This window comes from Pinus tabuliformis, chromosome 2_2 (genome assembly GCF_031772625.1).
Source record: "Pinus tabuliformis cultivar Carrire ecotype Pingquan chromosome 2_2, CPIR1, whole genome shotgun sequence".
NCBI lineage: Eukaryota > Viridiplantae > Streptophyta > Pinopsida > Pinales > Pinaceae > Pinus > Pinus tabuliformis.
In genome coordinates, this window is record NC_142300.1 from 1,089,943,245 (window position 1) to 1,090,231,602 (window position 288,358).

Consider the following 288,358-nt stretch of genomic DNA (forward strand, 5'->3'; position numbering starts at 1 on the left):
ATAAGGGCTGGATCTGTCTGCTCTACTTTAGCACAAGTTCATATTCAATGAATGACAAAAGAATATATTCCATAAGCTAACAGTCCAAACAATAAAGTGTAGACTGCACTGCAATCTCTCAAATCAAGCAGAAGGAAATCCTAGTTCACCTGAACCACAACATCCAAATCAAGGTGGCTCACATCATGAATCAGTGTGTGTGAACATAGTTTCATTGTCCAAATAATTTAAAATTTGGTCAACGAAGCCACCTTATGATTGAATTGCATTGACTTTTGATAAGGTTTCCCTCCTTTGCATTAAGAATACAGATTTCTTTAACAGATACAGTAAAATAGATAAGCTTAAACACATCTATTTTCTTTAGGAAAGACACAACTATAAGGTGCACCATCATCTCTTTACCATGTAACAAAATTGGAATGCTTGGATACCTTCACCTGAGAGTCATAATATATATTTTGAAAATACAAAAAGATGGGGAAACAAGCAGCAGAATGTGCCTCACTACTCATTAACAGTCCCCACAACATCAAGGCTACATCTCTTGTTAAAAAATGTTGTAAACAGAACAACAAAATGTTGAAAAATTGCTCTAAGGGCATTTGAAGAGCTAAATATACAATGAATGGGATTAAAATAAAAGCACAGAAACATGTCATTACCAAAAAATAACACCAAAATTTTTAAGCCTGTCAAAGATTTACCCATTTCAGTGGATCCATGGCTTCACCATTTCTCCTCACTGCATTTCAATAGATAGAATGAATAGTACAGTCATATAATCTAATATTGGATGTCCATTGTTATATCAAATGCATCTATTTCACCTTCACAATTTTACCTTCAAAATGCAGATGTGGTCCTGTAGCACGGCCTGTAGCACCAACAGCTGCAACTTCTTGTCCCTTCTGAACTTGCTGCACAATGGTAAAACATAAATGCCTTTTAGCAAAAATATACTTACCCCAATAAAAGAGTGCACATGGAAATCCTGATGGAAATACTAACCTGCCCAACTCGAGCATGAATAGCACAGCAGTGTGCATATCTCGTCACAAAACCACCTTCATGTTCAATTGCAACTAGATACCCATAACTGAAAACAAATGTGAAGTAATTAGTTAGATTCTCATGTATATAGCCTTTTGCAAAATAGAATATCCACAGAATTTTGCATATATAATTTTAATGTTTTAATAACACAATGATATGTTCTTTTAAGAAAGGGTGTTGGGAGCAAGTGGGAAGCACAATTTTCAAAAAGCTTCTGGGAGCAAAACATTCCAGGAGCATTGCTTAATATATTTTGATGCATATATATTCAAAAAACACATGCAGAATATTGAATCAACTGCAGAAATCATGAAAACATAGATTTCACCACTGGAATAATGATGATCATTAAAGCATCAATCATTTAGTACACATATATTATTAAACAGAGTGTAGTCCTTGACCCAATCAATGATGCCCTTAGCATCTCCATATACCTGTAAGCTCTCTAGTCCCAGCCATTTCGCACCTGCGAGGACACCCCATAAAGCGATAATTTCTGCTCTACTGTTGGTCCCAAAACCTCCCTCCCACCAGAAATGATAATAGTTGCCCGGCTCTAATAGAATGAATGCTCCGCATCCATATTTTCTGTGCAAGCATGACCCATCAGAAAACCCTACTGGAAAGTCCTTCCATATATCCAGGAATCTGATCTTTTTTTTCTCCCTTTCTTTTAGACAACCAATTTCTGCAAAAAGGCCACAGACTTAATGATAGCTTCCCGAACAACTGCATCTTTCTGTTCAAAAATGAGTGCGTATAGTCCAAATAATGTAAAAGGGCAAGGAACGATACTGAGTCTGAGAATTGATCCAGTAATATAAGCAAGATTTCAATGTCTGATGGTTCCCAAAAGGAGCAATACAGAGAGCATCCAGAACCCCCTTCCAGACTGCCACAGCAAATGGACATTGATGCAGCAAATGATCAACATCTTCACATCCCCACTTACACAATGGACAAATACCGGGACCACTAAAGCCTCTATGTTGTAGATTCTTCCAGGTAAGGATGCAGTCGTATAGTGCCAGCCAGCAAAAGCATGTGAGTTTCTGTGGTATCTCCCATTTCCACGAATCCTGAAACCACAAGCAGTAATCGAAATCCTTCTCAACCAAAGGTAATCAATGATAAATCTCCTTCACCACCGGCTGTCCTTTCTTGATCGACCCATCCCATACCATCCTCTCTGCTTGGTCAGTGATATATATGCCAGCAGAACATAAATGAGAGATGTATATTTCCCATTTGAAAGCCTGTTCTCCATGTAAGCCCAATTCATTAGCCTTGGATTCATCCTCTTGAAAAGAACTCACACTTGTTTCTTTAAATATTGGAGAATCTTTTGGATGTATTTTGACATTTGGAGCTAGTTTGATTTTGTCTTTGGAGCTATTTGTTGGATCTTGGATGGATATATTGCATGTCATCTTGTAAGTGCTTAATGTTGATAGAATATTTATCTTGAATTTGTTTAATGTATGGAATTATTGCTTCTAGAATGTGTTAAGTGTGCCCTAATTATTGAAAATTAATTTTGGAAAGCTTTCTAGTTGAGTATTGCATATGTTATTAAATGCATTACATGTAATGAATGTTCCTAGTGGAGGAAAGTCTTTGAACTCTCCATGAAACCCCATTATCCCTTGAAGTGGGTAAATGTTTAAAATTGGTACCTAGGGCATCAATTTTAAGCCTCCTTAGTGACGATTTAGCTCATCTTAAGACTCCTAAGGACTCCATATGCCAAAAGGACAAGTCACTAATCCAAGTCCTTGGTGGTCAAACTTACTTTTTCTCCATTATTTCTCCTTTCTAAAATTTGGTCCCCTAAAGTAGGACTACTAGTAGGAATAGAGTGAATTGCATTAGAGAGTGATTTGGTCGATTCTAGGAACATGGACACCAAGCCTGGGCTCTTATCTCCCAGATCTCGAAGTTCGGTAGGCATCCAATTGGCTTTCATCCATAAAATCTCTTGCCTTAGGTGTGCCCTAACAGGGAAACCCTAGATTATTGTTGCCTCAACTTCGGGACTTCTTTGAAGGTTGTATGAACTTAGTACTTGGTGAAGTAAATCATAAGAAGCCCTTTCTCCTCATTGCCTTGATCTTGGGAGTACCTTCATCCACGATAATTCACAAAACCCTAGATCTTGCGCAAACTATTTCTAGGTCTCTCATAGGGAGCAAAGCACCTTTTGAACCATTATACCATAACCTTGGGCATTCCTTGAGAGATCCTAATCCGTCACCTTGTATCTCAAACCCTAGAAAACTAATCAAAGGTGATTATTATCTTACCAAGACTACTCCCATGAGTTAAAGTATGTAAAGAGCAGGGGACCTTAGTTGTGGTGACAGTGGGCCATTGTCCCAATGTCAGCACTTAGTCTAGCTCTTTTAAGGTTTCCCTCTCCAAGGCCTACTAGATTTTGTGGTAACAAGACATATGTACCTTATCATGAGCTCAACGGGTTTGGGCTTGTTATCAATCAAATTAGTAGGGTTGCAAAGGCCTATCCAACCTACTAAGATAGGCACACATAGAGTTAGGGTTCATTGTCACCTAGGTCCAATGCCCCACTTTTTAAACCCAACTTCATTTGTAAAGGCTAAGGGAGGATTCCCAATTAGTACCTCAACCAAATAAAGGGTCAAAGAATGAGGTGGAGGAGTTAATAAAATAGGATATCCTCCTAGTTTTGTGCGTAAATATGCAACAAAAACTCAAAACAACCAAGATGATACACATAAAGCACAAGATATAGCATGTAAATAGTCAAACTAAACGTACAAAAAAGCAATCTAACCATATCTAGGGTTATTTCTTTAATTGTGTGACTAGTTAGAGGGGTTCTAATGTTAATTTTCTTGTTACCCTATCTACAGAAAAACAGAGGATCAACAACCAAGTGCCCTTAAAATGCCACCCAGATAGTGCCAAAGCACTCTAGATTGAAAACCTTGGGGTGAGAAGGTTAGGCGGTGCTAGATTGACCTTAATAGATCACTCCCAAGCCTTTGGACAGTTGGAAAATGAATTTCTAAAGTCCAAGGATCAAATCCCACTAGGTATTATGCCAAAAAAAAATTAGCAAAAATTTTAATTAAGGAACAGTTGTAAACACTTACTATTTAGACTATAAATTGATAGATCAACAAGTATATTAATATAGAGCCTACCTACAAGATTTCAAATAAAAATACTTGGTAAGAGCATGGAACCTTGAAAAGACTTGCACATTTGTTTTGTAATGGCAAGAAAGAAAACACAAATCTACAACAAAAATATTGATACAAAGTGAAAAATATATGCAACAATAGCTCAAAATCAATGTAACAAAGCTTGGCAAAGACATAACTTTATTTTTAATAACTCCAAGGCATATAAACTAGCTTTCTTGTGATAAAACTTGAAAATCCAGTTAGCTAATTATCTTAAAACAAAAACAAAAAATGAAAAGATTTTGGTTTTTTATAAATAGAATGGTTGTAGTACTTTTCCTACCTTTTTCCATAACAAAATTACCTCATAAGCTAGGTTGTGAAACACACTTGCATCTAAGTCAACCTTGCATTTGATTAGAGAGGTGAGATTGGTTTCTAAAGAGAAGTTGTCTCCACCTTTTGACTTAGAAGTCCTTTCCATCTTTCAAATTAAACGAGGAGCAAACCCGTAGCATGGAATGCTCCGATCTTCAAATTGACTATGATTTGAAATACAAACTCTCTTCTCCCAATTGAAGCTCCCTTTCAGTAGGGTCCAAACTTTGTTAGAGTGACCCATGTGCAACAAAGAAATAAAGTAGGCTGGCACCTTATTTTATCTCCTCCATGTGGTTATGTAACGCCTCAATGGATCATTCCTCCAATTATTGTGTGATCTTACTCCATTAAAATTGCTTTAGATTTAAACCTGGTTACTACAATAACTCAAGAGAATATAAGATAGTAAAAATCAATCCACACAATGTAAAAATATACACACGTTTGCAAATGAGTTCTTTTTATTATGGCATATGATCTAACAAAACAACAACAACCTTTTACTAGAGGGAGGCTAGCCTTTTATAAAGAAATCTAAATGCCTAGCTAACAATTAGTTGGACTCTAGAAATTAATATTTACTAGACATCCACATGTCAAAGATTTAGTAATTGTAATAAAATATTACATTACTTTCATGAATTTGTCCACTAAAAGGGTTGGATTGACTCAAGTATTTCCTTGGATGTCCATGCACCCTATGCTTATGGTCTGGAAGCTGAAGAATGGTCACTAACGCCCCAATGTTCCACTTGACTATCCATAATGGTTAGTTTGAAGCTCTACGACTAGTTTACTTGACCATTTATGAATAGTAAACTCATCTTCACCACCTTTTTGCATGATCTCCCATGCCTGGGTGAATTTAGGATTCCGCCCCCTAGGTTTTGTTGTCGTCCAAATTGTACAATCTAGATGCGACAACGCTCAGGACGGGGGTTGTCACTTTGATCCCTGCCCTCTCCATTCTAGCTGTCTCCCAACAACATGCTATGGGGGGTAGACCCTATGAAATGTGTATATGAGAGACTCGTTGGCAACCAACAAGTCCAGGAGACACAACTGAATGGCCTAGCAACTTGGTTGAATTAGCAAGTTCAAAGATTAGATTAGATTATCGTGAAAGACCAGTAGCTTAATGGATTCAAATACTTTCTTTATGCTAGATAACCAGATTCGTCCTATAGGCCCCACGAATCCCGAATCCAGCGTGTCCGACATGATTCTGCCCTGATTCGTGTCCAAAAACCATGACACGTCGTGTCCTTTCTTGACTCGTCGAATCCGAGGTCGTGTCACAATTTTGGCAGCGTGTCCTGTTTTCCAGGACTCGTTAGACGGCAAAAGTGACCTGCACGGGTATGAAAAGGCCGCATTTGGTCATTACAGCCACGCATATTTTCATTTGGCAAGCGTTTTGGCAGCTTAATGATCAATTCTAGGCCCTAGTATTGATATGCTATTCATGGTAATGTCAAATTCTTAAAGTAAAAGTGATATTCTCCTTAATCTTCATTTTCATCATTTTACTTAAATTTGTTACATTACCATGAAATGACTCAAGATGTTTGAGAGTGGTTTCGTCCTCATTGGATTTCATATGGAGAAAGTAGAATTTTAGATTTCATTCAAAATCCAACAGACTTATCAATTTTTCAGGATTTTAGGATTGGGGGATTGCAATGTTTCCAATGAATTTTGTCATGTATTAGGGTATGGAACTCGTATTTAATCAAGAGCACCAATCCCTCTATGTACCTTGATGTTAGTGGCATTGGCTGTCGAACTCCTGTATCATGACCCTCCTAAAAATGTACGCATCACTCAAACAAAATCTTGACTTCACATGTTATGCTTGTTCTATCTTATGTTAATGCTTAAAGGGTGATATTAATGACAAAGATCCCTATACAGATACAAAGGTAATGACAAAGATACCTCTGGATATTAATGCTTAGAGGGTGATATTAATGACAAAGATCCTGATTTTCCAACAAGACTAAAAAATTAGACATTTCTCGTGGTGGCAAGAGGGCCAAGCATAAGAAATAGATAATAGATTGTACAAATTTCTCATTTCCCACCCCGGTTTTCAGTTTCTCCTTATTTCTCCCATATAGTTAAATGCCCTTTCCCATAACCATACATTTAACAAGCTGGAAAAAATAAATTTGCTGAAAACACAAATTCTGGAAATTTTACAGAATGCTGGAAATTGCAGAAATAAAAATCAGTAGTAATAAACAGCCATTAAAACACATTTAAACACTGAGATTTTTGGTCAATGTGACCCTGGAAAAACCTCCTACAACTCTTGGGGAAAACTAGTTTGAGAGCTCTTCTTTATTTCTGGAAAATGCCTTTTTACAGTAAGAGAAATATTCAGCAAAAATCAGCAAGCAAACTTTTACAACTTATCTCAACCTTGCTGAAACTCAGCCTTGCTGAAACTCCGCCCTGAAACTTAAGCTTCACAGCTCCCTTCTGAACATAGTAACTGATGAAACGATATCTGATCCCGATATGCTTTGACCTATCATGAAATACTGGATTCTCCGTGAGTTTAATGCAACTCTGATTATCACAGTAAATCACTGAAGGTCTCAACCGCTGACCAAATAAGCCAAACAACATCTTGCGAAGCCAGATAGCCTCACAACTAGCTAGACTGGCTGCCATATATTGTGCTTCCGCTGAACTCAGTGCTACTGACTGCTGCTTCCGACTGAACCATGACACTACTTCTGAACCCAACCCAAAACAACACCATGAAGTGCTCTTCCTATCAGAAGCACAACCTACCCAATCAAAATCAGTGTATCCTGCCAATCTCACTCCATCTCCCTGCCTGTAGTCCAGACCATAATCCACTGTCCCCTGCAAGTACCGCAAAATGTGTTTTGCAGCCACCTAGTGAACCTTCCTAGGCTCACACATAAACTGACTCATCGTGTTGACTGCAAAACAGATATGTGGTCTAGTGTTGACCAAATACATCAAGGAACCAATCAGCTGCCTGTACAATGTGGGATCCACCAACTCAGAATCCAAAGCATGAAGCTTCTTCCAGTTGGTGATCATCGGTGTCGACATGGGTCTACAATCCTCCAAGCCCAAAAAGTAATGCATCAATCCGATGTCCTTCATCTCAAACTCCGTCGCAAGATCTCTCTTGCAGTGCTCTATGTGTCTCTCTGCACCTGTAATGACCAAGTCATCCACATACAGCACCAGAATGAGAGGCTCCTCACCAATCACAATAAAGTAAAGGTTCGGATCTGCCTCACTCTTTGTGAAACCCATCCCCTGCAAATATGTATCTATCCTAGAGTACCAAGCTCTAGGAGCTTGCTTTAGGCCATAAAGGGCCTTCTTCAGTCTGCACACATGGGACTCCTTCCCATGCACCTCAAAGCCCTGTGGCTGCTCAATGTACACCTCCTCCTGTATGAAGCCATTGAGAAATGTAGCCTTCACATCCATCTGGTGGATCTTCCAACCCATCTCTGCTGCTATCGATATAATGGAGCGGATCGAAGTATATCGAGCCACGGGAGTGAAGGTCTCCTCATAATCAACTCCCTCCACCTGGGAGAACCCTCTAGCCACAAACCTTGCTTTGAATTTCTCAATGCTGCCATCTGCAGCATGCTTTACCTTGTAAAGCCATCTGGAAGTAACCACGGATTTGCCCTCAGGCCTCGGCACCACCTCCCAAACATCATTCTTCATGATAGAAGAATACTCCTCCTGCATGGCCTCTCTCCAAACCTGCTGGCTAGCTGCCTCCTCATAGCTAGAAGGCTCAGAGTCAAGGATGCTGGTAACCATCGCCATATAGCTACAAAACCTCTCAGGTGGTCTACTCTCTCTGATCGGCCTCTTCGGCTCAGCAACAGATGAGGCATCTATCAAGGTGTCCTGAAGCCACTTGGGCTTCCTCTTCCCTGAGCATGCTTCTCCCATAGGAGAATGAAACTCCTCCTCATCACCATCAGTAGCCTGAACTCCTGACTGTCTGTCTGTCGTCCTCCTGCCTGCACCTGAACCTGTAGAAGCTGAGGTACCGTGTGAACTGTCCATCAGTGGACTCCCTAGTGAACTGCTCTGTGAAGTGCTCTGCATGCTGCCCGGAGCACCACCCCTCTGGCTCGGTGAGCCACTGCTCACTGACGGACCTGACATCCTCATAGATGTACCTCCTGATCCTCCTGATCCCTGCCCACTGGATCCCTGCGACTGACTCAACTGTTGCTGAGGGTCTAGCTGATCCAGATACTCTAACTCCCGTGACCTCCTAAAGGCCCTGTCTTCCTCGACCTTCACATCCTGTCTGACAACAAGTCTCCTCTGTGCAGGAATGTAAATCCGAAAGGCCTTTGAGGTCTCACTGTAGCCCACAAAGATACCCTTCTCTGCGGTGGGCTCTAGTTTGGTCCTCTTCTCCTTGGGTATATAGGAGTATGTAATGCATCCAAAGATATGAAGATGACCAATATCAGGCTTCTTCCCAAAGAAAGCCTCCTCCGGAGTCATGTGCCCCAAGGCACGATGCGGACTCCTGTTCTGCAAGTAAACAGCAGTGTTGCAGGCCTCTGCCCACAAGAACAATGGCAACCCCTGATCATGTAACATGGCTTTGGCAGCCCCTATGATGGATCTGTTCTTCCTCTCTGCAACCCCGTTCTGCTAGGGGTTGTAAGGAACAGTGAACTCCCTCCTAATGCCTGCCTCCGCACAATAGTCAACAAACTCTCCAAGGGTGTACTCTCCTCCATTGTCCGACCTCAGGGACTTGATCTTTCGACTTGTCTGTGTCTCCACAAGAGCTCTAAACTCCTGAAACCGCTTGAAGACCTCACTCTTGGTCTTCAAAAAATAAATCCAGGTCCTCCTGGAGTGATCATCAATGAATAAAACATAGTACTCATATCCACTCAAGGAAACATGAGACATCCGACCGCTCACATCGGAATGAATCAAATCAAGTATCCCAGTCGCTCTGTTGTCACTGCTGGGAAAAGGGGATTTGGCAAACTTGCCCATCGCACAACCTCTGCAAGTATCAAAGTGATCAATACTGAAATCTGGCACACCTGTAGAGATCTCCCGCAATGTCCTCCAGGCTCCATGATACATATGTCCCATCCTGCGGTGCCAAATCTCACACAGCTCAGAACTGCTAGCTCTGCTGTCGGTACTACTGCTCAATGCCAAAAGGGGCTGGAATGCAAACGTGTACACCTTTGCATGGCGTACACCTATCACTCTAGCTGAATCAGCTGGAGTGCCCCTGGGATACATCAACACCTGTCCTCCCCTAAACAGTACCTCATATCCTCTGTCCTCCAAAGCTGAGATGGATATGAGGTTCTTCCTCATCCCTAGCACATAAAGAACATCTAACACTTTCAAGGGAGGTTTGGACTCCCTATGAAATGTCAGTGTCCCCACCCCGACTGCTCTAACAACTCTGTCATCACCGAGTACTACCTCTATATCAGTGCCACTCTCTGAAAGCTCTGAGAAGTACTCAGGGACTCTTGTCATGTGACGTGAAGCCCCACTGTCCACATACCAGATACCTGAAGATGCTCCGCTAATCGAGGGAAAAGCATGCTCCCTCTGAACCTGTGTGGCAGGTGATCCTGCACTAGAGGACTCACACGTAGTGAACGCAAACTCCCGGTCAAAACGACCTGCAAAGTCCTCAATCTCTGCTGAAGCTGCCACGTCCTGGTTCTTCCCCTTCTTCTTCTTCTTCTCCGGACAAACTACTGCATAGTGTCCCATCTTTTGACAATTCCAACACTTCACCTTGGAATAGTCCTTCTGTGTGTTCCCTTGTTTACCTTTACCTTTGCCTTTGCCCCCACCACTACTTGTGGAAGCCTGCTTCTTCCCTTTGCCTTTCTTGCCTCCTGCCACCAGTGCTACATCCTCATCCTGCTCAACTGGCTTGGCTGCCCCAAGCTGACCTTTCCTGATCTCTGTCTGAATGCAATCATCCCAAAACCTCTCCCATGTGGGAAGAGTCTCACGTGCACAAACCCCATCAACAAAGTTCAACCATGAACGGGGGAGGCCATTCACTGCAATCCGCACCAACTCAGTGGGTGGAATGGCCTCTCCAATCGCTGCCAACTCATCTCTCACATTAGTAATCTTTGTGAGATATCCAGCTGCACTATCATTACCCATCTTAATGTTCTTCAGCTTCTCCTTCAGGACCATCTTCCGGTTCTCATTGGTACTCTGGTAGAGATTGGACAATGCTGTCCACATCTCATGGGCATTGCTCTTTCCTCTCACATGAGGAATGCAATGGTCTTTGATTCCGTCTAAAATCAGCCTCTTACCCTTGTTGTTCTTTTTATTACAAGCTGTCAACTGAGTAGCATCAGTAGGCACAACAACAGGGTTCTGTGTGGTATGCACCATGATATCCCAGACTTCTGCCTCCTCAAAGATACTCTGCATTCTCTCCTTCCAAACACTGTAATTTGTATGCCCATCCAGCCTATCCTCCACCCTCAATCCCAATGACATCCTGTTGTCCTAAAACTGAAAAATAGCACTGCTGTAGTAAAGATAAAACTGTTGTTTATGAAAAAAATCAGCTTGCTGGAATTTTCTGAGTGAAAAATCAGCGGCTGTAATTTTTCCTTTTGCTGTCCCAAACTGTCCTTCAGCACTCAAGCTCCGATACCATGTAGAAATTTCTCATTTCCCACCCCGGTTTTCAGTTTCTCCTTATTTCTCCCATATAGTTAAATGCCCTTTCCCATAACCATACATTTAACAAGCTGGAAAAAATAAATTTGCTGAAAACACAAATTCTGGAAATTTTACATAACGCTGGAAATTGCAGAAATAAAAATCAGTGGTAATAAACAGTCATTAAAACACATTTAAACACTGAGATTTTTGGTCAATGTGACCCTGGAAAAACCCCCTACAACTCTTGGGGAAAACCAGTTTGAGAGCTCTTCTTTATTTCTGGAAAATGTCTTTTTACAGTAAGAGAAATATTCAGCAAAAATCAGCAAGCAAACTTTTACAACTTATCTCAGCCTTGCTGAAACTCAGCCTTGCTGAAACTCCGCCCTGCTGAAACTCCGCTCTGCTGAAACTCCGCTCTGCTGAAACTCCGCCGCTGAAACTCCGCAGCTCACTGTCCAGAAATCTCCCTTGCTCTTTTGCTCTCCTTCTCTCTATCTGCTCATGAAAGAATTAATGATCTTTTCCTCATTTTCCTCTTTTAATCTAACCCCAAGTGACTTTTGGGTGATCCAAGTGACTTTTGGGTGATCCCTAAATCCAATGGCTGAAATAAATTGAGATCTAAGGCTGAGATTAAATGCTCATTTAAATCTCACTTTTTATTTTTTAATTCACCCCACTTTAATAAAGACCCACTTAGTCATTTATTTCCAAAGTCACTTTTCCTTTCTAATTTTTCATTGACTTTATAAAAGTCACTTTAAAATTAGATTTAGTAACTTTATCACTTAAAGTCACTTTTAAATTAGATTTAACTTTATAAAATTATAAAGTCACTTTAAGAGAAAAATTAAATTCTTTTGGACACTTTTCCCTAGGCCAAAGATCAAAGCCTAAGGGAACCACATGTCCTCCGGTACCAAATTTCAACATAGATTGACATGTATTTGAATTTTGTATGTACTATGCATGCTAATAGCTATAGATGAAGATCTATATTTGAAATCAATAAATTTGTATCATTAATTAAAATTTGTGTAAAGAAATATCTAATTTTTAATATATATATTTAATAAAATAATACATAACGAATCCTACGTGTCCTGTTCCGGGGGGTCAACGTGTCAACGTGTCTGAATCCGACACCACGAATCTCGAATCCTATGTGTCCCGAATCCCCGTGTCAGGTGACTTAGGCTTTATGTAAATTATAAACCAAGTGACCAGATGAACAATTGTTGCTTTAGGATGCTTCACTATCCTATATGAAATGTGACACCTAAGATCTAAGTGGGATGCAGAATCTTGGTCTATTTTAAACTATATGCCTACCTAGGTGAATCCTTCCTCTCAATTGTTTTGAAGCTAGTCTCTTGAGTAGGTTGTGAGAGAGAAACCAAGGGGAAACAAGCTATGGCTTGATTAACAATCCCTCCCCTTGAGTTCTAACCATTCGAGGCCTCTGGCACTACAATCTAGATGTGACAACGTTCAAGACAAGGGTTGTCACTCTGATCCCCGCCCTCTCTATTCTAGTTGTCTCTCAACAACATGCTATGGGGGGTAGACCCTATGAAATGTGCAGATGAGAGACTCTTTGGCACCCAACAAGTCCAGGAGACACAACTGAATGGCCTAGCAACTTGGTTGATTTAGCAAGTTCATAGATTAGATTAGATTATCGTGAAAGACCAATAGCTTAATGGATTCAAATACTTGCTTCATGTAAATTATACACCAAGTGACCAGATGAACAATTGCTGCTTTAGGATGCTTCACAATCCTATATGAAATGTGACACCTAAAATCTAAGTGGAATGCAAAATCTTGGTTTATTTTAAATTATATGCCTACCTAGGTGAATCCTTCCTCTCAATTGTTTTGAAGCTAGTCTCTTGAGTAGGCTGTGAGAGAGAAACCAAGGGGAAGCAAGCTATGGCTTGATTAACAATCCCTCCCCTTAAGTTCTAACCATTCGATGCCTCTGGCGCTATAGAGATTGTGGCTCTGACGACTGCAAGGTCATCGTGTTAACCACTAAAGAGGTTATAGACTTCGCAAGCTAGATGAGACAAGGGATCCTATCTCTCTATCGACCAAAATTATGCTTGGAAGTAAGTTAATTAATGCAAAACTAGGCCTAAGACGCAAATGCAAAGTATGAGTGAATACTCTTAAGGTGAGATTGTCAAAGTTTCTTAGGTACTTAGAAATAAATTATGCTTTTCACTTGGAACAATGAAATACTTGGACAACGAATTAATGACAATCTTCACCACAAGAGAAAATGCTCAAAATAATTGGCGCCAGAAAATGTTGCCAAGATCACCAATAGATAATTGCTTATGAGATAGACAAGATCAATAGATAATTGCTTATGAGATAGACAAGATCAATTAGATACAATTTTTTATGCACAATTAGCAATTCTTCAAGATCATAACAATGGAAAACCAATATGCCAGTTAGATACACGAAAGAATTCCTTATGGACACAATTCTTATCACAATTATGATTAAACTTGATTAAGTGCTTTTAAGAGTGACTTAGATTGCAAATCCACAAGAGCTATTTATCTCAACAATATGAATAAAGGGCAATGTATTCACTTATCCAATGATAGCAATGAGAAACAAAAGGATTAATCCACAATGTATTCTTAGAGCAAATCTTATCAAACAATTACCAATCCAATCAGAGCACTTGTGTTTTGTTAATGCAAATTAGAAATATGCTCAGGCAAGAGTGCAAAATGGATGCCAATGATGCAAGAGATGCAAAAATGCAATGGAATGCAAAAAGAAGCAGCCAAGAGACCAATGATTGCAGCAGTAAGAAAATTACCCAATTCCACTAGAAAACACTTATCCAAGATGCACAAGAGGCAAGGAACAAATGCCAAATGAAATTAGATAATTTCTAACACCTTTTGCCACCACTGTAAATTTTATATTGGACCTTTATGCAGTGTATATCAGACCTAAAATTATTATGACAGCCTTCAATAAAGTCAAGAGATGCAAGTTTAAACAATGCTAATGATTTTCCAATGATAAGATATGCTTGTAAATTGATTATTAGGCCAAAATTATGCTATTTTACCACTGTTGTAGATGATCTTATGTGGTTGTAGCAAACATATCAGATCTGGAAATTACCCAACAGTCCACAAAAATTTACTTATATGCACGCAGTTTGACTTTAGATTAACTCTTAATGCCTTAGGTGAATTATATATTGAAATTAGGCTTGTTTTAAATGCACTTAAACCCTGAATATACTGTTGTCATAAAATGCTTCAGAATTCAAGATAAGGAAAATGATAGGGATGAAGGATTAAAGAGCAAACCAAGAGGCCTAATGGCCTTGTAGATGACTAGATGGGCTCCCAATGAACTTGGCAACTTGCAACCACCAAGTTATCTTCTAAAATCGCTGCAAAACTAAATGTTAAAGATAAAATACTAGATCAATAATTGAAAAATGGCCAAATGAGGGCTAGGAAGGGCACTTGGAGGGCTAGAAGGGCTGAATAAGGGAAAAGAAAGCCCAAGAAGGCCACAGCCAAGGAGAAAGAGCGGGCTGACATAGGGCAAGAGAAAGCCCTATAGGGCCTGCAGCTAAGGGTTAAGCCCATTTAGGGGCTGTGGCTAGGGCTTGACAAGGAGGGCGAGGGCTTCAAAGGGCAGCCCAAGGCTGCAGCCAAGCAAAATGAAGGAGGGTGAGGGTGAAAAGAAGGCCCAGAAGGACTGACAGCTAGGGAAGGAGGCCCCTAGGGCCTACGGCCTTTGGGAAAAGACCAAAAAGGGCCACAGCTAGCCTAGAAAGGCTAGAGGCTATCCTGAAGAGGCGCAAAAGGAGGACGGATGGGCCTAAAGGCCTCAAAAAAAATTCTGAACCCTACAAACACAAAAAATTCGCCACAAAATACCAATATTCAACTCAAAATGCTAGACGGCTTCCCTTCTTTAGTTGGACGTTGAGTTGTTTGAAGTTCGAGAAGCTAGATCATGCCCTCAAGGGCCTAGATCAGTCTTCCTTGCTTGGATGAATAGCCCAAAAAAAATTGTTGCTTCAAACCCTTGAGCTACTAATTGCACAAACGAATAAAAGAATTCCAAACCCCAAATATATATACAAAATTATAAAACCCCAAATACCCAAGTGTTGCAAAATAACAAGGGTTAGAAAAATAATTTACAAATATTTACAAATTAAATTTACAAGCTCTCATTAGCAAATAAATTCTTTTTAGCCCAAGATCAAATAAAAAATTTTAAATATATATTTTTTAAATAGATGACAGTGGGTGAATAATTATCGAAAGATATATTGGGCAAAAACCTTTTGCAAAATTAATAACCACAACGAAATCTCAAAGTCCAAACATAGTCGACTCTTCCCCACAGCCCATGAACTTGGAGCCCAAGGGTTAGTGTCCCTGTAAATCTCTATAATTTTCTCAACATAAAATTGTTAGATCATATGGTGAATCAAATCACCTAAGATAGCATGTATCAATAGAATGTTCTTATCATCGACAAATGAAATAACATTTCAAAAAATTTATTTAGCACAAAATAGGATCAACATAGCTAACACATACCACAGATCAGTAAAAGAAAAACACCATGAACTGAACCCCAAAGTCTTTCTATTATGATAAAAAATGTTCCCAACCAAACAACAACTCAATACCAGCATTACAAAAAAAATTTCAATTTAAGATCATCCAAAGATATCAAATAGAAGCTAAATGGCTTCCTTATATAGAGAAACCCCTCCAAGTGGAAAATAACGGCTAGTTGGCTTGATCCTTGTCAAAATAATCTCGACCGTTGAAAATAACTTGATCATCTTTTAATCTCCACTATCGAATTTTTAATTTTGAGGAAAAATTCGATTTTTTCTTAAAACCCACTTTTAATTAATCCAAAAATTAATATTTTGGATTAATTTCCTCAAAATTTTGACTTTGACTTAACCACCAAGGTCCAAGGGCTCAAATTTTCTTAAAATATCCATTTTTCCCTTGGTGGAGGACCTCCAAAAATTGACTTTCCTTTGACCTACGAAATTTTTATTATTTTCCACTTGGAGAGAAATTAATTTCTTTATAATTATTTTTCACTCAAATTTAATTATTTTTTGGCTTAGGATTTAATTTAAATTAATTAATTGACACCAGAGAGGACTTAATGATTTTTCCACCCTCAAATATTTTTAGCCATGGTTTCTGATTGCGATGGACCGTGCACTAAAATATATTTATATCAAATAATTACCAACTCAACCCTTAAAAGGGGAAATACACATTTAAACTTAGACGCTCAATAATTTACCCAATTCTACGACACAATATGATCTAGTATGAAACCAAGTGTGCTTATATTAAAAAAATTTAGCCAATGTGCTAAAAATATTCTCAAACACACTTCTACAATAGACTCGATATAACACTAGGACTCACATAAAACCTTTTCAACTTTGGGGTTTAAGCTGGAAGAAAAACTCTGCCAATTAGCCGTGTTTACAAACACACATAATTCAGGGAGGTTAAAAAACTTCCTAGGATGACATTCTTTGCCAAAATCAGAGGCTTACCTAGGTGTTGTTACATAATTAAATGGTCATACTAGCATCATTTACAACAAAACTTCCATAAATTGGGTTTACAATGACATAATTGTGTTCGCTGATGACTTTGATCTTCGAATTTTTTTCTTCGATGCTTTGTACCCTGCATCCTTGGACTGTTGACGAAGTATGGTCAACAAGTTTGTTGTAACATACCTTGACTTCACTTGGCTCTTTCTCCAATTTTTCATATCATGCCCTACATTGCCACATCATCATGTCCTTGTGCTAGATCTATAAAGCCTCAAGGAACTTGGAGAATCTGAGACATGGGTTTTGTTCCTTTTTTATATACCACTTTTAACACAATGTATGTCCAAAACTACTCAACAGTGCCCCTATTTTGCTACCTACAAACTTGGTAAATTTGTTGACCAACTTTGACGACCTGTAATTTAGCGATGTCTTCACTATTTCAAAAAATTATACATGGCATGTCATTTTCTCATCAAGCTGAGCATTTTATGACCAAGTTTACTTTTTGACTTCTAGGATCATTTGCATCAGGAAATGTGAATTACCTTGAAAAAAACTTAAAAGTTGACTTTGTGAGACTGCCAAGTATGAGAACTATTTGACGAATTCTACAACAAGGCCAAGGCCCCATACAAAGTTCAAACACAATATACACAAAACCATACAATAAAACATAGATGAACCTTGACGCAGGTTGAACTGGCCCATACACTAGTGATCATCCCAAAATAAGTAGGTTCCTCTAAAACCATGAGTCCTCAAGTAATCCCATCCAAGGCCTTCCAATCCTATATCTAGGATGAAAGGTACCAAAGATGAACCCAAACGGAACATCCAAGTTCCGACCAACCAGAAGGTTTAGGACACCTAATACAAGGCCTCACATGGTTCTTACAAGGCTTTAACTTGCCACCTTAAGCTTACAATAGTGTTTAATGCATTGAAAAACTATGTGTACCCCCACTGACATGAGGGGTAACAAGGCCAATGAAAGGGGATGCCACTTGGTAGATCTTAGCGTCCCCCTGAATTCCATGGGTTGTAATGAAATAGGGTAATGTTGCCTTAGGTTTTCCTGTAGCAATTAATTTTCCTTTTTCTAGTGCATAGCTCAATTCAATATAATTGTTGAACAGCCCAACCTTGTTCAATTATGCAATGAACAATACGTGAACTAATAGTTCAATTCTTTGGAAACAATAGTACAGAAAAACCTTGGCAAGACAATGTATTATTCAACAATATGTTAATCCCAAAAAAGTCAATCTCATACACTACGTAACTCAATCCAAACTAACTTTGGTTTCATCAGATACGCGTAATCCACACATCACAGTTGTAGACACTTGGTCAATGGGTCAATGCCCTAACCAAATACCACAGTTAAAGGAAACTCAAGTAAATTATGTCGAGACACTTCAAATCCATATTGGACCTAAACCTACCTACTCTGCTAGATTTGAGGCTGCTACAACCCTCAGCCACCTTCATGTCTACTAAGTCAGCTTCAAGAATTCACTTTTGCCTCTCTTTTGGCTGCTTTCGACCTTGATTCGAACCACAAGAAGATTCGACTACAGGAATAATATCACTGCAGGTTGGTTCAAAGGTGTTTTCACCACAACGTGAGCTCAAATGGCCCAGAACTTCAATGGCCCCAGCTTCAGGGAGGTCTCTTCCATCCACAAATTATGGATTTCCAACCCTAAAACTGAATAAGAGAACTTTGATTTGAAGCCAGAAACTCACGAAACCAATTCACAGAACTTTTGGATTCAACCACAAACTCACCAAATTAAGTAACAAAATTCAAGATTCAAGCCACAGATCCATAAGTTTGAGTCACAAAATTCCAAACTCAAGTCTTAGATCCCCAATATCAAGCCACAGAGCTTCATTTCCTCCAACCCAAAGATTTTGATCTTGCCCAGAATTTCGTGAAGATACCACAAATAGTTCAGATCTCCTTCTTTGTTGATCTGCCAATGTTAGACTTCAATCCAAGACTTGTCTGCTTCAAATGACGATAATGATCGAAATGGATTTAACCCTCTTGTATTTATAGATTTCCTAAAGGGACTCTCTCCTTAATTGATTGATAAAATTCACTCCAAACACCAACTTTGTGTTTATTTGCCTACCTACCCCAAAGCTTGCCCAACATTGAATATTTTGGGGTTTTCCCCTTTATTGAGGACTATGGCCTAAGGAGATCAATAGGCTACTTCATCTCTTGGGCCAATTAATCCCTCAGGAACATTACAATCCCTCCTTCCTGTTGAGATATCTGCAAGGTTATATTTAGGATGATTTCTCTTAAACTTAATCAGAGTTGCGGGGGAGCGCCCCCTCCCTCGAACCCGCTCCCAATCCGCGCTCCGAGCGGGAGCGGGTCGGGAGCGCGCTCCCGAAATTGCTCCCGGACGGGAGCGATTTTCGGGAGCGCGCTCCTGATAAAAAAATTTGCACTCCCTGCCATTTTCGGTAGTGTTGTAGGGAGCAATCGCTCCATCGCTCCCGGAGCGAAATTTTAAGCCTGGGAGCGATCGCTCCCGAGCATTAAAAAATCGCTCCAGGAGCGTTTCAGGCGATGCCGAGAGCGATCCTGTAGGAAAAAATTCCGCGGACCCGAAAAAAAATAAAAATAAAAATAAAAATAAATAAAATAAAATAAATAAATAAATAAAATAAATAAATTGTTTTAAAAGCCCAATGGGCCTAAAAAAATTCATTATCACTTCATTGAGTTGAGTTTCTTGGAGAGCAAGAGCAAAGGAGCAAGGAGAAGCGAGGAGCAAGCGCCGAGGAGCGAGGAGCAAGCCTGCAAAGAGGTAAGTAACTTAGTAATTTAGTTAGTTTAATTTAGTTAGGTAGTAATTTAGTTAATTTAATTTAGTTTATTTAGTTTAAAAATCATGAATTTAAATTAAATTAATTAATCCCAATAAATTAAATTAATTTGCAGATTAAAACCCTACAAACACCAAACACCATGGACCTGGCTATATTTCTTGGCATTTTCCTCTTCTTGGTCCCTTTTATGGTTATTATGGTGTTGGAGAGTAGGAAACGGAGGGGCCAAACTGAAGAGGAGGATGAAGAAGCTGGAGAAAGTAGAATTGATGAAAACCCCAGTGACGAGGAGCTAGAGGAGGGTGAACGTGACCCTCGAAAAACTAAACAAGACCAAACCCCATTGTGGAAATATGTTAACAGGGCTGAAACAGGGAGAGGGGGTGGAACCACTAAATTTCATTGCCCCCATTGCAACAATGATTACACAGGTTCATACACCTGTGCTAGAAGACACCTCTGCGGGAAAAGGCCATGGGATGGAGACAAACAAATAGGAATCAAAACTTGTCCAGCGGTGTCAGTAGCGGATAGAGCCAAATACATAAGGGAAGAGGAGGAATCCCAATACAAATCGAAAAAATAAAGGGGTTCTTTGAACCAAGCTCACAATCACAAAGTGTTGGAAATACTGAGAGGGGGGGTGAATCAGTGTTCCTTACTTTTCTTTTTAATTGTTCTAGTGATTGCCAAAAGCATATATATATTTGTATATGTATACACAGACCACAGAAATCAACAGCTGGAATTAATGCTTTTATTAAAAAACTCAAAACAGTGCAATGAAATAAATACAATATAAGTATATATCTAATTGTGAACAGTTGCCAAGCTCCAACTTGGACTTCAGTGAGGCTCCAACCTCCAGAGCACCAACTCTGTTTTGCCAAGACACCAATCTTGGACTTAGGAGCACCAACTCCCAAGGACTTCAATCCTGTTCAGTTCTGAGGCTCCAACCTCTTGGGCTCCAACCCAACCTTGGTATAAGCAGGTATGCTGCTGCACTCTATTCAACTGAGGTTCTCTCACTCCTACTCTCCTGTCTCTGCTGCCTCTATAGCCTCCGCTGCTTCTGCTGCCTCTACAACCTCCGCTGCTTTTGCAGCCTCCGCTGCTTTTACTACCTCACACTCTGGTTCTTCACCACCACAACAGCAACCACAGTCTTCTGTTTTTACTGTTTTATGCATTCCCGTGCCTCTGTCCATTCGTTTCCTCTTACACCGCCTCTTGGACTTCCTCAACGCTCGCTGTCATTTCCTCTGTGCTCGCTTGCTTCTTCAGCTTCCCATCTTTCGGTTTCCTTTGTCTATTCATGCTCACAGGACACGTTGAATCAATGGCCAGGTCCAAGTCATACGCAGAGGACACATATTCAGAAAACTGTCACAGCGCTCCTGTTTTCTCATGATAGGAGGCATACAAAGGGATGGCATTATTTAACGGACCTGCCACGTCCTGATCGCAATCGCAACCGGCATAGTTCAGCCTCCTGAACTATCGGGAGCGTTATTGTATTGCATTTCTGCCTCCAAACCTCGCACAAGCCAATTATCAATTACACAGGAAATATGAGCAAAAAATCAGTCAGAAGACTAAGGGGCAGATTTCAATATTAATATTAACCCCGCATCTAAATTGTATCGAGTCCGCAGCATTCATCGCAATCGGCGCTTGGGTGTGGGAAGGCTTCATAACATATGCGATTGTGACAGATGCGATAAGCATTGAACCATGTTTTATATGCCTGTCGGGTCCGCAGCTTTCATCGCTATCGGCGATCGCAACATATCGGCAGTCGCCAATGGCCGATGGTCGATGGACATGATAAGACATTAAGCCAAATCGCAATATAGCATTGGGTCCGCTCTTACAATCGCAATCGACAGATTTGCACATAACATAGCCAATTCCCCGATACCCGGACGCGATATTATTTTAAATTGTTTTAATAACTCCGTCGGGTCCATACCTCTATCGCAATCGGCGCTTCTGGTCGGACAACCTTCTGTGTAGCATTGCGATGGGTGGATGCGATAATAGATTCAACCATAACACAATCCCGCATCGGGTCTGCGTACATCATCGCAATCGGAGGTTTCGGGGGTGACACTTAATAGAACTCGCCGATATGATTTCTCCGATATTATATACTGCTCTGCCTCCGATAGTGTTTATTGCATGCAAATATATATTGTTCCATATACATATATATTGCTCCGCTTATGAACCTTACTCTGCCCTATGCGATATGCGATAGCTCTACTCCTCCGATAGAGTATTCCTTTGGCACTATTGCTCCGATAGCTGTGATTGCTGCATCCCATGGATATATGGCTCCCGATAGGCTGTTAAATGCATGCATATATATGTCTGTGCTCCGATGGCTCTGTTCTACTTTGGCATATATATATTGCATATATATATGGCTCCCATGGCTGTTAAATGCATATGCATGGCATATATTTGCTCTGTTCTACTTGCTCAGTTTGCTCCTGTAGCTCCTCCGTTGCCTCTGTGTGCTCCTCTCATCTCCATCTGCTCCTCTTTGGCTCCGATATGACATATACATATGTGGTTCCTCTTGTAGCTCCTCTTGCTCCTGTAGCTCCTCCGATGGCTCTATGTGCTCCTCTCATCTCCATATGCTCCTCCTCTTTGGCATATACCGATGGCTCTATATTAATTTCTCCTCTTGGCTCCTCTTGGCTCCTCGAATATTGCCATATTGACATCAATGACAATCTTTGTCCCACACAAAGAACTCCTTCAGCATCCTCCCAAGGCAGTGGATATGGAGGCATAGGGTCATCAGCTTTAAGGCGTAGAACCATATCAGATTTCCTTGATGAGGGGTGTAGGAATGATGTGGATTCAAAGGTTTACAGGTTTCTCTATGCATGTGGGATACCATTCAATGTTCTTCGCTCACCTTATTGGCATGAAATGGTTTCTGCCATAAATGATGCCCCTAAAGGATACAAGAGCCCTGGGTATGACAAGGCAAGAACCGTTGGCCTTGATCATGAAAAAAGCAAAAATATCACATTCTTTGAATAGAATGACAAGTTCTTGGACTGACCATGGGGTGTCCATTGTATCTGATGGATGGACAAATGTAAAAGGCAAGCCATTGATAAGTGTTCTTGCTGTGTCTTTTAGTGGTCCCATCTTTCTAACTGCACATGATTACTCAGACAAGTTCAGGAGCGCCATCAACATTGCAGAAGCATTACTTGAAACAATTGACCGTATTGGGCCATACAATGTCATCCAAGTCATCACTGATAATGCTCCTAATTGTAAGGCAACAGGAGCAATTATTGAGGATAAATACCCCAACATATTTTGGTCTGCATGTTTGGTTCACACATTGAACCTTCTGATGCATGATGTTGTCAAAAACAAAAACGCACAATACCAATGGATTGGTGATTTGTACAAGAAAGGCAAACAAATGATAAACTTTATTACAAATCATAGCAATACCCATGGCCTTTTCTGCAGTCACTCGAGATTGGAGTTGTTGAAGATTTCAAAGACCAGATTTGGTAGCTATTACCTCACCTTCAGGCGCCTTTTGAAGGTAAGAGAGTCATTGGCTAGCATGGTATCAAGTCCACATTGGCAGGTATTAAAGGAAAGGGCTACAAATGCAGCTGACAGGCGAGGTTTTGAACTAGTGGAGGAGGCCGCTCTTGATGGTCAGTTTTGGACAAGTGTGAGGCAAGTATTGGATTTCACCAAGCCCATTTATCACATGATTGGGTTTGCAGATATAGAAAAACCAGTGATTGGCGAGGTGTATGACCAGATGGATACCATGTTGGGGCAAATAAAAGATATTGTTCATAACAGATATCCCGACTTGTACACTCTGATTTCACGATTGTGTGTGTGAACGGTGGAATAGACTTAATCTTCCACTACATTGCTTGGCGTATATCCTTACGCCAAAATACTACTCTACATCTTGGTTGGGCCAACCTGCACCAGGGGGTGGGATTAGGACCAAACCCCATTTAGATGCAGAGGTAACTAGAGGATATTTGGAAGCATTAGAAAAGTTTGTACCTGACAGGGAGGAATGTACAACTGTGCGCCTTGAAATAGGCAAATACTTCAGTGGCACTGGTTTGTATGGTAACTTCCATGCAATGGACGACAGAGATAGATTTGATACTCTCACATGGTGGGAAACATATGGCGGCCAGGGACTTTTGCCAAAATCGGCAAAAAAAATTCTTTCACAAGTTGTAAATACTTCTTCTGCAGAGAGGTGTTGGAGCACCTACAACTACATGCATAATGTGAAAAGAAACAGACTCAATGAAAACCGAGCAGAAAGCTTGGTTTATGTGCACTAAAACTTGAGGTTGTTGAGTCATTACTGTGATCAGGCTTATGAGGATCCCACATATAAAATTTGGGACAATCACCCAGAGGATGACAATTTGGAGGATGGCATTGTACATCTTGAAGAACTAGAAGAGGAACTTGTAAGGGATGAAGATGAAGCAGCTACAGCAGCCATGCCACCTCCACCTCCACCATCCAGTAGCAGTGCTCGAGGTCCGAGTCTTGTTCCTTTGCTGTCGCCACCTCCATCTACACCCTCACGTGGAGGTTCTAGTTCTGGTCGTCGGTCTGTGCGGGAGACTCCTAGAAGACCACCACGACCTGCTTATACTCCTGGAGACTCTCGTGGCAAGGGCCACATGTAGATTTACAGTTTACTTGTCTTTTTTAGTTTCTATTAGACTTTAGTTTTCATCACTGTTGAGTTTTGAGTGCTTGACTCTTGACTCTTGACTCTTTCATATCATAATGATATTTTTTGTAAACAATATATCACTGTGACAATGAAAATTTGAAGTTTGAAGTTGGGCCTTGGCAACTATAACTCATTGGTAATGATTGTGAATTATGAATATGATGCTTCGTGAAAGACTAAAGTTGTTTCATTTCATTTCATTATTCATGTTTCATTTTATAAATTTATAACATTTCATATCATGTTAACAGTTAGGACTTAGAAATATCTAAGATATTACTTCTTGTAATGGTTAAACTTAGCTTACAAGTACAACTTTGGTGATTAATGATGATAAATGTTATTGAATTTTCAATTTTGAAAGCTTGAAGTTGAAACTTTAAGATTGAATTTGATGAATCATGATTCACGAGACTCAATATGTTGCAGTTGTAATATGTATTTTACTAACTTGTGGACATGGTTGATGAACTTGATGACAATTATAATTTCTAGATGATTCATGTGATATGGTTCAATGATCAATCTATGTTTTTTTTTATGTTTTTTATGTCTAATTCATCATTCTACATGTTTTTGTTGACATATATGTATCAAAAATTAAAAAAATATAAAATATATATATATATTTAAAAAATCGCTCCCGGATTCTCTCCCAAACCGGGAGCTTCTGAAAATGGTCGCTCCCGCTCCCGTTTTCGCTCCCACTCCCCGCTCCCGCTCTGTTAAAATTGGCAACCAGGGCAAAACTTCATGTGGGTCATCTTATTCATGGATAATAATATTTTTATTAGATTCCTCTCGTCGAGAGGTGTAGGATTGATATAAAGATCATCCAATTCCGATAAGTATTCATGAAGATATGAATTTATTTTGATTATGGAATTATTATCAAGCCGACCTACAACTCATGTAGGCTCAGAAGCCCAACAGTCGTATCTATTCACCCACCAACGTTGTGTATAAATATAAGAGGACTTTTCCTCATTTGGACTCACTCATCTCATCACATCTCTCTCTCTCTACTGCGCAGATATGAGTCTCTTCTCTACTGCGCTGAAATGGGTCTCTCTCTCTCTCACACATGTGAAGCTGGAAGCTGTTGAATTTGAAGCTACAACTGCAGAAGTAAAGATTGACTTGCGTGGCCTAGAAGATCTCCTCTTTGGAACTGCGTTGTAGGTTCATCTGAACCTCCTTTGAAAGCTGCAAATTTTGGTGGTGGAATGATGTCAATCCGACGAACGGTTTGCAAGATATCAACTGCCCTAGTTTGAAGCCCGAAACTGCTGAAACTGAAGCTGCAACTGCAGAAGTAAAGATTGACTTGCGTGGCCTAGAAGATCTCCTCATCTGAACTGCGTTGTAGGTTCATCTGAACCTCCTCTGGAAGCCGAAACTTTTGGTGGTGGAATGAAGTCAATCCGACTGTCGGTTTGTGAGATATGGTCTGCCCTAGTTTGATAATGAAGCCGCTAATGCTGATGCTACTGATCTAGGGTTTGCTACTGCTGATATGAATCAGATTTATTGTACTATTTCTCTCTGTTGAATTATTAAAGATAAAAGAAGATTTGATCAAAGGGTTTCCCCACACATTGTGGGGTTTGTCCCTGGCTAGCCGCCACATCTTGTGTCTCTTGTCTTGGCTTGTTTTCTGTCGATCGTTTAATGTTCTATCTGCACTTTACTTTATGTACATGTGATTGCTAATCGGTGGAATATAATAAGAAAAAGAAGTAAATTGTTATAAGCATAGAACATACCATAACTTAACATGCTCCCGCTCCCAAGCAACATTGAACTTAATAATTGCTTGTGATGTAGTTTTACTTTTTCTTACTTGTTAGCTTTTTCTCTTATTATTATGTTATTCTTATTATCAAACATCTACCAAAACAAGAAGATCAACAATACACAGAAACACAAGATATAGGTTACAAGCCACGGCCAAAACCTTTCCATTTGAGAGGAAAACTCACAAGTCCCTTCTCTTCTTATAGATTCTTCAAATGACGAATTCCAAGACCTCTAAACCAAGACCAATACCCTTCCAAGATCAAGTCTGGCATTCTTGATGATGTGCTTCCTTTGTCCAAGTCAAACCCAGTAAAATTTCTTCCAGTTACGCAACTTCGACCCCCAGCTACAGAATTTTCGCCTCTACTTTAGGTCTGAAATTTTTGGCCCCTGCAACAGTTGTTGCCTCCACACGTGTGAGCAGATCTAGGGCTTCCAAGGCTTCCTTTAACCTTCGCTTGAGTTTCTCCTTCTTCTAGGGCTTGAGGATAACTTAATAGACCTTCCTTCTACAATATCTCCAAGTTCGATCTTGCAGCAGCAAAACCTTGGCTTCTTTCCTTCGCACGTGAAAAGAAAGATAGAAAATAACCCAAACACTTGTCCTTCATCCTTCTTCGCTAGCCTTCTTCTTCTCCTTCGCTTGAATGATGAGAGAATGAATGATATCCATAGGAGGTCGAGTTCCCTCCTATATATAGGCTTCCAAGGTGGACGAAATTCCCTAATTGAGGCCGACTTCTTAGTTGTTAGGCTGACTTGGTCTTGGAGGGTATTTTGACACTTTTAAATACAAAAATAATTATTTTTACAAGTTACAATGTGTCCGATGGGGTCTTCTTCATATGGCAATGACTCTTTTGACTTCTTGACCTTAGGACAAAACCTAGAAGCACTCAATGGGTGCTTGACCTCTAAATAAAAGACCTTGAGCATGAAACCCATGCTACAAAGAATAACAATAATAATTTTTCTTTCATTTTTCAATATACAAGAAACAAAAGTACATTTCATATTTATGAAGACCGAACCTAGTTACACATTTTTCAACACTCCCTCTTAAATAAGGAGGTATTCATAAATAGTACACGAACATTCTCAAACTGAAGGGATCTCATAAAAAGAGTTGGATTGATAGGCCGTCTCTTTGCATTATACCAACCAACATTGTCATATAGCAAGGCCTTGACTAACAAGTCTATCTCTCCACAAGATCAGAGCACAATGTTGGCGAGACCAATGATTGATAGACACCATCATCATTATCTCTCAAGGCACATACTCCACCCGAGTGTTCACAGGGTATGTCCTTTTAGGACAATTCTTATCTTGGAATAACACATCCTCAAGCTAAGTTGCAGGAAACGCTGGGCAGGGGGGCGTTTCCTCCAGGAAACGAAACGGAAACGGGTTTCCCCGTACCGTACGGCGGGGAAACGAGTTTCTATTGGACGTGGGGGTATTCTCAGATTGAAACAACGCTTGGTTGGGATAAGACGCCAAGTAAAGCCATGTGAAGCACCAAGTGAAGTGTTAGGTCCTGTTAGGGCAGAATACCCTTCGAAGTTTGAAAATTTTGAGAAGAGTAAGGCCAGGGAGAAGGCCATCCAAGATGATATTGCAAGGAAGAGGGAATTATTAGAAGCCATGAAAGAGAGTGGATATGATGATTATGAGATTCAAGACTCCTCTTCTATTCCTTCCACCAATAAACCCTTTCACTATGTTCCTCCTTCTCTTGGCCAACAATCAAAAGGAACAAGGAGAACAAACATCCAGAGTTATTTCTCATCTTCTACCACCATTGCCTCTTCTAATCCCACTTCCTCCCAATCGTCATCAACCCACTTTGGATCGAACATTGGAAAAAACAATGCAAATAAACTTCTTACCAAATACATTGCTAGATGGTGGTATGATGGAGATATCCCATTTAATGTTGTTCGCTCACCTTATTACCAAGCTATGTGGGACTCTATTATAGCTGCAGGAAAGGGCTTCTAAGGCCCTAGTATGCATGACTTGAGGGGAGCTCTTTTGCAAAAGAAATTTCTTCCATTGATGAGTATTGGCTGAGTATAGAAATTCATGGCTCAAAACAAGTTGTTCCATCATCTTAGATGGATGGACCGATGGAAAAAACTGCACTATCATTAATTTCCTTGTTTCTTGCCCTCAAGGAACCATGTTTTTGAGATCAATTGATGCATCTGATAAGGTGAAGGATGCAACCCTTCTATTTGAGCTTTTAGGTGACAATATTTAGGAAGTGGCGAGCAGAATGTTGTGCAGGTCATCACAGAGAATGCCTCAAACTATGTTCTTGCTGGAAAGGTGCTTGAGTCCAAATATAGGACCATATTTTGGACTCCATGTGTTGCACATTACATAGACCTCATGCTTGAGGACATACGCAAAGTGGAGTGGGTAAAAAACACTGTAGAGCATGCCAAGTGCATTACAAAATACATTTACAACCACTCATGGGTATTAAGCCTAATGAGGAAAAACATTGGGGGAAAAAGATTGTTAGGCCTGCAATTAGGAGATTTGCAACTCGCTTCCTCACGTTGCAATGTCTCAATGCTCAACAAAAAAACCTGCAGAAAATGTTTTCTTCTGATGATTGGACTGAATCTCGGTGGGCTCGTAGACAAGATCGCAAAGACACCAAAAAGAAAGTGTTTGACAATTACTTTTGGAAAAGGTCTGCAGAGCTTGTGAAAATTACCGAGCCCCTTGTTAAGGTGCTAAGAATGGTGGATGGGGAAAATCTGGCCATGGGCTACATTTATGCGGCTATGGATCAGGCAAAGGAACAGATACGGGCAACTTACAAGCATAGGTTAGAAAAACATGGCCGTATATCAGAGATCATTGACAACAGATGGAACAATCAACTCCATTGTCCTATACATGCAGCTAGGTATTTTTTGAACCCAAAGTATCATCATAAAGTTCTGCTAGGAGATCTACATGATGGGGAGGTCAAAGCTAGATTGATTGATTGATTGATTGGAGCGCATGGTACCTATCCATGCAGACCAATTGGAAATACACAGACAACTTACTCTTTTCAGTATGGAAGCTGGTACCTTTGGCAAAAACTTGGCAAAGATAGCAAGAGATGTGGATCAACTAGGTAAGCAATTTCAATTTCCAATTTGATTTTCTTTTCAAGTTAAATTGTTTACAAATTTACAATTCAAATTATCTATAAATACTTGTAATTTTTAAATAAGTAATGAAATGAACTAAGTTACTAATTAATGTCTTTTTATTTGCAGCACATTGGTGGGAGTCATTTGGCAGCCAATGTCCTCAATTTGCAAAAGTTTGCAATTAGAGTCTTCAACCAAACTTGCAGTGCTTCAAGTTGTGAGCGCAATTGGTATGGTTTTGAGCGCATACACATAAAGAAGAGAAATTGTTTGGAACAAAAACGGTTAAATGATCTTGTCTTCATGCAATACAACCTTTGACTAAGCCGGAACCAAATGATGAACAAAACACCTAATCTAGATCCCATTGTGTAGGACGATATTAATCCAACATCATAATGGGTGGAGGAGACTGAAGATCCTGTGTTTGATGCTGGTTTTGATATTGGCATGGCATTAACGGGGGATGAAGCAGATTTGGTGGCACAATCAAAACCAGGATTAGTAGCCGCATCAAGGAAAGGCAAACAACTAATGGAAGGCACTAGTCGTGCAACTCGACCAACTCGTGCTTCCATTAGGTCCACTTCTATTGTTATTGGTGGCAATGCTACTGAGGTTGAATATGAGCCTAAGGCATCCTCAGACTCTGAACCAGATGATGTCTATGTAGCTCCTGATGATGATCATGTGTCTAGTAGTGGTGATGAATTTGATGATTGATCATGTGTAGAGTCTAGACTTGTAGTCTTGTAGTAGGCCAATGGCCTCATAGCTTGTAGCATTGTTTTTGGATTTTATAGGCCATTTAGAGCCTCATTGCTTATGTATTTTGTCGATGATATGTATTGCACTCGATGCCATTTTGATATATTCACCTTTACATGGTATATAAATGAGCAAACTTTGCATATTTCGTCTCTATTGGCTTCCAATCATGGTTTTAAATCTTAAAAATAGCTTTTTTCATTAAAAATAATTATTTAATGTATTTTTTTTAAATCGGTTCATTGAGATCTAACCAGTCCCGGTTTGACCGGTTCCAGTTTGAAACCCAGTTTATTAAATGGATCAGTCCAGTCACTGGTTCTGGTTTTTAAAACAATGGTATTTACCAAATAAATCAGTGAGCCAATCAATTGTCTATACCTTGTCTAACCCACAGGGCTCGATTCAGAAATTCTTATCCTTTTCAAGCTTGTGATCATAGGGATTGTGATAGGTTTGAAATCCTTCATGTCAAACCTTTTCAGCATCTCAGTCACATACTTTCCTTGACCTAGATAAATCTCATCAAGTCCTTGCCAGACTTCCAACCCCAAATAATAATGAATCAGCGCTAGATCCTTCATATCAAATTCTGTTGTCAATTGCTTCTTGCACTCTTGAATACGACTTTCTACATCTATCATGAGAAGATCATCCACATATAGAAGAATGATTACGAACTCATCCTTCACAACCTTGATATAGAGATTCAGATTAGCAAAACCCTTCGAGAAGCCAAAACTTTGTAGGTATGTATCCATCCTTGCATACCATGCCCTTGGTGCTTGCTTAAGGCCATACAATTCCTTCTTCAACTTGTAGGCATAAATCTCTTTATATTTTACTTCAAATCCCAAGGGTTATTGTATATAGACTTCTCATCGATAGTGCCATTCAAGAATGTTGTTTTGCCATCCATTTGATGGATGTTCATCCTGTCAATGCTGCCAAAGAGACCAACAAACGTATAGTTGTATACCTTGTTGTAGGTGCAAATTTCTATTCATAATTGATGCCTTCATGTTGAGAGAAGCCCCTAGCCACAAATATTGCCTTATATTTATCAATACTTCCATCTGTTGCATGTTTAATCTTATAGAGCCACTTGGAAGTTACCACAAATTTGTCTTCAGGCCTAGGTACGATCTCCCAAACTCCATTTTTCATTATTGATTGATACTCTTCATTCATGGCATCTTTCCATTCTTGATGTTTGATAACCTCTTCAAAGGTGGATGGTTCTGCTTCTATTAACTTTATCATATAGGTTGCATACCCTGAATATCTTTTGGGCTTCTTACTTTCCCTGAATGTGCCTTTGGCTGCTCCATGTCCTTCTGCATCTAGAAGAGTAGACTTCAACCAATTAGGTCTCTTTCTACTTTCAGGGATGATCACAGGTTGCATAGGTTCACTGGGACCTTCATCTTCATGATTTGAGTTCTCTTCCTCCCTGGTGCATTCTTCTTCAAATATTGGAAGTTCTTCATCATCAGAGTCCATCGAGAGGTCCTTTGATTTCTTGAATGCAATACTTTCATCAAAGATCACATCTCGACTTACTTCTATTTGGTGTCCTTCCTTTATGTAGATCTTATATGCCTTTGAAGTATTACTATAGCCAATAAATATTCCCTTAATGCTTGTTGGATCCAACTTCTTTCTCTTATATTTCAGAATGTGAATAAAGACAGGACATCCAAATATTCGGAGATGATTCACGCTTGGTTTCTTCCCAGTGAATGCTTCTTCAGGAGTCATGTTGTCTAGAGATTTGTGAGGACTTCGATTTTGAACATATACAATAGTTATTGTTGCTTCGCCCCATAGACTATCAATTCCCTCTTAATCCCAACCTCCTTATAGAAAGCTATGAGTTCCTTTGAACTGTATTCTCCTCCATTGTCGGATCTTAAAATCTTTATTCTCCTTTCTATAATGTTCTCTACTTCAGCTTTGAATTCTTGAAATTTGTCGAATACTTCATCCTTGGACTTCAACAAATAGATCCAAGTTTTCCTTGAGTGGTCATCAATGAATGTTACATAATATAGATGACCTCCAAGAGACTTTGTAGACATAGGACCACAGACATCAAAATGAATGAGATCCAAGATTTCTTTTGACCTTGAAGCACTGCTTCCAAATGGTCTCTTAACATTTTTACCTAATGCACATCCCTTGCAAACTCCATGATCCTCCTTGAGTTCAAGGATGCCATTCACCATTGAATTTAGAGTTGGTAAGATTTTGTAGTGAAGGTGGCCAAAACTTCTATGCCAAAGTTCACATGGACTTACTTCAATGTGAACCAAAGCTTGAGAGAGAGGAGTCAGCAATCTGTAGAGTCTTCCTTCATGAATCCCAATGATCTTTGCATTTTCGATGCTAGAGTTTTTATCCCATACTACAACCTTTCCATCTATAAAAGCGACTCTATCTCCCTTATCTTCTAGACATGAAATAGAAAGTAGATCATTTTGCAAACCTGGAACAAATAGGATATTATTGAGATAAATATTTCCTCCATTCTCTAGCTCCAGCGAGGTTGATCCAATTCCTCTTACAGGATAGCTCTTCTTATCACCAAGCTCAATGGAGTAGGAAGATTTTCCTCTTGATAAAGTCTTTAGTTGTTTGTGCTCACTTGTCATATGTCTTGATGCTCCATTGTCAGTTACCCAAATATTCTCATCTTACAATGTGGCCAACAAGTGTTCAAAATAACCCTTTGTCCTTTGTAGAATTCTCGGTCATACTCTTCTTGATGGAGAATAGGAGATTCCATAATGCCTTGATTCCTTGCTTGAGATGACTTGCTACCATGGAACACTACTTCAAAGATTTCTTCAAGGATGTAGTGATCTTCATCATGCCCTTAGCCAACCTTAGCTCTGATACCATGTTGAGAAATCTATATGGCTATAGTTAGGATGATTTCTCTTAAACTTGAAAATTGTTTGTGATGTCTTTTTACTTTTTCTTACTTATTAGCTTATTCTTTTATTATTATGTTATTCTTATCATCAAACAACTACCAAAACAAGAAGATCAAAAGTACGCAGTGTTGACCACTCCGCGTCAACTACCCTATAGCAATGTACATTTTCGCAAGAATATTCCATCATGCTCGGGCAATGAAGATTATCCAGATTTCGTCATCTTCAATCGTCATTTTGTTAAAGTTGCAAATCCATCTGCAAGTTTATAATGTAAATGATCCTAGTAAGACCATCTATGTATGTAGCAACCTAGGTAATCTTACCTTTTTTTGATGATTTCTATCCTACGAGGTTTTTCGTCTCACTGATTCATGTGTGTTTCTAAATACAGATGATCAGCAGAGTTTTTCCCTCCAATCTCACCCCAAAGCTAGGGTAGATTTTGACGTCAAGATCTTAGGTAAGCCCTAGTGTTCTATTCGAGTCTTCTGTAAAGTGATTTGGGAATAATTGTGAATAATTAGCGAAATTATTTTCATACAAATCACTAGGTCTACTAGATCATATTTGAGTCGCAAAATTGGGTAAATAATTGAGGGTCTATAACGAACGGGTGTCCCCCCTTCATGTATTAAATTGTAATATCTTGATGTAAAAAATATTTTAGTGCATGGTCCCTCATATTTAGACTCCATGGCTAAAATACTTGAGGGTTGGAAAAATTATTAATCCCCTCATCAGTCAATTAATTAAATTTTCTAGCCAAAATAAATTAAAATCCTAAGCCAAAAATTTATTTAATTTTTAGGAAAAATTAATTCTCCAAATCAAAAAAATTGTGGATTCTAGAATAATTAATTTTTGGAGGTCTTCGGCCAAGGGAATATTGAAAATTTCAAGAGATTTTAGACCCTTGGGCTTTGGTAGTTAAGTCAAAGTCAATTTTTTGAGAAAATCAACTCAAAATAAATAATTTTGAGTTGATTAAAATTTAATTGAACGAAAAAATCGAATTTCCTCAAAAATAAAATAATTTCGACGAAGGAGATTAAAAGATAATTAAATATTTTTCAACAGTCATGATTACTTTGACAGAGATCAAGTCAACTAGCCATTGGAGAATTAATCTATAAATTAGAGGTCATTTGTCATTCAAAGGATCTGATCATTGAGTCGCGTACTAACTTTGAAGCTCTCTTGTAATCTTTTTTTTCTGGAATAATACAACGCAAAGTCTCTGGGATTTTATTTGATGGCAGTGTTCTTCTCCAGTGTTTTATGGTAATAGTGTTATTAATATTATGTTGATCTTATTTGATAGTTGTTCGTTAATAGCTCTCGTGGAATAATCTATTGCACATGTATCTTGCATAGGTTATTGGATTTAAAGTAGCATTATAATTTGATTTGATTAGCAGGTATCTCTAATCTTTGAAAATTTAATTGCTATTTTTTTATCTCTATTGATTTAACAGCTTAAATTCTAAGTGTGCAGAAAGCATTCGTATTCAGAAATTGAGCGTCCGGGGAAATCCTCGGTTGTACTAGCCGACTCCCGAGACATAAGATCTAGAGAGTTTTCTTGATTAAACTCCTAAGATTATCTAACAAATTTCTTCTTGCAGAGATTTTCTGGGCTAGTACCTAAATATAAATAAAATAAATAAATAAATATCTTTAATAAATTGTGCTAAATAGTTAGATCTAGCTAGCACGAGCTTGAAATCTACCGATTTCAGAGCGGAGTCGGACTCATACTCCTCAGATTTGATAGATCTGTAATTTATTTGTATAGATCTAACATTTAGTTTCGAATTTCTAACATTTGGATTTTGTGTTTTTTTATTTTATGATTTAGGATTTTTAGCACGCTCATAAGTATTTTTTTAGATTTATTTTGTAAATAGTTTTTAGATTTCAAAATCGTAAATATTTATTTGATTTAAGTTTGAATTTTGTAGTTTAAATTTTTTAATTAGATATATCCTTTAATTTTTAAAGTTTTTTTTTTTTTTTAACAGGAACGGTTAGACTGATATATTACTTCTTGGCTGAAATGCCTCAATTCAGATTACAAAATGGAAGGAAGGGCTCAGATTTCGCCTCATCCAGGAACCATATAACTATCCTCCTAATGATCTTGCAGATTTTACATTCTGTACTTCTTGCATAATTCTCTATCTGTCCTAATTTATAGATGCAAACAAACTGCTTTAGAAGTAGACAGTAAAACATTCTTATCGGGCAGCTAGGGGATGGGATCCCAGCCTTCTTCTCCGTCTCTTATATAATTTCCGAGAGGGAGGAGAACTGCTTTATTGGCTTCGGCATCTGCTTCTTTGTTATTATCCCTCTTTATGTGAAGAAATTCCAACTTCTGGAAGGAGTATGTAAGGGAGTTAATTCTGCTCAGCAATCTAGATAGTCTTAAATCTGAGGGAGAGGAGTTGTCCACAATGGCCTTTATAATAGTCTGAGAATCCCCAAAAACTACTGCGTCTTTGATTCCCAAATTCTTAAGCACCTTGAGTCCCTGGAGGAGAGCTAGAGCTTCAGCTTGAATGCTGGTGTTGATGCCCACTCCCCAAGCATATCTAGCTTCCGTTATACCCTCTGCACTTTTAATAACACCACCAGCTCCAGAGTTGCCAGGATTGCCTTTAGCTGCACCATCAAAAAAGAGAGCTTTCCTCGCCTTTTTGGTGCAGAATTCAGCAAATTCTGTGTCTTTAAGGCGGATTTGCCAAGGCTTTAAGGGGGGAGAGGGGGTCTTTACATTATCTAAGAATTGGAGATCCAGGGAGGCATCCCAGACTATTTCTTGTTCAGTGAGATCCTTCATGTTAATCTGGTCTCCCATGCAACCTTTGAGGTGACTTTTAATTTTTACCCAGATTATCTTAGAAGTGCTCTTCTTGTCCTTAAAAATCCTTTGGTTTCTTTCCAACCAGATATGCCAGCAAATTAACTTGGGCACGGCGAGCCATGCATCTTTGATTTGGGAGTTCTGAACAGTGCCACCAGGATACATTCGCTTCCAATTAGAGAACAGTTCTGAGCAGTGATTGAAAGGGCCAAAATTCATGCTCCATGGGCCTAAAGCCTCCTTCCACAAATCTGCAGCGAATTTACAGGACAGCATCATGTGGGGGGCATTTTCCTCTTGTTCCTCACACAGCGAGCAGCGAGATGGCCCTAAGTATCCTCTTTTCCTGAGCCTATCTTCTGTCAGAATTCTGTGGTGACATAGTAGCCAGCAGAAGGTGTCAACTTTGGGCAGCGTTGTTGAAGACCAGATCCCCTGCCAAGGCCTCGGATCGGGCGGTGCATTAGGATAGCGGGAGAGCTGGAAATATCCCTGCGAAACAGTGTATTTACCAGGGATCGGACCCCAACCTCGGCTATCTGCTTTCCTTCTGTTCATTGGGGCTTTGCCTTTCAGTTGGGAAAGAAAGACAGCGTATTCATTAGCAAGATTCGGTGGCACCTCTAGGTGCTTCCATCGCCACCAATCGTCATTATCCCAGAGGGATAGATCCCAAAGAGTTTTAATACCTTCAGCGTTCATCCAATCTTTCAGAGCGGCTAAGGATCGGTCTTCAGCAATCGGTTCACTGCCCATGATGTTATCGTCCCAAATGTGAATGCGCTGACCATTACCTGGGATCCAGTGTGCGTGTTGTTTGATAAGGGCTGCGGATTTTTCACATAGTTTATGAATCATCGAACCTGCAATTGCCTTTGAATTATTCAGACAACGTGTTCTCTGCCCTCCGTAATATTTCTTCCACAGTGCACGCTGTGCCCAACCCGGTTTTGGAGCGATGATCCTCCATACCAATTTAGCACCCATGGCTGTATTTTGATTGCTGAGGTTTTTAAAATTTAAATTGCCTTCAATTATGGGCAGAGAGATCGTGTTCCAACTTAATAAGGGGATTTTCTTCTCGTTGGCTTTGCCACCTTTCCAGAAAAAAAAAATTTATGTAAGCCTCCATCTTCCTCATTATGCCCATGGGAGCCATCATCACTGTTGCCTGAAAAATTGGTAAACTGTTCAAAACTGATTTTATCAGTACTGTCTTACCTTGTAGGTTGAGCCAATTATATCCCCAGGACTGAATTTTGGGTTTGAATTTTTCCAACAGCGGCATCCATTCTCTGCTGAGAGCCCTTTTTTGAAAGACAGGGAGCCCCAGGTACTTGAATGAAGTCCAAGTAGAGGTGGCTACGAAACCAAAACAGTTAGAAATGGCTTGGGTCGATCTGACGGAGATATTCCAACAGAAGACATGGCATTTGCCTTTGTTGAGCTTGCTTCCTGAGTCTACACAGTAGTCATCCACTACCTCTTTAAATCGATTAGCCAAGACCAATGAGGCGGCACCCAGCAATAGAGAGTCATCTGCGAACAGCGCATGATTTATCCTTTTTACTCCTCTTGCAATGTTTATTCCCATTATTTCTTGCTCTGACTGTTTTCTATTCAAGAGGAAGCTTAAAACTGAGGCTTGGAGGACAAAGAGCAAGGGGGAGAGAGGGCACCCTTGCCTCAGCCCTCTTGAGGCTTTGAAAAAGTTTGTGGCTCTCCCGTTCACCAGTGGGGCAATCCATGGCTCACTGATGCAAGCCTTGATCTATTTGATAAACTTATGCCCAAACCCGAATTTGTGAAGGGCCTCCAGCAAGAATCTATGCCTCACCCTGTCAAAGGCACTTTCAAGATCGAGTTTGACAACCATTCCTTTCTCTTTCTGGGCCAAGCTTGAATGAATCGCCTCTTGAACCAGTATATAGTTGTCCACAATCTGTCTTCCCTGAATGAAGCCCCCCTGATTCTCTGGGATAATGTCAGGGAGAATTGTTTTCAATCTGTTCGCAATCACTTTTGTTATCAGTTTATAGCCTATATTGCAAAGGGATATAGGGCGAAATCTGGAGAAGGAATTTGCGCCTCTTTCCTTGGGGATAAGAGCCAAGAAAGCCGAGTTAGTGCTTCCCCCTATTTTCTGACAGGTTTGAGATTTCCGGACCATTCTGCACAAATCTTTTTCGACTATCTGCCAACAGTTCTGTAAGAATCTAGCAGTAAAGCCATCTGGGCCCGGGGCCTTGTCCGGCTCCATAGAGAAGAGGGCGGATTTGATTTCGTTATTTGTGACTTCTGCTTCCAAGAACTGATTCTTTCTGTTAGATATCAGCGTGGGAACCTCATTTACAGTCAATGGAATTTGACCCTGTCCCTCTATTTCGCTATATAGATTTTTGAAGTGGTGGAAGGCCGCATTTTTATGCTTCGAGTGTCTCTATGGATGATGTTCTCTTCCCTGATTTCGGTGATGGAGTTGAAGTTTTTCCGTGCTTGGGCTTGCTCATGGAAGAAGGATGAATTCCTATTGCCTGCCTTAAGCCAAAGCCTGCGAGATTTGGTCCTCCAGTACTCTTCCTCAGCCAGGCTTGCTTTAAGCAGCTTTTGCTGAAGGTCCGCCTCTTTTTCGAGAATTTCTTTTGTGGTCTCTTCATTTTCTGAGTTAAGATGATGGGTCTCTAGCTGTTCTTGTAGCTTCTTTCTTTCCACTGCAGGATTTGGGAGAGATTTTGCCCAAACTTTTAAAGCAGCCTTCACTCTCCTGAGTTTTTCCTCCCATACAAAGAACGCAGAGCCATTAACTAGTTGCTTCCAAGTATCTTTTATTAACTGCAAGCAGGATTGCTCCTTGATCCAGAGAGGATTGAATTTAAAGGAATGGGGCCTTTATCCCAGTGAGCCAAAAGTTCAAGCTTGATGGGCCTGTGATCAGAGACACTTCAGGGGAGAATATGCATTCTAGAATCTAGACCAAGAAGCAGAAAAGAACTTTGAACAAGAAATCTGTCTAACCTTGCAGCGATGTGACCTGGACTGAGTCTTTTGTTGGACCAAGTGTATTTGCCCGACGATGGTTTGATGTCGATCATGTCCCAGTCCTGGAGTAGATCCTCAACCCATTCTCGCGCTGGATCCCTTACTATGCTCCCTCCACGTTTTTCAACCATAGTTAAAGTGAGATTTAGATCTCCAGCGATGATGATATTTGCTAAATCTTCAGAGTCTGCCAGCTCTCTAATAGAATCCCAGCAATTCTTTTTTTCTCCTGCACTGACTGGGACATACACATTAAAGAGACAAAGAGTCTCATCTGATTCAACGTGCTTCAGTTTTGAGAACAGCCAATGGTTGTTGGCGATCTCTTTCACCCTTGTGAACTTGCTTGCATTCCAAAGGGTACCCAGGCCTCCTGAGGCACCCCTGGCTGAGACAGCTTGCCCTTCACTTCTTTTCCACAGATTTTTGCCGATATGGAGGAAGGCCTTGTCCTCCATTTTAGTCTCCTGGATGAGGAATATGTCAGGATATTCAGATCTTATCAAACTTTTGACAGCTTCTTCTTTGATTTTGCTCCCCATACCCCTACAGTTCCAGGAGACGATCCTCATCACTTATTTTTGGAATGGAGAGCTCCTTTAGAGCTCTGGGGCGGGTTTCTATTCATCTTCGGAGTTTTAGCCAGGAGTTTCTCGAGGGTGGGTTGGCTTCCTTGCAGTTTGTCTTTGTATGTCTCCTGCTCTCTTTTCTCACGGGCTGATTTTCGGCCCCTCAAAGATCTTCTGGCCGAGGTTTGTGATTCACCTATTTCACCTTCTTCTTCTGAGTCCTCTGAGCCTTGTACTTCCTCAGCCTCTTCTGAGGGTGTATCTTCCATTCTGTCTACTTTACTGTCTGTTTGCTTTGGTCCCTGGGGGGCTCTTTTTGGATCGATTCTTTCTTTTGTGTCTCCAGATCATGGACTTCCTCTGTTGCTGAACTTAGCTGTATAAATTTGTTTCCTTGCTCTTCCATATGTGGGTTTTGAAGCCCTGAACCTGTTTGGAGAGCTTTCCCATTGACATTTCCTATTCTTGGGGCTTTGCTTTTGGTCCTTTTAACCTGCGTCCACCCATCCTCTTTGCCTTTCTCTGCTTCAGTATTTTTTGGGCATCCTCTAGCGAAATGGCCATAGACCTGGCACTTCCTACACTTGAACGGTAGTTGTTCATAATCCAGCTTTTGAACATGTGTCCAACTTCCAACTCTGATCTTTATTACGTCAGGTAGACCAACCTCGAGATCGACTTCAACACAAATTCTCGCACAGTCATATTGATCTTTGTTGTTTGCTCGATCAATGAATTTACCCAGGGTATTCCCGATGTGCTTGAGGGATTCCCAGTTCCAACAGTGCATTGGCAGATTAGGTAATCTAACCCACACAGGGACAGCAGTGGGCACGTTGACTGCTGGATCAAAGTCGAGCGTCCACTTATTGAGGTACAGTCCCTGGGGGCCCATGAAATAGGGTCCATTTCGGAAGATCAGATCCTTATCTTCCTTTTCAGAAAATTCGAATAGGAAGAAACCCTTCACCAGAAAGTATGAAGTGACCTTGCCCGATATCAGCGGTGCCCAGTTCCTTGCAACCCAGCTTTCAGTGGATCTAGGGGAGGGCCACAGACCAATGAACTGTCCCACCAAGGCACGCTCAGACAAGGAAAGGGCAACCTGGATCGGTTTCTCAGGAGGGAACGAGATCTCTAGGATATCATCCAGGCGTTTCACAAATTTCAAAACCTCTGATGTTTTCTTTTTTGGCAAAGAAATCAGCACATTAGCAAAGGCCTCGGCTTCGGCGGGGGAGGGCGAAGAAGATTCCATGAGGGAAGTCTTAGCTCGGTCGGATCGAGCTCCCCTAGATCGCAGCGGGCATAGTCGTTCTAGCCTGTAAAAAGGTGCGATTGCAGGGGTTCCTTGCTGGCGATGCACCTCTCGGAAGATCCTTCAGGCGGTCGCAGGGCCGAGAAGCTCAAGCTCAGTTGCAAGGCGGGGATCGGCTCAGCGCAGCGCGTGTTTTACTTCTGGGGTATAAAAAGGATTTTTAAAGTTTTTTTATCCCACATTGAAAACTTGAAAAAAGTTTCTCTAATTTGTCTCTATATATACTAACCTTTCACCTTGTATTTTCTATTATGCAAATAATTTCACTAACCCATTGCATTTTAAAATTCCTTTTTGTATATATAATTTCTTTGGTTTTTATTTTATTTCTATTTATGAAAATTACTATTGGTTAGCCCTTGTACTTGCATTTTATTTTAATTTGTAAATATATCCTAACCCTTTGTTTTCCTTTGTATATAATTATCTTAAAGCTTTGATTTACTTACAATACTTCCTTTATAAACTTTTGTGAATAATCCTCCTCCTAACCCTTCCTATATATATTAACCATATAACCTTGTATATGCGTGTTTTATTTTTCTCACAGGTCTGAAGATTATCAAAGGCGTAGGCATAGGGTTTGAAAATATTTTGTTTGCAGGCCTTTGTTGAGAATCTAAAAGAGAAATCGAAAATTTAGTAGCCGTGAGAATTCTTTGAAATAGGGACCTTGAACCCCAAGGCTTTGACTGTGGATTTGAGAAAAAAACATTTGAACCACTTGTATACATTTTCTGGGCCCCAAGTCTAATTTAAAATTTATTCTATGGTAGCCACGGGGATTTAAAAACCAAACAGCTCTGTTGAAGGCCTCAAAACTCTTGGTCCAACGTTTTTCCAAGGGATTAAACGAGATTTCTGCAACCATTATTAGGCCAAAATCCTTGGTTTGAAAACTCATTCTCTTAGCAAAAACTTTTGTCAATAATTGAGGCTTGTGAAAGCCTCTCTCCTTCAGGATCGAAGACTCATTTGGCAGATTCTGGCGTGAAAAGGGCAGATTGGAAGAAGTTATAAGGATTTTTTTTTTACCCTCTGGAACTTAACAAAATTTCCCTTAATTAAAATCAATCTCGAATCATTACTACAGAATGGTTGTGAGCCCCGTGGGGCATCTGAGCCTTGCTTTTATTTTTCAAACTGAGAGCATTTGTTTCACTACTGCAAGGTATTATTTGTCCATGAACTGATCTCACTGTTTTCAAGACCTATTTGGAAATTTTGCAAAGATTGTTTTTTTTCATGAAAATTTGTATTCTCAATTGTTGATCTATTTTGAGAGCTAGCATCTTTTGCAGGCCTAACATGTGTTTGCAGCTTTTATGTCCGGCAAAGAGACCCAGCATCAAAGGACCTTTGGAAGGGAAAATCATTCAATCTAGGAGCATTCAAACCCTCGCTCTTTACATTTATTATTTGATATGGGTTTGATTTAACCATTGGTGCCTTTACATACATTTAATAATTTAATTAGAATCTTGAGGGTTTTCCATCCATTTTTGACATTCAAATTTTTGACCTAGACTGTAAACCCCTTGAAGCTACAATTAAATTTGCCTTGAAATTTTAATTCAACTCAAATCTGAAACTAATCTATCTTGGGAATTTTCATATTTCAGGCTTGGAAATTTGTAATTTTACTGTAAAAAAATTTAACAAAATTCCACCCTTTTCTAAGTAAGGCCGAGAAGGCTCTTGAGGTCTGAAATTTATCATTCATTTTATTGTGGTCTCCTCTCTGGTGTATGAAATTGGACTTGTTCCATTGTCACTCCACTAACGTTAGATTTGCCTTTCAGTTCGATATATGTTTTTGATCTAATTTGTTGGTCTTGCTAGGAGCCTTCTTCCACCTCAAACTGTGCACACCTGTAATCTCTTCACTGAAGATTGAGAACAGCTTTTATCATTGGTGTGAACTTTACTGGTATTGCAGAATTTCATCTTAACTTGCGACTGTTGAATTGGCAAATTGCAGGCTTCGTCCCTCTGGCTGACATTTGCACCTTCACTTAGTTTTGATCTCGCATTTATACATCAGTTGATAATTGGGATTGTGGGCTAAATTCAGAATTGCAAGTTTATTGGCAATTGTCTTTCACTCAAATTTACTGCTCACTTAGCATATCATTATCATTAGGCAGTTGTGCTTGCATTCTATTTATATCTCACTTGTTCCTTATTGCTATCTTGTGAGTGAAGAATGCTCTAAATAAATAACACAGCAAAAGGTACTTGGTGTTTGGGTCTTTCATCGATATGTTATTAAAGATTTTGTAAGCCTAGTGTTTTCAAGCATATCCCATTATATTGGTTGCAAGTTGTTTACATTGGAAACTGAATCAGCTTAACCATATTCACTGTCTTAAATTGCTACTTGGTTTTATTTCACTTTGGTATATTTGGTTGACCTAAGTAGTGATTCTCCTTCTTTCGTATACTAACATCTCTTTGTTGCATTGTTATTTTGTAGCATGACATCATTTCTTAGCAAGTATTTTGATTTATCATTGAGTATTGTTGACTAGAGGCACTGGTCTATCATTTCTATCTTACGATTTGCCTTATCAAGCTTAATTGAACCTATCTTAAAATTGTTCATATCATTAATACTAGCCTTAATAACAAATTGCATTGCCCTATATTATCTCCTAAACCATGTTGTTCATGTTACTGTTCAAACTAGCAGGGGACCTAAAGGGCAAATGCTAGACCAAGGGCAACAAATGGAGAATTAGCCCATTGTCACCTTAGCAAAGGTCCCCTTCTATTTACGGACTTTCACCGATGGGAGGAGACCCAGTATATTATGGAGTCATTGATGAAGGATAAATCAATGAGTGGGTATGGAGTGACCCAAATAATCCCCTTCCCAAACGAGTTTGAAAGATGGAACTTGCTTGCTTTTTAAGCAAGGTACAATGTCTTCTAGGAAAAGGAGGGGAGGATTTGAGGGTTAGGTTTATGGGATATGACTTGTGAAGGCATTTCCCAATCCCTAAAATCCTTGTTGAAATTGGTATCCGAAATGGTTCTTGAAAAATTGTCTTTCAAAGGAACGAGACCACAAGAGACCAAGTGGACCCAGTCTAGGTCAAGAGGAAGGAGTTTAGCAACCAATGGTGTCTGTAGCCTAAACAAGGTAGGGGAAAGGATCAAAGAAAGAATATTCACTTAAAGGTGTTGAATTGATCCAATAAGGTACTAGCCTTTGGTGATGTTAGGGCAAAGTTTGATCTCGAAGCTAAGGCTTCGCTTTTCTCACAACTCCATCGTCGGAATGGCCTCAAATTTGGAGGAGGTCTTGAGGAAACACCAGCGCGGGAGGGGCTAGGAGATCAAACTTTTTGGAGGGCTAGTTCATCGGGAAAATGATGCCCTAGGCAACCCAACTTAGCTAGACCCAACAAAAGGTGAAAGAATTTGGTTTAAGGTGACCACCTTTTGGTAGACCAGTGCCTTTAGTCTTGGGAGAATGGAGTCTATGATAAATATGAGTAAAGACCATTGGTTCTTGGTCAAGGAAGCCTCGAAACTATTTTGGTAGTCTTCAAGGTCAAAGAGAAGCAATCTAGCAGCTTTTATACTTCGATGTGTAAAAGGTGATGGTTTATCAAGATCAATTCGTTAATAGAATTACCCCTAAGAGATTTCTTTCATATTACATGGCCCATACATTGAGAGATGTTATAATAGAGACAAAATTCCACAATTTAAAGGAGTAAATGCATGCAGCAATTAGCCCTAAGAATAGCAAAAATCCCAGTCCAATGTATATGACAAAGTAAAACAAGAATAACATTAAAAGCATGTACTTACATGTAATATAATATATCCAACCATCCACAATTTGACAAGAGAGAAAACCAAGATAAGATAGACCAAATCCACACATCAAAATTCATTTATAAAGTTCCAATTCATCCACTAAGAACAAGTGTGAAATTCTCAAGAGAGAAAAGAGATCCAATCCAAAGTGATGATGATAATGAACTCATTTCACTTGTATTTATACACTAATGAGGAGTTCAAATTAGCCTCCTTGGCCTACATAAGCCCCAAAAAATAAAATAATGTTCTAATAATCTAACTTTTGGTGACAAGCCCACCCAACTAGGCTCATAAATGAAAGAATAAGTCTCTCAAGAGGTCAAATAATAATCTATGCATGTCGTAGGGCCCTTTAAGAAGCCTAATGAGGTCCATGGGTGCCATAATGAAGAGTAGGACCATCAAAAGTGATGGACAAGGGGTTGGCCCCTTGTTCTCCAAACAATAAACCTGTGGTGCTCCCAATGGCTGTGGGGGCACAATAATAACATCATGGGTCTCCAAATGAGTCGAGGATGCATGTAGATCATCTATAAGGGCTTTGATGATGGTGTAGGGGATGTCAAATCACCCTACAAGTCCTGCGTCAACTACCAAGTACATGGTACATCTCTGGGGCCGGTTAGGCAAAAGTGAACCAGGTGCATCATCCTCATCCAACGGAAGTATCTCGAGCATCTCTATTCATCCTCGGGGATCCATGGAGTGTTGTCTACTGTTGTGGAGGCCCATGGCTCTCAGCACACACCCTACATGTGCCAATGTAACCATCTAAAGGATTAGGACCCTGTATAGGGATACCAAACCCAAGATGGATACCATCTGCAATCCTGCATAAGATTCAATGCGTCCCCTAGCCTTCCAATACAACGAGTCATTAGGGAAATCAAGTAAATGAGCTTACCAACCATGGACCATAGGTAGGGACTTCATAATGGCTTGCCCTTCCATAATGGGCTTTCGGGATGTGCTAATGTCTCCTAAACTCCAAATGGGGTTAACCAAGTATCTTATTAGGTGTTTTCTACTTCTAAAAGGAGTAATATGTTCAAGGTACACCCTTCAAAAGGTGGTGGCATGTGACAGATAGGTAAATGAAGTATGGGATAAGAAGGGGCAACCCTAAGCCACATTCTAGGGTATAAGGCTATGTTGCCAGGAAACGTGGGTGCGGGGACGGGGACAGGGACGGGAACGGGGACGGCATTTTTGGAAACAGGGTGCGTGGGTTCGTCGGGTAATATAATAATATTAAATTTTAATAATTATATTTTATAAATTATAAATTATAAATTATAAATTTATAATTAATAGTATATATGAAATTTGAATTTGTATATTTTTTAACTTTAAATTTTAAACAAGAAAACTTTAATGATAATCATTTAAACATGCATATTATTAATTAATATTTCATATATATATATATATAATTAATAATATATATGAAATATATTAAAGTTGAAAAAATATAATTAATAATATATATGAAATTTGAATTTGCATATTTTTTCCAAACCCATTGTGATAATGCATAAATGGACCTGCTTACCATTTTCATCTGATGGCAGTCTGGCACATGCCTTCAGAATAATAGTGAAGATCACCTGGTTTGGATTTATGTCAAACCAAAGCATTCTGCCACAAATTGGAAAGCATCCATGCAACAGTTGTGGTCAGCGTATCCTGTTGTCATTGAGTTCCACAAAACCGCATACCATGCAAGCATCCTATCAAATACAGTTTTGTAGGTCAAACTTGTTCCCTAACTCTATATTGCCATATTAACATTGCAGGCATCATTGTTTGTCTGATCACACTGCTATAATGTCCATCCTTTTCCATGCTTCCAATTTCTCTTCCTATGCTTATCTTTCATTTTATTTTTAAATTTTCCAAATCCAACAGAATTCCAGACCTTTTCTCAATTGTTATGTTACCTGTTTGACCCTCAAACACAAGTCCCCAGTATTAGCTACCATAAAAAAGAGTGAAGATATTAACTATTGTTTTATACAGACAAGCATAACATCTATTGCTTGATGCAATTAACTTATTCAATTTAGAGCTGCACCATATTTTCATCCAAAAATGAAACACATGAAATCAGTACAAAGTCAATTATACAGCTTGCTGGCAAGCGTCTTTTGTCAAGCCAACATATGGAATAATACATTACAGCTATAAACTATAATTCTTGTGTGCATCTCTCTATGTCCATTAATGTTTGTTCTCTCTATGTCCATTAATGCTTGTCTATGTGTATGCATCAATTTGTGTGCATACATCTACATCTTATATGTATTTATGTGAGATTTGAATTTCAACACTTCTCATCATGAGCAAAAATAGAACAAGAGTGTCTCTGAAAATGCCTTTACTGCTATTTATAAGTCATTACCTGAAGCTCCAAGGAAAAAAAAAAGGTCTCTAACTGAAGCCCGATCCCTATTTTGCCCAGACAAGCTCTCTGCAATCATATATCCAAGGAGGTCGACAGTCCACTCACATCTTTTGTTCACTTGAATATCTTGATGTAACTTCAACCTAAAAATTTTGAAAATACCCATGCTACTTCAAACTTGTTGTATGGGCTCTTGTCCTTGAGAAATGCCCTAGTGAGATATAGCCTTTGGCATGATACATGAAAACAGTGAACAGTCCTCAAACCTCCACTCCCTTTGTAGAGACACCAACAGAATAATATGGCACTTCCAGCTAACTTATTTTACTTAAGCCTCAATATAAATCCCAAAAAAACAGAGTTGAGGAAATAATGAAGTGGATTAAATCACTCAGGACGGTTTCTTGCATGGTGACCTCATTTATGAACTTGGCAGAATAGTGGCAATTACGACATATGCACTTCTTGCGCTTTTGATGACACTTCAGTGGTCTTTACAACTTGCTGAAAAGCACAAACAAAATATAAGATTCTTCCTCTTGTAAAACAACGCAGATTCCCACCACTCCTATTGCACATCATGTGATGATCACTACCACCTGCTCCTGTTTCTTATCATGCAGCATAAAGAACACATCAGGTACATCCCCTGCTTTCTTCATCAACCCTGTCAGTCACCGCAATTCTGCATAGATCTCCTCTCTCTGTGGGTGTGATCTATCTCCTACAACAAATGTATGCACTTTGTTCTTAACCTCAATCCAACTATATATTATTAATTATATTTTTAATATAGTTTTTTTATGAAGAACCCAAAGAACCCGAAAAACCCAACCCAAAGAACCTGAAGAACCCGAAGAACCCAAGCACCTGAAGAACCCAAGAACCCGTTAAAGGAAAAGAACCCAAATATTAGTTTTTGAAGAACCCGGTTCTTCTCGGTTCGTCTAGGAAGAACCCGTACCCGAATCCGGTACTTGGGTGCGGGAACCCGGGACGGGTTCGAGAATCCCACCCCCAAGTGCGGGTACCCGTGCAACACAGGTATAAGGGTAGTTAATAAAAGGGAAGCCCACACTTGGGTTTATAATGTATAGGGGGGAGCAATCGTGGTAGATGAGGTGCCCCGACCTTGATTGTTCCACCCTTCTTTATATGCATTTTGCCTTTTTATGTTTTTCTTTGATTAACTGCTCGGGGCTCAAGGGGCAAGAGCATGATGCATAAGATATAGCAATGAATACCCCCTATTAAGGTAGGGTGGTTCATTGTCCACCAGGGGTTGGGACAATCATGGGTTCCTATATGAAGAAGGAGGCTCATAGAACCTGTAGGAACCAGGGTGATGGCTATGATGATGGGGTAGATCTCATGTATTAGCTTTTGCCCATGTGCTAAATGTGTTTGTCCTGCTGATCTTTTGCATTTTGTGGTACATTTTTCTGTTGAATGTAGCCAAATATGCTTTTATCTTTCTTTTTAGTTGCATCAACCTCTAGGGCATCATTCCAAGCCTGACCCAAGGTGTGGGCAAGGGGAAGGGGCGAGCTAACCCTATATGAACCCAGTGGGGGAATGTGGACCCAGGTGGGAGAAATGATGGATGGGGTAATAATGAGTGGAAAGAAGGTAATATAAGCGAATTAGGGAGTGGGACCACGCAACCAAATCGGGGTTTCCCATGAAATACCATCCCTAAACCCAAATGGTCAGTAAAAGAGATCCCACGGAACTAAAATGCAAGGTTAATATCCAAAAGGAGTCTAGGGGACAAGGGCACAGACCCAACCCATTCTTTCCACCAAATCCCCCCATTAATCCATGCCTATAAGTGTCCATATAAGTAAACTACAATACTCAACTACCAAATGACAAGGCATACCTTTAGGTTCGGGAGGCCCACCTTCAAACATACAATCATGGCAGATGGGCGAAGGATCACATGGTTGGTTCAAGTGGCAAAGAAATGGCACAATGAGCTAGCTGGTCGTTGCAAGGGGTTGTTGGTTGCCGGCTGAGGACCATCTTGGAGAAAAAAAATCTCCTAAGGATATCACCAACAAAATGGTGGGTAACATCTGGCTCCAACTGGGACATGATCTCTCGAAGAAGTGGGCAAAGCTACTCGAACGAGAGGTCACGAGAACTCTAGCAATCTCTTAGTCACCATAGAACTGTTACCTACACATATAATAGATGAAGAACATGGGACAGCATGCTTTCATGGTGTCTCATGATCGCACATGCTCAATGTTAGGCCATAAAATCAATAGAAAAAAAAATGCAAATTTCAACTTAGATGCATCTAATCTACCATGAGAAATATCATATGATGTTAGTTCTAATGAGAAAATGAGCATGCAATGCATCCTATCCTAACATGCATATAGTAAGGCTAATACTAAGTGTAATCATAAAGCCAGTGCAACCAACATACCATCACATCAATATACTTATGCCTGCTATATGATTCCTCATGTAGCAACTCCCAAATCGAATGTGGACATAGTCACATGGCGAATGAAGCAAGTGGGAGGCAAGAAAATATGATCTCCATCTAAGGTAAAGTGAAGTCCTAGGAGAAAGAGAATAGGTCAATCTAAAGGTCTCGGGCTCCCCTTCTAGGTACACAATGGTGGAATGAATGATCACTCTCAAGAACTCCTTATCACAATCATTGTCTATGATATTATGCTTTGTAGATGCCACAAGGTTGTGATGAGAGGGGAACGTAGTGTTAGAGAAAGAAGGGGTGCAACAAATGGATTTTTCAAGGTGACAGTCACTTTGGAGAGGGGAGGTCACGGAGTAATCAAAACTCTGAGGGTGTGTCCGAAGAGGTCAAGTATAATCAATGAGGGGCTCTTCCTCGACACTATACTCAGGCTCATGGTTACTTGAGAACATATGACAAGGGGTGAGGGGATCACTTGATGAATGTTCAAGATGATGAACAATAGGAAAGGGCAAAGAGGAAGGTGAAGTCTCAGCGGGACCCTTTTCCCAAAAATCCAATTCTAGTGGCTCAAGTGATTTGAATATACTCCCAGAATCATAAGGAAGGTAGGTATGAGCAAAGGCCTTATCAATGCAATCATTGTTGGTACCAAAGATAGGGTCTTCCCAAAAAGGAAAATCAATCATCCCAATTTGCTCCTTTTCATGCAAGGGAAAATGATAATTCTCCTTCCCCAAGGTATCGATGGATATGTCCTCATAAATAATACCCCAGAGAAAGGGAGGACCGCTCTCAACCTCATCCTTCTTGTCAGTGTCATAAACGGGAGCACAGTCAAATTGAGGACCAACAACTTCCCATTTCTCCTTTTCAATATGGAAATAATCTTCAATGTCATCCTTTAAGGGGCTAATGGGACCACCTTCCTCAAAGTTCTCAAAAGGAGAATCATCGGGAGTACTATCCTTGAGAAAGTTAAGGTTAGTCTCAACTTCACTTTCCATAGACTCATTTTTCTCAATACACATGTTCTCAAAGTCATTTGGTTCGTCATGTGGACCTGACGAAGATTGATCATCACCTAGATTACCAAAGCTTTCACCAAACCCCCTTTCCAAGGTCTTGTCACATGTAACGAGAGGAGGGTTCTCTTCAGACATTAAAGGGGAACCTGAGGCGTCTTCCACACCTTTACCAAGACTCTTTCAAGATTATTCCTTTCATCATGTAGCTTTGCCTCAGAGGGGTATCTACGAGCTATCCATTCTTCATGAGGGGTGCCACCCCATCTTTCTAAGAAGACATCTTCAAAATATTCATATTCAGTGGCAATCTCATGGGGGAGGCTATCATACCAATCTTTAGCTTGGCCTACAAATGATAAGGCCAACAATCTCATGATTGTGTCCTCATTTTCAATCCCTGTCAAGGCTAAAGCCCAAGAGAATTCGTCAAGATGGACATTGGGATCTTGATTAGGACTTCCTTTGAATTTAGGCATCCAACCTCTCATCCATTTCTTGATGTCAGGGTGCTCTAGAGCTTCTTCAGGACTAAGGTCATCATAGGGAGAAGGAGGGAGCTCGAAATGGTCCATTTCTTAGGATTTTTACACATTAGATTTGAAAATGGAGTCGTCAGGGTGAATGTAGGTGTCTTGATAGATGCTTGTTTCACCCTACAAGCATTAACTTTGAAATCAAACGAAGAACCAAGGCTTCGTTCTTCCAATGGAGTCGCCAATAATAATATGTCAATATGTCATATGGGGAACAAAACACACATTTCGTGTCCCCGTGTCCCCAACAATGACGCCAAAATGTTACCGCTCAAACTAGCAAGCGACCTAAAGGGGATCCCTAAAGGGAAAATGCTAGACCAAGGGCAACAAATGGAGACTTCGCCCACTGTCACCTCATCTAAGATTCCCTTCTATTTACAGAGTTTCACTGATGGGAGGAGACCTGTATATTATGGATTCACCGATGAAGGATAAATCAATGAATCGATATGGAGTGACCTAAATAATCCCCTTTTGTTGAGAAATCTAGGGCATGAATAGTTGAAAGATTTCTCTGCTTGATAATAGCTTGTGATACACTTTTACTTCTTAGCTTATAGTCTTTTCTTCGTTATGTTATTATTGTGTTCTTTTCATCAAGACAATTACCAATATGCACAAAAAAAGACAAGTGACACAATATGTAGGCTTGTCAACCAGGGCCAAAACCTCTCACCTCTTGAAAGGAAAACTCGATCAAAATTCTTCTTCTAGATCTTCAATTGATGAGTACCAAGACCGTGACAAAAACCCTTAACTCTAGTATCCTCCCAAGAACCTTGTCACTAACCTTGATGCTCTGCCTCTTCCCTTTCTCGACTTTCTTCTTGATCTCGAACTGCTCTCCTCGGCTCCTAGAGAAACTCGGTCTCTATACTTCACACTGCTTCTTCTCAGTTTCTCCTAGAGAAACTCGGTCTCTATGATCCCACTGGCTTCTTCTAGAGAATCTCGGTCTCTACAACTCTATCTCAATTACCCAAAACAAGTATCCCAGAAGAATCCTTCCTTCGTTGGCCTAGAAGAAACCTTTTTTTTGTTGCCCCAAAAGAAGCTCTTCTTCGTTGATCCCAAAACAAACCTTCTTCGCTATGCCCAGAAGAATCCTCCTTCGCTTGCCCATAAGGAACTTCCTTCACTTGCCCAAAAGAAACTCTCCTTATCACTTCTTCGCATTTCTCTTTGTAGCCCTTCTTCTTCGCACTTGTTCACCAAATGCATGTCGAATTGCTTGCCTCTAAGTGAGGCCGAGTGTGGCTATATATACAATTCTTCTCAAGTCCTTTAGGCCGACATGACCTCAAGAGTTAGGCCGACTTCTTCTAGCGTGTTCTTCCATCGTTGTAGGTCGACTTGAAGAGGATAAGTGACAAGGTCTTGGAGGATACTTTTCATAGACAAGTTTGACTCTATAAAAAGTGTAACATCACTTCATTCCTCATGTGGAGAACATGGAACAACTAGCTGCTTGAAGAACTCCTTCCTTCCTCGATGTCATAAATTTCTTTTGTCATGGAGTCTTCATATTTTGGGTCTTCTTCATAGGGCAGAGACCATCCATCACTTTCATCCATGAGTTAGTCATGTCCTTATTTCCTTTATCAGAAAGTGATCTATTGGTTTTCCATCTAGCTTTTTCATGTCATGCTACTTTCTCCATGCCATATTTTTAGAAGGATCTTACATCCTTCTATATGGTCTTCCTGGAAGTCATCCACAGATCTTCCCTTTAGCAAACCTACATAAGCCCAACCAGATATTAGTTCAAAAATAAGAAATGAACACTTAAATCAGAATTACCTTTGTGATGGTCTTTCATCATGACATCTTCCTGTAGGCATCAACATCCTGCATGCAGATTGACACATCTCTTAAAGATATTCATTGTCAAGGGTCTCCATCTTTTTCTGACTCCTATCAGAGTCTTCATATCTTTCTGGGAGATATTCTAGTCAACTCTTCTTGGTCTCGGATGTTGAATGCCTTCTACCTTTGTTGCATATTTTGATCATGCTTCTCAAGGTAGAACTAACAATCCATGTTACCTGCAACAATACGACATGACATTATAATATTAAATACAAGCATACATACCTCATTTACCTTTAGGTCATCTTGGCTTCTTTCAGCAACTTCCTTGATTGAAAAGATCTTCAACCCCTTGATCTGCTTTATCTCTTATGTCATCATACCATCATCCCATGGACTCCACAAGTTGGAGTTCCTTATGAAACACTTGCTTCCTCTCTAGATCGGTCAACCCTTCGATGTGGATTCCATCAGAGAATCTTGAGGACCTTGTATGTCCCTATTCGGCCGATGTTTCCTTTTTGATGTATGATGAGCATTGTCCTAGATGACTTCTTCCTTTCCTTAAGTTTGCAATGAGGTTCCCAAGAGCTATATCCTTCATATTTGATTGCCATGGATTTTGTTCTAGACATCCTTCATGTTTCCTATGGTGATGTCATGAGCTCTTGTTTTTAATGCTTCCATGATGTCACGATGCATCTTTATTATTTATTATAGCCATATCCTATAACATAAGATTTATAAGCTATGTCAAGACCTTTTGTGAGGGAGATTATCTCAGAAGAGATCTCTTACTTCCTCTTTTCTTTGACTTCTTCTCTTCAGCTTCCTCCACTTCTTCAGTGATATGGGCTTCTTCTCTTTCTTTTGATATTGTCCCTTTAGGACAATCTTTCTTGTAATGTTCATAATTTTTATATCCATAGCATTGAATCTCAGCTATGCTCTTCTTTCTTTTCTGAGGACCAAATTTTCCAAATTTCCCTTTCCTTCCTGCAAATGTTTCAGTCCTTTAACTTTCAACACTTTTGCCCTCAACTTGTCTTCTTCTATCTTGCATAAAAACCACAAGTTGTCGAATGAGGTAAGTTTCTTATCCCGGTGGACATTTGTTACCTAGTTTATTAGTTAGTGCATTTAGAACAATGATGGTTATCTTCTTATCATCTCTCCCAAATCTCGCAATTGACATCTTATGAAGATATCCCTTCATTATTGTTGAAGAATCTAGGGCAATAAGGTATAGTAGGATTCTTCGTTAGTTGATAACAATTTGTGGAGTCTTTTTACTTTTTTTCTTGTTAGCTTAATCTTCTTCTTCTTATTATTAATGCATGTGTGTGTACTTCATCCAACTGCTACCAAAACATAAGAACAAGAACACAAGATGTTGGCTCTCTACTAGGGCCAAAACCTCTCCTCTTGAGAGGAAAACCCTTTGGTAAGTTTTCTCTTATTGAAGCTTCTTTCTTGATCAATGCCAAACCCTAGACCCTTGACTAGAAGAACCTCCAAGCACAAGTCAAGTCCTTCCTTTCCTTTGCACTATGTTTCCCCGACACTTTGTCTACCTCCTTCAGGCACTTTGTTCCCCAGCTCTCTGTTTCAAAACGTCTGCAGTTGTTTGGCTTCGAGAGTAAAGAAGCGTTAGGGTTGACAGAGTTGGCAGGGAATGGCAGGGCAGAAAATATAAAGCATAAACGCACAATGAGGAAGAAGACCACACAATTAGTGGTTGAGAAACACATGGAGAAGGCCACACATCATGGCTCTGATACCATGTTAAACACACACATGGAATAGAAGGAATATGAAAGAAAAGCATGAGATACCTTTATTATTCACAAGATATACATTTATAATACATTGGCGTGACTCTTGGATTCATCTTCCAAGGTCTCTTGGACTCCCTTTGACTATCCCTTAGCGGATTAGGTGTCCAACAATCTAGAATAACTTTGGCTTCATCAGATAGATGTAATCCACACATAACGGTGGTAGACTCTTGGTCAACAGGTCGATGCCCTAATCAAATACCACAGTTAACGAAAATCTCAAGTAAATTTTGCCCAAACAACTTCGAAACTGTATTGGGCCTAAGCCTACCTACTGTGATAGATCTAAGGCTGCTACAGCCCTCAGCCACCTTTCTGTCTACCAAGTCAGAGCTTCAAGAATTCACTTCAGCCTCTCTTCTGCCTGCCTTCAACCTTAATTTGAGCCACAGGAAGATTCGGCTATAGGAATAATATCTTTGCAAGTTTGTTCAGAGGTATTTCACCACAACGTGAGCTCAGATGGCCCAGAACTTCAATGGCCCCAGCTTCAGGGGGGTCTCTCCCATCCATAGATTACAGATTTCCAACCAGCAAAACTAAATAACATAACTTTGATTTGAAGCCACAAACTCACAAAACCAATTCACAAAACTTCTAGATTCAACCATAGACTTACCAGATTAAGTCACAAAATTTGGGATTCAAGCCACAGATCCACGAATTTGAGTCACAAAATTCTGAATTCAAGCCTTAGATCCACGAGATCAAGCCACAAGGCTCTGTTTTCTCTAACCGACAGATCCTGATCTTGCACAAAATTTCATGAGGATGCCACAGGTAGTTCCGATCTCCTTCTTTGCTGATCTGCCAATGTTAGACTTCAATCCAAGACTTGTCTCCTTCCTTCTTGTACCATCAGAAATAAAATAGAGAAAAAGATTTATCAACTAGGGTGGAATCTTTCACCACCGAAATTGATAGGAGGGAAGGGGTCTTAAAACCCTCAGAGCCTCAGGCTCAAAGAAAACAGAGATAAATGATCCAATCCAATGATGATCCAAATGAATTCAACCCTCTTGTACTTATAGATTTCCTAGAGAGGCTATCTCCTCAATCGATTGAGTAAAATTCACTCGAAACCCCAACTTTGGGTTTCTTTTCCCAATTGCCCCAAAACTTGCCTGACATTGGGTATTTTGTGGTTTTCCCCTTTATTGAGGACTATAGCCTATGGGGATCGATAGGTTACTTCGTCCCTTGGGCCACTTAATCCCTCGGGCACATTACATGGGCTCAGTGAATTGGAGGGATTAATGCATTATTTGTAAAATTATCAGTAATTTGAAGGCATTAGTAATCTAAGATTCAGTTCCACTCAAGACAATGTGGCCACCTTGGAAGGGAGTCTCTAGATTTATCTATTGGCAATTTAAGGGGACCCTACGATTTAGCATCCCAATCAATATAGACATGCCAATTTTTAGAGAGTCAAATTGGTAAAAGTACAGCTCAGAAAGAGTTCTTTTCAGAAGGACTTGTATAATAAAAACAATCAGAGATGGCACACATGGAGGACTATTAACCACATTCAAAAACCTTATGGTTCTGACAACAATGGTTTAGAGGATATATTGTATAATTCCACAAAAGTTGTTTATATAAGATGCAGTTGCTTAGGGAAGGCCCTGTATGGAAGGATTAGAGATAGATAAATGGTACGCCTATTATATATATGAGACAAGGGATCTTTATGAGTTGGTTAGGAAATCCTCTAATCGAGGCACCAAATTAATAAACGGTGGATACATGGAGATTAGGTGGAGTGATGGCTAAGGTTTCAGTACATTTGGAAGGCTAATGCCTCCTTTAAATATAAAGTTTCTAGGTGGTTACTGCCTCATCAAGGATTGGCTGCCAACTTGTCAAGAGTAGGCTGCACAAATCTGGCATTACTAATTCAATGTGTGCATTATGGTAAAGATGAGACAGTTCAAAATGATTTTTGGAAATGTCAACCTGCCAAAGTTTCTTTGGCTTGGTTTCATGTTGAGTTTCATTCCCTTTTTGTAACTCCACTTGTTAAAATTTGGGTACCAAAGGACAAGTGGTTCCCTAAGGCTTTGATCTTTGGCCTAGGGGAAAGTGTCCAAATTAATTTGTACTTTTCTCCTAAAGTGACTTTATAAGTGGTAAAGTCAATTTAATTTAAAAGTGACTTTATAAGTGGTAAACTTACATTCTAATTTAAAATTGACTTTATAAGTGGTAAAGTTACATTCTAATTTAAAGGTGACTTTATTAAAGTCAATAAAGAATTAGAAAGTGAAAAAGCGACTATGGAAATAAAAGGCTAAGTGGGTCTTTATTTAAGTGGGTGAGTTAAAAAATAGAAAGTGAGAATTAAATGCACATTTATTCTCATCCCTAACTCTAAATGAATCCGACCATTAGATCTTAGGGTAACCCAAAAAGTCATTTAGAGATTAAAAGGAGAAGAGAAAAGGAAAAAATCAATTCATTCTTTCATGAGCATTTGAGAGAAAGAGAAGAGAGAGCAAGGAGAAAATTTCTAAGCAGTGAGAAAGTGAAGGAGAGTAGCAAGAAGATATTTCAGCAAATCTGGGTAGCAGCATTTATTGGCATGCATCCCAAGGCAAAACCGTACAGTAGGAGTAAGGCACAAAAATCGAGGAAGAGGAACAACAGCAAGAGCACGAATTTCAAGGCATATTTGGGCACGATTTTTTAGGCAATCATACTGTTGAAATCCGTACAAGTTCTGAGCACGTTTTTCGAGGTAGTTCGTGCATCTTTTAATGTTGTTTTATTGCTGGAAAATTTCTGTTTTGGCTATTTGCTGATTGGCACGATTTTCGAGGTGGAGCTCAAGCACGGAAATTGAGATAAATTGTAATTTGTGGTTGCTGAAATTTTTATTGTGTATTTCAGTTTCTCTGTAAAAGCATTTTCAGAAATAAAGAAGAGCTCTCAAATTGGTTTTTCCCAAGAGTTGTAGGGGGTTTTTCTAGGGTCACATTGACCAAAAATAACTGTGTTATTTTCTGTGTGTGGTTGTCATAATTTTGCTGTGTTTTATTTCTACAATTTCAGCGGTTATGAAATATCTAAATTTGTGTTTTCAGAAAATATTGTCATTTCTAGATTTTAGAATTTTTATCATGCTTGGATTTAAAACTAAATGCATGGAGTGATAAGGAAAACTGATAACCAGAGTGGAGGTTGAAATTTCTTCACTACTCTCATGGAAGGGGCTTCTTTTGGGAAACACTTGGACAGTCAGGTTCAGCTGCAAATACCTTTGTCTCTTAGTTTGGTTGGTTGCAATTGGCTTTTTGTCGAAGCATTGTTGTAAAGTTATATTCAATAAGGTTCCTCATTGCTTACTCTTAGGGATTTCAAAAGCTTTAAACAAAGGTTGGCTCTATTCCTTCAGGTTCACCTCCAGACATTTTCTTGTGATGTTGAGTCCCTCCCTATGAGAACTCAGCTCATATGCCAGCATTTTTAGCTTTTGAAGAACCAAGCTCTTCTTGGCAGTTATGTGGTTTGCATGCTGTAAACATCTTGGACTCCGATGAACTTATATGTTCTCTGAAGTTATATATTAAGCATTTTCAAAAAAACTAATTTTTAGGCAATAAAATGGCCTCACTCCTTGCTGTTTTCATTTGGGCCTACCAAAAAATTATGGAAACATAAGGAATTTTATAGGAATTGAGAGTACTTAGAAAATGGTTTTCAACTTTAAACTGCTCTAAGATTTTAAATCAATACCTACCAAAAAATTATGGAAACATAAGGAATTTTATAGAAATTGGGACTACTTTGAAAATGGTTTTCAACTTTGAACTGCTCTAAGATTTTAAAACAAAGCCTATAACTTTTCTGAGAAATCACTCAAAAGTTTTAAATACTCACCCACCGTTCCATCCAGCAAAAGTCACTGTTCCTTTTTCTGAAGCAAGGATTGCTGTACCATGTTCTGCAGCCACATCAACGCCCTGCAAGATATGTATATGCCATTTTTTAAAATAAACTATATACAGATTTAAAAACTTTTGTAGCCCAAAAACATTGCACACTGTAGCATATTTGGTCAATAGCTTAGCATATTTGGTCATTGGTCAATAACTTCTCCCGATTGTACCTCATGGAAAGCACCCCATCTCCACCCAAAAGAACTGCTAACATATCTGCAAAATAACCATAAGCATGTAACAAACCAACCAAGCATCAAAGAATTTGAAGTGCATTTTTTGATACGCCAAAGTGCACTTTTTCAACATGCTCACCCATCTCTGAGTGGGGCACCAAAGTGCATCGACTGGTTCCGCTGCTGAAAACCTTTCTTAACATGCTTCCATTTTCCTGTAAGACATGCAATTTTGTATAAATAAGTCTCACAATTAAAATTGCAAGTTACAGTGGTACATTCCATACCAAAAAACTAAAAGAAATCTATATTTCAGCACAAATACTGAGATGCTCACAGAGATGGAACTTGTTGCTCATATCCGACCTTCATGTTTGGAATCACTTGATACAGTTTGGGCTTTTACTGGGGATTCAGGCCCTCCAATGCCCAAGCTAGAACCTTTTAAAAGAAATTGCCGGGAGAAAAGGAATCTATTGGTCCTTCTGCGACCTTGTCTCAACTCCAGTGGTTCCTTCTTCACTGGCACTGATCAGTGAAAATAAAAGTTCAGGAAAAATGTAAATTAAAAAAAAAGAATCAGCTAATATCTAGAATATAAATATAGACTACACCAGAAAATAAGCATATATTCTAGTTTGGCATGTTACTATCATTACTCAAATTGCAAAAGATCAGTGATACAATGACTTTCTAAAATGTAAACGCAAACAGATATGCAGTTGCAAAACCAACTTAAAGTTGAGAAAAATGGATTTGACTTGCACAAAGTACTATTCATTTCAAACTGGATGACAGCACATACAAATGTATTTCAGTTAGACAATGCAACTCAAACAAACTACCCAACCAAAAATATCACCCATAAGTAATTAGGGTATAGAGTATTACAACTTCCATCGATTATTTGCATACATTTTCTTCATTTTTCTTCTTTTACTAGAGGAAGCAGCAATTAGGCAGGTTTTGTATTCACGTAGCATGGGATCGATTCCGACTGCTACAACTATACCTTTAGGTGCCCCTCCCGCGGGGACGCAATAATCAAGGGGATTTGAATCTTGAATCTCATAGTTTACATAATACTCCATATCACGGTGATCGCCAATCCAGGGGCCTACTTATTTGCAATCTTGCATATTTGTTATGAATAAAATATATTAAATATAAATAATTGTAATAGTGATTAGTTAATTAGTAATTAGGTTCAAGAGGCATGTCTAAATGGGGCATGCCTTTCCATGAAGAGGCACATGCCTAGTATATAAGCAGGACCCTCATTCTCATTTGTATCATCATTTTTACTCATACATTTTAATACATATTCTTGTATCTCAATGGAGATCTTTATATTCCAAGTCTTCTGGAGTATTTAGACTGAAGAACGAACTTTGTTCGCTTCATTTGGTATTGGAGTTGTTCGATCCTCTGGCCGCTCCGCTGCTACATAGAACTTCGTTCTCCAATCCAATTCCTTGGCCATAAAAATCGTCAACCTTGTTGTCGTCGTGACTAAAGCATTTGCTACAGCAAGCTTGGAGTTTCTTCATCACTGATTTTGTCAGAGGCCTTGGCCATTTAAAAAAAAAAAGTCAAAAGGAAAAAACTTTATATAAAAAATAAAAATATATATATACATATATATATTAATATTAGAAAAAAAAACCACAAAAAAAAATTATTTAAAAAAAAAAAATATATATATATATATAGAGAGAGAGAGAGAGGAGAAGAAAATAAGTCCAGATTTAAAATTATATATATATATATATAAAAGAGAAAAAAAAAGTCCAGATTTAAAATTTAAAAAAAAAATAGAATTATAAAACAAAAAAACAAAAAACAAAAAAAAATTACATAAAACAAAAGAAAAAATCAAAAGGAATAAAAATAAAATCAAAACGACTTAGACTTACCTAGCCAACAACCAAATCCGCTTTCGTTGCCCGCAATATCAAGTTGTCGCATCTATCTACCCAACTGTCGTGTATCTCCCTTGACCAAGGAAGATCTCCTCGTCCCTTTGCTATACTTCTAGGCCTAAGAAGTAATGCATTAGTCCCAAATCCTTCATGTCAAACTCTACTACCAAGTTCCTCTTGCAGTCCTCTATGAGCCCTGAAGACCCAATCAGAGGGAGTTAATCCACATACAACACTAAGAAGAGTGGCTCACCCTCTACCATCAAATAGTAAAGGTTGGGATCTGTGTCACTCTTGACAAATCCCATTTTCTGCAAGTAGTTGTCAATCCAACCATACCACGCCTTGGGAGCCTGTTTGACCCCGTATAGAGCTCTCTTCAGTCTGCACACATGTGTGCCCCTATCATGTGTCTCTAAGCCCTCTGGTTGTTCAATGTATTTTTCCTCCTCTATCATCCCATTGAAGAATGTTGTCTTGATGTCCATGTAGTGAATCTGCCATCCCATCTATGAGCTAGAGATATAACTGACCGAATTGTGAAATTTCCTTAAATTGCAACAACTGGAGTTTATTCTTCTAACTGATTAGCAATTTATTTGTTTTATGGCAAATAACGAATAAATCACACTGCAATTCTTCACAATAAAAATACATCGTAGAAGTAAAATCAAGAACTGAGAAATAGATACACACACATAAAAATCTACACAATTATTTTCGACTAAAAGTCCCCAGAAAAACCTCGAATGGAAAACGGATGTAGCAGATGAGGGTTTATTCTATTATTATGCAGCAAATTTTGAGAGTACAATAATTTGGATGCACAACTGGCAATCCTCCGGCAAATATACTAGCAAAATTATTTGGAGAAGATTTTCTCCCTCTGCAATCAACTCAGCCTTTTCTGGTCTGCTCGAACCCCACACTGGCAAACTCGCACACTCTACCTGGAATTCGCATTGCTAGCTTTGGGCAATATGCACAGCCCCGGATCTGCCTCCAACTTGATCTTCTAGCCTCCCTCTTCCTCTCAAAACTGCCTCCCGGACTCAAACCTAGCCTCCGACAACTCGTACCACTGGACTGGCTAACTCGCATTCCCTATACGGTTCTCTCTGCAGAAGAATTCACCCTCCCTTTTCCTAACTCTCCAGCACTAGAAAACTGCTCATAAATTCTTCGAAATCCTGCTTTTTTACTTTCTGCTGCTCCCTCTCTCCAAAGCTCTCCCTCTGGCCCGAACTACGCCCTCACTGAAGTTGTTAATTAGTTAGCTCGATTTTCCAAGATGGTTGATGCTCTCACCACTATATCTCTCCCCATCCCTTCAAGATGCTCCTATAATCTCTCATTGAAATTTCAACGACCAAGATTAAATCTCTATCAACGGCTAAGATCAATTAGATTTCATCAATAGAAGTCCCTACAACAATATCGAACATCCTTAATTAATTAACTAACTTTTCTCAATTAGACTGTAATTAAGGTGTTTCGGAGCCATATCTCGTGAACCATTTCTAGGTATTAGAAATCCTATGTTCCTTAGCCTCTTAGCACCATTTGTGGCTAGAACACTTGCCTGATGCTACCACAATAATAAAAAAAACTAGCAAAGAACACTCTAGATTGGTTTTCCTTGTCACACCATTTCATTTGATAGGTGGCACGATTTATGGGTCCTCTTGGTTGAAGAGATATTCATGTTTGCAGTTTGATGCCCCAAATGGATGGGTGTATCACCAGTTCTCGCCCCACAGATTCATGGCCTTAATATTTCATTGTTGCCTCTAGAAGAAGGTCAAATTGGTAATTTAAAATTGACCTAAGTCCATTGTCCAAGACAGCATTGAAAGAGAGCAACACGAAATACAAAATTAAGTTTTAAAGAAGCCAAATCCTATTGCTCCAAGTCAACCCTAATTGATTCAAGTTGCTCCAATGAAAAGACATGTCTCTTAAAAGAGAAAATTTTTATATTTGGTTTAGGTCAGCCCTAAAAATTAGGCTCCCTCCAAACTATATATATAGCCCAATCATGGAGCCTCAAAAGGTCATCTAGTGGCATCTAATTTTAAGCATCAAAGTGTTGAAAAGTGTAACTAGGTTCAGTCTTCATAATGACATGTAATTGTGATTTCTGTAAATGATGTGAAGAAGAAAAATAAAATTATTACTGTAATGCTTGCTTCATGGGTTTCATGAGCAAGAGATTTTATTTTTAGATGGCTCCCATTGAAAGCCTATAGGATTTGTCATTAAAGTCAAAAAGAGTCAATGTCATGTATGAAGAACCCCTTCTTGGGCATATTACAAATGTATATGAGTCTATAGAATTGTCATGAAGTCCTCCAAAGACAAGGACAAGTTCTCCTCTTCAAGTCGGCCTTGAGATGAAGTAGAAAACTCATGTCGGCTCACCTAAATAAAGACAACGATTCATAATATCATTTCGGCTAATTACATGGACGGACTACTATAAATAGGTAGCTCGACCTATTCCACGATAAACAAGTTCGGATCTCTCTGCAATTCAGATGTCCATGACAGGGATAAGTTTGGTGTAATTATAGTGAGTTATTTTCGACGCAATTACAGTAAGCAAGGTTCGATATCATCACAGGAAGGAGGTATCTCTATTTCGGTGTTATTACAGTACAAAAAACACAGTTTGGGGGCCATATTAGTGTAGTGACAATTCGTTGATATCACAGTCATGGTGAATATCTCAATATGCTCAGTGAGAAGATAATTCTAGTGAAATCAGAGTTCGTTTATGATGTTAATATGTTTCGGTAACATCTCAGTTATAAAGGCTCGGTGCACCACAATAGCAATCAGTGTTATCAAGGACTTGGTGCCATCACAGAACTAAGGCCTCGGTAATATGACAGCGAAGAGGTCTCACAATAAAGGAGATCTCGATGTCAAGGCAGTAGTAAGATCTCGATGGTGATAATGTCTCAATGCTAAGAAGGTCGAAGTGGAAGAGGAGTCAAGAAGAAGGTTGATTGTCAAGAGCACTTGTGTCTTGGTATTGGAGTGGCAAATAGGTCAAGGGTCTTGATCTTGGTATTCGCCAATTGAAATCTCTATAAGAAGAATTTGTGCGAGTTTTCCTCTCAAAGAGTGAGAGGTTTTGACCTTGGTTGATAGCCTACATTCTATGTCTCTTCTCTATTTATGTTCATGCATTGGTAACTGTTTGAAGAAGAAGAACATTAATAATTTAAGTAAAGAAGATCGTAATCTAAAGAAGTAAAAAGCACTCACAAGCAGTTACTAATTGAAGAGAAATCACCTAACTACCGATGCCCTAGATTTCTCAACATGGTTTCAGGGCTAAGCTAACTAAGTCAAGGAAAGGCATTTAATCAAGAGACACTCAAGGATCAATTTTCAAGGAAGGCATCAAAGCAAAGATCATCGTGAAGTCAAGTTCTACAAAGGAAGCATCATAACCCTAGATCGAAGAAGAAGTCTACACAAGCAAAAGTCTTGGTATCCTCTAAACATCAAGACCACAAAGACCCTCATCAAGTTGAAGAGATCTACTAATCAAGGTAGATTGAAGTCAATACATCCAAAAGAAGCACTTCAAGGACAAAGATCACATCATCATCTTGAAGAAAGTCAAAACCCTGGCTCGATCTAAGAAGCATTCCTGGGATCCACTCTCAATCAATTTGAAGTTGAAGTATCTTGAAATCCAAAAGGAAGCTAGATCAAAAGGTGTTGTCATCATAAAATGGCAATCTCCTTTTATTGAAGAAAGGATTTCATTTGCAAGAAGATCGTCCAAAAGAGCACTAAAACATCTTCGTCAACCATCATCAAAGGGATCAAGTTGAAGATTTCATCTTCACTTGTCAAGTAAGTATCTTTTATTCTATAATCTAATCTAGTAAAATGACTTCGTTTTGCAAGGAGATCTATAAGTTGGTTGGGTCATCGAACTTCCTTGCATGGAAAAGGAGGATAGACATAGTCCTCGAAGAAAATGAAGTCATTGATCATATCAATGGAAAAGTCTCCAAACCATCTGAAGGTCAAGCATTATCTGAATACATGGAAAGGGATCAAAGGGCTCAAGGGATTCTTATGAAATCAGTGAAAGGTCCCCTCATTCCCTATATAGAAGGATTGGAGACATCAAAAGAGATATATGATAAGTTGGTAGAACTATTCTCTGAAGATGCGATAAGAAAGGTCATATCACTTAGATTTGATCTACACAAATTGAAGGTATCAAAGGATAAAGGGATATCTTCATAAGATCTCAACTGCAAAATCTGGGAGAGATGATATTGGATAAGGAGATAATCTTCATTGTTCTAAATGAACTAATTGATGAAGAAGGTAACAAATGTCTACGAGGATAAGAAAGCCATCCCATTCAACAACTTGTGGTTTCTATGCAAGATAGGAGAAGACAGGTTGAGGGCAAAAAGTGTTCAAACATTTGTCAGAAGGAAGGGGAAGTTTGGAAAATTTGGTCCTCAGAAAGGAAAGAAGAGCATAGCTAAGATTCAATGTTATGGATGTAAAAATTATGGATATTATAGGAAAGATTATCCTAAGCTCAAAAGGGACAATAACAAAAGAGGAAGAGAAGAGATCTCTACTATGACTGAGATAGTCTTCCTCACCGAAGTTCATTTCATAGTTCCTAAGTCTTCTATTATAAGATATGGCTATAATACATGATGGGATGCATCATGGCATCAAAGAAGTGTTAGAAGCAAGAGCTCGTGACATCTCCATAGGGAAACATGAAGGACAGCTGGAATAAAATCTATGACAGTCAACTATGAAGGTTATAGCTCTTGGGAACCTCATTGGAAACTTAAGGAAAGGAAGAAGTCATCCAGGACAAGTCTCATCATACCTCAGTCAAAAAGGAAACATCTACTGATGGGGATATTCAAGATCCTCAAATTTCTCTAATGAAATCTTCATCGAAAGGTTCACCAATCTAGAGAGGAAACAAAGTGTTTCATCAGGAATTCCAATTTGTGGAATTCATGGGATGATGGTATGATAGATGGAAGCAGATCAAGGGATTGAAGCTCTTTTCAATCAAGGAAGTTGCTAAAAGAAGGCTAGATGACCTAAAGGTAAATGAGGTATGTATGCTTGTATTCAATACTATAAAGTCATGTCGTATGGTTGCAAGTAACATGGATCGTTGCTCTATCTTGAGAAGCATGATCAAAGGAAAAGGATCTCCTCTGAAAGGATGCAAGAAGAGATAGGTCACACTAGATGAAATCAACATAATATGTCCTCATGAAAATGAGGTGGTTGACAGTAATTAGAGGAACTCTAATTAGAAGTTCCTAGGAATGAAATGTGTGAAGAAAGGAAAGAAGAGATCGTGAACTATGCAAACATGGAAAAGGCAATCCACATCCGAGGGCTAGAAGATTTGACTAGGAAATCTCTCGGAAATATATGAAGACTCTGATGAAAGTCTGAAAAAGACGGAGACCCTTGACAATGGATATCTTTGGGAGATATATCAACATGTATGTAAGATGTTGATGCAAACTAGAAGATGTCATGATGAAAGACCATTACAAAGGTAATTTTGATTTAAGTGTTCATTTCTTATTTTTTAACAAATATCTAAATGGGCTTATGTAGGACTGTCAAAGGAAGAATTGTCGATGTCTTCCTAGAGGACCATGTAGAAGGATGTAAGATCCCTCCGAAGAAGATAGTATGATTGCCGCATGACATGAAGCAAAGCCAGATGTAGACTGATGGATCGCTTTCTGATGAAAGGAATGATGACATCATTGACTCATGGATGAAAGTGATGGATGGTCTGTGCCCTATGAAGAAGTCCCAAAAGATGAAGACTCAGTGGCAAAGAAATTCATGACATCGAAGGAAGGAGCTCTTCAAGCAATTAGTTGTCTTTTCATCTCCACTTGAGGAGTTGTTGTAGGTCCCTAATTAAGAGGGAGCCTGGAAGCAAGTTTCTTACTTCGCAGAAACTTGGAAATTCTTAAGCCAAGAGGCAGCTTAGGTACATTCCTTCCGTAGGAATGAGTACATTCCTTTATTGGAATAGATATGTCCTCCCTAATTAAGAGAGAGAGATAGACACAACATTCTTGTCTTCGCTGGGAAGAAACAATAGACGACTAGGTAAACATCTAGCATTCGATGCCCTTTGAGGATGAGATAGGGCATCCAAGATAAGAGTAGTCATAAAGGACCGATATTCTTTGAGGACTAGGAATCCAAGATAAGAATAGTCCTAGTGGAACACAACCCAAGAACCTAGGTGGGGTATGTTTTAGGAGAGACAATGATAAGGGTGTCTATAAATCATTAATCTCACCAGTGTTGATCTCAGATATTGTGGAGAGATAGAGTTGTTAGTCAAGGCCTTGCTGTGTGATAATGTTGGTTGATATGATGCTATACAGAAGGGTTACAAATCTGATTCTTCTTATGAGAAATTCTTCAGATTGAGCATGGCCAAGTACCATTATGAATACCTCCATAGTTAAGAGGGGAGTGTTGAAAAACGTAACTAGGTTCGATCTTCATAATGACATGTAATTGTGATTTTTGTAAATGATGAAAAGAAAAGAAAAGAAAAAATTATTATTGTAATGCTTGCTTCATGGGTTTCATGGGCAAGAGATTTTATTTTTAGATGGCTCCCATTGAGAGCCTTTAGGATTTGTCATTAAAATCAAAAGAGTCAATGTCATGTATGAAGAACCCTTCTTAGGCATATTACAAATGTATATGAGTCTACAGAATTGTCATGAAGCCCTCCAAAAACAAGCACAAGTTCTCCTCGTCAAGCTGGCCTCAAGATGAAGTAAAAAACTCATGTCGACTCACCTAAATAAAGACACAACGATTCATAATCTCATGTCGAATAATTACATGGACAGACTACTATAAATAGGCAGCTCGGCCTATTCCACAGTAAACAAGTTCGGATCTCTCTGCAATTTGGATGTCTATCACAGGGATAAGTTCAGTGCAATTACAGTGAGCTATTTTCAATGCAATTACAGTAAGCAAGGTTCAGTATCATGACAGTTTGTTGATATCACAGTCATGGTGAATATCTAAATATGCTCGGCTAGAAAATAATTCCAATGAAATCACAATTCGTTGATGATACTATTATGTTTCGGTACCATCTCAGTGATAAAGGCTCAGTGCACCAAAGAAGGAATCAGTGTTTTCAAGGACTTAGTGGCATCATAGAAGCAAGGCCTCGATAATGACAGTGAGGAGGGTCTCACAGTAAAGGAGATCTCAGTGTCAAGACAGTGATAAGATCTCGGTGGTGACAACGTCTCGATGCTAAGAACATCGAAGTAGAAGAGGAGTCAAGAAGAAGGTTGACTGTCAAGAGAACTTATGTCTTGGTCTTGGAGTGGCAAATAGGTCAAGGGTCTTGGTCTTGGTATTCATCAAATGGAATCTCTATAAGAAGAATTTGTGCGTGTTTTCCTCTCAAAGAGTGAGAGGTTTTGGCCCTGGCCGATATCCTACTTTCTATGTCTCTTGTCTATTTATCTTCATGCATTGGTAACTGTTTGATGAAGAACACTAATAATTTAAGTAAAAAAGATCCTAATCTAAAGAAGTAAAAAGCACTAACAAGCAGTTACTAATTGAAGAGAAATCACCTAAATACTGATGCCCTAGATTTCTCAACACAAAGGATCTTTGAAACTCGCTAAGAAGACTAAAACTGAGAGAAGGAGAATCTATGGTATGAAGAGTAAAGACGAGGGTTGAGGTTGAGTTTATATTTTTATTTGTTGCCACTAAACAAGCTAGGAGAATTTCTCTGAGTTTGGTTTCTATGATTATCTGCTAAGAAAGAAGTCTTGGTTAGGGCATCATCTGCTAAAAAGGGGGACCAAATAGGTTTGTTTCGGACCAGAAATTTAGAAGGAAGGTCGCAATTATCCCTTATTAGGTAGGTCGCAGTCTACTCTTGAGGTAGATCAAATAATGTGGCCCTATCTGAATTCTTGTAACAAAACTAAAATTTTGAGGCAAAGATCCAAATTATGAGGCACAAGTTTGTGTTCCGAGTTTAAGACAATCTGAGGCATAGATCTGAATTTTTAAGACAGTTTGAGGCTCATCTGAGGCAGATAGAATTTTTGCAAACCACAAGCCAGATTGAATTCGTGTAGACCCTGAGTGGCATACTATATCTATGTAGACCTTGTTCAAACATCCATTGAAGAGGAGATTCGAAGGATGTCTAAGGATGATTAAATCATCTTCAGTAATGTCGTCTACAAACTGAGGACAAATGGGACTCATTAGCCTATCCATCCCCGTAGGCTATAGTCCACCTAAAAAGGGGAAGCCCCAAAATACCCATTGTTGGGCAAGTTCTAGGGCAATTGGACGAGAAAAACTCAAAATAGGGGTTTCAAGTAAGATTTTCGGTGGTGAAAGATTCCACCCTAGTTGACATTGTCTCTCTTTGCTTTGCACAAGAATATCTTGAAGGAGGACGAAGTTATGGGACCAATTTTCTAATTTTTTTGGGACAAGGGTTTTCTCGTTTGGCTACCATTTCCAGGGTTTTAGTCTTGAACAAGTGCCCAATTAGAAGAAGCGAGATCTTCCTGGCATTCGAGTCATTTTTATGGAGTGATCTTTGTAAGAAGAGAATGGCAAAGATTCAACTGTGACTAAAACGAGGGTGATTCTTGACCTGCAGATGCCACTCTAATAAGCAAAGTCTCCTCAATAGAAATCGTCCATCAAACAAGGTCGCTAAGCTCATGAATTGCTTCTGTCTAGATCGAAATTGCTCTGAAACTTTAAAGTGAAGTCCTTTGCAGGGACAAAGACCTCTTTTCAGCACAAAAACCCTAGCCTCGAACAAGACACGTCCAAATTTTGCCTTGTTGGGTTGTGTGGGTCAATAACGAGGTCTAGTCAGATCTACAAAGAAATTATGTCACTGTAATCACACCATAATAGGTTTACAAACCATGGTCTGCGGTGATCAATTCACGGAGTGGTGGCATTAAGCCAGAAAAACAAAAATTGTAGTCATTGGTTTATGAATCACAATTATATGCTTTTTGAGAAACCCTAGATAAAAAACTAGGGCAAAAAAAAATCCGCATCATTACAGTGGTATCAGAGCACTAGCAACCTGCCAGTTGTGAGTATATGAGCGTTGTATGCTTCCCGTAGATACAAGCAACGTCATTGTAAGAAGAAAGAAGGGTACTCATTGTTCAGACATGGGGGATAGAGCACACAACCCTGGTATTCTATTGAACGAATTAATCCATGGAAAACATCAAATGAACTAGCAATTGCAACAACAAGGACACCAAATGATTCAAGGCAACGAGAGATTGCACAAGTTTTGGCTCAAGGACGAAAAGCCTAACAACCCCAAGGAAGAACCACCACAAGAGGAAAGGCCCAATGGAGAAAAGAAGACATGACCACAGGTTAAGATTGCAACCCTTTCAGGCACGCCCAAGTATTACACCTTCAAGGTCAAGGGAGTCTTCAAGGGACAACACATCACAGCACTAATTGCTGGAGGAGCCACACACAACTACATTGATGCAGCACTAGTTGCCTTAATGCAAAAGGGCCACCCTATCACATTTGAAAGTCAAAAGCTTCAGGACACAGAGAAGCTTTACTCCATATATGACAAGGAGATGTTGGCTATCATGCATGTGGTGGCAAAGTCAGGTAATATATGGTAGGAAACAAGTTCATAGTCAGGACAAACCACAACAGCCTACGTCATTTCTTGGGGCAAGAGGACCTGAACGAGCAACAACAAAAATGGGTAAGCATGATCCAAGCTTATGATTTTGATATTGAGTATGTGAAGGGAAAGAATAATGTTGTTGTTGATGCACTCTCTAGGAAACCAACAGCATGTGCTCTCATGGAACTCACAAAAAATTGAAAGGTGAACCTCTTAGCAGAGTATGCCAAGAACCAATTTGTTTGCACACTAATCGACAAAATCATCCAAGATGATGTTATGAATATAATTTATATAAAATACAAATAATTATAAATAATAAATAATCAAAGTAATGATTATTTAAATAGCCATTAGTGAAATGGAAAGACATGCCCAGTGATGAAGGGGCACCTGCCTAAGTATATAAGCAGGCCCTCATTGTAACATTGATCAACTTTTGTACTATCAACTTATAAATAAAAATTATTGTTTCAATAAACTCATGTATTTTACATTTAAAAGCACAACAATCCAAACTTTTGTTGCTTCAGTGGTATCAAAGTAGTTCAATCCTCTGGTCATTAATCGCTGCATGGTCCAACCATAAGGTTTAAATCCAAAAATCATGGAAATGTATTCCCAAGATGATTCATTGCAGTGTTGCGGGGGAGCGCCCCCCCCCCCCTCGAACCCGCTCCCGAAGCGCGCTCCGGGCAGGAGCGGGTCGGGAGCGCGCTCCCAAAATCGCTCCCGGACGGGAGCGATTTTCGGGAGCGCGCTCCCGTAAAAAAATTTGCGCTCCCTGGTCTGTGAGGGAGCGCTTCAGGGAGCGATCGCTCCCGCGCTCCCGAAGCGTCTTTTAATGCCCGGGAGTGATCGGGGAGCGATCGCTCCCTGATCGCTCCCGGGCATAAAAAGACGCTCCGGGAGCGATTTTTAACGGACCGGGAGCGGTCCGGCAGAAAAAAAAATCCGCCGGACCCGAAAATTAAAAAAAAAAATTAGAAATTTTTTTTTTGTTTATAAGCCCAATGGGCCAAAAAAAAATCATTTCAACTTCATTGAGCTTGAGAGTGAGAGCTGAGCAAGAGCAAAGGAGCAAGGAGCAAGAGCTGAGGAGCAAGGAGCCAGAGCTGAGGAGCGAGGAGCAAGTGCCAAGGAGCGAGGAGCAAGCCTGCAGAGGTAAGTAACTTAATCATTTAGTTAGTTTAGCTGGTTAGGTAGTTAATTTGGTTAGTTTAATTTACCTGTTTGAGTTTAAAGCTCATTAATTTAAATTAAATTGATAAATTAAATGAATTAATCCCAATAAACTAAATTAATTTGCAGATTCAAGACTCAAACCCTACAAACATCAAACACCATGGACCTGGGGATATTTATTGGCATTTTCCTCTTCCTGGTCCCTTTTATGGTTATTATGGTGGTGGAGAGTAGGAAACGGAGGGGGCCTCAAACTGAAGAGGTGGATGAAGAAGCCGGAGGAAGTCAAATGGGTGAAAACCCCAGTGAGGAGGAGGTTGAGGAGGGTGAACATGAGGGTCAAAAAACTAAACAAGACCAAACTCCATTGTGGAAATATGTTCACAGGGCTGAAACAGGGAGAGGGGGTGGAACCACTAAATTTCATTGCCCCCATTGCAACACTGACTACACAGGCTCATACACCCGTGCTAGAAGACACCTCTGCGGGAAAAGGCCATGGGATGGAGAGAAACAAATAGGAATCAAAACTTGTGACAAGGTGTCAACAGCAGATAGAGCCAAATACATAAAGGAAGAGGAGGACGCCCAATACAGAACAAAAAGATCAAGGGGTTTCTTTGAACCAATCTCACCATCACAAAGAACTCCTTCAGCATCCTCCCAAGGCAGTGGATATGGACATGGAGGCACAGGGTCATCATCTTTAAGGCGTAGAACCATATCAGATTTCCTTGATGAGGGGTGTAGGAATGATGTGGATTCAAAAGTTTACAGGTTCCTCTATGCATGTGGGATACCATTCAATGTTCTACGCTCACCTTATTGGCACGAAATGGTTTCTGCCATAAATGATGCCCCTAAAGGATACAAGAGCCCTGGGTATGACAAGGCAAGAACTGTTGGCCTTGATCATGAAAAAGCAAAAATATCACAGTCTTTGAATAAAATGACAAGTTCTTGGACTGACAATGGGGTGTCCATTGTATCTGATGGATGGACAAATGTAAAAGGCAAGCCATTGATAAGTGTTCTTGCTGTGTCCCAAAGTGGTCCCATCTTTCTAGCTGCACATGATTACTCAGACAAGTTCAAGACCGCTATCAACATTGCAGAAGCATTGCTTGAAACAATTGAGCGTATTGGCCCATACAATGTCATCCAAGTCATCACTGATAATGCTCCTAATTGTAAGGCAGCGGGAGCAATTATTGAGGATAAATACCCGAACATATTTTGGTCTGGATGTTTGGTTCACACATTGAACCTTCTGTTGCATGATATTGTCAAAAACAAAAATGATCAATACCAATGGATTGGTGATTTGTACAAGAAAGGAAAAAAAATGATAAAATTTATTACAAATCATAGCAATACCCATGGCCTTTTCCGCAGTCACTCGAGATTGGAGTTGCTGAAGATTGCGAGGACTAGATTTGGTAGCTATTACCTCACCTTCAGGCGCCTTTTGAAGGTAAGAGAGGCATTAGCTAGCATGGTATCAAGTCCACATTGGCAGGTGTTAAAGGAAAGGGCTACAAATGTAGCTGACATGGCAGGTTTTGAAAAGGTGGAGGAGGCCGCTCTTGATGGGCAGTTTTGGACAACTGTGAGACAGGTATTGGATTTCACCAAGCCAATTTATAACATGATTCGGTTTGCAGATACAGACAAACCAGTGATTGGCGAGGTGTATGAGCAAATGGATACCATGTTGGGGGAAATAAAAGACATTGTTCATAATAAAGATCCCAACTTGTACAAACTGATTCATGATTGTGTGTGTGAACGGTGGAATAGGCTTAACCTTCCACTACATTGCTTGGCGTATATCCTTATGCCAAAATACTACTCAGAATCTTGGTTGGGCAAACCTGCAGCAGGGGGTGGTGTTAGGACCAAACCCCATTTAGATCAAGAGGTAACTAGAGGATATCTGGAAGCATTAGAAAAGTTGGTGCCTGACAGGGAGGAATGTGCAGTTGTGCGCCTTGAAATAGGCAGATACTTCAGTGGCAGTGGTTTGTATGGTAACTTCCATGCAATGGACGACAAAGATAAATTTGATTCTCTCACATGGTGGGAAACATATGGCGGCCACGGACTTTTGCCAAAATTGGCAAAAAAAGTTCTTTCACAGGTTGTAAATTCTTCTTCTGCAGAGAGGTGTTGGAGCACCTACAGTTATATACATAATGTGAAAAGAAACAGGCTCAACGAAAACCGAGCAGAAAGCTTGGTTTATGTGCACTACAATTTGAGGTTGTTGAGCCATTACTGTGATCGGGCTAATGAAGATCCCACATATAAAATTTGGGACAATCACCCTGAGGACGACAATTTGGAGGATGGCATTGTACATATGGAAGAACTAGAAGAGGAGCTTGTACGGGATGAACATGAAGCAGCTGTAGCAGCCATGCCACCTCCACCTCCACCATCCAGTAGCAGTTCTCGGGGCCCGAGTCTTGTTCCATTGCTGTCGCCACCTCCATCGACACCCTCGCGTGGAGGCTCTAGTTCTGGTCGTCGGTCTGTGCGGGAGACTCCTAGAAGACCACCACGACCTACTTATACTCCTGGGGACTCTCGTGGCAAGGGCCACTTGTAGATTTACAGTTTACTTGTCTTTTTTAGTTTCTATTAGACTTTAGTTTTCATAACTGTTGAGTTTTGAGTCCTTGACTCTTGACTCTTGACTCTTTCATATCATTATGACATTATGATATTTTTTGTAAACATTATATCACTGTGACAATGAAAATTTGAAGTTTGAAGTTGGGCCTTGGCAATTATAACTCATTGGTAATGATTGTGAATTATGAATATGATGCTTTGTGAAAGACTAAAGTTGTTTCATTTCATCTCATTATTCATGTTTCATTTTATAAATTTTTAACATTTCATATCATGTTAACAGTTAGAAGTTAGGACTTAGAAATATCTTCGATATTACTTCTTGTAATGGTTAAACTTGGCTTACAAGTACAACTTGTTACTTTGGTGATCAATGATGATAAATGTTATTGAATTTTCAATTCTGAAAGCTTTCAACTTCAATGTATCAACTTCATGTTATGTTGCAGTTGTAATATGTATTTTACTAACTTGTGGACATGGTTGATGACGATTATAATTTCTAGATGATTGATGTGATATATGGTTCAATGATCAATTTATGTTTTTTTATGTTTTTTATGTCTATTTCATCATTCTACATGTTTTTGTTGACATATATGTATCAAAAATTAAAAAATATAAAAAATATATATATTTTTAAAAAATCGCTCCCCGATTCGCTCCCAAACCGGGAGCTTCTGAAAATGGTCGCTCCCGCTCCCGCTTCCGCTCCCAAGTAACATTGATTCATTGTATGACCATATGACTACTCGAGAATTATTACTAGAAATGAGATAAATACTTGCAAAATCAATAAAGCGTCTTGAAGCATATTCAACATCTATAATGGAAGAAGACATTGACATGAAAGAGACTAACAATAAAGAATGTTCTCACCGAGAAAATGATGTTGAACATGTTGAATTAGGATCTCCTCAGGGTGATTTAAATAACGTTGATAATCAAAGTGGATATATGACAACTGAAGATGAAGAAGCTCTTCATCAAGCTGACAAAATGTCTAGAAGCATTGATCGCATTACCCATGAGCCAACTTTTGATGAGAGGGTATCATCAGGTCAAGCTTCTAATATTACGATGGGTGAAGCAGGCAAGAAGAGAGCAATTGCACAAGAGATTGGCAATCATACCAATAGAGATGACAGACTAGGGAAGCAGATGCTACATCCTTCTCCAGTTCTTGGATCATTGCATTTTATGCACCAATTTCAACCTAGTTGTGACCTAACAAATGAAAGAGCATATTCTAACGGAAATCTTACTGGCAGGGTGCTCGCTGATTCTGAAATGGCCCAAGTACAATCGCTGGTTGGAATGTATTGTCATACAGAATGTCTAGGCATCGCGACAATGGCTCAAATTGGGGGTTGTCACCCTGATCCCCAATCTCTTTGTTTAAGTTGTCTCCCTACAACAAACTAAGGGGGGTAGACCCTACGGAAATGGAATGAAGGACGAGTTGGGAACCAACCAATCTGGGAGACACAGTTGAGCGACCAAATACTTGTTTAGATTTAGCCAGACTTAAATGATTCGAATTAGACAATTGATACCAGTGCCTTGTGGAGTCAACTATCTTGCTAAGAAATTTAGGACCAAGTACAAGATGGACAACTGCTGCTAAGGAAAATGTTATTATGATAAAAAGAGATGCAAGGTGCTAAAAGGGATGAGTGAGTAGTTTGATGAGATGCAAGATAATGAGATTACGAATTTTCCATGACAAGCTATCGAACAATTAGAAATTAGTTTAATGAGATGCAAAATGCAATTAGCATAGCGATGTGAGATATGTCAAACAATCAACTGCAAGAAATGCACCAGACCCTCAGTACACCTCTGCCAATAAAACGAACCACTATAGTCACTGTCAATGAGGAAATCAGCTCACAAAATCATTCACTAATGATCACCAAATGTTCAAAATACCACAAGGATGTTATTATAAGATCAAATCATTCACTGTAGTCAGAAGATCAGTCAACTGAAAAGTCAAATCAGATAGCTGTCCATGAAAGATAGGCTATTGTAGCTGCTGTCAAATGCATATTAGTCTACAAGAATTTCATGACCAGCCAATGTATAACAGGAAACAATGCCAATACTTGATGTGAGGCGTCACCACAATGTTAGACCACTGCAATAAGAGATTAATCAATGTAGAAGGAAGTCAAACCTCTGCAAATTGCAATCAGACTTCTGCAATAGTAATATCATAAATCAAATTACCCAGAAATTATATCCAAACACCTGCTAACTTGATTACTGTTGTTGTTAGTGATTTTGAATAAAAGATGCAACAAGAGGGCAACGAAAAGAGATGGGTTGCAATTTAACTGGAAGGATCTGACAGTAATGCAAATATTAATCCAGCTACCAAAACGCAATAAGATTGCACAAGAGAAACCAATGATCACCTTAATGATGGAAAGAAAACACCAGAACTACTATCAGTCTATATATAGTCCACAGTTAAGTAAGATTGGTCATCCCAACACCTCACAGTTAAACAAAGTGAAGGCCAAAACAATTATTAAATTTATTGAGTATTAATATGATCAATAATGAATGTTTTAGGCCTCCTATTAGGCGTGCAATGTTTCAGATTTGATGTATATAAAGGTTGCAATAAGGAAGCTTGCAGCCTTGCCCCAGAAGCTGATATACTAGATCAAAGGTCGACGTTTTGTCTTCAAACCAGTGACAGAAAATCCTCCAAGACAAATGGTGATAGCCCTGCAATTTCAGATCTAACTTCCACAATTTAATATCAGACTTTTGTAATGATACCACTGTAAAATCAAATCAACCTACTGCAAGACAAGATCAGTCAAAATGCCATCGTTATGTTAAACCAACTGCTACAAATTCAGATCTGAGCTTTGTAGATTGTATCAGTTTACCAAACTCTGCAAATCAGACCTTTACAATAGATGAATCAGTCTTCTAACAGCCAAACCAATTACCCAGGATAATGAATAATGAAGCCCAATATTTATGATTAGCCCAATGTCAGACACATGTCACAGGATGCCACTGCAATGTAAAGTTTCAGGTCTGAAATGATATGACAGTTTGAAAAAGATGGCCAGCAAGGGAAATGGGAAGGAAGTGTGGGCAGAGAGAAAGGAAGGGACACATGCCAAAAGAAAGGACCACGCTGAAGAGAGGAGGGACAGGCAGGGCTAATGCAGCAAGGAGAGGGCTACGGCAGGGCTGCAAAGAGGCAGCGGAGAATGAAGGAGCTAAGTCACAGAAAAGAGGAGGGGGTTTGAGGGCTGCTGAAGCCCTGTGTTAAGGCCTCTAGGGCCTTATAAAATTTTAAACACAAACCCTCACCCAATATTTAAACTTCACTTCCAGATTTGTATATTTTGCTGCAAAATCAATCTCGTAAATTTATCAAAACCCCAGATCTGAATGCTTCAATGAAAGATCTAATCGCATAATACTTGCAAACAATCTTTGAGCCGAGATCTTGCCCTCCAGGGTCTAGATCTGGCTCAAATCTGAAAATTAACCCAATATGTACAAAAATAGAGAAAATCCCAAAAACCCAAGTGTTAAATTTAAAAATTATGTTCCAAAACTTCAGATCTACACAAATAAATTATAGGTCTATACAAATAATTTACAGATCTATCAAATTTGAGAAGTATGAGTCCAACTCCGCTTCCCATATCTGAAGATCTAAGGCTCTTACTAGCCAAATCTAGTTATTTTTCCACAAAATATTTAAAATATTTTGGTTTTTTAAAGGTACTAGCCCAAAAATGTCATGCATAAAAAATTAATCTTTAGATAAATCTTGAAGTTAGCATGAGGTAGGCTCTTCAAAAAATATATGTTGAGCAATGCTTTAAAAACCGGAACCGGTGACCGGACCGGTTTTTAAAAAATACATTAAATAATTAAATTTTGATGAAAAAACTATTTTTAAGATTTAAAACCATGATTCCAAGCCAATAGAGACAATATGCAAAGATTGCTCATTTATAAACCATGTAAAGGTGAATATATCAAAATGGCACCGAGTGCAATACATATCATCGACAAAATACATAAGCAATGAGGCTCTAAATGGCCTCTAGAGTGCAAAAACAAAGCCTGCAAACTATGAGGCCAGTGGCCTACTACAAGTCTAAATATATGATAATAGTGATCAACATTATCACTTGAAACTTCTCATGAGTCATCATGATCAAACTCAGTTGGTTGAGTCTGGACTCCAAAATTTTGCAAATGCTTGAGTCACATGCTTCTCTATTGGTTCAGTGACTTGAGTCTCAAACTTCTGAAGGTATGCTGCCCTAATATGCCCTATTGAGTCATTTGGTGTTTCACATGGCTTTACATGGCCTCCTATCCCAGACAAGTGTTGCTTGAACCTGTTAATACCCCCTCCAATAGATTTTTGGCAATATTTGCAGATCATTTTGCCATCAATCATATCACAATAAGCCCATGCAGTATCCTTGGTTTTTGGAGGCATGATGACTACTACTTAGCTTAAACTTTTTGTTGTTCCATTACTCCAGCAAAAACTCAACACTCTCCAAGCTCCCAATCAAACTCACAAATACTCTAAATGAGAGGGAGAAGGGTCTTTTAAAGGCTTGGAGGGAGTGTTTGGAAAACAGTTTTGTGTGGGTACTCCACGACCGTGGCAGCTAACCAGCCGGTTTAGGACAGAACTGGCCGTTTTGACCTGGTGGGCTAGCTAACCGGCCGGTTTAGACCGGTTGGTTTTTAAAACATCGATGCTGAGAGTTGGTTGGTCCAACCGAGGACTATCCCCAAATGCTCAATGAACACCTTAGAGATCTTCCACAAACACTAGATCAACCATCAAACCAAGTAGAGAAATAAAATAACAATAAAATTCCTAAAAAATAGAGATACCTGTTAACTTAATCAAAATTAAAAATGTTACCCTAGATCCAACAAACTGAATAAGATACTTGTATTCAGATTCTTTTAAGAGAGCTATTGATTGATAGTTTTCACATAATATTAAGTAGAAACTAAAACAATGTTACCACAGATTCATGAAGAGGAACACCACTGCAAATAGAAACCCCAAAGACTTTTGCATTTATTCTAAAAAATAGACAAAAGAACTTGAGAGCTTAGTACACGATTCAAAGATCAGATGAAAAAATACACTGACACCGACCTCTAATTTATAGATGAAATCTCCAACTGCTAGTTCACTTGATCCTCGTCAAAGTAATATCGACCGTTGAAAAAGATTTGATTATCTTTTAATCTCGTTCGTCGAAATTATTTATTTTTTGAGGAATTTAGAATTTTTCATTTAATTCATTTTTAATTAACTCAAAAATAATAATTTTGAGTTAATTACTACAAAAAATTGACTTTGACTTAACCACCAAAGCCCAAGGGTCCAAAATTTCTTGATTTCTTCAATATTCCCTTGGCCGGGGACATCCAAAAATTAATTTCTTTGAAACCCACAAATTTTACCTAGGACACAAAATTAATTAAATTTCTAGCTTAAGATTTTTTATTTAATTTGGCCAGAAAATTTAATTAATTTACTAATGAGGAGATTAATTATTTTTCCAACCCTCTAATACTTAGCCACGGTGTCTAATTAAAAGGGACCATGCACTAAATATTTTTTACATCAAGATTTTACATTTTAATACATAAAGGGGGGAACCCGTTCGTTATAGACCCTCAAAAAATACCCATTTCTGCGACACAAAATATAATCCAGTAGACCAAGTGACTTGTAATAAAATAATCTAGCCAATTAGCTAGGATTATTCCCAAATCACTTTTACATAGACTCTATCTAAAACATTAGGACTCGCCTAAGATCTTAGCAACAAAATCCACTCTAGCTTTGGGGTAAAAGTGGAGGGAAAATCTTTGTTGATCATTTGTGTCTAGAGACACAGATGAATCAATGAGACAAAAAACCTCCTAGAATGGAGATCGTCACCAAAACCATAGGTTTACCTAGGCTATTACATACAGACGTGGTCATACTAAAATTATTTACATTTTACATATGCAGAATGGGCTAACGTATTCATAAAACTGTCGGTTGATGATGAAATATGAATGGCACAGACACTCGAGCATGATTGATCCCTTTTGTGAAAAAAGGGGTTTACTTCTATGGGGTCGTTGACACAAAGTAATCAACATCTGACTCTACTTAGGGACACGTTGCTTTATCGAAGGAATGTGAGAATCCAAGCAACACACAAGATTATATAAGTAGCATCCATCCAAAATTCATCATATAACATTTAGCAGATGAAAATAGAAGCTCTTCATTTATTAACTATTCTATTAATCATGAAAATATAAATTTAATCTAACTACAAAGTGAAAATGTTGAAATCACAGGGTGTAAGGTTAGAGATACAATACAAAGGATGCCTTGTGGCATCAGATGTGTTCAATATAGTGCATAATGAGCATTTCTCTGCTTTTCGGCAAATTTGTGGGTTGTTTTTCAGATGTGCCATGTCCAATTCTGCATACGGTATGACTTTGTCTCGTCCGAAAATCAAGCTGCTTGTGGCCATCAGATGCATCAAATCGCTTCCTTATTCTTTTTCTTTTTTGCTTCATGGTTTTCTTCGTAGCAGGCTGTATCACTGGCGATGTGGAACATTCTGCTTGAACCTTTCAGACGAAGTATTTAAGATATTTGTTACATGTCTCTTTCATTCTGCATCTGTTTTGTGATAAATGATGGATCAGTTTCACAAGTGTTATGAGTTATAACTCGATCCTTTTCAATTTCTTCTCTGATTATGTCATCCCCAGCTAAATCTTCATTAATGGGGTCAGCCACTTTCTCTAGATATTGACAACAAGACGGGAGTTGCTTTAATGGATTGGGAGAGTTATGATCTGTTGAAAGCTCCTTGATTTTCTGCCATCTATCATGTGGATCAGACTTAAACTTTTGGAACTCGCTTCTCTAGCATGCCTTACTATTAATTTAGCTTGATTGAGCTCAGTTTTCACGAATCAGTCTCGCAAAGTGATATAATTGGCCTCCATAATTTTCATTTCCAGAGTGTGCTTTGCTTCTATTGCAACCATATGATTCTGAATAATGGACATCTTATTAGAATGATTAACTTCCTTTGTCTTTAATCTGTTTTCGATGGTATGCATTTCTTCCATATTTACAACACATGGTGCTTGTATTTTCTCTATGGCCAATAATCTATTCTGAAGAGATATTTGACCAACTTTCATGTCCTTTATAATTTTATCATTCTTCGCTTTCATGCCCATGAAGCAATTTTGCATATAGTTTATCTTTTTCTCATGATGATTTTGCATGTCGATCCTCATAGCGTCCATCTTCTGAACACACTTTTCTACTACGGTGGCTATGTGATCGAAGTGATTAATTTCCATGATAAGTGTTTTTCTTCTGTAGCCAACAACTTATTTTGCATATAACTCATTTCCCTGGCGTGATCTTCTGTTAATCTAGCTTGGTTAAGTTCCATGTTTTTGATTAGTCGAGCCTAGTTGTCTTCCATATTCTTGATTAACTGCGCTTGATTTAGTTGCATATCCTTCTCATGGCCAAAGTTATTGATATTATGAGAAGATGTAAAAGGTCTAATTTCTTGACTATGCTCTTTAACTTCTGCCAAATTTCCCTGAGACAAATGATATTCTTTACCAACAACGTTGACTTGATTATTTGTCCCTGCCATTCCACTATCTATGATTCTTTTGACAACATGGCAAGTAGTCTCTTCATGAAAAGCATCGCATGCCCTGCAATAAGGCAGAGCCTCACTCACTTGATTTGCAGATTCACGCAGATTGGGAGGTCTCTGCTCACTAGATTGGCCTTTTCCCTGCCAAGTATTATTGTTTTGATTATTATTGTTAATCCTAGGTTGAAAATTTTGTGCCTAAGCTCTTTCCATTTGGATCAACTTAGACTGCAAAGTACTTATTTCCTTAGATGGGTTAGAGATTAATTTCGGTTGGTTAAGCTCCACGCTTTCAAGTTTTTGCAGTGGTTTTTGCAGTAATTTTTGCACAAGGTCGTCTTCAGATTTTTTAACCTCTTTTCCTTTAGATTCTTTCAATTTGGTTGAAGCCCTATCAAAACCTGGGATTTCAGACTTCCCAAATGCCTTCTTATCTTTTTCAAGCTCTACAGCTAAAGTCTGAGCAACTTTATAATCACGATTCTTAGCTCGTCTCAATTCATAAGATGTATCAGGATTAAAAGCATCAATGTAAAAATCCAAAAGAGATTTATCAAGAGGTTTATAATCTTGAGGTAATTCCTTAATAATACCATTAAATCTCTTATTAAATACTTCTATGATCTCATCTTCTCTTTTCTTTATGACATTGATAGCCTTTACGAGATGCCTCTCTTCTCTCTTATCTCCATATTTTTCCTTAAAGGCATTAATAATCGATTGCAAAGAATCAAATGAATTATCAGGCTTTTCCATAAACCAATCCAAAGCATCTTCCTCCAAGGTAAGAACAAAGAGGGTCATTTTTACATCTTCATGCTTATAATCAAAGCAACCCTTGCATACTTACCTACTCAAGAACCAAAAGCTTTCAGATGAACATCAACACTAATTGCATTATTGCCCTTAAAAGAAGGCAATTTATCAATGGCATCTTCTGGAAAATCATGAAGAAATTAGTAAAATGACACGGGGCAAACAAGTCATCCATGATGACTTGCTTAAAGGGAAAAGGAGGGACCAAATGGATGCTAGAGAGAGACCCTTGCTCAAGAAAATCAAGAGATCCCCAAGAAGCGAGCTTCTAGCAAAAATTCTTGTAAGAAATAGAAGAAGTGGAGTCACCACTTGAACATGAATCTAGCTTTAAGATACAAAAGGCAAAAACCGAAAGGTTAGTCACGGAGAAACAGAGGGATACCAAGGAAGGTTTCTTGTCTGAGAAATAATGGATGAATAACTGGAGTCGCCACCCAAACAAAAAATCAACCAAAATGTAGGTGCAGATGAAAGGATTAGTGAGATGACAAAAGATACCGTGATGAAAAGATGAAGAGATGAAATGGCGCCAGAAAATGTGGCGTTGATGGAACAAAAAATGATAAGATATTAAAAAAATGAGATGAGTGTCGTAAAGCCAAGGTCCAATAAGTTGGTCCCCATCAACGACGCCAAAAAATGTTGTCGTAGAAAACGTCTAGGCACCGCGACAGTAGCTTAGATCGGCGACTGTCACCTTGATCCCCAATCTCTTCGTTTAAGTTGTCTCCCTACAAGAAACAAAGGGAGGTAGACCCTACAGAAATGGAATGAAGGACCAGTTGGGAACCAACCAATCCAGGAGACACAGTTGAGCGACCAAATACTTGTTTAGATTTAGCAAGACTTAAATGATTCGATTTAGACAATTGATATCAGTGCCTTGTGGAGTCAACAATATTGCTAAGAAATTTAGGACCAAGTACAGGATGGACTACTGCTGCTAAGGAAAATGTTATCATGATAAAAAGAGATGCAAGGTGCGAAAACGGATGAGTGAGCAGTCCGATGAGATGCCAGATAATGATATTAAGAATTTTCCAATGACAAGCTATAGAACAATTAGAGATTAGTTTAATCAGATGCAAAATGCAATTAGCATAGGGATGTGAGATATGGAAAACAATCAACTGCAAGAAATGCACCAGACCCTCAGTACACCTCTGCCAATAAAATGAACCACTATAATCACTGTCAATGAGGAAATCAGCTCACAAAATCATTCACTAATGATCACCAAATGTTCAAAATACCACAGGAATGTTATTGTAAGATCAAATCATTTGTTGTAGTCAGTAGATCAGTCAAGTGAAAAGTCAGATCAGATTGTTGTCCACAAAAGATAGGCTACTGTAGCTACTGTCAAATGCATATTAGTCTACAAGAATTTCATTACCAGCCAATGTATAACAGGAAACAATGTCAATACTTGATGTGAGGTGTCACCGCAATGTTAGACCACTGCAATAAGAGATTAATCAATGTAGAAGGAAGTCAAACCTCTGCAAATTGCAATCAGACTTCTGCAACAGTAATATCATAAATCAAATTACCCAGAAATTATATCCAAACACCTGCTAACTTGATTACTATTGTTGTTAGTGATTTTGAATAGAGATGCAACAAGAGCTAACATGCAAAAGCAACAAGAGGTCAACGAGAAGAGATGGGTTGCAATTTAATTGGAACGATCTGACAGTAATGCAAATTTTAATCCAGCTACCAAAACGCAATAAGATTGCACAAGAGAAACCAATGATCACCTTAACAATGGAAAGAAAACACCAGAACTGCTATCAGTGTCTATATAGACTACGGTTAAGTAAGATTGGTCATCCCAACACCTCACAGTTAAACAAAGTGAAGGCCAAAACAATTATTAAATTTATTGAGTATTAATATGATCAATAATGAATGTTTTAGGCCTCCTATTAGGTGTGCAATGTTTCAGATTTGATGTATATAAAGGTTGCAATAAGGAAGCTTGCAGACTTTCCCCAGAGGCTGATATACTAGATCAAAGGTCGACGTTTTGTCTTCAAACCAGTGACAGAAAATCTTCCAAGACAAATGGTGATCAAGGTGACAATTGCCGACCTACGGGTCTAGATCTGGCTCAGATATGAAGATTTCCTTGGCTGATTTCTCAACTCTATTCCTACAAACAATCTTTGAGCCCAGATCTTGCCTTCCAAAGCCTATATCTGGCTCAGATCTGAAGATTTCCTTGGCTGATTTCTCAGATCTCTTCCTGTACAAGTGAAAAGAGAAAAACCCAATACCAAACATGTACAGAAATAGAGAAAATCCCAAAAACTCAAGTGTTAAATTTTAAAATTATGTTACAAAACTTCAAATCTACACAAATAAATTACAGATCTATATAAATAATTTACAAATCTATCAGATCTGAGGAGTATGAGTCTAACTCCACTCCCCAGATCTGAAGATTTACAGCTCTTACTAACCAGATCTAGCTATTTTTCCACAAAATATTTAAAATATTTTGGTTTTTCAGAGGTACTAGCCCAAAAACTTCATGCATAAAAAATTAATCTTTAGATAAATCTTGAAGTTAGCATGAAGTAGGCTCTTCAGAAAATATATGCTGAGAATTGGCTGGTCCAACCGAGGACTATCCCAAACGCTCAATGAAAACCTTAGAGATCTTCCACAAACACTAGACCAACCATCAAACCAAGTAGAAAATAAAATAACAATAAAATTCCGAAAAAATAGAGATACTTGCTAATTCAATCAAAATTAAAAATGTTACCTTAGATCCAACAAACTGAATAAGATCCCTATATTCAGATTGTTCTAAGAGAACTATTGATTGATAGTTTTCACGTAATATTAAGCAGAAATTAAAACAATGTTACCATAGATTCATGAAGAGGAACACCACCGCAAATTGAAACCCCAAAGACTTTTGCATTTATTCCATAAAATCGACAAGAGAACTTGAGAGCTTAGTACACGATTCAAAGATCGGATGAAAAAATAGACTAATATCGACCTCTAATTTATAAATAAAATATTCAACGACTAGTTCGCTTGATCCCCGTCAAGTAATATCGACCGTTGAAAAATATTTGATTATCTTTTAATCTCGTCTGTCAAAATTATTTGTTTTTTAAGGAATTTCAAATTTTTCATTTAATTCCTTTTCAATTAACTCAAAAATAATAATTTTGAGTTAATTACCTAAAAAAATTGACTTTGACTTAATCACCAAGGCAGCCCAAGGATCCAAAATTTCTTGGTTTTTTCAATATTCCCTTGGTCAGGGACCTCCAAAAATTAATTTCTTTAAAACCCACGAATTTTACCTTTGGAGAATTTAATTTTACCTAGGACACAATTAATTAAATTTCTGGCTTAAGATTTTTAATTTAATATGGCCAGAAAATTTAATTAATTTACTGATGAGGGGATTAATTATTTTTCCAACTCTCTAATACTTAGCCACGGTGTCTAATTATGACGGACCATGCACTAAATATCTTTTACATCAAGATTTTACATTTTAATACAAGAAGGGGGAAATAAACCCTCAAAAAATATCCATTTATGCGACACAAAATATAATCCAGTAAACCAAATGATTATTCCCAAATCACTTTTACATAGGCTCGAACTAAACACTAAGACTCGCCTAAGATCATAGAGACAAAATCCACTCTAGCTTTGGGGTAAGAGTGGAGGAAAAAACTATGTCGATCATTTGTGTCTAGAGACACAAATGAATCAGTGCGACAAAAAATCTCCTAGAATGGAGATCGTCACCAAAACCATAGGTTTACCTACGTTGTTACATACAGACGTAGTCATACTAAGATTATTTACATTTTACATATCCAGAATGGGCTACCATATTCATAAAATTATCGATTGATGATGAAGTCTGAATGGCGTGGATACTCAAACATGATGGATCCCTTTTGCGAAAAAAGGGGTGTACTTTTATGGGGTCATTGACACAGAGTGGTCAACAGAATGATTAGTGCCATAGCTACACAAAGAGATAGAGTTGTTGAATCATTAGAAATTTTAGCTTCAAATATTCCTTCAAACCTGTTAACTGAGGTAGTCATAGCTAATATACATAATTTACCATCAACTCATCCATCCTCATATGATGATTAACATGAACTGGGACCTAAAGCTTCCCAGTTGAGCGCTATAAGTGCATTATCTCAAATAATGTCATCATTTACAATGATATCACAAGTAATGACACCTCCAACTACAATGCATCAAGTTGTATTGCCATCAATAGTAGTGTCACAACTCCCTTTACCAAACAGCATATCATCTTCATCTCAAGTAGAAGTGATTGTTCCCCAGCAGCTTGCTTCTAATGTTGGCCATGATCCTCAAAGGGATCCTTGCTGGATGGCCTCACGACATATGGATGTACCAATTAATGTGTCTTTAGCCTCACGACATATGGATGTACCAATTTCACAACATGGATTAGACTCATTTGCGAGTCCACAGCTAGTGGTTGAGAGTGAAGGCTTGATAGCTCCATTAGATAGAGACCAAGCAGAATCTTCCCAGAATAACATTCCTGGCTTAGATGGTCTTGTTTCCATTGAAACGAAGATTGATACTGTTAAGCATACTATTGAGTCATTCTCAAAACCAATAACAACTACACATCCACTTTTGTTGAGTGTCTCTGATAACAGCAGAAAGAGGGAAGTTTTGCCACTTGGACCAAGAACTGATAAATATAAACCAATGGTAACAAAAGTGTCTTCTTTAGAACCTATGAGATTGTCTCCTGCAGCATCAGTTATAGCCATGTCCATAGGTCCACCTTCTGGATTTTTAGTGGTGCCACCACTTGTCAATTTAACTAAGGAGCAATAAGCTTCATTAAATAGATCAGCAATTGAGTGCATTGTCGAGGCATACAGACAAGTTTCCTCAACTAGAGGTTGTGAATTGCGTGTTGCAGTGCTTACACGATTAGTTGATCAATGTCATGCTGACTATGACATTCGAGGACTCCTACAAACGCATATATTGTCAGATTATCAAAATTATAAGGAACATGAGTTGGCATTGCATGTACTTAACCAACTCTTTGGAGAGACGGTATCTCAATAGGACATTAGTTCATCTTTAAAGGTTATTTCAACTTCTGAAAAAAAATCCTTACTATGGCACAAACATTACGTCATTCTCTTCCAGCATCTGATAAATCCTTGAGTAGACTGCTTCGTAAGGTCCCATTTCTTCCACACGCAGTTATAAGAATATTGGAGGATTTGTGCTACGCTAGTAGATTTGACAAGGATTGTTGTCGCCTTTCGCTAACAAGGATTCGAATGGAGGACTCATACTGGAATGAAAACAACCATGCATCCAAATCCACATATATCTCACTTGGTGATCCATAAACTGTCGTGGATATTCCATTGGACAGTTCGTCACAACAGATCTAATAATAATATATTTAAATTCTGAGTTTTTACACTATTACAATTTTATTAAACTTCTAGATTTGTAAATTTAACTGTAATTAGTGCACGCAAGCGAATGGAAAGTATGTAGAAAAGTAAAGAATGAAAAAATAAACTCTCACACACACACACACATACGACACAAGATATGCTCTCTAGGAAACCCTTTTGTGTAGGAATTTACAGGGTAAGTTCCTTAGATAGAACACCAAAGGACACCGCTCACAAACAGATCACAAATCTGTACACCAGTATTCTTAACGTGATTAAAACCCTCAAAGAGGGAAATAGTCCACGGGTTGAGCCAACGCGGCCACTTCAAGCAATTTATTGATATAAAAGAAACAAAATTTACATAAGCTTCTCTCATGAACGCTCACCTAACAAATGACCCTCCATGCTCTTTGAATAGAGATCATGGACCAATTGAGTATTAAGCCACGGATCAAGTGTCAATAATACCGAGGAGAGAATGAACAGTCAGATCAATTCATGTCTAGAACATATCGTAACCGTTAGATTGTAAATTACAAAAATTACATGCTAAAGAAACACAATTTACCTAACTATACACTAGACCAAGTTGTACTTAACGATTTCCTATGTGCCGAAATATCCTAACATCCCCCCTTAAGAATAACTTGGGCTAGGATTGAAGGAGGTACAAAGATGACACAATAGGAGAAGGAAGGAGGCATTAGAGCATATCCCCCCTTAGTGACAACTTCCTGAACTCCAACCATAAATCGAAGTTTAGTAAACTTTGCCTCTGTGCGAGCCTTTGTAAAGATGGTTGCAACTTGATCATCGGCTGAACAATATTGCACTTCAAGAACATTGTCATGAATGAGCTTTCTTATGAAGAGCATGTGTAGCTCAATGTGTTTGTTGCGCTCATGTTGGATTGGATCTTTGCATAGTTGCATGGCACTTTGATTATCACACAAAAGTGTACTTGGACGCTGCTACTGAAAACCAAACTCTGACAGGATCTAATGAAGCCACAGCGCTTCCTTACTAACTTCAACGGCGCCACGATACTCTGCTTCTGCAGAAGAAAGAGAAATGGCACTTTGTTTCTTGCAAGCCCATGTAATAGGTCCAAAACCAAGAGTGAACACATACCCTGCAGTAGACTTTCGATCATCAAGGTCACCAACCCAATCAAAATCAGTGAAACCAACCAATAAAGGAGATGCTTCTGCATTGTAATGAACCCCAAACTGAACTATACATTGAACATAACGAAGTATTTTTTTCGCTGCTTTCCAATGACTTTCATGTGGGTTTTGCATAAACCGAGCAATAAGGCCAACAACAAAGGAAAGGTCAGGACGGGTATGGGTCAGATACAAAAGTTTTCCAACAAGCTGACGGTATAAGGTAGCATCAACTTCAGGGGAAGTACAAGTGACTGAAAGTTTGGCTCCAGACTGAAAGGGAGAAGGGGCTGGCTTACAGTCTTCCACATGAAAGTGGTGTAGAATATCACAGGCATACTTGGACTGGGAAAGGGGAATATCTTCTTTGGATTGCAAGACTTGAAGACCAAGAAAATAATGCAAGTGTCGTAAGTTTGTCATTTCAAACTGCTTTTTAAGGTTGGACTTCACATGGTTTATAAGGTTGGGATCACTACCAGTAAGGATAAGATCATCAACATAAAGAACAAGAATGATAAGAGACTTACCCACTTTCTTGGTGTAAACAGTATTGTCAGAATGACACCTAGAAAATCTAGTATCTAAAAGAAAGCTATCCATTTTGCCATACCAAGCCCGAGGGACTTGCTTGAGACCATAAAGGGATTTCTTACCCCAACATACAAGGTTGGAGTCTGTTTGTATAAAGCCAAGAGGTTCTTCCATATAGATTTCTTCATGCAAGTCCCCATGCAAGAAGGCAGATTTAATATCCATCTGATGGACTTCCCATTTGAAAGAAGCAGCAAGGGAAAGAACAAGGCGGATAGAGTCATTTAAGCAATAGGGGAGAAGGTTTCAATATAGTCAATGCCTTCAACTTGTGAAAACCCCTTAGCAACAAGAAGAGTTTTGTCCCTTTGGAAGAGGAACAAGTTCCCATGTATCATTTGCCAATAATGAACAATATTCTTCATTCATAGTTGTGTCCCAATCTGGATGGCTTGAAGCTTCTGCAAAGGTGTCAGGATCATAATTCGTTGAAGCTTGAGCCAGTAAAGAAGAGGCTCTATCAAACTGAGAACGTGTACAATGATGATCTATAGGATCACCTGCAAGAGCACCTGCTGCATCCCGAGTAGCGCGGACCCATTTTGGAAGCTGAGGAGTTGAAGGAGGATCCCGAGAAGGTGGGGGAGGATTGTCATCCTTCTTGTCATCCTCTGAAGAAGAAATATTTTCAGAAGTAGAAGGGATAGAGAGAGATGGCACATCCACCGAACTAGGTGGGTAGGCCAATATATTTTCAGCAAACTTTACATCTCTTCTAATGATAACATTTTTGGATTTAGGTTGAAGAAGTCTATATCCTTTGACATCTTCAGAATATCCAACAAAAATACATTTTTCACTCTTAGGTTCTAAGGATTTATGTTTCTCATCTGGAATATGGGCCCATGCTTCACTTCCAAAAACACGAAAGTGACTTACATCTGGTTTAATTGAGCTCCATGCTTCTTCTCGAGTGATATTCTTTAAAAACTTAGAAGGAGTGTGATTTACTATGTAATTTGCATAGTTAATTGCTTTTGCCCAAAAATTAAGACTAAGTCCTTTAGATTGAAGCATACAATTAGCCATTTCCTTTAAGGTGTGATTCTTCCTTTCAACTACACCATTTTGTTGTGGAGTATATGGAACAGTATGTTGCAATTGAATTCCATGCTCATTGCAAAAGTTGATGAATTTTTTGTTAACATATTCTCTGCCATTATCAAATCTTAGCTTAAAAATTTGATGTCCAGATTGTTTATCAACAAAGGCCTTAAAGGCCAAGAACATGTTAAAGACTTCACTCTTGAGTTTTAAGAAGTATATGCAAGTGCGTCTGGAGAAATCATCAATGAAAGTTGAGAAATACTTGTAGCCAGAGAATGAAACAACTGGAAGTGGACCACATAAATCACTATGCACAAGCTGTAAAGGGGCAGAGGCATGCCAAGAGGCACGTTTTTCAAAACTATCCCGATGATGTTTTCCAAGTACACATCCAGAACAAACACGATCTCTGCAAGATACCACTAGAAGACTCACCATATTTTCTTTACATAGATTTTGAAGGGAGCGATAGTTTAAGTGACCAAATCACTCATGCCAAAGTTTGCTCACTTCATCATTATGAGCAACAAATACCGAGGGAAGAATTGATAATCCAAAATTGTTAAACTTATACAACCTTGTAGAATCATCAGCAATGCCAGTAGCTAAAATCTATCTAGGATCTCTTAGGTCCTTAATTACAACATCATGAGTTGAAAATTCAACGGTTTTACCTTCACCTGAATGAGTTATCTGATATACAGATAGAAGGTTGCAGGATAAGATAGGAACACATAATAAATCATTAAATTGACTATTGTCTAGATGAATAGTTCTAGTCCCTACAACACTAAGAGATCTATCATCACCAACAAATATATTTTTGGTGTTATAATCATTTAAAGAAGCAAACATGGCTTTGTTTTTGGCCATGTGATAAGAAGCTCTAAAATCAATGAGCCACTCATTGATGCCTCAAAACGCTCCCAGAAGGTTTTAGACCCCATTTCACCAAACTGGTTCTCGCCAATAAAAACGGTCCCATGAGCTGATTCCTCCACTTTTTCCACTCGAAATGCTTCTAGATGAAAGACAAACAATATAATTATCCAATCTAGATCACACCTCCCTATTTTGGGAGGCTTTTGGTCCCCAAAAGCTTCTATTGAATGAGATCAGGAAATTTTTCCTCCACCTTCTCTTTGGTGTACCATTTAGCTTTGCCTGGAAGTTGTCCCTTCAACCCAATCTGCCAAAGGTCATGTTGCCCCTACCTTGTAGTTTTGGACCTCTTCTGCAAAATTGTATCTTTTGTCAACTCTACCTGAGCATCTGGTGCAATGTTGCAGGAACCGTCTCCCCTTAAGGATCCAAAGGCAGATCTACGTCCCGTACGGATCCCCCACCGATCCTTTGGCGGAACCGCGGATCGGAAAATCGGATTCGAGGTTCCTCCTCTTTTTGGTGGTTCCTGCAAAATTGGATTCGTGGGGACCCGATCCGCGGCTCGTACTGCCCAATCTGCGGTTCCTATTTCCCGATCTGTGGATCCAGAAAGGATCGATTACAGATCTGTGGAGGTTCAAGCGTGTATCCACTGCGGATCGCGAGCGGATCCAAGAGAAGGTGGACGGTTCTGCAGGGTTTTTTTGTTTTTGGAAATTCCGAATTGTTCTGTGAGGAACTACACTTTCTGAATACTCCCAAGGTGCCCCTTAATGCTCCCTAGATGCTTCCTAGATGCTCCCTAATGGTAATGTTAAATTCTTAAAGTAAAAGTGACATTCTCCTTTATCTTTCATTTTCATCATTTTACTTAAATTTTTAACATTACCATGAAATGAATCAGGATGTTTGAGAGTGGTTTCAACCTCATCAGACTTCATATGGAGAAAATAGAATTTCATATCCCATTCAAAATTCAGCAGACTTAATAGTTTTCAAGATCAATAGGATTGTGGCGTTTCATTGGATTATATCATGTATGAAGGCATGTGATTGGCATTCAATCAAGGGCAACAAGACCTATATGTACCCCAGTGTTGGTGTTATTGATTGTTGAACTCCTTTGTCATGGCCTTAGCAATTATGTACCCTTCACTCAAGTCCAGTGTTACTTGGGAGCGGGAGCGGGAGCGGGGAGCGGGAGCGGAAGCGGGAGCGGGAGCGACCATTTTCAGAAGCTCCCGGTTTGGGAGCGAATCCCGGAGCGATTTTTTAAAAATATATATATTTTTTATATTTTTTAATTTTTGATACATATATGTCAACAAAAACATGTAGAATGATGAAATAGACATAAAAAACATAAAAAAACATAAATTGATCATTGAACCATATCACATCAATCATCTAGAAATTATAATCGTCATCAACCTTAGTAAAATAATAAATTAAAATAACATTCAATTCAATAACATTTATCATCATTGATCACCAAAGTAACAAGTTGTACTTGTAAGCCAAGTTTAACCATTACAAGAAGTAATATCGAAGATATTTCTAAGTCCTAACTTCTAACTGTTAACATGATATGAAATGTTAAAAATTTATAAAATGAAACATGAATAATGAGATGAAATGAAACAACTTTAGTCTTTCACAAAGCATCATATTCAATGTTCATAATTCACAATCATTACCAATGAGTTATAATTGCCAAGGCCCAACTTCAAACTTCAAATTTTCATTGTCACAGTGATATAATGTTTACAAAAAATATCATAATGTCATAATGATATGAAAGAGTCAAGAGTCAAGAGTCAAGGACTCAAAACTCAACACTGAACAGTTATGAAAACTAAAGTGACAAGTCTAATAGAAACTAAAAAAGACAAGTAAACTGTAAATCTACAAGTGGCCCTTGCCACGAGAGTCTCCAGGAGTATAAGTAGGTCTTGGCGGTCTTCTAGGAGTCTCCCTCCCAGACCGACGACCAGAACTAGAGCCTCCACGCGAGGGTGTCGATGGAGGTGGCGACAGCAATGGAACAAGACTCGGGCCCCGAGAACTGCTACTGGATGGTGGAGGTGGAGGTGGCATGGCTGCTGCAGCTGCTTCAGCTGCATCCCGTACAAGCTCATCTTCTAGTTCTTCCATATGTACAATGCCATCCTCTAAATTGTCGTCCTCAGGGTGACTGTCCCAAATTTTATATGTGGGATCTTCATTGGCCCGATCACAGTAATGGCTCAACAACCTCAAATTGTAGTGCACATAAACCAAGCTTTCTGCTCGGTTTTCGTTGAGCCTGTTTCTTTTCACATTATGTATATAACTGTAGGTGCTCCAACACCTCTCTGTAGAAGAAGAATTTACAACCTGTGCAAGAACTTTCAATGCCAATTTTCGCAAAAGTCCGTCGCCGCCATATGTTTCCCACCATGTGAGAGAATCAAATTTATCTTTGTCGTCCATTGCATGGAAGTTACCATACAAACCACTGCCAGTGAAGTATCTGCCTATTTCAAGGCGCACAGCTGCACATTCCTCCCTGTCAGGCACCAACTTTTCTAATGCATCCAGATATCCTTTAGTTACCTCTCGATCTAAATGGGGTTTGGTCCTAACACCACCCCCTGCTGCAGGTTTGCCCAACCAAGAATCTGAGTAGTATTTTGGCGTAAGGATATACGCCAAGCAATGTAGTGGAAGGTTAAGCTTTTTCCACCGTTCACACACACAATCGTGAATCAGATTGTACAAGTCGGGATCTCTGTTATTAACAATGTCTTTTATTTCCCCCAACATGGTATCCATTTGCTCATACACCTCGCCAATCACCGGTTTGTCTGTATCTGCAAACCGAATCATGTTATAAATTGGCTTGGTGAAATCCAATACCTGTCTCACAGCTGTCCAAAACTGCCCATCAAGAGCGGCCTCCTCCACCGTATCAAAACCTGCAATGTCAGCTACATTTGTAGCCCTTTCCTTTAACACCTGCCAATTTGGACTTGATACCATGCTAGCTAAACCCTCTCTTACCTTCAAAAGGCGCCTGAAGGTGAGGTAATAGCTACCAAATCTAGTCCTCGCAATCTTCAGCAACTCCAATCTCGAGTGACTGCGGAAAAGGCCATGGGTATTGCTATGATTTGTAATAAATTTTATCATTTTTTTTCCTCTCTTGTACAAATCCCCAATCCATTGGTATTGTTCATTTTTGTTTTTGACAATATCATGCAACAGAAGGTTCAATGTGTGAACCAAACATCCAGACCAAAATATGTTCGGGTATCTATCCTCAATAATTGCTCCCGCTGCCTTACAATTAGGAGCATTATCAGTGATGACTTGGATGACATTGTATGGGCCAATACGCTCAATTGTTTCAAGCAATGCTTCTGCAATGTTGATAGCGGTCTTGAACTTGTCTGAGTAATCATGTGCAGCTAGAAAAATGGGACCACTTCGGGACACAGCAAGAACACTTATCAATGGCTTGCCTTTTACATTTGTCCATCCATCAGATACAATGGACACCCCATTGTCAGTCCAAGAACTTGTCATTTTATTCAAAGAATGTGATATTTTTGCTTTTTCATGATCAAGGCCAACTGTTCTTGCCTTGTCATACCCAGGGCTCTTGTATCCTTTAGGGGCATCATTTATGGCAGAAACCATTTCGTGCCAATAAGGTGAGCGTAGAACATTGAATGGTATCCCATTTGCATAGAGGAACCTGTAAATTTTTGAATCCACATCATTCCTACACCCCTCATCAAGGAAATCTGATATGCTTCTACGGCGTAAAGATGATGACCCTGAGCCTCCATGTCCATATCCACTGCCTTGGGAGGATGCTGAAGGAGTTCTTTGTGAGCTTGGTTCAAAGAAACCCCTTGATCTTTTTGCTTTGTATTGGGCGTCCTCCTCTTCCTTTATGTATTTGGCTCTATCAACTATTGACACCCCGTTGCAAGTTCTGATTCCTATTTGTTTCTCTCCATCCCATGCCCTTTTCCCGCAAAGGTGTCTTCTCAAACGGGTGTATGAGCCTGTGAAATCAGTGTTGCAATGGGGGCAATGAAATTTAGTGGTTCCACCCCCTCTCCCTGTTTCAGGCCTCTGAACATATTTCCACAATGGAGTTTGGTCTTGTTTAGTTTTTTCACCCTCATGTTCACCCTCCACATCCTCCTCACTGGGGTTTTCACCTATTTGACTTCCTCCGGCTTCTTCATCCACCTCTTCAGGGTCAGGCCCCCTCCGTTTCCTACTCTCCACCACCATAATAACCAGAAAGGGGACCAGGAAGAGGAAAATGCCAATAAAAATGCTCAGGTCCATCGTGTTTGATGTTTGTAGGGTTTGAGTCTTGAATCTGCAAATTAATTTAGTTTATTGGGATTAATTCATTTAATTTATTAATTTAATTTAAATTAATGATCTTTAAACTCAAACAGGTAAATGAAACTAACCAAATTAACTACCTAACCAGCTAAACTAACTAAATGATTAAGTTACATACCTCTGCAAGCTTGCTCCTCGCTCCTTGGCACTTGCTCCTCGCTCCTCAGCTCTGGCTCCTTGCTCCTCAGCTCTTGCTCCAGCTCTCAATCTCTTGCTCAAGCTCTCAATCACTTGCTCAACAAAGTTGTAATGACAAGTTTTTGGCCCATTGGGCTTATAAAACAAAAAAAATTAGCTAAATTTTTTTAATTTTTCGGGTCCGGCGGAATTTTTTTCCGCCGAACCGCTCCCGGCCGGTTAAAAATCGCTCCCGGAGCGTTTTTTAATGCCCGGGAGCGATTAGGGAGCGATCGGGGAGCGATCGCTCCCGGGCATTAAAAAACGCTCCGGGAGCTCGGGAGCGATCGCTCCCTGAAACGCTCCCTATCAGAGCAGGGAGCGTAAATTTTTTTAAGGGAGCGCGCTCCCGAAAATCGCTCCCGTCCGGGAGCGATTTTGGGAGCGCGCTCCCGAGCCGCTCCCGAGCCGCTCCCGCCCGAGCGCGCTTCGGGAGCGGGTTCGAAGGGGGGGGGGGCGCTCCCCCGCAACACTGCTCAAGTCAAAAATCACTGATTAGGCATGTTAAGCTTTCTCTACCATATTATAAGGCTTGGATTAAGCTATTTGATCAAAATTGGGCAATGTTGACTAAAATCCCTATAGAACTGAAGTAGAGGCAAAGGTTAGACAAGAGAAGAGGAATCTAGATTGTAGATGGTTGATGCTAAAATAATTAATCAATGATGTACAATGGATGCCATATCTATCTTGATTTATGTAAGAATATGCATGTTTTCATGTCTTCTACAACTAATTTGGTATTTTGGATGTTCTTTTTAATATAAACGCAAGAAAAATATAAAAAAATACATATATATATATATATAGTAGATGCTTCGCTTCCTAGATTTTTGGAAAATGGCGCTTTTGCGTCCACGCTTCCAAAAAACGTTCTCGTTTCGTCCCCACTTCGTGCAACATTAGTCTGGTTCCAAATCCTCCACAAAAGGTAGGACCTATTCCTCTTCCTGATCTAGCATGGAAGGCTCATATAGTTTCAAATTCTCTACATTCACAACTGAGAAAATTCGCATATATGGTGGTAAACTGAGTCGATATGCATTATCACCCACCTTTTCCAGTATCTCAGAGGGACCATACCTTAGATCCTTGATTTTCTTACAAGGCCCCTGCAACCTCTCCTTATTCAACTATAGCCATACTTTGTCTCCCACCTTGAACGATTACTCAATTTTGTGCTGATCGTTCCTAGCCTTCTCCAAGTACTTCTCCTATGACTTCTGCAGTGTTTCTTATACTTGTAGATGGATATGTCTGATCTTCTCTATAAGTTTTTCAACCCGCAAAGCATGTCCTGTAAGATCTTCCCTCACTCCTCCTTGCTGCCTGTTGACCACTAGAGTGGCACCTGATGATTATATGAAGACTCCATGCCCAAGGATGATCCAGAGGACACTTGTACCATCAGATATCGTCAGTCAACAGAGTTTTTTAACTCTACTTTTATCTTCTCATCATCTTTCTTATACCCAGATTCCACACCCTATGCGGAATTGTAATAAGTGATACTAGTAATAATGAGTTTTGAGTCTGTAACAGGCCTAGGATGTTGGGACTCGATCAGCAAACGAGTACACCTTGGAGTGTTTTTTTATCTCGTTAATTATCCCTTCTTTTTCAAGGGAGGATATTTTTTTAGGTTTTTTCACTCACGTTTTACCCCAAAGCCGGGGTGACGGTTTGAAGGTTGAGCCCCTGACACATCTTAGTGTCTAGAGTCGATGTATATTACCATACTAGATCACACAAAAAATTTCGTGGAATTTGGTTAGGTCTAGGTAGTCATTTTTTAATTTTTTAGATTTCCCGCAGGTCAAAAATTGCAAATAAAATTGTATTTAAATTGTAATAAGTGTAGTCTAGAGAAGTTGTATGGGGTATGAGTAATCAAAATTACACCTCTCACCCTCAACTTTCTACTATAACACACTATGTGTTTTGGACCCTCCAAACCCACTTTTCCTAAGTTTAGTGGAAAATCTGGCAATTAATTAAGCCAGAAATTAAATAATTGGAGAAAAATAAATATCCACACGCGCTAAATGTTGTGGAAATGAGGTGGAAAATTATGGGGGAGTTAAAGTGAAGTTCCAAGGTGATGTGGACTCCTAAAATCAAAGAAAAAATATGTGCTCAAATAAAATCAAATTTTTGGCATTAAATGAAAACGCTGCTTGAAAATTCGAATTTGTGAAGTTAATGCACATTTGGAAGGATTTGGGAGAATCTTTGGTGGAGATTTTTGTGGGAAATTGTCCCCACATGGGTTATCACCCATATACACTTGTCATTCCACCATAAAATTCGAATTTGGCACATAAGGGAAGAAGAAAATGATGTCCACTTGCCAGAATTCGATTTTTACACTTGGCATTGGAGATCCATTCAACAAATTCGAATTTATCTTTGGGATTGTCACCCATGCCACTTGTTTAATCACTTCTACATTGGGATTGGCTCCAATGCCATTTGTCATTGTCATTCTTCATTGGGATTTGCTCCCAACTTTCTTTATAATAGAGCCATGGGCTCTCACATTGATAATATTGTTACTAGCTATTGTGCTTGTGGAAGCGCTGTTGCCTTGTACACTTTCAGAAATATCAATAAAGACTTTGGGGTTTCATTCATGAGGTGTTCCTCCTTTTCGAGTGTGATGAATTGTTGAGCATTGGTATAATTCATTTTACTCATGCTTTAATCTAATTTGCTTCCATATGCTCTTGTAGATTTGTTAATGTAGAGCTACCTTGCATTGACATTTGATTTAGAAGTATGCTCTAGGTATAGAATGCTCTAGTTGGTTTTAAATAAATCTCTAGAGTTTCTTATCATTGTTTATTGCTAAATCTATATGGAACTAATTCTTGATTGAACTTTTGTAGAGGGAACATCTCGTTGGGATTATAGAATCAAGTGTGAGGGGAAGTCTTTGGAGAGACCAACCCACTCTTGATACATTCTTAAAGGAGCTCTCATTTGTTCTTTGAACATTCATAGTCTTATCTTACAAAATAATTTTGCAGGGATTTCGGCACATAGCTTGTACACAAGCTGAGAACTTCTAAATTTAAATCTCTTTTAAAAAAAATTGTACTTCATTTCTTTCATTTGCTATCTAAGAGCTTAAAAATGGCTAAGCAAAGAAGAGAGTTTACTCTCACTCTTTAGCTTAGCCTTTTGTAAATTATAATTGTACATATGCATTTTATCTTGCTGATTTTTCCATTAATACTTAACTTAATTTGCAGCCATTGTTTGGATTGTTTTTAACTCTTGTGTGGCAGATTTTGAAGAGCAACTTCCCGCAACATCTAACAAGTGTTTGCAAGACCTTTGGCAAGTGTTGGCGGTTCGATTTCCAAGGATGTTGTGAGCCCTTTTGAGGCTTATTTTGGCCAAGTCGAGTTCACTAGAGGGCTGCCCATTTTCCTCTCTAAGTCGTGGGCATTTGGAGGAAACGCACACCTTGTTTCCCTTGCATAAGTTTTGTGAAATCTTGTCACTACTTTCTAAAAAAAAGAGGTCTAGTGTCCAAGTTTCAAGCAATTATTGTGAGGACTCTCCTTGAAGTATAGTTGAGAACTTTGAAGGGCCCTCTTCTCATTGTATTATTAATAAAAGATCTAACTTGTTTGTGGGAGTTTGGGATTTCTCCCATGGTATCCTATACATTTGCATGGTTTAAGCTTTCATACTTCATTCACTTACATGTATGCTTTAATTGGGAATTAACACAACCTCACTATCACATTTCATTAGGTTAAAGTTTGTTACAATTTCATTTGAGCTTTGCATTTTCTTTCTCATTGTGGCTTGGAGCTACAAGCTTACACTTTGGGCAATTCATCATTTACATGCAAGCATTTTATATTCTTAACAAACTTTGATTCGTTTCCATTTACCTTGGTAAATTGTTTCATGGCACTCGAATACATGCTTCAATTTTATGCTACATCGTTATCTTAAATATTTGAGCAATTTATTGTCATTGTCTATTTGAAACAAATTTTGCTTTCAAGCAAATTACTCGTATCATTTTAATTCATTGATGACACACATGCAACACTTGTAAGATAATTTCATTCCTCCAATTGAAGTTATAATTGCAACTTATGTTGAACACTATTTCATTTTCAAGCATTGCAAATCAATCTCTTTGAAAGATTTGCATGTATCATTATTTTTATTTGGGGAATTAACACAATTTGGATTTCATCTAGGCATTTTAGTGTAGGAAGGCCCCAAGCCTCATTAAAATTTTACCTCCAACATAAGTTGGTTGAAGTAAACATCTTAGGGATCCTCTGCTCCTCTATTGACTCTTCATTGTGAGATCCATATCATTGGGCGAAGGTGAGGTCTGAGGATTGAAGAGTTAAATTGCAATCTTGTTGTAGAGCTAATTAATAAAATTAACCAAAAGCACTTTCCATTATATTTACTTTACTGGTCTCTTGATGATTTGAATTTTCATATGCAAAGTCTATTCCAAAAGTAAGTATTGTAATCATTTCAAACAAGTGTTTTCTTTTCATGTTTCAAGTCTAATTGCATATTGATGTCTTGGTTTAGCACTTCCTTTCTTTTACATTTCCAAGTTAATTACTAATTTTTGGGTTTTGGCAAGATTTGTTTCACATGTTTTGATTTATAAAGTTGATTATCTCAAAAGCATTTTATATCTTACATATCTTGTGCTAACAATTCTTATTTACATTTCAGTGTGACTTTGTTTTCTCTTTTGAGAGCATTGCATTTTACTTTGAGCAAATATATCTTTAAAATTGTTGAGCAATTTCCTTGTAAGGCACCGGTTTAATGGTTTTTAATCATATTAATGATTGGCATTGTTATTTCAAGTTGTTCACTTCATATTTGCTCATAAATCCTTAAAAGTAATCCATTTTCACTATAAACACTCTCCTAGAAACTCACATCTTTTAACTTAACTTTTCATTAGAGACCACCCCCCTTAGCTAACCTAGGAGATAGCTCAAACGGAGAGAGTCGGGATTTAGTGTGACAGCCCCTTCTCTAAGTTCCCTGCCACCAACCACACCTTGTGGGGTTGAAGGCTTTTCTCATTGACTTGTAGGTAGGTGTAGGTGACAGGGTAAACACTGCTCATATGTAATATCCAAAGGTAAAGGTGGCAAATATTCAAAACAAGCCTCAAATGGGGACTTTCCTGTAGAAGTGTGGACTGCTCTGTTGTAAGAATGTTGTATATATACCAAATTTTCATCCCAGGTCTTCAAATGCTTCCAATTGTATCCCCTCAGAAGTTGCACCAAAGTCTTGTTGACTACTTCTGTTTGCCTATCTATCTGTGGATGGAATGTTGTAGATATCTTCAACTTCATGTCCATCTTCTCCCACAATGTAGTCCAGAATGCACTGATAAATTTTGTATCCCTTTCTGAAATGATGCTCCTTGGTATCCCAAAGTGCACCCAGACCTATCCAAAGAAAAAGTTTGTTACTTCTTGTCCATTGATGGTCTTTTTACAGGGCATCAAAACAAACATCTTGTTGAACATATCAACTACCACGAACAGGTAGTCATGTCCCTTCCTAGTTGTCGATAAACCTCCCACAAAGTCCATGGAAATGCTTTCCCAATGATGAGTATGTACAGATAAGGGATGATATAGACCTTGTTTCTTGTTGCTAGGCTTTTTGGTACAACAAAGCATGCATCCTCTTATGAGCCTAGCTACCTTCTCTTGCATCTTGGGCCAATACACATACCTCCGCAAGTTTGCCAGGGTCTTCCCTACACCAAAGTGCCCTACAACCTTAGAACTATTAATACACCTCCTTGAAGTCTTCATCCTTAGAATATGATTCTCTGTATGCATCATGGCTGAATGGCTCCATGTGCATAATAGTCCCCAAAGTTGTGATCTTTGATGTGGCTAGCCTTGAAAGCATGTCGACCAACTTATTTGTGTTGCCCTTCTTATACTTAATCACCAAATGAAACTGCTGTAAAAACCCCATCCACTTGTAATGTCTAGTTTGTTGTAGCTTACTCTGAGCCTACAAGTACTGTAACGGCTGGTGATCTCTGTGGATTACTGTCTCCTTTCCCATCAGATAGTGCTTCCACTTCTTCACAGCTTGCACCATGGCACCTTGTCGTAGGTGGGGTAGTTAAGAATTGCCCCATGAAATACTTCAAAATGGTAAGCATACAGGCCTTCCTCCTTGCATCAAGACAACTCCCATAGCATACCCACTCGCATTTGTCTCCACTTCGAAAGGTCGCTGCAAGTTTGGTAAAGCTAGAACTGGTGCTTGACTAATTTTCTTCTTTAGCTCCTCGAAAGCCTTCTGCTGAACTTTTTCCCACTGGAAACTCTTGCCACTTGTTGTTATGGTATGGAGCGATGTTGCTATCGCTGAAAATGAGGCTATGAATTTCCTCAAGTACTGTGATGCCCCAATGAAACTCCTGACCTCAAAAACATTAGTAGGCACTGGCCATTTCATGATGGCCTCCATCTTGAAAGGATCAATCTTCAATTCTCCTCAACTGATCACATACTCCAAATACACCAAGGACTGTTGCGCAAAATCACACTTCTTGAGATTTACTAGCAGTTGATGCATCTTCAATGTTTCCAACACCTGCGTCAAATGTGAAATATGTTCCTCCCAGGTAGCACTCTATACCAGTATATCATCCAAACATACAATAACAAATGAATCTATAAAAGGGCACATTACATCATTCATTAATCTCATAAATGTAGTTGGTGCATTACATAGGCCAAATGGCATAACTAACCACTCATACAAACCTTGCCTAGTTTTGAAGGCGGTCTTCCATGTATCTTCTTCTTTGACTCAAACCCGATGATATCTAGACTTCAAGTCCAGCTTGGTGAAGTACTTTGCTTGCTACCACTGATCTAGCAAATCATCTATCTTGGGCAAGGGGGATTTGTTCTTGAGCGTGACTTTATTCAACGCCATGTAATCTATACACATCAACCAAATCCCATCCTTCTTTGGCGCAATGATGATGGGTGACCCACATGGTGATGTACTCGGTCAAATGACACCCTATTGCCGCTACTGCTGCAACTGTTTCTTCACCTCACTTGCTTCTATAACAAACTGCCTATACAACCCAATATTTGGTAATAGGGAGTCCCGTAATAGTTGGATCTCATGTTCCACTTCTCCCTTAGGTGGTAACCCTTTCGGCTCTCGGAACACATTCTTGTATTCCTATCATAACTCCTCCAATTGTTGTTTTTGTTTCTTAGTAAACCCCTCCAGGGATGCCTTGCCTCTTATTGATTCCTCTTCAAAATGACTTTCTCTTAAAAATAATAAAGCATACTTCTTGCTGGAACTGATCAATTTCCTGTCTTGGTTGGCACTTATCAGTGAAATTTTCGACTTGCCTTTGTGCGAGTTGATGATGAACGATTTTCCATCTTAACGATGTCGGTATTGGTTGGCTCTCATGAATACTGCATCGCGCATGTACATGTATGGACTCCCAAACATGACTCCACATACATCAAGGGAAACCGCATCTAGATCTACTTCATCAATAAAATCAGCACTAATAGCAAATCTAATTTTAAATTGTTTTGTTACCTTCCGCTCTGCATCCTTATTTACACATCCCAGTGGATATGGGTTTGGATGATCAAGAACTTCCATCCCCAACTTCTTGACCAGCTCTGCTGCAATGAGATCCGTCTGTGATCCTGAGTCAAACAGAGCATCAATCTTCATCTTATTCACCTATATCTTTATATGAAAGAGTTTAGCCATTTCTTTCTCTTCCTATTGTTCAAGGCTACTCAGATTCACCTCCTTCTGCACTTACGTACAAACGATCTTCTCATCCATGTCTGAATTGCTTTCAACTTGGTTGCTCGAATCTGTGGCCATGAGATTCTTCTTCTTGTTATCTTTCTTCTTGTTCTTCGGGTTTAGCTATGGATGCAACTTCCAGCACTTCTCCTCTATGTGGCCATCAATGTTGCAATGGTTGCAGTGGTTGCTTGGATCTTTGCACTGGTGTGTTGTGGCTGCCGTATTTTTATCTTTTCCCCCTTTTTGCTTCTTCTTCCCCTCCTTAGAAGTGTTTTGTTGCTCCTTCTGCTTTGATCCACTTGATTGTGCCCTCTTCAGGACTATGTTCTCCAAGTATTGTGCCTATAGACAAGCCTCGTCCACCGATTTGGGCTTGAAAAGCATCACTTGCTCACACAGATGGCGGTGTTGTTAATTTTTCATAGGGCTACATTGCTCTTTGCTTTGATAATTGCATTTCATCATCAATACATTAAGTTCACCCCATATCATCATTACATTATTCAAATCTACACCATTATTCATCAACATGCAATTATATATAAAGAACAACGTCATCATAATTAATGCAACGGAACATCAAAGGAACAATAGAAGAAAAGCATGCACACATATAAAGACACCAGGATTGATCCAAGACCAGGGCAAAACCCACTATGGGGAAAACCCTTGCAAATCTTCTTCTTCTTAGATCGTCATCAAATGATGTAGCAAAAGAGAGTACAATGATCCATAACTTTATCTATGCAACAAAACAATAATGATATCCATGAAACAAATCTAATCATGCTAGAAATCAAAACCCTCATATTGGTGGTTGTAATGTGCTATCACAAACTAAATTCAACTGTTGTATACTATTGTCATTGTGTCGAACATTGTTGTCACTGAGTGGAAACTTCGGAATACTGAATTCTCATCTTTGAGTCTCAGACGCAAGGAGGAGAAGTTGTGCAAGCAACTATAGTAGACCTGGACGCTCTTTGTGAACTGTGTGCCAGCCACTGAGGCAGCCGGGATGCTCCCATACCATTATGGGTATGCATCCAGGGACCAACTCATTAGATCTACTCAAAAACCCTTGGCCGCTCCCTTGAAGTTATTGTGCATGCATCCGGGACAACCTGGACGCTCTTAAGACCACTCAGTGCGAGCGTTTGGGGACCAACACCTCTAGATCTACCTCTAAAGCCCTAAACACTCCCATAAGCCTCTGTGCCAATGTCTAAGGCTCTCTAGACGCTCTCATAACCACTGTGTGCCAGCATCTAGGGACTAAAATGCCTCGTTTTTTGCCAGCATCTAGGGACTAAAATGCCTCGTTCTATGCCAGCGTTCAAAAACCGGAAAACCCTAACTTAGAGCGAACCTCACACCTATGATTTCGAACCCTTGCGCAAACTCCTTCCGACAAACCTGTGCAAACCAAATCAAAAGAGGAGAAGTTAGCTTGATCAAATGTGTCCAAATGAGCTTGAGGTCTCTTCTATTTATAGGCTTTCTTGAGGGTTCACTTGGGGTTAAGGTTGACCCAAGTAGTTACTCATGTGGTTAGGGCCGACCCATTCCATACATGTATGAATAAAAAAATTCATAACTCAACTTCCGCTTGACCAAATTGGGTGATCTTTAGGTCGATTTTGGACCTCTCGAAAAGAGGAACCTAATGTCATCATTATCTTGGTCATTTGAGCTTGTCTGTGGTGGAATTTGACCGTAGTTGCAAAATTTAACACTCCCTCTCAACTAGGGAGATATCCACCTTCCAATACCTGTCCATCGATCAATATGCCATTCTAGAATCTTCAAGTGTCATCATGTATCATCACGGATCATCTTTGTCATGTAGTCATCGTGACATGTCCATCTCAAGTGTCTTATCATCACAAATCATCATTGTACATCTTGATCTATCCTTTGCTTATTCCTGCTTATCTCTTGATTGTTCATGCTCGTATGCTGAACATTCTCGGATCTAGAAGAAGAATTTGTTACCGGAGGGGAGCTTAAGCTACCACCCTTTATCCATCAGGGTGCTACCTGGAATCTTTGTCAGCGTGCTACTACCCGGAATATCATCATCAATCGTCATCGGAGAGCATATCATCAAGGAGCACATCTCAACCTAGAACCATGTCAGGGAGCACATCTCGACCCAAAATCTCATGGGGGAGCTATACATCTACAACCCCAGATCTAGCAATAGGATATCCAAACACACAAGGGAGCACATCTCGACCTTGGGATCTCACCAAGGAGCTCAATCTCAACCTGGAATCGTATAGGGTTATCTCAATCCATCCTATTGCCTATTGATCTTTCCCATTGATGACCTTGAATGGTCATGTGGTAGAACACTGATAGACTTGGGTTGTACACCCCAAGTACACTCTCAACTTGTTGGCCAAACGAGCGGTATTCCCGACAAGTCGGCTTACTTGTGGGCATGATGCCAACTGAGGTATACTCTGCAAAGACCAAACGGTGGAGCAGCATTCTTCGACCCTATGAAGATAGGGGAACAACATTCTCCAATCCTATGGGTAACTGATAGGGGTAACGCCCTATTGTCCAGAGTTCCCTCAACCCCAGGAGCCCTCCATCTCAATTCCTCACCTTGGGAACTCAAACAGGGAGGAAGAGTTTGGCTCATTGTTCTCAATCAATGTTGCTCTCATCATCAGCGTGTCTTAATAGCAGTTGTTTCCTGTTCATATAGAACATCAAATCAAATATCATGTCAGATCATATATAATCATATAAATCACAAAAGGATACCATAATCATCCTCCCTCTCAAGGAGGTACCAACCACAAGCCTGAGCTTGTTTCGAATAGCTGCATTGTCTCAATATATGAGAGTATCTTGGTCCCAACTATAAATATGGGACTTTCTGCTAATCGGCTCACAATGTATCCATGTCATATCCAGATCATGCTCAAACAACTCTCTAAGGAGCTTCTTCATCCTGCCTCACAGCTAGCCATGCTAGCAACATCGTACTCATTCTCAATCATACTATGGACCTTTCGTCCAAGATATCATGGCAGATTTCATACTAAAGCAGCATCCAAATGTGCTTATCAACAGTAATCTCAAATATCAGCAATACATCCATGCAGTCACATATCATAGGAGAAATATCTCAACCTCAAAAATAGAATATCTCATGCAGATATTTCAAAGGATACTCGATGGCAACTCTATGTGAGTGAAGCAACTCAATCATGAATTTATTCAAGTTCTATGCACATCATACATATACAAATGGATGTTCAAAACGAAACATCAATGCCTCAATCATCGGGTGCCATGTCAAGTTCAACAACACGTTTGAACTTCAAATCAGAGTATTCAAGGATTTGCATTTTCATTATTCAAAAACATTTTCCAATAGTTTTGCAATATGGAATTTCTTTCCCAAATTCTAGAAATCGATTCATCATGCCATGATACATCATTTCAAGCTTCATATGCTATCTCCCTCTGATTTAGATCATCAGAGGTTCATCACCTATCAAGAGTAGACCATCAGGTTATAAAATCAAAACCATAATCAATATCAAGGCCATACCTTGGAATTCATCATCCTGACTTCATCAAATAACTATCAAATATAGACATATCGAATCGGGGAGCTTGCTTCATGCAATGCTCTAAGCATAATGTCTTGCTAAGCCAGCATAATCAACCTTACATAAATCACATCAACAAAGTCAGCTCATCAGAGTTTAGAAGCCAGATTACGACCAATATCAAAGTCATCATTATTACAGTATCAATTCTTTCAACCAAGAGACAGGTGGTGCTCATATCAAATCTTGATTTAATTTATTATCATGCCAACAAGTTGTCATCAACCATGCATTATCAATCTGAACTTTATCAAGTCATTCTCATAATCATAATGCAAGTCATTTCTGTCACTAGGTGCAAATGCATACACCAAGGATGAGTCATGCAGGTTCCATTTTCATGTTGAATCACAAGTATCAGTACCTCAACCATTGTGCTAGGAACGAGGAGGCCAATACAAAATCATTTTTCTGAATACCCACATAAGTCATTATGTCCACATAGCATAGATATCAAGGCAAATCAACAATCATCAAATCAGATCATTAGACATCAAGTCAAGTCCAAATTAGCTATCGTAAAGAGATCTATAGTCAAAGCATATCTCAGTCATCAATTCAAAGTTATTGTCAAACATCATGACAAAACACTGATCATATATACCAGTAAGCCAAATCATGCCAACCTCTTGTAGCACAAACATAGTGACATATATGTATGTCTCGATCACCTACAAACACAAGTTCAATCTGCTTGTTCATGTTATGGAAAACATTCAAGCGTTTCCCGCTTACAGATCTAGTCATCTACAACACATCTGTGGAGTTGATGTCTTCCAAGTGACCATCCGATTACATGCACAAAACTTCATTATGTGATCAGCAATTTAACCCAACAACTTCAAGAATTAGATTACAGTGGCAGGATATGTGAGAAACATCTTGATTCAGAATTCAAACAACTTCAGAAAGCTTTAGATGATGGTCAACTACAGTCAAACCTCTAGATGCTCCCTTCAGGTTAGCATGGGAGTGTCTCTAGCTGCCTGGACGCTCTTTGGTCCTTAGCATGCATGCGTCCAGGGATGAGATCTCTGAGATTTGTGACTGCATCCAGAGCAGAGACCCTAATTACTATACGAGTTCCGAATCTGAGACTCTGTTGTATATCAATACTATCAGATGCACATAAATCATACAGAATGAAAATAGTAATATGAATATAAGCCTTGAGAAGAGATTCTGTCTCTACTAGAGTCAATCAACAATAGACTTGTTAGATCATAAAAATATATCTATCATGGCAATCAGCATCATGACATCAATCTTTCATCAAAGGTTAGACTCAAAGCAACAGATAGATGCAACATCATATCTTAGAGATTATGAGCAAAATAATACTTTCTATCAGGTCACTCCACCAAGTTAGGGCATTCAGTTTTAACCATATGTCATCAAGACATGATCATAGTGAGTAAGAGATCTACTTATCAAACTTACACTTATACTTCTCACATCATGGTTACCATGCTCTTCATGACCAATGAGATCAAATTAGATCATTCAATAAAGCTTTATCAAAACAACATGAGTGCCAATCATTCTTTCCATATGCTTTCACCATACTTATCACAAGCATTACCAACAAACTCATGTATAGGAGTCAATGAGCTATCCTTCTATATGAAATCTATCATGACAAGTATCAAGGGTATCATTTGCTAGAGTCAAAGTACTAGCCTTCTTTATAGGATCAAGGTATCCAACAGATAGATCATAGATGTTAGCCAAACATCAAGTGTATCAATGTACCAACATCATATAATTCAAGAAGATCAAAATGTTCAATACCAAGTGCATGTTTTCATCATAGGAAACATAGATCGAAGTCACTTTCATGTGCATGTATGAGCCATTAAATAAAGATACATATTCATCATACCTTAGGGCTTACCAAGCCAATAGCTAAAACACAACATACCATGCATACCTACTGGTATTCAAATACTTGTGTACCTTCTTGAAGCACTTTGTCGTCTAAGTACATTTTTATCGCTTTCCAGATCTGCATCTCAAAATGGTCCTCAAGAAGGATCTACTCATCACATCTCATCAAGGAGGTTAGAAACATCCATATACTCAAATACATATGCAAGAAGTACAAGCAATTAACATAATCATTAGATCTATATGTCTAACAAGTAAGAAACATCATCAGAAATACTTATCTTCAGTGACAGGTGATCCTCTCCCTTTTGAACCAAGCTTCAAGAATCATCAATGTCCATGGTCCATATACCAATGTTGCCTTCCAGCATCCAACCAGGTCTGCTAGGGATTATACTATCTAGGGCTTCATCAAATATTTGCCAAGTGCTTGAGCATCTTCACATTGACCATACTAGGTTCCATATCTCATGTAATTTCCATAAACCAGTGTTTTCTTCAAACCCTAGAATTCTTTTAGGTCTCACCATCCTCTTCTTGCTTCCATCAAAGGTGTCATCATCGAGGTGATCTTCATGACTTCTCTTTAGCCCAACTCTGATACCATGTTACTTTCTTATAGGGCTACATTGTTCTTTGCTTTGATAATTGCATTTCATCATCAATACATTAAGTTCACCCCATATCATCATTACATTATTCAAATCTACACCATTATTCATCAACATATGCAATTATATATAAAGAACAACGTCATCATCATCAATGCAGCGGAACATAAAAGGAACAGTAGAAGAAAAGCATGCACACATATAGGGACACCAAGATTGGTCCAAGGCTAGGGCAAAATCCACTATGGGGAAAACCCTTGGAAATCTTCTTCTTCTTAGATCGTCATCAAATGATGCAGAAAAAGAGAGTACAATGATCCATAACTTTATCTATGCAGCAAAACAATAATGATATCCATGAAATAGATCTAATCATGCTAGAAATCAAAACCCTCATATCGGTGGCTGTAATGCGCTGTCACAAACTGAAGTCAATTGTTGTCTACCACTGTCATTGTGTCGAACACTATTGAACACTGTTGTCACTAAGCGGAAACTTCGAAATACTGAAGTCTCATCTTTGAGTCTCGGAAGCAGGGAGGAGAAGTTGTGCGAGCGACTATAGCAACGCTGGACGCTCTTTGTGAATTGTGTGTCAGCGAATGACGGAGTCTGAACGCTCCCAGACCATTTTGTGCATGCCTCTGAGGACCAACGCATCAGATCTACTCAAAAACCCTTAGTCGCACCCTTGAAGTTACTGTGCGTGCAGCCAGAACAACCTAGACACTCTCAGGACCACTCTATGCGAGCGTCTGGGGAACAACACCTCCAAATCTGCCTCTGAAGCCCTGGATGCTTCCATAAGCCTTTATGCCAACGTCCAAGGCTCTATGGACGCTCGCATAAACACTGTGTGCTAGCATTCAGGGACTAAAATGCCCTATTTTGTGCCAGCGTCCAAAAACCAAAAAATCCTAACTCAGAGCGAACCTCATGCCTGTGATTTCAGACCCTTGCGCGAACTCCTTCTGATGAACCTATTCGAACCAAGACAAAAGAGAAGAGAAGAGAAGATAGCTTCATCGAATGTGTCCAAATGAGCTTGAGGTCTCTTCTATTTATAGGCTTTCTTGAGGGTTCACTTGGGGTTAAGGCTGACCCAAGCAGTTACTCTTGTGGTTAGGGTCGACCCATTCCATAATACATGTATGAATAAAATAATTCATAACTCAACTTCCACTTGACCAAATTGGGTGATCTTTAGGTCGATTTTGGTCCTCACAAAGAGAGGAATCTAATGCCATCATTATCTCAGTCATTTGAGTTGTCGATGGTGGAATTTGACCGCAATTGAAAAAAATAACAAGTGTAAACCCCCCAAATACTTAAGGTGTACATCTGGGTTTTTTGGAGAGATACCCACTATATAGGGACACCAAGATTGGACGCTAAAATAAACTTCTAGTTGTTGCAACCAATGGTTCAGCTTCAGAGCGTCGATCTCATCGTGGTATGACTTGATATCGACTTTTGCTTCCATTTTAAACAGGCATTGATTCATGGCACTCGAACCAAGTTGATCTTTTTTGGATTCTTTCTTCAACTAGTTCTCTGTTTCTCCCCAATCTTTTGGTCCCCATTCAGATTTGTCCTTTGTATTCAAACCCTCATCTTCTCCAAATATCCCCAACTTGTTATTCAAGGCCACCACAAGGAGGCTTACATTACGGTTGATATCTGCGACTTATTGTTCCAATCGCGTAAACCTCACCTCTGTAGGATCACGAGGTTCGTTTACAAATTCGTCGACCATGATTAGGGTTTTACGATTTTCAGCCCCGCCAATCTACATCCCTACAATCTCCACAAAATACCCAAAGAAACCTGCTCTAATACCAAATGATCCATAAATTGTCGTGGATATTCCATTGGACAATTCGTCACAATAGATTTGATAATAATATATTAAAATTCTGAATTTTTACACTATTACAATTTTATTAAACTTCTAGATCTGTAAATTTAATTGTAATTAGTGCATGCATGCAAATGGAAATTATGCATAAAAGTAGAGAATGAAAAAATAAGCTCACACACACATACGACACAAGATATGCTCTCTGAAAAACCCTTCTGGGAGAAAACCCAGCTGGAAGGTGAGGTTGCTTCGCCCTCTTTCTCTGTCTGGAAAATAATGTTGCAATTCCAAAGAAGTAATGTTTGTGGCCTGTGGACTGCTACAGTGCAGTTGCACAAATCTTCTCTATGTGCTCTACCTCCTAATTCTCCTGCCTATCTTTGCTCATCTATGGAACAAAATGCTCTCGAAAGAATGGAATGCCTCTTCCTCCTAGTGGCCCGGTTATAACACAACCCGATAGCCTACTAGTGGTTAATTTTGACTACATCAACTCTTAACTAAAGTTACAATATAGACTCTTCTAAAGTCTCTTACATCACAAACACGTGGCTAGCCCCTTTTCCGTGAATAATGGGGGCTGATGCGACATCCTCCCAAACTATAGGTGTGAAAAATAGGAAGGCCAACTTCGGAGCGGCATAACTTTTGCATACGGACTCTAATTGGCACACTTCTTGCGCCATTGGAAAGATCTTCTTGTGTTGAATAGCATGAAAAGGTGTTTCACTAAAGCAGCAAAGTTTTACCCCAAAAAAACGTTGTTTGATGCCCCAAAATGCTCCCGGAAGGTTTCAGACCCCATTTCACCCAACTGGGTCTCGCCGGTAAAAACGGTCTCATGAGTTGATTCCTCCACTTTTTCCACTTTGAATGCTTCGAAATAGATGACAAACAATATAATGATCCAATTTTGATCACTTGGTAACGATGCATTAGTGCATGGAGACACTGGTTTCGATGTGAACTGCACTTCGACATCGTCAAGTTGATTGGAAGAAAACTCTATACGCAATTCAACAGGACTTTTCCGAAAAGTTCAAACAAATCAATCTGATGTAGGCGTCCACAAAGAAGACATAGTCCACTTTACAGAACACAAAGGCTTAATCGAGATTGTAATAAAAGTTGCAGATGATTCAAATTCAGATAGCAGCAGTAGTGAAAGTGAAGAATCCAAATTATTTAATTGAAAAAATCTCAGAACAATACGCGTGCTCGAAATGAGAGAACATCAAGTACGCTTTTAGTTAAAATTTGATGACTCTTCAGAGCGCGCTCGATTTCTGGGGTTTTTGCTTCAAAATTTGCAAGTGACTGAAGAAGGGTTTCATTCAACCATCCTCGCCATTCTCGCGATCGTATCCAACCATCTAAAATCCCAAGACATTCTTCTGGTTCTTGAATACCTTAAGATGGCAAATCCCATAGTTTTGTCATCCATTGATCTGCAAAACATGAGCCGTGTTGAAGCACTGTGTAGATAGGGCAATAAATTTCGTTGTAAGGGACACCGACAGTATGGACATCTACGATGACCATCCGAAAAACAAAAAAAATATATATATATATATAAAATACAACTAACAAAACAAAATAAATTTCATAATTGAAATAACTTTATAAATCCATTATAAGTAACTTTATTAAAATTATAAAGTTATTTATAATAAATTTTTTATAAAGTGACTTCAGTTAATTAAATCTAAATATATAATAATTAATTAAATTATATATATAATAATTGTTTTCATATTAAAAATAATAAATAAAATAACATTTCAAAAAAATGGGTTTGCAAGGAAGAAATCAACAAATCAACATACATGCCAAAATGACATATGGAACATGGAGAAAATTATCTAGTAATAAAGCTTTGAGGACAAAGCTTTTAAAGGGAGAGGCAATGTTATGAATATAACTTATATAAAATAAAATACAAATAAAAATAAATAATAAATAATAAATAATCGAAGCAATGGTTATTTTAATAACTATTAGTTAAATGGAAAGGCATGTCTAAAAGACATGTCTAGTCATGAAGGGGCACCTGCCTAGGTATATAAGCAGGCCCTCATTGTAACATTTATCAATCTTTGTACTATCAACTTATAAATAAAAATTATTATTTCATTGTGTTTGTGTATTTTACATTTAAAAGCACAATAATCCAGAGTTTTGTTGCTTTAGATGACAGGTACAAAATAGTTGATGGACTCATTAATTATAAAGACAAGATTTACCTAGTTCTTGAATCTACACTGAGGGAGAAGATTTTGAAGGTTACACATGATATTCCTTCAGTTGGCCATCAGAGATTCTTCAAGACATATCAACGGATTCGAGAACAATTGTCGTGCAACGGGCTCAAGGAAGATGTGATGAAATACGTCAAGGAATGCATGACATGCCAACAGGATAAGGTTGAGCATACACATCCTGCAAGTCTTCTCCAACCCCTACCAATTCCAAAACAAAAATGGGAGAGCATCTCGATGGATTTCATCACAGGGTTACCAAAGCACAAAGTAAGGACTGCATCTATACAATGGTAGACAAGTTGACTAAATTGGGCACTTCTTTGCCATCTCAATTGATTACTCAGCTAAACAAGTGGCAAAACTAATTTTCAAAGAGGTCTTTAGACTACATGGGATGTCAAAGAATATAGTCAGTGATCGTGACAGTGGATTTATGAGCGCATTTTGGCAAGAGCTTTTCAGGCTTAGTGGGAATTGAATTGACCCCTAACACTAGCTATCACCCTCAAACCAACGATCAAACAGAAACTAGGAATAAGTGGATTGAATGGTATCTACTCAACTATGTGACAGGATAGCAGAAGGCATGGATTAAGTGGTTGTACCTTGGGGAAGACTGCTACAACACCACCTACCACTTATCCATCGGAATGAGACCCTTAACAACTCTATATGGATATGATGCACCATCCTTCATCGACAAAAATTTTGGAGACAACAAAGCACCCCTTGCCAAAGACTGGATACAGGGGAGTTGGTACATTCTTAGGGTACTCAAATAAAATATACAGGTTGCTCAAAATTGGCAGAAGTTGTACGCAGACCAGCATTGGACAAAACCCAGTTTTGAGGTAGGAGATCATGTTTTCTTGCGATTGCAACCTTATAGACAATCTACACTCAGGAATAGCGAGGCAGAAAAACTAAAGTCAAGGTTTTATGGGACTTACAAAATTCTTTGTAGAGTTGGCGAAGTGGCATATGAGTTCTAGCTACAAAGTGATAGGAGAATCCACATTGTATTATGTGTGTCATGCCTCAAGAAGGTTGTGGGTCAGCTAGTCACCAACTATGTCAAATTGCCACCATTAGATGAAGAAGGACAATTGGAACTGATTGCAGAAAATATCATGGTTGTGCGGGAAAAGAAGTTAAGGGGAGGAGTAATTCCACAATACCTCATCAGATGGAATAATTTAGCAAAGGAAGATGCAAGATAGGAAGAAGAGCGGATTTTGCAGGACCCAAACTTGCAATAGGGCAAGCAAGTTCAAACAGGGGGGACTGTAATGTCCTCTACGAATTGAGGACAAACGGGACTCATTAGCCTATCCATTCTCGTAAGCTATAGTCCACCTAAAAAGGGGAAAACCACAAAATACCCATTGTTGGGCAAGTTTTGGGGCAATTGGATGAAAAAAAAAATCCAAAATTGGGGTTTTGAGTAAAATTTACTTAACCATTTATGAACATGAAACCTCTCAAGGGAACCTATAAATAAAGGACGATTGAATTCATTTTGGAGCATCATTCTGGATCATCTTATTATGTTTGTGAGCATTAGTTTTGAGGGTTTTTAGACCCCCTCGTAATTTGTCAATTTCGGTGGTGAAAGATTCCACCCTAGTTGACACTTTCTCTCACTGCTTTGCATAGGATATCTAGAATGATGATGAAGTTTTGGGAACAATTTTCTTGTTTTTTTGGACAAGGGTATTCTAGTTTGGCTACCAATTCCAGGGTTTTGGTCTTGAACGGGTGCCCAATTAGAAGAAGCGAGCTCTTCCTGGCCTACAATGTTGGAAATACTGAGAGGGGGGGTGAATCAGTATTTCTTTTCAATTGTTATTTTTACCAGTTAGATCACTTATATTTAGAACACAAAATAAACAATAAGAATAAATGCTTTTATTAATTTCTTCTTTACAATGAATCAAGTACAATATATGTAGAGCTCCAACCCTAGATGAAGACATTGATCTTCGATCTCCCAGGCTCCAACATGTATTGTGCCAAGCACCGACTTCGACTTCCAAGGCTCCAACCTTGTCAATTTAGAGGTACCAACCTCAAGGGCTCCAACCCTATATCTGGTTTAGGCTCCAACCTGGTTTCTTGAGGACTTCAATCCTCTAGGGCTCCAACCCTATCCTCCAAGGCACCACCTTGTCTTTTTGAGGCTCCAACCCTTACTTTACTTCGTCAAGATGTATTTGGTTATACTTCACTGCTCCCAGTGACTTCTTCAATGAGCCTTTTCAATCTTCGCTTAGTCTTCACTTTAGTCCCCACGTCACGTCATCAATGACAACCTTAATCTCTTAAAAGGTGTCACCACTGCTCTTCATCATACCCAAGCAATTTCTTCAAGTCACCTCATGATGTCATCAATAATGTATCATGATCTTCAATAATCTCCACAAATCTTCAATCTGTCTACAATGAACTACACTAAGCTTTGCACCTACTCTAAGCCTCTTCAAAGGATGCTCCAAAACGCTTCAGATACGCTGCTACTCAAAGGTATGAGCGATAATACTTCAAAGGTGCTCCAAAAAGGTCTTCAACTAACTTCAACAATGATGGCCTCAATGGGTCTGCACACAATGTCTTTGCTTAGTCTTCGATACCCCTTCATTAATTAATGACAACTTTATCTATTGTAGAAAGTGTCTCCCAAAACAATTCATATCTCCCAAGATATTCTTCATAAGGTCATTCTATCAGGACTTCAAGAATGTCCTCAAGATCTCCACAGTCCAAGTAACTAATCCACAAGAGATACCACAGCAAGGGTATGCCATTGTGTAAAGTGACACCACTATCCTAGTTGTAAAATCTAAGACACTGTGATTTTCTATAGTTCGAGCTAAGAATACCAAGCCACTGTAATAAGGGTTGCTACACCAATCACTACTTTGTACCACAGTTAAGCTACCACTGTTACTGTCAACACCAAGGTACTGTACAGTCCAGGAAAAAGGAATCTAAGGCACTGAGCCAATGTTGCACCAATCCGAGTTACACCAAGCAAAACTACTGCACTACAAAACGAGTTATGTGGTTGTTTGTCTGAAGCTCCATGGGTGGCTATAACCTAATCCGAGTTTTTGTAGCCTATACAATGATATGAGCTTCAAAAAAGGTCCTCTCGGCCTCAAAAATCCAAGCTCTGTAATTTCTCGGTTATGTTGACCGAATTAGTGAGAAGAAATGAAGTTGATAATCATGTATTTATAGTGATTTTTGACCATGAACGAAGGGACATGTCTTCTGGGAGCAAGCTGACTTGAATGACTGTTTTTTAGATCGACTAGGCTGCCAAATAAAATTTTCTGACTTAACAATTCATTATCTCCTCAACCACCAAGAGTTTGAGGGCAAGGGCTCATTAGAAAGGGAAAAATATACTCTATAAGATGGTATAGGTCTCATTGTGGAAAGATGTCTCCAAGGTATCAAAAACTATTTTTCTTTGTGATTGCTCTTTGAAATTTTTAGTGCAGAGGGTGATTAGGGCAGCAAGAGGTCATTAGGGCTTCTAAGTTCTTCACCATAGTGTTTGTGAGTCATCCATGTCACCATGATAGTGTATCCGACATCATGATAGTGTATTTAGCATTCATGGCATCATTAATGACAACTTTATCTACCGTAGAAAATGTCTCCCAAAACAATTCATGTCTCCCCAGATATTCTTCATAAGGTCATTCTATCAAGACTTCAACAATGTCCTCAAGATCTCAACAATCCAAGAATAATATAGTCCAAGTAAATGATCCACAGGAGACACCACAGTAAGGGTATGCTACTGTGTAAAGTGACACCACAATCCCAGTGGTAAAATCCAAGGTGTCAAAAAATATTTTTCTTTGTGACTGCTCTTTGAAAGTTTTAGTGCAGAGGGTGATTAGGACAGCAAGAGGTCATTAGGGCTTCTAAGTTCTTCACCATAGTGTATGTGAGTCATCCATGTCACCACGATAGTGCATCTGACATCATGATAGTGTATTTAGCATTCATGTCATCATGATAGTGTAGCATCATGTATCCAATAATAGTTTAGTGATATGTCACCAACCATAATGCAGCATTTATTATTTTTCCATTAGGAGATTTCCAAGTCCTTCATGTCATGTCTTGCCATTAAGTGATTTCCAAGTCCTTCATGTCATGTCTCCAATCATTGTCCATGTCATCAAGACCTTCATCAAGTGCCATCACGTATGACATCATCAAGTGTGGTCATTCATGTATAGTCCTTCAATATCAAGGGTAAGGACATCATCCGAGTTCTAGGCTTCTTCATCAAGAGTAAGAACATCATCATGATTTCTAGGGCTTCTTCATCAAGAGCAAGGATACATGAGGTTATGGTGTCTTCATGGTTAGTTCAAGCATCTAGGACAAGACATCTTCTTAGTGGCTTGACATCATAATGGCATCATTAATAGCTTGACATCTTCATTAATGGCATCCTTATCAAACAAGAGGGACTTGTCATCATGAGCAAGGACATCATCATATTATGCATCACAAGAATATTTGTCATCCCAATAATGTCATATTGACATCAATGACAACCTTGATTAACAATCTCCCCCTTTGTCATTGATGGGAATATTCTTGCCCTTCCAACATTCTCTCCCCCTTTGACATCGATGGCAAATAAGGTGCCTAAGTACTCCCCCTGTCAAGCTACTTCTTTTCTTCATCAATAGTAGTTCTTCATAGGCATGTTACTCCCCCTGTCATTGTGATCTTCCTTCTGGCATTGTGGTCCATGATAGATGTGTTTACATTTCTTCATGTGATGAACAAATGCTCCTTGCCTGCATAAACTCCTCTAGCTTCTTTAGACAAGAAAGATTTTTGCCTTATGATCAAGTGGAAGAAATTTTCAACAATAGTCCATCAAATAAGTAAGGAATCATGTTCTTCAATGGAGTTGCTCCCAAGAGATGATCTATCAAAAGACCACTGTCCATGTGTGACTCATCAAGAATTTCATAGGGCTCATTCACGGATAGCTTCTGCAAGAATGATTAAGAATCATAAGCTCCCCCTAACAGTATGCATGGTCTCCTTTGGCAGAGTATCATTATCAAACACTTGGAATATCAAGGATGACTTCATCAGATCAACAACATGTGTTGTTGTCTAGAGTGATCAAGAGATTTTCGGATCCAATTTGCTTCCTTCTCCATACTTGTGTAACTTTCTTCTCTGGCTTGGATGTTATGGTTTTAGCTTGTTTAGGGACCCAAGTCAAGTTACAATCACAAGCCATATGTCCACTTTTATGGCAATTGAAGCACTCCATCTTGTTCATGAATGAGGAATCACGACTTCTTCTTGCAAAATTGCTTCTAGGAGATTGACGGGGACCATTATATTTGTCTTTGTCATATGCCCTACAATCTTTTGCCATGTGCCTAAAGTTTGTACAAGAATAACAATAACCAAGAAATATACTTTGGTACCTAGGAGATGAAATATACTTTGGTACTTTGGTACTTTGGTATTCATCAATGATCCAATGGGAGAAAGATGTACTTCTGAAGTCATTTTTCCTTGGGATTCTTTGATGTATTCATTGGCTTTTGTATTCTTGACACCATCTGCAAGTCTCCTTGGAGTAGGATTTCTTCCATAGTTGTCTTGACTCTTCTCCTTGCCTTTGTTGGAACTAAGAGCATCAACATTTCTTTTTGACTTCCACACAGCCTTGTTGTTTGAAGCATTATCATTCTTGCTTGAGGATTCACCTGCATAGCCAAGCCTTGATTTATCAAGGGGAGATCTTTGATGACTTAGGATGTCATCGAGGGTTTGAGAACTTTTCAAGTTCTTATTCAACAAGTCAATTTCCTTTTTAAGAAAGATAATTTCTTCCTTTATTTTCTTGCATTCTTCATCCTTATTTGATAAACTAATCTCCATTTCTTCCTTCATCTTGGTTGCTTCATATGATTGTGCCTTAAGAGAAGTGATTTCTGATCTTAACTTGATGATGTCATCATCCTTTTCTTCTAGTTGGCACGTCATGGTGTTTCTCTCCTTTTCTGCTTCATTAACTTGTCCTTCTATGAATGTCAAAGCTTTCATTACCTTCTCAGCTCCTTGTGCTTGTTTCCTTGCTTCTTCTAGTTGAGATCTAAGGGAGGAGACCTCTTTCTTGTATTGACCAATCTTTGCTTCAAGTTTGTTGAAGCTCTTGAGTCTTTGTTCAAGGTGGCTTGACAAAGTTTCTTCCCTCTTCTTTGCCTTATCCAATTGATTTGTCATGGATATGACTTCTTCATGATGCTTTCTTTTGTTTTGATGAAATTCCTCCTTAATTTTGGTGAGCTCCTCATCTCTTTCTTGTACTTGAAGCTTAAAAAGGTCAACTTCCTTCCTTGTCTTGTCCTGGTCACCATCTTGCGCTTTCTTCTTAAGTTTCTCATTTTCCTTTTTCAAACTGTTAATCTCTTCTATGGCAGCTATAAGTTTGGTCAGGATATTTTCTTCAAAGTCTTCTATATTTTCTTCATCTTCTAGGTCCTCTTTGGCCTTGATGTCATCACTCTTATTTTCAGCTTCCTTGATGGGCACTGGATTTCCTTCTTGCTTTCCATCATCTTCTTGACTAGAGGTCATGGTCAATGCTCCTTTTCAGTGAAGGTCATGAAGTTTGACCCATATATCTTTTGTTGACGAACATTTTTCCAAATTGGCCTTTATAGAACTTGGTATCCCATTCAAAATTGTCTTCATTGCTCTTGTATTGTACTCCTTGGATTCATCGTCCATCGTGCTATCAGTAATCACTGATTCCCATACTCCAACACCTTGAGCCATTGAGAAATTTATCATTCTTACCTTCCATGCATCAAAGTTTCCATTGAACACTGGAACTTTCCCAATTTGATTGTCATCAGTTTTCATGGTTGAGGAAGAGACATCTTTAGGAGGATTAGAGGCTTTCTTCCTTGGCTTTGCCATTTGTGTTCAAAAGATCAACCTTCAAGTTGCTAGGCTTTGAGTGAAGGTACTGGCTCTGATTCCAATTGTTGGAAATACTTAGGGGGGGTGAATCAATATTTCTTTTCAATTGTTATTTTTACCAGTTAGATCACTTATATTTAGAACACAAAATAAACAATAAGAATAAATGCTTTTATTAATTTCTTCTTTACAATGAATCAAGTACAATATATGTAGGGCTCCAACCTTATATGAAGACACTGATCTTCAATCTCCCAGGCTCCAACATGTATTGTGCCAAGCACCGACTTCGACTTCCAAGGCTCCAACCTTATCAACTTAGAGGCACCAACCTCAAGGGATCCAACCCAATATCTGGTTCAGGCTTCGACCTAGTTTCTTGAGGACTCTGATCCTCTAGGGCTCCAACCCTATCCTCCAAGGCACCAACCTTGTCTTTTTGAGGCTCGAACCCTTACTTTACTTCGTCGAGATGTATTTGGTTATACTTCACTGCTCCCAATGTCTTCTTCAACAAGCCCTTTCAATCTTTGCTTAGTCTTCACTTCAGTCCCCACGTCACGTCACCAATGACAACCTTGATCTCTTAAAAAGGTGTCACCACTGCTCTTAATCATACCCAAGCAATTTCTTCAAGTCACCTCATAATGTCATCAGCGATGTATCATGATCTTCAATAATCTCCACAAATCTTCAATGTGTCTACAATGAACTACACTAAGCTCTACACTTGCTCTAAGCCTCTTCAAAGGATGCTCCAAAACACTTCAAATAAGCTACTCAAATGTATGAGAGATAATACTTCAAAGGTGCTCCAAATAGGTCTTCAACCAACTTCAACAATGATGGCTTCAATAGGTCTGCACACAATGTCCTTGCTTAGTCTTCAATAACCCTGCATTAATTAATGACAACTTTTTCTATTGTAGAAAGTGTCTCCCAAAACAATTCTTATCTCCCAAGATATTCTTCGTAACGTCATTCTATCAGGACTTCAACAATGTCCTCAAGATCTCCACAGTCCAAGAATAATATAGTCCAAGTAACTGATCCACAGGAGACACCACAGCAAGGGTATGCTACAATGCAAAGTGACACCACAATCTAAGTTGTAAAATCTGAGACACTATGATTTTCTACAGTTCGGGCTAGGATTACCAAGCCACTGTAATAAGGGTTGCTGCACCAATCACTAATTTGTACCACAGTTAAGCTACCACTGTTATTGTCCACACCAAGGCACAGTACAGTCCAGGAAAAGGGAATCTGAGGCACTGAGCCAATGTTGCGCCAATTTGAGTTACACCAAGCAAAACTGTTGCACTGCAAAACGAGTTTTGTGGTTGCATGTCTGAAGCTCTGTGGGTGGCTGTAACCTAATCTGAGGTTCTGTAGCCTATACAGTTATTTGAGCTTCAAAGAAGGTCCTCTCGACCTCAAAAACCCGAGCTCTGTAATTTCTCTGTTATGTTGACCAAATTGGTGAGAAGAAATGAAGTCGGTAACCATGTATTTACAGTGATTTCGACCATGAATGAAGGGACACGTCTTTTTGGAGCAGGCCGACTTGAATGATTGTCTTTTAGGTCAGCTAGGCTGCCAAATAAAATTTTCTAACTTAAAAAATTCATTATATCCTCAACCACCGGGAGTTTGAGGGTAAGTAAGGGTCATTAGAAAGGGAAAAATATACTCTATAAGACGGTATAGGTCTCATTGCGGAAAGATGCCTCCAAGGTGTCAAAAAAAATCGTTGTGATTGCTCTTTGAAATTTTTAGTGCAGAGGGTGATTAAGACAACAGGAGGTCATTAGGGCTTTTAAGTTCTTCACTATAGTGTATGTGAGTCACCCATGTCACCATGATAGTGTATTTAGCATTCATGTCATCATGATAGTGTAGCATCATGTTAAATTTGGACAACTAGGTCCAAACTCCATGTTCTGATGCTCAGATTAAGAGGCTAATATTTTTGTTGGATTCCTCTTACTGAGAGGTGTAAAATCCATATAAAAATAGTCTTAATCCGATGAGCAGAACTTATATTGTGAATTTATTATTCTTAATAAATTATATGTGCAAGGTCAGCCAGTTTTGTAATGTAGGCTCACATGCCCAACAGATGTGTCACACACCCTCATTGATGGATATATATACAGGAAAAGTTGGAGAGAATTTTAAGACAACTCAACTCACATCTTCCTCTCTCATCTTAGAGAGTACGCTACCTGGAGGACGAATTTCAGCCACACGTGGGAAGGACGAAGAGGACAGACCGTATGGATTTTCTGCTGCTAGGGTTTCGCAGAAAGTTTGACCAGCGTTGACTTTGGTCAACGCTTGGTCCAATCAAGCTGAAAATTGGTGGAAAGTTTGATTTTTGAAGGCCGTACTATCTGGCACAAAAATCGAGGTCAAAGGGTTGACCGTTTTGCTGCTGCGTTGACTTTTCAGGACAGCGTTGACTTTTGTAGAATTGACTTGGGTTGACTCATCTACTAGTTGGAGGGATCTTGTGACACATCTGGGCTGGCTGACCAAAGGAGACTTTGCTGGTTGAAGCATCCTGTTGACCGCCGAAACGAACACACACATTTTTCTTGTTTCTGATTTGTCTTCTGTAAGATCTGCTTATATGTTCTATCTGCATTTTGCTTAACTACTTGTATGATTGCTGTGAGGAAAGTGAAATTGCTCTTAGCATAGAACATCTACAAAACTTAACATGGTATCAGAGCTGAGGTGAAGACAAACTCTATCTATAGCAATCATCATCGATGTCAATGGATGCCTTTGTGTCGCTGTACATAAAGGATTATATACGCTATCAATGATATACACGTTGTAACGGAAAGATATACAACGCAGTACTGTAGAGGATATGTTTAGGCAGTAAAGGAAGCCGCAGTCATAAGGACATGAGGCTGCAGTCATGAAGAGTCAAGTCGTAGTGATGGAGAGGTATCCGCAGGCTTAAGAGCTCTGGCCAAAGTGCGAAGAGGAGTATTTCTGTGTCTTTTGTTTATGATCTGATTGGCCGAGTAAGGAAGGAGGCTAGCCGAGCTTGTAAAGAGGAGTTCTGGGCATAAAGACAAGGGTTATTCTCTATGCACAGGCCGCTGAGTGATTTTGAGTTTTACAATGGGACAAAAGTCTGTTTTGAGAGGGCCGAAAGGCCCAACAAGGAGCAGGAAGAAGGCCGCAGTACCCTTGACCATCAACGCAGTAATTAAAGAAGTTTGAAGGCTGTATAGTAGGGCTGTCGTAGCAGCCACAGAAAGCCCTAACCAGGGCCGAAATTTCAGGGTCTGTGCATTGGTCGAAATGTATTTGTGGACAGAAATATGACGTCTATCACAGGTATGTGCTTGTCTTTTATAATGATGAATTTGCCAGATATTATGGTCCAGATTAGACAGTTTGCAATTCTGGTATAATGGGCTGTAAGTAGCTCCAAGTATAGTCCCTTGAGAGGGACAACAAGGGCTGTTACAAGGCAGATGCTTTGGAGTCTTAAAAATGGATATATGGAAGAGCTTAAGGGTGGTCAAGTGGGCTTATTATCAGACCCCATCTTCTGTAGTGAAACATGACAATATGACATAGTTTTCTGACAGTGATCTTCTGCACTTATTGTAGTGTCACTTACTCTCATGACAGTTATGCCTAGCTGTGATATTTCAATTTTCACAAGTCCTCCATCTACAAAGATGTACTCTATGTACCCAAATTGAAGAAGAACCTTGTGTCTGTATCTGCCATGGAAGACAAAGGATTCAATGTAACTTTCTCTGATGGAAAGGTACTCCTGTGGAAGAAGAGCTTCAAGGAAGCTATCTCAATTGGTTTTAGAGTTGGTACACTCTACCAGGTTGGAGGGAGTCCGTTGGGAGCTATGACTTGTGATACTATCCGTCAAACCGAACTATGGCACCGAAGATTTGGACACCCTCATTACAAGGCTCTTCCCGAAGCAAGGAAGGTGGTGACAGGGATGCCTGATTTTGGAAATAATCATGAAGGTGTATGTAAGGGCTGTGCTGAAGGAAAACATTCAAGGGGACCTTTCCCCTCAAGTGTCACAAAGACATCTGAGATATTGCAACTGGTCCATTCTGATCTTTCCGGTATGTTGCCTGTAACATCCCTAGGGGGATGTTCTTACTATATGACATTTACTGATGACTTCTCTCGCAAAACCTGGATATACTTCTTGAAGAAGAAGGATGAGGCTTTCATGTGGTTCCGTACCTTTAAAGCCTTGGTGGAAAATATGACCAGAAAGAAGATCAAGATTTTGAGGACTAACAATGGCACTGAATATGAGTCAAACGAGTTCAAAGACTTTTGCAGAGAAGCTGGCATTAAGAGGGAGACTACCACTGCATATACTCCTGAGCAGAATGGTGTTGCTAAACGCAAGAATAGGACTATTGTGGAAGCTGCCCGTGCCATGCTATGTGACCAGGGTCTTCCAAAGTTTCTGTGGGGAGAAGCTGCAAATACTGCTGTGTACATTCAAAACTGATGCCCTCATTCCGCTTTGGACTCCAAAACTCCCGAAGAGGTTTTCTCTGGTAAGAAACCTGATGTCTCACATTTTAGAATTTTTGGATGTCCTGTCTATTTTCATGTGCCGAAAGAAAAGGGAAGTAAGCTGGATGCTACTGGAAAGAAAGGAATGTTTGTGGGCTACAGTGAGACTTCTAAGGCATATAGAGTCTATGTACCTGGTCAAAGGGAAGTAGAGATAAGCCATGATGTCACTTTTTGACGAAGATGCTTCCCTGGAGAAAGTAGTAGATCTTCCTAGATCTGAAGAAAATCATGAAGAAAGACCTGGAAATCTGGAAGAACCCCAGGATGAGACTATGCCTGATGTTGAAGGGCCAATGGACCCTATTGATCCTTCCCCTTCTCTAGGAAAGAGGCCATCATGGCTCAGGGACACCCTCGAAGATGCTAAGGGTCATGCTGCCCCAAGGGGGACATTCCGAGAAAGCAAGAAGCCGTGTAGATACCAAGGGTATCTAGCTGCCATGAGTTCTATTATACAATCTGAACCTGGATCTTTTGAGGAAGCCATCAAGCATCAAGTCTGGAAGGATGCTATGCATGAAGAATATGAGGCTATTATGAAGAATGATGTCTGGGATGTGGTCCCGAGACCAAAGGACAAATCTGTTGTCACCTCTAAATGGCTCTACAAGATTAAACATGGACCTGATGGGAGTGCTGAAAAGTTTAAGGCAAGATTTGTTGCCCGTGGTTTCTCTCAAAAGGAAGGAATTGACTATGACGATATATTTGCACCTATGGCACGATATACCACCATCCGATCCATCATAGCCCTTGCTGCTACGCAAGGATGGAGTCTTCATCAGATGGATGTCAAGACCGCTTTTCTGCATGGTGCAATAAAGGAAGAGGTGTATGTAGAACAACCTCTGGGATTTGAAGTTCAAGATCGAGACACTTATGTCTGCAGGTTGAAGAAAGCCCTCTATGGGTTAAAGCAAGCACCCAGAGCTTGGTATGAGAGGATGGATAGTTACTTGATGAAGCTGGGCTTCACTCGAAGCAATGCTGATCCAAACCTTTACTTTAAGGTTGTGGAAGGAAAGCCTCTCATTCTAGTGCTGTATGTGGACGACCTCTTCCTGACAGGTGATGACCCTCTCATTCATCAATGTAAGAGGGAGCTTGCTGCTGAGTTCGAGATGAAAGACCTAGGACTGATGCACTATTTCCTAGGCCTGGAGGTCTGGCAGAGACCTGGAGAGATTTTCCTTTCTCAAGGAAAATATATTGTGAAGCTTCTGGAAAGATTTGGGATGGTGGACTGTAAGTCCGTGTCGACACCAATGGAACTCAACTTTAAGAAGTTGAGTGGCAGCGCTGCAGGGCCTATCTTGGCCAATCCTACTAAGTATCGTCAACTCATAGGAGCTTTGATGTTCTTAGTGAACACCCGTCCGGACATATGTTTTGCAGTGAATACTTTGAGTCAACAGATGGTTGAGCCTCATCATTTTCACTGGGTTGGTGCCAAGAATCTTTTGAGATATCTTCGGGGCACGATAAACCATGGGCTGAGATACACTGCCGGGAGTGTGATACTCTGGGGATATACTGATGCTGATTGGGCTGGCAGTGTGGTGGATCGTAAGAGCACATCTGGATGCTGTTTCAATCTTGGTTCTGCTTCGATCTCATGGATGAGCAGGAAGCAGAAGTCGGTGGCTTTGAGCACCGCGGAGGCCGAATACATTGCTGCTAGTATGGCCTGTTGTGAAGCAGTTTGGTTGAGGAAGCTCTTTAGTGAGCTGTTCCAACATGTGCTAGATACCACTGTAATACTCTGTGATAATCAGAGTGGGATTCGTATGACTGAGAATCCTGTGTTCCACGACCGATCCAAGCATATTGATATCAGGTACCACTTTATCCGGGATATGGTACAGCGAGGCGCCGTAAGGCTCGATCATATAGGAACTGATGAGCAGGTCGCGGATATTCTCACTAAGCCCCTGGGGAAGGTCAAGTTCCTAACCTTCCGTGAGAGTCTTGGTGTCGTGGAAAGACCCTATGATGTGGGTCCTGTTGGACGATGAGCTCTGGGAGCTCTGGGGGGCTTTGGGGATAGCTTCTCGGAGCTATAAGCACTCATAATGCTTTTGCCCCACCCTTGTGATTATTGAGCTGGTTCGCCACTCATTTATCTGTGCCCCGTATGCATCCTACCCATTGAGTTCAGGGCTCATGGGAAGTACCTCTCATTTGGCCAATGAGGTGTGGAAAAGCTAGAGACTATTAGCAAAGACTGATGGACGCATCAGAGATTGCCGTACTCTCTATCTAGGATGGCATGGTCCAACCACTTGATCTGGGATCAAGATTTGTGAGGTCTGGGACCTCTGGACTGACTATGTCAGTCGGGGAATGATGTCTTTGTGACTGACCCACTTCTGTTCTGAAATAAAGAAGCCAGCAAAGCAAGTTTCGGCGGGATGACTCACGATGTTGATTGCACTAATAAATGGAGTTCTCCCTAGTTGAGAGGGAGTGTTAAATTTGGACAACTAGGTCCAAACTCCATGTTCTGATGCTCAGATTAAGAGGCTAATATTTTTGTTGGATTCCTCTTACTGAGAGGTGTAAAATCCATATAAAAATAGTCTTAATCCGATGAGCAGAACTTATATTGTGAATTTATTATTCTTAATAAATTATATGTGCAAGGTCAGCCAGTTTTGTAATGTAGGCTCACATGCCCAACAGATGTGTCACACACCCTCATTGATGGATATATATACAGGAAAAGTTGGAGAGAATTTTAAGACAACTCAACTCACATCTTCCTCTCTCATCTTAGAGAGTACGCTACCTGGAGGACGAATTTCAGCCACACGTGGGAAGGACGAAGAGGACAGACCGTACGGATTTTCTGCTGCTAGGGTTTCTGCTGCTAGGGTTTCGCAGAAAGTTTGACCAGCGTTGACTTTGGTCAACGCTTGGTCCAATCAAGCTGAAAATTGGTGGAAAGTTTGATTTTTGAAGGCCGTACTATCTGGCACAAAAATCGAGGTCAAAGGGTTGACCGTTTTGCTGCTGCGTTGACTTTTAGCTTGCTGCCCCTGCGTTGACTTTTCAGGACAGCGTTGACTTTTGTAGAATTGACTTGGGTTAACTCATCTACTAGTTGGAGGGATCTTGTGACACATCTGGGCTGGCTGACCAAAGGAGACTTTGCTGGTTGAAGCATCCTGTTGACCGCCGAAACGAACACACACATTTTTCTTGTTTCTGATTTGTCTTCTGTAAGATCTGCTTATATGTTCTATCTGCATTTTGCTTAACTACTTGTATGATTGCTGTGAGGAAAGTGAAATTGCTCTTAGCATAGAACATCTACAAAACTTAACACATCATCTATCCAATAATAGTGTAATGATATGTCACCAACCATAGTGCAGCATTTATTAATTTTCCATTAGGAGATTTCCAAGTCCTTCATGTCATGTCTTGCCATTAAGTAATTTCCAAGTCCTTCATGTCATGTCTTGCCATTAAGTAATTTCCAAGTCCTTCATGTCATGTCTCCAATCATTGTCCATGTCATCAAGACCTTCATCAAGTGCCATCACGTATGACATCATCAAGTGTGGCCATTCATGTATAGTCCTTCAATATCAAGGGTAAGCACATCATCCGAGTTCTAGGCTTCTTCATCAAGAGTAAGAACATCATCATGATTTCTAGGACTTCTTCATCAAAAGCGAGGATACATGAGGTTATGGTGTCTTCTTGGTTAGTTCAAGCATCTAGGACAAGACATCTTCTTAGTGGCTTGACATCATAATGGCATCATTAATAGCTTGACATATTCATTAATGGCATCCTTATCAAACAAGAGGGACTTGTCATCATGAGCAAGGACATCATCATATTATGCATCACGATTCACAAGAATATTTGTCATCCCAATAATGTCATACTGAGATCAATGACAACCTTGATTAGCATACAAGTCATTTTTATGGAGTGATGTCTGTAAGAAGAGAATAGCGAAGATTCAACTATGACTAAAACGAGGGTGATTCCTAACCTGCAGATGCCACTATGACAAGCAAAGTCTCCTCAGCAGAAATCGTCTCTAAAACAGGGTGGTTAAGCTCATGAATTGCTTGTCTGGATCGAAATTGCTCTGAAACCTTGAAGCGAAGTCCTTTGCAGGGACGCAAACCTCTTTTCGACATAGAAACCCTAGTCTCAAACAAGACACGTCCATATTTTGCCTCACGAGGGTTCTTGTCTATGGTAACGATTGAACAAGTTCAAATTTGATGAGTTGTGTGGGTCGATAACAAGGTCTATCGGATCTATGGGAGGAATTATGTCATTGTAATCACACCAAAACGAGGCTTGCAAGACCTCAGCCTGTAGTGATCAACTCGCGAAGTGGTGGCATTAAGCCAGAAAAACAGAAACTACAACCATTGATTTATGAATATCAATTATATGCTTGTTGAAAAACCCTGGATAAAAAACTAGGGAAAAAATTTTGCTGCATCATTACATATTCTTTAAGCAGAATTAATGAGCAAATTAAGGATAATCCTAAAGACAAATTTCTGATCAAGGACAATGTGCAAGGAACCTTAAAAACAGTAGCAACTAGATCAATGATGTCCAGACCTCTTGCAAGTTAATATGAAAGATTGAGGTATGAGCCTTTTGTTTAGAAGTTTGGTCTTGTACATTGTGATAGGTGAATGTTTATCAAGTTGCAATACAAAAAGAAAATGGTGGTCAATGTAAAAGGCAAGAGCATGTGTAATTCTAGTTTGAGTTTGAGGTAGTTGGAAGTTGGCCATAACGCAGACTAATGGTGCATTGGTTTGTGCCTGTGAAAGTAGTTTAAGAACAAGAGTTGCAGTGAGTTGCAGTGAAAGTGACATAATACTAATTTGTTTAAGAAAATTGATCATTGTTGTAAGTGGGCCATTGTCCCCGATATGGGAACCCAAGACTATTGTTCTATATTTTATTGTTAAGGGTGGCAGGGTGGTGCTAGGCAAGGAAGTTGTAGCTTCCTTCATGACGTTGTCACCTCCTTTAGTGGATGCTGGTAAACCGAGGGTTGTAGCTCCTTCCAGTACTGGCTAGTAAATAGTCATGGGTTGTAGCCCTTCCGTAAGATACCCCCTTGGAATATCTAAGAATTTCACTGAAGGTTTTCGAGTTTTGTTTGTGTTCTTCAATGTGTCATTTCATCGAACAGTCGGTTGAGTCATGGTTATAAATGCACTTTTATGTTTTAAACCCCAAACAGAATTACACAATAGCATATATACACCCAAGAAACATTCCACACAGAATCCAATGTTTACATTAATTCATAGTAATGATAAGCATGTAGCAACAGCAAGGTAAACTTTTTCTCTCCTGGGAATACTCAGGAGTCACGACCCAACAATAAAAATTACATTTAATTCAAGGATTCATAGAAAGATAGATGTACACAACAAATATTAAGAACCTAGGCAATATTCCATCATGAAAATAATAATGGCTCTATTGAGAAATGTAACTAGTTTCGGTCTTCATAATTGTTGTATTCATTTCAATATGTATCCTATGTAACAAACAAGAGAAAGGAAAAGAAAATTATTATTATTAAAGCATGGGTTTCACGCTCATTATCGATAGAATTTTAGGTAAAAGCATGTTCATCGTGCTTCTAGGGTTTGTTAGGCCTTAGGATTTATTGTCATGAGTTAAAGAAGTCAACATCGTGTTTATAAGACCCTTCCGGGTAATTTGTAATTGTAAAAAGAATTATTTTTTAGTCTAGAAAGTGTTGGAATCTCTAAGAGTACAATCAGCCCTGGGATCCTCAAGTCATCCTAAAGGAGGGAATTTGACCCTTTGAGAAGGCTATATGTAGACTCTAGAGTAGTTCAACTTCAATTGGAGACACACACTCACACAAGTTCGGTCTACAAAAAGAAGTTTGATCTATAGTTGGAAGAGGTAGAAGGAGAGCGAAGTTCTAAGAGAAGCTGGAAGAACGAAATTTGTTGTTTCCAGGCTCTATCTCTCTCACACGTGTGAAGAAGCTAAGGTTTCTACAGCCAAAAAGACGCCGAAATTGCAGGTCTGAATTGTTGGGGAGTGAAGTTGTTGTTGGGGAGCAGAATTACAGGATCAAGTTGTTGGGAAGAGCAAAATCCTTGTCTTGACCTTGTTGACCTTAGGGAGAGTTGTTTTGCTCCAGGAAGGTCTCAAAAGGAAGATAGATCAGGGTTTCTATAGCAGTTGTTGGAACGAAGTTGTTGGGTCAAGTAGTTGGGTTGTTGCTGGCAGGTCAGGTCGAATTGCAAGAAGCAAAAAGGTTTAGAGGAAGGGTCAACTTGGTACTAGGAGAAGGACTTGGTCTAGGGATTGGGTCACTGTATCTCATTTGAAGCAGATTCTAAGAAGAGAAGAGTTTTCGGGTTTTCCCCTTGGAGGGGTTTTGCCCTGAATGAGAGCCTACATCTATGTCCTCTTTTGTTGTTATTGTTTCTTGATATTGTTTGATGAAAAGATATAACTAAAGAACAAAAGAAGATAACTAAAGATTCACAAGCAAGTATCAAATATAAAGAAAATAAGTTATAACAAGATGCCACTTTACATTTTCTAACATGGTATCAGAGCTAAGGTGAGCAGGAAAGGCAGCTGAAAGGACACTAGAAGGAATTTCTTATCGAGGAAGGAAAGAGGAAACTCTCAAGTAAGAATCTCAAGAAGGAAAAGACTCAAAGAAGGAGACTACAAGAAAGAATATCTCTTGAAGGAATCCAAGAATCGTTGATGGAAGACCCTCTGATCTAGGGTTTCTACATTGAAGAAGGACTACATCAATCTCACAAGGCATCAACCTTGGAAGTTGTTTTCAAGGAAGTCTCCTCAAGGATCTTGAAGGCATCAAGAAGGTTGGAGACATCGTCAAAAGAAATCTTGGTGTTCAAGTAAGTACTTTACTATCTTATAATGGTTGAATCTTCAAGTCATGTAAGTTCTTTCTACAAGGAGAGAAACAAGCTTGTCGGTGCAGTAAATTATCTAGCATGAAAGAATAGGATTGACTTGATACTAACAGAACAAGAAGTGATGGAATATATCACTAGACAAATTACTAAACCAGCAAAAGAAATGACACAAGAACTAGAAAAGTACAAGAAGGGGGAAGTAAGGGCACAGAGGATTATAATCAAATCAATCAAGGATTCTCTTGTTCCACTTGTGGCAAGTCTAAAGTCTCCAAAGCAATGTATGACAAGCTAGTGAATTTATACTTTGTAAGTGCAACAGGTCAAAAGATGTCTCTTTGGAATAAGTTATATAGGATAAAGAAATCAAACGATGAGGATATGGCATCCTTCCTCATAAGAGCCTCTCAGTTAAGAGACTGTTGACCAGTCCATGTCAACTACCCCATAGCTGTACATTTTTCCGTGCAAGAATTTCCATCATGTCCGAGCACTCAGATGATCCACAGATTCATCATTATCAGCTATATGTACACTGGAATTGTGTAAACCCATTCTGCATTTTGTAATGTAAATGATTCTAGTAAGACAATTGTATGTAACAACCTAGGTAAATTTATTTTTCTGATGATGATTTCTATCCTAGGAGGTTTTTCGTCTCACCAATTCATGTGTGTTTCTAATTACGGATGATCAACAAAGTTTTTCCCTCCAATCTCATCCCAAAGCTAAGGTGGATTTTGTCTTCAGGATCTTAAATGAGTCTTAGTGTTATTTATCGAATCTCTGTAAAAGTGATTTGGGAATAATTCTAACTATTTAGTTAGATTATTTTATTACAAATCACTTAGTCTACTAGATCATATTTTGTGTCGCAAAAATGCGTAAATCTTGAGGGTCTATAACAAACGGGTGTTCCCCCTTCATGCGTTAGAAATGTAATATTTTATGTAAATAATATTATAGCTATAATGCTAAAGTATTTGGAGGTTGGAAAAATTAGTAATCCCCTCATGAGTCAATTAATTAAATTTTGTGGCTAAAATAAATTAAAATGTTAAGGTCATAAATTTAATTAATTTAGGTCCTAAGAAAAATAAATCTCCAACATTTAAAATTCGTGGGTTTTAAAGCTTTTAATTTTTGGAGGTCTTCGACCAAGGGAATATTGAAAATTTCAAGATATTTTGGACCCTTCAGCCTTAGCAGTTAAGTCAATCAATTTTTTGAGGCAATTAACTCAAAATAATCATTTTTGGGTTAATTAAAAAGAAATTAAAAGTGAAATTAGAATTTCCTCAAAAAGTAACTTTATTTCAACGGTGATGATTAAAAGATCATTTAACTTTCATCAACGGTTGAGATTGTTTTGACGAGAATCAAGCCATCTAGTTGTTGGAGAATTTATCTATAAATTAGAGGTCTCTCTCCATTATTTGGATTAGATCATTGAATTGTGTACTTGCTCTAAGAAAGCTCTTGTAACTTTTTTCCTGGTCAATAAAATGCAAAGACTTTGGGGTTTCAGACCGTGGTGTTCCTCTTTCATATTTATGTGGTAATATTGCTCTTAATATTCTGCTGCTTTTATTTGCATTTGTTAGATAATAGCCTTTGATGATTGATCTGTGCACGTGTATCTTGCACAAATTTCTGTGTTTTTAAAATCTCACTTTGATTTGATAGAACTAGCAGGTGTCCCTATTTTTGATGATCTCATGGTTATTTTGAATCTCTATTAATCTAACAATCAGATCTAAGTGTGCAGAAGTTATCATTCAGGAGTTGGGCGTTTGAGGAAGTCCTCAGTTGGACCAACTGACTCTCAGATTACAGAATCTAAAGAGCCTATTTTTTTAATTTATGAAGTCATCTTACAAAATATTTTATTTGCAGGGTTGTTCTTGGGCTTGTGCCTCTTTAAAATTTCCAGTTTCTTTATAAATTTGTGCAAAATTGTTTAGATCTGGCTAATAGAGGGCTTTGATCTACAGATCTGCTAGATCTGTAGAATATTATTGTAGATTTGTAAATTTAAATTTTTTTAATTCATTGGGGTTTTGGGTATTTCATATTTTTGTATATACATGTTTTGGGATTTTCTATCTTTTATTTGTGTAGGAACAGATCTGAAGATTACAAGCAATTTTTGTGGATTTTGGAGATAGATCTAGGTCTTGGAGGGGTCTTGGAGGGCAAGATCTGATCTCCATTTTATTTTCAGGTTGAGGAGAAATTTCAGAAAGATCGTGGGAAAAATATTTAGGGCCTTGAGGCCCTTTGCTAACCATCTCCAGCCCCCTGCTCCCCCTCCTTCCTCTCGGCCTTCCTTTCTTTCTCGGCCTCCTTCCTTCTTCTCAGCCTCCATTCTCTTCTCGACTTCCCCTTCTCCCTCACGACATCCTCACCTCCCTCTTCACGACTCCCCTACTTCTCAGCCTCCCTTATCTTCCTCAGCCCTCAACTCCCTTGCTCCTTCGTTCTCCTCCTCCCTCAAGGCATCTTCCCCTCGGCCACCTCCCTCACCTTCCTTCTCAGTCTCCCTCCTCTTCCTTCTCGGCCTCCCCTTCTCGTCCTCCTTCATTCCCCTCTCAACCTCTCTTCCTTCACCATAATCTTTTCACTACTTTTTTCCTAAAAAACTTAACAAATAATTTTCTCAAAAATGAGTTGGCTTTTGGATTTGAAGATCTTCAATGACTTGGGCAGCTTATCTCCAAGTATCTTCAAGCCCCTAAGGGCTGACTGGTGCACATCCTCTAAACCCTTACCTCATTTCATTGATCTAATTGAAAGCAAGACTAATACTGGCATAGAATTTCAGTTAACTAAAGTTTAGCAACAAATTTAGTTTGCATCTTTTACTGCAGTACATTTCAAAAATAGAATTATTTCCATAAACTTTTGCATGCTAATTGACAAATTTCTTAATATTATTTCACTGCTTTTTCAGTAATTTATTTCTGAGTTTTAAGATCAAATGCATCACTAGATTGGAAATAGTTAAACTCAGAAATTTTCTGAATTATTAGTTATTAGTTTGTCATTTGAAGTTTCTGTTGTTACACATAGAAAAAAATTGAATCTTGCATGGTAATAGGACCACTGGTTTAAAATAAATTGTTGGCATTATCATTTGTTTTAAGAGCAGATTACTAGAACTGATATTTCAAATTTTGATCTGAGTTTAAACACTTAATTTAATTCCTGAATTACATTTGTTTTTACATGCTCGGGCAAGTAAGACTAATTTAGTTTTACTTATGCATCTAATGATCTCTGATCGAATACCTCATACAAATGGATTTCTGAATATAAAGTGTTTTATTTCCAGCATTTTACATTAGTTTCCTATTGTGTTTTCAAGTAATTACTTGTGCAGACTTCATATTTTACATTGTTGGTATAAGTATTTGTTTTCACATTAAGATCATTTTTCTAAGCCTTAAGTTAAAAAACACTCACGACATATTTCAGAAATAACTCATATTTTAGGCCCTCCTTCCGCCATCACATCATTTCACTTTGCATTTGCATACTAAGCTAGTACTTGCACATTAAAATTTTACTTCCAAGCATAAGCTTGGTCAATAGAAACATTAAGGGATCAAACTTAGAACAGGAATTTAACTAAAATTAACCAAGTCCCTGCATTTCACATAGCTTTAAGTCTTGCATTTGCATATACGATAGTCGAATCATTTAGCAATAGTTTCCCATCCTTTACTTGGTCATTATTTCCTTTGTAAGATAATTGACTCCACAATGCACTGGTATCATTTTCCTCAAATCAAATTGAATCCTTCAAAATCTTGCGCAATCTAAACAAGTATTGGTTGCTTAACTATGTCTCCTAGATTGGTTGGTTCCCAACTAATTTTCCCTCATTCCATTTCCATAGGGTCTACTCCCCTTAGTCTGCTATTGGGAGACAACTCAAACAGAGAGATTGAGGATCAAGGTGACAGCCCCCGATCTAAGCCATTGTTGCAGTGCCTAGACATTTTTTGTGACAACAAAGACCATTTGCAAGGAACTAGGGGAACCAATCACTGATTCAGAAGTGACCATATGTGTGCTAAATGCATTGCCACCAAAATGGAGCAACTTTGCAACAAGTATTTACTCCAAGAAAAATTCAACTCCCCTTGATGAGTTGTGGGCACAATGCATTCTGGAAGAATTTAGGATCAAAGTCAAAGATGATATTGGATTTGTTGAGCAAACTCAAACCTTTCTAGCCCAAGTCAAGAAAATGAAAGGAAAGTTTGGTAAGTCCAAGAAGAAAGACACATGTCCATGGTGCAATGCTTCGAGTGTCAAGAATTTAGACATTACAAAAGGGATTGTCCAAATCAACAAAACAATAAGAGAAAGGACAAGAGTGAAGCTCATATAGCCGAAGCCATGGCAGAACCTGAGAAGAAGGCAAAGAAGGAAGAAGTGAAGGATCTTTACTACTAAAGAAGGTTCACTATCTTCTAGGTTCTTTATGAATGTTTTTTTTCAGATAATATGTTTTGCATAAGCATCATAGGATAGAAGCATATGATGATAGCATGTTTGGAATTTATATGATTATGTTGCTTAGTAGAGATCATCTAGGATAGAATGTTAGACCATTTTGCATAGTGTTCATCCAGATATTATCTAAAATCATGTTAGAGATTGTCATCTTGCTGAAATAGATCACCAAGATCCAAGAAGAACCGTCATTTGAAAGTCCTTGGGAAAAGCATCATGAATGGAATAGTATGTATTCTATATAATATGGAAACATGTTGGTAAAGAGGGATGAAGAATTGCAATGCGTCAGGATACAAACCTTTTGTGAATTATATGAATAGCTAGATGATTGGATAAAAGCATAGGAATGCATGTTGATGTTGAATATAAACTTTGGATAAGATTCATATGAGAATCTTGTGGAATAAAGTTGGTTATAAAGACATGCTCAAGTATTTATGATAGAATTTGACTTACTTAAGACTGTATGAAAAGATTAGGGCTTTCTCTAGAATATGCATTGATTAACATCTACATCTAGCATAATCTCCAGAAGAAAAGTTGTAACTTGGTAATCAAGTTCGATCCTTGGGCACTCTGATGCAAGAAGGAAATATCAAGTGGAGATGGTTGATGGGGATGTTGATGGAATGAGAAGGTCACCATGGTGAGGTAAGTCTATTTCATTTATGATTTGGTTATCTGGCTAACATATTATTTTTGGCTACTAGGAAAAAGATGTTGTGGGAATGGATGATGACAGTTGAGGCAAGGTTAGTTGTATGGATGAAGAGTATTGAGGGAAGCTCAATATCTAGTACCTGGCAATGACGAATTCAAGATGGGTCCATCTTGGGATGGGACGAGTAGTTGTGTAAGAAGATAACCTCAAGGTCTAAGAAGATCACTTTCATGAGGAAGCCATGATCAGATTGAAGACTGGGAAGGCTCAATGCAATGCCTTCATGTTGAAGAAGAAAGTGATGAGTAAGAAAGATGACCCGGATCATGTCACAAGGACGAAGAGTGGAGATGGCTCTGTGATACCTCAAAATGAAGCAAGCTCGATGCAAGAGATGCGAAGGAAAGAGGGAGCCATGTATGGAGAACTAGTAGCTAGTACTCTTATGAAGACAAGTAGCAAGGCTTGTGGTGTTGACTTCCCAAATTGAAAGGAAGCCTAGAATCTGCTCTGGTTTTGAGAGGGAGCAAAAGGAGTCTCCATAAATAGAAGCAGAGATATATTCTCAAGATTAAGGGAGAATAGGGATATACTGTATGGTTTGAGAGGGAGTGATATTTGATATGACATGTGCATTCTCCTCTTCAGGTGATGAAGAGAGAATGACGGAGGATTAGATAAGCATTTGTGGTTTCCTTGAGGATATAAGAAAAGGGATCGACACTCTTTGAGGATGGGACAGGAATCCAAGAGAAGAGGACCAATATTCTTTGAGGACTCGAGTATGGAGATCTAAGATAAGAATAGTCCTAAAAGGACATACCTTGTGGACATCCGGATGGGGTATGTAACTTAAAGAGGTAGTGCAGTATCACACATAAAACCTCCTAGTGTAATGCTCTTGAATAAAGAAGAGCTTGTCCAATTAGGACTCAGGGACAATGTTGGTCATAATGATGATGCTTATAGTATGGCTTATCAATCCGACTCTTCTTGGGAACTCTTCAGTTTGAGATGTGATGTTGTGTTGGTTGTACAATTATGAATACCTCCCGAGTTAAGAGGGAGTGTTGAGAAATGTAACTAGTTTAGGTCTTCATAATTGTTGTATTCATTTCAATATGTATCTTATGTAACAAACAAGAGAAAGAAAAAGAAAAGTATTATTATTAAAGCATGGGTTTCATGCTCATTATTGATGGTTTTTTAGGTAAAAGCATGTTCTTCATGCTTCTAGGGTTTGTTAGGTTTTAGGATTTATTGTCATGAGTCAAAGGAGTCAACATCATGTTTATAAGACCCTTCTGCACAATTTGTAATTGTAAAAACTATTATTTGAGTCTAGAAAGTCTTGGAATCTCCAAGAGTACAAGTCAACCATGGGATCCTCAAGTCAGCCTAAAGGAGGGAATTCAACCCCTTGCGAAAGCTATATATAAAGGAGTTTGACTTCATTTGGAGACACACATTCATACAAGTTAAATCTACAAAAAGGAGTTTGATCTATAGCTGGGAGACGCAGAAGAAGGAGAACGAAGTTCTAAGAGGAGTTGGAAGGATGAAATTTGTTTTTTCTGGGCTCTATCTCTCTCACACATGCGAACAAGCTAGGGTTTTTGCAGCCCGAAAGAGGTCGAAGTTACAGGTTAAATTGTTGGGGAGCACAGTAGTTGCTAGGGATCAAAACTGCAGGATCAAGTTGTCGAAAAGAGCAAAATCCTTGTCTTGACCTTGTTGACCTTGGGGAGAGTTTCTTTGCTCCAGGAAGGTCTCAAAAGGAAGATAGATCAGGGTTTCTGTAGCAGTTGTTGGAACAAAGTTGTTGGGTCAAGTAGCTAGCCGGTTGTTGGCAGGTCGAAATTGCAAGGAAGAAGCAAAAAGGTTTAGAGGAAGGGCCAAATTGGTACTGGGAGAAGGACTTGGTCTAGGGATTGGGTCACTGTATCTCATTTGAAGCAGATTCAAACAAGGGAAGAGTTTATGGGTTTTCCCCTTGGAGGGGTTTTGCCCTAGCTAAGAGCCTACATCTGTGTCCTCTTTTGTTGTTATTGTTTCTTGATATTGTTTGATGAAATGATATAACAAAAGAAGATAACTAAAGATTCACAAGCAAGTATCAAGGATAAAGGAAATAAGTTATAACAAGTTGCCACTTTACATTTTCTAACAAGCTCCTTTGTCAAAATAGTTGTAGCAATGAACTTCAAATTTGATATATATAAACTCAAAAAATGCCTCAACTCACAGGGCAACTTGTTCTAGCCATAATAGTGAAGAACTCATCCTCCAAGGCCGACCCATTGAAAATGAGATAAGGTTGCAAGAAATACCCAACCAACAAACAGGTGTATGGAACAGCTCAAAAAGAGGCCCCACGACCCACAGATAACTATGAAACTCGACCCCCTTGTAGATTCAACAACCCAATACTAAACTCGACTTTATTTGGTCATAAAAACTATGACCTCCAACACAGAACTCATCTACTATCAGCCACAACAACCACAGTCCACACAGAGGCTTCTAATGATAGTCAACTCGGTCGTGAGGATAAATGTAACTCAACCTTTTTTGGATACAGTTTCAGTCTTTTCCAACAATAGGGAAACTCAATCTCCTAGTCAACAAGCTCGTTCTTTAGCAAAGAGAAGCTCAGTCACTTTAGCAAGGGAAACTCGACCCCTTTCCTCAACAACTCAACCCAGATTTGGCTTGGCAACTCCACCTAAAAGAAGATTTATGAAAAACATAAAATCAGAGCTGAAAATCAATTGATAACACCTTGAACTGTTACTCCAATTCTACAATATTTTCTATTTTGAAGAACAATAGCAAAATCTTAGTGATCTCACTTTCAAACTAGCCAGAATGTATGGTTTCAACACCGAAACTAGCAACTAGCAATGAGGATTTCCAAAACCCTAGACTCTTCCTCAAGACTCAAGAGCTCTCCAAATTCTTTTTCTCAAATGGGCAAAAGCAAGAATGAGGAGAGACTCCTCATTTTCCCTCTTTTATAATTCATTTGTCACTTTTGCCACCATTTTACCCTTTATTTTAATAAAGTCACTTTAGTGGGTTTTCTCACTTTATATTTTAAAAGTGATTTTTTGTAAGCCTGGGAGTCTAGGACCCATGTCCCTTTTTCACCACTTTAGAATTTTTAATGTTTTCTCCTAGGCGAATCATGTTCCCTTAATTAATGTTTCTTGTTCTAGCATACACGAACCTTATTAGGCTAGCAGATCCCCCTCCTTATGACTCCTAAGCAAATGGGGACATTACACCTTGTTGTAGCTGGTAAATCAGAAGTTGTAGCTTCCTTCAAGAAATAAATAAATTGCTTATATATATGTGTGTGTGTGTGTGTGTATTGTGTTCCTTGATGTGATGTTATTAGTTAATGCTTTATGATACTGAATTGTAAGGAAAAGTGAAATACTGATTCACCTCTCCTCCTAGTATTTTAAACAAGTTAATCTAATAAAACTACAAAGGTTATTTGCATTAGTCAATTAGATGAATCTCAAATGCTAAACTCAAGTGATATTGAGATCTAATCCCAACAATCAATCACTTTGGAGATTAAAGTTGTGGATTCGATCAATAACTCAAATTGATAAAAGGAAGGCTAGGATAAGGGAGAAGACACAATCTTGAGCACAATACATGGTGAGAGTGAGATCTCAATGATTGGGTGTATAAGGACTTCCATTCAAGTGTGCAGGGTTCAAAGAAGAGTGAGAGGGGCAGCAAGGGAAGGATTCAAATTTCAGATTAACCAGTAGATTGAAATACAGACCAAGGGTGTGATCAACTAGATCAAATTCCTAATTCATTGTTGTATGTATTTTTCCTCCGTGGGCCATTATCCCAGGAAGAGAGCCCTTGTAAGTTCTGAAGTTAGTTGAACAAGGAACTGAATTGAAGGGAAGAAAATCTTTGTGTGCATGTGTGAGATTCGTGTGATTCAATTTGCACCACTAATTATTTTATTTATGTGTTAAAATATTAGATGTGCTTTTAGTCAATAGATCTGCACAATAAATATTTTACTGCAATGAAATCTACTAGGTAATAAATTGTCAACTTGTTAGGGTTAGAAAATTAACAGAAACCAATGGATTTAAGGCATGTTTTCTTCATTTAACCATATTGAAGAAACTTCACCTCCATTTATTTATGGAACTTTTTGATTCATAAACTACACATAAATAATAAACTGTCCATGAAATGTCGTCTCTGGCCAAGTAGGTCAAACCCCTTCAAGATGAGCATCTGGAGTTGAAAATTGTTGGAAGTTGTCCATGAAGAAAAACTGCTACCTGCGTGTTCATTTGTTGTCCAAGCCCAGCAGAAGGACCAATGGCCAATTACAAAATGTGTGCTTACAATTGATAATGTATGGTGGAATGGAATTTCACACTATGACTGTGTAGGTGCAAATGATCATCTTGTTCACATCAAAATTGACAACATTCAAGAGCATCGACAACGAGCAAATTGGCCAAGCAGAGGTGTTGTTCAACCTCTGCAAGGAGACGCACCTGTATGTGATGGCCTTGAAGCTCGTTCACATCCTACAATCCTACGAAGAGGTGGAAATCTAGGCCACACTAGATCAAGTTGTCAAACAAAACGTAGATCGAATGAATAGGAAGCAGAAATGCTTGAAATTGTTCTTCAAGATTATGAGTCGAACAAAATCGATACAAGGAGCTATGGCCGGTAACAAATTTCGTGAGGGGAATTTAAGCCTACAATCATTTATGCCATGACCCCAGAACCCAGGGTGGAATTCACTTCAAGCTAGCAAATGCTCGCCAAAGACCCGAACCGTGAATACCACTCGCAAATTTCCTCACACCACGAAAAAAAATGGTCCTCACCACAAACATAAGAAGCTGTCGCGAGTAAGACCACCACGATAAGATGAGAAAAGGCCTTCAATGTGCAAAAACAAAAGGAGAAGAACAACAATTCCAAGGGGACAAATAAGTCCCAAAGAAGAAGGTCAATGGATCTGCAGACGATGGGTGCATAATGGGCTGCAGTTGAAATGACTGGGGCTTTAGATCTGCATAAAATGGCATAGCAACACCTAGACAAAAAAAAAATTGTGCATAGAATGTACAGCAAGGCACATACAGAAACTCCATCGTGTTGAGCGAAGGAAATGGGCGTAGAATGGGCCATAGCAGAGTTGACAGGAGTAGAGCTGATAGGCTCTGATACCATTGTTAACTTGTGCAGCAGGAGGAAAGATAAGTGTGGATTGTGATTTTATTCATATGATACACATTTAAATACATTTTTATGATCATTGGATTCACATTCCAATGTCTCTTGGACTCCTAATGCCGGTTCATATTCTTCACCATAAATGGATTAGGCGTCTAACAGTTATGAATCAATGTCTATAGGTTTGATGGGGTCTGCAGATGAATCCCGAGGCTTCTTAGTAGGTTTTGAACAGTATTATTAGATAAGTTTCTATAGCTGTTTTCTGGTGAGCAATATCTCTTATGTGTTGCAAGAGTTTTGAAGAATGCCCTTCAGCAACTACAGATTGTAAATTCCTTTATATATAAGTAAAATTACAATTTTTTTCACAGAATGAGATAATAATAAAAAAGAAATCGTATGAATACTCGATTTAATAGGAAAAAGTCACTAGGAAAGGGCAGATTTCCAAGTGATAAAACAAATGCTTAGAAATTCAACTTCATTAATATGTGAAAATTTAAATTAAAAAATGAAAGCAATCTAAAATTAAAATAATAATCTTCAATTATCGCAGCAATTAGCTCGAGTGATATAATGCTGAGAATTACAAGCAGAAGGTTGTGGAGTCAAATCCCTGGGATGGCGGCCTCTGTGAAAATTGTGAGCCTCACCCAATGTCCCTGCCAGGTTACGTTGCCAAACTGCAACTGACTGGTTAACCTGGGTGCCATCCTTGGAATGAGAGGAATTGCCCAGTGGATTCCCCGGGATGTGGATTTCATCAAAAAAAATAACAAGTTATAACAATTATCTTTAACTCTAATGCTTACCAGCAGATATAGCAAGGACGTCACCCTCAATTATGACATCGTCCTTTAAGTTGTTAAGTTGTTGAAGTTCACGAATACTTAAGCTGCAGATGCAAAACAATACAAAACAGAAAATTAATATACTGCATCATTGCAAATACCAACCAACGATATCATAAAAAGGAAAGACTCAACTTTTCAATATGATAATTTAACTCTATAAAGTATTGAAATGAGCACATCTTAGCAATAACTCTAATATTCCATTGCTGTTATAGATGATGGAATCACATTCATACCATATCATCCTTTACAATAAAAAATTTTACACATAAGAAAAGCACAGAAAAACAAGAGAGAATACAGCAGAATAGATATCCGTTGGTCATGGCATCTAAGTAACAAGTAGGCCCACTTCATTAACAAAGGGTACCCCCCCCACTCCCCCATTAAAAAAAAATTGGAAAGATTACCTAAAAGAAGATAAAATGCCAAGTCTTATTAATTCTGCTCCATCGCAGAAGCCATATATTTATAGTACAAAAGTTTCCAAAAGCAATCTCTCATGAAGTTTATCCTGATATCTCCTCAAACCTTTTCCTGTTGTTATTTATCCGTTATCCTTATTTTCTTTGACATTTTTCCAGCTTAATGCAATTGACTTTATAACAAACCTGAATATAACCTAGAGGCTAGTACCCACTATTAACAACAAAAACATTCTGTAACCTTCCTTCAAGTAGAGCAATTTATAAGCTCAAAACATAGACTATACACAAGGGGAAGCTAACCTATCAAAATTCTTCCAATATCATGCTTTCTAAATTTTCCATGTATAAAAATTGGAAAGATTTATCCCACTTCAAACCTACGGTGGATGCATAGTATGCCCATTATCTTGCTTGTATTTCTGCACTAATATAAATAACATAGATGAGACTCTACTCAGAGAGATGACAGTGAATGAAGAAAATCATCTACTCATAATCTCAAAAAATAAGTTAGGAATCAGGATTAATCACACCTCGAGTGTTTTGTAATTTCGGATTTCCCTTTTAGAACATCATTAAATTTTATAAGCCCACAGGGGGCAGCTCAATTGGCAATTGCCGTGTTATGACGTATTATGTAAATTGTGAAATTCAAGGTTCAAATCCCACGTGGGTGTTTACCCCACAAAAAAAATTAAATTTTATAGATATTATAATTATCCTACAACCATAGACAAAGTAAATTACATCAGGCTACGTGCCAATAGAATGATGGTATGACATTAGCATTTGCATTTAACTTAGCAGTCATGAGTTATTCGAGGCATTCAAGATACATTGAGATGTATAACATACCCATGCTCGCAAGATATCTGTGCTAATGTGTCACCATATTTAACTTTGATTGTAATCAATTTTGGAGCTGGAGACTTAGCACCTTTGCCTTTTTGGAGAAGTGGATATAAATAAAATAATGGGTTTGCTAAAGAGGATGCCTGAGCTATTTGAGGCATGTCCCCAAGAGCATGCTCAAGAATTGTATTTCGTTCATGGATAGATGCTTTCTCCCCAAACAAGGATTGATGCTTTTTGTGCAGACCTCCATTATCTATGTTCAGTATACTGCATCAATACAAACCGGATAATTATTGTTCCCTTTAAAATCATCCCTTAAAAGCACTTAATCTTCCAACTAGACAAACTCTTCTTAAAAGTAACAGCACCAAAACACAACTCCAATATCGAAGTTGATCTATGAAGAACCTATGATACTGTATTTCCAAACTATTACTGTACATATGTGACCAACCTGTCTATATGTATGACATCATCATCCAAGTTGTTCAGATTTTTTATAGCAGAAACAGATGTACCATACTTCTCAGCTATGCCCTCTAGACAATCACCTTCTACGACCCTATGCTTTCTGCCTTTGAAGAGAACTAGATCTGCTAGAAAAATATCTTGCTCAATGTAGCAGTCTCTGGCCATGTAGCAACTGAGGTAGCTGGTTTGGTAAACGATGAACCTTCCATATCTGGTTGATATCTTGCAGAAGACATGCCCTGAATTTCAGAGGTCACCTGAGGTATCTTGATTACACTCCCCACTCTAAGATTATCTGGGTTTGTCAGAGTGGGATTAGCCTCCAGTATTGTCCTGCAGCAGGAATAGCCCGTTAAAGTAAACCTCCAAAACTGAAAACCAACAACAGTGACAACATATCTTACAAGAGATGTTTTCATATTTTTTTTACGATTTCCTTTTGCTTACTTCCAGGTATATTCTATCATCCTCACCCCTAGACCTCAACAATATCTTAAATCTTCATACTCCAATCCTTGAGAAAGTGGAAAACATTAGGCCAAAGTCTGTAATATGAATGAACCTAAGGAAAATAACCAACCTGAAATCAACATTATGGTGGCGGCTGATCTCATATAACCAGTCTCCTTTTTGAACCTTGTGTTCGACAAAATGCACAACAGTTTCAGCAACTGCCGTTTTTGTAGTAGTAGCAGTCGTCGCGACACCTAATGACTCATGCATCAGTCCTGCAGAAGCAAAACAACTTCTTGCGCCTGTGGAACTGCGAAAAGTAGACAACAACTGAGGCAAACTAGATCCTCCCTGCAATGCAAACTAACAACGGTATTAACATGAATAAAAGAATCTCCTGTCAAAGAACAACTGCATCAGTTATCATAATTAATATAAATAAATAAAACACTGGAATCCAACATGAAAGCTTACGAGATCACCATTGCTCACAGGTTTCCATGATTAACATATCATTCATGGATGCACTTTTGATAGGGGACTATTATTCCTTTGCCTATGATTTCTGGTATGCAAAACGCACAGAATAAAGTCACACTTGCCAGTGTTTCAGGCAGCCTATCAAGGTGATTATCCAGTCTTGTTATTGCCTGTCAGGTAGGGATTTATGTTGAGCACTCTCACATTGAATCAGTTACTTGCAGCCATGCATTTAAGAGTGCCCTTCAGACAGATAACATTGCATCACAGTGCATTCGCAGAAGTTTGATAACATATAGAAATCCGTGTCAAGACAGCAATGTTATATGTACCAAGTTAGTAATTCATCAGGAACTGTAACCACATTTTTTTCAGAAATCAATCAGATTGACAGAGTTTACACATCAGATGCTCGGAATTCATTGGTTCAACTGGTAATGAATAAAAGGTATAGCTAAATTGTTTAAGAACTTCAATCATTTTCTAGAAATCCATATGGATACCCCGTGAATTCAATTGCTCAACTGGAAGGTATACATTCCTTGCCCTTCTTTTCCTCATAAAAAGTTTACGCAATTACCGTTCACAAAACCATTTGCTGTCACTTAGAAATGTTATCAATATTTCGAAATTGACACTTACTTGAATATTCTGCTCCTTCGGAAAAATTTTGCAATTTTGCGATTCCCAAACCATCCTAACTTAACCAGCAACGCATCAACTTTAAGCCACCCAGATTCTAAGGAGGCATAAGGTAGAGCTTAACCGCCGCCTACAATGACAACAATAAAATGATCACCAAATTTCGAAAGACCAAAAATCAGCATGTGATTTACTTACAAGCCTCTATTCAACTCTTGCAAATACTTGATCCACCTAGAATCAAGTCAACAATTGAATTTGCCTTCCTGGACTGTATTTTATTGAAATTATAAAATCCAGTGAGGGACCGCTAAGTATAAGTGCATAGTAGCATGCTGCCAGAAAGTACATTTAAAACGTTTACACACTACGCAACCCTCGGTATAGACAAAATTTATAAAATAAAAAAATAAGACACCTAAAGAAGTACAGAAACTATGCAAAATATACTTTAACATGCATATTTTTTTCCAATGTGCAAAATCTGAAATACAATGTCATAAGTTGGAAAAGCTAGAACATACATTACATGAAGAAGAAAATGCAGAAATGGTGAAGGGAAAACAAGAATGGAAGGAACCGATGAATAAGTTTATGTTCAAGGCTACAAAATTCGTGGAAGTGTATTTGAATCACAGGAAGGATCAGGTGCAAGTGCGGAAATTATACCAAATTTAAGATATGCAGGTGCAATAATATACCATTTTTATATAAGGTGCTTTCAAACTCCGACAAAATTGACACGAACTTGGTCAACTCCGCCAAGTTGGCCACACCCATATTGACTTGGCCAATGGATTGGTTTAGACGGTCAGTTTGGTACCGAATTGCCCAAGTCAAATTCTGATTCAACGGGTTCAGTATCAAACCAGCCCTAGTGGGCGGAGTTTGAACCTACTTGGTCGAGTAGCTACTGAAATCCACTGTGGTTGAATCACGAAGCAAAATTCACTTCTTTCCATTTATTTAATTAAAAAATATTTAAAAAGGCCTTACTAGACATTAAGAATTTCATATCTGGTTCAAAATACAGTATACTTAACCGTTTTCAGGATTTCAAGATTGGTAAGATTGCAACATTTTCATTGGATTCTATCACGTATGAGAGTATATGATTGGCATTTAATTAAGCGCACCAAACCTTTTATGTACCTTGATGTTGGTAGCGTTGAATGTTGAATTTTTCTATCATGGCTTTAGAAAAAATGTACCCTTCACTCAAACCAAAATCATTAATTATGTTAACCTTTTTCTACCAATATCAGACTTGGATTAGGCAGTTTCATCAAAATAGGGTGGTGTTGACTAATGTTCCCGAAGAATTGAGCTAAAGGCAAAAGCTAAACAAAAGGAAAAGGGTGATACTAAAGATGAAGGTCCTAATATAAATGTTCTTGTGCATTTATTCAAAATGCTCTTTTTCAAAATTTCAATAACTCATTTGAAATCATGGTTTGAATCTTTAATATATAATTTTTCATTAAAGTTTAAATATTTTATGTATTTTTTAGTGAACCAAGTCATTGAAATCTGAGTCAACGGTCAACCTAAGTCCAAGTTGATCCTCAACCAATTCCATATATATATATGTGAATTGGATCTAACACAAGTGGTTGAGAAAAGGAGTGTTATCCTCCTTAACCAGGATCAATTTCTTCAAGTGACATGTCTGAGTTCTTAATGAGTAAAATGTTGTATTGGCCTTGAGAACTAGAGAATCTGGTGTACCATAGGGGTTCCGTTCCATCCATAAAATGAGGAAAAATTCCCAATGGACTTCCCTGATTTATGTTTTTCTTAGAAATATATATGTCTGTGTATGTTTTTCTTAGAAATATATATGTCTCTGTATGTGTCGAATTAGAAAACTCCAAAAATTTCAAGAACTGAATAAGAATCTTCATTTTTAAAAATCTTGGTGCCAAAAAGAAACATCACAGAGTCATAATCTACATTCTAAACATTTACGAACAAATCCAAAATGAAATATTACAACATTCAAACAATACAAATTGATATTTTAAATTCAGTGTTTCATCAATCATGTTAATATAAGATAATCTAATATTAAAGTATTAATATATAATAATTCATGTTTCGTAATCATAAAATTAAAATGTAATAATTACAAAAACTAAGCTTAATATCTGGAAAACTGCAAAGTCTATTAACCCCCCAAATTCTCATCGTCCAATGGAACATTATTTCCAGCCATGAAATACCTCATGGTTTCGTTTTCTTGGTTTCCCCATTATCTCAGTATTTCATTAGTTTGGTTTAGCTTTCAGAGCTAATTATCAAGATCTCTATGGAGTGTTCAGTGCAGCTCTATGGAGTGTTCAGTGCAGTCCTGGTATTCTTCCCCGAACAAATAATTGGCTATGCTAGCAAGAAATTTCTCTCGAGGATAAGGCTGCCTTGCTTATGAAATATTTGGGCATAAAATGGACCTTTTCTGTGATTCTTGAATGGGAAAATATACAAGATTCCAGAGTTTTATAAATGTCGGCAAAGGGAAGCCAAAAAAACTTTTTTTTTTAATGGTCTAAAATCTGACTCATGGCATTTTTCAATACTTGTGATATGCTTCAGATTTCATGGTATTTGATGGATGCTCTTCATATTTTGCACTGTTGCATGAGGGCATGCTCCAGGGACATGGGTACTCCAAGAGGACGCATTAGAGACACTCCCTTTTGTCAAAAGTTCAATATTTTCAGGACCAAAGGACAAAAAATAAGAGTGTAAACCTAATGCATGGTTAGATGGACCTATGAGGCACAAATCAGATTGGTTGGTATGCCATTCAGTATCCTTGAGAATGCAAATGATTGTGATTCAGATAGTGGCCTTCCCATGGTCCTTATTCCTTTGTTCAGTAGCTAGATGCAGAGATGTGGGTCACGGCCTTGAGTAGTGGTTCGTTTGTCATCTGATTTGTTCTTACATCAGTAGCTAGAAATGCAATGGTGATAAGTGATTTCTGAATCGTGATTATTATGTTATGTTAATAAGAAATACAACAGTGATAACCGATTTCGAAATCATGATTATTATGATATGTCACATCATTACATGTATCATTTACAATATGTTATGTTAAATTTATGATATGTATGTATTAACATATAGTTACATATAAGATTTCAATGATTTATGTTTCAATTTTCAACTTTTCATATATTTTATTTTTAAGTTTTTAGTACTTTGTGTAGGGTCTCATATGCCAAAGACGACGACATCCCCTGTGACGTTCCAAATTTGGAGGGTGCTTCCACATTTCCCCTGGATGCAATTCCCCACTTACACGTCTCATAAACTTGGTGGAACACTGTTATTTTGTTTTACAGGCTTAGGTCTCTTGCATGGAGAACATCCTTGCCGTAAACAGATCCTGCAGATGTTTCTGCTGCCGTTAATGTATCATGAAGATGCCATTAATGTATCGTGAAGATGTTTTACAGTAAAAATGGATCCAGCAGCAGGAAATATACCCAGCAACAAAAGATGCCGTATCCTGCAGAATCCAGTGTGAATCTATGAATCTCTGGATCTAATCCAGACCGCATCCTAGATCATCAACCAGGTGACGAATCCAGTAACTTTGTTGATGTTTATTTTTAATGTAATTTGAGACCCACCCCGGTCTTCAGGACCTCTACTTCTAGAATCATAATCGAAAATAAAGTTTTGACTCGGAATTTAATCAGATATTTGATCAAGGATGTTGGGCCTTTCAGATAACATTTCTGGGTCTGAATATCTCATATATCAATTTCCTAAATCATTCTGGTTTTCTTGGAAAAAATATAATAGCAAATATTTTCCTTTTTATATTTCAATGGACTCGTACGCTGAACAGTCTAGGAGGAACCGTTTTTGTCTTCTAAATAAGGGATTATCATTACCAGAAACAAAATATTATTAATATATGTTAATGTTTTGACAAATAAAAGCTTGCTTACCCCCTCACAATTGACATGAAATATTCATACACTTGTTGTACTGAGAGAAGCAAGGTGTGTTATAACTTATACAGTTCAGTATGACTGAAAAGTGAGATGTGTAATGTCTGTGCTTATTGCTGATGTAACATATGGCACAAGTCAACCCAATTGACTACTTTCAAAAAACAAAAGACAACAACCTAATATGAATGAGATAGGTAACATATACACTTATAAATAAAAATACTAAAAAAAACTGCAATGGCTGTATATATGTAAAATAATATTAAATGACACATGCTTCCAACTTAATTCAGATAATTTTAAGCTCCACGAGTTTGCATCCTAATTTCTTTTTAACTTTCTCGATGCTTAATAGCTCCAGAATTAACATAAATCTATACTAATATATCAAGTAGTGATCTGAAACACAAATATAATTTTTTAAACTATTTAGAAACTAGCATAACAAAGTCCTTTTCTATTAAAATAGAAAACTGAGCTCCAGTGACATTCTCAAAGAAAATCTATTGAGCTAAACAAAATATTGATAAAGTAAAACTACATAACAAAATGTTGATAAAGATAGAACTACATAACAAAACATTGATAAAGATAGAACTACATTGCATAAGCTGAGGATCGAAACTGCCGTCTGGAACAAAGAAACATAAATCCTATAGCCACACAAAACATATATACTGCAGATACTGCCGACTTAAAAAATATATCGACTTGTGCTGAAAAAATAAAAGCATTCGATAAATTTATCAAGGAATATTTTTGTATTTTACCAGTGCAAACCCTCCTCCTATAGGCACACCAAGCATAAAAAGTGCAGATACTGCCGACTTAAAAATATATCGACTTGTGCTGAAAGAAAAGCATTTGATAAATTTATCAATGTAGATTTTTGTATTTTACCACTGCAAACACATTTAATCCGAAGAAGGTGTGAATAGACAATTTCAAGAACCACTGGTTTTTTCTGATTTGAACCTTGATCTCCCCCAGGTCAGAACCAACAATTAGCCACTGGACAATGACCCACTTAACTCCTTTAAATTGGCAGGGTCCAGGGTTTATAAGGAGATAAGATCTGTAATATAAATGCACCATATTCATTACCCAGTGAAATGAGTTCAAACTCTATGGCTACCTTTAAGGTGTCAAGTAAAGCCTGTGGGAAAAAACCTTGGCCAATAACTCCATGGAAGGTTTTAAAAAGAACGTGAGAATGGCTTGGGTTCATAATATGTACACTTGGCACCTCTTCATTATGTGCACCTGGAATCTCATCCTCAAGTGCAATATCTTTCAGTCCCTGCGTCCAGGTGTTCCCACGCCAGCCTTAAAGCCCTTCCCTGAATTGAGGTAAGTTTAAATTTTAAAATTTGATAACAGGGCATAATGAGCGACCGGTAACTGTCTTTTATGTAGATGTATGAGCTTTTAGAACAGTTCAGAGTCTAGCAAGGAGATCTTTTATGGTCTTTTGGAGATATTAGTTTGAAGGACCAATCAGTTGGATGGTCTTAGAGTGCAAATGCATATGCAGCATAAATTTTACTTTCTTCACAAATGGAAATTTTACGAAAAATTATTCCAAAAGAAAAATTAATAATAAGCCATCAATTAAATAAAAAAACACAACCCTCATAGGGTGTAAAATAGCCAGTGAATGGTGAACTGTAAAGATACTCTCTTTCTGTAATGGTAACTGGTTGAAACTCTCTTTCTGCGGTAATTGGTTGAAACCAATGTGTATGCCACCCACCTGACCTAAGTAAGAATGCCACCACCTGACCTAAGTAAGAATCAACCCCATGTCACACTAGTAAAAGACCCACCTAGTTGTAAATTCTTCTTATAAAAAAAATAAACAAATAAAATACTAAAAAAGCTAAAAACCTTACTCCCCCGTAACATCAAAATATACACAGATATTAAAAAGTTGAGTTTGCATTCTTGTGAAACTCTAAGTTCCCCACCATTGATAACATCAAATAGACACAGATATTAAAAGCTTGTGGAAATGCAAGCTTGATCAATCCTGTGAGACTCTAAGATCCCCACCACTAATAACAGAGAATAATGGCGACCAGAGAAACAAAAACATACAGGAAATAAAAATAAGCTTTCTTCCTCGTACTATCAGAAAATGCACATATATTAAAGCCTGTGGTAATGGAACCTCGATGTGAAACTTGCCATTCCTGCCGTTGGCCTAAGGTCAATTTTTTTCTTTATATTGATGATAAGGTGTAATGGGCAATGGTTTAAATAAAATCCCATATGAAAAAGAAAAAGCCTTCTACCTGATAATACCAGAAAATGCATATATACATATAAAGAAAAGACTGTGGGAATGGAACCTTGGTAATGCGTGAAACTTCCTTCACTGCAATTGGGCTAATGTAGAGATTTTAAATTTCGATAACAGGGGATAACGACGCCGCTTAAAATAAAAACCCACCCCAAAAAAAAGCTCTGTGTCTGAAATTAATTCACCGATATTCTGTGAATACCTTAGCTCAAAAAATATGTGAATAAGTGTGTTTTTCAAGGATATGAGTTCGTGAGAAATTCTAAGCTCCGCCCACCCAGCTAAATATCGAAATGGACTAAGAGAGAAATGTATTGAGATTTTATAAAAACTGTAATAAAGCAGAAATTCAAATGTAGGTTGAAGAATATATATTTTGGACTTCACGAAACAAAAAGAACAGTAAAGATCAACAGTAATTACTGTTAAGGCATTTGAGGCACCTCAATATCTGAAATGAGCGATTCTGTGAGCCCACATTCCATCAACCGAACATTTCATAAAGCCATCAACAACCACTAAAAGAAAAAGAACAGTAAAAATCAAGGGTAATTACTGTTAAGGCATTTGGGGCACCTCAATATGTAAAATGGGTGATTCTGTGAGCCCACATTCCATTAACCGATCATTTCACAAAACCATCAACCACTAATCATCTTGGTATACATGAGATCTTTTCGAGCTTCTCAAATGAAAAAGGAAATGCAGGTGCCTTAAATGAAAAATGTCTCGCAGCTTCATATATACATAACATAACAAGTATGCCAACTGGATTTAGCATCCCTTACCATCTATTTAGGCCAATGTCCGCCGCATGACATCCATTGCTGGCCTCGAAAATAGCTCCCAATAACCAAATTCCTGTGTTTCTACGGATTAAATAGCGGAACATGGTAGCTTTTCACTCCAAAAGACCGACAAATCAATCGAAAATTTAGCAGTAACGGGCGAGTGGAAACAACCAATGACAACAGTTCCCTCGTGTTGGTCGAAAACGCTTCTTCCTTGAGCGGAGGCGATACTTTTCGTGTTGGTTAATCTAATGCAAATTTTTAGGCTCCTCTTAGGGTGAGAAGGTAGGTTTTTCCATTCCTATCGCTGAAATTTAAATTTCCAATGAAATTAATCTGCTTGTAATAAGGTTATAAAGTAAATACTTTCGAGGTAGAAATTTTCTCAAATTTCTGAGTCTTATTAAGTTTTAAATTATTAATATATTTTATTATTACACTATTAAATATATATTTATTTTTTATTTTATTTGTTTTATCTTTTATTTATATGATTTATGGTTTTTATAAATGGTTGATTATTATATAGAATATTTGTATCAAGGAGATTTATTTGGAATGATCACTTCATGTCAACTCAACCACAGAGCCTAACTTCAAGAGCATCGAAAGAATTGAACTTGTGATTTCTCAATAGCAAAGGTGTACTCGACCAATTGAATTAACCCTCGAGCCTTAAATATATACAAATATCATAATTGCAACAAATTAAATTTAATTTTAATTTAATTTTAATCACTTTCACTTTAATATATTATCAATTTTTATATCCAAGAAGGGAGCATCAAACAGAGTCCAAAATGGGCAAATATCGATTACAATGTTGGTTCACAAGATCCAACAAGATATCAGTAAAAAAGAATACCATAGCACATGCCCATGTCTTATCAATACCACATGCCCAAACAAAACTACAACTCATTTCGTATAACACTTGTTCACATGACACTGAATTTAATTAAAAGGACAAAAAAGGCATCACTAATTTGGAAATATATCTTACCTTTTGATTTGTATAAACTACTAAGAATATTCTATAATATTAAATGGGGTTAAATCCTTATCATCTACCTATTAATTATTGACAATTAAATTAAAATTCTAAGGCCCTATTTAAAAATAGGCATGTCTATAGGCTTAACTACTATCCACCTATCAATTGAGTTTAGTTTGGATGGTTGGGCGGACTAGTTGTTATCCTCCCCACCTAGGTTTCATAACTTCACATGTTTACGATTTCGAATAGAGTAACTTGTTGCGCTCTTAAGTGAGTCTATATTGAGGGTTGGCCTAGTACCAACAACCTCTCTTTTACTAAGAAAAAAACTACCATGCACTTATCAATTATTGATAATTAACTTAAAACTCTAATTCTTTTATGATTAATAATAATAATTTAAAAATATATATATAATTAGTTAATTTTTGTTATTCTTTTTGGCAATGTGAGATGTATAATGAAATAAGTGTTTTGATGCTTAATATAAGTTGATGTTTATAAATGTTTCACAAACATTAATAATATTGAAATGTAAAACAAACAAAAAAACATTAGTAATATTGGCTTTCAACAACACTCACATTAATAAGTGTTCATTTTTATTATTGGCTTTCTTCGATTAAAACAATCTTCATGTGATGCTATTTTCAAATTTCTATGTAAATTCATAAAGTTTAAAAAGTGACACACACACATATTATTTACAGTGATATAACATATTATAACTTATTTGTCAAACTAGCAGTGGGGATAGTTATCACTAGTTGTTATTCGCAAATGCAGGCTGACTCATCACTTTTATTCAAGAAAAACCATGCCACCTGAAATTTCTCGTTGATAGCCCATAAGGAAGCAAGCTTTCACCCCTGCCAGATGCCTCTAGGCCTTCGGTAGTTAACTCGTTTCCTTGCATCCAAGGAAAACATGTTTTTTTGGCAAGCAAAAGCTATTTTAGAGCATACTCTAGGCCTATATATATATATATATATATATTATTGTTTCTTTTATAATATTTAATAAATCAAAAGTTAAAATAAAATTGCATTAATATTGTTTTTTATATATATGAATGAATGAGGTGAATATTAATTGGTTTGTTTGGCAAGTTTAGGTTCAACCAAATTTTACATAATTTTAAGTGCATTTTGAAGCTAACTCAACCTAACCCAATGTTACATGGTTCGGGTTTGAATTTGAGTTCAACGATGATTAAATTTGATTTGAATTCGAAGTTTTTAATATGATTCAAGTGAAGTCGAGATTAGATTCTCTCTCACACACATATACACTTGAGAATTTTCAAATTACTAATTAATTTATATGTATGGCTTTTATTAATTTATTATATGAATTATACATGAATAATTTTAATAATAATATACTATATATTTTTTATTAGTTTATAATATATATTATTATTTTAAAATAAATATTATTATTGATTTATAATATGTATTATAAGTGATCGATGATATAAATCAGCCTAGATCCATCTTAATTCTAGATCTACTAAGTGTCATGAGGGATAAAATCTTTTTTCACTCCAAAAGTGGTTTGCATCTCAAGAGATTTGGTCTCTCTCGACTCTCGGTAGATCCACAGTTAAGATGGGTCTAGAATGGTGTGTGTGTGTGTGTGCTTCTTTTGATTCAAATTGAATATATACTTGAAAATTTCACAACAATGCTGACAAAAAATTAAAACAAAATATTTTCATCCAGATTCATGAATTCAAGATATTAAATATACATTGAGAGGATATTTGAAAAATATTGAATTCATGAATTTAAAACGCTAAATGTAAACGTGGAAAATAGTATATATTGTAGGAATTTACAGGGTAAGTTCCTCAGACAGAACACCAAAGGACACCGCTCACAAACAGATCACAGATCAGTACACCAGTATTCTTAACGTGGTTAAAACCCTCAAAGAGGGAAACAGTCCACGGCGTGAGCCAACGTGGCCACTTCAGGCAATTTATTAATAAAAGAATGAAAATTTTCATAAGCTTCTCTCATGAACGATTACCCTGCAAATGACCCTCCATGCTCTTTAAATAAAGATCATGGACCAATCAAGTGTTAAGCCACGGATCAAGTGTCGGTAATACCAAGGAGAGAATGAACCGTCAGATCACTACATATCGTGACCGTTGGAGTGTAAGCTACAAAAGTACATAGTAAAGAAACACACTTTACCTAACTCTACACTAGACCAAGTTATACTTAACTATTTCCTATGTGTCGGAATATCCTAACATCACCCCTTAAGAACAAATTGGGATAGGATTGAAGGATGTACAAATATGCAACAATAGGAGAAGGAAGGAGGCATTAGAGCCTATCCCCCCTTAGTGACAACTTCCTGAACTCCAACCATAAATCGAAGTTTAGTAAACTTCACCTCTGTGAGAGCCTTTGTAAAGATGTCTGCAACTTGATCATCTGTTGAACAATATTGCACTTCAAGAACATGGTCATGAATGAGCTTTCTAATGAAGTGCATGTGCAGTTCAATGTGTTTGTTGCACTGATGTTGGACTGGATCTTTGCATAGTTGAATAACACTTTGACTATCACACCAAAGTGTAGTCAGATGTTGATGTTGAAAGCCAAATTCTAACAGGATCTGACGAAGCCACAAGGCTTCCTTACTAGCTTCTATGGCACCACGATACTCTGCTTATGCTGAATAAAGAGAAATAGCACTTTGTTTCTTGCAAGCCCATGTGATAGGTCCTGAACAAAGAGTGAACACATAACCTGCAGTAGACTTTCGATCATGAGGGTCACCAGCCCAATCGGAATTAGTGAAACCAACCAATAGAGGACATGCTTCTGCACTGTAATGAATCCCAAACTGAATTGTACCTCGAACATAACGAAGTACTCTTTTAGCTGCTTTCCAATGACTTTCATGTGGGTTTTGCATAAACCGAGCAATAAGGCCAACAACAAAGGAAAGGTCAGGACAAGTATGGGTCAGATACAAAAGTTTTCCTACAAATTGACGATATAAGGTAGCATCAACTTCAGGGGAAGTACAAGTGACTAAAATTTTGGCTCCATACTGAAAGGGAGAAGAGGTTGGCTTACAATCTTCAATGTGAAAATGGCGTAGAAGATCACAGGCATACTTGGACTGGGAAATGGAAATACCTTCCTTGGATTGCAAAACTTGAAGACCAAGAAAATAATGCAAGTGTCCTAAGTCTGTCATTTCAAACTTCTTTTTAAGGTTGGACTTCACATGGTTTATAAGGTTGGGATCACTACCAGTAAGGATAAGATCATCAACATAAAGAACAAGAACGTTAAGAGACTTGCCCACTTTCTTGGTGTAGACAGTATTGTCAGAATGACACCTAGAAAAGCCAGTTTCTAAAAGAAAGCCATCCATTTTGGCATACCAAGCCCGAGGGGCTTGCTTGAGACCATAAAGGGATTTCTTAAGCCGACATACAAGATTGGAGTTTGTTTGTATAAAGCCAGTAGGTTATTCCATATAGAGTTCTTCATGCAAGTCCCCATGCAAGAGCGCAGATTTAACATCCATCTGATGGACTTCCCATTTGAAGGAGGAAGCAAGGGAAAGAACAAGGCGGATAGAGTTCATTTTGGCAACAGGGGAGAAGGTTTCAATATAGTCAATGCCTTCAACTTGTGAAAAACCCTTAGCAATAAGATGAGCTTTATGTTTATCAACTTTTCCATCTGGTCCATACTTGGTTCTGTAAACCCATTTGCATCTAACAAGTTTTCATCCCTTTGGAAGAGGAACAAGATCCCATGTATCATTTGTCAATAATGAACAATATTCTTCATTCATAGATGCGTCCCAATTTGGATGGCTTGAAGCTTCTGTAAAGGTGTCAGGATCATAATTCACTGAAACTTGAGCCAGTAAAGAAGAGGTTTTATCGAACTGAGAACGTGTACGCCATTCATTTGTAGGATCACCGGCAAGAGCACCTGATGCATCTCGAGTAGCACTGACCCATTTTGGAAGCTGAGGAGCTGAAGGAGGGTCCTGAGAAGGTGGGGGAGGATTTTCATCCTCACTGTCATCATCTGAAGAAGAAATATTTTCAGAAGTAGAAAGGATAAAGAGAGGTGGCACATCCGTCGAACTACGCTCGAAGACCAATATATTTTCAGCAATCATTACATCTCTTCTAATGATAACATTTTTGGACTTAAGTCGAATAAGTCTATATCCTTTTACATCTTCAGAATATCCAACAAAAATACATTTTTCACTCTTAGGTTCTAAAGCTTTATGTTTCTCATCTGGAATATGGGCCCATGCTTCACTTCCAAAAAAACGAAAGTGACTTACATTTGGTTTAATTGAGCTTCATGCTTCTTCTGGAGTGATATTCTTTAAAACCTTAGTAGGAGCATGATTTACTGTGTAATTTGCATAGTTAATTGCTTCTGCCCAAAAATTAAGACTAAGTCCTTTAGATTGAAGCATACAATTAGCCATTTCCTTTAAGGTGTGATTCTTCCTTTCAGCCAAACCATTTTGTTGTGGAGTATATGGAACAGTATGTCGCATTTGAATTCCATTCTCAGTGCAAAAGTTGATAAATTTGTTGTTAACATATTCTCCGCCATTATCAGATCTTAGCTTAAGGATTTGATGTCCAGATTGTTTTTCAACAAAGGCCTTAAAGGCCAAGAACATGTTAAATACTTCACTCTTGAGTTTTAAGAAGTGTACCCAAGTGCGTCTAAAGAAATCATCAATGTTAAGAAATACTTGTAGCTAGAGAATGAAACAACTGGAAGTGGACCACATAAATCACTATGCACAAGCTGTAAAGGGGCTGAGGCGTGCCAAGAGGCACGTTTTTCAAAACTATCCCGATGATGTTTTCCGAGTACACATCCGGAACAAACACCATCTCTGCAAGATACCATTGGAAGACCTGTCACCATATTTTCTTTACATAGATTTTGAAGGGAGCGATAGTTTAAGTGATCAAATTGCTCATACCAAAGTTTGCTCACTTCATCATTATGAGCAACAAATACCGAGGGAAGATTTGATGACCCAAATTTGTTAAACTTATACAACCTTGTAGAATCATCAGCAATGTCAGTAGCTAAAATTTGTCTAGGATCTCTTAGGTCCTTAATTACAACATCGTGAGGTGAAAATTCAAAGATTTTACCTTCATCTGAATGAGTTATCTGATATACAAATAGAAGGTTGCAGGATAAGCTTGGAACACATAATACATCATTAAATTGACCATTGTCTAGATGAATAGTTCCAGTCCCTACAACACCAAGAGATCTATCATCACTAACATATATATTTTTGGTGTTATAATCATTTACAGAAGAAAACATAGCTTTGTTTTTGGCCATGTGATAAGAAGCTCCAGAATCAATAAGCCATTCATGAGAATGAGAAGAAGAAGATACATTTAGTGCATAACCAGACCGAGATGCTTGACAACCACATGCAGAAAGTGTTATTCCTGAAGATGAAGTTGAAGTAGAAGAGTGCTCCAAATGGATGTTATGCTTCTTCATTGCTACTTCCAAGGCTTCCATCTTTTTAAAGCATTTGGATTCTGTTAGGTCCCTATAATACTAGTGATTGCCCCATTACTATTGTAGTTGTATCCCTTATTAATATTGTTGTGCCCCTATTGTCCCCATATTGTTATTCCTATGCCCCATAGAATCCCTCTATTGTTATTTTTGTGCCCTTATATTATTATTGTTAGGTTGGCTTGGTTATGTTGTGACTCCTTAGACCCCTATATATAGAAAGGAGGTTTTTTCATTTGAATCATCCAAGAATTGTTCATTTATGTAATGTAAAGGAGGTTGCCCCCTTGAAGACGCTGAATTCTAAGGCGTTAATCTATCTTTTCTATCTTTTTGTGAGCTGGTTTCATAACATTTGGTATCAGAGCTTTGAATTCTAGGGTTTCGTTGCTCCAAACAGGTCATCATGGCATTTGCGCTATAACTTTACTTCTTCTTTTTTTGGCGACGTTTCAGATGCTACAAAAAAACCTATTTGAGAAGAAATTGCGTTGAACCTCGGGTCTGAATTTCAGAGCTTTTCGCGCAATATTTGTGGAGATATGATCTGAGGAAGTCGGTCTTTTTGCAGACTCCTGAATTACATTCCAAACAGGTGACCTAGGGAAAATGGTCATAACTTTTGTTTTCAGCATCAGATTGAAATTTCGTAAGAAGTTACAGAAAGAGGATGTACTATAGTTTCTTGTGGATATTTTTCAGATCCTAAGGTCGAAACAGTGACATGTGGCACTTCATACAAGTTTGCTCTTCTGAAAAGGTATATAATCAGGTCATCTTGGGAGATTGTGCATAACTCTTTCTTGGAGAATCTAAATTCAATCAGACTAGTGGCATTGGAAAGAGGACGTAGAGGGTTACCGCAGGTCGCAATTTCAGAACTAGAAGATCTGAAATTACAGAGATACATCAGAGGCAATATCAAGCTCCTACAAAGTGAAAAAAGGTGAGTAGATTTTTTTAAATTTTTGCTTAAGCTTGGTTTGAAATTTTTTTGAAGGAATTCAAAGGGCATAGTATAGCATTATTATCGGTAACTGATGCCTCGAGGAAAGAAAATGCAAACACCTAGTAAGCAACCTGAAAGCTCGAGCATGACCTATGAAGAAGAAGAAGAAATGCAACATGATATATCAAAATTACAAGACCAAGTGCAACAAATGTCACTCGCACAAAAAGTAACAGAATCTAAGATGGATGGTTTAAAGAAAGATGTAGAAGCTAAGATGAATGGCGTGGAAGCTAAGATGGACGATTTGAAGATAGATTTGAAGACAGATTTGACAAATTTTCTACAAGAAATACTTAGTAATGGTGAAATGGTAGCAAAGGAAATTCGTGATGAGAAAAAGATAAATGCTAATCATGATTTTATAGACTCTAACATTGGATCTAAGAACCACCATGTTCCATAAATCGATATGAGGAAGTTTGATGGCAAGGATCCCGCAACATGGATACTACAGATGGAACAATTTTTCGATCTCAATAATGTGCAAAACACACAAAATATACGTATTGCCACTTTATATTTGGAACCAAATCAGTTTGTATGGTATCAATGGCTTTGCTCTCGTAAACAAATTGTCACTTGGGAAATTTTTACGGAAGAATTGACAACACATTACGAGGATACAAAAAGCAACACTTTTTTTAGCCAACTGATAAGTCTCAAACAAAAGGGTTCAATGATGGATCACATTGAGGACTTCCAAAAATTGAACATAAGGGTAAAAGATATTCCAAAAGAGCGTAGGATTGATGTGTTCATAGGGACTTTAAAGGATAATATCCAACATGGGGTTCGCCTTTGGGAACTTGATTCATTAAAGAAGGCATTCAGGTTAGTAAGAAAAATGGAAAACAAAATTATGGCAACCAGGAAGCATACCACTCACAACTATAAAGATGGAAGTGTTGTTGCCCCTAGCCTTCCACAACCTATAAGGTTGACACCACAACAATTGGAAGAAAAAAGAGCAAAAGGGCTTTGTTACAGTTGTGACAACAAATACACTAAAGGTCATAAGTGTGCTGAGAAGAAATTATTCTACATAGATTGTGAAGAAGAGGAAGAAAAGGAACAAGAAATGTCAAAAGAAGAGGATATACTACATGAACAAACCCTAGATAAAGAAGTAATGAATCCAACCCATATCTTGTAATGCATTGGATGGAATTACCACTCCTCAAACTATCAAGATAGAAGGACATATCAAGAAGAAAAAAGTAATAGTGTTGGTTGATTCAGGAAGTACCCACAATTTTATTCATTGTAAGATAGCAAAAGAATTGAATTGCTTCATATATCTAGCACTAGAGTGTCAAGTAATGGTTGCAAGTGAAGGAACGATAAATTGCTTTGAAAAGTGCCATAATATCAAGCTATCCATGGGAGAATATGTATTGAGTAGCCCAATGCTTTCCATTCCAATGGGAGGTGTTGATGTTGTACTAGGAGTCTAATGGCTACAATCCTTGGGTACAATAGCTTTTAATTTTCAAGAACTTTTCATGAAATTTTATGCAGAAGGAAAGGAAGTTGAATTAAGGGGTATTGTAGGGAAACCGGGAAAGATAATAAGCTTTAATGGTATGACAAAGCTTCTAAAAAAGGAACAAAGAGGTGTAATTACACAATTATGTTCACTAGATGTTTCCACATCAAAATCATCTATTTCTCCAAATCTCGAAAAAGTCCTGGACAATCATTCCAAGGTATTTGAGACTCCCAAAGGTCTTCCACCTATTCGTGACCAATCATGCTATTCATCTGATTCCAGGAAGTGTTCCTCCAAACATTAGGCCGTACAGATATCCCTATGCCCAAAAGAGTGAAATTGAACGTATGGTTGCAGAAATGCTAGAGGCTGGTATAATTCAACCTAGTCAAAGTTTTTTCTCTGCTCCAGTAGTATTGGTGCACAAGAAGGATGGATCATGGCGCATGTGTCTGGATTATAGGGAGCTCAACAAGCTCACTATTAAAGATAAGTTTCCCATTCCTGTCATTGATGAATTACTGGATGAATTGCATGGATCAATTTACTTCACCAAGTTGGATCTTTGTTTAGGATATCATCAAATCAGAATGAAGACTGAAGACATTCCAAAAACAACATTTATAACTCATGAGAATCATTATGAATTTTTGGTCATGCCTTTTGGCCTTACCAATGCACCTTTTACATTTCAAGGTTTGATGAATTCCATTTTCAAACCCTTCCTTAGAAAATTTGTGTTAGTATTTTTTTGATGATATACTAATCTACAACAAGTCTTGGAAAGATCATGTTGAACATGTTGACAGGGTGCTACAACTATTGGAGGAGAAACAATTATATGCAAAAAGATCCAAATGTTTCTTTGGAGTACAAGAGGTGGAATATCTGGGTCATATTGTATCTCATGAAGGAGTTAAGGTAGACCCTAGCAAAATTAAAGCCATTAAGGAATGGAAAACCCCCACATCCATAAAGCATCTGCGAGGATTTCTTGGGTTGACAGGGTATTATGGCAATTTTGTTAAGAATTATGGGAGAATAGCAGCACCTCTAACAACATTATTGAAGAAAGATGCATTTTCATGGACTCCAGAAGCAACATAGGCCTTCAAACATCTTAAAGAGGCAATGTGCCAAGCACCGGTCTTAGCTACACCAGACTTCACAAAAACCTTTATTGTGGAATGCGATGCTTCAGGAAATGGAATTGGTGTTGTTTTAATGCAAGATGAAAGACCCATTGCTTTTGAAAGTCGTCCAATCAAGGAAAAGTTTTTACACAAAGCTATTTAAGAGAAGGAAATGCTGGCAATACTACATGCACTTAAGAAATGGTGACCCTACCTAATGGAAGACACTTCAAGGTAAAAACGGATCATGATAGCCTTAAATACTTTTTAGAACAAAGATTATCCTTTGAAGACCAACAAAAGTGGGTCACAAAGATGTTGGGTTATGAATTTGAAATCATCTACAAAAAAGGGAAGCAAAATGTAGTGGCAGATGCACTCTCAAGAAAGGATGAGGATGTGGAAGCATTGTTGTGCACCATTTCTATTATCCAACCAGATTAGATAAATGAAACAAGAGAGGAATGGAAGAATGATGAAGAAGTGTGGGCACTTATTCGAAAGTTACAACAAGATTCTAGTACATCTGATACATTTAGCTGGCAAAATGATTCGTTATGGTACAAAGATCGCTTATACCTCTGTAAGAATTCCCAACTCAAACAAAATATTCTTATGGAATTGCACACTTCTCCCTTAGGAGGGCAGTCAGGATTTTTAAAAACTTACCACAGGGTTAAGAAGGAATTTTTTTGGGATGGCCTTAAATCGGATATTCAAAATTTTGTGGCGGAATGTTTGGTTTGCCAACAAAATAAAGTTGAAACTATTAAGACCCCGAGTCTATTACAACCTTTATCCATTCCAAGCCAACACTGGGAGGAGGTTTCAATGTATTTTATCACAGGTTTACCCAAGTCTGAGGGAAAGAGTGTCATCATGGTGGTAGTTGACAAACTTACCAAGTATGCAGACTTTTGTGCATTATCACATCCATTTAAAGCTAGTACAGTTTCTACTGCACTTATGGAAACAATTCAAAAGCTACATGGAAACCCAAAGATTATTGTAAGTGATAGAGATCCCATTTTCACTAGAAATTTTTGGACAATTATTTTCTTGTCTTGGTACTCAGTTAGCTCATAGCTCATCTTATCATCCTCAATCTGATGGGCAAACTGAGATAGTAAACAAATGTTTGGAAGGATATCTTTGTTGCTTTGTATCTGATAAACAGACACAATGGGTCAGATGGTTATCTCTGGCTGAATGGTGGTATAACACTTCCTTCCATACAACAACAAAAATGACCCCATTTATGGCACTTTATGGATATAAACCACCATTCATCACATCATATTTAAGAGAAAATCCTGAGGTTCAAGCAGTGGAACATCACATCGAGCATCAACAAGTCCTCCAACTCTTAAAGGATAACCTCTTGTTGGCGTAGAATAGAATGAAACAACAGGCAGATCAACATCGCAGCGAAAGAAGTTTTGATGTAGGTGATTGGGTATTCCTACGGCTACAACCATATAAACAAATGTCCCTCAAACAAGCTAAGAAGGATAATAAATTATCACCAAAGTATTATGGTCCGTACAAGGTGTTGCAAAATATTGGTACTATGGCATACAAATTGGAGCTTCCTGCAACTTCTCGAGTGCACCCAATTTTCCTAGTTTCATGTTTAAAGAAGGTTATAGGCAACAAGCTCCCAATTCAAACAATATTGCTAGAACTTGACGAGGAAGGGAAAATTATATTGGTACCGAAAGCAGTCACAGAAACAAGAACTCGACAGCTACGAAATCGATCAATTTCAGAGTATCTCATCAAATGGAAGAACTTATCCGCCGAAGATTCCACATGGGAGGATGAGAATTTTATACAGAAGCATCTAGAACTATTCAAGCATTGAGGACAACACTTTTTGAAGGAGGAGCATGTTAGGTCCCTATAATACTAGTGATTACCCCATTACTATTGTAGTTGTATCCCTTATTAATATTGTTGTGCCCCTATTGCCCCATATTGTTATTACTTTGCCCCATAAAATCCCTCTATTGTTATTTTTGTGCCTTTATATTATTATTGTTGGGTCGGCTTGGTTATATTGTGACTCCTTAGACTCCTATATATAGAAAGGAGGTTTTGTCATTTGAATCATCCAAGAATTGTTCATTTATGTAATGTAAAGGAGGTTGCCCACTCGAAGAGGCTGAATTCTAAGGCATTAATCTATCTTTTCTATCTTTTTGTGCACTGGTTTCATAACAGATTCTAAGTGGCTAGCTCGATTAAAAAAGTGGCAATGTTTATCAGTTTTCTTCCCTTTGTTTTTATTTGCCTTATCATTTTGTTGAAATGATTTTTCATTTTGAAGCTGAAATTGCTTAAGACCCTTGTTTGGTTTAGGACCATTCTTTTTAGGATATTGCTTCTTAGGATTCTTTGAATTTGGTTGTTGCTGGGCAGCTAAGGCTTTCAAGATTAAGAAGACCAAGATATAAGATCTTTTCTTATTCTCTTATTAAAGAATCACAAAAGGCATCAAAAGAGGGGGACTTGTAGTCTTGTCCTTGAGAAATAAAGGTTTCTCTAGTAGAATGGAAGATGGAAACAAACACAAAGTATGATCGTCCCAACTTAGTAAGAATGGATTAGATAAGGCTACCATCTTCTTTCTTAACCTTAACACCTTTCAAGAGAAGTCTAAGGGTCTTGAACTTGGACAAAAAATCTTCAATGGAAGAAAAATTATTGGGGTCCAATGTAAGCAATTCATTTTCGAGTTGATGGGCTCTAATTTCCTTTATAATTCCAAAAACTTTAGTGAGTTGTTTCATTGCTTCATTAGGAGTATCAAGTTCTGCGATATGGAATCTAATGTCTGGAGAAATAGACATCCCTATCAACCTGCATGCTTGATCTTGCCTATTTTCCCATTTGGCTGCATTATCTTCATCTTGAGGTTTGGTTTCTTGGCCTAAGGCTATTCTATAAAGACCTTTATTTCTAAGTAAATCCACAATGTAAGACCACCATTGGAAGTAGTTGGTGTTGTCAAGAATAACTTGACATGGACTTTCCATTTTAACATAAACTGAAGTTGTATATGCTGAAACTAAGTGTTCCAATGGAAATATCTCGAAAAATTAGGCTAACTAAAAAAAAACGGCTCTGAAAACGACTTGCGGATGAAGAAGTTATGGCTTTTTGAAGAAAAATTGTTGAAGATGCCGATGAGGTGTGTGAATGTGCGGAAATGAATGATAATGTTATATTTAAAAAAAAAATCCCCCTTCCCCCTCCTCCCGTTCCCCCAGTTCCCCCCATTCCAAACATAAATCTAATTAGCTCACTTTAAAAAAAATAAAATTATGTGACTCACTTTTATAAATAAGTGAAATTCACTTTTACAATGATACTTTATGAGCTACCCACTAAATTGTAACTTAAATAAAAAATAAAGACTTTAGAATTATAAGTGGCTCACTTTTTATAATGGGTGAGAACACTTTTACATAAAGTAACTTTAAAACATAAGCTACATGTGCTTTTTGTTAAAGTAACTCAACAAAAAGAAAGACTTGAACCCAAGACATCTATTTTCATAAAGTAATTTTGGACCAAGTGAGCTAATTTAAAAAGTTAGTGATTTTTTGGAAAAGAGGAAGGGGTTGTTGTTGTTGGTTTTTTTAGTCACTGAAGCTTTGGGATGCGTGCTTACTTGAGAAAATTATTTTTTGCCTATAAAACAAAAAACATAAAACCCAACACGGACATACAAAAAAAACCAAACCTTACGGCTTGAAGTTAGCTTTAGCCGGAAACTAAATATTTTCCTCAATGTTTTTGATTTTCGAGATCACACTAAGGCACAACGAAAAAGAGCATACGCATGAGAAAAATCCTTCCTTTTTGTTTTGTATTTGCCCAAATCTCAAAGAGTCGCAGGGCAAAGAACATACACAGAAATGAAAGGTATAGATCCAGTAATAAAAAATAGAGAGCTAAATAAACCGAAATTAACAGAGAGAAAATAACTAAAAACTGCAAATAAACACTGTATACCTCCAGATCTGAAAAATGACATAGCTAAAGCTATCAAAAACCTTTTCGCGTCAAACGAAAGGGGTTCCTCACTAGAATAGATGCTCCTAACACAATAGAGCAGTCTTATCGGCCCGAAAGTAGTCAGAAACAATAGATCTAGGAAACGACAGTCAAATGTAGTTCTATTGGCTTCAGATTTGGATCACCAACGGATGCGGCCCTCAAATAGCTCTGATGTCATGTAGGAATTTACAGGGTAAGTTCCTCAGATAGAACACCAAAGGACACCGCTCACAAACAGATCACGGATCAATACACCAGTATTCTTGACGTAGTTAAAACCCTCAAAGAGGGAAATAGTCCATGGCCTGAGCCAACGCGGCCACTTCAGATAATTTATTAATAAAATAATGAAAATTTACATAAGCTTCTCTCATGAACGGTTCCCCTACAAATGACCCTCCATGCTCTTTAAATAGAGATCATGGACTAATCGGGTGTTAAGCCACGGATCAAGTGTCGGTAATACCAAGGAGAGAATGAATAGTCGGATCACTACATATCGCGACTTTCAGATTGTAAGTTACAAAAGTACATAGTAAAGAAACACACTGTATTACAATGACCAACCATATCAAATATATTAGAAGTTTATTATGGTATTGTATTGATAAGATTTCATGTGGATTAGCCATCAGTAAATGGAGTTTTGAAATCCTTACTTGCAAAGGACGACCCCAATCATTTATCAATCTAATATAAAGCATGTCGGCTCCAGCAAATGAAATATTATTGAAGACATATTTTAATATATCATGGCTTGGGCCGGTTCAAGATTGAAGCCCCTCCAAAACTATATAAATAATCTTCAACCATGGGAACTTGAAGGTGTGGATTAAGAGCAATTTTTTCATCAACTAGAGCATGAACATTCAACCAATTCAGAGCTTGTTTGGTTTCATCAACTTTGGGTTCTCGTGGATAGATATGGCGAAGGAACATGGATCAAATGGAATAAAAACAACAACAATCAATCGAGTCACTTCATAGGAAATCGTTGATGAAATGACTACCCATTAATTGGATTGTTGTGGAAGAATGAATAATTTCTTAAAGAGACTTTGGTATAAATCCCTTTGGAATCTGTCTGGTGTTTTCATTCATTTAGCATTTAAAACCAAGTCCAAATTTAGTCGTGAAAATTGCGAAAGGAAAATAAGGTCGTTCATTTGTGATTATAGAGAAGGGTTTCATGTCGATGGATGGTTTCGATTCTAATTTTGTGGAAAGTGTTGTCACATGTCTCACAACTCACAACACGTTGTTCTGTGGTTGGCTATGATTCTTCCATGGGTCACCCCTGTAGAGGAGTCGAGGTAACTTGAGGAAAAACTAAAGCCAATTTTCGAATCTAGAGTCCCACACCACATACTTCTCAGACTCAAACCACCCACGTATTATTTCTTTCTCGAATAATCAATTTTTTTGATCAATTTGATAATCACCCTTGTTCATAGACAAAATCGATGGAGACCTGGTTGAATCCAATATACCCATGACACATCCTACTAGGCACATTTTCAATACGGCCAGATCCATAAAGCGTTAGTTCCTACGTGATTTTCTTCCTATTGTTTGTACATAAATCGTTATCGCACGTAGAGTGTCATTGTGATGGGGAAAATAATATGTTTCTCCATGTCGACACATATCGATATCTAACAGAGATACAAAGCCCGTCCTTATGTTACTTTGTGGTTCAATTTGTTGAATTTCCATGACACTCAAGAATCTAGGTTTGGGGCTTACAATCTCTAACACAACCAACTCAAATACCACAACAAGACTACTTTGCACACCAGAAAAAACACACTCAGTGAATTAACTAGCGTACATTACAATTAAAAAAAAATCAACCCTTATTTTTTATATTACAACCTATAATACGACAGTATAGTGCTCCCGTGCAGTTATCGTGAACCTTTACAATCATATTGTTACAAGGAATACAATTGGGGCTTGGTGTCAATCTTTTGACAACCAATATACCATGAACAAGGCAACACTTGACCTACTTGCTGATGTAGTGTTCCACAACCCTTTCAATCCATGTGTCTTGAACACATCTGGCGAGTCCTCTTGCCTTCCCATCCGCAACTCCTCAATCCACCTCTATCAGTGATCACAACTCTTTAGGTCACTGAACCTGGCTTAAGAAACTTTGCCTTCTAGCTAGTCTTTAGTCCATCAAAGAGCCCAATACATAGGGATTTCAATCTACATAGTGAACTAGGGTTGTACAATAAGCACTCTTGCCTGCTTCTTTTGTCCCTTCAAAGATCAACCCTGAGCTCAAACCAAATTGCCTCTCCTAGTAGACTTGTTTCCCTACACAAGTCCTACACTTAGGGCTCAACAGACACCTATTAATTGCCCTCCACATAGTACTTACGGTGCCACCAAATATGTCCCAACTTCATGCATTTACACTTCCTGCACTCGCCACCTAAAGTGATTCTGATTGTTCTAGAACACTACGTTTAGGGACACAAAATTGCCCTACCTCTGTGACATACAAACTTCTGCTGTCACTATCCTTAGGACTTGTATATTTTCCGACTTACTGTTAGAATTTTGATCGATCTAGGCTACAAATATATGCCCTCTGTTTTACAACTTGGATCCTCAAATTGCACAAATATAGGCTTCAGGTCTGACCTCATCTAGGGCTTCTTCGCGCTGCCTTCTTGCACTATTTTTCACCATAGCTAGACAATGCACTTAAGGACATTACATTGCCCTTCTTATCAGTCACCTAGTTGCCACATAGTTGACTGAACTAGGGCTTATACATTTTCCCTTTCACTTAACACAATTATCCATCAAACGGGAACTTCACTGAGTTCTCATTTTTTTAGAGGTAGAAAAAAATCATTCGATTTTGAAAAGTGTTGATTCAAACACCATTTTTTAAGCATATTTTTGACACTTCAAATTTTCTTAATGAACATTTTCGTTTTAAATGTTTGTGTTTTTCATGTTGATTTTGAAAAGCATTGATGCAACATAAACCCTTTTTTTGAGGGGGGGCTTATTTTTTACTGTTCAAATTTTCTAATGTATCAAGTATGGATAATTATTTGTTAAATTTAACAATTTTTGAAGTAGACATCTTCTTCTTCTTCCTTGAGATGTTTGTTTTTTAAGTGTTTTATAGGTTTGTGTTTTTTGGTTTTTCTTTTCAATTTACAATTTTTGGAGTAGTCATCTTTTTCTTCTTCCTTGAGATGTTTGTTTTTTAAGTGTTTTTTAAGTTTGGGTTTTTTTGTTTTTCTTTTCATTTTTTTTTGTAATGAAATATTCATTTTTTTGCATAGTTAAAAAAATGTTAATATTTTAAAGTTATGATTTTCTATATATTTATGTATCATTAATTAATATTTCAATGTACATCAAATAATTGTCACTAAAAAAGTAATAATTTTAAACATTTGACAAAAAAATACACATTTTGAATATAAATATAATAATAATAATACACATTTTTGAGTGTTTTTGGCTAAAAATGACATGTCAAATAAATGATTTTATGGGAAATTTTTAACAAAAAAAAAGTTGACATTTTTATGAATTTTATGTCAAAAAATAATAATATTTATTGTTTAAAAAAAATAATAATGATTCACATAAAATTTAAAGTGAAAATTAGATAATGCAAATATTATACGTATAACAACAATAATTGAACACTTATTTTTATCATAAAATCTCAAAGTCAAAATATTACAAGTATAATTAATGAATAGTACTTAAAATTGAGCTTGATTTGCGAACATAATTTAAATTTAATCAACAATATCATATCATCCATGTTGATCATCTTCTAGAGCATCATTATTGTGTTCTTCCATAGTATTTTGTGCTTTGTTTTGGACATTTTCCTCTTATGACAGATCTTTAATGTTTGCAAATCTCCCAAAGTATCTCTTTCCAACCATTCCATCTAATGGTGGCCGAGGTTCCTTTGATTTTTTTGCTTCATGTATTCATGAAAATTTCCTTTCCCCAAACCAACTTCTTGCATTACATTTGAAAGAAAATGAATATCAATAATTCTTTGCTAAATAAAACTACATTGTAGTGAGTCTTTTTCAATGGCTACGCAATTTCTTCCTTTTTGTAGGCAACGCGCTAGTGTTGTACCTAATCATCAAGTACAAAAGAAATAACTAATTAAATTAGTATAAACACAAAAAAAATGTATATAATAAAACTTACATAAACTAGAGAACAAATCCAAAACCCAGTCTCCTTCATTTGAACATAAATCTATAAGATAGTTAATCAATGTCTGTGGTTTTTTATAAATATTAATTATCTCTCATTTTGCATCTTTATCCTCATATATTAGTTTTCTTACAACAACATTATGAATCAGTACTTGGCTATGATTCTTTCCATCTACTAGATTCAGGAAAAAAATAGACTTATAGTTATCATCTTTTGTCCAAGATTCAACATGAATGAACTCACAATCATTTATAATTGGTTGATCTCCACAACCAATAAGATTTGACTTTTGCCTGTAACATGAAATAGTAAAAATTCAATTAACTTGTACAAATATATATATATATATTAACATTAATTAATCATACAATTTCAATGTCTTCCCATGTAAGCTAGATTTGTGTGTTTACTTTTCCCTTGAAGCTTGATAATATCATTCCAAATTGTGTGTCTGAATGAAATATTACAAATCTCCAAAGTGGTGATGTTGTGACTTCTTGAAATCTTGTAACCACTTTATTAAAAGCTTGATAACTATAAGGCTCACTATCATATCAAATGTTTGAGAAATTGAAACCATGAGCAATATCTGCGATAACTAGGGAATATTCTCTTTTAGGTATGAGATTTACAATGTCTTCATAATCACCTAATATTATTTGATATTGGGCAGTGTCAAGCCCATTCCAAATACAATGATTAAGATAAGGATAAAGTTCAACATTTTGAAGACGTTACTTTCTCTGTCTTTCCAACTTAATTTTTTCAATAAGGGTTTTGAAACTATTCAATATTGCATTTGCATCCTTCTTCGACATGTTTAATGTAATAAACTAAGCAATAAAACAAAAATAGTTTACATATCAATAAAATGAATATATAAATCAACATACATTTTTGAATGTAAGATAAAAGTCTTTTAGTGTTGATGTAGAACTATAATTTGGGTAGTTGCATACCGACATCATTCCAACTCTCTTCATTCGACATTTTAACCATATATTCTTATACTTTCATATAAACCTTATGACTGAATAAATAAAGTAAAATTTTTTAATATAGTGATACGTATAACGATACTACCAACAACAATATATATATATATATATATATATATATATATATATATATATATATATATATATATATATATATATATATATATATAATCCAAAAATAAGTAAAAATAATTCAACAAATTTACTTTTGAAACTCTTCGCACATTCCGTCCAATGATAATTCACCTCACTTCTCATGAGATAATATTGATTTAATAAGAATTTTGTCCTTCACTCCTTGCATTGCTCTCCAAGGTGTGATAATCATATCATCTCGAAGATTCTTCATTTCAAGACCTATCTTACTATTGATATAAATTAAGGGTTTAGACTTTTTCACCTTCTGATTATTTTTATTTATTTATTTATTTTTATTTTTTATGTCAACATTCTTCCATATATTGAAAATATCATTAGTCAGAGCAACTCAATCTAGAAAAGTTCCTGGAGGAAGGAACAACCAAAGGAGTGGATTCATTACCTCAAAATGAATTTAACAGAGTACAATAGCTCTTTCTCTGGAGAACGCAGGCAAAGGGTGCAGGGATCAAAAGAAACTATGATAGTCAAGACAATGAAGGGGTTAAAACTATGGAGGTAATAGGGGGACAAGCTCCCAAGAACCCAGGAAGGAAAAGAGGAAGAAAAAAACAGAATGAGCTGCTAATTGAATGTGGAAAACTCATGATCAACTCAGGTAAGATGAAAGACCTAACTAGTTACTCCTTTACAAATCTTTCTTAATGAAGCTTACAACATGGAATATTAGGGGTCTAGGAAGCAAAAGGAAACAAAGAAATCTCAGCAATAGAATGAAAGTAGAAAAACCAGATATGATATTTATTTAGGAAACAAAATGTTCAATAGAAAAAATAAGAGAAATACACAACAAATGGTTGATTAAATATGAATATCTAGAAGTCAAAGCAGATAAAATAGTAGGGGGAATTCTCACACTTTGGAACCCTCAGAAACTAGGAATTCTAGATGTTGAAGCATCTAAGAACTATCTATCAGTGGTCATCCAACCTTTGGGGGACAAGGAAGTTTATTTGATTACAAATGTTTATGGTCCACAAAAGCCTGAAGACAAACTCGAGCTTCTTACCTCACTGGAGGAATTAAGAAACAGGCATTCGGGTATCCCCTGGATTCTGGGAGGGGACTTTAACATGATCAGGTCCCTATCGAAAAAAAGGGTGGAACCAGAGCACTAGGTAGAGATTCCATAACATTTCAGAATTTCATAAACAACATGAGGCTAGTAGATATAGAGACAAGTAATGGTATCTTCACCTGGAATAATAAAAGGGGAGGAGAGTCTCAAGTGGCCTCAAAACTAGATAGATTTATTATCTCGGAGGACCTCATCCTTACAGGCCCTGACTTGTTAGCTACGATACTCCCTTTTGGTGGCTCAGATCACTGGCCTGTTCAACTTGAAGCGTCCTTTATAGGAACTCCAAGAAACAGACCTTTCAGGTTTGAAAACATTTGGCTTACCCATCCTAACTTTATCAACAATATTGAGAAATGGTGGATAGAGGATATGCAAGCACAAGGCACTAAAATGTTCCTCCTGCATAAAATATTGAAACATATCAAACTCAGGCTTAAAGATTGGAATAAGAATGAGTTTGGCAACATTTTTGAAGCCAAAAAATTGTTGAACGGAAGCTACAAGAAATTAACTAGATCGTCATCACAGATGGCTTCAATGAGGAGAGAAAGAAACAAGCTGACCATCATCAATGGGAATGGGAAGGATTATGCAAGCAAGAGGAGATATTCTGGAAACAGAAATCAAGGATACTATCGTTAAAAGAAGGAGAAAGGAATACACGGTATTTTCACAAATCTACCATGGATCACAGGTCTCATAATAGGATTTCAAAAATCAAAGATTCTCAAGGTAATCAACTCAATACCCACAAAGAAATAGAAGTTGTTCTGCTTCAACATTTCCAAGGCATAGCTGAGGAACCTCTTTTAGACAAATCTCAATTCATTAATAAATTTACAAAGCATATTCCTAAGCTTGTGACAAGAGAAGACAATTATAATCTAAACAGACCAGTGAATGAAGAGGAGGTCAGTGGAGTCATCAAAGAAATACAAAAAGGAAAAGCACCAGGTCCATATGGCTTCAATGTTGACTTATTTAAAGCATGTTGGGGAATATTCATGCACGATATCATCGATGCAATGGAGGACTCAAGGAAAAACAAAATTGTTTTGAAGGCACTCAATACCTCTTTCATATCCTTGATTCCAAAGTAGGTTAATGCTATGACACCAGACAGATTTAGACCAATAGCATTATGCAATGTGGTGTACAAAATTATTTCCAAAATAATTGCCAACAGGCTTAAGCCCCTTCTTCCAACTCTCGTGTCTGAGGAGCAAACTGGATATGTGGAAGGCAGGCAAATTCTCAACAATATCATTCAAGCTCACGAGGTGGTTCACTCACTTAAGAGCAATAGGCAGGCAGGAATGATTATACAACTTGACCTAGAAAAGGCTTATGATAAGCTAAGTTAGGCTTACATTAGGGAAGTTCTAAAAGCTTATGGCTTCAACCATAACTGGATAAGATGGGTAATGGCCCTTGTAACCACCTCGAGTTTTTCAGTCCTGTTAAATGGTTCACCATCCACAACCTTTAAACCTATGAGAGGTCTCAGACAAGGAGATCCACTATCACCCTTTCTCTTTATTCTCGTGATGGAAGGGCTTGGCAATGATATCAAATTGGCCAAAGCAAAAGGTCAAATCCAGGGTCGCAAACTTACCATGAATGGAGAGGCTTTGACCCATCAACAATTTGTGGACGATACCATGCTGCAGGGAACACCCACGATCAAGGAATCTCTAGCATACAAACAAATCTTGAATGACTTTGCAAATGCGACAGGTACAAAGGTAAGCCTTACCAAATCAAAGATTTTCTTTTTTAATAATGACATTGCTATTCAGAGACATATATCCAGAATTCTAGGCTTTCAAAGAGATATGCTACCCTCCAAATATTTGGAAGTACCTCTAACATACAAACCTCTGAGCAAGGAAGTTTGGGAGCCTGTGACCAATAAGCTCTAGGACAATATCTGGAAATGGACAAACATGTCTTTGAATTTAGCAGGATGAATAGTACTCACAAAAGTTGTCCTTCAAACTATCCCCATCTTTATGTTTTTAACCCTTCTAGCTCCTAAAGGAGTTATGTAACAATGCAAAAATATCTAAAGAGATTTTCTTTGGGGCAAAGGGGAAGAGAAAAAAAATTGGGCTTTGGTGGCCTGGGAAAAGATCCGTAAACCTAGACACAAGGAGGTTTGGGACTTGATGACCCTGAAATACTTAACAGAGTTTTGGGGGCAAAACTTTGGTGGAGATGGCTAAAAGATTCGGCTTCTATAGTCCAATACTTAACTCACCCATGTATTTTGCTGCGACCGTGGAACAACCTTGGTGAAGATTCCATGTAATAAAAGTTAATAAAGGTAAAATAATAACCACGGTTATGGGACACTTATTCCAAGATGAATGCTGGGAAATAGATCCTAGTGTGGGTGTTCATTTGGTTTATTATGGCTACGGAAATTGGCAAAGGTAATGGCAAAGGCTTTGGAAAGGAAAAATTGCATTAATTGGCATTTTATTTATGAAAATAAAGGAAATTAGGAGAAAAGGAAGGTGAAAGGTCACAGGTTGCATGTGAGGAGGAAAATGAAGGAAATTAATGGAAAATGAAGAAAATAAAGGCCTCATTAATAAAAAGGCTTCTGAGGATCAGTTGGTACCTTTTGTTAGTTTGATCTTGGAGCTCTCTCTCTATTCTGTCTCTCACAAACTCTTGGATACTTGAGTTTTCTTGGAGCACTTCAGCGTTGGATCAAGAAAGGAAAAGAAGGCAAGAGGAAGCAAAGATCAAGCAAGGAAGAGCATGATCTAGAAACTACAATGAGATTATTTGTAGGTATCGATTTTCATGTGCAAATTCCTTGCTAGATTTAGCATGCATGACTATGCATGTGTGTTCTTGGTTCTCTTGTTGTCATGGGCATGGGTTTTTCCAAGTGTGACAATGTTTTTCAGCCTAGCCTTGCCATTTTCGGATAGCCATGGTGTGATGGGTTCTTTTGTATGTGGTTGAGATGGATTGTTGGATGGACTCAAGGCTGAGTGAGGTGGTCCCAAGATTATTCACAAAGCCTAGGAATCCCAGGATGGGATACATGGTAAAGCCTGAATGTGAACACCTTGATTGAGCCTAGGAATCCCTTGACCGATAATAGCAGGATATATGGTAAATATCAGTGGTGAGTACCCTTAATTGGGCCTATGGATCCTTTGATCGATAATGGCAGGATACATAGTAAAGCTCAGTGGTGAGTACCCTTGATTGGGCCTAGTAATCCCAGGATGGGATACACGGTAAATCCCAGAGGGTGGAGACCTTGTAGGTGTAGGAATTCCTTGATCAGTAATGGCGAGATACACGATAAATCTGAGTTTCGGACAGAAAAGTTTCTCACGGTGTAGGTGGAGAGATCTGGTGGCATCCATGCTTGTTTTTGGCCTACTGATTCGGTAAGGATTGTGGTAAAGCCTGGTATTCTATGTTTATTGTTTATGACCTAGTGATCCGATGGGGATTGCAATAAATCATCATTCTATTGTTGAGGGTGAGGTGGTGTAGCCTCCGGAAACTGGTTGATTTTGGTTATAAGTACCACACTCATGCTTGGAATATGGCACGGGGGTGATTGGCTGAAAGAAATATTTGGTTCTACCAATCTATGGTCAAGTGGTACGTGGAAGTCCCAAACCTGGTTGGCCTAATCATTCATTAATAAGAACTATTTCTTGTTGGTATTTTATGAGAAAATGTACTGGTTCATATGAGGCATTTATGGATGATATATCCTTGTTATTTATGTTGGTTATATGTTGGTTATGAGCATGTTTTATGATAGTGATGATGTATGGCTCTCATCATGTTTTGATTTGTAAATAAATGAACAATGAATATATGACTTAATAGATGATAATGCAACTAATGTGATAAGGCTTTACTGCTTCTTAGTGATTCTCAGATAAGTATGAGACCCTATGCTTATATATGTTGTTATGACCTGTAGAATACATACTTTTGACATGTTTGACGAACTGCTTGTCATGGCTAGTAGAGATCCAACCAAGTCTTTGTTCAAGTATTTGCAATTGTATAGCTATTTCGATGTTAATTTTCATTCTTGAATGTTTCATGGAGTTCTGGGCAGTGGCTTGAGTCTTGTCCCTTAAAAGGTGGCACATAATTTGGAGTTACAGGCTCTGAACTAGCTGAAAAAGACCCCAATTGCTTTCATGACCATGTTGTGAGAGTGACTGGAGGGCCCCTGTCGCATGCATGTCCATGTCATGGGAGTGAATGAGGCTCTAGGGCAATGAAAAGGCAAGTTGTTACAGGGGTTGATCCTCTGGAAGGATTAGTTGGCTCCTATAGGTTTTATGGTGTGTGCAAAAGGTCAGATTGGTTGTGTTATGTCAGTTCCACTTCCTTAAGGTGACCTAAGAGGTTGAATCAGATTGTAGTAGCCTCTCGTCACATGTTTACCCCAACATACTGTTTAACTTGGGTAAATGTGGGAGGAGGGTGTTACAGAGTGGCATCAAAGCATGGTTCACCTTCCTTCCCCCATTATGCACTCCGTGATCCCGGGCTCCTCCTCCTAGTGGTAATGAGTGTTGTTCTCTTCTCCTTAGGAGGGTTGTTGCTTACTACGCCCAGTAATCTAGTAGTTGTGCTTCCTATTGGTATTGGTGAAAAAAGGCCATGGACTTGGATCTACCACAGGTGGTTGTTGCTTCTTCCGTGATCCCATGGTCGTTCCCCCTTACCGTAGGTGGTGCCGAGACCCAATTCCCCTTGGGCTAGATGGGCAGTGTGTGTTGGTCATGCATTCATGTTGGTTGCATATGTGTTACTTATAATTGTGGTCTATGTGCTTGTTGCATATGCATGGTGTTGGTCATGGTTGCAGTGATGTCTCCATGTGAAAGTTGATTGTGTGTTGTTGGTTGTGTTTATCATGAGTACAGGTCAGTTATGCACTGACTATGCATGTCAGTGTTTGTATGTATCATGTATGCATGCATATCGTCCATATGTTGATTATGCATACATTGAAAAAGGTGTAGTTTTCATGCAGGAGGTCATGATGTGTGGTTGATATGGTCATGCATTGATGATTGGACTATGGTTAGGATGATATCTATATGATGTTATGATTATGTTTATACATGTATTGTGCTAATCTAGTTGATCTTGCAGATGATATATCCTCCCTGAACTATATAGAGGTATGTTGATTATGTTTATATTTTGGTTTAGCTGACATGGTATGCTTTGCAAGAAGAAAATAACAAATATGACTAGCAAGATTGTAGACTACAGTTCCCGAGACTCTCTTTATGGATCAGATGAGCAGTGCGGTGTTGGGCATTCTTCTGACTTAGCAGACACATTGAGAATCTTGAAGGAAGAATTAAAGAGTTGCAAGGCAGATAATGACATAATCATGCAGGCACAAGAGAAACAAGTAGATGTCAATGCCGTAATCCTTCAGAGTTTGTTAGATTTGCAGAGACAGGGACCACTTCAGATCAACCATGGACAAGAGAATAAGACTAATTGGGTATATGGCAGTATAATTCATGGTGGGCATAGGTTAGATAGGGATGAAACGGTTAGAGAAGGCAGGTTCTTGGATACTTTGGGTCAGAGAGGTGATGGACATAGGTACTATTCTAATTCTGGTTCTGACAGGCATTATGGTCGTCATCATTATCATCCTTATAGGAGGAGTGAAAGGGGATATTTTTCAAGTGAGTTTTAGAAATCGAAGCCACTTATCTTTGATGGAGATTTGAAGAAGTCGGAGGATGCAGAGGTTTGGTTACTTGGGATGAAAAAGTTCTTTGAGTTGCATAATTACACAGATAATATGAAGGCCAGAGTAGTTATCTTCAACCTGAAAGGTAAAGCAGACATCTGGTGGGAAGATGTGAAGTGGGTCAGAAACATCAGGACAAAAGAGTTGAGTTGGCATGAATTCAAGAGACTTTTCAAGAATAAGTACTTGTTAGAGAGGTACTATGACAACAAAGCCAAGGAATTATATGAGCTAAAAATGGGATCGATGACAGATGAGTACTATGCGACCAAATTCTTGGAGCTATTGAGGTATGTACCATATCTTAAAGATGAAAAGGCTAAAGTTCAGAGATTTGTCAGTGGATTTCCATTAGCACTTAGAGATCAAATTGAGTATGATGAGCTTCAGTTACTTGAGGAAGTTATTGGGAAACTAAAGCATTGGTATGAGCAGTAAAAGCGTAAGAATGAATCTCAGTAAGCATGGAAAGGGAAAGATAAAGGTAAAGGTAAATGGCAACAAAAAATAACAAGGCCTCATAATGCAGAAGATAAAGAAAATGTTGCACCATAAAAGAAGTTCAACGTAGATAGACATGGACATGGGTCACAACAACATAATAGAGGTGATAGTACCAGGCAGTTGGAGTGTTAGATATATGGTAAAGAGCATCTCAAGAGAGATTGTCTACAATATTAGGGTGGTAGGCCTCAGATTTATAGTGCACAAGAGGCGCAAACTATTGGGGATGTCGGGCAAAGCATTCCTCGTATCTATTTAGTGTTGGACAACAAGCAAGAAAATCACCGGGCATCTATCATTGAGATGGACAGTAAGCTTTGTGATCAAGTTGTTTCTATTTTGATTGACTGTGGATCTAATTATAGTTATATTAGTACTGACTTGGTGGGTAAGTGTGGTTTGAATAAAGAAGTGCGTGCAAAATATTATTTAGTTCAATTCGCTACATGTACAAAGAAGAGAGTTCATCATTGGGTAATATCTTGTGCATTTGAACTGAATGGTATGCCTACATCAACACATTTGAATGTATTGTTGTTGGGATCATACAATATGTTGTTGGGTATGGATTGGTTGTATCTACATAGGACCAAGGTGGATTGTTATGATAAAGCCATTGAGTGCTTGGATGACAATGGAGAGCAAAGAATCTTACAAGGTAAGAAGAAGGAAACATCAGTTAGGATGGTGACAACTATGCAAACAAAGCGTAGCCGTAGAAAAGGATGTGTATTATTTGCAGTAAATATCTCTACTGACAAAAGTAAGGAGGATGAGGATGTAGAGGTATTGAGAAGGTACTTGATTTTACAACAGTTTCAGGATGTTTTTCTAGCAGAGATTTCAAAGTTTCTGCTTCACAGAGAAGTGGAATTTTCTATTGAGTTGGTACTAGGGGAAACACTAGCATCAAAGGTGCTTTACAGGATGAGCACTCTAGAGTTAGTAGAGTTGAAGTTGCAGTTGAATGAAATGCTTGACAAGGGATACATTAGGCCAAGTTTATCACCTTGGGGTGCACCGATATTGTTTGTGAAGAAGATGGATGGTAATCTCAGGCTATGCATTGGTTACATGCAGTTCAACAAGGTGACCATTAAGAACAGGTATTCGTTATCGATGATTGATGACTTGTTTGATCAGTTGAAAGGAGAAAAAATATTCTCAAAGATTGATATGAGATATGGATATCATCAAGTACACATTAAAGAAGGGGGCATCTACAAGACAATTTTCTGGACCAGGTATGGGCATTATGAGTTTGTTGTAGTTCCATTTGGTTTGACTAATGCTCCAACTACCTTTATGTGCTTGATGAATAGTGTGTTGCATCCTTATCTGGACAAATTTGTTATTGTATTTATTGATGACATCTTGATATATTCTAAGAATGAGGAAGAACATTGCAATCATTTAGCAAACATGTTGAGATTGCTAAGAGAGCATCAATGTTGAGATTTCTAAGAGAGCATCAATTGTATGCTAAGCTTAGTAAATGCAGTTTCTTTCAGACAAAGGTTCTTTACTTGGGACATGTTATTTCCAAGGAAAGCATAGCAGTGGATCTAGAAAATATAAGGGCTATCATGGAGTGGACAACACCTAGAAATATGGATTAGGTGAGATCATTCATGGGGCTAACAAGTTATTATAGGAGGTTCATCAGGAAATTATCATGGATTGCATATCCTATTATGTCACTGCAGAGGCAAGGTAAGAAATTTGAATGGACAGAGAAATGTGCAAATTTTTTTGAGTAGTTAAAGTAGTTATTGAAAAATGCTATATTGTTAAAGATTGTAGACCTGGACAAAGAGTTTGTGGTATGTACAAATGCTTGTAAAAAAGGACTTGGTGGAGTCCTTATGCAAGGGGGACAGGTAGTGTACTAAGAGTCACAGAAACTGAATGAGCACGAGCAGGATTATCCGACTCATGATCTTGAGTTAGCAACGACCATCCATGCGTTGAAGATGTGGAGGCACTATCTTCTTGGTAGGAGGTTTGTATTGATGAGTGATCATAGTGGGCTGAGGTACCTATTTGACCAATCAAATCTAAATGCCAGTGTTACAAAAAATATTGTCACCATGACTATTTGCAGTCAGTATGTGTCTATCATCATTCATACTGTCCTCCTTAGCAAGTCTCAAACCTCAGCTCTTCATGTCAAGCTTTAAAAATGAGAGAAAGTCCTTGAAAATCAATAAAGCTCTGGGTCCGCACTTTCTCTTATTGTTACCTGCGGTCCCACAACCCTTGGATTTCAATTTACTCCTTGGGCGAGACTATGTTTATGCAATGAAAGCTGTCGTATCGACACTCTTTTGCGTGATGTCTTTCCCTCACAATGGAAATATTGTGATTGTAGACCAACTTTCGTTCCCTAGTCTTGTTTCAACTACCAATAATATGACACCCCTAAATGTTCTTGATTCTAAAGTGGTATCTACCCCGCCACGGGTTAATTATGTGGCAACTGGTCCCATGTTTTCAGTTACCGATGTAAGTGAGCCTCTCACTGTTTGCTCATCTTCCTTTGATTTAGATTCGGTAATTGACATGGAAAACTCTATGGGATTACTTGAACGTGATGTTCTTATCCCTGTTGAGTCCCTTGACATGTGTTCCTTCCAGATAACTATTCTTCCTTCTAATGAAGACCTCTTGGAAGCCATGATCCAGGTGTGTCCATTGACATGTCTTGAGTATAGTTCCTTGTCTTGTGTCAAGCTCATTAAAATGAATCAAGGATTTTATGAGCATAGTTCTTTGTCTTGTGTCAAGCTCGTTAAAAATTGAAACAAGGAGTCATGAGCATAGTTCCTTATCTTGTGTCAAGCTCGTTTAAAAAATGAAACAAGGGCTTTAAGGATACTTCTTTTCCTGTGTTGTCAACCTCACTAAAAAATGAAACAACTCCCTCAAGTCTTTCCAAGATCTTGAAAGTAAACCTTCATTTCATCCACCTCGTTGAATGCAATGAAGCTTGGGGGGCATGTACCTCGTTTTGCGTCATTATGCTGGGGGCATGCGAACTTATAACAAGCATAGTTTTTCGTTTCAAGCTTGTGTAAACATGAAACTGAATCCAAGCAAAGTTCTCTATGGTTCAAGCTTGTGTAAATATGAACCCATACCCGTTTTACATCTCGTGATTGACTTTTTTATCCGCTAAACTCTGTTAGATGAGCCTTGGTTGTTTTCATTCCATCGCCACCATCTCTTTGGTTGATCATATGCTTTCACTTGGTTGTTTACCCTTCCTGAGGGACCGCATCTATGAGTGGTTTTATTAGCCAGCCTCTTAACCTTTACATGTTTTGAGCAGTTCCTCCATTACCGGAACCAGTTGCTACCCTTGATACCAATCATTCCTCTAGGATGAGTCATATTTAAGCTCTTTTTCTGACTCGTAAAATATGAAAAGATTGCCGAGTTTTTCTTTTTAAGCTCGTTAAAACGGAACTAAAAAGACGGTCCACTTACAGCTCTTTTCTGACCGTAAAAAACATGAAAAGATTGCCGGATTTTTGTCGTTTCAAATTCGATATTGGTTATAAAACGATGTGTCATTGATCCCTTTTTTACTTTTTCATATCAGAGGCACTAATTATGAGAAGTACTCCTTGATCGTAATGATCAAGCGGTTCTCTCAAGTATTATTTTATACTTTTTCAGGCTTGAGAGACACAAATTTACGAAAAAGGACAACCATGGAGTTTTCTTAAGTTTTTTTCAAACTCTCTAAAATTGAAAAACACCGAGTTTCTCCTATACTGGACTCGTTAAAATTTAACAGTAAAGGACCTGTTCAATTACAAACAGGAACGGACCACTCCTTCTTAGGGTTCGAATTTAAACTAAGTTGGACTCATCCGAAGGATGAGCTTATAATCAAACAAATGTTATCCTCCTCAAGCTTGTTAAAAATAAAGAGGTACTTGCCAGAAATGGTGGGTTAAAAGAGAGAAAAATGAACCTGTTTGTCATACTTTGTGTCTCAGAAAACATTTAACCACTCTTGAACATGACACTTTTTATTCACCTGGGTTGGGAAATCCTTTGCCTAACAGTTGATAAAACCATATTGAAAGTCTTCAGCCGGTTTCGAGGTATTAACTTTGGGTCAATTGTCACCAAACCATCTGCTGTGTCGTTATGTGTTTAAGAGGTCAGTGCAAATAAACCATTCATCTGCAAAATATCTGTCATCCATCTTGACCATCCCTGAGTTAGTCCTTGCAACTATATTTCTTCAAACTTGATCTATGATTTCGTGTTGTGGGCTTGCCTACGACAGATTGCTTTCTATCGACTTCAGCTCATTATCTAGAAAGATGATCTAGAAATCGTCAGTACCCTGGGATCTGCATGCCTCAATAGCAGGTTTCTCGCCTTCGACGATAGGTTGCATCATTGACCTTCGATCAAAGGATTCTATGACATGTTCGACATCAACACATCTATTTACATCTCATGGATTGTACTAAGTACTTTGAGAGCCATTGACATTACTGGTGGTTTCTCTCACACTTGTTAACAGTTTACATCATTGACTGGTAATCAAGTGGTTTCTACCATGTTCGACTTTGACACATTCATTCACATGGATAGAATCGTACTTTTTCGGGAAGTAGAAATCAAGACCCTGGATCTAGTTTCCACCATCCAAGCTGCGAGGAATTTTGTATTCATTATACAGTAGACTATTCATAAGCAGATGGATGTGTCCATACTGTGTCTACATGTGTCTATACTTGTGATGTATTACAAGATCATTCCTATATCAGAGAAGTAGTTAGTTTTCTAGTCAGTTTTGATCTGAGTATGGGAATGCCTACCTCAGCGATGATATGATCTCATATATATATTTTGTATTGAATGTTTTTACAGGTTCCAACCGGGCTCTCCACAAGATGATCCTCGAAATGATAAAGTACTTCACTCTTCTTAGATGATAAATGAAATCCTCATCTACTACAGACTTCGCACTTTAGGGGGCAATCTGTTACACAAAATATTGTCACCATGACTATTTGCAGTCAGTATGGGTCTATCATCATTCATACTGTCCTCCTTAGCAAGTCTCAAACCTCAGCTCTTCATGTCAAGCTTTAAAAATGAGAGAAAGTCCTTGAAAATCAATAAATCTCTGGTTCCGCACTTTCTCTTACTGTTACCTGCGGTCCCGCACCCCTTGGTCATATTACCTACGGACCTACCCGCTCTGTCTCTAAAGGAGTGGGTGCGGACCCCTGTGAAAGTAAAAAAGGCGCAAGTTTATTCTTAAAAGCTCACTTGTGGTTAATTTTGGATGCTTCTAGAAGGAACCTTGACGTGGATGGTTCGCTCCTAGGTGGTTCATGCATCCCATAACTAAAGGAGCTAATCCCTTGATGAGAGGAGCTTATCCCTTTGAAGGAGGGCTTTATCCCTTTGAAGGTGGACCTAGTAACTTCCCTCCATTGCACTATAAATTAAGGGATTGGCTGGTTGCTAGAGAGGTTGAAAGCTGAACATTTTTGAGGGTAAATGCTGTTGGAATTAAGACTTCCTAGTTAAGCTTGAGAGGAGAGATTACATACCTTTTGGCTTCTTTGGGAAGAGAGTGAAGCTTGTCAAATTAGAGGAGATTCTTGCTGGACCTTGGGAGGAGCTTGTACAACATCAAGGCACCAAGGTTGTAAAGTTCTTCTTTGATTAAAGTTAATACAATCAGATTCATTTTTCTCAATAAATTGTCTTCTATGATTTATTTCATGAGTCCCTTGATCATCATGATATATATGGTTTATTATATTGGCTTTTCAGGTGTTATTTGATATGTGTGCCTGTTTGTGTTTGCAGATTCTTTAAAAGGGAGCTCATTTGGACAAACGGAGCGTGGCTTCCACAAACTAGCACTGGACTTGAGGTAGGCCTAAAACACATGTTGGCCTTTATTTATAAATTGCATATTTAGAGAAAGATAGAATTTGTTTGGTTTGCTTGTCGCTAGATATCATTAGATACTAGGGAGATCGGTCTTGTCTGCAAGAACGTTTTATCTGGCCGACAGCCAGGAAAGCTAGATAGTTAACCATGATTAGTGAATTTGACTTTGAGATCAGGCACATCAAGGGTAAAGAGAATAGGGCTGCAAATGCTCTTAGCTGGCAGGTACAGGTAAATCACATTGCAACTATGAGTTCTTATGGGATAGATCTACAAGATCAGATCTTACAAGGAGGTCAATAGGATAATAGGTACATGGAGCTCAGGCACATGTTACAATGGAGTACAAGTACAGGTAGTGGTACAGGTGCACAAGATGTGGACTATCATCTCTTAACAAATGGCTTGATCAAATTTAGGGACAGGATATATGTGCCAGATAGTAGTGAGCTCAAGAAGATTATCTTGAGGGAGTTTCATGCGAAACCATATTTAGGTCAACCAGGCTAACAAAATACATTGACAACAGTAAAGAATTTCTATTATTGGCCAAATATGAAGAAGCATGTGGCAGAGTTTGTGGCTAGGTGCTTAGATTGTCAATAGGTGAATGTAGAGTGTAAGCGCCTAGGTGGATTAGTAGAGTTGATTCTGATTCTAAAGTGGAAATGTGAGGTCATTTCCATGGATTTCATTACAAGTTTGTTGAGGACATCTAGACAACATGATTCCATCATGGTTGTGGTGGTTAGGCTAACAAAGGTAGCGCACTTCATTCCAATGAAGTCCACTTATTCAGCCTGTGATGTAACACAGGTCTTCATTAGAGATGTGGTCAGATTGCATGGTGTTTTGAAGACGATTGTGTTAGAAAAGGATGCTAAGTTCACTTCTAGATTATGTAAAGAGTTGTTTGCATGTTTGGGTATAGAGTTGGCCTTCAGTACAACTTATCATCCGTAGAAATATGGATAGACAAAGAAGGTCAACCGGATATTGGAGGACATGTTGAGGATGTATGTGATGCACCAACGGAGGATATGGGAGAAGTCTCTTATGTTGATCGAGTTTGCTTATAGTAATGGTTACCATGAGTCTTTGAGGATGAGTCAGTTTGAGGCACCTTATGGGTGGAGTTGCAATACTCCCAGCAGTTGGAGTGATCCAGTGAACAAGGTGTTGATTGGACCAGATATGTTGGCAGAGATGGAATAGGAAATGCAGGTAGTCAAGAAGAATATGAAGACAACAAAATATAGATATAAAATTTATGCATATCAGAATAGGATGTTTAAAGAATTTCAGGTCGGGGAATAAGTATATTTGCGCATCAAGCCCAAAAAGAGTTCTATGAGTTTTGGATAATGTGCCAAGCTAACACCCCAATATTGTGGACCTTTCAAGATACTTGAAAGGATTTGACCAGTAGCCTATCTACTTTCACTGCCTCCAATAGTGAAAGTCCAGGATGTTTTCCATGTGTCATTGCTTTAGAGGTATGTTAAATATGTTGATAATGTGATTGATTGGTATGTGTTGCAAGTGGATCCAGAAGGAGAATTCCAGCTGGAACCGTAGTGTATATTGTGGAGAAAAATGCTTATGCTCCGTAATCGAGAAATCGAGCAGGTTAAGGTGCAGTGGAAGCACTTTGGGCCCGATGAAGCTACATCGGAGATGGCTGATCGAATGCGGGCTATGTATCTTTCTCTATTCACTAGTTAAGTGAATGTTTTTGGTATATGTTTGGTATGATGTCTTTGGTATGTGTATGTATATGTATATGTATCTAAATATCGCCATGAGTTGTGTTATAAAGCTCCAATAAGCGGTATGGGTGTCATGTCATTATGGTTATTATGTTGTTATGTTTCATGTTGGTTTTCTTGTTAGCAGGTTGATCATTGTAAATATTACATCGAGCTAAGGTATAAAGCTCCATAGGAAGTATGTTTTACTTTCAACAGTCTTGTTGGTTGTAGGTGTCATTGAATGCCGAGGACTATGTTCCCCCAAGGGGGAGGGTTTTGTAATAGCCCTGTGTTGTGGCCAACAACACCCCCCCTAGTTCATCCAAGTATCAAACAAGTTACTTAAATGAATGGGGACCCTTAGTTAATTTTTAGGAAAAGCAAGAGTTTCTTTTTAAGGTCACAATCATATGCTTAGGAAAAGTCTCTTGGATATTTTAAGCCTAATTTTATGATGAGAAGAAAATCTTTAAAGTCACGTTGCAGAAGGATAGGAAATACCCTCATTTCTCTTTAAAAAATCGATATGCGCACGACCCTCGTGTTTAACAATAACATCGCATCGCAACAAGCTAGTGCCCATAAAGAAAAACTTAGAGATTCACCGATCTGCGACAACGCCGATCGCTAGATCGCATATCGCAGAAATAAGTCGGCTAGATTTAACAAATATCAAATTTCTGCGATCTGCGATATTGCGATCGCTGCGATGCTACATCCTTGCGATTTGCGATGATGCGATTAGCGACCGCACGATTTACAAGGTTACGTCAGCAAATCATAAATCAATTCAGTATGAATCCTCCGGGCACGCCATTCAAAGAAAAGCCACTTACCATAATCTGACCCGAAATCATGCGCTTTTAATGATAGTAAATGAATTAGTTGTTAGTTATTAAGTGGATTAAAGACGCGTGCCTTGGTAGAGATTTACTTCACGTAAGGTGGCATATTTGATTTATCTGCTGCATTTAAAACTCTCCCATCACCTTTCTGGATCAGTCATTTCCATTTCACTCGTAATCTGCAGGAACAAAGAGCTAAGATGACTCAGACACAAACGCAGAGAGAAATGGGAAAGAAAAATAAAGCTCAAAGCTCCGAAGCAAAGGAGAAGACTAAGGAGATGGCGCCTCTGTACACAGACACGGCATGTAATAGAGACGCGGGGATATCAACATGGGAAGGCATGTACAGGCTGCTAGAAGAGGAAAAACCTAGAATAATGAAGGTTGCTGCTGTCGTGGATGCACCACGCTCTTCTGAGGCATCCTTAGAGGACCTAGCATGTTCATTTCTTCACAGAATAGCGGCAAGACCTAAAATTCTACCATATACGGATATGATCAAGTGGATACTGGATGATGCAGACTTAAACAACAGACATTTCAAAGTTCAAGGATACGGGCTCGTCGGATCGTTTGCTGCGCAAGATTTGAAGCTTATGTATCATCTTCCAGAACCGCAAGCGACCTATAACGCACAATTTGTTAAGAAATTCGTGGCGGAGAATCCAGATCTATCAGACACCACTAAAGAATGGTCTAGAAGAGACGAGCCGCTAAAAAAGGATAAAAGCGGTATGTACAGCACTGGTTCCCTCACCTCTCCATATTGTTTTGCTGCGGCCATGCTCTGTAGGTTATTTGGGATGCCAGATATCAACAAGTTTTCATCTTAATGGCTACCATTAATTGATGCTGCCACAAATACCGACATTATAGATTGGGCCAAAAATCTTTCTGATAATCTATACACAGCTGTTATCAATTACCGGTCTAAAAGATCCTTGTCTCAAAGGGTCTATCCTCCTTTTTATCTGTCTGCTTATATTATGGATTCTGTTTGTCTTGTATCTAAATTCCCTGCTATGGGTTGGAAATGGACTACCCAAGACCCATTTCCCATCCATGTTTATCATAAGGTATTACGGGATTCCCAGTTTGCCCCTCACTTCTACTAGATTTGCCATGGGCTTATTTTGCCCCTATATAAAATAATCTATGACAAAGACCCCCCAAGGTGCTCTCCCGAGGCACAAATTGACATCATCCCCATCGCGAGATGGTTCGGGGAGGAATGGTTTACTTACATTAGAGTTTTTGGAAGCACTGTACCTCCACATGTCCTACCCCTATATGTCCCTGATAAACTTTTGGCTCGGGAAATCGCTTATCAAACCTGTTCTGAAGGCGGCCTGACCAAAGACCTAAAGGACAAGAAGAAGGCCATATGGCCTCAATTTCCCGTAACTTGTGGGGCCTTCTCTTTGTTCGATGTAGGACACGCTTTTGGCGAAGTGGAGAATGTGACGTGTCTTCAATTATTTAAATTCCCAGCGAGGCCATTCGACCCAAATGATGTGGCCCAAGAATTCACAACTAATGTCAAGATAAGAGTGTTCTCTGGAAAGAAAGATTTGTTTGACGACCTGTTTCAGAATAAGAGTTCGCTCCAAGAGATTTTGCGGGAAGCTCAGTCGACGTTGTCTTCAGGTGACCTCCAAAAATTCACGTTATACAGAGAAAGAAGGCTGGCTAGTATTCCGCTAGAGAGGCTGCAACTGCCTGCTAGAGAACCAACTCCAAGCATCAGCCTCAGTGAAAACTCTAGCACTTCCAGATCTAAATCCAACGCCGTGCAAGAAGTATCTGAGCATCCTGAAGAGTCTGTTTATGACCAAGGAAAAAAAGAAGAAACAACCAAAGATACAACTTAGTCAAGTTCAATGTCTCAACAGCAAGTTATCGCCTCCCCACAAAGAAATCTTCCCCCTCCTGTCATCGAAGCACCACTTGTCACAACAGAGCTAGATAAAGAGTGGGAGACCTTCAATGAATTGATCAATCTTGAAGGGAAAGCCCCAAAAACACATGTGAATAATACACAGGTGGTGCAAGAAGTGGTTTCGACCATAGTCAGTAGTGCCGCAGAAGCAGAACACCTTCCTATCGCTCCACCTTCAGAGCTTCTACTTAACGTAGAAGAAATTCCCCCACTGGATGTATTCTATAGTCCCCAACGCAAAGCAGTTGTAAGGAGACAGAGAAAGAAAAGAAAACTAGAGAATACACTGTCGCAAGATGTTGAACATTTGGACGTCTTATGGAAAGACCCCAATAATAATCCGACTGAAAATCTCACGAAGCTGTCTCAGATTGCGGGAGCATATGCTTCTGCAACTATTGACAAGGCCTCTGAAGTTCAACAACTATTGAAGGAACAAGAAAATCATATACAGTTACTACAACAACAGTTGCAACAAGCCAACGCTAACACTGAAGCTTCCAGGCAGCTCGAAAAACTACAGGAAGACTTTCAACAAATGCAGATAGGCTATCAAAGGAGTCTCGAAGAGAAAGAAAAACAATTGCAGACTTTACAAGAAATGCATAAAGATGAGCCCAAGCTGGCAGAATTCATTTCAGAATCTATTGGCTTGAACGAGCAACTACTGTAGCAACAAGAAGAGTTGGGACATAAAATATCACTGTGGAGTCACTATTGTGAGCTGAGCGACAAAATCACCAGTCAAGTGGTGGACTTGCGGAGTGACTATGATCATAATGACAAGAAGATGACAAAATATTTGACTTGGCAAGATGAGGATGAAGGCAAAAGGGCAGGCGCACCCAGGATAAATGAAAATCTAAGGAGTTGCTCTTTAATAAATGGGACGATCAAATCAGGCAGGCGGAGCGAGCAGCAGAGATAGCGGCAACACAGGAAAGCATTCTTATCGACTGTGTAAATGAGAATTTACACAGGGCCAATTTAATTGCAGAGACCACCCCCGGGGTACCTACCAAACAAGTTGCAACTGGAAACAGAATGGAAGAAGAAAGCGCAGGCAAAAGGGAAAGCAATCCGAGCATTGGCCAGGTTAAATTGGGAATGTTACTGGACGTACTTGGTTAAACCGCACAGCCAATGGATGACGGTGAAATGCATTACAAACACAGCCGAAAAGATAGCACCAGCTCTCGTAGATGCCGTTTTCGAAGCCCAGCTCAGCGCAGAAATCAATCAGCCGACTCTTCTCAAGCCTATGCTGAATACTTGCAACTTTAAGGACCAAGTTCATAAGTGACTTCATTTAGAATGTTGTTTTTTCTTCTTCAACTAGATTAGAAAAAGGACGGTCGTTTGAAAACCGCATCCTAAAATTTTGTAATAATACTATTATTAGAATTAGGTAGTAATATTTTAACCCTTCTCATTGCATTGGAGAAGGGTCCAGAAATTTGTCAAAAAACTTGTCCTCGGAACATGCACTTCTGCACCCTCAGAGGAGGTTTTGATAAATGGATGGATCGTGATTTATTTATGTTTGCATTTTAATGTCTGCTACTGATGTTGCACTTCTGTACTCTTAGTAGATGTTAGAACAAGTAGAGATAAATCGTTATTGCTTGAAGTTTGTGAGTGAAATCAGTCATAAATGGTACTTTTATCTCTTGACCAATTTTTGCTTATATTCTTAGAGTGATATGCAGTTTTAGTTGTTTATATGTTAATGTATGAATGTGTGGTTTACCATTTGGCACTTTTGTACGGTGGAGTCATTTATTTGTGCTTGACATATGAATAACTTATTATGCGATATACTGTTCACAACTGTCTTGCCTAAATTTTTATGCAGAATGGTTTATCTTAATTGATTTATATTCTTATGATAGCTGAATGATCTTTATTACCAGTTATTGTTCGAAATCTTTTTAGATCGCATAATAGAGGAAATCTACCCCGGGTTAGCGTAGATTAGATGTGTTGTTTTTGTTAGATTACAATAGTATAGATACAGTTTAGAAGTTAGAGTTAAATTAGCTCAAATTACTTCTAGATCAGCATCATCAAACTCTACACACACACACCCCTTACATTGGGAAACTTGTCCCATTATCCCCAGTCGGACCCGCTATACCAAACGGACAAGGCGCTGCCAACCAAGTTCCGGACCGGGTGGGTATCCCCCTTGTTGTTGACCCGATTTCCGGGCCCTCAACACCCTGGTGAAAATTCCTTGTAATAAAAGTTAATAAAGGAAAAATAATAACCATGGTTATGGACACTTATTCCATGCCGAATGTTGGGCAAGACATCCTAGTGTTGGTGTTCATTTGGTTTATTATGGCTATGGAAATTGTCAAAGGCAATGACAAAAGCTTCGGAAAGGAAAAATGGAATTAATTGACATTTTATTTATGAAAATAAAGGAAATTAGGAGAAAAGGAAGGTGAAAGGTCATAGGTTGCATGTGAGAAGAAAAATAAAGGAAAATAATGGAAAATGAAGAAAATAGAGGCCTCATTGATAAAAAAAGATTCTCTGGATCAGTTGGTACCTTTTGTCAGTTCAGCTTTGGAGCTCTCTCTCTCTATTCTCTCTCTCTCACACTCTTTTACACTTAGATTTTTCTTGGATGACTTCAACATTGGACCAAGAAAGGCAAAGAAGGCAAGAGGAAGCAAAGCTCAAGCAAGGAAGAGCAAGATCTAGCAGCCACATCGAGATTATTTGCAGGTATTGATTTGCATGTGTGATTTCCTTGTTAGATTTAGCATGCATGTATATGCATGTGCGTTCTTGGTTGTCTTGTTGTCATGGGCATGGGTTTTTCCAGGTGTGACAATGTTTTTCAACCTAGACTTGTCACTTCTGGATAGCCATGGTATGGTGGGTTATTTTGTATGTGGTTGAGCAGGATTAGTGGATAAACTTGAAGTTGAGTGGGGTGGTCCTAGGATTATTCACAAGGCCTAGGAATCCCAAGATGGGATACATGGTAAAGCCTGAATGTGAACACCTCGATTGAGCCTAGGAATCCCTTGACTAGTAATGGAGGGATAAACGATAAATCTCGGTGGTGAGTATCCTTGATTGGGCCTAGGAATCCCAAGATGGAATACATGGTAAAGCCCAGAGGGTGGAGACCTCGTAGGCCTAGGAATCCCTTGATCAGTAATGGCAGGATACACGATAAAGTCGAGAGGTTGGGACAAACAAATTCCTCACGGTGTAGGTGGAGAGATCCGGTGGCATCCATGCTTGTTTTTGGCCTAGTGATTCGGTGAGGATTGCGGTAAAGCCTGGTATTGTATGTTTATTGTTTATGGCCTAGTGATCTAGTGGGGATTGCAGTAAAGCTTGGTTATATTGTTGAGGGTGAGGTAGTGTAGCCTCGAGAAGCCCTGGTTGATTTTGTTTATAAGTCCCATATTCATGCTTGGAATATGACATGCAGGTGATTGGCTAAAAGGAATATTTGGTTAAGCCAATATATGGTCGGGTGTTACGTGGAAGTCCCAAACTTGGTTGGCCTAATCATTCATTAATAAGAAATATTTCTCATTGGGATTTTATGAGCAAATGTACTGGTTCATATGAGGCATTTATGGTTGATGTATCCTTGTTATTTCTGTTGGTTATATGTTGGTTATGAGCATGTTTTATGATAGTGATGATGCATGGATCTCATTATGTTTTGATTTATAAATGAATGAAAAATGAATATATGACCTAATAGATGATAATTCAGCTAATGTGATAAGACATCAATGCTTCTTAGCGATTCTCAGATAAGTATGAGACCCCTTTGCTCAAATATGTTGTTATGACCTAGAGAATGCATATTTGTAACATGTTTGACGAAATGCCTGTCATGGCTAGTAGGGTTCCGACCATGTCTTTTTCCAGGTATTTTCAATTTTATTGTTGTTTCGATGTTACTTTTCATTCCTGAAAGTTTCTTGGAGCTCTGGGCAGTGGCCTGAGTCATGGCCCTGAAAAAGTGGCACAAAATCTGGGGTCGTAGGTTCAGAACTAGCTTAAAAAGACCCCAGACGCTTGCATGCCCATGCTATGAGAGCCACTAGAGGGCCCCAGTCACATGCATGCCCATATCATGGGAGAGACTGAGGCTCTAGGGCAGTGAAATTTCAAGTTGTTGCAGGGGTTGATCATCTGGAAGCATTGGTTGGCTCCTGTAAGTTCTGTGGTGTGTGCAAAAGGTCAGATTGATTGTGTTGTGTTAGTTTCACTTCCTTAAGGTGACCTAGGAGGTTGAATCAGATTGTAGTAGCCTCTGGTCACATGTTTACCCCAACGACCTAGTTAACTTGGGTAGATGTGGGAGGAGGGTGTTATAGACAGAGCGAAGAATTAATATAACGACTATTCATTGTTATTAAAAAAACAAACTTTGAAATGTACATAAATTTTTAAATATTAAATTATAAAATACTTTTCTTAATATACTAGACATTGAAGTGAAATTTATTAAATATTTAGAAAATTAAATAGATTATAAGTTTTATAGTATTTAAAAATTAGAATATATTTTTTATTTATTTCATCACTTTATTTTACATATTTTTTAAATTATTATAATTAATATTTTTTTACCATAAATAATCTCATTGCACCGAGAATTTCTCTCTAACCGAGTATGGCGGTGATGTCGTGTCAACATAAACATTTTGACTTAGTCAAAAATAAAATAAAATAAGAAATAAGAGGCATAAATCTCTCAATGATTAAAATTATAAAAAAATAAAAATAAAAATATCAGTTATAATTTTGACTATAAAATTATCATTAATAATTTTAACTATAAAATTATAAATTAAAATTAAAATATATACCGTGGTTTACAAGCCCGTGGTATTTGTTATGAAACAACCCATTTAAAGGCTTGAGGAAATCCATTATGGAATGCAAGAGTACAAGGTTAGATCCATCTTAACTCCAAATTCGATCCCTCTCGACACTTGGTAGATCCAGATTTTTCAAGAAAGAAAAAAATTAACAATTTTTTGTATTTTAAAATATTGTTTACATATGACTTAATATTCAAAATTCCACCACATCTTGTGTCTTAACTGTAACACAAAAGAAATACGTGTATTCCAGATTTTAAAATTTGTCCCTGTAGATGTGTTACAAAAATATATATGATAAATTGCATATCAAAAGTGTATAACTTTAACTAAATGGAATCATGTAGATCAACATCAATTAATTATGGAACTCAAGTAAACATGATTTTTCCAATCCTTTAAAGTCTATCATTGCCATGTGTGGAGAAGTTGATCTTCCTTGGATGATATCTATTGTATGTTTTAACCCTTTACAAAAATTACCTGCAAGCGAATTCTTAAAATAGAAAAATAAACAATGGCAAGAACATAAAATATACACATATTTTCTCCTAGAACCCAAACCGGGAAAACCATATTGATTTTTCATTATATTCCTTTCAATGTTACTATACATTATATGCATGCCGAGGCATTCATAACCCCTAATCCATTGACCCTGGATGATAACATAATCATAGTTCCTTTGACTGGATCTACAAAATACCATGGGAAAAACCATCTTGCCCAAAATCGTGTGCAAAAAACCATGCATAAATCCATGGATAGGTCTGCCCATCATCTTTGGATCTGCCCTCCATGTTTGGGTCTGCCCCCATCCTTGGAGCTAGTCGTGGAAAGAATATAACACATACCCAACATTCTACCACTCGTTGTTTTCTTTCCACATAGGAGGCCGCAAGAGTGCACATGCATTGGTCCCGAGCTGTAATGCCCATTGTTCCTCTAAACCAAGAAAACTTCTCAGTGCTCACAGACTTTGACAATGCATATGCAACATTCTTCAAAGTGCCCACCTTTACCAACGACATATTTATGTCTTCAACCATATCCCTCACAAAGTGATACTGAAAATCAATGTGCTTTGTCTTCAAATGATAAGCAGGGTTCTTTGCCAAGAAAATTACACTTTGGATGTCACAGTTTATCCTTATAGCTCGTTGTACGAACCCCATGTTGAAAATTTAGAAAGAAAAATCCAAGTTTGTTTTTCCTTAGTGAAACTAGAGAAAATTCGAATTTCCATTTCAGTAGACAACTTGGATGAGTTAACTTGAGTGACATGGATTGTGTCACCTAGTTAGCTTAGATAATTCGAGTTGGAAAACTTGAGTTCAAATGAGCATGATTGATTGCTAATTTCTAGAAATCTAATTCCGTTAGATTGAGTTATTGTCAGTTAAACTAGTTCTAACTAGTAGAGGAACTAGTGGAAGGTCAAGTTATGTTGTGTGACTCCAATCACACTCAACTATGAACTAGTTAATTGATCAATCAACCCAAAATAATTGTTTCATGTAGAGAATTCGAATTACCCATTTGAGGTGGAGTTTCCAAGGAAATGTACTATTAGTTGTAGACTATTCCTAGGTGTGCAAGTGGTGCATACAAGCAAAGGATGAGCCTAGATGGATTGTGCAATTACAATTAAGGAATTTGCTAATTAATAAGGGACTAATTACTCAAAGAAAAACACAATGAAATAGGAGCTTGGAAGGCTTGAAAATTTTCTAAGTTTTGAGTAGAGTTAGTCAATCAGGCAGAGGGATAGACTATACACTTGCAGGTTGTGCTTAGGCTTGAGCAAGCATATGTATTCATCCATATTTTTTGTTAATGAAATACATATAGGAAGGGGTTTTTAGCAGTTACTTTCCCCTAGATAAATTTTTGTATATGTGTGTTAAATCTTTGTGCATATTTATGATTTTAGCACTTGATCGTGAAATAAATTCTGCAGAGTAGAGTAGATTTGAGTCTTGTGTTTTAGTAAATAACATGAGCAGTTTCATATCTACACATTAATTTCTACATGGTATTAGAGTGGGATTTACAGTAGAGAACAAAATTTGAAGTTGTTATTGCAAGAGGATCGAATTTGCAAGATCAATTCTTCAGAGATAACAAGATGGATTTCTGTGGTCTAAGACTTGAGTATGCCCTTGAGGGAAACCCAAAATTTGTTGCTTGGAAGGACCCAATGGAGGAGGGACTGGAGGAGAACGGGATGGAGGAATTTGTCGAGATTGACATTCTAAAACCAGAATCATCTGATGTCAAAGACCTACCACAATGGAGGAAGTGTGTAGCCAAGGTGAGGAGAATCATATTGGAGGGAGTAAAGGATCACATTGTCTCCAATATCCATGGGAAATAAACCTCGTATGAAATGTGGCAAGAACTGAAAGATTTGTTCCAGAATAGTAGCGACCATAGGAAACTAGCGCTCAAGGATAAGCTTTGAAATATCAAGATGCAGAAGAATGACTCTATTCAGCAGTACTTGAGCAGGTTCACACAATGTCATGATGAACTTGGTGAAGTTGGTGTTATTGTTGTAAAATATGATTTGGTAAGCCTATCCCTTCTAGGCCTTCCCAAGAGTTGGCATCACTACCAAGATTCGGTGAACGAGAGGGAGAAACTACCAAGCTAGGAACGCTTATGGTCCGATTTGGTACAGGAGGAGATAAGGCAAAATACAAGAGATGGAACTTCATCCAAGTGTGAGGATGAGGAAAATTGTGCCTTGGATAAAAAGGAAAAGAAGTGTAGAGGTAAGAAATCCCAATCCAAACTAGAGTCCAGTCAAGGGGGCAAGAATAAATACTTGTCCAAAATTAAATGCTTCAATTGTCATGAATTTGGGCATTATGGCATGAAGTGTCCACACAAAAAGACAAGCAAGAAACAAGAAGACCTCAGGAGGAGCGACAGGTGAAGCTTTGGCTTCATACTTTGAGCTTGACTTTACCCTTATCACATGCATGGTGAGCACAAATATGGGGAGCGTGTGGTACTTGGACAATGGTGCCTCATTCCACATGATGAGGAATATACCATTTTTCAGTGACCTAGAGGAGAAATACCTCTAGATGCACATCGAGATGGGAGATGATGGAAGGTCTAGTGTTGAATTTCTATGACCATAGGTCTAGGATATAATCTTAAAATCTCTGATGCTACTAAACCAAGAATCTCAATGATACTACTTTGCATAGCAGAATATAAACAACAATAAGTCACATATGCACAAATTGTAGACAAATTTTTACAATTTTCGACCCAGCTTCATTATATTAAACAACATATAATACAACAGTCTAGGGCTCCCGTACCAAGGATAATGGCCCTTATACATCCACTAGTACAAGATACAAAACTACGGCTTGGTGTCAGTCCATCGACAACCAATCTACCCTGAACAAGATAGTCTGACCATTTGGTTGATGTAGTGTGCTTTCTCAACTCCTCTTGGTCATACCTTGTACCTTCTCGGTCATTTGAATCCCGATGTGGAGCTCCTACTTTTATCAATGCTCCAAGTCCATCTAGCCACTCAATCTCGACTATCCAATCTGCTCTCTAGTTGTGCATTCATTTATCAAGGCCACAACACATCGAGACTCCTGTTGAGCTGTTCACAACTCCACTTGTGAACAAATCTCAATCTGCCCACTGCTTCTCCTCAACTACTCAGGGAACTCAACCCACTATGGTATTCTTGCACTACTCCAATGAAGACCAACATAGGGCACGGGAAGCTACCACCTATCACTGCAAGATGTCCATGTCCCACAATGAACATGAGCTAGGAGGATTGCCCATCATCTGTTGTAGAAGTCCTTCTCCACACACAAGTCTATGGTTGCTCAACTGCTTCTCTATTTCGTCAACCCTCGAGCTCAACAACTTCCACTTTAGCAACCATCTATGTCCATGAAGATGGTGCACACCAGGCTCCAACTTGGGCGCTATCACGCAATCCTCCAACAAACCATAAATGCGTAGTAATGTCCACACTTGGTCCACTCTCAAGCTGCCCTCCAATAAACCACGAGTGACCATGTCCACGTTGTAGCATCTGCACCTAGTTAGGGCATCCCCACACTTAGGAGACCCTTACACATGACTGCCAACAAACTTCTCCACATTTGCCCTTTACTCTGCAATAGAGGATATAGACTCCAAACCTCACTGTGAAACTGCCCACTGGTTAGGGATTCTAACATGCCACATCAAGCCTACCTCCTTGGCTTCCACAAGCTGCAACAACTCTTTCCACACTAGGATAGCTACATCACTCCATTGTGGGATCTGCTCCTAGTTGGAGTTCCTTCATGTCCAAGGAAACTCCAACAAATGGCTCCCAACGACCTTCAATGTAGACTGATCCAAATTCGGTTAAAGTACTGACCCAACACAAGACAAATTCTTCTCTCTAAGTTTGTTAACTATCGTTGTTAGTCACTGCACCTGGTTAGGGCACCTAGCATATTGCAATAGCTCTACACACAATCCCTTGAATCACCCGTGGCTCCCTTTATTTGCTGTGGCCTTCTCTTGGAGAGGTATCCTCCTCTTCTGCTACTGTTCTGGGAATGAAAAACCCTTAATCCACCCTACGCTGCCCTCAAACAAGGTGGTAGGGCCTGTAGCCTACCCACAACAACTTTGACTGCGTCTCCAACGGCCTTTCCTCCCTTTATTTGCCACGGACTACTACAGTAAGGCCTCCGGCATACTATTTCAGGGATAAACTACCAACAACAAACCCTTCAACATTCCAGAGTTCAATTTTGTAACTCAACCCTCCTTCCCTATAGTTTCGGCCACCAAAAGAGATCCAAAATAATCCTTTCTCCCACGCTGGTTAACCCTCCTTGCTGCGGCCTAGAACAATAGTGTCTTTCTCCTTTTACGCTGCCTTTTGATGCACAAATGGATGAGGAAGATGTCCTCACATCACCTCATATTTATACACAACATGAAGGATCCATGAATTCATGAAGGGTCGTGTCTATTGGATGAATCTTCCTCAAGCCTACATTACTTGATTGTCCAAATACAAATGAAAACTTAAAAAATTCATAACTCAAGTTCTAGAGCTTCGATTTGGGCGATCTTCAAAGCGTTGGAATCGGCACACCAAGCCCTATCACCTCATATTTTCTCATGCTTAAATTATTAATGGTTTTGGCCCAAATCCTGATGGGTGAAAAACCCCATGCTTGGGTTCCCTGCCCACAAGCTTACTTGTGGTGCTTCTCTCTCCAATTCTCGAACACTAGGGCTTTGTTAGGCCCCTATACTACTAGTGTAACCCCTTATTGTTATTAGTACAACCCACTTATTATATTGAGGTACCCATGTAGTGCCCATATTGTTACTATTGTGCCACATAGAAGCCCACTATTGTTATTATTGTGCCCTTACATTATTATTGTTATGTCGGCTCTGATTATGTTATGACCCCTTAGACTCCTATATATAGAAATGAGGTCTTTTCATTTGTATCATCAAAGAATTGTTCATTTATGTAATGTAAAGGAGGTTGTCCCCTCAAAGAGGCTGAATTCTAAGGCGTTAATCTATCTTTTCTATCTTTTCTTGAGCTGGTTTCATAACATTTGGTATCAGAGCTTTGGATTCTAGGGTTTCGCTACTCCAAACAGGTCATCGTGGAATTTTCGCTATAAATTTTTTTCTGCGACATTTCAGAAGTTACAAAAAAAACCCATTTGAGAAGAAATCGCGCTGAACCTTGGGTCCGAATTTCAGAGCTTTTCGCACTATATTTGCGGAGATATGATCTGAGGAAGTTGGTCGTTTTGCAGACTCCTGAATTACATTCCAAACAGGTGACCTGGGGAAAATCGTCATAACTTTCTCTCTGGGGATCGGATTGAAATTTCATAAGAAGGTATAGAAAGATGACGGAATGTAGTTTCTTGTATGCAATGTTCAGATCCAAAGGTCGAAACAGTGACTCGTGGCACTTCATACAAGTTCGCTCTTCTGGAAAGGTCTATAATCAGGTCATCTTGGGAGATTGTGCATAACTCTTTCTTGGAGAATCCAATTTGGATTAGACTGGTGGCATTGGAAAGAGGACACAGAAGGCTACTACAGATCACAATTTTAGAACTCAAAGATCTGAAAGTACAGAGTTAGAGTCGTTTCAAGATCGAGCTCCTAAAATCAAGAAAAAGCAAGATGAGGAAGTTTGATGGCAAGGATCCGGTAAATTGGATACTTCAGATGGAGCAATATTTTGATCTACATGGTGTACCACTATTACAAAAGGTATGTATTGCATCTTCATATTTAGAACCGGATCAATTTTTATGGTATGAAGGGCTTTGTTCTCATAAACAACTTGTTACGTGGTCAATTTTCACGGAGGAAATGATAGCACATTATGAGGATACAAAGAGCAACACCTTCTTTAGAGCAACACCACAACAATTGGAAAGAGTAAAAGGGCTTTGTGACATAGTGGAAAGCAAAATTATGGAAACCAGGAAGCATATGCCTCACAACTATAAAGATGGAAGTGTTGTTGCTCCTAGCCTTCCACAACCTACAAGGGTTACACCACAACAATTGGAAGAAAAACGAGAAAAAGGGCTTTGTTACAATTGTGATAGAAAATGCACTAAAGGTCATAAGTGTGATGAGAAGAAATTATTTTACATAGAATATGAAGAGGAGGAAGAAAAGGATCAAGAAACATCAAAAGAAGAAGATATACGCCAGGACCCCACCCCAGAAAAAGAAGAAATGAATCAGACGATATCTTGTAAAGCATTGGCAAGAATTACCACTCCTCAAACTCTCAAGATAGAAGGACATATCAAGAAGAAAAAGGTGCAAGAAGTGAAAGATCACATCGAGAAAGAAGAAATGAATCCAACCATATCTTGTAATTCATTGGTCAAAATTACCACTCCTCAAACTATCAAGATAGAAGGACATATCAAGAAGAAAAATGTTCAAGAAGTGAAAGATCACATCGAGAATCAAGAAATGAATCCGACCATATCTTGTAAAGGATTGGAAGAAATTACCACTCCTCAAACTCTAGAGATAGAAGGACATATCAAGAAGAAAAAGGTTCAAGCAGTGAAATATCACATCGAGCATCAACAACAAGTTCTCCAAATTTTAAAGGATAACGCCACTTCGGTGCAAAATCAAATGAAACAAAAGGTAGATCAACATCGTAGTGAAAATTGTTTTGATGTAGGTGATTGGGTATTTTTACTGCTACATGTCAAGCAAGCTATTTATGAGAAGGAAATGTTGGCAATACTACATGCACTTAAAAAATGGCGACCTTACCGAATGGGAAGACTCTTCAAGGATGAGAATGTGGAAGCATTGTTTTGTGCTATTTCTATTATCCAACCAAATTGGATAAACGAAGCAAGGGATGAATAGAAGAAGGACGAAGAAGTATGGCCACTTATTCAAAAGTTGCAAAAGATCCCAATTCAAACAATATTGCCAGAAATTGAAGAGGAAGGAAAAATCATATTGGAACCTGGAGCAGTCACAGAAACAAGAACCTGACAGCTACGAAATCGATCAATTTCAGAGTATCTCATCAAGTGGAAGAACTTACCCTCTGAAGATTCCACATGGGAGGACAAGAATTTTATACAGAAGCATCAAGAACTACTAAAGCGTTGAGGACAATGCTTTTTGAAGGAGAGGGGCATGTTAGGCCCCTATACTAGTAGTGTAACCCCTTATTGTTATTAGTACAACCCACTTATTATATTGATGTACCCATGTAGTGCCCATATTGTTACTATTGTGCCCCATAGAAGTCCACTATTGTTATTATTTTGCCCTTACATTATTATTGTTATGTCGACTCTGATTATGTTATGACCCCTTAGACTCCTATATATAGAAAGGAGGTCTTTTCATTTGTATCATCCAAGAATTTCTCATTTATGTAATGTAAAGGAGGTTGCCCCCTCGAAGAGGCTGAATTCTAAGGCGTGGATCTCTCTTTTCTATCTTTTCTTGAGCTGGTTTCATAACAGGCTTAGAGTACCTCCCAAGCTACACAAAAATCAACATATAGTGCAACCGGTATTGGTATAGTCACCTTTCAGAGGGAGTCAGGGTCCCCTCTCAAAATCAAGGATGTCATGTTTGTTTCGGGCCTAAAGAAAAATCTCATCTCAGTTGCAATGTTGGAATACTATGGTTACGATGTGATCTTCAACAAATGGAAATAAATCCTAAGACACATAGCCATGGGACAGGTGAAGCATATCGAGGTTCATGTGAAGAACCTGTACAAGCTATATGTGGAAGACTATGCTACATTAAGCACGAAGGTAGAGAAAGTGAAGAGCCATGATGTCAGTGAACTATGGCATAGAAGACTTGGCCATTTGCATCATGGCGCCCTGAATATTATGCAACAGATAACCATAGGCGTCACCAAAGGATCACTTGACCAACAAGATACATGAAAAGGGTGTACCTTGGGGAAGTACACAAAAGCCTTATTCTGTGATCGGGATAACAAAGCACATGCATTCCTTGAAAGGATCCACTATGCTGTCTATGGACCTTTCTTGACAACCTCCACTTCCAAGCACAAATATTATGTTATCTTTGTGGATGAATTCTCACGGAAGTGTTGGATCTTCTTCATGCGGATGAAGGATGAGACATTCTCCAAGTTCGTAGAATTAAAAGCACTAGTAGAGAAGGAAACAGACAAGAAGGTGAAGTCTCTTAGAAGTGATAATGGAGGTGAGTATGTGTCAAATGTGCTTAAACAACTTTGTGCAAAAGAAGGCATTCAATGGGAGTTGACAATACCTCACAACCCACAACATAATGGGGTGGCTAAGAGGAAGAACTATAGTGTTGTGGGAGCAGCAAGAGTGATGTTGCATGACCAAGGCCTACCATTGCATTTGTGGGTAGAGGCATGTAACACAACAATATACTTGCAGAACCAGAGTCCTCATCAGATTCTAGGAATGATTACACTGGAGGAGGATTTCTCAGAGAGAAAGCTAGATGTGTCACACTTTAGGATCTTTGGAGCATTTGTGTATGTCCATGTCTCCAAAGACTCCAGGAAGAATCTTGAGTGAACAAATTAGTTGGGTTATTTGTGGGTTACAAAGAAACTCCTCACAACTATGTATGTAATTACCATCCCTTAAGATGATAGTTGTTCGAAGAGAAGTAAAGTTTTATGAGGAGAAGTGTAAGACCCTCCTCCCACATTTACCCAAGCTAACCGGCTCACAGAGGTAAACCTGTGATAAAGAGTTACTATGATATTATTCAAATCCCCATGTACAATTAAGGAAGTGGAACCGACATGAGAACACCCAACTGATCCTCCTTATAAGCTTCAGGATCTTCAAGAGACTACCAACCCCTTCAGGTGTCCAAACCCTGAGAGAAATTGCTCTTTCACTGACCTAACACCCCAACCATTCCCATCACAAGGTAAAAATGCGACTAAGACCCTCCATTCACTCCCTCAACAAGGCTTCCTAGCGACTGTGGATATTTTCAGGAAGTTCAGTGCTAGCGACCCCAAATTCTGAGCCACTTTTTCAGGGCTAGGACTAGGGCCTATGCCCAGAACTCCATGAGACTTCTAGAAACGATAAATAACACTAAAACAAAGGTAATTAGGCAAAATCTTGAACAAGAACTTGAACAGATCCCCACCAGCCATGACATGGATTTCGTCAAACATATCACGAATAAGTAATATACAGGTCTCAATGACATATCTGAGCATAGGGGTCTCATAATTATCCAAGAATTGTCAAGAAGGATTGATGCCTTCTCACATTAGTCGCATTATCATATATTAGGTCATTCATTCATTATTTTTTCACATACTAATCAAAATATGATAAGCACCGTACATCATGATTGTCATAAAACATGCTTATAACCAGCAAATAACAAAAGATATATCAATGGGGAAACAACCATTAAAGCCACATAATATGCTGGTTATGAGCATGTGGTGGGTTATTTTATATGTCATTGAGTTGGATTGTCGGATGGAATCGAAGTTGAGTGGGGTGGTCCCATTATTATTCACAAGGCTTAGGAATCTTGGGATGGGATACACTGTAAATCCTGAATGTGAACACCTTGATTGAGCCTAGGAATCCCTTGACTAGTAATGGCAGGAGACATGGTAAATCTCAGTGGTGAGTACCCTTTATTGGGCCTAGGAATCCCAGGATTAGATACACAGTAAAGCCCAAAGGGTGGAGACCTCATAGGCTTAGGAATCCCTTGAGTGATAATGGCGGGATACACAGTAAAGTTGAGAGGTTGGGACGGAAAAATTCCTCACAATGTAGTTGGAGAGATCTGGTGGTATCCATGTTTGTTTTTTGCCTAGTAATCTTGTGAGGATTGCGGTAAAACCTGGTATTGTATGTGTATTGTTTATGGCCTAGTGATCCGGTGAGGATTGCGGTAAAGGTTGGTTCTATTTTTGACAGTGAGGTGGTGCAGCCTCAGGAAGCTATAGTTTATTTTGGTTATAAGTCCCAGATTCATGCTTGGAATATGGCACATGGGTGATTGGATGAAAGAAAGATTTGGTTTAGCCAATATATGGTTGGGTGGTATGTGGAAGTCTCGAACTTGGTTGGCCTAATCATTCATTAATAAGAACTATTTCTCCTTGGTATTTTATGAGAAAATGTACTAGTTCATATGAGGTATTTATGACTGATGTATCCTTGTTATTTCTGTTGGTTATGAACATGTTTTATGAAAGTGATTATGTATGGCGCTCATAATGCTTTGATTTGTAAATTAGTGTACAATGAATATATGACTTGATAGATGATAATGCAGCTAATGCGATAAGGCGTCAATGCTTCTTAGCGATTCTAAGATAAGTATGAGATCCCTATGCTCAGATATGTTGTTATGACATGTAGAATGTGTATTTGTGACATGTTTGATGAAATGCCTGTCATGGCTAGTAGGGGTCCAACCAAGTCTTTTTTCAAGTATTTGCATTTGTATCATTTTTTGGATGTTACTTTTCATTCTTGAAAGTTTCATGGAGTACTAGGCAGTGGCCTGAAAAAGTGGCATGGAATCTAAGGCCACGGGCTCAGAACTAGCTGAAAAAGATCCCAATCGCTTGCATGCCCATGTTGTGAGAATGATTGGATGGCCCTAGTCACATGCATGCCCATGTCATGGGAGTGACTGAGGCTCTAGGGAAGTGAAATGTCAAGTTGTTGCAGTGGTTGATAATTTGGAAGGATTGGTTGGCTCTTGTAGGTTCTGTGGTGTGTGCAAAAGCTCATATTGGTTGTGTTGTGTCAGTTCCACTTCCTTAAGGTGACTTAGGAGGTTGAACCCGATTATAGTATCCTCTCGTCACATATTTACCCATTAGACTGGTTAACTTGGGTAAGTGTGGGAGGAGGGTGTTACACTAAGCATTTGTTCCAACCAGGGCTTCTAGGACTAGTAACTCAACCCACAGTTGTTGTCGGGCTTCCAAAACGTTTGACCAACTAGGGCTTCTAGGATTAGTAACTTAAACCACCAAGGGATTCCATAACATTTATCTAACCAAGGCTTTACGGACTAGTAAGTCAACCCAAGTTGTTACAGGGTTTCTAGATCGTTTGGCCAACCAAGGCTTCAAGGAACTAATAACTCAACCCACAACCAAAGGAACATGGAAACCAACTAGAAAACAAAGATAAAATCCACGACACCATGGCTATCTAGGAAATGGCAAGGATAGGCAAAACCACTATCAATCCAGGCAATTCTCCATGCTCATAACCAATCATAACCAATAAACCATATGCATATGCCATGCATGCCAAATATAGGAAGGAAATCATACATGCAACTCGATACCTACAAGCAAAACCTGTTGTAGTTGCTGATCACGATGTCTTCTTGAGATTTCTTGTTGTTCCTTTTCCTTCTTTCTCCAAATCCCAAGTACGCCACACTCCTCCAAGAGTGCTCTAAGAAAACTCTAAGTGTCAAAGAGTATGAGAGAGAGAATAGAATGAAAGGTCCAAGCTAAAACTGACAAAATTGTATGAACTGATCCTCATAAGATTTTTTATGAATGAGGCCTTTATTTTCTTCAATTTCCATTATTTTTCGTTCAATTTCCTATTCACATGAAACCTGTGACCTTTCACCTTCCTTTTCTCCTAATTTCCTTTATTTTCATAAATAAAATGCCAATTAATGCCTCATGCCTTTCCAAAGCCTTTCCAAAGCCTTTTCCATTGCCTTTTCCAATTTCCATAGCCATTAATTAAGCACAAGTGATCCCCACCACTATGTTTTTGCCCAACATTAAACTTGGAATAGATGTCCCATGAACTTGGTTAATATTTTTCCTTTATTAACTTTATTACATGGAAATTTGACCAGGGATGTTTCATAACCCTCCCCTTTGGGGGACACCATCCTTGGTGTTCAATGACACCTATAACCCGCAAGACCATTGAAAACAAAACATACTTCCCATGGAGCTTTATAACACAACTCGTTGCATTATTTACAATGACCACTGCTAAAACATGGAAAAACATACCATTTACTGGAGCTTTATAACACAACTCATTACGTCATTTACAATAACAACCACATATACTTATGCACATTTGCTTCAACCAACAAATAACCATATTGTCTATGGAGATTTATAAACACAACTCAATACAATAATTACAATAATATACATAAATAAACATATGCGCATTTGCTCAACCAACAAATACAAGGATACGATGCCTGTATCATCAACGAGGGAATCCAGAGGCTCACACATCCACCCTCAAAGTAATACCAGGATTCACCTCCTTCCTAAGAAGTCCAGAATCCACTACTAAAGTTAAAGTTGCATCTAATGTCCAACGCTACAATCTTGCGCCACTTGTCCTCTCAGTGAACATTTATCGACTCATTGTTCCAGGGCACACTCCCAATGTGCATATGATTCCATACGATAATGCTAATGACCAAAACAAATCCATCCTTGCCCTTCACTTCTCTGCTACACAATCCCTTGGGAAATCAGGTCACCCCCTTCCATGCATTCACACGCCTTCCAAGTTCTGCAGGCATCCCCTTCTTCGCTACACAGTCCCTTGAGCGACCCTGTTCACATCAAAAGGTCCAAAAACCAAGGCATATCCCTGCCTCAAAACCATCATACATGTCATAGCATGCTCATGGAAATCAATGGATACTATTGGGTACTAGTGTCCCACAATGGCCATGCTCTTGAAGTGCTTTACCAACATACTATTGCCTATTCCAATTCATTGTGTTGCTGCTGCTAATGCTTGCATTCAGTTTCAATCACCAAATCCGGGCATTTCCATGCTTTCCTATACCAAGCACATAATTCCCATTAGATTCAAAACTAATTGAGATAAACTCAATCATACCTCATTGGTAACTCGTCAATAAGGTACACCTGCAATTTTTCTTACTTCTTATCACAACAAGTCAAACTAGCATCTTTCACCAAATCATCATGTATAAACATATCACAACTGGTTAGCTCAAAACACAACCATCATAAATCAAAATCATGAATCACATGCAATCATCATAAAAGATAATCATAGATCACATGTAAACATCATAAATCATAATCATAGATCACATGCATAAGAGAACGGAAATAAAATACCGGTACTTATCCTTAAATCGGTCCTTTGGTTCTACCTTTGTCCTTTGTCATTTTTGTGCACACATTGGATCGGTTGCCATACCTAAAAAACACCTAGTTCCTTATCTCCTCTTCAATCACATACACATACACACAATGTACATCACAACACATACATTCACACATGACGTACAACACCACACAATACAACACAACACATACACCTACACCCGGTGTACAACACAACACATACATATGCGTACACATAGTACAACACAATGAATACACATGTCACGATACCATGACTACAAAATCCCCATAGCACAATATCACATGCCTAAAACACAACATGTACGACATGCACACAATACCAAATGTGCACCAGTGCCATATGTACAATATGTACACAATACCACCTATACACAACACCACCTGCCCAGTGTGTGCACAACATCACATGTACACGGTACCACTTGCATGTCTACACAACGCCATGTGTACACCGCACCACCTGTAAAACGTGTACTGTTGGGTCCCTATAATACTAGTGATTACCCCATTACTATTGTAGTTATACCCCTTATTTATATTGTTGTGCCCCTATTACCCCCATATTGTTATTTCTGTGCCCCATAGAATCCCTCTATTGTTATTTTTGTGGCTTTATATTATTATTGCTAGGTCGGCTGGATTATATTGTGACTCCTTAGACTCCTATATATAGGAAGGAGGTTTTGTCATTTGTATCATCCAAGAATTGTTCATTTATGTAATGTAAAGGAGGTTGCCCCCTCGAAGAGGCTGAATTCTAAGGCGTTGATCTATCTTTTCTATCTTTTCTTGAGCTGGTTTCATAACATTTGGTATCAGAGCTTTGGATTCTAGGGTTTCGCTGCTCCAAACAGGTCATCGTGGCATTTTCGCTATAACTGTTTTTCTGTGACGTTTCAGAAGTCTAAAAAAAAACCCATTTGAGAAGAAATCGCGTTGAACCTTGGGTCCGAATTTCAGAGCTTTTCGCGTGATATTTGCGGAGATATGATCTGAGGAAGTTGGTCTTTTTGCAGACTCCTGAATTACATTCAAAACAGGTGACCTGGGGAAAATCGTCATAACTTTCTCTCTGGGGATTGGATTGAAATTTCGTAAGAAGGTACAGAAAGAGGACGGACTGTAGTTTCTTGTGTGTGTGTTTCAGATTCAAAGGTTGAAACAGTGACTCGTGGCACGTCGTACAAGTTCGCTCTACTGAACCAGTCTAAAAGCAAGTCACTGTGGGAGATTTCACATAACTCTTCCTTGGAGAATCCAATTTGGCTCAGACTTGTGGCATTGGAAAGAGGACACAGAAGGCTACTACAGGTAGCAATTTCAGAACTGGATGATCCAAAATTACAGAGATACATCAGATTCAATATCAGGCTTCTATAAAGTGAAAAAAGGTGTGTAGTTTTTTTTTAAATTTTTGTGTAAGCTTGGTTTAACGGAATTCAAAGGGCATAGTAAAGCATTATTATCGGTAACTGATGCCCCGAGGAAAGAAAATGCAAACACCTAGTAAGGAACCTGAAAGCTCTAGCATGACTCATGAAGAAGAGGAAGAAATGCTACATGATATATCAAAATTACAAGAACAAGTGCAACAAATGTCACACTCACAAAAGCTAACAGAAGCTAAGATAAGTGGCATGGAATCTAAGATAAATGGCGTGGAATCTAAGATAAAGGGCATGGAAGCTAAGATGGAGGATTCGATGGCAGATTTGAAGATAGATTTGAAGACAGACATGGAAGAATTGAAGAAGTTGCTACAAGAAAGGGTCACTAATGGTGAAAAGGTAGTAAAGGAAACTCATGATGAGAACAAAAGAAATGTTAATCATGATTCCATAGACGCTAATGTTGGATCGAAGAATCACCATATTCCAAAAATCGATATGAGGAAGTTTGATGGCAAGGATCCCGCCACATGGATATTACAGATGGAGCAATTCTTCGATCTCAATAATGTGCAAAACGCACAAAAGGTACGTATGGCAACTGTATATTTGGAACCAAATCAGTTTGTATGGTATCAATGGCTTTGCTCTCGTAAACAATTTATCACTTGGGCAATTTTTACGGAAGAATTGATAGCACATTATGAAGATACAAAAAGCAACACTTTTTTTAGCCAATTGATAAGTCTCAAACAAAAGGGTTCAGTAATGGAGCACATTGAGGAGTTCCAAAAATTGAACATAAGGGTAAAAGATATTCCAGAGGAGCATAGGATTGATGTGTTCATAGGGTCTTTAAAGGATAATATCCAACATGATGTTCGCCTTTGGGAACCTGATTCATTAGAGAAGGCATTCAGGTTAGCAAGAAAAATGGAAAGCAAAATTATGGCAACCAGGAAGCATACCACTCACAACTATAAAGACGGAAGTGTTGTTGCCCCTAGTCTTCCACAACCTATAAGGTTGACACCACAACAATTGGAAGAAAAAAGAGCAAAAGGGCTTTGTTACAGTTGTGATAGCAAATACACTAAAGGTCATAAGTGTGCTGAGAAGAAATTATTCTACATAGATTGTGAAGAGGAAGAAGAAAAGGAGCAAGAAAGGTCAAAAGAAGAAGATATACTCCAGGAACAAAGCCTAGATGAAGAACAAATAAATCCGACCATATCTTGTAATGCATTGGCGGGAATTACCACTCCTCAAACCATCAAGATAGAAGGACAAATCAAGAAAAAAAGGTAATAGTGTTGATTGATTCAGGAAGCACCCACAATTTTATTCATTGTAGGGTAGCAAAAGAATTGAATTGCTTCCTATATCCAGCACCAGAGTGTCAAGTGATGATTGCAAATGGAGGAACAATAAATTGCTCTGGAAAGTGCCATAATATCAAGCTATCCATGGGAGAATATGTATTGACTAGCCCAATGCTTTCCATTCCAATGGGAGGTGCTGATGTTGTACTAGGAGTCCAATGGCTACAATCCTTGGGTACAATAGCTTTTAATTTTCAAGAACTTTTCATCAAATTTTCTACGGAAGGAAAGGAAGTTGAATTAAGGGGTATTGCAGGGAAACCAGGAAAGATAATCAGCTCTAATGGCATGACAAAGCTTCTAAAAAAGGAGCAAAGAGGTGTAATTGCACAATTATGTTCGCTAGATGTTTCCACATTGGAATCATCTATTTCTCCAGATCTCCAAAAAGTCTTGGACAATCATTCCAAGGTATTTGAGACTCCCAAAGGTCTCCCACCTATGCGTGATCATGATCATGCTATTCATCTGATTCCAGGAAGTGTTCCTCCAAACATCAGGCCGTACAGATATCCCTATGTCCAAAAAAGTGAAATTGAACGTATGGTTGCAGAAATGCTAGAGGCTGGTATAATTCAACCAAGTCAAAGTTCTTTCTCAGCTCCAGTAGTATTGGTGCACAAGAAGGATGGATCATGGCGCATGTGTCCGGATTATAGGGAGCTCAACAAGCTCACTATTAAAGATAAGTTCCCCATTCCTGTTATTGATGAATTACTGGATGAATTGCATGGATCAATTTACTTCACCAAGTTGGATCTTCGTTCGGGATATCATCAAATCAGAATGAAGATTGAAGACATTCCGAAAACAGCATTTAGAACTCATGAGGGTCATTATGAATTTTTGGTCATGCCTTTTGGCCTTACCAATGCACCTTCAACATTTCAAGGTTTGATGAATTCAATTTTCAAACCATTCCTTAGAAAATTTGTGTTAGTATTTTTTGATGATATACTAATCTACAGCAAGTCTTGGAAGGATCATGTTGAACATGTTGACAGGGTGCTACAACTATTGGAGGAGAAACAATTATATGCAAAAAGATCCAAATGTTTCTTTGGAGTCCAGGAGGTGGAATATTTGGGTCATATTGTATCTCATGAAGGAGTTAAGGTAGACCCTAGCAAAATTAAAGCCATTAAGGAATGGAAAATCCCCACATCCATAAAGCATCTGCGAGGATTTCTTGGGTTGACAGGGTATTATCGCAAGTTTGTTAAGAATTATGGGAGAATAGCAGCACCTCTAACAACATTATTGAAGAAAGATTCATTTTCATGGACTCCGGAAGCAACAAAGGCCTTTGAACATCTTAAAGAGGCAATGTGCCAAGCACCGGTCTTAGCTACACCGGACTTCACAAAAACCTTTATTGTGGAATGTGATGCTTCAGGAAATGGAATTGGTGCTGTTCTAATGCAAGATGAAAGACCCATTGCTTTTGAAAGTCGTCCAATCAAGGGAAAGTTTTTAAGCAAAGCTATTTATGAGAAGGAAATGTTGGCAATACTCCATGCACTTAAGAAATGGCGACCCTACCTAATGGGAAGACACTTCAAGGTAAAAACGGATCATGATAGCCTTAAATACTTTTTAGAACAAAGATTATCCTCTGAAGAGCAACAAAAGTGGGTCACAAAGATGTTGGGTTATGACTTTGAAATCATCTACAAAAAAGGGAAGCAAAATGTGGTGGCAGATGCACTCTCAAGAAAGGATGAGGATGTGGAAGCATTGTTGTGTGCCATTTCTATTATCCAACCAGATTGGATAAACGAAGCAAGGGAGGAATGGAAGAATGATGAAGAAGTGTGGGCACTTATTCGAAAGCTACAACAAGATTCCAGTACTTCTGATACATTTAGCTGGAAAATGATTCGTTATGGTACAAAGATCGCTTATACCTCTGTAAGAATTCCCAGCTAAAACAAAAGATTCTTATGGAATTGCACACTTCTCCCTTAGGAGGGCACTCAGGATTTTTAAAAACTTACCACAGGGTTAAGAAGGAATTTTTTTGGGATGGCCTTAAATCAGATATTCAAAAGTTTGTGGCGGAATGTTTGGTTTGCCAACAAAATAAAGTTGAAACAATTAAGACACCGGGTCTATTACAACCTTTATCCATTCCAAGCCAACGTTGGGAGGAGGTTTCAATGGATTTTATCACAGGTTTACCCAAGTCTGAGGGAAAGAGTGTCATCATGGTGGTAGTTGACAGACTTACCAAGTATGCACACTTTTGTGCATTATCACATCCATTTAAAGCCAGTACAGTTTCTACTGCATTTATGGAAACAGTTCAAAAGCTACATGGAAACCCAAAGATTATTGTAAGTGACAGAGATCCCATTTTCACTGGAAATTTTTGGACAAAATTATTTTCTTGTCTTGGTACTCAGTTAGCTCATAGCTCATCTTATCATCCTCAATCTGATGGGCAAACTGAGATAGTAAACAAATGTTTGGAAGGATATCTTCGTTGCTTTGTATCTGATAAACAGACACAATGGGTCAAATGGTTGCCTCTGGCTGAATGGTGGTATAACACTTCCTTCCATACAGCAACAAAAATGACCCCATTTATGGCACTTTATGGGTATCAACCACCATCCATCACATCATATTTAAGAGAAAATTCTAAGGTTCAGGCAGTGGAACATCACATCGAACATCAACAACAAGTCCTCCAACTCTTAAAGGATAACCTCGTGTTGGCACAAAATAGAATGAAACAACAGGCAGATCAACATCGCAGTGAAAGAAGTTTTGATGTAGGTGATTGGGTATTCCTACGGCTACAACCATATAAGCAAATGTCCCTAAAGCAAGCTAAGAAGGATAATAAATTATCACCAAAGTATTATGGTCCGTACAAGGTGTTGCAAAAGATTGGTACTATGGCATACAAATTGGAGCTTCCTGCAGCTTCTCGATTGCACCCAGTTTTCCATGTTTCATGTTTAAAGAAGGTTATAGGTGACAAGCTCCCAATTCAAACAATATTGCCAGAACTTGACGAGGAAGGAAAAATTATATTGGAACCGGAAGCAGTCACAGAAACAAGAACTCGACAGCTACGAAATCGATCAATTTCAGAGTATCTTATCAAGTGGAAGAACTTATCCGCTGAAGATTCCACATGGGAGGATGAGAATTTTATGCAGAAGTATCCAGAACTACTCAAGCGTTGAGGACAACACTTTTTTGAAGGAGAGGGGCATGTTGGGTCCCTATAATACTAGTGATTACCCCATTACTATTGTAGTTATACCCCTTATTTATATTGTTGTGCCCCTATTACCCCCATATTGTTATTTCTGTGCCCCATAGAATCCCTCTATTGTTATTTTTGTGGCTTTATATTATTATTGTTAGGTCGGTTGGATTATATTGTGACTCCTTAGACTCCTATATATAGAAAGGAGGTTTTGTCATTTGTATCATCCAAGAATTGTTCATTTATGTAATGTAAAGGAGGTTTCCCCCTCGAAGAGGCTGAATTCTAAGGCGTTGATCTATCTTTTCTATCTTTTCTTGAGCTGGTTTCATAACATGTACACAATACCACACGTACACAACACCACATGCACGACATGTACACGACACCACATCTACAAAATGCCACATGCATGACATGTACACAAGACCACCTGCACACAACACCACTTGTACAATGTGTACACAACACCACATGCACACAACACCATATGTACATAACACCACATGTACATAACACTGCATATACAACATGTACATAACGTCATATGTACACAACACCGCGTCTCCAACATGCACACAGCACCATATGCACATGACACTACATATCCATCATGCACACAGTACAATATGTACACAACACCTCATATCCAACATGCACATAATACCATCTATACCCAACATTGCATATGCAATATACACACAACACCATATATACAACAGACACACAACATCATAGGTATAATCACCAAATATACAATATGGACAACATATACAGAACGTTAGCAATGCACATCCAAAACCACACTTTCTAGTGTCTCTCCGCCATCCATGCTTGTCCCAGCATGCTGCAGATCATATTTCTTTCATTCGGCTTATGTATGCCTCAACATTACCTGCCATAGCATAGACATAGTATAATCAAATAATATCAATTCATATCCACATGATACTGACCTCATAGATCTGTTAGGGCTATTCTTCCCACTTGATTCCTCATAAGACTAGGAACCTCTTCATGTCATTCACGTGCATAAGCAATCATTCCTCCACAAGAATGATCCTTGAAGACCTTGTCAGACAAGGACATACATACATATAAACGTTAACATAAAACAATCATGATCTCTGACGACCCTGTCAGACAACGAAATATATACATACAAGTGTACATATAGAGACATCGAAATAATCATGATCACAACATAATTACTAGATATCATAAGGTCAAGGTTAAGAGAACTCCCTTATCCGTGCACAACATGCACAACATCGAGAACAACAATTCCCAACTTAGCTAAGGCATCTGATACATTAAGCACATTTACTTTACATTTCCTGTTAACTTTCTCATGACTATCCTGCCACTGTCCATTCATCCCCGTGGACCCAACCAACCCGACTAGCTGTCACGTTCTTGCCTTTACACTGGAAATATGCATTGCAAATAAGAAACACACTTTCCCGTGACTACGCTTTGTCGGCATAGTTGTAACCATTCTAACTAATGTTTCCTTCTTCTTACCCTGCGAGATTCTTTGTTCTCCATTGTCATTCAATCACTAAGTGGCCTTGTAAGTATATTTATATGCACTGACGTAGGTATACCGTTCATCTACAATGCACAAGATTTTCCCAATGATGAGCTAGTTTCTTAGTACCTATAGTCGACTACACTAACTTGTAACCTATAACTGCATCTGCAACATGTAACCTGCCGTTAGCTCTTTTCTTCTACTCTTTACTCCTGCATCGAGCTTCATTCGGGTCTCACATTACCTATTGGGTTTCATTTAGCTCTCCCTCAACTCCATTAACCTTCTTCTTTCCCAGCCAATTCCCAAGACCCTCAAAACATAAAATACAAGAAGAAAATGAAGGCAAAAATAAAACCATGGAAAAGAAACAACAATACAACACTGAAGACAAAGTCGCATGGCCATGCAGCAGACACAAACAAAACTGCAACCCAAGCGCAACCAAATCACAAAGACCGAAAGCATAAAACTAACAACAAACACCATGACTCAATCCCCCATGGTTCCCAATATTTCCAAGGGAAAGATCAACCCAAGCCTTCTTCCTTCCAAGCAACCATGCCTCTGCATCTTTCGATTACTTCAAATATTCATCGAATGTAGGTGGTTTTGCTTTCTTGAACTCATCCGACAAGTATCCCCTCTCACTCCTCCTGTAAGAATGATAACAATGACGACCATGATACTTGTTTGAACCAAAAATAGAGTATAACCCATATCCATTACCTCCCCCATCTGTTGTATCCAAGAACTTTCCATCTTTGATTGTGTCATCCCTATTCGACCTATTCCCACCATGAGACCTACTGCCATATGCCCCATTAGTCTTGTCTGTCCATAGCTAACCCGTGGCTGTCCATGTCTCTCCAAGTTTGACAAAATTTGAAGAATAATTGCATTGACTCTTGCTTGTTTCTCCTGTGCCTGAATGATTTGTCATTATATGCTTGCAACTTTTGATCTTTTCCTTCAAACTTCTCAAAGTGTTTTCAATGTGAGAAGAGTTCCCAACACCATGCTGCTCGCCTGATTCATAGGGAGAATCACGTGAATTGTAGTCTACCATCTTGCTAGTCATCTATGATCTTCTCTTCCTGGAAACATACTATGTCAGATAAGCGCAATACAACCATAATCCGCATATCTAAGTATATTTTAGGGGAGGATAAATTGTCTGCAAGATCAACCAAATTAGCGCTATACATGTATAATCATAATCATCACAGTATATAGACATCATCTCAATCATCATCTAGTTACTATGCATAATTCCACAACTACAACACCAAATAGAAAAATTCCATGCATAACAACATATGTACAACATGTATGCATACACAATACATATAGACACTAACATGCATTCATGATGAACACATTCCGATAATAAAACCATCAACTTCTGCATGACAACACAACAACAACTATGACCACCACCATGCATAAACAACAAGCACATAGACCTCAAGCATAAGGACGCATATGAAATTGTCATGTACATATGACAACACACTCATTCAATGAGAACAAAAACTAGACATCTCCTAAGGAGAACGGAACCATGCTCTGATACCACTCTGTAACACCCTCCTCCCACATTTACCCAAGCTAATTGGTCCACCAAGGTAAACATGTGACAAAGAGTTACTATGATATGATTTGACTCCCCATGTATAGTTAAGGAAGTGGAACCGACATGACAACATCCAACTGACCCTCAGAAGCTTCAGGACCTTCAGGAGACAACCGACCCCTTTAGGTGTCCAACTCCTGAGAGAACTTACTCTTTCACTAACTTGACATTCCAGTCGCTCCCATAACAGGGCAACAATGCGACAGAGACCCTCCATTTGCTGCCACAACAAGGCCTCCCAATAAATGTGAAATTTTTCATGCAGTAATGTGCCAACGACCCCAGATTCTGAGCCACTTTTTCAGGGCTAGGACTCAGGCCTCTACACAAAACTCCATGAGAATTCTAGAAATAATAAATAACAATGAAACAAATATAACTATGCAAAAAATTGAACCAAGATAAGAATATTCCTAGAAGGTCATACTCAGTGAACACCCAGGTGGGTATGTACCTTGAGAGACAATGATGAAGGTGTCTATAAATCATTGGTCTCGCCAACGTTGTAGCTCATGGTCTCGTAGAGAGATGGAGCTCTTAGTCAAGGCCTTGCACTAGGACAATGCTGATGGATATGATGCTATAACAGATGGATTGCAAATCCAGTTTCTCTTATGTGAATTATTCAAGATTGATAATGGCCAAACATCTTGTGCTGTTGTATGAATACCTCCCTAGTTAAGAGGGAGTGTTGAAGGAAGTGTAACTGGGTTCGGTCTTCATAAATGTAAGTTTGACTTTTGTATTTATTCAAGAAAAGAGAAATTATTTTTATGATACTTTTCAATGAGTTTCTTGCTCATTGAATTAGGTCAAGCACATGTTTAAGTGCTTCTAGGAAGTCAAGAGTCAAATGTATTTATGTAAAACCCTTTGAGAGCATGTTACACTATGTATAAAATAGTGTAAAGGTCAAAGAAATACCTTCAAGACAAGTGTAAGTCCTCTCCATGCAGCAACGCCCCCCACAGGAAGAAAAACAAAGTAAATAATGAAGGAAAAGTCAAGTCAGCCGAAGGATAGCTAGTCATCCTAAAAGGAGGGATACTCCTCTATTTATATAGGCTATCCACTCCAATACAACACTCTCAACAAAGGAGTCAAGAAAATAACGAAGAAAGATGAAGTAAACGGTCTATAAGGGAAGGGAAGGAAGAGGCTACAAGACAGAAGGTTAGAGGGTTGTTTTAAGGGTAAAACATAGCCACACGTGTGAAGGAAGGAGACCTCTCTGCGGTCATAACAACAACAGTACATCAGTCCCATACTTATCACTGTTTGGGCTAGAAATTAAGGTCTATAAGGCCTCCCTCTAAGAGTGAAGAAGAGACCCTCACAAATGAAGGAAGAAGGAATAAGGCCGAGGAGAAGAGGACTGTTTCTAAGGCTAGAAACAATCACATGTGCGGAAAAGAAGAAGATAAGTCTGCAGCTGGTAAACAATCCATGACATATCATTGTTTGGGTAAGAAATCAAGTCTACAAGGACTCCCAAGCCTAGCGAAGGATCCTATCTCTCTAGTGAAGGTGGAATGACCCTAATTCACTAAGGGTACCTTCTACACATAAGAAAACTAGGGCAACAGAACAACAATACAGTCATACACCCATACATCAAGAAGGATCTCACTTAAGAAGTCTACTTGAGCAAGGGATAGAAGAGGAACACCTCATCTAGAAGGCTCACTCAAGGAAGGTCTATCTCTAGACAAGAAACAAAGGAGGAGGACGAAGTGTCAGGGAGTGATGCGTCGAAGGAGGAAGCCTATGTGCCGGGGAAAAAAGTGCAGAAAGGAGGAGAGGACTTGACTTGTGCTTGGAGGATATTCTAGTCAAGGGTCTAGGGTTTGGCATTGATCAATAGAAGCTTCAATAAGAGAAATTCACTCAAGGGTTTTCCTCTCAAGAGAAGAGAGGTTTTGGCTGTGGCAAAGAGCCAACATCTTGTGTTCTTGTTCTTATGTTTTGGTAGAAGTTTAATGAAGTAGACACACATGCATTAATAATAAGAAGAAGATTAAGCTAAGAAGAAAAGTAAAAAGACTCCACAAATTGTTATCAAGTAAGGAAGAATCACACTACACTACTTTGCCCTAATATTCTTCAACATCTCATTCTCCTTGTTTTCTAGCATGAGACCATTTTTCTAAAAGGACTTCTTCTATTTTTTCATGAGGAAGTTGCCACACTGAATCGTCAAGTGAGTACCACCATTTAGCAACCTCATATTTTATATTAAATAGTAGGAAACTTGTCCAAAATTGTTTGGATAAAGACTTGTGATATTTTATAAATTCTTCAATAGTGGGACCATCATCACGTCCTGTAAAAATCATCTCAGTAGAAGCCATGAAGTAGAATGATTGTTTTGAAAAAAAATACCTACTTTATGTGGAAAATTTAAAAGGGCCACAACTCGGTCAATATGGCTCGGAATCCATATATATATATATTTTATTTTATTTTATTTTTTCTTTAGATTTAGCACCAAAAGTTTCAGATCTGATCTGCAGAGTCGCTGCCCCAAAAAATTTCTGCAAAAAAAAGAAGCTCTCCCCGCTTTGCCCAAGAAAGTGCTCTGATACCACTTGTAGTAGACATGGCCTACAAATATATGAAAATAGAAAATATGCCTAGAAATAACAAGATCCAAATATAGAAATGCTTCTCTTTATTAATCAAAACCCTTGAGGTAGGGTAACACCATACAATCACTCCTTAAGGAAGGAGAACACTCCACAATCCATATGCTTGTGGAGTGTTCTCCTTCCTTAAGGAGTGATTATATGGTGTTACCCTACCTCAAGGGTTTTGATTAATAAAGAGAAACATTTCTTTATTTCGATCTTGTTATTTCTAGGCTTATTTTCTTTTTTTTATATATTTGCAAGTCAGATCTACTACAACCACCATCATATTTCTCATACTCGTAGAACCACTCCTTTTGGGGAGTTTTGCAAGCTCCAACCTACCTTTGGTTTGAAAGCACCAACGTTCCAAGAGGCACCAACCTCTTCTTTATGCAAACACCAACCTACCCTTGCCACTGTTCTACTATTTCATACAATTTTCAAACTGAAAACAAAGGCATACAATTATACAAGTAAAATACCAATAAATGGTTGTCTGCATATTCAACTTCTGCACTCTACTTTCTGTGCTCACTTGCAGCAGACCTCCTCTTGCTGCTCACAACACTTCCTCTGCGCTCTGCCTTCACTGTCAAGGGATCTTCACTGACTTCTCTCCAGCACTACCCTCACCATTCTCCACATAACACACTCACTGCTCTTGTTGCACTATCAGACAAAGTCCTCTCAAGTGCTTCAAGCTCTTTGTCACTATGTGCTCCACTCATAGCTCAATCCTCTCAAACATCTGCTCAACTCCCACTTATCTCAATGGAAGTTCTGAGTTTTGTTCCTGTGCTACACTAAGCTCAATGTTGTCTCTGTCGCCATCCACATTGCCTGAGAGTGTACTCCTGGCATGGAACTCCATTCTTCTATTGCATCACTCTTTACCAATTTTGTCACTACATTAAAACATAAGAATGAGCTTCGTTTACTTCACATCTCACTGTGTGATTCTCCATGCTGAGAATTTAGTCTTATTCCACCTCCACATTCCATTGAGACTCCCCATGCCTACTCATGGCTCATGGAGCTTGATTGTACTTCCGCATGGCTTCCTTGTTCTTCATTTATTTCTATAATCTGTGCATGAGATATCAAATATGGATTTATTTCAACATCGAAACAAGCCCAACATTTCTTTGACAGTCGCCATTTATTCCAACGACCAACTCCTCTGCCTCATTAACTCTTCAACTACTGACCCATACGCCTTTAAATCCTCTATATTACAGTATATCAGAGCTTTTACACCTCGGTACTTTTATTCATAAAGACATACGGTCCTGCCTCCTTCTTGTTTAACCCCTTTTCGCATCTCCACCATAGGACTTGGTGCTGTGAGCAGAGGCTTAGCCTTCAGGCGCTAAGTCATTTAACATTCTGTCAGGGGCCTTTTTCCTTTGTTAATGTTGTGTGCCCTTGTTTCTATTGGTTTCCTCTTGACTAAGCGCTAACACATTGGAGCACATTCCATTGGCCTTTTTCCATTGCAAACTCTTTTAAAGTGTTGAACTCATCAATCCTCTGATTTCTGACCTTCTGATGTGATTCCATCACTACCACATGGCACTTCTTGAGTGGTGACACGTGTCACCTAGATATGGCCCATCAGGCCCCCTCAAAACGTCAAAAATTCTTGCCACATGTCCTTCCATACCACCACATCATGTTGACATCAGCTGTGACCTATCCCATATCAGAGCCAATCAGATGCTACCATGTGTCCTCATTGGAGCCAAGCATACACTGCCATGTGTCCTTATCAGAGCCAATCATATGCGGCCACATGTCTTGCTATAAGAGAGATAAAAAGGGTTCTCCCACCTTGGTTTTTCAATGAATTCCTTTGTTATTTCTTTTTTGGCCTTCCCGACAGGTTTTAACACAATTGAAATTTTACCCATATCACAGCTTTTAAAGGGTCACCACTAAGAATTTCTGATGTGCGATCACCGATATGCCTAGTGTCGCTGGTGTTGCGATGCGCTGATATGTGACTGCCAATACACCAAACTGTGATGTTGTGATGCACCAATATGAGATCACTTATATGGCTTGATCGTCGGGGTTGCAATTGCAGATATGCATGGACCTCTAATCCCCGATATGCGATATTGTTTCTTTCCTAAGGCTTCAAGTCCCTGAACTTTAGCAGGCCATAATTTTTTATCCAGGAGTCCATTTTTGGACTTCTGCATATCATTGGAAATTTTATTCAGAGCACTTTCCAATGGGGAGAGTATGATATAGGCTTTGAGTCCTTATGCTTCTTGGAACATCACTGCAAACTTATCTGCCCATTGGCTCTTTGGGCAGTTGAACACCAACAACCATGATGATCATTTTATGGCTTCTTCAATAAGCCTGCAACTACCATGGAGTTCCATCCAAACACCCAATCATCATGTTGACCGTTGTTTGACATCAATGCCAACACTTAAACAACCACCTATACACCATCAAATGTCCAACATAAAATGACGAGAGGAAGGAACCAGGCTCCAAGATGTGAGCACAAAAGATACCATGGAACTTGAAGGTGACAGGGCTAAGGGTAAAGAGGTTGCTAGAGAAGGATAAATCCAACACCATAGAACAAAAATAGATTCATATTCTTGGCTAAGCTAGAGGAAAACCAAACCAATGAACAGAGAATATTTATAGCCTGGAGAAAAGAGAAGTAAGGAAAAATTTAATATCCCATAGGGCGAGTCGAGGAGGAGTTAAAATAATGAAACAAAAGGATATAAATCTGAAAAATCCAAGGAGGGTGGGGGTTCATTACTATATGAAGAGGTAGGCAAAGGATAGTAGAACCCACAAAAAACAATGAAACATATTCCCCACGACCTGACATTCCACAAATTTAAATTTCCTCAAGCTAATATCTTTCACTAAACTACATGAATGACCACACCTATACATAATGAGTTTGATGCATGGGAAACATAAATCATACCATTTTCACCCATGACCTAAATATACCCATATTACCATGCATTGTTGTGCCTAATATCCATTTATGTCTACCATTCATCTTGTATTTCTTGAGGGGAAGCTCACCATCATGTATAGATTTCCCAGTATGCTCATGAACATCTATCTCATTGATTAGTGTGGTGAGTAAGGGGGGTGGCACATGGCCACATTCCTTGGTTGGCATGTATTGTTAGTATGGCTGTCATGCACCCCCCCACATGTCACTCCTCTAACACCCCATCTAAGGTTCATTTTCTCCCTCTTATCTACTTGTGCATTTAAAATATTGAAATTTCCTCTAAAATATGTTTGAAAATTTTCATGGCGAAGATTATAATAATTATTTAAATTTGAAAATATTATCTATAAAAATGATTTTTCTTAATTATTTATACCTACATAAAGTATTTTGGATGCATCTACATTCTATAATCAAACAACCACTCCTTTTAGGGAAATATAAGGTACCAAATCCTTTTACTTAAATTCAATGACTACAAATACAAAAAATGGTTATGGTTGGTTAAAAATGTTAAATCCTACATATGCTTATGGTGTTCTCCAAAGTTGTAAATTAGAGGAAGGATTATTCTTATAAAGGGGGTTACTAAAGCAATTATAGTTTTCTAAAGTATTTAGTGATTTTTCAAAAGTAGGTATTAAATAATATTACCACCATAAATTGAATATTTTTATGCTTAGGGAGAAAAAAAATCAAATTCCCTTTTCCCAGCAAGGAACACACTGTATGAGCAGAAAATGGGTCCAACCAAACCAACCACTAAATCAAGCATTAATATTGTCTTTGATACCTTTCTTTTTGGTGAAGTTGTGGGGGAATAGATCACTATATTCAGTCAATAGAGAGGTCGTCTCTATTATGGTTTGGTCATCCTAATAGTCTCCTACTGAGATGATATTTGATGTTTTTTAATACTAATATTAATTTTGGCAAACAATGAGTTGGAATTAAGAACCGATGCAACATGCAGATGAACCAATTTCTCTTGAGTTTGAAGCAGTGGAGATGGCATAGAGATAGCAATAGGAGATACATAGGCAACATAAATGCCTTCCATTTTGACATTTATCATCTTTATTTTTTGCAGATTTAATTAACCTTGTTTAACCAACCATTAAGCAAGAAACATCTAAAGTAGCAGGAGGAAAGGAAAGAGCAGTTTCAAATCCTTTAGTAGAATATCCATATAAAGAAAATTAAGTCCCAAATTTAGTTGATCCTTAACCAGTTATAAATCCATATCCTCCGACAACAGAGTGAGATATCAAAGTCTCCTGGATTTGGGAACCAGAGAGGTTGATCCTAGACTAGTAGGGAGGAAATGGTTGGTTAGTAACAAAGGTAGGGAAATCAGAGTAATGATAGAGAAGGATCAACATTAGACGGGAGAACCAGGTATGTCCATGCATTTAATTTCATATAATTTACATGATATGTTTCTTCTATGTTTAAAAATGAAAATTAGTCCCTATATTCCAAGGGGTTGTTTTACTTTTGGGCATGCTACATTTGCTCTCCTTTTCTTTGCTGGACACATTTGGCATGGTGGAGATGGGTGATTTGAGAAGGTGGCTTTCATATACGTTGTGGCATGGCCTTTAACTCTTTTTTGTGGTGAATGCAAAGTTTTATGTCTTATCAGCCTTGTTTACACAATCTATCAATGACATCAATGAGGACCACCCACCCTTTTTTACACTCTAGGTATGAGCATAATAAAGAAAATGAGCACCTCCCTTTCTCACAATGTAATAATTCAAGTGGTGAAGAGAAAGAGCACATGCCCTTTGTCACAATGTAGGAATCCAAGTGATAAGGGGGAGTAGCACACACCCTTTCTTAATATCTAGGGATTGGGATGGTGAGAAGAAAGGACATGTGCAATTTATTATAATTTGAGTAATGAGAAGAAAGTGAACATACCCTTTCTAACTATTTAAGCATTTAACTATTTCGAAGCAAGAGAACCTACCCATTCTCACAATTAAGACATTAGATATTTTAGAAAATAACCACCCACCCTTTCTTGCAATTAATCTTATCAAGGGATGAGAAGAAATAATGCATGCCTTTTCTTGCAATTTAGGCATTCAAGTGGTGAGGAAAGGGAAAACTTGCCTTTTCTTAAATTTTAGCGCATCGACGCTAAGAGGAGAAATATATTCCTTTACTCACAATAGAAGGAAATGACCATATGCCCTTCCTCACAATTTATACATTGGGGTGATGAGAAAGATCACATGTATTTTTTCACAATCTAGGCATTGGTGTTACAAGAATAAGGGGTACCTATGCTTTCTCACACTTGTGGTGATGCAATAAGGAACCTTTGTATTTTATCATAATGTAGGCATAAAGGTGGTGGAGGCAGGAGCACCTACCCTTTCTCACAATGTAGACATTAGTTTGACGAGGAGAAAGAGCACACACCCTTTCTCACAAAATTGGATTTTGTGGGATGAGAGAACACATTCCATTTCTAACAATCTAGGAATTGAGGTTGCAAGGATAAGTGGCACTTTTCCTTTGACAAATTTATGGTGATGAGGAAAATGAACCTCTGTCTTTTCTCACAACATAGGCATAGGATGATGAAGGGAGGATCACCTACCCTTTATAACAATTTGGGCATTGGAATGAGATGAAAAGTATCATGTTACCTTCAAAAATGTAGAGATTGGGGTGATGAAGAAATCAAGAACATGCCCTTTCTCATAATTTAAACATTCAATTGATGAATATGAGCACATCCCCTCTCTCAAAATTTAGGCATTTAGGTGATTAGGTGAAACAACACATGATGTTTCAAATGATGTGGAAATTTTGGTGACAATGAGAAAGAGAACAAGTCGTTCCTCACAATGTAGGTGTTGGAGTGATAAGGAGAAAGAGAACACACTATTTCTTTCAATATTGGGATCGATGGAATTATATGTTGGAAACTAGATCACTATTGAGAGGCGGGGGGGGGGGGGGGGGGGGGGGGGTGGTGAATCAGTAGTGTGAGCACTTATAAACTTTTTCTCCAAATTATTAATCTTTAATCCATGCAAAAACTGAAACACACAACCATAGATTAAAGCATAAAAATAAACATGCAACCTTAAAATCAATCAACACAATGGACACAAGTATGTCGAGTGGAAAACCCTCCCCAAGGAAAAAAACTCCCGTTGTTGTTGCACTGCTCAAATTCTATTATGTCAAACAATTATTTACATAGATTTAATATGGATACTATCAAATGGATATTGTTTCTCATGTGAATCTACGGACTACCATCCGTTGAAGGCCACCACGATCAATGATCCTTACTACCACGAACAATGAGCCTTGCTGAGTTTCTGCCAAACTATCCAACCACCATTGGATTAAGAAATCTACTCACTAATATTGATTTCACTTGAGTCCTCCAACTCTTCTCCTCTATGTGGTTCTCATTTCAAAATATTTCATATTGGAATTGAGAACTCCTCAACATGAGCACTACAACAACATATCATCAAAGCACAAACAAAATATGAACCAAAACTCCGAACTCTAACTACACCACAATTATAAATAAACTCCATCAAAACACTACTCCAATCCACACATCATCTTCTCAACCACTGCACCAAAAAATTATGGTTGAAACATACTTAAGCAAACTGTTGCAACACCTGCAAACTACCTCAGAATTTTTGCACTAGAAAACTCACATAATTTTCACACTCTTCTCCACAAAAACACTCACTCAACACAATAAGAGAATCAACCATACTAACATTGAGCTTCCTCCAATATGCAGATTAACTCAAGTTCTCAACTCAATAATTACAAAGAACTATTGGGCATCACAACTCTATTCATATGATTGATTTGATTGAGATTCAACTCATTGCCTCTATAAAACCACTAACTTCACTTGTCTTTTGATATTTTCAACTTTAATTAGCTTATGGAGGTCCTGTTATTGTCAGTATCTTCATCCCTCCATCAGTGATCAAAATTCTCTTGTTGCATGCATTCTTAGGTGTCTCATCTGATCAGCTGCATTCCATTAGGGTCCTGGATCATCTGATGGTAGTGGCATATTATTAATTTTCCCTCATGATCTTTACCTGCTGGCCTATTTTCATAAATTCAGGTCATTTACAGTCACTTTTTGTCTGTACATTTGCAAAAGCCATTTTTAGGGTTTTTAGGTCTCATTAGGTCTAGGGTGTGTCCTCATAGTCTTGTAAAAGCCCAATAATGGTCAGCAGGCACATGAGGAGGTCTAATAAGATCTCAGCATCAAAAATTTCAATAATGACATTCTCAGTAATCGATTTTTCCTCAAAACCATGTTTTGAGGAAAAACAAAGTTTTTATGTTTTATGTATAAAATTTCATGTAATTTTATTTTCCTATATGCAATAAGTCTGGAAATGCAGCCCTGGTCACCTTGCCAAAGCTCCTACACTCCAGCTCCTGCAAAAGAGACAAGAAATTCAAAGCATTAGTCCATCAAAGTAAAAAAGAGAGCCAAACTTCAAAACAGAGTTTTAAAGACCAAAGTGAGAAAGCAAACATTAGGAAGTGGGTTTTCTAAATACAAAAATTAAAGTCAAAAGGGTATATAAAGTGTTTTTCATGTTGAAGAACTTCATTTGTGCCAAAATAGAGAGTGAACAAGTGAGATCGCATTTTTGAGGCGAAGGAGTGAAAAGTTGCAGCAAAACCTAGCAGTTTCTCTGGGTGCGACGCACCTGGGTAAAGGCGTGGCGCACCTGATCGGCGCGGTGCACAGAGTGTAGAAAATACAAAGGGAATTGCACAGGTGTGACACACTTGTCCTCCAAACATAATTTCACTCAAACGATCTTGCCAAGCTTCACAACCTTGCAAACTTCATTCCACAAGTAAGTGAAACATTCCACTTTGCCATTGCAAGGGTTTTAGTCCTCATTGATGGTGTGTAAATATGCGGAAAGACAAACCCTAACCGCTGCATAGTTTCACTACAAAAACTGTCTAGGGTTTGCTAAATTGTCATTCTTGCTATTTTTCCCCTGCATCATTTTCTTTCCCCTTCACTATATTTCCCTCATTTCATTTCCCTTCCCTTTCACATTCACACTCATCCTACCCCCCTTATCCCCAAAACCATAAAACCGTAACAAATTTCCACTATTCCCCAAAACCCTAATTTGCATCCCTAAACCCTATCACACCCTAAAACCCTACAGCCAGCATCAAATCCTCCATTCATCAGTCCCACTCATTAGTCCTATTCATCAAACAACAGTCACCTATTTTGATATAAAATCTCTTCATACTCATCATTGAAACATTCAAACAGTGGCAAATATGGAAACAGATTCAGCTTATGAAAAGGATGAGGAAACAATGAGTGATTCCTCCCAAGAAATTCATGCACCGAGAAGACCCCATAAGGGAGGAAAACACATCCAGGAGGAGCCCACTACACTCACAGAGCTATTGGCTTGTCCTCTTGCAGTAGCATGTTTCAAACATCAGTCTTGCTACCAGTTTTTTGATATGGTGGAAAGAGTGAAATACCACCATGAGCTTGCTAGAATTTTTGTTCTCCATCTTCAAAATGGCTAGGTCAATTTAGTAGGTGTTACCTTCACTTTAACATTTGAAACTATAGCTGAAGCAACAGGTATTCTGAATGTGGGTGAATAGTGGAACAAAGGACAGCTTGTGGACAAAGAACATTATGAGCCTTATATCAAGGCTAGATATCAGAAGCATATCAGTAGGGTCTTCCCTTTCATATACTTACAGGACACATATACTCCACTCACGAAGCTAATTATCAAATACTTTAGCTGTGAGGGGAGATTTTCTTGCTTGTACACCTACCATATTAGATTATTGATGCATTTCACTAGAGTGAGGATGATGAACCTCCCCTATTTCATATGAAAAAATATTGAGGAAATGACCACATTAGTGAAAAGAAAACCTCCTCATCAACAATACAATAGAATTTATCACTTTGCATTGATCAATATTGTGGTTTTACATCAGCTGAGTTTGCTAAATGTTTCACGGGATGATTTCATTGCACATGAGGTTTTCAAAAGCCCTCAAGTGACCCCATCAGTTTTTCAAGAGGAAGGAGGGCCTTCAAATCAACCAAAGGTGCATGAGACTCAAACCACCAGTGTGCCAGTATTCATCACTTATCAAAAGGGGACAAGGATGCTATTTGCAACTGCAAAACAAGTACTATCTCCACCTGGGGTGGAAGGGGTCTCGTTTCCTTCATCAGATCATAGGCAAATGCTATCTTCACCCGGGGTGAAAGGTTCTTTGCCTTATTCTTCAGCAAAGTAGGTACAAGACAAAGGGAAACAACCAGTGCATGAGGAAGGGCCTTCTGAAGATCAGGAGAGAGATTTCATTTTGATTCAGGATGATGATGTGGATTTGGGCCCCCAAAGCTCAAGACTGAAAGAGATCATCAAAGAGAAAGAATATGACATTCATGCCTTAGCTCTTAACCTTGAAGGGGCTAACTGGATCATCAATTACCTTGAGCAAATGAACAATTAGCTGAAGTATTAACAGATAATCATGGAGCTGCAAAACATAAGGGAAAACTGGCAAGCAGCGAAGAGGAGGAAAGTCAAATTGACACCGCTTGAGCAAGAGATTGATGCTAATCGAGAATCTTGGCTAGAGAGGACAAATATGCACTTGGAGAAGCTGCTTGAGAAATAAAATAAGGAGAAAAAGATGTTGAGGCACATGGATTTTCATTATTTGGCAAGAAACAAGATTTGCAAAGCAAGAATAAGGAGCTTAAAAGCCAAGTTGAGAAAAAATTTGAGGAGGAAGAAAGACCAAGATAGACTCAAAATCTTGGCTGAAGCTTCCTTGGCCCAACATAGTACTTAATTTAGGTCACTCATTCCAAATTTCAAGAAATTTGGCATGCTTTTTGACAATTTTGAAATTTTGAAGGAAAAAAGAGGTTTTTCTGCCTGGTGCGTAGAGCCACTCGTCACTCGCTTTTGCTAGGGACCTCCTCTGGGGGAAAACTCTAAATTTTTGGATTCCTTGTGAAAAATTATGAATACCCAAAAATTACTAGAAATTTTTGTCAAGTTTTGGGTCACCAAAAGGGCCAAAAACACCTCAAAAATTCCCTCTCTGCCCCTTTTTGGCCACACAGGAAGCAGTGTTGGGAGAACTAACTTTTGGAGGGGCAAATGGACACCAAACTTAGAAATTCTATGTGTTCTGGAAAGTGGACAGATATACCTTTCCAACAAGCCCACTTGGAGAAAATTTGGTGCATGGGAAGGCCTCCAAAATCAGCTAGGAAAAAGCGCTACGCACAGGAAAAGTGGTGTTACGCACAGGATGGAAAAGTGCCATTTTTGCCAAAAACTCTATTTTTTCGCCTAGTTTTTTCTCAGTTTGATTTTTTCTCTCTCATGGTAAAACTCATGATGTAAATTGATGTAAAAATGGTAAAAATTCACTTATGGAGGTAGATACATCATGTATAAGTGGTTTTGAAACTGAATGAATCAGTTTCCTAGGTTTTAGAGGCAAGCTGTTCCACTGCCTATTTTTCAGTTCTTAGTTTAGATCTTGTTGAAACAATCCTTAACTCATGAATTCGACCCCTAAAGGCTAGCATGGGTTGTTTTTTGCCTATATCTAGTACTTTTTCTTTCATTTGTCAAGGTTGGACTCTTGTTAAAGCTTGGAGCATTATTGTACATTCATCTCTACAGTTTGGCAAGGAAATAGACTAGGGTTTGTAGCATTTTGTGGGATTCTTGTGGCAAAGTGATTTAGTATTGTTTTTCCTTATGTGATTCAAATTATCATATGTTTATGTATGCCATTGTCTCTCTCTTTTTAGCTTAACTAAATGAATCAGGTATAAAGGTGGAAATCATTGATGTTGCAGTGCTCTACCTTAGGGTTTGTTTAGCTTTTCATGTTTTCTACTATTTGAAGAGGATCCTTGATACTTTCATGCCCTCTCCAACTCCTCACCAGTCTTAAGACTCTCCATTTCACTTATTTAAAAGTACTAAAGCATTTTCCTACCTCGCCCCACAGAAATCTTTGCAAGACTGAGTCCATTGCCCGGACCCAAAACTGTCTTTCACTTTTGATCCAGCGAACCTACATAAAACTCAATCAAACTCCTCTGAAAATATACCTCACATAAAATTAGTCTTTACATTAGTCATCTCAAGCCTCATTTTCTATATTTTCCTGAGATTGACAAAGAGAGATCCCTCTCCCGACCTGGTAGGGCTAGCTACCAGGTTAAGTGTGGTTTGATGTTACCCTAGACTTGCCTTTCTCAGCCTAAGGTAGATTTAGGCCCTAATAGGTTCCACAAACTTTTCCGACCATAAATTAAAAATTTTCGACTAAGAAGATTGCCACAACATAAAAATTAGCTCAACAGCGTGAGGAATGTGGAGATAAACTTGCGAAATGGCTTGGTCACACACACAAGCTTGCTTGAATTCAATTAGAGCTTTTGGTCGCTCACATGGGCCTGACTACAAGTGATTGAGATTTTCAGTTGCTCTATTGACCCATCATCCATGCGACTGGGGAAAAATCTAAGGTAAAACATCAATCCTTTAGCCTAAAACCTCTGCCACCTATTTGATCATCTTCTTCAGTTCCTGAACATGCTTCCAAGCCTATGTGACAAGTCTGCAACTTATGAAATATGCCAAGAACAAGTCTGTGACATGAAAGACCTATTTTGCCAAACTCATCATCATTACCAACACCTATAGGTCCTCAAACAAAAATCACAACGTATCCAACACCTCCAGCACCTACAACAACATCTCTAGCTCTTGTAGTAGCATCTCCAATTCCTGCAGCAACAAAATCATGTCATCAAACTACCTCCAACATTGATAGAGGCACCTCCAACACATATAACCTCATCTCAACACATGTAGCAGCAATCCAATGCTTCCATCACATGCAGAAGCATATGCAACACCTAGAGCGGAACTCCAACCATCAGAAACAACAACATCTTCAACCAACACAACATCTACTCAGCCTCAATCCAATCATCACATGGGGAATCCATCTCTACTCAACCTCCACTCATGCACTAGGTTTAGTCATAAGTATGTTGAAATCAATTCCAACCAATAATACCACCAAGCCAAACATCCATCACACATGCATATGATAAGAAACATATCCAACTTGTTGACATCAATGCTAACATTAGAAGGAGCACATGTCCTTAATCTAAGCATTTCAGCGATGAAGAGAACATGCATTTTCTCACAATTTGGGAACTTAGGTGATTAATCGGAGGAGCCCATGCTCTATCTTGCAATATATGATTTTTAGTGACGAGGAAGAGTACATCCCCTCTATTACAATCTAGGGTTTCTATCAATAAGTAAGAGGGGAACATGTTCTTTCTCACAATAATGGTATTTAGGTGATGAAGGGAAATAATACAAATTTTTTTAGAGTCTAAGAATTAAAGTGATGAGGATAAAAAGCACATGCCTTTTCTCATGGTTTGAGTGACGAGGAGAAGGATCACATGACCTTTGTCACAATTTGAGTGACGAGTAGAAGAAAACACACCCCTTCTTGCAATTTAGGATTCGGGTGAGCAGAGAAATATCACTTGGAATTTTTAGCAAGTAATGGTTCCAAACAATGAGGAGAAAGAACACACACTCTTTATAATAATTTAGGAATTTACTTGATGAAGAGAAATAACACTTATCCTTTCTCACATTAGAGGCATTCAATTAATTAAGAGATAGAGAGCACCAACCCTTTCTCCCAATGCATGGATAGGCCAAGAAATATACATAAATCGTAGATTCCTCGAAGACTTTTTTTTTTTCACTCTAAAGGTATTCATTTTTTTTGAACTTCAAAGGGACAATAACAATGGCCATGAGCAAGGTCGTGGAGGTGGCGTAGTGGTAAAGTCGACCTCGTCATGATGGACTGGTCTTGTGTTCGATCCCGAGCAAGGTCGTAGCTCGTCATGCGAGTAGTAACCGAACTGGGCCAAGCCCACTACCTTTCAAAGGTCATGGAGGCGGCATAGTGGTAAAGTTGACCTCGTCATGATGGACCGGTCTTGTGTTCGATCCCGAGAAAGGTCATAGCTTGTCGTACGAGTAGTAACCGAACCGGGCCAAGCCCACTACCTTTTGTCTGTATCTTAATAATTGGACTCCCGACTTCGATCCCTCAGTTGATGCCCCTAAAGAGGTCCCAGTCTGGGTTCGGCTTCCCAATCTTTCGATTCACTGCTGGAGCTATCAGACCTTACAGAAGATTGGAAATGGTCTTGGTCCTTTCATTGAAAAAGCAGACAATAAGGGCCAATATACCTATGCAAGAATTTGTGTAGAAGTCGACCTAGAAGCTAGATTGCCCGAAGCGGTAAAACTTACAGTCGAAGAATGGAAACACTATCAAAAATTGGATTACGAGCAATTGCCTTTCAAATGCAGAACCTGTCACGAGCATGGACACTTCCAACGAAATTGCCCAAAAGCTCCAACCGGGGACAAAGTGGATGAAGAAGGATGGAAAGAGATAAAAAAGGGCAAGGCAATCCCAAAGCCAACTGTGAAGAAAAATTCAGGGCCATTGGTGAAGCCCCAGCCTAAACCAAAAGCCACAGAAGCTCCAAAAGAAGGCCCTTCCTCAAGGGAAAAGACGGATGCCATTGGGATCCAAGAGAAACCAGAAGACCCATCGAAGAAAGCGAAAGAAGCTGAGGCAAAGTCAAATCTTCCTCCATCAGAGGATGAGCAAGGGGGGAAAGAAGAAAATGAGGAGCACATCAATCTGGGAACCGATTCTGAGGGAGATTCAGAAGATGGAGTCTCCGAATCAGATAGCTCGCAAGTCACTCCTATCAAATCGGCTAGGGGTCGAAAGTCCAAGAAGAAACAAAGAGAGGAAAAAATGTATCTGGATGTAATCCAAGGCTCTCAGAAAACCCTCAAAGGAATGATGAATACCAGATCTAGGCGCAAGTTTGGTCAGGCTCCAAAAGGAGCCACAACCCCCCAAGCCAGTAAATAATGAAATACGTCTCCTGGAACTGCAGAGGGTTAGGTAGCAGATTGAAAGAAGAAGCTCTAAAAGACATTGTGAGGATGTACTCGCCTGAAATCCTTCTCATCCAGGAGACAAAGCTGGAGGACCTTCTACTCCTTCAAGCAAGCAAAGCGTTCTGGCATAAAGGCCAAGGGAGGGCAGTCAGCGCCAGAGGTGCCTCTGGAGGGATTGCCTCCTTTTGGGACAGCTCCAAATATGATTTGATTTACGAAGAATGTTGCCCCCATTGGCTTTTCACTAAGCTCCTCCACAAAGAATCTGGCCATCAAGTAAGTATGTTCAATCTATATGCTCCGGTCTTACCATTTGAGAAATTTTTTTTTTGGGACTCGCTCCAATCATATCTCCTCTTGCACAATCCAGAAAATATTATTATTGCAGGTGATTTGAATGTTACTCTAGCTACAGAAGAGAAAAAGGGGGGCTTTCTGGTTAGGGACCCAGCTAGAGAATGGGTTGAAGATCTCATTTTAAGGTGGGATTTGGAGGATATCAAGCCCTCATCTGGGAAATTCACCTGGTCCAACAAAAGGATAGGCCCCGGTCACATTGCTGCTCGCTTGGACAGATTTCTTGTCCAATCCTCCTTCTTGACCTATGGTCTAATGGCCACCTCTAAAATCCTGCCGAACTACACCTCTGACCATAAACCCATTATTCTCGAGCTCTCCTTGGATGGAAATCTGGGCCCCATTCCCTTTAGATTCAGTTCTCTATGGATTCATCAAGAAGGTTTCCAGGAGGTGGTATCCGAGGCCTGGAATCGGCAAGTTCAAGGATCCCCGTTCTTTGTGTGGGAAGAAAAACTGAGGGGACTGAAAAGAGAGCTCAAGGAGTGGGCTAAAAGGCTGAAAACGCCCACCGCCAAAAGAAAGGAGATGCATGACAGTTTAGCAGGTCATCAATTAGCTATGGAGAACTTCGATGTAACTCAAATCCTTCTTCAAAAGGAAGTAGAGCTGCAAAAAGATCTCCATAAAGCAAGTAGGGATGAAGAAGAGTTCTGGAGACAGAAATCCAGAAATCTTTGGTTATAAGCCAGAGACAAAAATACAAGCTACTTCCATAAGCAAGCTGAAGCATGTAAGCACTTCAAAACAGTAAATGAAATCCATTATCAAAACACTGTGGTTAAATATTTTGAAGGCATAAAGTGAGCAGCCCACTCCTTCTTCAAAGACCTTTACTCGGCCCCGGAAGACCCACCTATCGATTCTCAAGCCTATCCGATTGATCTAATTCCTCATAGTGTTCAAGATTCTGACAATAATATGATGACTGCACCGATCAATATGAATGAGATTAAAAAAGCACTGGATTGCATGGAACCGGATAAAGCGCTAGGCCCTGATGGGTTCACAACAAGGTTCTACCTGACTTGCTGGCCAACAATTAAAAAAGATCTGCTGAGAATGGTTCAGAAATCTCAGACGTGTACCAAGATTGGAGGTCGTACCAATTCGGATTTCCTCGCCTTGATTCCAAAAGATAAAGGCGCCGCCGACTTCTGTAGATACCGACCCATCTCTCTGTGTAATACAAGCTATAAATTGGTTACAAAAATAATAGCCAACCGTCTTAAGAAAATTCTGCCGATCATCATCCCTGAAAACCAAGGAGGATTCATCAAAGGGAGAAAGATTCTTGACAATATTGTGCTAGTGCAAGAAGCAATACACTCAAGTTGTCATAGAAAAGAGAAAGGCATGGTGATTAAGCTAGATTTGACAAATGCTTTTGATAGGGTGAGACATGATTTTCTGTTTTCAGTGATGGAGAAATTTGGCTTCTCAAAAGATCTCATAACTTGGGTGAAAGCCTGCATTGCCTCCCCATGGATAGCGCCTTTGGTTAATGGTCGTTCAACCGAATTCTTCCAAGCCTCGAGGGGGCTAAGACAAGGCTGCCCTTTGTCCCGCCTTCTTTACGCCATTCAAGCTTTGGTGCTCAGCTTCCAGCTTGACTACTGTCAACAGATCCAATCTCTTCCAAGGCTGAGGATGGCTCACAAGGTTAAAGACATAAATATGCCCAGTTTGCTTATGAAACATTTTTTCTTGGAGGAGCTAGCATCAATTCTGCTAGGATTTTCAAGAAGAAAGTGGACATTTATAGGGAGGTTTCAGGCAGCAAGATCAACTATCTAAAAAGCACGATCTATGGCTGGAATTGCTCGATCAAGGAATTGACAGACATAGCAAGGCTATTAGAAATGGAAGGAACCCTGACCTGGGAATCTTTTAAGTATCTTGGGATCCCAATATTCAAATCAAACCTAAGGTAGCTCACTGGATGCCCCTCTCTAGAAAAGATAAAGCTCAGAATTCAAGTTTGGGGAGCCTCATGGTTGAATAATGTTGGGAAGGTAATCCTAATGAAATCTGTTCTCATTAGTCTACCGTTATATCAGAATTCCATTCTCCTGGCCCCTAAAACCTTTATTAGTAAAGTGGATGGCCTCCTGAGAATATTTCTGTGGGAGGGAGGGAAAAATAATGAAAGAAGGCTCCATTTAGTTAACTGGGACACTCTTAAGAAGCCATTCTTGGAAGGAGGTCTCCAAATGCGGGATCTGGCAGCCCAAAATCTTGCTCTGGGCTCAAAGCTCCTTTGGAACATTGTTTCTAGGAACCCAAGTTGGAGCAAGAGAGTTCTGTGGAAAAAATACTTCCATGGGCATCGCTTGAGGTGTTTGGACCAGCCTCCAAAAATAACCAAAGGATCACCGGTATTCAAACTCTGTCTCACAGCTATGAAACATTTCAGTCACAAGCTATACTGGATCCCAGGTAATGGGAAACAAATAAGAATTTGGGAAGATTCAATCCTTGGCGATCAACCCTTGAATCAGATGGCAGAGCTTGTAAATATCAGAGTTTGGCTACAAGCCAACAATCTGGAAACTCTTTGGGATATCTCCAATTGGACAGAAGATGCAGGAAGACTCTGGGATGGTTGGAATCTGGGGGAGGTTCCTCATTGGCTGGATGGTGAAGCCAATTTATTGTTGGATTTGTTTCAAGGAAAATCTCCTTTAAAGGCCTCTTCTAAGGACAAAAGAGGGTGGGGCTCTCTCTCAGGCTCATACTCAGCGGCAGAAGGTTACAAAAGTATATTGGCTGTTCCAAACGTTCCTCCAGAGCCAACCCAATGGAAATTTATTTGGTCCTTTCCTGCTCTCCCCAAAATTGACTTCTTTTGTTGGACTTTGGCACACAAAAGTATCCTCACTAGAGATAATCTGCGAAGGCGTGGAATGGAAGGTCCCTCCAGGTCCCCTCTTTGTGTTTTGGATGAAGAAACGACTAATCACCTGTTGTTAATGTGCCCCTTTGCTCAAGAAGTTTGGAGGGGTGTCTTGATGTTAGGACCTGACAAAATAGAGCTTCCCGAAAATATTCCGGACCTGCTAAGAAACTGGGCCAAGTTATCCCCGTTCTGTCTCTCCAAAAAAAATCTTCTCAAGACTGGCTGGATGTGGATCCCCAAATTCACATGCTGGAAACTGTGGCTAGAGAGGAACAACAAAATCTTTAGGGAGGAGAGTTGTAATCTAGTCAGAATTATCTCTAAGATCAAAGCTCTGTTGGGTGAGGCCCTAGAAGCCAAACCTGCCATAAGAAATGGTATGTCCCTGGACAACGAAGAAGATCAATGGCTAAAAGAACTAGCTCCAAACCATCAGAATAGACCCATTCCTTCTGCTAAAGCCCCCGCTCATTGGGAAATTCGTCTGGAAGAACAGGAATTCATCAAATGGAGATCAGCTTTGGATGAGCACTGCCTCTTCTTCGATGGGGCCTCTAAAGGTAACCCAGGAGCGGTGGGAGGCGGTGGAGTTTTCATTAGTCCAGGTGGCTCAACTGAGCTACATTTTCCTTGGGGTCTAGGGCATGAAACTAACAACAGAGCGGAGGCTCTTGCTCTGTGGCAGGGGCTAAATCTGGCCATCAAGAGGAATCTTCTCTCCATCTCAGTCTTTGGGGACTCTAAAATTATTATCTAGGCTTTGATCTCTAAAAAGATCCCTTCTCAGGTTCATTTAGCCCCAATTATAAAAAAATCATTCTAGTTCTGCCCTTGTTCCGCAAAATTTCCTTCTATCATATTTTGAGGAAGCTAAACTCTCAGGCGGACCTGGCTACCAATCAAGGAACCACCCGCAGCAGGAGATCTCTGTTAGTCAACGATGTGGATTCGGAATGCAACATTCCTTAAGTCTGGAGAAGTCTGGGCCCCGCTTCTTGAGCATTCCTCTGGTTCTGATTCCTCCTGAACCTCGAGCTTGGTCCAATTTTTGCTGGCAGCAGCTTGGTTCTGCGGACTCCTCCACAAGGAATTTCTCAGATCGCATCCTAGTCATTTTCGATTTCCGCTCTTTGCTAGACTACATCGCTGTGTCTCATTTCATGACTCCTGTTCCGCACTCGCTGTCTCCCTCCCGTGACTCCTCCTCCCTGCTTAATCCTTTGTGCCTCACATCTTATTTATTCGCACTCCTCTCTTCCCCTTCTCATTCTGCTCTCAGGTCTCCCAGAGGTTCCTCACGTTAGTTTTTTCTTCTGCCGATTTAAAGGAACAACACCTTTGGTTTCTGCTGTTCCTTTTTCCTGAAGGAACAACAGAAAAGGAATAGCAGAAAAATCAGAACAACAGAAAACATAGAAGAAAAGGAATAGTAGAAAAAAACGGAACAACAGAAAAGGAACAACAGAAAAGGAACAACAGAAAAGGAGTAGTAGAAAACACAACAGAAAAGGAACAACAAAAAAAAAACTAAACACAATCAAGCCTCATCTGCATTCAAATGAAATTCTGTAACAATGAATTACGGAGTAGCCTTGTTAAAGCCCTCGGTAGCTGTTTTTCCGAATCATAAATAAAAACTAGCAGTTATTGTAAAAAAAAAAACAATGGTCGTGAGCAGGGTTTTGGAAATCTGAGGACATTTACATCCCTAAAGAACAACCAAATTGGAATATTTTTTTACAAATTCTTCAATTTTGGATAAGCTTGACTAAGAAAAGAGATTTATTGCAATGTGGAGAAAATGCTCCAAATTGGTATCTATAATGCTTATTCAATGTTTCTTAGAAGACCAAGAAAATGGATTTGAATTCCAGAGATTAAGGCTCCTTTAAAAGGAAAAATTTACACCTGCTTGGCAATAAACCAAAAGACTTTTGACATGGGATTCCATTCAATGGATAATGAAAATACCAGGGATTTTCCTTTTATGTTAGGAAAATTATGAGACATCCAACCATACTTTCAAACATTATCATTTTTCTTTTATAGAGGCCACATAAAAAACATGCATGTAGGGTTAAAGGATTGGAGAAGGGATTGTTGAAAAATTTATTAGAATATTGATATTGGAAATACAAGCATAGTGAGAGAATTCTTACCCTTCACTTCTTATTCATTACATAGTATGAGCATAGGAGGAATGGGACGATCTTCAATAAGGTAAAATAAACCTCCTCTTGCCATTTTTAACAAGCTTAAACAACTTTGAATGCTCACAATTGCCCCTTGCCTTCAATTTAGAGACATAGGATAACTCCTATTAGTGTCAATTCTATAGGATGCTTAATTTCCAATGATGGGGATTCAACAAGCTATATACGTACCAATGGACTAAGGGTACTCCACATACCTCTATCCCTAATTAATATTTTCAGCTCAAATTGGTTAGATTCACAAATAATGAAGCATAAATTCAAGAATTTGGCTATCCACAATAAATTTATAATTGGCTCAATGGTGTCTTATTTTGCATTGATGACTAATATAACTTATTTGTTGAAGTCTAATCAAGTTAACCAACAAAATTCATGGAAATATTTTTGTAATCTCGTTAGGGTAGTTATAGATACTAATTGACTATTCACTATCATGGACTAAATAGGAAAATATATTCTTATTTTCTCCCTTGAAACAATAATTGTTGTAACTTTCTCAAAATCAATGAATTTATCAAACTATTTTGCATGATTCTGAGAGAAAAACATTGCACTTGCTTAATTATTTATGTATAGAAAATAGCTTGAAGTTGCACTCCTATTCTAGAACAACATTATATAAATTGGAAAAAAATATGGATATGCTTCATCATTTATACACATACAAATTCTTGAAGTTACAGATATAATCTATACCAAGAGTAAAAATGATAGAAAACCAATTTAACAATTAATATGTTAATGAATTAATTGAAAAATTGTTAATTATTTAATGTTATTGGTGAAGATGAGAAGGCGGAAAAAAACGGATGATGGCTGGAATGGACGCCGCGCCCCTGTCCGCCTCTGCAACCCTAGGTTTCATTCATCATGTCGAAAGGCAGGGACTGCCGCCTCCAGAAATGCGTGAAAAGGCAGGGACTGCTCACTGCAGATCAAGCCAGGGACTGCCGCCGCCGGTTCTACTGAGCGTTATCAAATGGAAGAACAGGGCAGCTAAAGGAACAGAGTGCGAGGCCCTTGAACCGCTCCGCCCCTTTTCTCCTGCAACAATCAGGGTCGATCTCATTCTCCGAAGCAAAGAGCCAAAGATTCAGATACGGATATCTATATTCACCTCATCCCTTTTCTGCGGAAGGCATGCTCCAGATCTCAGATCTGATGTAAGCAAGCAACGCTTTTGCTTCTTGTTTTTGCTGGGCATGCGCGCAGAAGTTTTAAGGTTAGCAGCACACATCCTCTGTGCTCCGAGTCCAGCTTCAGCCATAGCTCCAAGACTGGTGAATCCGATTTGCTGGAAGCAGATTCATCCATTGAACCAGCCAGACCGATCTGAAGAGACACAGGCATTTCAGATCCAAATCAAACTTATGAGCAAAACGATGATGCAATGGGTTCACGCAACAGATCTGGTGCAAGATCTCCTGCAAGAACTCGAACGCCGGCTGAGGATCCCCTCATCTTATCTCAGGCTGCTATATCAGGGTAAGCAACTTATGAATACCCTTCCTCTTTCCTTCTATAGCATTCAGAAGGACGCTTCTATTGGGGTTTCCTTTCGGTTAAGAGGAGGGTCCTTTGGGCATACCTCCTCTGCCCCTTCTTTTTCTTATAAAGATGCAGCTTGCAAAAATGATGGCCAACCTCAAACCTCTTCGAAATCAGCCCATCCAAATGGGGCTCCAAAACAGTTTCTGGTAGACAAATCAGAGGAAATTCCTTCTATCAACTGCTCTCATCCTGAGCTTGAAAATCGCTACCAAACATTTGCTGAATCTGCACTTATATGCAGATTTAATGGGCTTTGGCCTCGCACAACAGAGCTATATCAATGGATCCATGACTCTTGGACCAATAAAAGCAAGATCTACCTATGCTCAAAAGGGTTCTTCATTGTGGTTTTTTACTCAGATGAAGACTACCAAAAGGTCTTAACGGGAGGCCCTTGGTTTTGGGGCTCAACTGGGCTTTTTCTCACCCCTTGGTTTCCAGAATTTGACCCTTCTACAGCTATCATCACCAAGATTCCCATTTGGGTCAGGCTCCCGAACCTTCTGGCACATCTATGGCACTTCTCTGTCTTCCTAGCCATTGGAGACACTTTGGGACGCTACCTAGCTACAGACACTTCCAGAAAGGATAATGGTCTCTACACTTATGGCAGACTATGCGCTGAAATAGATATCAACAAAGGACTGCCGGATCAGATCAATCTCAAGATGGGAGATTTCCACTGGACTCAACCATTGGATTACGAGAATACAGCCTTCCGTTGCCGACATTGTAATCAAGCGGGACACCTCCAAAGTACCTGCAGCCAGTTCCTCGACACAAAGAAGAAACCGAAACGCAAGCCCAAATCCAAGCGCTGGAATCCTTGTGAGCCACCCCGTCGTATGAACGATTTAGACTTCTCCAGCGCAGATGAGGAGGAAACCATAGCAGACGGGCAAGATGATGAGACTCCGATGGATGCTCCCTCGGTCGACCCGGTAGTCCCATCTGACCCTCAGATTTCTCAGAAACGTACTCATTCTTCTTCGTCCTTAGACTCTGATAAGGATATTCCGCCACCATTGCAGAATAGTCTGCAACTTGTAATGGCTCAGCCAAATTCTTCTGGGTGGGTCAAAGTAAGCAAGAAAAAAGGAAAAAAATGTCGGGTGGTAGGAACTGACCCCTCAAGGTAGTTTTCTCTGCTCAGTGCTTTCTTTTGCTTCTCAGTGTTCTCTTGTCTATTTCTAAGGAGTGAGGTAGAGAGCCTATCCCCACTGGCTCCCTCGCTTTTTGCTTCGCTTGTTCGCAAGCCTGTTTGTACTATATTTTTCTCTTAATAGAATTAGTCTTTATACAGAAAAAAAAATAAAAAATGTTATTGGTGAAGATATCATTACAATATCCAATTTAATGTTACCAAAAAAATATATCGGAAAACGATATTTCAAGTATTGAAAACCATCATCTCTTTGTATTGGAACATATACAAATTTACGATAGCTTTAACTAAAATTAGTCTAAATTTAATAAAATAGGGGTTCTATATTTTCTAAACTTATTTCTTTTTTAAATACTAATTGGTAGAATGTATTAGTAAATTACGTGTAAAAACACAACAAAATTACATAATGAAGCCTGTAGTGCCAACTTTTCTAAACCTTTCCTATAGAAGGCTTGCTTTTGACAATTTTTTCTAACCAAGACAAAAAACCAAAATTACAAGGAGGTTTATATGTGAATTTTTTTATAGAAAACATCCTTGTATTTAGAACATTTATTTCATACTAGATCATTAAAATATATATGGATGATGCAAAAAACTTCATTTGTGTTTAGATTGAATAGAGATGTTGCCACATTCAAATCAAGTGGAGCCACAGAGGGGAGAAAAGTGAATTAACTGAAGATGCTATGGACTTTATAGGCATGGATGGATGAACTCATTTATGTTGCAATTCTTCCAATTGACTTTTGGAGTTGTCAATTTCATCCACCTACATTTGGATTAACATGCAATGCTCATCATTATATTCATGGTTGACATAAGTTGGGTTGTTAATTGCTTTCTGCACAAACTTAGGGCCAAAATATGCTCCTAGAGCTCAATTACATTGATGTCAAATGTAGAATCATACCTTATTATATCTCCTTTTGAGGCTTCCATATCCTCCACTGACTACGTACTCTGCTCCTCACCCATTACCCCCTGAAAAATCCATCCATATTCCTTGAGTTGCCACAGTGAATTAATTTTTCTTATCCAAGTACAAAGTTGAGGAGCATAATGGATATATGAGATAAGGGTGCATCTAAGAGTGGATCCCATATTTGGACGATTCTTGACTGCTTTGCCTTACTATATGAACCACGACCTGGTGACTACAAACCCAGATAAATACAAGGCGGTGGCCCAACTAACTTCATGATTGTGAGGTGAAACCTCCCTTACATACAAAGCAATGACTCCATATCTCCCTTGCCTATATTAATTCTACTCTTTCACCTATTTTCTAGATGTACTACTACATGTAAATCACACAAGTGAGGACAAGTGACAATGCAAAGAATTAAACATGTCTTAATAGATGCAGTTCAATCCACATGCACAATTTTTTTCGATAGATCCATGTAAACTTACATTTTGTTAATTGATCTCATTCCACGTGCCTTTTTTTCTTGGATCATGGAACTAATTGAACCTAGGTGGAACCATTCACCCACAATGTTCCAATGAGGGTTCGCAAAATGGAATGATTTATTAGTGAATCCATTAACTCTCGAAGGACATGTATTGCTTTGAACTTTGGGACAAAGCATAAGATAAGTTTGATCCTCTTGTAGATTGGTTGTAGCTTCAAATATCAAGGATTGGTATAATGATTTAAGTGCCTTGTGATATTACTTCTGACTTACTAAAGTCACTAATTATGGTTAACATGTGAATTAATAATTTCTTGGCTAGCTTAATACCTTACAACAAGGCATATAATTCCACTTGATTGTTTGAAGTTGTGCTCGGACTCCAATAATTTGATGATTCAATTTGTCCTACGAGACTAAATGATTACCCCCATCACACCTACCATCCCTTACTAAACTCATTTTTTAGTAAAGAGAACTTCGATTAAAATTTTATAACTCTCTATAACATGAGTAAGACATCAAACATTTCCCTACGTTTCAATGTACACCATTTTTGTACAATATTCATTGAGACCCTAAAAATGAAACAACACCCTCTTTTTATATACATAGATCCATTTTAAAAACATATCTATCAAGAACCAAGAGAGATCATTATGATGTAATTTTTTTTATAATTTAATTATGTAATGTATTATTAAATGATAAAAAAATACACCTTAAGAAATTTGATTTCTTTCCATGCTTGATAGATCTGAGTTTAAGATGGATCTATGCTCACATTTTTTTTAAGGATGTTTTCATGTATATATGTACATACATAGTTTTTTGTTGTTGTCATGTACATGTGTACATACATAGTTATTGTGTCGAGGTGCTCTACATCCCAACATGGGGAAATGCTATAGTGGCATGTTAGATTAAGAATTTGATCAAATATTAATAAAACATAATGTCGACTCAATTAAAAATGGTAACAAAAACAACAAATCTAATCAATTCAATTTGTTATATTATAATTTTGTTTTTATTAATAATTACAAGCAATGTTTTAAAGAAAAAATTCATAATATGCATATCACATTAGAATTTAAATAACAATAATTCATATTCACAATCATTATATTTCATAACTTCATATTTGAATTTAATTAATAAACATATAAAAACCTGATACTTTCATTAAACTCTTTTCTAAGCTATACATATGCACATAAATATATGTAATCAATACTATGCATATCACGTTAAAAAATTATAAAACATGTCAAATAAAAGTTCCATGCACATATTAATGTCATTAAATGTATTATGAGGGTTTTAATAAAAATAAGAATAAGACTATTTCTATATCAAGAGATGCAAAATTTACACAAATATAAATAATATTATTAACCTCCAACATAGATCCATCCTAACTTTGGATCTACCAAGCGCCGAGAGTAATCAAACCTCTCAAGGTGTAAAACTTTCCTCAATTTTTTCACTAAAAAAAATGTTTGCATGTTGAGAATTTTGATCCCTCTCGGTGCTTGATAGATCTAGTGTTAAGATGGATCTATGTTGGTTCATTATATTACATGACATTTCCTCCATACTAAGCTCTAAAGCACTTAAAGGCGTGATAAAGTATGAATAGAGTTGTAGCACACTCAACCCCTAATGTCATACTAGACTCAACATTCAAGGTTTATTATGAAGATTCTGTTATCGAAATTTATTTTTCTTACATCATCTCAAATCACATTTCTGATACTATCATCATATTCTTCTCATTTAAAGCTTTCCAACGTTATAAATTTCATCTCATGTTGAGTTCCAGGCACAAAGTTATGTCCATTTGAAGATCTACTCGTTACAAGCTACATCAACGTTCGTACAGACTACATGGAAACCCTTGGCCATGTGTTACTCCAGCACTAGCCCATTTTTGTTGATAATCTGTCATAGTGAAGCCCTGGCATACCAGAATTTTTATAACAAGTGGATTTTCTATATCTCTGGGCTTTTGATATCTCGATATACCTCAAAGGGTGGCTATATTGTTGTGTTGTCGTTGTGACAAACACCATCCAAAATTTATCCTACGCTTGAATTTTGGAGCCTCCTTGTGATCTTATGATTTTCCATTCCATGTTGATCATAGTTGCTTTAGGATTGGTTGATGTTTTTCGAGTGTTTGAGCCTTCTTCCGAGATTTTAACTATCGAAACCACTTACTTAAATTTCGATGCATTCATAAGTGTGCCTCTTTCTTGCAAACTCAATAGTCAATGTTTACCTCTGTAGACAAGCATTGCACAGTCCTTGAAACAATGATTGCACAACCTATATGTAGGTTTTAACCCTGTACAAAAATTACCTGTATACGAATTCTACAAACATAAAATAAACAATGTTGAGAACATAAAACATAAAACATATATACACATAAATTTCCCCTGGATCCCAAAATTGGGACTACCTTATTGATTTTTCATTATGTTCCTTTCAATGTTATAATACATATATATACATGTCGAAGCATTCATAAACCCCAATCCATTAAACCTAGATTAGAACATAACCATAGTTCCCTTGACTAGATATACAAAATACCATGGGCAGAAAACCATCATGCCCAAAACCATGTGCAAAACCCATGCAAAAAACCATAGGTATCCGACCTAATATAGGTTCAAAAAAAAAATCTTGGGGAAACAGGGGGGCCACCACCCCCCGACAGGGGGGGCTATGACCCCCCTGCTACGCCTGGTGCAATGAATAGGGGGGGCTAATTTCCTCCCACGCATGCGACTAGTAATTGAAATAATATAACACACCCAACATTCTCCCACTTGTTGTTTTATTTTCCACACATGGTGTCACAATACAGCTTAGTCAATGGTCCAGCCCTGTAATGCCCATTGTTTCTCTACACCAAGAAAAATTCTTTGTGCTCGCAGACTTTTTCAATTCATCTACAACATTCTTCAAAGTGCCCACCTTTACCAGCAACACCCTTTTGTCCTCAACCATATCCCTCACAAAGTGATACTAAACATCAATGTGCTTTGTCTTTGAATGATAAGCAAGTTTCTTTGCCAAGAAAATTTCACTTTGGGTGTCACTATCTATCCTTATAGCTCATTGTACTAACCCCATACTTGAACACAATATTCACAACCAAACTGCTTCCTTGATTGCATGAGTGGTTGTCATGTATTCTACCTTTGTAGTTGAAAGTGCCACTACAAACTGTCTCTTGCTCATCCAACTGACTGCACCTCTAAATAGGTTAAACTCATACCCACTTGTAGATCTTCTCTGATCCATATCTCCAACCTAGTTCACATCAATAAACCCATGAATTTCCAAAACTCTATCCAATACTAGTCTTCCTTGGTAGCATAGACCATAATCACTGGTGCCACGCAAATACCTGAAAGCTCGCTTCACTGTTGTCCAATGGTCCTTCCCCGGTTTTGAGATAAACCCGCTCAATAGTCACACTACATGTGAAATGTCTGGTCTAGTACATACCATTGCATACATTAGGATACTAACTATACTTGCGTATGGAACACGGGACATGTCCTCTTCCTCTTCTTGTGTCGCCGGACACTGTTCAACAAATAACTTTACACCTACATGAATAGGAACCTTCACTGGTTTACTATCCTACATATTAAAGCTTTGTATTATTGTCTCAACACACTTCCTCTGGTTTAACTAGAGCTTCCTCTTTGCTCGATCTCATTTAATTTCCATGCCCAAAATATAGTTTGCAACACCAAGATCCTTCATGTCGAATTTGGAGGACAATTGGGTCTTCAAATCCTGAATAATTTCTTTGTCATTTACAATCAACAACATATCATCCATATACAAGACCAGATAAATAACACGGTCACTAATTAAGTTAAAATACACAGTGATTCGCTTTGCTTTTGGTGAATCCAAGTCCTTGTTTATATGTATCAGATTTTTGATACCACATCCTTGGTGACTATTTTAACCCATAAAAAGACGGTCTTTACTTGCATACCAGTTCTTTCTTACCCTTCACTGCAAATCCTTCAAGTTGTTTCAAGTAGATCTCTTCTTCCAGATCCCCGTGAAGAAATGTTGTCTTCACATCCATCTCTTCTAACTAAAAATCAAAAGCTGCAACAATAGATAAAAGTAATCTAATAGAAGCTACCTTTTCAATAGGAGAAAAAATATCACCAAAATCAATTCCCGACACCTGGGAGTAACCTTTTTCTACCAACCTAGCTTTGTATTTCTCCACCTTGGCTTCTGCATTCATCTTCTTCTTAAACACCCATTTGCTTCCAATGGGTTTCCTTCCAGCCGACAACTCCACCAGATCCCAAGCCTCATTTTTGTCCAAATATGCCATTTCATCAACCATGGCCTCTTTCAAGAGTTTTCCATCCTCTGAATCTGCTTCCTCCCTCATAGCCTTTGATGCAATAACATGGTATTTTCTCTAGAGACCACTAAATTTTTTGCTCCACTTTCATGAACCATAGCACTGTTACACCCATCAATAACAATGCTACCCATAATATTGTACAGAGTTCCAATTTGAACTCCCCGCATTAATACCAGTGTTCCCCGAACCATCTTGCAGGTATCTTTCTCCAACACTGTTTTTACACCTGCATCATCCATCTTGCTTACAGAAATTAGATTTCTGGCTATTGCAGGAATATGAAAAACACCTGGAGGTGTTCTAATCCTTCCACCTTACAACTTCAGCTTGAATTTTCTGCGTTAAACAATTTTAGACTTCCTATCATCCCCTAAGAAGACATCACCACCATCATATTTCTCATACTCGTAGAACCACTCCCTATGGGGAGTGAAGCGAAAGGATGCACCTGAGTTAATCAACCACGCCTCATGATCTACATGTGTACCTGAAGAAGAAGCAAAGTACACATCCACACGTTCATCTGAGGTAGTTCTCACCTCTATAGAAGGAGCATCATTAGATCCCTTTCCTTTCTCAAGAGATTTAGATCTACAGTCATTTTTGTAGTGCCATTCCTTTTTCGCATTTCCAACATACCTTTAAAGGTTTTCCTAGAGATTTAGATCTCGCACTCGAGGACTTATTTTTGTTTCTATTCTGGGACCATCCTCATACAGATAAGGCATCTCCATTTTAGCACTCCATATTTTCTTGTTTCATCTCCTCCAACAACAAGGATGAGACTATTTCATCAAACTTCAAGGTAGTTGTATTGCTACCTATTGCAACAACTAGAGTATCCCATGAATCTGGTAGAGAACACTATAAACAGATGCACTTATCTTCATCTAAATATTTTATATCAACAGATAACAACTAGTTTACCATAGTATTAATGGTGCTTAGATGATATGTCACTGAGTCTCCATCCTTCATCCTTATGTTATACAACTTTTTTTGTAGGAACAATTTGTTCACTAGAGACTTAGATTGGTACAAAGTCCCTAACTTGACCCACAAATCCTTCATCGTAGCTTCCCCTGATACATTCAACAATATTGAATCTGAGATACACAACTGTATTGTGCTCTTTTCCTTCCGATCCAACTTCTCCCAGTATTCCGGTGACATTTTCGTTGGTTTAGTACATGGATCTACCGCGATCCACTAATATTTATCCACCAACAAATCCTCCATCTTGAGTTTCTACAACTCAAAGATCTTACCATTAAATTTCTTGATCTCTATCTTTCCACTGTCGGCCATCTTTTTTCACCGCAAGAATTGATCCCACAGATCTCCTACTGAACAGGGTCTACCACAGGGCCGAGCAAAACCCCTCAGAAGCAAAGGCGTCCTCTTGAAGCCAAAACAAATATGATACCAAATGTAGGTTTTAACCCTATACAAAATTACCTGCATACAAATTCTAAAAATAGAAATAAACAATGGCAAGAACGTAAAACATAAAACAATTATACACAAATACTTCCCATGGATCCCAAAACCAGGATTACCAGATTGATTTTTCATTATGTTCCTTTCAATGTTACAATACATACATATACATGTCGAAGCATTCATAAACCCTGGATTAGAACATAATCAAAGTTCCCTTGACCAGATCTACAAAATACCATGGGAAAAAAGCCATCATGCCCAAAACCATGTGCAAAACCATAGGTAGGTCTGTCCAGCTAATATAGGGTCCAAAAAAAAAATTCTTGGGGTGTTGCCCTGGACCCTGTACAGGGGGGCTACCACCCCCCTGTTATGCCCGATGCAACAAACAGGGGGGATACCGCCTTCCCCCTCCCCCATGCATGCGGCTACTCATGGAAATAATATAACACACACCCAACACTCTAGAGATAGAGCATGTGCAATTACTAGCAATAGTGACTGCAAAATCCTTGCTAATAGGCATTGCGAAACTCATATACTCTGCGTAGCCCTTACCGACAATGATTTCACTGTTGATAGGGACAATGCAGTATGTAATTCATGTTGATAGTTAGTGCACAACATTATTTGATAGTTTCTCTCACTCCTAGTGGCAACTATATCATCATCCTAGTGAATTTTCTTAATTGTCGCTTTTATGCACCTTTTTCTTTGACAAATATCGCTTTCACTTTTGCGACTATCATTTTTTCTTGCTTTTTCTTTCACAAGTGTCTCTTTTTCTTTCTCTTTGCTTTAGCATTGTCTCTTTCACTTTCTTTACCTTTTGCAAGTGTCATTTTCACTTTTGCCACAAGTGTTTCTTTTGATTGTTTTCATTCTTGCACGTGTTTCACTTTAGCACATTACTAGAGGCATATCTAGCGTAATATTTTACATTAGTTGATCATATATATCATAATAATATGCACCAGACACATTCCCATAGATTATCGCATTTTCTGGTTGCATTCGACACTTCTATTGTAACTTGTATTCTAAGTGTCGCAAAGCTACGTTTCAACTATCACACTTAGGAATAAGTGTCACTTGATAAAATTCATGTGTGAGATCATGTTTTGGAGCTTGTTTTTATGTTATGTTTTCACTTGTTCCATTAGTCCAACACGTAGTCCATTTTGGAGTTCATCCTTGTTCCAACATCTTGTGCAACTCACAAGAATAACTAATCCTCTAGGTAAGTGATGAGTACTCTACACATTCCTAAGTCCTAGTGATTAAATCCTTACCTCGCGTACATGTGCACTATATTGATCTTAAGAAAAACCTCCTCCACCTACACATTGAATAATCTTGGAGTTTAGACCATCAATTTGGTTGCTTAGCCTTACCAATTGTGCAATACATGGTTCCTCCTACCCTGGATTGTGAATTACAAAGTTGTAGTGGGAAGCGGGTCACCTCTGAGTCATTATCATGTCCAACTATGCACTCCTCTAAGCCTCCTCTTCATCTACTACGCATTCCACAGTTTTAGTGCTTTAATTTGCCTCCTTGCTCCCCTAACTTTCTTAACTGTTCAGTTCCTTCATCCATTGGGATTGCTACTACAAATTACAAAGTTCTAGTGATCAATAGGTCACTACAACCCTCAACTGTGCAATCCCTTGAGTATGCTCCTCAATCACTGCGCATTGCACAATTAGAGTGGCTAGTCATGCCCCTCTTGTTGACTAAAACTCCCCACTGCACAGTTCCTTGTCCTATCTTTCCTCCTACTACTCATTGCGTAGTTCCAATGGATAGTGAGGTTATCCCTTAGCCCTGTGATGCTCAACTGTGCAATATTTTTCTCCTCTTCCTTAAGCATTAAGCACTACATATCCTCAATCAACAAGCTCATTACCTTGTCTCCTAGACTTCCCCACTTCACAAAACCTTGGTAAGCCTTCCCTAATTGCGAATTTCACAATTATAGAGGACAATGTGGTCATCCATGGGTCCCTATAGTCCTCAACTACACAATTCTTAGCTTCTTTCTCTCAAAACCCTTACCTGTTGCCTCATCACAATCAACATATTCCATGAGAAAGAAAAAGGTAAAATAGGTGGTTTCTGGACTGATGTTGGATTTTCATGAGTGGATTTTCATCTACAAGTTTTATCATTTCAACATGGCAAGGTGATCCTCAAGGGATATCATCAAGGAGAGGCTACAAAATAACACTTGCAAATAAGGAGCAGAAGAAAGAACCATACTGAAGGACATGAAGGAATCTTGGACCAAGACAAAAACATAGAAACTCATGTTGACTTGGAAGGTTTCGACACTCATCTAGACCCTTTGGATGGAGTACAAGAAAATACCCATCATGAAGAATATATAAAGATGACAAGTAGGATAAAATCTTGGCCTAGACACACCACATTAAATTGTTGGGTATGGAGCCTGATTATCTTCTGTATTCAAAGGTTTCAACCGGATGTATAACCTAGGAAGACTGTACACCCCTCCACGCGGGGGGGACTTGTCCCCCTTGCGGGGGTCCGGGGGCTAGCGGTCCCCTGATGGGGGTTCAAGGGTAGTGCCCCCGAAGCTAAAAATAGATGTAAAATTGCCTTGTAAAAGTATAGTAATTTCTAGTCAATCTGGGCCGTTCATTAGGCAGATGATCTGATGGTATAAGTTATGTTTAATTTAGGGTTTTTTTGCCCTAGAAGGCAACCCCTCACTATATATGAGGGAATTGTATTGCGTCTATGTATATCTGTAGATCTGTATTCTGAGTGAGGAAGAGAGAGGAGATTGAGAGCGAAGAGAGAGTTACGGCGGATTTGTTGTAGGTTGTATCTCTTCAATTTGCTGGAAAATATAATAAAAGAAGGACTGGCTGTTTCTCCGTGGACGTAGCCCAAACTAGGTGAACCACATATATATGTGTCTCTCTTGTTTTATGCGTTTTTTGTGTTTATATTTCTGCAATATTTTATGTGTTCCATTGCTCCATAATATATAATTTTATAACAACTGGTATCAGAGCCGAAGGTCTATTTGGCTGATAAACTCGCAGGAGAGAAGGGTTCTTGGTTCGAGTGGGAGAAATGGCAGAAGATGGTAGGTTTAGGGTTGAAAAATGTAACGGCCAAAACTACCAGTTGTGGAAGATGCAGATGGAATATTATCTGTATCAAAGATATCTGTACCTACCATTGAGCGGAAAGAAAAAGAAGCCGATGAGTATGACAGACACAGAATGGGATATTCTCGACAGAAAGGCACTTGGAACAATACGGGTGTGCCTAGCGGCGTCAGTAGCATTTAATATTTCAAAGGAAACGACAACAGAGGGTTTAATTTTGGCATTGGCCAAACTATATGAAAACCCCTCGGCCTCAAATAAGGTATTTCTTGTTAAGCGTTTATTTAATATGAATATGACAGAAGGTGGATTTGTTGCAGACCATTTAAATGATTTTAATACAGTTACAAGTCAGTTAAGTTCTGTAGGGGTAAATTTTGATGATGAAGTTAGGGCTTTCTTATTCTGTGCTCATTGCCAGAAAGTTGGAATGGTTTAGTTATGGCCATTAGTAACTCTGTCTCTGGATCTAGTACTTTAAATTTTAATGATGTTGTCGGTGCAATCCTTAGCGAGGAAATGCGACGGAAAAGCTCTGGTGAGACATCAGGTAATGCTTTGACTGCAGAGACTAGGGGAAGAAAAATGGAAAGAGGAAAGAGCTCTGGATATCACAGTAAGTCAAGAAAAGGCAGATCCAAGTCCAGATCAGTGATAGTGTGCTGGAAATGTGGGAAGAAAGGAAACCTGAAGAAAGACTGCAAGTCTCAGAAGGGAAAAGAAGGAGACGTGCAGCAAGAAAACAATCATGAAGTGAATGTAACAGGTGATGTGTTGCAAGATGCTTTGATTCTTTCATTAGAAAATATTATTGATGCCTGGGTGGTATATTCAGGGGCCTCATTCCATGCCACACCTGATAAGAAACATTTTCATGATTATGTTCAAGGAGATTTTGGACAGCTTCGATTAGGTGATGATAAACCCTGTAAAATCGCTGGAATGGGTACAATTTTCATAAAACAACAGAATGGAAATCAATGGCTATTGGAAGAGTTAAGGCATGTTCCAGATCTGAAGAAAACTCTTATTTCAACAGGGCAGTTGGGAGGTGAAGGTTGCGTAACTACTTTCACAGATAAAACCTGGAAGGTCACTAAAGGATCCCTGGCAATAACAAAAGGAGAAAAGGTTGGTACATTGTACTTATGCAATGGTATTTCTAAGTCGGTTAATGCTTTCACCTCTACAAGAGAAGATATGGCATTCTGGCATCATAGGCTCGGGCACATGAATGAGAAGGGGATGCAGATTCTTCACTCAAGAAATTTGTTGATAGGTATGAAGTATGTTGATTTAAAATTTTGTGAGAATTGTGTTTATGGAAAACAGAAGAGAGTCAGATTCCTTAGAGTTGGGAAAGAAAAGAAGAGCGAAAAATTAGAGCTTGTGCATACAGATGTATGGGGACCTGCTCAGGTAAGATCTCTTGGTGGCTCTCGTTATTATGTTGCTTTTATTGATGATGCAACCAGAAAAATATAAATTTATTGTATTTGAAATAAATCTGATGTATTTGATACTTTCAAGAAATGGAAAGATTTGGCTGAAAATGAGACAGGAAAAAGGTTGAAGTGTCTCAGATCAGATAATGGAGGTGAATATTGCAGCAAAGAGTTTGATAGGTACTGTTCAGAGAATGGAATTTGTAGAGAGAAGACAGTTCCAAGAACACCACAAGAAAATGGCGTGTCAGAAAGGATGAACAGGACAATCATGGAGCGTGCAAGGTGCATGAGATTGCATGCAGGATTGCCTTCACAATTTTGGACAGATGTTGTAGATACTGCTATTTATCTAATAAACATAAGGCCTTCAAGTTCCTTGGATGGTGGTATTCCAGAGGAGGCATGGACAGGTAAAAAGGTAAACTACTCTTTTTTAAAGACTTTTGGTTGTGAAGCCTTTGTCCACATTAACAAAGAAAATAAAACAAAGCTTGAGGCAAAATCAAAGAAATGTACCTTTATTGGATATGGTGTTAATGATTTTGGTTATCGATTATATGATTATGAAAATCACAAAATCATTAGGAGCAGAGATGTAATATTCAATGAAAAGGTCTTGTATAAGACTTAGTTGCAGGAAAAGAAACAGGAAAAAGAAAATAGAGAATACACAGTGCTTGATGATATCACAGGAAAAGTGATGGTGCCTGAAAATCATAATGATCAACAGCTAGAACAACAACCACAACAACGACAAGCACCTCAAACACCTGAAAGTGGTGTTAGAAGATCTACCAGGATAAGTAGACCCCCTGAACGATACTCTCCTTCATTATATTATGTATTGTTGATTGATTCTGGTGAACCAGAATGTTATGAAGAAGTAGTGTAGGTAGAAACCAGGAAGAAGTGGGAGCAAGCCATGAAAGAAGAGATGGACTTCTTAGCACATAACCAGACTTGAGACTTAGTTAAGTTGCCTGCAGGTAAAACAATATTGCAGAATAAATGGGTTTACAAGTTGAAGGAAGAAGATGGAGGTAGAAAAAGGTATAAAGCTAGACTTGTGGTGAAAGGGTTTGCACAGAAAAAGGGTATAGACTTTGATGAGATATTTTCTCCTATTGTGAAAATGACTTCAATAAGAACTATTCTAAGTCTAGTAGTTGCCGAAGATTTACATCTTGAGTAGTTAGATGTAAAGACAGTGTTTCTCCATGGGGATTTGGAGGAAGAGATATATATGCAGCAGCCACAAGGATATGAGGTAAAAGGGAAGGAGAAACTAGTGTACAGGTTGAAGAAGAGCTTGTATGGATTAAAACAGGCTCCAAGGCAGTGGTATCTAAAATTTGACAGGTTTATGTCTGAACAAGGTTAGACTAGATGTCACTCTGACCATTGTGTTTATCTCAAAAGGAAAAATGACGGAAGCTATATTATATTGTTATTGTATGTAGATGACATGCTTGTTGCATGTTCTAAAATGTAGGAAATAGATGTGCTCAAAAGGAAATTAGCAAACTCATTTGCAATGAAGGATTTGGGTGCTGCAAAACAAATCCTTGGTATGAGAATAACTAGAGACAGGAAGAATCGCAAATTAACATTGTCTCAAAGTGAGTACATAGAAAAGGTGTTGAAAAGGTTTAATATGCAAAATGCAAAACCAGTTAGTATACCTTTGGATAGCCATTTCAAATTAAGTAAGGAGGCGTGTCCCAAGACTCAGGAAGAAATGGCTCATATGTCTAAAGTTCCATATGCATCAGCAGTTGGAAGCTTAATGTATGCAATGGTCTGCACAAGGCCAGATATTGCACATGCAGTGGGAGTTGTAAGCAGGTACATGAACAATCCAGGAAAAGAACATTGGATGGCGATGAAGTGGATTCTCAGGTATTTGAGAGGTACCACAAATCAAGCACTATTCTTTGGTGGTTCAAACATTGCTCCACAGGGATATGCTGATGCAGATATGGCAAGTGACAGAGATAATAGGAGGAGCACTACAAGATATGTATTTACTATAGGTGGAACAGTGGTCAGTTGGGTTTCAAAAATCCAAAGTGTTGTTGCACTTTCAACAACAGAAGCAGAGTATGTTGCTGCTACAGAGGTTAGTAAAGAAATGATTTGGTTACAAAGGTTTCTGGATGAATTGGGTAAGAAGCAGGAGTTGGGCAGGTTATACAGTGACAGCCAGAGTGCCATACATCTTGCAAAGAACTCTGCATTTCATTCCAAGACTAAACATATACAGCTCAAGTACCATTTCATACGGTTAACATTGGAAGATGGAAAATTGAAGCTGGAAAAGATACACACTAGAAAGAATCCTGCAGATATGCTAACAAAAGTTGTAACCAAGGAGAAACTGAGAATCTGCTCAGTTTCAATTGGTCTTCAAGTATGATGAATAAGATGAGAAACAACTAGGTCCAAAGTGGAGTCATTGTCTAGTAAATGAAGCAGCAGTGGAGTTGCTATAATCAGTTTCCAAGTGGGAGATTGTTGGGTGTGAAGCCTGATCATCTTTTGTATTCAAAGGTTTCAGCCGGATGTATACCCCAAGAAGACTGTACACCCCTCCATGCGGGGGGGTGCGGGGGGGACTTGTCCCCCCCGCGGGGGTCCAAGGGGGCTAATCCCCCCTCGGCTGGGGGGTTTGGGGGCTAGCGGTCCCCCAACGAGGGTTCGGGGACAGCGCCCCCGAAGCTAAAAATAGATGTAAAATTGCCTTGTAAAAGTAAAGTAATTTCTAGTCAATCTAGGTTGTTCATTAGGCAGATGATCTGACGGTAGAAGTTATGTTTAATTTAGGGTTTTTTTCCCTAGAAGGCAGCCCCTTGCTATATGAGGGAATTGTATTGCGTCTATGTATATATGTAGATCTATATTCTGAGTGAGGAAGAGAGAGGAGATTGAGAGCGAAGAGAGAGTTACAACAGATCTGTTGTAGGTTTTATCTCTTTAGTTTGTTGGATAATATAATAAAAGAAGGACTGGCTGTTTCTCCATGGACGTAGCCCAAACTGGGTCAACCACATATATCTGTGTCTCTCTTGTTTTATGCATTTTCTGTGTTTATATTTCTGCAATATTTTATGTGTTCCATTGCTCCGTAATATATAATTTTTTAACATGAAGTTTTATGTCATCAATGCCAAGTCATGGCTTGTCCACGTGTAATCACAAAGTCATATGTGTCAATGTATCTTGCCACATCAATTGTGCAATGTAATTATTGTATTTTAAAAATAAGAAAATGTAAAATGTGTGGACGATCAAGGTCACGCATGGAATATGAAGAGCCACTAGAAACTCGTAGAGTCATTAGAAACTCAAAGGTCACATAGGAATTCGAAAAGTCACAAAGCATCTCAAGAGTCATGAGGGAGGTAAAGAGTCACATGGGAGGTGGAGAGTCACCTCATTTTTTATAAATAAACCCTCATAACTCAAACAAAGGGATTGGGACTTTGTAATTTTCACCTTGGCTTCTCTAGATTGGCATAGGAGAGAAGATCTTTCTTTGGAGGATCAAGTGGTGACTTGTTGTTCCACTATTAGGACTAGTGTGGCAGCATTGTAATTGTGTATCTTGGGACTTTCACTTAATAGATGAAGCTGTAGGAGCTAGCACACTTTCATTCATATGTCATGAATGATTGTGAGACTATTATTTCATTTTTTTCAGTGAATGTTTACATTAACGTATGCTAATGAAAATAAACTATTTCATTGGCTTTGGTATGCATCTTATTGAATGTGCATTGTTACTTGCTTTTATGATCATTGTTATCTTATGAACTACTTTGTAGGTTAATCAACGATTCTTTTCATTCTCGTGTGTGTCTCTTTTAGGATAGTGCTATTACTTTTCTTTTAGAGGCTCACTCTCTCTTTCCCTTCCGTGAAAATACCCTATATGTTTGAAATTGTATGCATCATAGTGTCAACTTGCTTGTTTCAAAGATTGTTTTCATAATCTCTTATGTTGATAATTGCAGCCAAGGAAAATTCCTAAGAATAATGGAAATTGGCCTTATTTTCGGTTGGGTATCCTGCCCTAAACAGTGTGAAGTCTAGTTGGGACTTCATACTGAGGATACCCCCTTGGTTGAGGGATTTCTAGCACCGTCAACATGTTGCTATCCTCATATGACAACTCATCATGCCACCTTATTCTTTAACACTCATTCATTGTCTAATATGTGGTATATGTTTACATGTCCTTTGACATGTGGAAATTTCTTACGTGTGTGATGTCAGGCGTCACTCATATTTACATAGTTTTCATGCCAAAAATACTAAATCTCAGAGACATGTGTCATACAAGTGGCATCGCCACATCATCCTTTATGATGTCATCACCACTTTAGTCTTCCAAAATTTCTAGTACTTCGTTATATGGTGTCCTTATATAATGTGCCCGATAAATAGGAATTTATTTTTGTCAAGTTGCAATTCTTCATACTAGAGCGCACCATTCCATAGTTTCTCTAAGGTGTGTTTCTTATGTTCTTCTAGTTTTCTGATATTTGGTAAGCCCCCTTTCCACTGGATCTTGGTCATAACCCTATCTTGACCAAATAATTAGAGGCTAAGGCCGAGGCCATCCAATCCCCAAATTTCCATAGAATATTGTGCAAAGGGTTTTGTCCCCAAATTTCTTTATGGACCAAAACATAAGAATCAAACCCTGAATTCCCTCTTGGCAGGCTAGGTTTGCATAGGGGACACTTACCCTATTCTTGAGAGTTGAAGAATATTTGACAAGGTGTTGAAGTTGCCTAGATTTTTTTTTACATTGTTGAGATCCTTCTTAACCATGAATACATATCTCGTTTGGACCCTCACTTTGTAGTCAAGGTTATTGCCATTATTTCTGAGTCCATATTACCAATAAGCCACTTTTTGTTTTGACAATAGACATAGGGTTTCCCTAGCCTGTCTACGGTAGACCAAGCTTACTGATTCAAACTTATCGAGAGCTCCTCACTTTCAACCAATCACATGTTTTTCCAAAAGATTGAGGGGTTAACTACCCAAATATTCTCAACCATACTTCTTACTTTAAATGCAACCAATTTTCACCAAAAAAATAGCAATAACCAGGACTATAGATTTATCAGTACTATTCCTTTGAAAGCACACCATATGTCACAAGAGATCATAAATAATTACAAGCAATCATATGCACAATTACACAATTATTCCCTACAACCATGACTAACATCATAGTTCATGTGTAAATAACACATCATGATCGCATATCACCAATGAGTAGGATACCTTTTCATACATCAACTTATTCATAAATGGAATACTAATCAATATACATGAAAGCTATGCAAGACATTGAGCTTGCTATGCATACACATTCAATAAAAATTATACATTAACTTTAAGGTCATCATCACATTTACACATAATAATCCAACATATCAATAATAATGGAACCTTAAAAATTAATTTCATTTCATTGACAACAAGATAGATTTCACTTATCTGGTTCGGCTAAACTTGTTGAACACTAATGAAGGGGCTACCACTATCCACCCAACTGTATCTAAAACTACGTTGCAAGTTTCTTGCAACTGTTCAACGCCAATATGGATATGATGTCGAAAGGATGCTTCACTCCAGGAAATTCAATAAGACTTCAACCTAGGGTATAGAGTATGAATTCCATTTTCCTTCACTTGTAGGAAACATGAATTCTACCTCAAGCACTGAGTTTAGGCTAATCCTACAACAAAAGGGAAATCCCTTCACCGATTCCTATGTTCCCTCTACACTTCACCTTCTCTTCAATGTTTCTCATGCACAAGATTGCTAAATAGTAGAGTTCCTCTTAGTATACACAACTCAGTCTGAAGGCATCTTAATTGGTTTCCTCAACTAACACAAGTCGAGCACGGAATCTCTTAAATTTCTATCATGACCTATGGAATTGTTCTATCTCCCTCTATCCAAGTCACTGTCTCACAACCTCTACAACCCAAATTTCCAAACACAAGGTTACAAGTTGTTGGTGCACACAATGGGTTCAGGATTCACACTCATGCATCATCTCTATCTCGAATGGCTATACTTCCCCCCCCCCATGAGTGTTGCCTCCCATATGAGAGTTATGGGGTCCCTCGGGCTGCGAGGTCAACTATGACACTGTCATATGGTAAGTAGCCCATACTTGAGGTAGTATGTTACCTCCTCTCCCATATCTCTCATAACTATGTGGAAATTAGGTAGATCAATAAAAACATCAGGGGTCAGAATCATTAATTTCAATAAATATAAGAAACTTCCCAATCCCGCTTATAGGCTTCATTTAGTAAGCTATAATTTCATACATTACGATCCATATGTGCTAGTCCTTCTCTTCAACTTCAACAATATATAATTTAATTTAATAAAATATTTACGTCAAACAAGTATGGCAAGTTATTCATGCTAACCCTTCAACATTATCATAATTTAATTACATTGACAAAAAATGGGGATTAGAAAAGGGATAATATAAGATTCTATTTGTTTTATTTATACCTTTCAACTAATAAAAAACAATAATTTTCCCTCAATGGGATTGCTCTTTCCAAAGCCCATATGTCTCATGCGCGGACTTTGGGGCCAGCTCCTCCTCCACGTGGGAATTGATAAAGCTTGGACACTCCACACCTGCATTCATTGTCGCAACATGATGAGTCCCTCCCCATAGCCAGTATTTAAATTCGTCAGTAGGTAGCTTGTGCGTCTAAGTTCGGAAATTCAGGAGATGAATTTGGGTTTGAATGTTTATGAAGGTGCTTGGTTCTGGGGTCATGGAGTCCCGTTGGGGTGTTAGTCTCAGCTGAGGAACAAGGAAGCTATGGTCTGCCTCTGAGTGTGGGTTGTATACTACCTCTTGGTCTTCCCTTGGGACCCTGGAACCTGGACAGTTGTGGTTGGCCTTCAAAGGCTTCTACAACACCGCTGGCCACTGTTGGATCCTCCCTCATGTGTGCAGGCTCTTCTAGGTTCTCTCATGTGTGTATATGGTGTTTAAATTTCAGGAATTTGGCTTCATGGTTTTGGCATTACTCCTTTGCATGTATGAATTTTCATTCTCCTCTCCCCTAATCGAGGTTGGGCTTGCGGCTAATGGTATGCCTTTCCTGCAAAGGCTTCTTTGCCTTGTGCTCTGGTATGGGAGGTCTTAGGTTCATTTGCCTGTTTGGGTTCTCATGGCAATTTGGAAGTTTATATTGTAGTAAGGAAGTGGCCCTTTGGTTTTGGGTTTGGCTACGTCTTTTGCAAGTGGGATACAACGTCCTCTGCGGCTTCCTCCTATTGTTTTTCATCGTCTATTATTTATTTTAACATGCCCCACCAATGGGGTTGTCCTTACTGAGGGAGAAGTCATCCAGCTCAGTTTGGTCATCCCAAGCCTAGGAACTCTTCATCTTCCACCAATTCACCCAGTCGAGAAACCGAGGGTGTTGGGGCTATTTCTCTAGCCAATTATCTAGACAACCTAGTAGCCCCGGCCTCATTGGACACTATAGTAGAGCAGTTGCACCACCTTCAGCTTTATATTGATATCCTTAGGGACCACAAGTATGAGGACAGTAATGATATTGTGGCGTATCTAACAGATATTTAGTACAGTCTGAGTGAAATCCCAAAGCAACTGGACAACCTCCGGCATAGTCAGTGATGTACCAATGACCATCTTCGCAGTTTGGATGCTCGAGTGGAGCACATCAAATTCCACATACATGATCATGTTGGGTATTTCACAGCTCCCAGTGTAATGCATGCCCACCCCCTCCCCGACCTCTTGTTTTCAACTTAGACTTATTTTTGTGTATATGTTAGTAGGCTAAGGCCTCAACACATCGGAAATCATGTATGTAATATATCCTCACTAGTATGATCCATTCCCCAATCTCATAATGCTTGTCTATCCCAAGAGAGTGAGTATTGTTGAGATATTTTTTGTAAGTTATGTTATTTTGAAAATCTAATGAAAGCACATTGGAACGAAAAAATAAAAAATAAAAAAGAATAATTGTTTGTAAATACCCTGACTAATAGTTTATATATCTATATCTATATATATATCTATATATATATATATATATATATATATATATATATATATATATAACAATGATAATGATGGACATCTGTTATGTCTATGTGATAATGACTTCTTCTAATTCCAGTGATTTTTGTTTCTTAATAGTGAAGAATTGGTTATCTTAGTGTTGATGGTGCTAGAAATCCGTCAACCAAGGGGGTCTTCCTGATGTGAAGTCCCAATTAGACCTCACACTGTTTCGAGTAGGAGCCCCAACCGAAAATACGGTCAATTTCCATTGTCATTAATTATTTTCATTGGCTTCCATTATTAACATAATAGGTTATACAAACATTCTTTGAAACAAGCAAGTTGACACTGTGAGACATACAATTGTGATGTATACAAGGTACTTTCATAGCAAGGAAAAAGAGAGAGTGAGCCTCTAGAAGAAAAGTAATAGTACTATCCTAAAAGATACACACAAGAGCATAATAGGAACACAAGCTAGCATGCAAAGTAGTTCACAAGACACTCACGACCATAAAACCAAATACAACACACCTTCAACAAGATAAGTACCAAAGCCACCGAAATAGTTCAATTTCCTTAGTACATATGAATGAAACATATACTGCAAACATCTAAAGAATAGTCCTATGACATTCACGATACATGCATGAAAATGTGTTGGCTCATCGAACTTCAATATTAAGTGGAAGTTCCAAGGTATATAAGTACAATGCTACTACACTAGCCCCAATAGTAGAACATTAAGTCAGCATTTTCTCCTTCTAAGAAAGATATTCTCTCCTATGCCAATGCTAAAGAAGCCAAGGTGGGAAGTTAAAGTCCCAAAAGTCATTTTTATTGAGTTATTAGGGTGTATTCATAACAAATTAGGTGACTCTCCACCTCTCATGTGACTCTTGACCTCCCTCATGACACTTGAGCTTCTACAATGACTTTTTGAATTCTTACATGACCTTTGAGCTTCTATATGACTTTAGAACTCAGTAGTGACTCTTCATATTCCATGTGGGACCCTTGGTATTCCACATATTTTACATTTTCTCATTTTGGAAAATTACACAATCACATTCCGCAATGATGCCGCAAGACATTATGACACATGTCTCTTGAGATGACTCTTGACAATGATGACATGGAACTTCACAATGATGTGGTATTGCCAAGATTCTCCTTTTGTCGATTTCTTTGCATCTTCATGATGGATCTTGCATGTTCTTTGTCTTCATCCTCCAAGGGGTTGATTGATATGGAGTCTTCATTCAAGCCTCATCTTTGATCTTCTGTCGTAAGCTAGTGCCCCTTCATCTTCTTGCTCGATGACTTCTTCATGGCTTCAACTTCACAAGTGTCTTCTAGCATAGTTTCCTTCTCTTCCTCTCCAATCATCATCCTATCATGTTGAGATATAGTATTTGCAAGTGAAATCCATTCATGATAAGATGACATTAGTCCAAAAATATCCTAGTATAATTCTCCTCATAAAATCATTGATTGACTTGGAACTGGGTACTGGACTGGGAGGGAGGCTCATGGATTGCATAATGTGCAGTTCTTGAGGGCAGGAGTAAGGGACTGAGGCTTGCAACTATGCAATGTGCAGTTCTAGAGGCACGAGAAGGAGGATTATGCAGTTGAGGGTCACAGTGAGGCAGACTTACCCACTATGATTGTGCAATGTGCAGTTCTGGAGGGAAACTAGGCATATAGATTACGCAGTTCAAGGAAGAAGAGAGAGAGACTGCCAACTGCAACTGTGCAATGCATAAAAAGAGGCTAACTTGAAGGTTGAATTGTTTAGTTCTTGGGAGAAAGAGGTTTATCTTGAGCACTATGACTACACAATGTGCAGTCCTTAGAGGAACTACTGCACATTGTGCAGTTCCAGGAGGCGGGATAGGATTCTTGTGGCCTGAGACTACATAATGTACAGTTCACAGAGGAATTTTGGAAGGAGGTTGACCAGAGGAGGATTAGTTGCAGAAAATGATTAAATGTGGGACCAAAGAGAAGAAAGATGGGGCCTAAACATGACTTGAACATGATCACACACTTATAGACAACCAACCACTCAACAAGGAAGCACTTACCATCACCAATCAACATGTCCTCATCGAAACGACAACAGAACAACATTTACCTCCAATTGTGACACTCAAGATACACTTTGCGATGACAATGACGACATTAGTACAATAGTGCATGAAACTTTGGAAATGAGCCTAATACATGTCTATATGATAAATAGGACCCATCAACAACAAAGTTTCCTCTTGAAATGATCCCAAAACATCACTTTCACAACGTGCGACACTTTAGATACACTTTGCAACGTAGGTGATGACACTAGTGAAACAATGCTCCAGACTCGGGGAATGTGTCTAATGCATGTCTTTGAACACAATAGTGTTGTAGAATGCATCATAAATTCCCTTCAAGGTTTTACAAATGGTTCCCTTTGAGCAGATGTGACACTTCCCTAACCGAAAGATAACACTTGTGACAGTAAGAAAGACATGAAAATGGCATTTTTAAAAGCTAAAGAAAGTGAAAGCAACAAATGCCATAGAAAAGAGGACATAATGTGCCATGTGTAGAAGTGAAAGCAAGTGAAAACAACAGTCACAAAAGTGAAAGTGACACTAATGAAAATCAAAGTGCACAAAAGCGACAGTTGAGAAAACTCACCCAAGAGATGATACGATCACAACTAATAGTGAGGGAACTATCAATCCCGGGATTTTGCACTGACTGTCAACAAGGACTACACATTATTTTCCTCCATGAGTTGCGTAATCGATGTCCTTAGATACTGCGTAAGCACAACCTATTGGGACTGCGCAGTCATCAACCAAAGAGAACTGCACAATCATTGTTTCTTGCCTTTGCACAACCATTGTCAACTAGGATTGTGTAGGGTTTGACTCTCTAATATACACATAAGTTGCTAGGATTCCTTCTAAGAAATGTGCTTTTGAATGCATTGAAGTCTAGGCATGAGTATGCAAGTGACTATGACAGTTAAGAAACATCAACAAACCATGAAGTGTTTACGAACAATCAAGGAATGACTGATCATAGGATCACAGTTAAGCTCCAAAATTCAAGTGTAAGCAAAATTTTTGAGGGTGTTTGTCACAACGAAAATACTCAGAATGAGCATGTATGTTAACTCTAATTTCAATATATTTCAATTAACACCAATTTACACTTTCCTTGGTGTGGCCTCATATAAATGATTGTCTTTTTCGATCTCTATTATTTTTTTTTCCAAGGAAAAAAACGGTAACTTTTATTTAAAAAATGAAAAGTTACACTAGCAGATGCATTGAAGCATTTCAGTATGATGCCCATTGGGCTCCAGTGCTCTCGCACCCCATGCAACGTTACAAACTAACTTGCATTAGAAGAATAAAAAGATAAAAGAGAGAAGAAGGGAGAAAAAGGCAGAAAAACTGGAACACACATCAAGTTTTTCTTCCCTTTTTCTTTTCAACCTTGCGCCACTCTCCTTGAGTGGGCTCAATCGAAGCTATGACTAACTGTGTTTCTGCTTTCTGTGAGGCTGTTTCCTTGTCTGAGTCTGAAGTGTCTGAGTGGTGATGCCTTTTGATCCCTCCCATATTCAGATCCTCGCTTGCCTTCTCTGCCTGATTTGAGTGAAACTGTGAATCCTTATTGTCTGATGTGGTTCCCTTCTGAGTCTCCATTTCTTGAGAAGCCTCGGCATTCTCTGTGGGGATCTCTTCCTCCTCTGCTTCTGACTCTTCGTCCTCTGAGTCTGGGTGGGGGAATTGCCATCCTTTCCTCTGCTTCCCTTTCTGCTTCTTTTTACTGTTTACTTTCTTGGCTTCTGGACATGTGCTTTGCAAGTGTCCTGTCTGCCTACAGAGCCTACATCTGAAAGCGGTGTTTTCATAGTCTAGTGCTTGCAGCCAATTTTGTTGTTTGTAGATCAGCTTTATGTTGTCCGACAGCCCTTTGCTTAGATCTACTTCCACACAAATGCGTGCGAAAGTGTAGACCCTTTCATCAATCCTTTCCAGATCTGTTTTGATATATTTCCCTTTGCTGTTCCCAATGCCTTCTAGTACTCGTTCACTCCAAAAGTGAAGGGGAAGGTTGTATAGGCGGACCCAGACCGGCACTCTGGAGACAGTCATTTTGTTTGGATCGAAATCTGGAAACCATGGGGTCATAAACAACCCCGATGTTCCCCAAAACCAAGGCCCAACACTGATGACTGTATCTCTGGCTTCCTTGGATGCAAATCTTACTATAAAAAACCCCTTGGAGCATAGATGTATATCACATTCCATGGTCCAACTGGTGAAGATCCAGTGGAATAGATCCATTGGTTTTGGCCAAAAACTGTTAAAACGGCAGATTAGGGCCTGCGTTTCATAGGACTTAACGAAATCATCAAGCCCTGTAGAATCAACGTTCAGGGCTGGGGTTTGCCCTAACTGATCTACTATGTATGGCCTGGGTTTATATCCGCCGTGATCTGGAGAGGACCCTGAGTCTCTGTTGCCCTGTAAAATGTTTTTGTAGGATAAACCTCCCTTGGGTTGGTGCTGGGGTGCTGTCTTTTTCCCCTTGTCTCCCCCTGAAGAGCTTGGCTGTCCCTGAGGCAGAGCCCCTCCTCTCAGCCTCAGGTTTAAACCAATGGTTGTTCCTGAACTGATCTCATAACTTTTCATCGTTCTACAATCCTGGAGGGACCACCTACCACTAACCAAATGTTGGATCTGAACTGGGTATCCCATCTCTGCCCATATTTGCTGTTTCAGCTGCAAGATGGTGCCTCCTGCATGAACCCACACTAAACGAGTTTTCCCCTCAGGGAATTTAATAAAGATCTGAAAACGAGTTGTTGTTACCTGCTCTGGCTGTAATCAATCCTCCAGATCTGGCCTCGTTTTGGGTCGTCTTTCTTTGTGCATGACTAGATCTACAAACCCTCTGCTCGATCTATTGGTGCCACCGATCTGCTGCCTGGGATCTGGCTGTTCTCGAATGTTTGCTGGATCAGGGAGATCCAGGTCGGATCTGCAATGTTTGGGCCAATGCATTGAAAGAGGGATCAGATCTGCAGCATGCAGACCCCCCCTGCCATTTCTCCATGCGTTCTGAGTATGACGCGCCCTGGCCTCTAAACGCGTTACAGCTTGTTTGCTGCTTGATACTAAAACGTATTTGAGGTTCCACGCTCCCTGCACAGGATCCAGTCCATGGACCATCTGAATCTGGCCCCATCGTTTGATCAAACGAACCCTAGACCTCAGGAGTATCTTACAGCAACGGGAGAAGGGCAGGGGATCTAATCCTTTTCTTGCCGTCAGCGCAGATCCGCTCAGTCTTTGTTCAGACGGATCAGAAAACTTCGTATCGACAGCACAGTCCACAGCAAAAACGTGGTTTTCTCTCACGAGATCTACGCTCGTGACGTCCAGGGTTTGTTCGCCATCGAATTTCGCATTGAGCTTCAACTCCACTGAGCGATAATGGCACTGGGCTTCGCCGCCGCAGGTGTTGCAGTCGCAGGGGAGTCTCCTTTCCATGGCGCTCTGCAATCGTTTCTCCGCTCTCCTCCCCAAAGTCTTTCGATCTCTATTATTTGCCTAATGTATATGTATAAATATGGATATACAAAACATATTATTTTTCTATGGCAATAAGTCTCAATCCAAAATCCTTAATATATGACATATTATATTGAACTTGTAACAATGTTTACTAACACTTGGTTTCTATTATGTTAATTGTTGTTATGTAAAATATGGACCTTAGTCTATGTCAAATTTGGTGAAATGATATGATGTTGACTATCGGTTATAGTTGTAAACTCAGTTATACCATTTCACTACATTGCTCTCTATACTTTAATAGTTCTCACCTTATATGTAGAAATTATGTGTAGATTTGAAATTGCTCATGAAATTTACTAAATCACAAGACTCAAATCTACTTTATTGTTATGTGGAATTTAATTCACAATCTAGAACACATATCATAAACATGCATCAAGAAATAACACACATACACAAAGATTTATCTAGGGGAAAGCAACTGCTCAAAACCCCTTCCTATCTATATTGCATTAATAAAATAATAAAGATGAATACATATGCTTGTTCAAGCCTGAGCATACCCTGCAAGTGTATAGTCTATCCCTTTGCGTGACAGACTGATTATGGCCAACACTTTACCAATTTTCAAGCCCTCCAAGCTCATATTTTCTTGTGTTTTTCCTTGATGAATTAGGCCCCTATAAATTAAGAAATTCCTCAATTGCATTGTGCAATTCCTTTAGGTTGATCCTCTGACTGCATGCACTACATGTACACATTGGTGTAGGTTTTAACCCTATACAAAAATTACCTACATGCGAATTCTAAAAACAAAAAATAAACAATGGTGAGAGCATAAACATAAAACAAATATACGCAAAGATTTTCCCCTAGATCCCAAAACTAAGACTACGAGATTGATTTTTCATTATATTCCTTTCAATGTTACAATACATATATATACATGCAGAAGCGTCCATAAACCCCAATCCATTAACCCTAGATTAGAACATAACCATAGTTCCCTGAACCGGATCTAAAAAATACCATGGGCAGAAAACCATCATGCCCAAAACCATGTGCGAAAACCATGCACAAAACCATAGGTAGGTTCGCCCACCTAATATAGGGTCTAAAAAAAATTCCCCGGGACATTTTCTTGGACCTCATATAGGGGGGCTACCGCGCCCCTCAAACCCCACAACAAGGGGGGATGGCTGCCCCACCTCTAACCCCCCGACTTCAACACTGGGGCTAGTCATGGAAAGAATATAACACACACCCAACAATTGGAATAGTCTACAACTCATAGTAAACTATCCTGGGAACTCCATCTCAATTGGGTAACTCAAATTATCTTCATGCAAAAATTATTTTGGGCTCATTGATCATTTAACTGGATGATCAACGAGTGTTACTAAAGTCACATTACACAACTTGACCTTCCACTAGTTCCTCTAATACTTAGAACTAGTTTAACTGCTAATAACTCAATTTAAATGAATTAGATTACTATGAATTAGCAACCACTCATGCTTAACTGGACTCAAGTCTTCCAACTCGAATTATCTAAGCTAACTGGGTGACACAAGCCATGTCACTCAAGTTAGTTCATCCAAGAGTTCTGCTGAAATGGAAATTCAAATTTTCTCTAGTTTGACCAAGGCAAATCAAACTGATATTTTTCTTGTTGCATTTTAAACACTCCTCTCAGTAAGAAATAGATTATAAGATACCCTGATCAAAATATCTGCATCTTGTTCCTATGTTGGAATTTAATCTAGCAACATTACCCGCCTCTGCACACAATTTCGTAGATGGTGATACTAGATATCTATCTGCTTGGATCGACTGTGAAAAAATGGATTTTCCGAGAGCTTGATGCAACTCTGATTATCACAGTAGATCATAGTAGGATCCATCATTTGACCAAACAGTCCCACAAGAATCTTTCTCATCCAAATCGCCTCACTTGTTGCTTGACTTGCATCCATGTTCTCTTCGAGAGGGCAACCTCCTTTACATTACACAAATGAACAATTCTCGGATGATATAAATGACAAGAACTCCTTTCTATATATAGGAGTCTAAGGGGTCCCAATACAACATAACAATAATTTTGTAGGGGCACAACAATAACAATAGTGGGCTTCTATGGGGCACAATAATAACAACACGAGGACTACATGGGTACAATAATACAAGAATGGGGTTGCACTCATAACAATAAGGGGTTACACTAGTATTATAGGGACCCAACATGCCCCTCTCCTTCAAAAAGTGTTGTCCTTAACGCTTGAGTAGTTCTGGATGCTTCTATATAAAATTCTCATCCTCCCATGTGGAATCTTCAGCAGGTATGTTCTTCCACTTGATGAGATACTCTGAAATTGATTGATTTCGTAGTTGTTGATTTCTTGTTTCTGTAACAATAGTGGGCTTCTATGGGGCACAATAATAACAACACGAGGACTACATGGGTACAATAATACAAGAATGGGGTTGCACTCATAACAATAAGGGGTTACACTAGTATTATAGGGACCCAACATGCCCCTCTCCTTCAAAAAGTGTTGTCCTTAATGCTTGAGTACTTCTGGATGCTTTTGTATAAAATTCTCATCCTCCCATGTGGAATCTTCCGCAGGTATGTTCTTCCACTTGATGAGATACTCTGAAATTGATTGATTTCGTAGTTGTTGATTTCTTGTTTCTGTGACTGCTTCAGGTTCCAATATGATTCTTCCTTCCTCATCAATTTCTAGCAATATTGTTTGAACTGGAATCTTCTTACCTATAACCTTATTTAAGCATGAAACATGGAAAACTAGGTGCACTCGAGAAGATGCAAGAAGCTCCAATTTGTATGCCATAGTACCAATCTTTTGTAACACCTTGTACATACCATAATACTTATTGATAATTTATTATCCTTCTTAGCTTTCTTGAGGGACATTTATTTGTATGGTTGTAGTCGTAGAAATACCCAGTCACCTACATCAAAAATTCTTTTGCTACAATGTTGATGTGCTTGTTTTTTCATTCTATTCTGCGCCAAAGTGAGGTTATACTTTAAGAGTTTGAGAACTTGTTGTTGATGCTCGATTTGATCTTCCACTGCTTGAACCTTAGAATTTTATTTTAAATATGATGTGATGTACAGTGGATGATATCCATAAAATGCCATAAATGGGGTCTTTTTTGCTGTAATATGGAAGGAAGTGTTATACCACCATTCAACCAGAGGCAACCACTTGACCCATTGTGTCTATTTATCATATACAAAGAAATGAAGATATATTTCCAAACATTTGTTCACTATCTAAGTTTTCCCATCAGTTTGAGAATGATAAGATGAGATATGAGCTAACTGAGTACCCAGGCAAGAAAATAATTATGTCCAAAAAATTCTAGTGAAAATGGGATCTCCATATCTTACAATAATCTTTGGGTTTCCATGTAGCTTTTGAATTGTTTTCATAACTGCAGTAGGAACTGTACTGGATTTAAATGGATGAGATAATGCACAAAAGTTTGCATACTTGGTAAGTCTATCAATTACCACCATGATGACACTCTTTCCTTTAGACTTGGGTAAACTTGTGATAAAATCCATTGAAACCTCCTCCCAATGTTGACTTGGAATGGATCAAGGTTGTAATAGACCTGGGGTCTTAATTGTCTCAACTTTATTTTGTTGGCAAACCAAACGTTCTGCCACAAAATTTTGAATTTAAGGCCATCCCAAAAAAAATATTTCTTAACCTTGTGGTAAGTTTTTAAAAATCCTGAGTGCCCTCCTAAGGGAGAGGTGTGCAATTCCAAAAGAATCTTTTGTTTGAGTTGGGAATTATTACAGAGATATAAGTGATCTATGTACCATAATGAATCATTTTTCCAGCTAAATGTATTATATGTACTAGGATCTTGCTGCAACTTTTGAATGAGTGCCCACACTTCTTCGTCATTCTTCCATTCATCCGTTGCTTCATTTATCCAATCTGGTTGGATAATATAAATGGCACAAAATAATGCTTCCACATCCTCATCCTTTTTTTAGAGTACATCTGCAACAACATTTTGCTTCCATTTTTTGTAGATGATTTCAAAGTCATAACCCAACATCTTTGTGACCCAATTTTGTTTCTCTTCTGAAGATAATCTTAGTTCTAAACAGTATTTAAGACTATCATGATCCATTTTTTACCTTGAAGTGTCTTCCCATTCGATAAGGTCACCATTTCTTAAGTGGATGTAGTATTTCCAATATTTCCTTCTCATAAATAGCTTTGCGTAAATACTTTCCTTTAATTGGACGACTTTCAAAAGCAATGGGTGTTTCTTCTTGCATTAAAAGAACACCAATTCCATTTCCCGAGGCATCACATTCCACAATAAAGGTTTTTGTGAAGTATGGCGTAGCTAAGACCGATGCTTAGCACATTGCCTCTTTAAGATGTTCAAATGCCTTCGTTGCTTATAGAGTCCAAAAAAATGCATCTTTCTTTAGTAATGTTGTTAGAGGTGCTGATATTCTCCCATAATTGTTAACAATGTTGCGATAATACCCTATCAAGCCAAGAAATCCTCACAAATTCTTTATGGATGTGGGGATTTTCCATTCCTTAATGGTTTTAATTTTTCTAGGGTCTACCTTAACTCCTTCATAAGATACAATATGACCCATTTATTCCACCTCTTCTAATCCAAAGAAACATTTGGAGGCTTTTTCATACAATTGTTTCTCCTCCAATAGTTTGAGCACCCTGTCAACATGTTGAACATGACCCTTGCAAGACTTGTTGTAGATTAGTATATCATCAAAAAATATTAACACAAATTTTCTAAGGAATGGTTTGAAAATGGAATTCATCAAACATTGAAATGTAGAAGGTGCACTGGTAAGGCCAAAAGGCATGACCAAAAATTCATAATGACCCTCATGAGTTCTAAATGTTTTTTTGGAATGTCTTTAGTCTTCATTCTAATTTGATGATATCCTGAACGAAGATCCAATTTGGTGAAGTAAATTGCTCCATGTAGTTCATCCAATAATTCATCATGGTAGGAATGGGAAATTAATATTTAATAGTGAGCTTATTGAACTCCCTATAATCCAAACACATAACTTTGCTTTCAATACTACTGGAGAAGAGAAAGAACTTTGACTAGGTTGAATTATACCAGCCTCTAGCATTTCTACAACCATACATTAAATTTTACTCTTTTGGGCATATGGATATCTGTCAAGCCTGATGTTTGGGAGAACACTTCCTGGAATCAAATGAATAGCATGATCATGATCACGAATAGGTGGGAGGCCTTTGGGAGTCTCAAATACCTTGGAATGATTGTCCAAAACTTTTTGTATATCTGGAGAAATAGATTATTTCGATGTGGAAACCTCGAGTGAACATAATTGTGCAATTAAGCCCCATTTTTCTTTCTTTAGAATCTTTGTCATGATGTTAGAGCTAATTATCTTTCCCGGTTTCCTTGCAATACCCCTTAATTCAGCTTCCTTTCCTTCCCAAAAAAAATTCAAGAAAAGTTCTTGAAAATTAAAAGCTATTGTACCCAAAGATTGTGGCCATTGGACTCCCAGTACAACATCAATACTACCCATTGGAATGGAAAGCATTGAACTATTCAATACATAACCTCCCATGGATAACTTCATATTATGGCACTTTCTAGAGCAATTTATGGTTCCCCCAGTTGCAATCATCACTTGACGCTCTGGTGATGGATATAGGAAGCAATTCAATTCCTTAGCTATCTTACAATGAATAAAATTATGGGTACTACCTGAATCAACCCACACTATTACATTTTTCTTCTTGATATATCCTTCTATATTTAGAGGTTGAGGAGTGGTAATTCCTGCCAATGCATTGCAAGATATGATCAAATTCATTTCTTGTTTTTCTAGGGCTGGTTCCTGGTGTATGTCCTCTTCTTTTGACATTTCTCGTTCTTTTTTTTCTTCCTCTTCATAATCTATGTAAAATAATTTCTTCTCACCACACTTATGACCTTTAGTGTATATGTTATCACAACTGTAACAAAGCCCTTTTGCTCTTTTTTATTCCAATTGTTATGGTGTCAACCTTGTGGGTTGTGGAAGGCTAGGGGTAGCAACACTTCCATCTTTATAGTTGTGAGTGGACGTAGGTTTCCTTGTTGCCATAATTTTGCTTTCAATTTTTCTTGCCAACCTGAATGCCTTCTCTAATGAATTGGGTTCCCAAAGATGAACCTCATGTTGGATGTTATCCTTTAAAGTCCCCATGAACACATAAATTCTATGCTCCTCTGGAATATCTTTTACCCTTATATTTAATTTTTGGAATTCTTCAATGTGCTCCATCATTGAACCCTTTTGTTTGAGATTTATCAATTGGCTAAAGAAGGTGTTTCTTTTTGTATCCTCATAATGTGCTATAATTTCCTCCATAAAAATTAACCAAGTGAAAATTTGTTACGAGAGCAAAGCCATCGATACCATATAAATTTATTGGGTTCTAAATATAATGTTTCAATGTGTACCTTTTGTGTGTTTTGCACATTATGGATATTGAAATATTGCTCCATCTGTAGTATCCATGTTACAGGATCCTTGCCATCAAACTTCCTCATCTCGATCTTTGGAACATGGTGGGTCTTCAATCCAGCATTAGATTCTATGGAATCATGATTAACGTTACTTTTGTTCTCATCATGAGTTTCCTCTACTACCTTTTCACCATTAGGAAGCATTTCTTGAAGCAAATTTGCCAAAAATCCCTTCAAACCTTCCATGTCTTTCTTCAAATATTCAATGTTTACTTCTAAACCATCCATCTTAGATTCCATGCCATCCATGTTAGCTTCCATGCCTTTTTCTAAACCATCCATATTAGCTTCTATTACTTTTTGTGAGAGTGAAATTTGTTGCACTTGGTCTCGTAATTTTGATATATCATGTTGCATTTCTTCCTCTTCTTCATGAGTCATGGTAGAGATTTTAGTTTGCTAACTAGGTGTCTCCATTTTCTTTATTTGAGGCATCAATTAAGGATAATTACGCTTCGCTATGCCCTTTGAATTAATTCAAACAAATTTTTCAAACCAACTTATGAAAATTTCTAAAAAGACTACACACCTTTTTTTTCACTTTGTAGGAGCTCGATATTAAATCTATTGTATCTCTATAATTTCGGATCTCCAAGGTCTGAAATTTCATCTTGTGGTAGCCCTCTGAGTCCTATTTCCAACCACATAAGTCTGATCAAGATTGGATTCTCCAAGAAAGAGTTATTCCAAATCTCCCATGATGGCCTGATTTAAGACTGGTTCAGTAGCGTGAAATTGTACGAAGTGCCACGTGTCATGGTTTCGACCTTCAAACATGTAGACGATACATAGAAAACTACAGTCCATCCTATTTCTATAACTTGTTATGAAATTTCAATTTGATGTGCATAGAGAAACTTATGACGATTTTCCCATGGTCACCGATTTGAAATATAATTCGGGAGCCTGCAAAAACCCTAACTTCCTTGGATCATATCTCCGAAAATATAGCGAGACAAGATCTGAAATTTGGATCTGAGGTTCATCAATATTTCAACTGAAATGGTTTTTAATTTCATATTTTGAAACTTTGTAGAAAAAAAAGTTATAGCAAAAATTCCACGATGACCAGTTTGAAGCAACGAAACCCTAGAATCCAGAGCTCTGATACTAAATGTTATGAAATCAACTCACAAAATAGAAGAAAAGATAGATCAATGACTTCAAAATCAGCCTCTTTGAGGGGGAAACCTCCTTTACATTGCACAAACGAAAAATTCTCGGATGATACAAATGAAAAGACCTCATTTCTATATATAGGAGTCTAAGGGGTCTCAATACAATCAGAGCCTACATAACAATAATATTGTAGGGGCATAACAATACAAACAGTGGGATTCTATGGGGCATAATAATAAAAACATGGGGAATACATGGCCACAATAATACAATAAGGGGGTTGCACTAATAACAATAAGGAGTTACACTAGTAGTATAGGGACCTAACATCTTTGCTTCTTTCTGTACCAAGAAATCATTGCAGGCCCAACACTAAAAATTCCTCCTGATGTATTCTTCCAGTATGATAGACTCCTCGCCCAATCTGCATTGATGAAGCCACATAGCTTCACTCCTTCTGTATGTTTGTACCATAGTCCAAACTAGGTGGTGGCTCTCAAGTACCTTAGAACATGCTTAGTTTCCCTCCAAAATAATTTGGTTGGCCTAATCATAGCTCGACTAAGCTAGTTGACTGCACAACACATATCTAGTCAGGTATCCATAAGGTACATTAGTGAACCCACTAACTCTCGATAAATGGTAGTCTCCACTTCTTCACCTGAATTAGCATCCTATTTCCTCCCACTGGTTGCTAGAGGTGTCACCATGGGTTTTCTATTCTCCTTGTGGAACTTCTTCAGTATCTCATTTGCATACTTTCCTTGAGAGACAAATAGTTTCCCATCTCCTTTCCATACTTCTAATCTTAGGAAGTGGTGCATGATTCCCATGTCCTTCATTTCAAATTCTCTTGCAAGATCCGATCAACTTATCATCACCCATTAAAATCAAATCATCAACATATTAGACAATAATCAACAATTTACCTTCTAACAAGGTATGATAAAGGTTTTCATCTGCTTCACTTTTGGTGAACCCCAAACCAGTGAGATAGTTTCCAATCTTGGAGTAACAAGCACAGGGTGCTTGTTTGAGACCATGTAAGTCTCGCTTGAGTCTGCACACATGTGACTCTTGATCAAAAGTCTCAAAACCTTATGGTTGTTCAATGTACACCTCCTTATCAATAACTCCATTGAGGAATGTTGTCTTTACATCCATATGGTGGATCTTCCACCCCACCTGCACAGATAAAGCAAGAATAGATCTTATGGATGAATACCTTACTACATGAGCAAGGGTTTCCTCATAGTCAATTCCCTCAACTTGAGAAAATCCCTTGGCCACAAATGTAGCCTTATACTTCTCTATGATTTCATTTGTTGCATGCTTTACCTTGAAGAGCCATCTCGAACACAACACTGATTTATCTGCTAGTATTGGGACTACTTCCCAAACATTCTTCGTTACAATGGAGTCAGATTCCTCTACCATTGCATCAACCATACATGTTTCTCTACTGCTTCCTCAAAAGAGGATGGTTCAATCTCTACTAGCTAAGTCATTAGAACCATGTAGCCAATGTATTGTTCTAGTGACCTTTGCTACCTGCACTGTGATGTGGGTGCTCCCAAAGTCTCTCTCGCATTATGCAATAACCTCTTAGCCTCTCTAGTTCATTTTATTTCTTCCATGGATGTTTCTTCTTGAGTGGTTGTCTCCATTCTCTATTCCTCATCTTATGGTTACTCCACAACTTCCTGAACTTTCTCCATTGCATCTCGAAGCTCCTAATCAGATTGCAACTGAATCTCCCTCTCAAGAGAACATTTCATTGCTTTCTCCTCATCAAAATTTACATCCCTCCACATAACTCTCATTCTGAGGGATGGTAAGTACACACAATAGTTGTGAGGAGTTAATGTGTAATCCAAAAATACCCCAACTCAATTGTTATCTCAATCTTCTTCCTAGAATCTTTGGACACGTGGCAATAAACAGATGCTCCAAAAATCTTGAAGTAAGACACATCCGGATTTCTCCCTGAGAAAGCCTCCTCCGGTGTAATCATTCCTAGAATCTGATGAGGACTCTAGTTCTGTAAGTATATTATTTTTTCACATGCCTCTACCCACAAATGTCGTGGTAGGCCTTGTTCATGCAACATCGCCCTCATTGCTCCCACAATACTACAATTCTTTCTCTCATCCACCCCATTCTGTTGTGAGTTGTGGGGTGTTGTCAACTCTTGTCGAATGCCTTCTTTTGCACATAAATTTTTAAACTCATTTGACACATACTCACCTCCATTATTGCTCTCGAGAGCCTTCACCTTCTTGCCAGTTTATTTCTCTACTAGTGCCTTGAATTCTACGAACTTGGAGAATGTCTCATACTTCTTCTGCATGAAGAAGATACAACAATTCCGTGAGAAATAATCTACAAAGATAACATAATATTTGTGCTTAGCAGTGGAGGTTGTCGAGAAAGGTCCACAGACATCATAGTGGATCCTTTCAAGGACTGCATGTGCTTTGATGTCTTGACCATGGAATGAGGCTTTTGTGTACTTCCCCAAGGTACACCATTTGCATGTATTTTGTTGCTCAATTTCTCCTTTGGGGAGGCCTATGGTTATCTATTACATAATCTTTAGGGCGCCATGATGCAAATGAACAATTCTTATATTCCAAAGTTCATCGACATCGTGGCTATGCACCTTCTCTGCCTTTGTGCTTAATGCACCACAGTCTTCCACATCTAGTTTATACAAGTTCTTCACACGAACCCTGATCTGCTTCACCTATCCCATGGCTATGTGTCTCAAGAATGATTTCCCTTTGTTGAATATCACATCGTAACCACAATCTTCCAATGAGATGAGATTTTTCTTTAGGCCCGTAACAAACATGACATCCATTATTTTGAGAAGGGAGTCTGACTCCCTCTGAAAGGTGACTATACTAATCTCAGTCACGCTATACCTTCCATCATCTCCCATCTCAAGATATTTCTCCTCCAGGTTACTAAAAAAATCTCTATTCCCCATCATGTGGAACAAGGCATCACTGTGAAAGAATTTTGTCTGCGCTATTATGCATAATATACTCCATTGTGCTCTGAAAGACATCACAGTGTTTTTATAAATGTGGATACATATTTTAACTGTAATTTTCCAATATTATGGTGTGTTTATGCATTTAAATGCTCTATATGTTTACCCTGATTATTTGTTGCAATATTACATAGCCACTGTGTATATTTACAATTTTAAATTTTCTACCAATATCTTTGTCCTACTTCGCTTATTCAAGAATAAATAGCTTTCATTTTCTTTGTAATATATATATATATATATATATATATATATATAGAGAGAGAGAGAGAGAGAGAGAGAGAGATAACCATTGATCTATGTCTATCTTTGTTCTTTATAGCATACAAAGGTCTATAAATAATATGAAAGTTCCTCTTATGAATCTCTACTTCTCCTTTCAGTTTGAAATCGAGTTTTTTTCATTTGAGTTTTCCTTTGTTTTTATATATATAAGTGTGTGTATTAAACGATCAACATTCAGAATATAAAATAAATATACTCTCATCAATCTATATGAAAATAAAGTAATAGTAACACAAATCCAACAACAAACTTTTTTTTTTTACATTTAAATAAATACTCAAACATAGAATTTAGAAGCATCAACTTGCAATATTTTCTAGAAAATTAAGAGTCAAGTACTTGGATCCTCCCATCCTTGACACAACAATTTTTTAGTGTCCCTCCAAGCAATATCAAGCTTGCAATTCTTCTTTTGTTTTCTCACTCTTCCTTCTCTTCAATCTCTCCAATTCTTCTCTTGGAATAATGAGACAAAAACAAGTAAAAAACATATATTATCTATCTACCACTCTTTTGGTGGTTAATAACTGTCTCCACCTCATCAACAGGTGGCAGGTAGTTGTCAGCTCATTTATGAGCTCTTATTTTCACTCTTGGGACAACTTCATGTCTTCTAGGAAGCAATTATTTGGTTAATATCATAATTCCTTACTTAAATCTAATCACCTAGATTAGATGCCTAGGACTTATTGATGGATAATAATAACTCTCCATAATTAAATTGTAGCATTTTTTTTCTTTTTTCAGCCATTTGTACTCGGCTATTAATTTCCTCTATTTTTCTTTTTTCACGAAATAAAAATAAACAACTTTACAATCAATTATTATCATTATTAAATATTGTTGATGAATTTAAATTTTTTCCAATGTATTTCATTTTAACTCACATAACCAGAAACAAACTTATGCACATTTAAATTTAAAAACATTTAAGTAGGAGATATCACATCCTCCCTCACTTAAATTTGACACCGTCCCAATGTTTGATCAACATCTTTTTCTGGAAACACATTCTATTTTTTATCAAAACAGAGAGGCATATGCGTCTTTGAAAGCATCCTTTAACTCTCAAGTTATTTCTTCTGTAGTAAAATTTTTCCATTGAACCTTCAACTACACTACATCTCTTTTCTAGAGTGTGACCACCCTCTGTTCTAGAATATGCAGTGGTTCTGCTAGGAACTCTCCCTCTGGTTCCACCTGTACAACATGCTAATCAATTACATGAGAGGGGTCATACATAATTTTTCAACAAAGAAACATGAAATATATTATGAATTTAGACGTTCGCTGGTAGGGCTACCTGATAAGTTACAGGTCCAACTTTGGCTAACACCTTAAAAAAGGTCCACAATATCTAGGATATAACTTGGCATAGCTTCCAAGTCTGAGTATGATCTTCTTAGGCTTGAATTTTAAATACATATTATCTCCCACATTTAACCCTTTCTAAGTACTCTTCAAGTCTGCATAACTTTTCTGACAGTCTTAGGTTGTTTTCAAATTATGTTTGATCTGCTTAATTACTTCTTTCATTTCTTTTAACATGTATGGTCCTAATATCAATGTTTCTTCAGGATGATCTTAGCTTAGGGGTACCTTGCATCTTCTTCCATACAACACTTCGAAAGAGCTCATTTTTAAGAAGGTTTGATATCCATTGCTATAAGAAAACTTTGTTAAGTGCAGGTAATCCTCCCATTTAGTCTGTTTGTCTTTTACATACATCCTTAGCATATCCTCCAATATTTGATTGGTCCTTTCTGTTTTACCATCAGTTTGAGGATGATAGGATGTACTAAAGTCTAACTTTGTTCCCATGTTTTCAAACAACCATTTCCAAAATTTCGATGTAAACTTTGCATCCCTGTCTAAAATTACAACTTAGGTATTATGTGAAGTATAAAAATTTCCCTCATGAATATCTCTGCAATGTTTATGGCCTTAAAAGTGAATTTAACTAGGATAAAGTGTGTTGTTTTACTAAGTTTTTCAACCATGACCATAATGGAGTCATGTTGTTTTCTAGTATTTGGCAGTCTAATGATGGAATCCATTGAGATTGTCTCTCATTTCCATTTTGGAATGGGTAGGGGTTGTAACAACCCAATAGGATGTTAATGATATGCTTTAAATTGATGGAATTCAAGACATCTGACTACATATTATGTTGTTTCATTTTTCATATTTGACCATAAAAATCCTTTCTTAACACAATAATCAATTGTTTATAGCCAATATGACCAATTGTTGGGCTTTTGTGCAACTCATCTAAGATAAAATGTTTCAGATTTAGGTCATCAGGTACGTAATTTTTCCCTTAAACAACAATAAATCTTGGATATCTGTTGAAAAATCACACCTCTCCTCTTTCGATTTTTCAAATTTATGCACTTTTCCCTTGATTTTCAAATATTCTAAATCAAAATTTGCAACTACTTTGACTTGTTCTACCAAGTTTCTTGACCAATTGATTGCTAATGGAGCAAAAATCTGATTAAGTTTCCTTCTTAAGGCATTATCTATTCGGTTTTCCTTTCACTTGATATGTGTAATCTCAAAATCATATTCACTGATAAATGCTAACCATCTTGCTTGTCTAGCATTTAGATTAGGTTGATCAAATAGATATTTGAGACTAACATTATTTGTCCTTAACTGAATTTTTCTCCCTATAAGGTAATGTCTCTACATTTTGAATGCATGAATGATGGTTGTTAGTTCTAAATCATGAGTAGAATAGTTTTTCTCATGTTCTTTTAGTTTTCTAAATTCATAGCAAATAACATGACCATCCTGCATCAAAACTCCCCCTAGGCCTTCTTTACATGCATCTGTACATACCACAAAATCTTTGTTGGGATTAGCCAATTTTAAAATTGGTGTTGTGGTCAAAAGTTGTTTTAGTTTTTCAAAATTATCTTGACACTTTTGACTCCGCTCAAACTTAATCCCTTTCTTCTGTAGAGAAGTAAATGAATATGCAAGTTTGGAAAATCTTTATATAAATATCTTATAGTAGTCTTTGATTCCCATAAAATACCTGACTTCTTCCACAATCTTAGGTGTTGGCCATTCCATTATTGTCTTTATCTTTTCTGGATCAATAGAAATTCCTTCCTCTCATATTACATGTCCTAGATAATGAATTTGTTTTGGTGAAATGAACACTTGTTAAATTTAACATATAATTCATTAACTCTAAGAGTTTGAAGGACCATCTACAAGTGTTGGTCATGCTCTTCTCTACTCTTTGAGTATACTAGAATATCGTACATAAAGACAATTACAAATTTATCTATAAATGGTCTAAGGACATTGTCCATGAGACACATTAATGTAGCTGGTGCATTAGTAAGCCCAAATGGGAGTACTACAAATTCATAATGCCCATAACATGTGTGGAATACTGCCTTATGAATTTCCTCATCCTTAATTCTAATTTGACAATATCTTGAACTTAGATCCATTTTGGAGAAAATAGAAGCCCCTTTAACTTGATCAAACAAGTCATCTATTATGGGCGAGGGATATTTATTTTTGATAGTCATCTTATTTAGTTTTTTATAATCTATGCACAATCTCAATTTACCATCTTTCGTTTTCACAAATAGAATTGGTGCTCTCCATGGAGGCACACTTTGTCTTATATAATTTTTGTCCAAGAGTTTTAGCAATTGAATTTTCAGCTCCATTAGTTCAAGAATACTCATCCTGTATGGGACCTTTGACATCGAAACAACTCCAGGTATAAGATCAATGGTAAAATCAATACCCTCCTTGGATGAAGTCTTGGTATTTCGTCTGGAAGAACATCCTTATATTGTTCTAAAATATGATATTCTTCTAATGATGGTTGCTCTTTATCATCATAAATAGCTTGTACTTGGACAATGAATAATTGACACCCTTTTCTAGCATAATTTTTCATTTTTATTGCTGATATTTGTCTAACATAAATATTCTTTAGAATTCCTTAAACCATGTAAGCTTCCCCTTTATCATTAATACATGTAAAGGACTTTTCCAAGCATAATAATATCACTCTATGTGATTCTAACTAGTCCATACCTATGAGGATATCATAAGATCCTAAGGGTAGAGTGTTCAGATTGAGGGTGGTATGAATTCCATTCAAATTTATTGTGCATCTTTTGCTTATTTCGGTCACTTGTCTTTTAGTTCATGTGGTCAACTACACTAACCAAGGCTTATGTTTTTGTCTTTTGCAAGTTTGCACATTTCAACTACAACGGGGGAAACATAATTTAATGTAGATCATGGATCTATAAGTACAAACACATCTTCATCTAGAATCTTATCTTGAACTTCCACCATAATGGATTGATGGTCTGATTGCCTCCCATCCAATGCAACACTCATTCTGGGTATGTTACAAGAAACATCGTTTACAATAGATGCTTCCTGAATATTATTTACTGTTGCTTTATTTTTTAATGTATTTTGTGGGAAATATCTCCATAGGTGGTTTTCACCACATCCCCAACTAATTGGTGGTTTTTTCGATTGACTGAATTTTTTGTTTCCTGTTCCCAATCCTCCTTTCTGACCAGAATTATATTGTTGATTTAAATTTATGTTATAATTTCTTGCTTATACACTTTTAGAAAAAGTGGACTTCATAAACACTTTTATCTTATTACTGAATCTATCATGTTTCTTTGATATCCATCCTTTGGAGCTTTCCCCTTTTTAATTGCTTTGATTGAAACATAATTTGGCCTTTCTAATGGTTTATTCCATTGTTTTGGGTTGGTCAAACTAAATTCTTTCTCTATATGGAAAAGGCAAGGAGTTGTTAAATCTTTGTATTTTTGCCTTATCCTCTTTCAAATAGGGTACATATCTTAATAAAATCGTGAATTTATTAACAAATTCATCCATGGTAGACTGTCCCAATTTTAGCTCATGAAAATCCCTAGCCTTTTCATCAAAGTACCTCTCAATAAAATATTTCTTCTTAAATTATTTCTTAAACAATTTCCAAGTTAATTTCTTACTTCTAATTCTCTTGACAACTTTATTCTCTTCCCACCATAGGGATGCCTTACTTGTCAACTGGTAAGTTTCCAATATTTCCTTTAAATTGATTGGATAATTATATACTTTTAAATATTTTGACATATTGAGGGGCCATGCCTCTGCTCCTTCTTCAAACTCACCATCAAAATTAGGGGGTCTAATATTCTTAAACTCTCCATGTAATTGAGACGAAATTTTTTTTTTCTAGGAAAAGAGGTACTGCTACTTGATTTTTGTTCTCCTTGATCACTAGATTCATTTGTTTGGCTCTCACTAGAAGTTATGGAGTTGGTTATACTTGCAGATTTGATTCTAGATGTTTTCCTATGAATATTTTTGTTGACCCTTTCATTTTCTAGTTTTCTTAACAAGTATCCATTAATATCATCATGTTCCTCTTTGGATTTGATCAACCTCTCTTGGTTTTCCTTTATATCAACCAAATATATTTTCAAACTTCTTATTACTTGTAGTAATTCAAATTCTTGTCCCTTTGCATTTTTTGTTACACCACCAACTATTCCTAATTCAGTATCAGGTTCCTCGGCTCCCCTTGGTGATCCTACAAAATTATGTCCATTAAATTCTCCAACCATACTTCAATCTCCTCATTTATTTAAGTAATTTGTTCATGACATGTATAACTGCTTCAATTTCATGACCCAAAAGAGTCCCAATGTTGTAACTACATCTCTAATACCACTTGTAAATACCCTTACTAATACTTGATTTTTTTTTCTTTTATATAAATAAGAATAACAACGATAACGATAGACAACAGTTTTGTCTACATGATATGACTTCTTATAATTCCAATTATTTTTGTTTCTTAATAGTGAAGAATTGGCTATCTTAGAATGAGCATGTAATGTTAACTCTAATTCCAATATATTATGTTTAGCACCAATTTACACTTTCCTTAGTGTAACTTCATATAAATGATTGTCTTTTTCAATTTCTATTCTTTGCGTAATGTATATTTATAAATATGGCTATACAACACATATTATTTTTCTATGGTAGTAAGTCCCAATCCAAAATCTTTAATATAAAACATATTATATTGAACTTGTAAAAATATTTACTAACACTTGGTTTCCATTATGTTAATTGTCATTACGTAAAATATGGACCTTAGTCCATTTTAAATTTAGTGAATGCATATGATGTTGACCATTGGCTATAGTTGTAAACACATGTTATACCATTTCACTACATTACTCTCTATGCTTTAATAGTTCTCACCATATAGACATCATGGTTTCATTCAAGGTATTGCCACGACTCGTATTGGACTAATGAAGAACTTAACC

The 288,358-nt window shown here is 38.4% G+C and overlaps 1 protein-coding gene across 7 annotated transcripts; it reads right to left on the bottom strand.

The window, feature by feature from the left end:
* Window positions 1-409: 409 nt before the first annotated feature.
* On the bottom strand, window positions 410-155,367 carry LOC149197188 (uncharacterized). Of its 7 annotated transcripts, none has more exons than XM_089405763.1 (14): window positions 155,168-155,365; window positions 148,107-148,236; window positions 147,459-147,634; window positions 147,112-147,335; window positions 146,515-146,864; window positions 146,061-146,327; window positions 144,736-144,818; window positions 59,425-59,586; window positions 59,198-59,273; window positions 59,053-59,098; window positions 58,824-58,906; window positions 1,012-1,099; window positions 845-920; window positions 410-745 (listed from the first exon to the last, which is right to left on the bottom strand). In XM_089405763.1, the coding sequence occupies exons 5-14, from the start codon at window positions 146,694-146,696 to the stop codon at window positions 696-698; spliced, it is 1,113 nt and encodes a 370-aa protein (XP_089261889.1). In that variant the 5' UTR covers window positions 146,697-146,864; window positions 147,112-147,335; window positions 147,459-147,634; window positions 148,107-148,236; window positions 155,168-155,365; the 3' UTR covers window positions 410-695. The 7 variants fall into 7 exon arrangements, 6 of the variants coding, with proteins under 6 accessions (XP_089261889.1, XP_089261887.1, XP_089261885.1 ...); XM_089405761.1 differs by having other exon boundaries at window positions 147,459-147,707; XM_089405759.1 differs by lacking the exon at window positions 147,459-147,634.
* Between the last annotated feature and the right edge of the window lie 132,991 nt (window positions 155,368-288,358).

Coding starts and splice junctions, on each gene's coding strand:
- LOC149197188 (XM_089405759.1), bottom strand. CDS start 146,696: ATGGCCAGAGACTGCTACATTGAGCAAGATATTTTTCTAGCAGATCTA. Junction 1,100..58,823: donor TTTGCTGGATGGAACGGTGG/GTGAGTATTTAA, acceptor ATTTGTTTTCAG/TTATGGGTATCTAGTTGCAA. Junction 746..844: donor ACCACATCTGCATTTTGAAG/GTAAAATTGTGA, acceptor ATTGAAATGCAG/TGAGGAGAAATGGTGAAGCC.